The sequence below is a fragment of the Oryzias latipes genome, chromosome 5 (genome assembly GCF_002234675.1).
Source record: "Oryzias latipes chromosome 5, ASM223467v1".
In the NCBI taxonomy this organism is placed as follows: Eukaryota; Metazoa; Chordata; class Actinopteri; order Beloniformes; family Adrianichthyidae; genus Oryzias; species Oryzias latipes.
The window spans coordinates 24,122,455-24,392,864 of NC_019863.2; the positions used below are offsets into that span (position 1 = coordinate 24,122,455).

Consider the following 270,410-nt stretch of genomic DNA (forward strand, 5'->3'; position numbering starts at 1 on the left):
GTGCTGAAATATTAATCCATGCTTTTATAACATCTAGGATAGACTATTGTAATGCTCTTCTTTCTGGTGCTAAGAGAAATACTGTAAACCGGCTGCAGCTTGTTCAAAACTCAGCTGCACGCCTTTTAACCAGGACCAGAAAGAAGGAGCACATTACTCCAATTTTGAAGTCTTTGCACTGGCTCCCAGTCAGCTTTAGGATCGATTTTAAGGTTCTTTTATTAGTTTATAAAAGTTTACATGGAACTGGACCCTCATTTTTATCAGATTTACTTTTAGTCTATGACCCTCCCAGAGCCCTCAGGTCCACAGGTGCAGGTCTGCTAGTGGTCCCAAAGGTCAGAACTAAAACCCACGGCGAGGCCTCTTTTCAACACTGTGGACCTCGCCTGTGGAACAGCCTGCCTGAGGACGTGAGGGCTTCAGCCACTGTGGAGGTTTTTAAGAAAAAACTTAACACACATCTTTTTAGTAAAGCTTTTACATAGTTTTTACTTGTCCACATGTTTTTATTTGATTTTATAAAATTTTAACAGCTAATTTTATTTGTTTTTATTTTAAAGGAGGGATGTGTATGTGTTGGGTTTTTGTGTGTTTTTATTAATTCATTTATTTTATTATTATTTGCATTTATTTTTATTTTTATTATTATTACATTCTTTTTACTTTGTTTATTATTTTAACTAAAATATATTTTTTTTTATCTTATTTGTTTTATATTTTATTTTATTTTTTATTTTTTCCTTTGGTAAGCACTTTGAGATGCTATGAAGCATGAAAAGCGCTATATAAATAAAGTTGAATTTGAATTTGAATTTGGTTGGTTCGCCATTACTATCCTATTAGTCTGGATCTTGAAGTCCCACAGGATCTTTGCTGTCTAATTCTCTACCACCTTCGGAGGTGTTTCCCATTTTGACCTTGGGGTTTCCAGTTCATATTCTGCACACATGTTCCTGTTCACTTGATTGTGGCGCTCCATGTATACTTTACCTGCCAGCATCTTACACCCTGCAGTTATGTGCTGAATTTTTCCAGGTGCCTCTTTGAACAACCTCTGGTGTGGTAGATCTGAGCCTCTATGTTGGGTGCTTCAGTGCTGTCCTGTAGACCAGCCCTTTCTTTCCATTTGTAGGACTTCTCGATATCAATGCTTCATTCACAGTTGCCAGGAGACTTTCAGGCGGTACTTCACTTAACCGTTGTAGCTGGTGTTAGGGTTGCTTAGTGTTAATTCTAGGCATGATCTTGTCTTTCAGGTCAGTTGCTGCCTCGCTCAGCATATCTGTGGTTGTTGGGGCTGTGAACCCAAGCTCAGGGTGGGAGTGTGATATTGCAAGTGTATTGTATCGCTTCAATCTCAAATTTTGATAGGAGTTGACCTTTGTGGATGTTTGAGCATTGGGCTACCAGTTGTTTGGCAGTTAGCCTTGATTGTGGGTTTCAAAGCACCCATTCACTCCACATTCTCTGCATGTAACCCCTCTGGGGGGGATTACTTGAGTAGTAGCATCCTAACAGAACCTTGTGTGTAGGTAGATAGATAGATAGATAGATAGATAGATAGATAGATAGATAGATAGATAGATAGATAGATAGATAGATAGATAGATAGATAGATAGATAGATAGATAGATAGATAGATAGATAGATAGATAGATAGATAGATAGATAGATAGATAGATAGATAGATAGATAGATAGATAGATAGATAGATAGATAGATAGATAGATAGATAGATAGATAGATAGATAGATAGATAGATAGATAGATAGATAGATAGATAGATAGATAGATAGATAGATAGATGTCAGGAGCAGATGGGAAAAAGGTGCTGGAAAAACTTCGTGACTGCGATTTGGAAGATACGATGGCAGGCCACCAGCCCCCTGCTCTGCTCCATTCGGATGCAACCACTTGCAGACAACTAAGTCTATCCGAGCTGGATGGATCTATGAAACAATTAGAAGACCAGTGCCACAGTACTCAGTCCTTTATCTGTAACTGTAGCTAGTTGTTAGCCCAAAGTCAGTTTATGAGCCGGCGGATAGCATATCTCTGCCCCAAATGTACCTTCTGCGGAGGGTGTTGGCGCCAAATAAAATACTACTATCTGTGGTTGGCAACAGTTGGATGAAAAAACTTTTTGCTTTAAAAGACTGACACCTTAAGGATAATTTTTTATTGCGTCTTTGGCATGGAAATGCAAGAAACACTAGCATGTGTAAGGGGTAATGGCCACCGAGGTGTCCGCCAGAAATGAACGGACGACGCAGAAGCAGTCGGCCATTATCCCGCTTCTACCATAGTCACTTGAAAAAAAATAAAATTTAATCAATTATTATTACTTTATTCTGTCTATTTTTTCATTTTAAATAGCTTTTTCACAAAAAGCAGACTATTTAATACGTGGTGCGGGGTGTTGTCATGGTAAGAGCTGAGCCGGCCCGGCACCGACCTCGACCTCGACTGCAGCAGCAAAGGAAAGTGATATACATGCTGATCAATAAATAAATAAAGCATCAGTTCAGAGAGAAAGTTCACCTCTTACCACTTGTTTTTTTTCCACACGATGAGGCAAAAGTTTGTTCCAAAGAAGCCAGTGCAGTGATATAGAACGGTTGGGCTGTGTACCCGGACTTCCATTTTTTTAGGTGTCAATCATCACTTTTTAATCCACACCCAGTAGCCAATCAGAATCGAGTCTTCACCCGGACCACGGTGTAATCAATGAATAATGAATGACAGAAACTAGCATCTTTCTGGATGGGATTAGCAAAATGTTAGCATTCAGATGTTCCCAGCTAGCATATGTCTTTGTTTAGAGTCTCACAGTTTTATCCCATTTTTGTCATCTGCTCCTGATTCACAACAATATGCATAAAACAAATACTCAGAAATGAAATTTTTAGCTTAATGTTCTATTTAAATGTCCTCCATTATGAGAAAAATGCCACAAGAACATGGTAACATCACCAGAAACACCACTTTACGAGTTCATAAAATAATTCACAGCAGATTTATGTGTCTGCAGAATAAATATGTGTTTTTATTTCTTCAGCCACTTTCACAGAATAAAATGTCTTTCCAGGTTCACTCCCACCTTGACCCCATTGGATGCTTTATTCAGACCCGGTCAATGATGGTTCTTTGCATGTTGAAGCCTCAGCTGCAGGAACAGCATCACCCTCATCCTTTCCTTCATTGATTGAACAGAAGCAAGCGTTAAATGGAAAAGCGTTATCAAAGTGGCTCAATGACTTTATCCAGCTGTGATTCATGCCTTTCTGTGCATTACCCTGAATGAATCAGTGCTCTATCAGATTAACTGCTACTTTGCACTGTTCCCCCCTCCGGAGACCTTGAAATGTTTCATTGAAGTCACTCCTTCAGGACCCCGACAGTGTGTTTGGGATTGTTGTCATGCTGAGAGACCCAGCCATGTTTCAGCTTCAACGGCCTTGCTGATGGACGAAGGTTTTCACTCCAAATTTGACGATTCATTCTTTCCTTTACACACGTCAGTCATCCCGGTCCCTTTGCTGAAAAACAGCCCCAAAAGCATGATGTTTCCACCCCCGTGCTTTACAGTAGGTGTAGTGTTCTTTGGATGCAAAGAAAATTATAATAGTCCATCCATCTTCCTCTGCTTATCTGGGACAGAGTCGGGGGCAGCAGTCTAAGCAAAGATGCAGGGACTTTCCTCGCCCACGGCCACTTCCCCCAGCTCCTCTGGGGGGACCTCTCCAGCGTGTCCTCTGTCTTCCCCGGGGGCTCCGCCCAGTGGCCGATAATAATAGTGTGTCCAGTAAAATAAAATGATAAAAACAGTTACTTTTAATAAGAAAATCGCTTCTAACAACCGGTTTCTCCAGATTTCGGCCTACATTGACATTAATTGTAGTTTTCATCCACATATTTTAGTTTATTGATTGAAAATATTATCTTCATGTCAAAGTAAATGTGTGCAGCTGTGTGTCAAAATTTCTCCTTGATAAAAAAATAAAAAGTTCAGAAGGTGGTTTCTGAAGACTGTTTCCCCTTACAAATGGCTGTTTCAAAGAACCCGGTTTTAGGACCATTTCATGAAGATTTAGAGCATTTTGTTCAGAAATAACGGTCATTAAGAGGTGTGTGACCTCACAGACTGTGAGGCAACAGACAGCAGGTTTCTCTGATGGGAATGCTCTGCAGGAGCTTGTTCTGTTGGTGTGCTGTGCCCTCTGGTGGATCAGAGGAGACATGAACGCTCCAGCATGATCAGAAGAAGCCAAAGCTTCTAACTAAACCTATTATCAGCCACAATTCTCTAAAAAAGGTCAATCTGTGTTTGAATATTGTTCATTTAGTCCTGCAGATGCATAACATTCACGGATTACAAACTATTTCTATGTTTTTGTACACCAAATGTGTTTGTAGAGATACGGAAACTGCCATTCTTAGAGAAAAAACACAATAGCGGCTTCAACTTAATGTGTTATTAAAAGTTGTGAACTGTTTCTTGAGTAAAAACTGTATTTTTTTCTAAGTTATTATGGTTATTAGGGTCAGATTCTTTATAAGTTTTTAAGAATTTATTTTGTTAAAATGTAAAATCTAATCAAAAATAACATTTGAGTTCCTGGATTCTTTCAGGAAGAGTTGGAAAAAATAAAACCTCTTGAGTTTATCAACATCTTTTTGACAAACTATATGATGAATCCATTAAAAAAAAGCATAATTTAGGGGGAAAAAGCCTTTGTGTTTATGGTTTCCCCTGCTCCTTCACTGCTGCTGCAAAGCCCATTCTTTAAAATTATTTACATAAAAGGGGAGTCCAAATAGCAGTTTTCCAGAGAAAATCCACTAATGATTTCCACCAGCGAGAAGCTGCAGGCTTGTTTAGAGAAGAACAGGACTGCAGGCCTTTAAAGTTGTTTCATTAAACATGAGGTACAACTTAAGGATTGGGAGAAAACATTGACATTTTTGACATGATAACTAATGTTACCTTTAGTAAAAATAAAAAAAGGACAACATTGAGATACATTAGCCAGACTTTAATCCCGTATCATCTTGTGGTTTGTTTTTAATTAGTAATATTTCATCCAACCCCCCCAGGAAATCATTGTAATTCCAACATTGTTGTTACTATAATAAAATTAAGAAGAAATCCTGATTTTATTCTCATAAAATGTTAACTTTTTTCATAATTGTGTGGCTTACTTCTAATCATTTTAGGACATTATTCTAGTATATTTGTTTACATTTGGTGGCCCTATTCATATAAAACAAATGGAGCATTTGTAATGAAAAATTCGTAATGCTTATAAAAAGAATTCTCAAGAATTTACTACTTTTTGTCCTCATAATATTTTTGTAAATATTATGAGGACAAAAATATTAATTTTCTTATTTGGACTTTTTCTTCACAATTTTACAAATTTTTTCTCATAGTTTTAAATCTTATCTCAAAATTTGGGCATTTTTTCTCTCACAATTTTCTCTGAATTTTACTATTTTCTCTCATCATTTTACTGCCTTTTTTCTTATAACTTTTTCTTATAACTTTTTCTCATAATTTTATGGCTTTATTTCTTATACTTGTTTTGAATGTATTTTTTGTGGGCCCCTAAGGCTCCGTCATATCTGACAAATGAACAACAAATTTTTTTTTATTTTTTTTATTTACCAAGGCTGTGTCCCACCAAGGTGGGGTAGCCTAGACAAGGCACACAATTTTAGCTCCCTCTGTCTCTTCCCCAAACCTTCCTCCTTCAGTGTGTGAGTGCATGTGTGTGTATGTGCGTGTGACTGGTCTGAGGCCTGGTCTAAGCCACACCACACTGCACCAGGGTCAGCTGCACAGACCAGTGTGGGCACCTCCACAGCAGGGCCTCAGCCAAGGCTGGTTTCCCCTTGCCGCTTCATCCCAAGACCAGACCTCTACCACACCCATCCATTCATCCATACACAAGCTCTCTCCACCCATCCCTGTCCTGAGCAGCCTCTCTCCCCTGCACCACAGTCATCCCTCTTGCATTCAACGCTCTTCTTACACCCTCTGTCCATCCCATTCACGGTCTTCCTCTCATTCTCACTCCACTCACATCAGATTCATATACCCTTTTCACCAATCGCTCCCTTCCCATTCTTTCAACATGTCCGAACCAACCCAGTGCCTTTTGCTTTGCTCTATCAGCCAACTCTCGCATCACACCAGTTCTCTCTCGGATAACTTCATTTAAACCTAATTTTCTTTACATATGAAAGGATTCTGTGGGGGGAAAAAACAGGATCAAGTTCAAATGTTTGTTTATTCAAAACAAGCAAATTTAGTGAACATCCAGATTCTGTAGAAATCAGTGGGTATCTGATTGCAGTTCTGTCATGATCTCATTTCTGATTTACAGTCATTATGGATGTGACTGACATGGCTGCTCGCTCTGAACCTCCACAGCAGCCAGAGCCCAGCATATGGAAGAGAGGACTGCAGCACGATGCACCACACTAGGAGTGTCAAGACTCCGCTGCGGTTTCTTAGCAACAGTGCACGACGGGGCGTTGCTTCCCATCACCTTATCACACAGGAAAGCAGAAAAATCAAACTTGTGAGCGCTCGCTCTTTCTCCCTCCTCTTGATTGTTTGCAGTGATTGTAAGCAGTGTTTTGTTGCTCACCAGATGCGCTGTCCTGGATTTGAACCTCAAATGCATCCCAAATCCCACACACGTAACCTTGGAGACGCAACTCTAGAAGTTGAACTTTTCCACCACCAACTTCAGGAGCAGCAGAGGTTTGATGTTTCTGCCTCGTGATGTTGGCAGGAGTAATTTTTCAGTTGAAATGATGCACCTTTTAGGCCAACAGGTGGAAATCCTACCTTCCTTTCATTTCTACACAGTTCATTCTTTTCCCAATCATAATTATTACGATTCCACTGTCCTGGAACAGTTGTTGAGGACAGAAAATCAATGGATTAGTGACATCATTTACTTCAGGCTTCATTGTGCAAATGTCAGACAAACTTCCAGCAGAATTTCAGACCGTCACTTTCTAACAAGCGTCCTCCATCTGTGCCAGAGGAGACTGAGCAGGTCTGTGAGGTGCCATGTGGCGGGAAAGTTCGGGTAAAAGCTGAATTTCTGCCACTGTCAGATCAAACCTCACTCAGATCCTGGCTAAAAGCAGGAGCAGGAAAACATCTTGTTTTTTATTTTGTTGCTGTATTGGTTTTTTGTTTTTTTTACTTTATTTTCCCGTTTTTGGATTTATCTTTGGAGTATGTCCATAATTAACTTTCTTCTAAGTCTAAAAGTAGAAAAATACTTTCAGAGAATCTAATTTTTATTTGGTAAACTACACATAATCTTTAAATTTCAATGGTGTGCAGTTTAAAAATACACTGAACTAGATGTTTGACATGTACCATAATAAATACCTAAACACAAAATGTGTTTATTTGCTCTTTAACCGTTATCTTCTTGAATGTTTTCTCAGTGGAGCTAAATGTTGCCCATTCATTTGTTTGCTGTTTGTGGTTTTTCCAGGTCTATTTTATCATTTAAAATACACTGAATGACGGCATTAACTAACACATCAGTAAACAATTGGCAGAAAGGTCTTAAATTCTGTTAAGTTGAGCAGTTTTCAATAAAAAAAAAAAAATCAAATGTCTTAATTTTCTGTAGAAATCCACAGTGTCCTTGGACTGTGATTCTACTGTAGGATTTTCTGCATTTGTGTTGTAAAAAATACCAAGAAATAAAGGAAAAAAACAAAATTTGTCTGAACTTACAAGATTTTCTTCCACGGTGGACCCACATTCACCTTTCATTAGCAGCGTCGACTCCAGCATCCCTGGGTTTAGGGAACGGATGGATGGATTTCCATCACGTATCTGGAACTCTCTGCTGGATACGGCTCTTTATAAGTAATTCACTGCTTCAATGCATGAAAAAACTTGGAAAGCAGCTGCATTCAAAACTGGAGAAAGTCCCTAGGAGTCTGTTAAGGTGTGTATTCCATCGTCTGTATATGAGAACTGGACGGGGTGAAGCCCGCCCCGCGGCGTTCCAAGCAGGAAGAAGCCACTCGTTAAAGAAGCCAAAACCAAACAGCTGCTCAGTGATTCTGTTGGTCAGAATAACCTATTTTGCTCTTGATAATCCTTTTTGTCACATTTTTTCTGTTGTTTCAGTTACAAACTGACCAATCGATGCCTTAAAAAACTAGGAGGCCTCAACAACAAACATAGGACAGATTCTCCTGAGCCCGCTTTCAAATGGTAGGGGTGCAGACTTCCAACATGTGCACTACAGGAAGGTAAGAGTGGTTGCCATAGGAACCTTGACTCTGACCGACTCACAACAATCACTGCTAACCGACGACCTCTTAAATCTCTAAAATTTGGCAATCGTTTATGACTTTAGGTTCTGATGGCACCGATTTGATCCTGATTGACAGCAAAGACCTAAACCTCCTAGAGTCGTTCCATGCGGAGATCCTGGATCGCTGGACCTCCCAGCTTCAGCCGCGAAGCATCCAAAGGTTTACGACTGACGAAGAGAAGATAGCGGAGAGGGCTCCAGTTTGTTTCTTTAAAACCATGATACATTTTATTTCTTTTTCTTAAAAAACAAACATTACAAAAAAAATTTGAATAAGGAATTAGACCAATGAAACAGCAGGAGAAAAAACATTCAACTTTTTTTCTTTTTTAAAACTGAAAACAAAACAACAACAAAAAAACCATCTCTTCTTGCATTTCTTTTCTTTTAAAAATTCTGCAGTGCCTGGCTCAAGGGCTTGAATGGGTTGCTGGTTGAAGCCAGGCAGTGAGGTCTTGTGTGTTTGTGTTGAGATGTGCGATAAAACCGAAAGCCTGACCAACAACCACAAACCGTTGCCGAGAAGCAGCTGACGAGCAGAAAATAGGAACGCGTTTGTGAAGTCTGAAGTGGCGGCGAGAATCGGCGCGGGTTTTGAACACACATGAAGGCTTTGAGTCAGAAAAGAGACGCTTAAATAGTTAACCGGATGAGGCGGCAAAGAAAGAAAGGAGGAGGAATTAACTCTGAAGTCAATAGTGTTGGTGAGGATCAGGACGGACGCTCGCCGGCGGTTTCGCAGAAGCTGCTGGAAACGAATTGACAAAAAAAAAAAAAAAAAGGGGGGAAACCGTTGAGCCAGGCCGCCGCGAGGAAAAAAACAAACAAACAACAACTCTAAATGCAGAGCAACAAAAGAAAACAAAGAGACGAAGAGAAAGAGATGTGGACGATGGGCTTCCATCCGGTACCATCTTCTAGTCTTCTCCAGAGGGCGCCTCTTCTTCTGAGCCCTCCTCCTCTTCTTCCTCTTCCTCCTCCTCAGCTTCTTTCTTTGTCTTAGGGGCGGGGGAGCTCTCCTTCTTCTCTGCCTCTTCCTCCTCGTCCTCTACGGGGCTCTCGGGCTCCTCGTCTTCCTCCTCCTCTTTGGGTGAGTTCTTCTCCACGGGCTTGGCGCCGCGGCGTCCCTTCCCCTTTCCTTTCATTGGGCTGGGGGTCACTGGGGGGTGAGGAGTAAATAAACGACGTGAATAAATGATCAGCATCATCTCACAGCCCCCAAACCCCTAAAAGTCTTGGATTTTAACACAATTCATACACATGAGCACTTTAAAAAGGAAAAAAAAGGAAAATATGACATTTAAAAATAAAAACATTTGGTGAAGAATTAATGAATCCACTGTGTTCTGATAATGAAAACGTTGGATAATTTATAAAACAATTCTACACACATTTTTTTAATGACAAAGACAATGCATTGTGGTCTAAATCCACCAATCTAGTGAGGATCAATGCACACTGGTTTTTCGAAGAGACTTATGGGAAATTTTCAGCACAATAGATTTTATAAATGTAGTTTTGGACATAGAAAAAAAATGGCGATATATTTATTGTAGTAAGGGAATTTCAAAATAAAGTTTAAAATATGTGTTCTTTATTTTGAAATTCCTTTGGAGTCTCTTGGGTTCCGAAAGTTTTTTCTCACACTTTGAAGTCCGTTGATGTCATTTCAGTTTAAAATGCATCATAAGTAGGGCTGTAAAGACTATTTGAATGTTTCGATTCATATCATAACTACAGATATGATTCAGATATGAAAGTTAATATTGGTTCCTTTTTTAACAATACGACTTAAATCCCTGACTCAAAAGCGATGAGGACGTGTTTAGCCAAAAATTCTTAACATGCTAGCAAAGCATGAGGCTTCAGCAGGGCTGACATCACCGTCTGCAGCCAGACGAGTCCAAGATGTAGCTGGATAGCCAGCATGTAAAAATCATCATGTCGTCCTAAAGAGACCCACTCAAATGAAAACGGTGTTTTTGGTGTTTTTAACATGTCCTTGTGGCGTTTTTCTGATGATGGAGGACATTTATAAAGAAAATTAAGCTCGAAATTGCATTTCTCAGTATTTCTTTATTCCAATCCTTGTAATTCAGGAGCAAAAAAATGCTGTTTGAAAAAGGTCCCATTTGTGACGCAGAAAACACACTGGGTTTAGTGAGAGATTAGTCGTGTTGTATTTTACTAAAGCCTTTAAACAGTGAGCAAGGGTAAAATTTCTCTTTTTTTTTTTTACATCCAAAGCATTTCCACACATTGCAGCGTAATTCTGCCGTGGTACGGTTTTGCTCCATGTCCTCTCTGCTCTCCGCTATCAAGTCTGTTTTCCACTTTTCTGGCGCTTGGTTATGACGTCACAGCATCTTTACGTCATCGTGCATCAATCCAAACATGGCACTTTTCCAATGTTGATTTATTCTTTTTTAAAAACATTTTATAATGACGGAAGGCCGTTACAGACTTGTTTTCAGTTTCAATCTGGTCTGATGGTAGGAATATAAAGCAATACATGGAAGAATTGTTACACCTCTGTGAAATGGCGCTCCTGTGTCCCGTTGTAAAACCTCACCTGTGGCCTTTAGTCGTGGTTTGGGGCTTTTCTTCTCTTTCTTGTCCGGCTGTCCCCGTCGGATCACTTTCTTGCTCCTCTTCTTGGAGCGGCCGTAGTCGCTGTCATCATCGTCCTCAACCATGAAGTCTTCATCGCTTCCCGACTCGTCAGCTGCAGACAGAAACCGTGAGAGCGTGCATGGTGGCCGAACAAGACCCGATGGCGTTGACGATTGACGGTGTACGTACGGTCTAAGAACGGCTCCTCCTGGTCCTCGTGCTCCTCGTCCTCGCTGCCTCCGTCTCCCAGCAGGATCTCTCTCTGTTTGGACGCGGCCTTGGACGCCGCCTGGCGCACTGTACGCTTTCGACTCACTTCCTTGTCGTCGTCGCTGTCATCTGCACAGAGAAACGAGCAGAAACTCTTCATAGAAACTACTAGAAAGAGGTTTTTACACGTTTCCTCATTTTTCCGTTAAAGCTTAAAGACCATGGGTCATGATGACATCATCAAAGGAGGGTTGCGTGTTTGTGTGCGAGCCAGATTGAAGAAAACTACTCAATAACAACTAAAGCTGCAGTCATCAGATTCATTTAGTCAAATTGAAGTTGGTCTCATTGTCCCTTCGGTCAGGAATGAAAAGCTGGAAACGATATCATGTGATCCGGACGACGGATCCGATTGGCTAAAGAGAACATTAATCCCACCTAGTTTCCACAACAAACTGCAACTGAGCAGAAAGCAAATGTTTGTGTCATCTTTCAGCAGGTTATACATGTCCAGGTTTCAGAGGTGAACTGCAGGTATTAGAAAATAACATTAAAGAACCAAAAATAATAGAGCAATCTGTTCCAGATACAAAACCAGTTTAACAATTATGATGCCCAAAATTGCTATTAATCTTTGTGTACGATGTCACATAATTGATCATAAGACTTTTTCTAACATTGATATTCATTAGATTTTTTAAATTTAAATTGTTGACCATATTTAAAACATATTTGTTTTTTAGAACCTTTTTTTCTTCAAAGTAAAATTATCTCCAGTCTCATTTTTTGTCTGCAAAAACCCTTCATAGCTCAACTTTCAAAATGAAATCCTTTATCCACACTTTACTTTGAAAATGTCTTTACTTCCTGTGAAGGTAGAACAATTGGTTTCTTTAGCTGTTTTTTTCAAATGACCACTATTCTTTCATTGTAAAGTGATGATTGCGCCGTCTGAGGTGTAATTCTACTACCCTTTCTTATATTAAGAAATGAATCAATTCGGATGTCACAAAGAAATGAACTACATTTTTCGGGAGCAGATTACGAGTATCCGAGTATTTGGATACTTGTTACAAGTTACGGGCAGCCATGGCGCAGAGGGAGAGCGGTGACCTCTGATCAGAAGATCGCAGGTTTGTTCCAGCCTTGCCTGCCCATGTGTCAAAATGTCCTTGGGCAAGACTCGGAACCCCACACTGCACCTGGTGGTTATAGGTCGTTGCCGGTGTTCAGTAGCGGAGCCGCCATCACCGTGTGAACAGGACTGACCTGCAGGTCGTTTCCTCTTCGGACCCCGCTTGCTGGGCTTCTCCGGCTTGGCTTTCTTTGCCTTTTTGCCTCTCTCTTCTTCATAGTCGCTTCCTCCTTCTTCCTCCTCCTCTCCAAACTCGTTTTCTTCTTCTTCGCTGCCAAAGTCATCTGGATCGTAACAAGACAGTTCAGTGTTGGCCGGTCAAGCACAGCGCCGCTACACACTGACCAGAAACTCACCAGCTGAATCGTTTTTGGATTTGGAAAGCTTGTCGTCGGAGTCCTCACTGGAACAAAACAAAGACAGTCTGAGAAAAAACATTTTGCTCAGTCGAACACAAAAACACAGATGTCTCTGCTCCCGTTCAAACGTGAACAGGAAGCTGCGGGGTTCCACCGAGTGCTAACCTTTCATCCTGCGAGTTCTTTGATCGCTTGTGCTTGGGCTCACGAGGGGCTGGTCGCACTTTCTTCGGCTTGTCATCGCCGTACTCCTCTTCTGCAGAAAAAGAGGAGCTAGAGTTCAGTCGAAAGTCAGAAAAAGGCTCCCACAGACAGAAATGCTACGCTCATTCTTTGAAAGCTGCAGGTGTCACAGACACACCTGTCCTGTCGGACACACGCCAATGAAATCCATTAAAAGATTTACCATATTTTAACTTTTTAATGATCCACGTCTGTGGATGGATTTCTAAAGAGACACGAGTGAAATTTTAGAAAGAATGGGTCCTGAAACTTGGTGCCAAATTGGTACCAGTACAACGTATACAGTACTGCCGGTTTCACATAAAAACATGAATTTTGTTGCCTCGTTTAGGTGGTTCGCTTTTTTATCAGTTAGGCTGTACAATTCTGCCCAATCATTTTACCTTTCCAGCGATTGTGGCTAATATGAGAATTGGTGGAGCTGTGAGGGTTTAGAAAATCGTTGGTCTAAAGATTAATCACTGGTCACAGTTGCAAAAATGTATAAATAAGTGAATTGGATATCTACTGGTCTAGTTTAAAGTTGGGTGGTTTAGTTAGTCCTTGTTTTAAGGAACAGGACGCCACTCACCTGCGTCAGACTCGTTGAACTGTGAGTAGTTTACCACTTTCCTGTTCCTGTGAAGACAGAACATAACGGAAAATCATCAGTTTTGTTGGGCTAACACGCGATACGGACAGTTTAGGGGGGTATGGTTGTGCCAATGGTATCATCTCTAACAGGAAACCCGAGGCGAGCTGTGCATCAGTGTCTGGACAGCATGAGGATATCTGTGTTGAACCTGACATGAGACCACCTTCAGTTTCCAAGTCCAATGTGGTTAAAGTCTCAGGAGATGACAGACAACCATGGATTTGGAAGCAAACGCAGAGGAATGAGCGCAACAACACAGAGATTCTATTAATTTTCACGTCTAAACATAAATCAGTCAAGTAAACTTCTATGATAATCTTATTCATAAGAATCCCAATAAATGAAATAAATGTACATCAATGACAAAACCCAATAATCTTAACATTTTAAGAGACAAATTGAAAATCCTAAATGATGGAAAACTAGACAAACATCTTGTTACAATCAAATTCATTAGAAAACGTCTCCAACCTGTAGATGACTGTATCCTCTCTATGGTTATAGCGGTGATTTTTACAGATCTGTTAACTTTGATTCTTAATATAAACAGTCATTTAGTTCAGGGTTCTTGCTTCAAATGATTTATTGCTGCCATCAGCTATGGCTCTTGGACACATCATCACATTTTTCTCTGCGGTGACCTTTTTTTGGTAGCACACAGCCACCTGTAGTAATGGATGTGTTGTGTCAAAATTAACGAGCAACACAAAAGGTTCAGCCTTCATAGACCCGACTTAACTAGAGAACCCAACAACTATTTTCTCCAGGGCTTTTCAAGCTGGCAACAAAACAACAAAAACCGAGGGCCTGGGTTCTCTTGGGTTAAGCAGTAGCACACAAACAGGTGACTTATCTCCATTCACTATTTCAGTGGTTGCTTAAATTTGACAATCTGTGTGTTAATTTGCAGGACAGGACAAAAAAAAAAAAAAAAAAGATAATCTGCATGTACAGTAGAAAAGATTTTCCATAGGATTGAGGTCCACAGACCGGATAGAACACTCCAGAACCTTGAAATAGTTTTTATGTCGCCACTCCTTGGATGCCCAGGCACTGTGTTCAGGATCACTGTCATTGTCCCACCCAGTTTGTAAAACACCAAACCATGATACTTCCACCCCCATGCTTCATAGTGGCTTTACGGGTTTCATTGGATGGAACTTTGCATTCTTTCTCCTCCAAACGTGGCGAGTGCCAAATAGTACCATTTCGGTCACAGGACCTTCTCTCAATCCTCTGGATTATCCAGATGGTTTCAGGCAGGCTTGGACATGAGCTGGTGTAAGCAGGAGGGCCTTTGGAGCACTGCAGTAATATAATTCATGACAATGTTGTGAGTTGCCATAGTTATCTTTGTAACTGCGGTCCCAGCCCTCTTTCATTGACCAGTTCCCCCATGTAGCTTGTGGCTCAAGATGATATGTACCATGTCAGGTGAGATCTTGCATGGAGCTCCAGGTGGATAAAGATCATCATTGATCTTCCTTTTTTCATTTTCTAATAATTGCTCCAACAGTTGATCTATTCTCACTAAGCTGCTTGCTTATTGTAGATCATTTCATCCCAGTCTTGTACAGGTCTACAGGGGAGCTTCTTTAAGTCCCATGCCAAACAAATCGAAAAATATTTATCCAACATCAAATCCAGATGAAGCACAATATAATAAAGCAGTTTTGCTCATTGTTTCCTCGCTTAGCTCGAATGACAACCATGGTTATTCCTAAAATCCACTAAAGAATATGAAAATTATTCTTCAATTTTCAGAAAACAAAACCTTTTCACTCTAACTTAGCAATAACCAATAACTTAGCAATAACCAATAACTACAGTGTTAGGAATCCCATTCTGCTCTTTTATTAAGGAACGTCAGTGGGATCGCATTGTAAAAACATGCGTGTCCTACAGCGAGGATCTCTGACAGCACTGACACACGTGTCTGCAGCTGTCAGGTGGAGCTGTCACAGCATGCAGAGGCGGTTTGGCATTTTAGAGTGACAGCATCCAGCTAGAATACAGTTACACTATTCTCACACAACGCAAACACTCCAGCATTCCGCCGCCATCAAACAGTAATGGCCACAAATATATAGGTTTAATGACAGGGGTTCATAAAGTGTGTGGAGAACTCCTCAGACAGTGATTCCTTCACAGGATGACGGCGTCTTTACAGCTCTAAACTGAGGCTGGCTGCAGCTGCAAACCTGCTGCGCTCTGACTGTAAAACTAATATTGATCACATCTCCTGTTCGTAAATCATCATTGTTCCAATAAAATCCAGTTTAAAGCTCTAATATTGGCTCATAAAAGACTTACTGCTATGATCAAAACATTTATATCATTTTCCCAGTGGTCTGTGCAACCAGCAGGGCTCTTCTTTCGGTGGAAAGCAGCACCTTGGATTAGACGGACAAAGAAGCCGCTTCTGTCTGCAGATGGAATTGGCTGTTGACCCCAGCCGAAAACTATTTTCCTGTGTCACTTTGACTACTTTCCAAGCTACACAATTTGGACCATTATACAGATATGACTTTTTTATTTAATTTATATTTATTCATCAATATTTTTCTAAAGTTTCAAGGAGGAGACCATTTTGCTGTTAGAGCAAATAGAAAAAACATTTTTAACAGCTCGGACTATTGTTGGCTTTTTGACTCAGAGGAAGAATTTAATCCTAAAACAAGAATGTGTTTCATTTTATATTTTGTGGTTGGCATTACAATTCATAGTTGATATTTATTCCCAACGAACCAATTCATTGACCTCAAATGGAGCCAGGACATCTTTAACCAAAAACTTCAACCAGTGTGACTCAGAGATAAATCAAATTCATGTCACATCAAAATCAAATTCATTAACATTTTAGTTTCATAAGAGTTCAGGCCACTGCTGTTTTTCCACTTAAAAATAACAAACAGAACACGTCTTTGAAAAATTACAAATGGTAATTTACATGATTGATTTATTTCATTTTAAAAGGATTTTCTAATGACATAGGTCGATTATTTTACCAACGTGCCTCTTAGATCATTGATTCAACGTTAGACTCCTAGTGCGGAGTGGTCTTTTAATTATGACCATGCAGTTTTAGCCAAAATCAAAAAAACCTTTTTGCCATTTTCTAGGACAGTTTCTGCAAAGCGGCAGTAGATCATTAAATCATTGTGAGTGGGACTGTAGACACAAAGAATTGCTGAGAGCTCTCCTTAGGCCTGCACAATAAATTGTAAACTTATCGTTATCGCAATATCAAGCTGTGCAATACGCATATCGCCAGCAAAAATAGTGATAAATGCTAACCTTAAATGTGCTAAAACAGTCTTATGGCAGGTTGAAGTATTTAACGAATCAAATAAATCCATTTATGCATTGCACCAACCGGACTGACCAATCAGATTGAGCCTTTTTATGTTAGATGCTCACTTCCTATGTAGATGAGGGTCAGTTGGAGCGCAATTTAATTATGTTCTTAGTTGTTTTGCTATTTGTTGAGGTATCGCAAATTATATAGTCGTCACATTGACCAATAATACTGCAAACCTCAAGTTTTGCTCATTTTGTGAAGCCCTAGCTCTCCATTTATGCTCTCCCATTAGCTTACAGCCCCTCACAACCCCAACCTAACGTTGCTGGTGACCAGACGAACAGTTTTGAGACAGACGCCAGCTCAGACGAGGAAAACAAAGACGTAAATGGATCTGTTGGTCTGCACATGTATGAATCAGAGTGGAGCACAGCAGGAAGCTTGTGATCCACCCACCGTATTTTCTACATCACAAGTAAGCTCTTGATTCACAATTTAAATAAAGAATGACTCCGAATTTCAGTTTTAAGCTTACTTTTCTTTATAGGCGTCCTCCATAATCACAAAATGCCATATGAAAATGTTAAAAACCACCAAAAACACAACTTTCGTCGGAGTGGGTCTTTAATTTAAAAACTGTAAAGTACAGCTAAAGTGCAAGTCCCACCAATGAAGGACGCAAACTTTTGGCTACATTGCAATTGTGACAATCACACATTTTGATGCAGGGGATGTGCACACGCAAAAAATAGCCATAATATTAATGATGGCTTTAAAAAAGCCACAACAATAACAAAAAAAAGAAATCTAGAAAATGTAAAAGGGCCTTTGCATTTTATAGAGAAAAAGCTTAAAAGTTTGCATTCCCCATAAAAGGAATTAATTGTCAAATTAAGTCAAATTAATATTGACAGACTAAAGTTGACTCCAATGGAAATAACCAGAAAAAATATTATGTGCACCTTTTAATTTTATAGCGTGTAATTTGGATGCCACATGGCAGGCGCTACAGCTGTCAATCAATGTCAAGTGTAAAAAATGTTTATACTCAGTTTTATATCTGCCATAATCATGTTGGTGTCAATATGGGTATTAAATTAGATTACACTTATTGTGATAAAGACTTAGCTTATAGAGTTATATTTATTACTATTGACAGTAGGCCTGCACAATAGAAAATAAAATTAAAAAACAAAAACAAATTTATTGTTATCGCAAAATCCAGCTCTGCAATATGCATATCGCAAAAGACGGCAAATATCGCAATAAATCGCAAACCTTAAATGTGCTAAAACAATCTTATGTCAGCTTGAACCATTTAATGAATCAAATAAATCCCTTTATGCATTTGACCAATCGGATGGAGGCCTATTACGTTAGATGTTTGTCACCTATGTCGACGAGTGACATTTGGAGTATAATTTTTAAACTGTTGCAATGTAATGGGAATGGTTATTTGGTTATTTTGCTATTTGCTTATATACCGCAAATTATATCGTTATCGAAATTTTAATCTCTAATATCGCACATCGAGTGTTTTCCTCATATCGTGCAGCCCTAATTGACAGTCAATGAAAATAAAAAGATTAAAATTTGGGTTGGTTGTGTGTTTACTTTGAATTTCAAAATAAAGCCTTCTAGCAATTTCTTTGAACTTCACAATGATCTAATTTTGTCACACACGCAAAAATAGCAACAATAAAACAAACAACCGAATTGTACAAAGAACAAAAATGGTATATATATATATATATATATATATATTTGAAATTTCTATATTTTTGTAGGCATTTCCTTTCTGATACTGACAGTTATTTCTCACTATTGCATTTATTTTGGAATTTTTTATCTCATTTAAACCGGAAATGGCAAAACAAATGGTAACAAACGAAACAGGAAAAATGGGCGGGGCCACATTTTGAAAAGATTGATTTAAAAAAAAGACACGCACACAATTATTTTTGGTTTTAACACTCATAGTTAGATCGAAAATGGTGTAAACTGACGGACTGTGGGCGGGAAAAAGCACACACGAAAGCGTTTAAAATCGCAATAATGGAGCTCTGACACCCAGATGGGAGATCATGGCAGCGAAGAACCAGCTCCAGAGGGGGGAGTAGTCCCTCTTTTAGCTTCCCGCCTTCTTCTGACATCAGCCAGCACAGTTAATTTACAGCCAGCGCCGAAAACGTGTCTGTGTTAAACTCCCCCCTTAAGTTACCAACACACTCCCCGAAACACCAGCAGACTCCATTGTTACAAAAGTGCGATGTGGAGATAATGGCGGCTCGAGCAGCGAGTCTGCGCGGTAACGAGATCAAAACCCAAGGCCAACCACCACCTCTTTTTTTTTCTCCTCGGTGGGGGCTACTGTGGCAGCATTTTAGATCCTCCCCTGGATGAATGGGTAGCCATATTCTCGCCCTAGTTGAAGACGGGGAGGGAAAAAAATGCTGTCTGGTCAGTGACGAACGTGGCTGTTTTGAAATCCCCCCGACTGATTTTTCCGCGTGGCCTACATTATCTGCGACAATGCGCCTCGTGGAGACGTTTCCCAGCGTGACGGGCGCGAGTCAGTGGCTGGGCTGCGCGTTATCTCGAGGCGGACAGTCCACGCCGCTGGGATACATGTTAGCGAGGGACAAGACGGGACACACTGGCTAGCACGTCCAACCCTCCCCCTCACCCGCATCCATTATTTTTTTATGGAATAAACACACAAAAAAACGAGGTTCATAAAACGCAACGCGGAGGGGAGCTTGCACGTTCCCCGCGCAGCCGACTAGCACCGACACGTTGTTAAGGCAGAGCGAAACAAGAACGGATTTAGCAAACTTACCTCACTGGTCTTGACATTTTGCAGGAATACTAATAGAGGTCTGGGATATGAGAAAAGGGGGAGAAGGGAAAAAAAGCAAGGAGGGGGAGGAAAGAAATAGATTCCCGCTCTGCAAAACACTGAGGAGGTCGACGAACTACTCCGCCGTACGAACTAGCGCTCGAAAACCAAGAAACGGCAGCGAGACGTCCTCCAAACACAAATAATCTTTTTCAAAACCCACAGCTACTCAAAATGGTGAATAAAACAAACTGAAACTGCAGCCTGCGTGCAACCAAACCCCGCGGCCTGGAGGGGTGGCTTCCAGCCGACAAGCACCGCCCCATTGAGCCGTGGAACGAACGACAGGGCTCCTCTGTCCCGCCATTGGCTCGTTTGAACATCAAACTGCTATCCTATTGGACGAGACAGCTGCTCGTCAACGTATTTTTAAAACTTGTCTTTCTCCGCCTTTGCCAGCAGGTTTGTTAGACACGGCAGTGTTTGAGAAAACAAAAAGAGGCCCTCAGTCTGGATGCAAACATGAAATCCAGCGTGGGTCCCGCAAGACCAAAAAGCTACGCTGCAATTATAGATCACACTTAGCGTGCAAACGTCATATACAATCAATAATTAATTGATCATCGTCATTAGAGATTATAAAAAATGCATTTTCCTGGTCTCACCTGCCAGGCTTACTGCAGCAGGGGATGCAGGTATTCATGCATCTGCTGCAGCCTTACAACACGGGCATTATTTGACAGTAGACGGGAAATGTCTACTTTATTTGAATTTGCTCCAAATTGAATTAAAAAAAAAACAATTAAAATATTTCTAACATCAAAGTTATATCAGTAATTTTTGCAAATTTAATTTGGAATTATTAGGATTTCATTAGGATTGCAAAATCACACTAATTTAGGATGAAGGATGTTATGGATAACAAAATACATTTATTACAAAATAAAAATTACTTTAGATCGTAGTAGGGGTGTAACGATTCATTTCACCAAAGATTTGATTCATATCATAATCTGTTGTTGACGAGACGATTCATAAACGATATTGGTTCATTTTGATTGATCCAGGACATCTTTAGCCAAAAATTCAACCAGTGTGACTCTGGTACTGAACAGCGCAGGTAAAGTTTTCCAGAATACTGGTATTTCTGGCAAAGTAATCGAGCCTAAATTAAATATGTGTACAAACAAAAACGTAAGCAAGAGTTATTGGCTAATACATTCACATTTTAGTCTCATCATGTTCAGCCCACTGTTGTTTTTCACACAAATATAATACAAACAGGGCATCATTAGAACATTCTACCACAATTACTTTTTTTGTTAATTTGTTGTTAGCTTTGTCAACATAGCATTACAACGAAAAATTTAAGCACATTAAGGGGAACCACATAATTGTCTTTAAAAGTTTAAGCTCAACCAACACGCTATGCACAAACTGATTCGATTTGGAAAAAGCGAAAAAGTACACTCACAGCCTTAGTCACAGCTGCCTTTACGGGTGGATATGAGCTGTTTTCGGGTAAAACGATTGGTATATTTTATGTGGGCGGGCACACACTGATTTCAAGATTGTAAACTGGAGAAACCATGGAAAGAAAAGTTTCATGCACATTTCCTCTACAGGCAGGTCGTAGTGAAGACTTATCCAACATGTAAGGGTAATTAAGGGTGAAGTAGGTCAGATGTAAGGCGTGTCGTACAGATTTTTCATTTTTTTTAACCTCCCAAAATTCTGTAGACTGTGTGAAGAGTCCATTAGTGTTTTTCAATTGATTATGAAGAATGTGTTAAATAAAGGTAGTAAAGCAAGAATGGTTATTCTGACAAATAGAGAAGTCTACGTAATTTTGGCTTCTTGGAACCAGCGGGTACTTCCTGTTTGGAATGCCATGAGTCCAGTTCTCAAATACATTCAATGGTCGTATCTCACTTTGGGGGATTTTCCCGATGGGATTGCATACAGGCATCCTCATGAGCACCTCTTTTTTCCGTCCTCTTTCTCTTATTTTACTTATTCACACTGTTCCCACGATGGTGTTAAAGTCCCTCACAGACTGGAAACTAGATCAGAACTGAAGATAAAATAATCCTAATCTTGAAAAGGAGGATTTAACGTTAGGGGTAAGGTTTAGGTTAGTCTGTTTCATCCCTCTTAGGTAGTAGAAATTTCAGAATCCGCTTTATTGGTCAAGTACAGTGCATATACAAGGAATATAGCTTTAGTGTCTTATGCTCTCATGCAAACCAAGCTAAGTATAGAATTAAAAAAAAAAAAGTGAGAATAGTAAAAACATGAAGAAAAATAAAGATAGTCAAATTAAATAAAAATACAACAGTGGTTCCAGTGTGACTGTCATGATTTGCAAGAACCGAAACAGACCCAGATGCTGGAAACCGTAAGGAAGACAGGAGAGTGTACGATAAGTTAAGGTGATTTATTCTTTTACAAGACTTGGATCCGTTAAAGAGGATGATGGCTGGTGACTGCAGGTGAGTTGCTGAGCGAGAAACGGGAATTCGGCAGAGTCAGAGAGATTGTATTTCCTGGAGAGCGCATTTGGTTTGGTAATGCGACTGACGGGACGGTAGGTAATGGTGAAATCGAAGTGATCAAAAAACAAGCACCAATGAGCATGGCGAGAGTTGAGGTGTTTGGCCGAACGTGGGTAAGCCAGATTTCTATGGTCCGTCCATACGATGAAAGGAAGTTGAGCCCCCTCCAGCCAATGACGGCACTCTTCTAAAGCGAGTTTGATCGCTAAGAGATCCCTATTGCCAAAATCATAATTCTGCTCAGCGGGTGAGAGTTTTTGAGAGATATAAGCACAGGGTTTTAGTTTTCCGGATAGTTCATCTCTTTGCGAAAGAACGGCACCAACACCTGAATCGGAAGCATCGACTTCCACAATGAACTGTCTCTGTATGTCCGGTTGGATGAGTATGGGGGCCGACACAAACAGTTCTTTAAGTTTCTTGAAAGCTGCGTTAGCGTTCCAAATATACGGTTTGGTGATGGAGGTGAGTTGAGTGAGAGGAATGGCAATGGCACCGTAGTTGCGAATGAATCGCTGATCAAAATTAGCAAACCCCAGGAATTGTTGAAGCTTCTTACAAGAGTCGGGTACTTCCCAGTTAGAGACAACTTCAATCTTAGTCGGATCAGGACGAATGCTGCCTGTCTCACCTGGGCAAGATCGTTTGAGTAAATCAGTATGTCGTCAAGGTAGACGAAAACGAAACAATTGAGGAAATCGCGTAGTACATCATTGACAAATCTCTGAAAAACAGCTGGAGCGTTAGTGAGGCCGAAGGGCATGACAAGGTATTCGTAATGACCTAGCGGGGTGTTGAATGCAGTTTTCCATTCGTCACCCTCACGGATACGGACCAAATGATAAGCATTACAGAGATCTAATTTTGAAAAGATGCGTGCTTCCTGGACGGAGTCAAAAACGGAATTGATGAGGGGTAGAGCGTATTTATCTTTGACGGTGATCTGGTTTAATTCTCGGTAATCAATACAGGGTCGTAAAGTTTTATCTTTTTTCTCCACAAAAAAGAACCCAGCACCAACAGGAGAAGAGGAGGGGCGGATGTGACCCAACAAGAGAGCTTCATGAATGTAATCTTCCATGGCCGTTTTTTCGGGGCCAGAAAGGTTTTATAAGTTGCCTTTAGGCAAGGTGACGCCGGTGAGAAGATTGATTGCGCAGTTATAAGGCCTGTGGGATGGCAGAGCGCTAGCCTTGGCATTGCAAAAAAACATTTTCAGATCATGATAACACGTGGGTACTTTAGACAGATCAGCGGTTTCATTCACGTTAGTGATGGTAGCTGATGGGACTTGGAGGGAATAGCGGAATAAAGGCAGTTAGCTAAACAGAAGGTACTCCAGTTGGAGATATGATTACTGGACCAGTTAATCTGAGGGTTATGACGTTTTAACCAGGAAAAACCAGTGGGTTTCTGGGGAGTTTGGGTGACAAGAAATTGTAAATATTCTCTGTGATTACCGGATGTAATAAATAGGATGGGTTTGGTTTGGTGCGTGATTCTTAACAAATGTTGTCCACCTAGCCCGGAAGCTTTAATGTGGAACTAAGAGGTTCGATGGGCAGAGATAGTCTATTAAGATATTAAGATAGTGTAGGTCTATTAAACTTTGCCGGCGCCAGAGTCAATGATGGCTCTAAATTCATGAATCTTGGAGTCGTGACAAATCTTGACTGGGACGAGGAAAAAATGATTCTTATCAGAACGGGCATGATTTTCCCCCCGTAGTTCATTAACTAACAAGGGGCTCTGGAATTTAAACGAAGCTCACACTAATTCACTAAGTGGACTTGATTTCCACAGTAGAAACACAAACCTTCTTCCTGACGTCTTTGGCTTTCATCTGCAGTCAGCTTGGAGTGTCCAACCTGCATAGGTTCCTCCGGGAACCTATGCAGCTTCGAGACCTGACGGGGAAGAGTGGTTAGGCAAGTGAGAGTGGTTCGTAGAGGTGAATGATTGCTCAAGGTTCTGGTGGTCTCGTTTGGCTTGGCGTTCTCGTAGTCGGACATCAGATCGTAAAGCTGCAGTAACCAGGTCTTTAAAGTGATTAGCTTCTGGCCGGGAACACAAGTGATCTTTGATTTTGTCATTGGGGGATTGATAAAAATTTCCTTTGAGCACAGGTTTTGGCCAACCCGCCTCCACAGCTAGTATACAGAAATCGATCACGTGGTCACTAACCGGACGATTGCGTTGCTTGAGGCTAAGCAATCGCCGTATGGCTTCTTCCTGGTTTCGTGGCTGGTCGAAGACCAAGCAGAATTCTTCTATGAAACGTTCAAATGATAGATGAGCGATTGGATGGGCATCCAGAAAAGTTTGAGCCCATTGGAGAGCTTTATTTCATAGTGCATTTATTATGAGAGTAATCATACTGTGGTCTGTTTGATAATACCTAGGTGCCTGCTGGAAGATTAGTAACCCTCCACAGGCTACAACATCTCCGTAGAAAGGTTTTGGCTGGAGGCGAAGTTTTCTGGTGACGTGACTGAGGTGGTAGCCGGGATATTTCCGGGAGGAGGATGAGATTCAGCAGCTGAGGAGTAGGGAACTTGTCCGGTTAATTCCATTAAAGTTTGCGTTATATTATCAAGGCGGCGGAAAAGGTCCTGTTGAGCAGAAGCCATTTGAGTTAGAGCGTCAGCTTGACGGTTAAGAAGGATACCTTGTTGCGAGATGGTGAGACGGAGTCCTTCCAGGTCAGGTGGATCAGGAGTTAGGCCAGTCGGTCTGTCATGACTTGCAAGAACCGAGACAGACCCAGGCGCTGGAACCCGGAAGGAAGACAGGAGAGTGTACGGTAAGTTTAAGTGATTTATTCTTTTACAGGACTTGGAACTGGAATTCTGGCTTGAAGTCGTGGCGTGGTTGGAGATCTAACTGCAGGGCTGTGCAGGAGGTATGCAAGAACATGATCGTGGCTTGAACGAGGAGGTCCGAAGGCTCTAGAGGTGGTTCCCAGGTTTACACTTGTAGAGGGTTTGTTTCCTGGAAGCAAGGCATAGACAGAGATTAACTCGAGGCAAGAGATTAGAGAGCAAACATAAAAGACCAGACTAGGCACCATGAACAAACTGGCGATGAATGCTGGATCAGGATCTCCTTAAGAAGGCTGCAGGTTGATGAGTAGAGTGGAAACAGGTAGGAGTCCTCAGGAGCAGAGTAGAGAGGGGAGGGGGAGGAGCTGACAGAGGCACCATGACAGTGACAGTTCTCTTGTTTCTGTCCCATACTCTGACTGGTCAAGAGTTCATCAGAGTGACTACTCGCGGGAAGAAGCTGACTTTGTGGCGAGTGATTTTGGCGCACATTGTTCTGAAATGCCGCCCTGACTGGAGGAGGCTCAAAAGGTAGCGTCCGGGATGAGAGGGGTCTTTCGTGTTTTCACCAGCCCGCTTCCTGACCTTGGACCAGTACAGGTCCTGGAAGGAGGGAAGGCTGGAACCAACAATCCTCTCAGCAGATCTGATGATTCTGACGATGAATCATCTGATGATGAATTTGATGCTTTATTCATTCATTTGTTTTCCTGCCTTTGTTGTGTGATATTGGGCACTTTGTGTGTCCATACTGAAAGATGCACAAAGGAGTGTGGCAGTTGTGAAAATGTAGCAGCAGAACAGCAGACAACATTTCCTGCGATGACAATTACAACGTCTGTGCTTATTTGTTGACAGCTACGTAAATCCCTGCAAAAACTATGCATTTGGCAGCTGGATGTGGACTAAATAGCTTTGTTTGCCAGCTCATCTATGTTTACGTCTCATCAAATTACATGACATTTATTTGCAATTAGTGTTGATTTAAAGCTGAAAGGCTGTTATTTTACCATAAAAAAGGTGGAATCAGATGAAAATATTCTTTTCTTTAATCACCAAAGCTTTTTTTTTCCCGTTACCTTACGTGACATGCTCTAGTTGGAGGTTTTGCAGTCATGTCTATTTAGTATCCCATCATAGACCAGATTATCTGGTTTCAAATGTTCAAACTTTCTTGCTTTATACTTTTGGTATGTCATGGCGTCGTGGACGCGGCAGACCCAGAAGCTGTAACCCGGAAGTAACTCTCGGACAGGATTAGCTTGAAGGTGGTTTATTTTCTTAGAGGAGAATAAACAGTTTCAAGGTGCGTGGAGTAATCCTCGGGTGAAGGTCTGACGTCACCGGAGATGTGGACGACGAGAACTGGTGGAGTATTTCCCACGAGCGAGGTGATCCGTGGATCCAGCGACGTGGACGTCGAGGACGGCAAAACCAACTTGAGGAAGGCGTGGGCGCCGAGGACGGCGAAACCAACTTGAGGAAGGACGTGAGCGCTGAGGACAGCGAGACCAGGGTGAAGAGAAGCTCTGGATGAAGGAAACAGCGTGACCAATGGTAAGTGGACCGGAGTGAGTATAACAAACTGGCGCTGGATACTGAAGAGAAGAACCCTTATGAAGGCAGGCAGGAGATGAGGAGATGCAGGACAGCTGGTTCCAATCAGCAGAGCAGGAGCAGGTGAGCTGGGAGGGGGAGGTGGCTGACACAGGCACCGTGACATGGTATTTACTTTAAGATCAACACACTATTTTTTATGGGTATTTTCAGTCAGTATTAATCAAAAATTAAGAAATCATAAACACAAGCTTCCTTTAGCATTGTAAAAACAACACATTCAATATCTTTAAATGAAATAAAAACAATAAAACTGTGAAATACATATTTTTGATCCATTCATTTGTAATGGCCTTCCACTGGTGTTTTGGTGTTATATGAGATTAAGACTCTAGATGGCGCCTTTTGCAGAGATCCTTGTTGAATTACCCAGTAGATGAAGTGGTCTTTACTGGGTTGTTTGCAACAAAAATAAAAAACTTCTATCAGCTGAAGCCTGGAGGTCGAGCAATCATCTCCCAACTTAAGGGTTGGTTCAATTTCTGGCTAACCCAGTCACATGCCGTGGTGCCCCTGGGCAAAGCACTGAATCCTCTGCTGCCTCTGGGAAATTTCTGTGAAGTACGAAAGTGTGTGCATTTGTGTGAGTAAGTGGGTTGTTGAGAAGCAGTAAAAACCCCTTTAGTACTGCGTAAAAAACTGGATTGAGTGACTCCTCCTCCCTGGTGTTAATAGGAAAGTACCCGCTGGTTCCCAGAAGCCAAAATCCCACAAACTTCCATTGAGAAATAAACAGCTATTACTCAGTCATTCTATTTGTCAGAATAACCACTTTTGCTCTGCTACCTTTTTTTGACGTGTTCTCGCTAATCCTCTTTTTTTATGATATTTTTATTGAGTGAAGGTTATTTAAGTCATAAACAAACCAATCAGACGTCTCAATAAAACCAGGTGGTGCCTGTTGGCCCAACGTTTGAAACATATGATGGATTCTCCCCAAGCCCGTTTTCAATGGAAGGGGTGAGGACTTCCAACAAGCTCACTCCTGTTTGGCGAGAGAGATTGCTATAGAGATGTTCACTAAAACAGACTAGGTCCAATCACTGCCTACCGACGTTGTCTGACTCCAACATGTCGGAGTCCGTATCGGAAAAAAATGGTGACTGAATCGACTTTTTTATGAGCTTCCATGAGTGACATCACTCTCACTTGATCTTGATCATTCTCATACAGTCAGTGTTTGGCACACTGATGTCAAGTTTAACTGTTTGGCTGGTAGTGTTAGAAGTTAATTGGTATAATTTTATCAGGAGATTTACCAGAAGTCCTGGTCCATATGGCCCAGAAATGTTTGATTAGTGGTTAAGAAATACAGACTGAAGAAACAGCTGTTTGCAAAATGTTTAAGTCGATTGGTGCTCATACAGGAAAAAATTGCAATTTAATAATATCTCATCTCAAATTTGACCTTCTGAATTGATCAAACATGCACCTTTAAGTGGAACAACAGATGCTTTTTTTCAATTTAGAATCAACAGTTTTGGAAAGTGTTCAGAAAATGAATATTGCCCTAAAGGTAGTGGTGGTTGCTGAGACTGGAGGTGAAGGAAATCTCAGGGATCAGTATTTTTGTCCTGGCTTTGAAGAGTGTGACACCAGCTTTCAGGTTCAGTGAGGCATTAACCCTTGTGCTATCTTAGATGACCCCACCCTTACATTGACGTGTTCTCCCTACCATGACAAAGGAGGATAAAGGTGGAAAGATTTTATGTAATCCATGGACACCAGTGAAGATCACAAATCATTGAAGAAAAAAGGTTCAGAGCACTGTCTAGTGGGTCTAGATGACCCAACTCCCAATATTAAAGTGCCTAGGATAGCACAAGGGTTAAGGATGTCAGGGAAGAGGCGCAGACAAGCTGTTTCAGGTTTAAATTTACAGCCAGCAGTTCCTCCAAGCAGAGGTTATCGGAGTTCTGCATGTAATCTCATTCATTTTATTGGTCAATTGCTGTGGCTGTTATTCACAGAGCAGGAGTACAGATGAGCCAGAGGCAAAGTACACAGTCAGGTACAAGTAAACTGATCAACTGGTTGTAATTGATAATTAATTGATTGGTCTCCAGTCCTGACCATTGACACACACACACAGTACATCCTCATGACCACTGTTGGAGATGCTTCAAAAGTTTTTTTTAAATTATAAACACATTTAACAATCATTGAGAGGAACCCTTTTTTTAATGGAGCATCAATAAAATTGCTAATGACACATTTTTAATAAACAAAACGACTAGATCCATGTACGTCTTTGTTCTCTACGTCTGAGCTGGCATCTGGCTCAAAACATTACAGCTGGATAGCGTTGATATTGCTCACCATTCTTGTTGCTCCATTAATGCTAGGTTGGGGGGGGTGTGAGGGTCTGTAAGCTAGCGGGAGAGCATGTAAACTAAAGGATGATGGGAAGGGGAGCAGGCTCACTCTGTGCCAACAGTCCTGTCAACAACTCAGAGGCAAATTTCTAATGAACTCCTGCAGCTCTGCAGAAACTATGTCCCAGAAAAAGCACTGGTTGTTTGATTTTGGGTAAAAACGGCCTAATCATAAATAAAAGCCCACTGGGAATAGATCAAAATATGATAGGAGTGGGTCTTTAATAAATAAACAAATGTGCAATCATGACTTTAATAAGCTTTTTCTAATTGCTACTTTTAGTCTGGTTTTGTGGAGTTTTACAGCATCTTTTTAGTTACTGTAAGGGAAATCACAGTTTCAATTTTAAAGTCGGGTTATGGCAGAAGAAAAAAACGTCACATTTCCTCCTCAACGTCCTCTGTGTCAAATTCTTTACTGTAAGTGTTTTATTTTTGATTTCTGTATTTGAGTGACAGTAAAAATTTGGCAGTTGGATTAAAGTTAGAGCTGACATGACGCAGAATGTCAAGCAAAAAAGTATAAATATTCTGTAATTATTGCAATTAAATATGAAAATTGTCCCCAAACGTTGAGATTTAAGGTGGTGTTTTTAAAACTGTAGAATTGTGTTTTTTCCCCTCCAGTTTTATTGAATTTCAAATCCACCTACACATGAGGTGAGTTCGAGGAGCTTCTGTTAAATTGGATGCAGTGCCAAGAGCTTTTTTTTGTAAAATAAAAATAATAAAACAACAGAGCACAGTTGTGTGTTTTTGTGCTGCTGGATAAAGCAAAGTTGTATTTTTTAGGCAAAGCTTGTTGAATTTTGATCAGTTGTGTGTGAAAATGCACGGCTTTCCTCCACATCAGACAGATTTCTGTCTACGATGATGCTCGAGTAAGGAGCAGGTAGGTTCCCATGGTAACCGGGAGAGTGACTACAGCCTCTCTCCTCTGCCGTGTCAGTCAGTTCTGGATGGTTCCACAGTCTGAGATTTGGAGCCTCAAGCATCAGTCGACTGTCATAAATCTGACAAACGACTCTAGGGTTTTGAAAGATGTCGTTGATATTTCCTGTTTCCAAACTGGTCCTGTTTAAACTCAGAGAGCTGAATGTCGATTCACGGCCCAGAATCATCAAACTAAAATTCCATCTGCGCATCACTGACACCTCAAGGCTCACAGACTGAATTGCAGCAAATTAAACAGGATTTCATAGAGGAGAAGGTCTCTGCTGCGAAACAAAAGCAAACTTTAAAAAAAAAAGTTTTTAACCTGTTGAGATATTACTGATTGTTGTCAGGATGGTTAATGAATCCACACATATGATTTTTCTAAAATTAAACTGTGCAGATACTCAATGTTTATATTGGTAAAACCTAATTGGGACTAAAACCGAAGTGCTTTCACACTGAATTGTTTGGTCTGCTCTAGAAATGTTTACCTCATAGATTCCACTTTGTGATGCTGCATTCACACCGGACGCGTTTCGCACATCAGAGGTGTCACAAGTTTCAATGTTAAGTCAATGTACAGACATGATCTGAGGCCCTGCGCCGGGATTTGGGTGTTGGGCACGTCGCAATTTGAGCGGCAGATGCAGCGAGCCATGTCAACCAATCAGGGACTCAGCTTTAGGCCCGTGACGTTTTCAGTGACTTGTTTAACGGGTTGAAAAACAATTTTCAATATGGCCGCTCGATGGGAGGATTTTTGTTCTGATCTTCCATCCATTTCCCTAACCCACTGGGGCTGCTGGGTTGCTGGAGACTGTCCTGGTTACTGTTTGGTGAAGGCGGGATACACCCTGGAAATGTCGCCAGCTTGTCACAGAGCCCTCGGAGCTGGAGCATTTGAGCCTGCAACGCTAGCCAGCCGCCCGGTAGAGAGCGTAGCGAACGCTGCCGCCCAGGGTCCTACGGTTCTCGCGATGCTGGCCCACAGATGGTTGACAACCCGGCAGATGGAGAGCTGCCACGAGTAGCAGGCGCAATCGCTCCAGCTCCATGGGTCCAGGTCGCCAGGCCAGTTTTATTTTTGTTTTTCTTCGTTTAATGTAGGACAGAAATTCCTCAAACTGGGCCACGGACAGACAGATATAACATTTAAAACGTCACATCCTAGCACAGTTCCTGCGGTAAATGGTGAAATTCAACCAAGACACTGTGACATGCTTTACGGCACCTCTGTAGGGCTCTTCAAAACATAAACCCAAGCAATTCGCTCAAAATCATCAATGTTTTCAATGACGTGGCAGCAAATGCAGTCCAGAAAAATGATGGCTGTTACTCTGCTGCCGGGGCGTCAAGGCGTCAAGGACAGGCGTCGAGCAGTAAATTTGATGCTCATCAAAAGAGAGGTGGCAGATGTGAATTTGATGCGCAAATTGCGTCCGGTGTGAGTGCAGCATTAGTGTCTGTGTAAAAGCTCACCAAACAAATGAACTCTGGTCCACCTGAAAAGTACCAGGTCACTTGCAAATGAACTCTGGTTTGGTCCAGCAGTGTGATTAAAAATTCAAATTTTAGCGGATCAGAAAGTCGAAATGATCTGAGCATTGCGTTTTAGGTAGAAAATATTTTAAAGGAGATCAGAGAAATCAAGAAAATTCCAATCAGAGGACTGGCTGTTTTTCTCTTATTGCATTTTCTTCCCGGAGCTTCTATTAGGCATTACTGCCTCCAAACAAGTCACTCCTGAAACTACGGTTTAGTCTGATTTCAGTGTAAAAGCTAAATCAAATAAATTAAAGTCTAACAGAATTTTCGGATTCAAAAATGAATATGGAAAACTGGTGCAAAAGCACCCAAACCGAAAATCTTATATATAGCCAAAATTATGCTTCAGAAGTAACACATTACATTTAACCAGAAACGTGCTGGGATTGAAAGTGTCCCAGAAACAACATTTTGCACTGAAGTCCACTTTAGTTCAATGTTTTTCAGTGAGCTGCTTTCTTTTACAGAGGGATTTTAAAGATGTAATTTGATAAACAGAATATTTTGAACTTTTTTGTTTGTATCTACCTCACATGAAAATCTTAACTTTCCTGAATTTTGCTGCTTCAGAGTTCAGTTGTTATTAGTTGTAATTCCTTGTTTTTAAATGACTATGTGATGCACTTTTTACCATCCATATATCTACCCATCTAGCTATAATTAACATGATATAAAAACTATTTTTACCATCTTGTTTTCAAAGAGCATCAAGGAAAAAAGTTGTATTTAAATATCTAAAATGAAGAAATTGAATTCAGTGCCCACAGGGGAGAGACTTCAAAGATCCAAACAAGTGAGGGGTTTGCTGGGACATTGAGTGAGTCTGAGTGGACCATGTTCTCCAACTCGAATGTCTCTGTTGCTGTTTAGAGCTGCGGTTGCAAAGTTTCTGGTGCCTGTCACGGGCTGGCCTGGGAACGCCTCGGGGGCCCCCCAGGGGAGCTGGAAGTGGACGGGGAGGGAAGTCTGGGTATCTTTGCTCAGACTGCTGCCCCCACAACCCGGTCCTGGATCAACAGAAGAATTTGACAATAAAAAGTTAGGCAAACTCATAATAAAGTATGTGAAACAACTAAGAATGATTTTTTTTGAATATAAGTTTTCTTTGTCTTGTAGTTACTCTTATTTTTTAAATGAAGACATCTGGATCTTGGAAAAAGACACTACCTTTTGTCAAATTTAAAAAATAAATCTATTTTATCAGAGTTTTTGTTAGTATAAAACAATCTTTTAAGTTCTGTTATTGCTCTGAAAACACCATCAATCTTGTTACTGTACAGAAGAAATCGAATCATAAGGAAAAAAGGGAAAGAAATGTCAATGTAACTGAAAAAAATAAAAAATTCAGTGATTAATTCAATTTTCTGTCGTCATTCAGAGTAGAGCTGAATTAAAATAACAAAACTTTTGGATGCATTTGTATTATTATTTCTAACAACTAATATTAATATTATGTTGTTTTTGTTGTTGACATTTTAATGAAAAAGTAATTGTAAAGTAAATAGTAGATAATAAATAAAGTTAAAAAAAACAAACTCCAACTTTATTCAACCCATTGACAAACGAGTGAAGTACAGTGCGGATCACAAGTCGAACTAAAACTGATTCGACAGATTGTTGATCAACACAGAAAATCAATTGGAGGTCAGTAAACTGCAACCAGAACTAAGACGCACTGGATTTTAAGGCAGATTTTCTATTTTTTTGGACACATTCAAGGACTGTAAGTGTGGCCTATGGTTCAAAACATATGTTAAAGGTCACTTACACGATTTTTTTTACTTAGCTTTATGTATTTCTGGCAGAGATGCACCACAAACTGGAAAATGCACTTTTTTTTTAAAACCACTGGTGCCATTCCCTTGCCTCGTACTACACATGCGGCATTGAGTTGATCCTTTTTATCACAAGGTGTCTTTTAGTTAGATATAACATTTAAAACTATTTTATTATTTGGAAAAAAGGCCATTTTCTCTTTTTGCTTATGTTTTATTTAGGAAAAAACAATTACAGTACATTTATATTTATCAAAATGATAACAATACCATGAAGTCAAATCAGTGTCTTATCTTTTTTAAAGGTTGAAATCAGACTTTGTGGCTCCTGCCGCGTTGTTATCAGTGACAAATTGACCCGAATGGCTCCTAAAGTGTTGAAGGTTGCAGAGAAAGCTCAATTACGTCGTCCCCATGTAGACCTATAGGGGGCAGTGCAGCTTCACAAATAAAAGCTCTGTGTTGTGGAGCCCATTTCCAATTCCAGTCAGCCAGCCGGGTTGGTTGCCTGCTGCCCAAGTGTTTAGCTCAGTACCTCTGCGTGTGCACGCCTGATTAAAATGTCTCTTGACCTGGATGTGACACCCTCCGCTGGTGAACTCATTGTCTGGCTGTCTGCAAACAACCCACTGATGCTCCGAGAAAAGCAACACAGTTAAGAAGTTCCCTAAATGCACCACCTTTTTAAAGGCTTATCGCGCCTTCTGGCACAATGATTGTTCTTACACATCGCCCTCCTCCACTTTGGAGTTGATTCCCTCATTTTCTTGGCTCTGTTCTCAGATGAGTGGCTGCAGGCAACATTGTGGATAAGTGGAGCAAGAAATACTGGGAGCTTGAGAAAGATAGATGGGAGACGAGGCTGCACAGCTTAACTCGATTCTGAACTCTGTGATTTATGTAAAGCGTGTGTGGGAAATATTGCTCGATCCAAACAAACTGGAAGTATGGCAGAGGAATTAAATATCAGCACAATAGCAGTTGTTCTGTTTGCTTCTGGCAAATCAGCTCTCAACTATCATGTCTGAGGGGGACCACTGTAGCAATTAAACAAAACACCACTTTAAATGTTAGAGAAAAAACAGCTGCACTAAAAGGAGTCGTTTGATTTGGTAATTTTGAAAAAGCTGTAAAATGTACTGCACAAAAACCTACAGATCTGTTCCCAGTGATCTTTTAATTATGATAATTACGTTTTTAGCTAAAATCAAAACCTGTCGTTTTCTAGGACACAGTTTCTGCAGAAAGGGGCAGGAGTTCATTAGAAATTTACCTCTGAATTGTGGGCGGGACTTTTGGTGCGGAGTAAGCCTCCCTTCATCTCCCATCATCCCTTTGTTTGCACTCTCTCCTTCTAGCTTACAGCCCTTAAGAACCTCAGCCTAACGTTACTGGTGCAACAATAATGGAAAGCTATCCAGCTATCTGAGCTATCCAGTCGTACAGTTTCAAGTCAGATGTCACCTCGGAGGAGGAAAATGAAGACGTACTTGAATCTAGTTGTCTACAAGCAGATGTTTTACCCTGGATTTACACTGGTCCGTCTGCGGTGCATCTCCAGTGTGTCAGTTAGTTTGAATTGTCTCTGTTGCGTCTCTGGTCCATCCTTACCCCTGGCTCCCGAAAGAGTGGTTTGTCCTGCCACCCGTGTCAAATAGATCGTCTCACACTCCTCGCTCATCCACAACTTAAGCAATCAGGCCCCACGCCGTATCCTTCCTTACAGTCTTTGTAAAAAGCATGTTTTGTGTCATAAATGATGTAACGTTTTTGTACTTCCAAAAGTAAACTTGGTGGTGTTATCCGTAGTGTTAACGTCTGTCAATGCGTGGGCTTGTCCATTAGATTAAAATAACATTTGATAAAGTTTTATTTTGACAGTACAAAATAAGTTTTTAGTTTGAAAAACGGACCGCTTTTTTGTTCTTCTGCTTTTAACTCTGACATTGAACTACCATTGAGTAAAGCTTGTGTTGTGGTGCAGAGAGAGGGATACCAGGAGCAGTTAGTTGTGGCCTGCCCTGCATATTTTTTACGTGACAAATATAATCTTTTTCAAACAGCATGTTTTCGTCTGCTCCTGATTCACAATGATTTTAATAAAGAAATACTCAAAAATGCAATTCAAAGCTTAATTTTCTTTTTTCCTCCATCAACAGAAAAACTCCACAAGAGCAAATTTCATCAGTGGGTCTTTAAGAAATCGGATGCAAGTGGGATCACTTGTATACTGTACTAAGACCGTAGCATTTTGATTAAAAAAAAACCCCCCACAGCTGTTATGAAGGGAAGAAGCACATATCAGCTATGATTGAAAGCTCAGAGCACAAGGTGATTCACAAAGCAACTCTCTCTTGTGAATCAATTGAATCGTTGATGAGCACTTCTGAGTGGTGCATCTTTGGCCTTATCCAACTGTTTATGGTGTATACCTAATGATATAGTTTCCTGCTAGAGGTAATTATTTAAAAAAAAGATACGTTTCAGTGCCTTTATTTTGGTGATTTCTTGCTAACTAGGAAAGAATCTGTCAATTTAACAAAGTAACATGTGTGACATGACTCAAACTGGAGTGGAAATAAATTACAACTCCAACCGGAACAGGTTGTAGATCCTCTTAGATTCTTGGGGTTTCACTTTGGAGGCCTTCTTTCATAGTGTTTCGGGGGTCCTTGGAGCTATTACATGTTCCCTTGAGCCAGGGGCCTCCAATTTAGGCTAATGGATCATTAAGAACACCTGTCCATGGGTCTCCACTTTCTCTAGTGTTTGGTCTGGGGTCTGTGCTCAAAAGTGTTAATTAGTTTTCCATTTTCCATTTGTGTCCATCGCAGTCAGTGCCTGTCAGGATGAGGAGGCTTTCATTCTGTTCTGTGCATGGTCTACAAAGCACCATGGCTCATGGTTTCAGGTTGGCCATAAAAACCAAATGGTCTTTTTATCAGTGATGTACTTCCTGTTAACGATTTTGCTGCAAAGTACCCTGGTTTGAGAACTGGCACAGTTGTTTGTCTTTAAAATGTTTATTGGACAGTGACATTATTGAACTCCCACACCTCTAATCCAGGGAGACTAGTTTAAACCAGGGATGCCCAAATCCAGGTTGGAGGATTTGGGCACCTCTGTTTTTTTTTAGTTATTAGGAGAGTTACTCCAGTGTTTTATGCCAAAACCCCCCCAGCCAACAGCACATTACACTGCTCCATCAGTCATGTGACCAGAGGAGCCGTGATTTGTGCACGTAACCCTTAGCAACAACACAGCACGCCATGAATAGGTAATTTTAGAAAGAACAGTCTTGTACTTTTAAGCTTGCACATTAAAGTTGTTACCAGGCTGATTTTTGATGGTATTTCTTTTTAGGATAACAAATATTAAGCTTGAGGAACAAAATTGACCAAGAAGAAATTACCAGTAGTTGTCAGTAATTAGTACTTAATATTTTATGCAAAAAGTAATCAGTATTGTATGGAATCGATCCTAGTCGAGGTTGTTGCCGACTCAGCCGTTACCATAACAACACGCGACCCCATGTATCAAATGGACAGGTTTTTGTGAAAAAGTGATTATTACTAAAAAATACCAATAAAAAAGTACTAAAAATTGATTAAATACTTATGTATTTTCTAAGTGACCATGGTATAAGCAGGATAATGGCCTTCGAGGTGTCCATTATAAGAAATTAACGGATGACGCGGAAGCCTGCGCGTGGGACGGCTGCTTCCGCGAAGTCCATTAATATCTGATACAGGACATCTTGTCTGCCAATAAACCTTATTTAAAAGTGTGGTATCGCCCATCACTTGTTAAAGATCCAAAGAAGAGCACACTTGGATTTTTACTGCTTTATCAGCTAATAGAGGGAAATCTGAGTTCAGTTTTTTTAAGCGAACAATTGGGCAGTACAACCCCCTCCCTCGCAAAAAAGGGATGCAAAGAAGAACCAAAGAACAGTTTAAAAATATGTCAATGTGGGATCCATTCAAGCAATTAAAAATGTGTTAGTAGCTCCTTAATAATAATTGATCTAATTATCCTACAGCCCTCTCCGATGACCTGTAATCATCTGTTATCAGCTTAGGCATAGGGAGTTCAGGCCGCCTCCTGTTTAATCTTTTCCATAAACTCTCTCTTCCGCTTTGCTTTCTTCTCCCCTCAGTTGGTTGTACGCAGCAACAGGGTGAAGATGCCTCACAAGAACGTCTGAATAAGTCTAGACGGTGTCTGGCTGCTTTCAGCAGACCTTTGCCGTGACGCTTAAGTCATACATCGATCAAAAACAGAAGCAAATAAAAAACGGTCACTACGTCTGAACTCATGCTGTTTTTTTTTCTTTTTCCAGAGAGCAGGAAATATGTGAGATTTGTGAACAAAATGCAAACGGAGAAAGGTCTGAGTGAAGGTTCATTACCAGCCCTCAGTGTGAAGTGGCCTCGCTCTATGTTGTGCATTTAAAGTCAGGAATAGAAAGCCAGAGCCGGGCGAGAACTGCATGTTCTTGACAATTCCCCACTCTCTCCCTGAAACAGAGACGCGCTGACAGGCGAGCAGCTTGAAATGTAAATAGGCCCAAAATTTGTATTCAACTGTCATCCCATTCTCTGTTTTTTATGCCTCTGCATGTGCGTGTGAATTAGAAGAAGGGGGTAACAGTGGGGAATTGGAGTATTTGATCGGGCCCCCTTCGGTATACAGTGAGTCTCTAAAGCAGGAGTTCATCTGTGGGACAGTCAGAAACACTGAGCACATCAGCTGGTGGTGTTTGTCAGTTTTTGGGAATCATCCATAAGTGAGGGGGGAGGATCTGTCTCCCTACATATAGGAGATAATGCGGTGACATGTGAAAGCGGAGCTGTGAAGTTCCATGTCAGCATGTGTGCAAACGCATCCCCGTTCACCGGTATGTGAACCCTCGTCCCTGAAATCCAACTGACACAGTCAAGTGCTCAGCCAAAAATCCAGCCAATTATCCCGAAACGCACCAAGCTTCTGCATGTCTGCATCTCCTATGTGAGCCACTGGGTTAACTTGTCCTCTTTTATAACAGCTGGCAAACATCCAAAAGGCTTATTATCATTTTTGCATTAATTCCAAAAGAAAGGAATTTGTCAAAACTCCTAAAATAAACAAATCTAATTGGAAATGTGTGAATTAAGTCAGGAAGACAAGAACGCGCTAAATGATAAAGTTAGTATTCCTGAATATCTTAAACAAGTGTACTAAATAAAGAGAAAGTATATAAGTTAGCCAACAAATCTTTCAGAGTATTGTTTTAATTTGTGAACAGAAACAGAACAAATCTTACATTTACTTTTATTTTGTAAATCTCATGCAGTCGTGCTTGACTTTTGTGTGATGCAAACTCAAATTTGTGGCTTTTCACGATCGTTCCACGTATGTCCAACAGACTTTTCACTCATGTACCACCAACATATAACTTTCATATCCTGTATACGGCGCACATGTCATGTTATAATCATGTAATTGATGCACAAATCACTAATGAATTGCATATAAACATCGCAATAATACCACACGGTCTATGTAGATTTATGTGTTCTTTACATGGTTTATTTGTACTTCTGTGGTTTTTACGTGGTTCATTCGTGATACATCGGTGAAAATTTGACCTAAACAACTGAACCTTTCTCACTTTTTTCATGTATTCACGTATGACTAATTTTCATCTGTGCAATATGCACAAATGTACATCGTGGCTGTGTGACACGGCTTAAAAGAAGATGTACAAAGAACAATTTCTATCTCTGTCCTTCAATAAATTTAAGCTTTAAAAATCTAACCAAGCATTCACTCATCTAATGAGCCAGACACGTAGGTGTTTGCTGTTTTGAAAAGGTCAAAAAAGGGAAACATATGAAACACAAAACAGATTTTTCCAACACAATTTTCACAAAAACATTCAGTTTTTACCTTTGTATGTTGTTGCCTGTTTACTTTGAACATTTGAACCGAGTTTTTCAGAGTTTTTCAACTAAATTGCAGGCTATTTATCAAGTGGAAATGATCATAATTTTTCAAATAACTGCCAAATCTCTTTGTTCTCTACAAAATCATTATACAGCTGCCTTTTAAAAAATATGACCCAGTAAAAAATGTGTTGTTACTTTTCTGTGCTCTGCTGTATATTAATGAGTTTATAATGCATTGGGAATCCCAGTAGACACCACTTTGCATAACAAGTTCAGCCTATTTGGTCTTTGGATTCTTTCTGTGAATCGCATTTCATTTTTTATTCTTCTTGTTCTCTTATTGGTTAAAAACCAAGCAAATGCAAAGTGACAAAAAAGGGATTAAATTAAAAAGTTAGGATTTAGGGCCAGTTTGTAGAGAAAGCTTGAGACTTCACTGCTTTGTAGGGCCTATATAATGCTAATCTTAAGCCTTTCAGAGTAAACTATATCCATAGATATGATAATATATTACCTATTGCATGTTAAAGAATGACTTTTTATTGAAATATTAGTCATTTTCACAGTTAATTTCAGCTAATTAAACTTGATCTCTGAGGCCCGCTCTTCACTCATTGTAGGTCCCGCCCATTTCTTGCAGCAAAATCAAAATTTTCTTCAAATTCGCCAAAAGTTTAGCAAAACTTAACCTAGAACCGGGGTTACTTATGGAACATGGCTCTTCTAGGGTTAAGCTTTTAAAATCAGTTTAATTCCATAACGTAATCAAAACTAAAAAACAGTGCTCATCAGTAAGTGGACCATGCATTTTACAGCACGGAAGGTCTGCTTGCATTCAAGCTAACTTAGCAACCCTTCAGCAAAACCTGCAAGTCTTTGATAAATAAAGAAAATAAAATCTCGTGGTTGCAGGCTTGCTGAAGTTTTAATTCAAGCTTGCAGGTCCAAAAAATTTACCAGGCAACCATGTGTGGAATTACTTTCTGAGAATGCACAGATGCCAATCTGTCTTAAACCCAAAGGTTTCTGCTGAAAATGCAAATCTTTGCAAACATAGTTTAAGAATAGCAAGTTCCCCCAAAACAGTTCAGAACCACAGTTGTTGGCATGCAGGCTTAGCTAAATCTGGATTTGTTGGGAACTTTGCTGCTGTAGAGTCATGTGCACATTTTTGCATTGGCAGGATAATGTTTGTGGGTGATGCAGGAGCAGAAAATATTGGGAAAATGAATCGCTTGCTCAAACTACGTTTGTTCATTTTGGTTTTCAGTTCTGACACCAAGTTTAAAATATCATAAAGTCCCCACTTCAATCATCTTTTGAACTATTTCAAAGCGTTAGACCTTTTGTTACAATTATGCAATTTTTAGCCAAATAAATAAATAAAAATTGTTGTTTTCTTGGTCATAGTTTCTACAAAGCGCCAGTATTTCTTTAGAAATTCAACTCAGAGTTGTGGACAAGACTGTGGGAACAGAACAACCCCGCCCTCGCTTATCCTTTCTGTTGCTGAGAGCTCTCTGTTTATGCGCTTTCCCGCTAGCTTACAGCCCCAACCTAAAATTACCAGTGCAGCAAAAATGGAGCAACATTGGAGCTATCCAGCTGTTGGGATTTAATGATTAATATCATAGTTTGTGGTTCCTGATCCGAATTGATCAATCCAGGACATCTTTAGTCCAAACTTCAACCAGTGTGACTCAGAGATAAAAAAAAACCTACTGAACATGGGGCGTTTTCCAGATTCCTTGAATTTGTAAAGTTGAATACACAGACTTCAGTCCACTGTTATTTTTCCACATCAGAATTATTAGAACATTCTACCACATTATATGGTCACATGTCTGCACAATTCAAAGTGGAGTCTCCATACATCGGACTGAAATGATGGTCAGATCATTTTTTGCTGCCATCACATGTGTGTTGTCCGCTGTGATGGTATTTGGTTGTTTTGTGCCTCATTCCAAATGCTATTTTCCAATATCAATATAATTGATTTATTTCAATTTTAAACACGTTTCTAATGATATGGGTCGATTTCAATTTTACAACTTGTCTCAGAGCAATCGATCTGGTTGGATCGTAGGAATATCAGTCAATTCATTGATTAAGTTGGTTAATCTTTACATACCTTATTGTAACTCAACAGTTTTGAGCCAGATGCAAGCTCAGATGAAGAAAACGAGGACGTACAAGTGAATGCATCAGAATGATGAAGAGCAGGCAGATTGTCCCCCCAGACTATTTTCTACGTCATGAGATAATAAGATCTTTTTCCAACATTTTTTTTATCTGCTCGTGATTCACAAAAATTTGAATAAAGAAATACTCAGAAATGCAATTTTACGCTTGATTTTCTTTATATATCTTCTCCATCATCTGAAAAATGTCACAAGAAAAACAACAAAATCCCAATTTTCATCAGCGTGGGTCTTAAAAATACAGATGTTATTTGTTGTGAGAAAGATGGCGGACGGGGTTGGAGGTGCAGAATAAGAGCAAACAGAGACTGTTAGTGCAGTATGTGAGCATTAAGAGAGCAGTACGCTCACTTAGCTCAGCTCCAGCGCCTTTTGATGCTGCACACACAGCCTCCTCCTTCCAGAGGAGAAGCTCATCATCAGAATAGCACTCTCATCTTTTCTCCCTCAACTTCACTTGCTTCCCCTCTCTTTCCCCGATCTCCTCACTTGTTGAAGAGCTGTCACATCTGCCTCTCTTCCCTCCCCGCGCTCTCTTTCCTCAGCCTGTCATCTTTCCACTGTGGCTGCAGGGGCGGATCAAAGCCAGCTGAAGGCGGAGGGAGACGGGGTGGGGGGGGGTGCTGGGTGAAGACGGAGTATTTTTGTATTTCGGGGTGAAAGAGAGGACAGGGTGGCTCTATATGTCACAAATCTCTATTGAGATGTGTTGCTTTAAGGAGGGGGGCGATTCAGGAAAAGTAGCAAATTACCGATCAAATTGATCAAGTCAAAGATGCTTTTTAATCTACAAACAACTTTTAAAAAGTAATGTCACCCAGAGGGGAAAAATCTCTTTTAAATGCATAACCAAATGCTTAAAATCTCAACTCTTATTTTGAGAATCCCCATCACGAGTGTATCTTTGTTGCTTTCTACCCCTAGGTGGCAGTGTAACATGAAACAACCAATTTTAAACACATTGAAATGCTGCATAATACAGTGATAAATCCCTCTAATGGCAACTTTATTTTTAAATAAATGAGTGGGTGCAGGATGATGGGAGTTCAATTTTAAATAGATTAAAAAAGATTTACACATGTGTTCTCAAATAAGTAGAAATAGAAATACACAAAAGAGGATTTTTGCTTTTTCCTGTTTCCTAGCCTGTGGATGGGAGGAGGTGAATCAACCCTTGATGTCCTGAATTCACTCTAATTAACATTCCTTTCAGTGCTGCAGGCATCTTTCAGAGATTATGACATAAGGGTTTGTAAGCTCACCCTCCCAGATGCAAAGATCGGGGTCCTTTTTTCTGTGTTAACTAATGAACATTGAGCTAGAATGTGGTTGATCAGGATGCTGCATTTCTTCTTCGCTTTACAATTTCAGCCCACACTTCATTCTGGAGCCTGCTGTCCAGAATTTTGAAGGTGGACCAGGTGAATATAATTGGGTGCCTGAGTGCAGCCTATCCTTAGTCTCCAGGTGTTGGCCAGCTTCGTCTGGGATCGTCAAACGTGAGGTTCTAGTGTGGGCGTGCTGGTAGGAAGCACACTGTCTCTGATGAAGGTTGTTCATATGCTGTGATCACATACACATCCTGCTCATTAGCTGGTTACATTTTATTCAAACTGATTACAAACTAAAGTGTTAGATGTGTCAGAAGCATGCTGATCTAAAGGCTAAACATACATTTAAAGATAAATATTAAGTATTCATGCTAAGCATGTTTGCAAGTCTTAGATTTTAAAATGTTAAATGTTACATATAAATATTCATGTTCAGTCTAACTGAAACTAAAATGCAAAATAATTTTTGTAAAATTCAAAGAAATACCAAATCTAAATGTATTTTTAATAACTGAATCTAAAAACAAATGTAAAAGTTAAAAAATGAAAATCCTGAATATCCTTTTTATGGCTAAATTATGAATATAAATGTTAAAACAAACAATTAAAGTAAATGTTTGGTGTCTTAAACATAAATTAAAATGATACATGTTGAATATATCTTTAAATTTCTATGTAAATATTTATTTTTTTACATTTAAATGTTAAATCAGAATAAGATTAGGCTCCGCCCATCAAAGGAGCCTTAATGGTGTGAGCCTTAAAGTGGCACACATCATCAGAAGGAAGACGCTGCCGGGTCTCGTCAAGCTGAAGAGACTAATATAGAACAGAATTACATAACATTTTGTGCACACAAGCAGTCACCTTCCACTTCTTCTGCCAGTTGGAATACGGACACGCAGAAGTTGCTCCATATATGGAGCCAGCGGAAGAATGGACTGATGTACCCTGGTGAACAACTTAATGAACAAATTTAATTGGTTCCTCACAGTCTGCTGAAACAGGTCAAAGCCACTGAAGCATGACCTGCTCTCTGAAGGTGCCCTGTGGTGTCCAGTGCCAGCACATTATCATGAGGTCCACAGCGGATCAGACTTGTTTCAGCACCTTTTTCCAGCAGTTTACTGATGGTTGGGAAGTTCTACTGAATATCTGCAACTCTCCATCATCTCAGCTGTGGTGAGTGTGTGTCACCTGTAAACAAATCTCTATACCAGTGTTTTGACTTGTGTTTTCTTCTAATCATCCCAAGTCTTAACTTGTCCTTTAAATGTTTACTCTCAATGGTGAAGTTCTTTAATGGGGCAGACATTTAAAGGGCTTCATCTATGAATCAACAAACTCCATTAGGACTAGAAACTGGTATTACAACTGGAATTGTCAATATTTACTGCTCCATGGAATTAGGTACCTATGTAAAGCTTTGGTTAAATGGGCCTCCCTCCAATGCTGCTCACAGCTGTCATAGTCCCTGCTTCCATACACTTTTCTTCTAAATAAACCATAAGGAAACTGCAGGACTTCCTGTTTGAAGCCCTTTAAAGAACGTAAGTAAGTGTAGGCAGGGCATTTAATCAAGTAACAAATGGATTATTTGATTGAGAGAAAAAAAAGTGGCTCCCATTCACTCTATTGCAAAAAGGTTACTAGTTTTTTCTCTTTTATGGTCAGATTAAATATTCAAAACTGTTAGAAAACCAGGTGAGAACCCAGATACAAGGAAGGACCACAAACAAAGATGTGACAAGGTCTCAAATTTTAAAAAGGAATTACATGACTATGGTAAATAGCCACCATTCACCCAAGACCCCAACTATTCACAGCAAATGGATGCCCTTCTTGAGTTTGATTCAGGTGCAAGTTTTCTCCCCAATGTTTAATTTTAAAAGACTTTTCTTCTCCAGTCTCACCTTGTTGTTCATCTTTTGCCACATCCTGTCTGGGGTCACCACAACGAAGCAGTTTTAACTGAGTTGCAAAGATGGTTTTGGCAGAGTTTTTATTACCTGTGTTTTATCCAGGCTGGGGACCGGCACAGGGAGATCCAGATTCAGGTCCCCTTGTGGCTATGTATGTAGGCAGTAGCGTGAAGGGTCTTGCCTAAGGCAACACATTGGATGAAGCTCATTGCGAACCCAGGTTTCCTGAGTGCCAGCCCTACGTCCAACCAACTCAGCCATCCGTTGTATGTTTATGTTTTTACCTACTTTGTACAGTGAGGCGACCCTGAGTGCCCAGAAAGGCGCCATATAAATAAAATGTATTATTATTATTATTATCCAGGAGCATTGCTTGTTCATCAGTACAGGGATTTCACAAAGAACTCTTCCATGTCATTAGTTGGTCACTAGTTGTGGCAATTTATATAAAGCAACTGAGACAATCTGTTTAACAGCAGAAACTATTTCAAACAAATAAAGGAGTCTTCTCCTATTAAAAAGTTCTCCTCACTTAGGTCATGACCTTTTCGTTTGTATCATTCCTTAAAGTGATAAGCACGTACCAATTTTTGCTGCAACAATGTCTGCTCAGCCCATTTTGTTGGCTCATATTTCAGGGTTGCCATAGTGATGAGTCGTGTACTGTGAAGTGATGCAATTTACACCTAGCCTGAGGTGTTTGTCAAATTTATTTAGGTTTTCATGCTTATTGAGTACTTTAAATCGGAAAATAAAAAGTATTCTTCGTGCACTTCAAAGACAACACCACCCTTACAGCTCTGGGTGTTTTAATTGTTGGTTTTGAAACAAGTAAAATGACCAAATGTTTACATTTTTGGGGACTTATAGGAGGTAAGGCAGGTGTGAAGAGGTAACTTGACCTCAGACTCACCTATATGAGTATTATTAGTCCTGCTTGGAGCCACAGGGCGATCCATAGTTTGAGTGTCAGCTGTGACTGTTGAGCATTACCCTGCAGCTCTCTCCGGGGGTTTCTGTGGCAACCTGTCTCACAGCTGGAGTCACCGTATAGAGCTGTCACTCTCTGACAGCAGCACAGAGCTGAAAGTGCTGCACCCGACTGCAAAATGGGAACCAATAACTGAAAGAAATGCTGCATAATCTGCTGCTTTTTCCTAACTTTTTTTGCTCATTATCTAATGGTTAGCCTCCCGTGTTGTAAACTATCCCTCAGTGGGCAATGCATTATTAAAAATGTGATTACTTGATAGCCCTGAACACTGATTGCCACTGAGCCTGCAGTGAGTGGTGTGAGCCTTCTTTAATGTGTGTGGCAGAGCAGCACTACTTTCATGCTGTGTAACTAATTATAAATGACCTCCTCTGTGAGTTTTGCTCCAGCGTGTGTGTGAGAGTGTGCTGCGCTTTCAACAGGAGTGCCAAAGGTAGGTCAAGGTTGAAAAAATAAAGACGGAGGAGGACAGAGATGTGTCTCTGCAGTCACTCTCCATCTGTCTTCATAAAAGGTCCATTAACATCTCGGATGATGATGACAACTATAAGCCATGATGGAAGCTGTCCCTGCTCTAGAGCAGAGCGATGACTGTAAAAACTTGTAGCTGCCTGACATTAATGAAGTCAAATATAATGATGCATTTTACCAACTAACTTCCGACAGCTGGGACAGCAGTTGTTCATATGCATAACTTTATTTTCTGGGCTTTCGTTTTGGCACTTTGACAAAAATAATTTGTGTGTAGTTGAACTAACTTTCTGTAGACTAGTGCTGTGACTGATTGCAGTTGTATCTGACTTGGCAGTGACTAACAACAAACAGCAAACCTTTCAGACTCCTTCATGAATGCTAATTGATTCTAAAAAAGATTTTATTATTTGACTTCAGTCAAGAGAAACTCCACCAGAGTTTCATTTAAGTCAATTCAGCTTGCATACTTGTTTAATTAAGACTTGAACTTGAAATTCAACCTCAAAATTTGAGAATTGACTTGAGAAAAAAACTTAAAAAAAACTTGAAAACTGGTTTCAAACAGAGGTAATCCTGACATGGGTACTTGGATTTGAGTCTTGAGTAACACTCAACTCTCACATGCAGGAACCTCAGACTTGGATTTGGGATAAAACCTCAAAGACCTGAGAACTGACTCCAGGCCCGACCTAAAAGACTTAAGAATTGACTCGATGCACAACATCAAGGACTTGATAAGTGACGTGAGACATGACCTAAAGACCTGAGAATTGACTTGAGATTTGACCTGGGACACTTGAGAATTCCCTTAAGAATTGACATTTTAGACTCCTGACTTTTCAGTTCAAGGTCTTTGAAGGTTCAAAAACAAAAGCTTTTATGTTAAAATGTGGAAACACCAACAGCCAGTTTTGTGCCCTACGAGTAGTTTATTAGTAGTTAAATCACAATTTTTTTTAAATAAACCATTAAATTTTACTATGTTTTAAGACTTAATACTTGACTAAACATTGCAGCTAAAAACTGGTATCTTGACTTGGATTAATCAATGGATTAGATTTATTTATGACTTAAAATTTAACTTAAAATTGAATGCAAAGACTTTGAGCTTAGACTCACAAAAACTGACTTGTAATGTGCCTCTGAGGTAGGCACAGGATGCACGAAATGAAGATGAAGAGGCATCAAATCCTTTGTTCCACACAGTTTTCAACTCCTTAAAGAATCAGGATAACAGTTTCTAGTGCTTCAAGCTTTCCTTTAATCCAAACTCTTCTTAAGAACAGTGTGAAGCTTGTATTTGCATTTTCATCATTTCTTTTACTGTACATTGCGCCCTTATAAGTCAGCTATGCTAGCTGGATTGTCTTTCTGGCTGTCATCTTAGTGTTAATATTAGGTTTAGTTGGACAGAGCGGTTCCAGTGTGGTGGAAGACTTTTGCTCCTTCAGCTGTGCTGCGAGGGTGCAGCTCGTTGACCTGTGACAGTAACCTTTAACCTGTGGAGTTTAAAGGAATCTTCAGGTTAATCAAGTGGAAACCTAAACAAATGACCTTAAAATGTCTGTAAGTGAATTATGTAACGTGAGCAAGAGCCTTAAACGTATCTCTTACTGTCACATGTATCAGCTCAGGGCAGTGTTGACGGGTTTTCATTCTGTAGAGTTTTGCTGATTTAAATGTGTTTAGAAATTTGATTTGTATCAAAACGTGACAATAAACAAGTTGTAAATGGTTCTACGTGTGCAATTATATAATCGTGATGTTTTCACTAAATATCCCCACTTTGGGACTAAAAACAAATGATTTTGTTTCCAGCATAACAATGTGTAACTTTCTTTGAGATTTTCATTTGGATTTTTGTACTGAAATAACACATTTTAATGCAATTTGAAGCCAATTCAGTGTTTAGATTACTAAGTGATTCATTTTTGCATTTCATTTACCATTTTTCATAGTAATTTAGTTTGCTTTCATGGTTCTGTATCTCCAAACAGTCATAAGTCATTAGGCATCCAGGGCTATGGAGCAATGGGCTTTTAAGTAGACTGACCATCAGCAAGTTTCCTGTTTGAGAGCAGGTTTTGTTATCCTCAGGTTGTATCACACAATGATTGCTGCATAAAACCCAGGCCAACCTGGAAGTTACAGTTTTTGAAAAGACCATTGGAGACTAGTTTCATATAAAATCATTTGTCCTTTTACTCCCATGTTAAAAAGTCCAATTTCAAACCCAGAAAAAACTTATGTTCAGTTTGATTAAAAAGAAACTACTGTTACAGTTTCAGTTTCTTTGCCTTTGTGTTTTGGTTCTCTTTTTGTTCTGTCATGTTTTGAGTTTGTTGAAGTTCCTGTGACGACAGTGGCACATATTATTCAGAAGTTTAAGACCCACGGGACAGTAGCCAACCTCCCTGGACGTGGCCGGAAGAGGAAAATTGATGACAAATCGAGGAGACGGATAGTTCGAACTGTATCCAAAGAGCCCAGAAGAACCTCCAAAGACATTAAAGGTAAACTCCTAGATAAAGGTACATCAGTGTCAGATCGCACCATTCGTCGTTGTTTGAGCCAGAGTGGACTTCATGGGAGATGACCAAGGAGGACACCACTGTTGAAAGGAAATCATAAAAAAGCGAGACTGGAATTTTCAAAAATGCATGTTGACAAGCCCCAAAGCTTCTTGGAAAATGTCCTTTGGACAGATGAGACAAAACTGGAGCTTTTTGGTAAGGCACATCAGCTCTATGTTCATAGACTCAAAAATGAAGCATACGATGAAGATCACTGTCCCTACTGTGAAACATGGAGGAGGCTCAGTTCTGTTTTGGGGCTGCTTTGCTGCATCTGCCACAGGGTGTCTTGAAGTTGTCCAAGGTAAAATGAAATCTCAAGATTATCAAGGCATTCTGGATAGAAATGTGCTGCCTAGTGTCAGAAAGCTTGGTCTCAGTTGCAGGTCATGGGTCTTCCAACAGGACAACGATCCAAAACACAATGCAAAAAAAACCCAAGAATGGCTCAGAAAAAAGCGTTGGATTATTCTGAAGTTGCCTTCTATGAGCCCAGATCTGAATCCCATTGAACATCTGTGGAAGGAGCTGAAACATGTCATTTGGAGAAGACACCCGTCAAACCTGAGACAACTGGAGCAGTTTGCTCATGTGGAGTGGGCCAAAGTACCTGTCGACAGGTGCAGAAGGCTCATTGACAAACACAGAAACTGTTTAATTGCAGTGATTGGCTCAAAAGGTTGTGCAACAAAACATTAAGTTATGGGTACCATCATTTTTGTCCAGCCCTATTTCATTAGTTTGGTTTTTTAAATAATCCTGTTAATCAACAACTCAAAAGTAATGGCTTTGTTTGATTATTTAATTTTCAATAAATTTCAATTAATTGTTACTTTTGAACGTTTCATTTCATTCAGTGAGCATTGTGGACTTTCTTTCTTTAACTGAGGGGTACCAACAATTTTGTCCACCTCTATATTTAAGTTTTGGCTTTTCCTTCCTCCTGTGCTGCTCCATAGTTTTTAGTTTGCTGTCCCCTAGTTCTTGTGTCATTGTAAGTTTTCAAGTTTCAAGTTTGCCTGCTTGTTGCAGTGGTATCTTGTTTGGTTTGGTTTTAGATATTGAAGATCCCTTTTTCCTGAAACCTTCTGCCTCCTCCTCCTCTCTGCACCTGGGTGCTTCCCTCATTCCCCCGTTCGTAACCGAAACTTATTTGAATAGGTATCGCAATACTTCTAATTAAAAACAACTTTGTGAGGATGTTTCAAATAATCCATTTAGATTTTATTACACCTCAAGTTTGAGCTAAACTGGATATTTTGGTGAGTGACAAGTAATTGGATCCATTATAACCTATTACATGTTAGTGGTTCCACCCAACAGTCAATTTCCTGTATAACAAAGTGGGTGAGATGAACTCCAGTCATTTTGGTTACAGCACATCCATCCATTCTCCATCCATCCGTCCATCTTCTGACCCCATTTATTACCTTTTGGGTCACAGGGTTGTTGGAGCCTATCCCAGCCGAACAGGCAACCAGTTTGTTGCCGGACCCTATGCCACTTCATTTTGCTTTTTGCCTTTCCTTTTTGTGGTTGATGTCACAGATCATTGGTCCAGTTTATAAAAGTTTATTCCAAAACCTCTGTTAAATTTCAGTGCAAACTACTTTGCAAGTGGCAAAAGCACTTTTAGCATAGCTTCACTTTTTTACAGCTATCTTACTCTTTCAGTTAATGTACCATGTCAATTGTACAATTGCTCCGCTGTTATCACTGTTTGAGGTGTAAATGTTTGTTTTTTTCCTCATTCTTCATTTAAATGCATTTATTCCTTTTAAGAGTTTCATTCTGTTCTGGGTCAGAAAGTGGCTGGAGCTGCTCCATCAGAAGGCAAGTAAACTTTTGACAAACCCTTAATGTGTCACTTCTTTTCACAGACTCTGGACTATCAAATAATATGCATTGAACTTAATTTTTTACCGAAAAAAAAAAAATGTCTCTAACTTTATAACTATGTCTTGGAGGAAGAAGCTAAAAAAATCGTGCACATGTCCTTTTCAAGCAGTCAAAGGTCCACCAATGTCAGTGCTCTCCCTCCTTAGTGACCCTGTCACATGGAATGCCAGCCAAGTGTCTGCACGCTGTCGATGCTCCTGCCCCCCCGACACATATACACACACATAATGTGGACATCTTGAAGAGCAAGGGCAACAGTATGTCAGCACCAATGATAAGGACAGCAGTGTGGACTCCCATCTCTGAGCTCAGTCTCAGAACCAAACATTCATTGACCTCCAGCTTCCTCCTCACAGTTTGTATCTTGTTGAGCACTACTGTCCCTTTTTTCAGTGTTTCAGATTTTTTTAGTGACGTTTAACTTTCTTTCTTATGGTGTATTCAGACTGGAAAAATATGACTCAGGACAGAGTGCGCTTCATTTGATCTTAATTGAATTCCGAACCTTGCGTTTGGTCTGTATTCAGACTGTTGTCAATCAGGACAAAGCCACGTGACTAAAGATGTTTTCATTTGTCATTCATTGTTGTCATTCAATTCAATTCAATTCAATTCAATTTTATTTGTGTGGCCCAAATTCACAACAGTCGTCTCGATGGGCTTTGTAACGGTAATTGAAAAAGTAAAACGAATCATGAATACATAGAATTCAATAAGAAAATACTAAACGGAACTAACCTAACAGACTAAACGAAACTGGCATCCTGGCCCTTAGACCCCTCTTTGCAGTAAGGAAAAACTCCTAAAAAAACGGATTCTGGAAAAAACGAAGAAACCTCAGGGGTGTCCACATGAAGGAGGGAACATCCCCCAGGACGGACAGGCGATTTACCAGAACTCAGAGAAGAATTAACTTATCTAACTCTACAGCTACATATATAAAGTCCAGCAGACGAGCTTCATCCAGACGGAGTTGGGCGGACGGCCGGGCAGAGGCAGAATCCACAGCCAAGTGTAGGAGCAGGAGCAGAGATGAGGTACACGGCCGGGTATAGGAGCAGAGACGAGCCAGAGGCAGGATCCACAGCCAGGTGTGGGAGCAGTTGTAGAGTAGTAAAGACGAGCCAGAGACGAGGTACACGGTCAGGTACAGGAGCACCGATGAGCCAACTGGAATCTGGAAGCACTCCCACTCACCCGGAGGGGAGTGGGAGTGCGGACGGACAGTACATGAATCGCACTGCACCAAACAGAGGGGATTAAATGATGAATAATGATCAATAATAGAGAAGAGGAGGACAGTAAAAGTAAATGAGGAAAGAGGACAGAACCCCAGTGCACCATAGTTACCCCAGCTTCAAAATTACTAGCGTTGGGACGGCGTAAACGGTGTGCCTGCCAGAAATCCACTTCTTGTGGGTCAATAGTCTTCCACTGAAGAGGCCAAATTCTGGAAAATTCCTTCTGCTTATAATGAAACAATATTAACTTACTAAAAGACGTAGTATATCCTTATTTGTAAAAACCAATGCCGATGTAACTGCTTACAATGCGCTCTGCGTCTGATATTGGTTCTTTTTGTTGTTTATTTATCTTTATCTTTCTCAGTTAATTATATAAATTATTTAAAGGAATTTTAAGCATAATCAATATCTACAAGTGCACAAATACACACAAAACTATCTTGATAAAGGGAAAGTTGAATGTTTACACTATATTTTGGTGAAAAAGTTTTGAAAAGCAGATGTTCTAGTGTGGTGTGTGTTTGTATCTGGCAGTCAGTAGCATCTAATGAGCAGATTTTCCCAGGTTGGCTCTGCTTTCTGGAAGTGTTTTAAGATTAAAGCCTCACCTGCATACTCGATCACCATCATAGATGTTATGCAAGATGCAGCATGCCATTAAACTTTTCTTTTTGCATTAATTTCCAACTTCGATGAGTGCCTTTTTAGACTTCCTACATCTTTGCTCTCTAGCTTAATCCTGTGTGTTGAGTTACAATTTATATGATGTCCAAATTAGGTATTTCTCCCCCCAATAAAATCCATCTTTTGTTAACTACATTTTTTATGAAGTTTGCAACCTTTACTTTTTCCACTGATAAACCTCTACATTAAACACACCTCACTCCATAAAACAGTGAAGATGTGCAGTTAGATTTTTAGTTCTCAGGAGAGAACATCTGTTCATCTAACAGGTGGGAAGGGAAACTAAAAAGCCTTCAAACAGATGCTGGTCACACCCCATTTACACAATTTTGGACTTTATCCTCCATCTCAAAGGTTAAGGTTATCACCTGTTAAAGCCAAATGTCTAAATATATTTTTCTTTTGTTCCAGTGGCAATAATCCGGGTAACGTTATGTAAAGAACTCTTTATCCCACTTCTGACACCAATTGTGTATCATTTATGCCGGTCATTTTTTCTTTCATCTTTGAGTCATAAAAGTGTTTTTATCCCACGAGCAGAGACAAACTGTTTTTGCATTACAACCCCCCTCTGATGTAATACTTCCAAGCATTTGTCACCAATCTGAACCAACAGCTGTTCTCACACGTAATAATATTAAGGAGTGCTTAAGGCTGACTGTCTTTAATACCAAAGCCAAAATGTGACAGTTTTCTGATACCTATTCATCACATTTTTATACTGATTTTCTTCTCAAGCAAATTGTTGTACTTAGTATGAAAAAGGCTTTTCTGTCAAAGACTCACTCCAATGATAATCATGTTCTTTAGCATTTTTCTTATAATGGAAGACATGTATAAAAGATTTTAAGATAAAAAAATTTATTCTAATCATGATGGATCAGGAGCATACATAAACCTCAGGTTTATGATGCTGCAACTGCCATGAGCGGTCCAAAATCTTCCTGCTCTGCTCCAATTCTCATGTATCCACTTGCAGACAAATAGATCTGTGTATGTCTTCATTTTTCTAGTCTGAGCTACCATCTGGCTCAAAATTGTTCGCTGGATTGCTCCAATATCGCTCGCCGTTTTTCTTTCCTATGTAATGTTAGCTTGGGGTTGTGAGGAGCTTGTGAGGAGAGAGTATCAACAAAGGCATGTTGGGATATCAACGTAGGCCTGCTTCTGCGCCAACACCCTCCCACAACCCAGAGGCGAATTTCTAATGAATTTCTTCTGCTCTGCAGAAACTATGTCTGAATAAAATAGCACAAGCTAAAAACTGCAAATTCACAGTTAAAAGACCACTGGGGATGATTTTACAGTAGACAAATATATGGCTGGAGTGGGACATTAAGGTAGTTCCCAATTTTATCTATCAATATTCCACTTCTCTGGTTTCATATCCAAACAAAATTGGTTTTGGAATGAAAATGTTCCCCAGCTTCCTCCCACAGTCTAAACACATGCTTCACAGCTTAATTGATGTCTGTAAATTGTCCCTATGTGAAAATGTGGATGTGTGTGTCAGTGTGTGGCACTGCAATGGACTGCCGACCTGTTCAGGGCGTACCCCACCTTTGCTCAACAGTAGCTGGTATAGGCTCCAGCAACCCATGAGTGATTGTGACAATAGATGGATGGATCTTGAACCTCTGAAAAAAAATCTCATTTTGTAATAGTAAATGTTTTTAAAACTTTACATAATTATTACCACTAACACTATAAGCATTCTATTCTAAAAGTATTTTTGAATTTGCAGCAGGAAAGTATAACTAGACAGATAAAAAAGGTGACCCATTATAAGTTTGTTAGAAAGTTATGGTAATTTGACAAAAAACACAGTCTTTTTCAGTATGATCATTGTTAAAACCAGTAAAATAATTAAAGTTTCCAGATTGCAGATGGCCAGTACCTTCTTCTAATTTGGGAAAAGTAATGTAAGAGGGGACGGATTGCTTTGAATTACTGTCTCAAATGTAGCAGAGGAAAGTCCAAATGTGCTGCTTAGTCTTTGAGTCTATGCTTTAAATGAGAACTTATCTGCACATGAAAAACGCTGCCTACAAAAGACCAAATTCCTCCTGTTGGAGCAACTTTTCAGTCAGCTCAAAAGCTGCTTTAAAGATTCATCCTAAATGCTAAGGAATGCATGGAAATCCAGAGATGTTGATCAGAGCGACACACTTTCATGCTGTCTTTTTATCCCCATTCATGTAATTTTTCCGCAGCAGCAACAAGAGGTTTGTACCTGCTGAGGATTCAGTTTTAGATTTTGGCCTGAGTCCAGAAACAAAGGTGAAGGGGGGCAACTAATCACCAAAATTATCAAAAACTTTTCTTTAACTACATTCTTGGAAACCAGGATCAACCTTCAAATCATCAAAGCAGAAAAAAACATTTCCTCTGATTTTTGTGAATGGTGTCATTTTGAGGCAAAATGTCAAAGTTAGCAAACTTTCTTCTGGGGGAATACACCTGCAGACTGGTGTCAATCTATTTTCCAAATCCACTTTGATACTGTTTGGGCCATGGGGTGCTGGAGCCTATCCCAGCAACTGCGAAGGCAGTACACAATGGATTGTTTGTCAGTCCATCACAGGGCAACACACACACAAAAACAACCATACACTCACATCTAAGCGGCATTTTAGAGGCAGGAACTAACCCATGAAGCAGGTTGTTTTTTTTTTTGGACTATAGGAGGAAGCCACAAAACCTGTTTTCTAGGTCAGCTTCTTCAGAGCGACAGGAGTTCATTCGAAACTTGCCTCTGAATTGTGGGTGGAACTGTTTGTGCGGCACAAGCCTGCCCCCGTTTCCCATCAGGAGATATCCTGATACAGTTTGAGCCAGATGGTAGCTCAGACGAGGAAAACAAAGACCTACATGGATCTGTCTGTCTACAGGTGGATGCATCAGAATGGAGCGGAGCAGGGAGTTTGCACCTTCAACGTCACTACAAGCTTTTTCAAAAGCATTTTTTGTCTGCTCCTGATTCACAAGGATTTGAATAAAGACAGAATTAGAAATGCAATTTTAAGCCTGGATATGCTGTCCATTATGAGAAAAATGCCAAAAGAACATGTTAAAAATGCCATTTTCATTGAAGAAACAGCCTCCAATTACAATAGAGTACACAATAATTATTTTAACCAGAACTTTCAGTGAAGTGAAACACGACTCCAAAGATCATGTTTTTGGACATTTCGTACATGGTTCCTTTGATCGCTCTCCCTTACCTTCAAAAGTCAATGCTCCCTCTCACCTGCCCACACATCTCCATCTCCACTTGCACCTCCCCACACACCTGCACTTTCCTCTCTACCTCCGAATGTTAGATCCTTTGAGGCGCACAAAGCAGAGCCCGAGCGTGGCCATAATGCCTCTGTTGTTGCTGGCCTGCAGGCTGCAGGGCCTGGGAATAGATTAAATGCCTCCATTCCCACTCTGTGACACTCATCCAAGCATACCTGCATGCAAGACAATCTTTTTTCTGCCCTTGTTCACTGCTCCGTTTTAGGTCATTCCCACATTTCTGCGAGCTGCATGCCACACCTAAGGGAGTATTGGTTTGTCAAAGGGAAAAGCGGAAATACATTTTTCTTTGTTGATAAGGTTACCTCTTTTTATCCGGAAAACAGCAAAGAATTTTTTTGTGGGAAGGGGAGTAGAATGAGAATGGGGGAAGTGGTGAAATCCCAAGAGACCCAGCAAAGGTCAAAGGGGGGCATGGAGGGAGGGGATAAAAAGGCAGGCAGGTGAGGCAGTTTAGTGATGAAGAGAAGGAGCAGAGGAAGATATGGAGAGGGTAGTTTTTGTCTCCTCATCAGGGTGCTGTCAGGTTTATAAATAACTGTAATCGATGGCTCAGCTGGCTCTCTCCTCTGCACTAATTGCTTAAAGTGCTTAAAAACCAGCTCATGAATTTTGTTTTCCAGGTAGGCATCCGTTATCACACTGCCTCAGAGCGTCGTTTCATCCGCTGCTGACTCTCTCAGAGGCCTCCACCTCGGTTAATTTTTTTTAAACACTAAAAGTGTGATAAAACCATAATAAACAGTAAGATTTTGCAAATTTGCCTCCGAGATATTGACATTCATAAACCTCAGAATAAATATTTATTCATGCTTTTTCATTTACGTTTGGGTTAAATTTTATACACGATAAATGTATGTAATTTAGATGAAATCAAATGCTCTGTATGAAAATATTAAAAACAAGGTTTGCTATACGTCTCCCAAATTAATTATAAATCTCAATAAAAAATGATTAGCAAAAACTAAAAAAAAAAAAAAAAAGGAAAACTTTAGTTCTACTTCAGAGAGAAGAGTTTATTTATGCGCTCTCCTGTCTGTCTGGATTGCTCTTTTTCCAAAAGGCCTTGCTGCTTCAGCCTCATTTTATGGGATGTTTAGTTTGCAAACATGTAGATGAGCTCCTTTGTGTAAAACCAGCTGTGAAGATGTGATCAAGACTGACGTAAATGGCTGCTTTGTGTTGATTAGAAACAGATTTTCACCCCTGCCGCCTGCTTTCAACAATAATTTAAACACCTATTTATTGTGTGGAGCCACCAGACAAGAAAATTTCAGGCACACTTATTAAATTGTAATGATTATGGGATTCAATGCCCTCTGTTTACTGACAAAAAAACAAAAAACAAAAAAACCTTGTTAATTAGAACACAAATAAATCTTTTCAGAGGTTTAACAGGAAGTTTCCAATAGAAGACCAACACCAACTGGCTGCTATGAAACTCCTTCAAGGATCAAATGTGGATTTAGAGGAGCTCAAATCAAAACTGAACTGTGTGGCCAAACAGTCGACGAACTGTGAGGCAAAACAAATTTTACTGACATTAAAAACAATTACGTGTTAGACGATTAAAGCGGTAAAACAGCGCTTTTATTCTGTGACATTAACAGCAACAAAGGAGTCTTGTGGCTGTTTGTTTTGCATAATAAAGGCTGCATGGAGAGAGCCAAACGGTGTGGGCCGCCCAGCCAGAGAAGACTATCAAAACTCATTAGAGCTGAGAATGAGACAAATGAAGAACAAACAAAGCTTCATTTTTAATGCTGAAGAAGAGAGCTGGAAGCAGATATCAGGCTTTTCTGGACATTTCAAGGGTTTCTGCTCATTAAGCACTCAAGGTCTGCATGAAAACCCTCAAAAGCCAATAATAATATAGGGGATGTATAGTAATATCTGCACAATAATTGATAACAAAGAGTCAGTGTTATAGTTGTTTAACTTTATAGTAACATAACCCAACAGTACCCCCTAAGTGAAAGAAGTACTTAGCAAATCTCACCATTCTTGCTCTGCTACCTTTTGTTTTTTAAACATGTTCTTGCTAATCCTATTTTTGTTCTTTTTTTTATTTAGTTTTTTATTCAAGTTATAAACTGGCCAATCAGATGCCTCAACAAAAGTCGGTGGTGCCTGTAGGCTATAGAAGTTTTTCTGTTACATCAGAGTCGGATTTTTTTAACCCTTGAACTTTGGTCACATGACCAATGTCAACTTTTGAAGAAAAGTCGTTTGGTTGTGGTCAAATTTGCACTTTTTCATAAAACCTGCCCGGCCATCGCGGGGCAAGTAAAAATGTGACCGTCGCCTCCCGATTACAAACGTTGCCGCCCTGTTTCTTGTCGATTTTGCTTAAAAACTTGAACTTAGGTTGCCACGTGATGCAATTTTGGGATATGTGACCGTAGCATGAGGAGGAACATCCTGGAATTTTTCCACTGAGCTGCATTTGCTCTGTTGGTGACATAATAGACTATTTCCAGTTCTACTCTGAGTTTTGTACTGATTTGTCCATCCAGACTCTACAGTGGTCCTGAAATGCAAATCACATCAACAAATCACACAAATACATAATAAAGATTACTGTAACAGCAAAACAAATGATAAAAAAAACATTACATTTTAATAATCAAAACAAAAATCCAGAAACCAAAATGTAATTTTCTGGAAAGCAAAACACAATTACAAAAAATTTAAGAAACATTTTGGAAAACAAAAGTAATTTCCAGAAAATGGTGTTTGATCCCCTTTTCAACAGGAAGAGTTCTGGCATGAGAATATATTCTGAAAGAAAACATTTCTTTAAACTTCTGGCCACACCCACTGTCAAATTCTGGTGATCAACTCTTTACCACAGTTTATGCAAAACATTCTTCAGCTTTCCCTCTTTTTCAAAACCTTCATCCAATTAGTGATGACCTATAAAATCGACCTTTTCTAGTTTCTTACATTATTTTAATCTTTTAAACATTTTAATTTATGGAAATTCATTTATATTACGGTTTTTGGGAATTTTTAAATATTATTTGTCTTGCTGTTTCATTTGTTGTTGCAATCTTTAATATGTTTTTGTGTTGAGTGATTTGTTGTTGTGATTTGGATTTCAGGGCCACCGTGGGACTCACTGCAGACATTCGTTTCTGTGGAATTTACCTCAAACATTAATAGTTGTATCATGTTTTTTCAGAATGCTACTTTTCTTATTTTGGTTTTGTATGTTGTTTTCTTTTTTCCAAGTGCTTCATAAAAGAATTGATGATGTCTGCACCTGTAGATGGGTGGAGGGGGTCAGAGGAATGACTGGGGCTGCAGCCCCAGACTCTGTAAATCTTGCTTAACCAGTCACCAGTTCCTCTCTTGGCTGACAAGCCCTTTTCATCTCTGAGAACGGAGAAGTCTCACAGACACTTGATTATTTATCTTCTGCTCGATCTTTGTGGCCCAAAATGAAAAGACGGTAAGATTGAGCAACTTGGGGGGAAAACAAGAAGTTTTAGGGCCAAACAGCTGCAATAAACGTGATGTATGAGATGTCAGCCCGTGATTGGCTCAATACATCACCAGCATGAGCAAACACACACGCTCGCTGTGCAGCGTGGAGCTGCGTCTGCTGCCCGCAGGCTAACAGACACCAGATAAAATAAGAAATTCGGCAAATAAGAAATGAGGCGACGTGTTATTGGACGGCATCAGCGCCACCTGAACATCCGTGCATGTAATCACCCGCTCCCTCTCTGGGCTCGCATATTTATGGTTAAACTGTTTAAAAGATGAAGTGCGGGAGCACAAGGTTTGGAGCAAACAGGCAGTAACAAAGTGGGACGACGGAGATAGCAACTGCACTGATTGATGAGTATGTTGGTGCTCTCTGATGCTTGCTGCTTCAAATGACAGTTATGGAGCTTTAACACTCAGCTGCCGAGCAAAAGAGGGGACTTAATGCTTCTTTTTATGCTCAAAAGAAAACCCAGATGATGGAGATAAATGTTACTATTTAGGGCGATTTCTTAAAACAATCTAAAGGGGAAATTAGTGTGGATACGAGACAAACATTTATTTAAGTTGCTTTTTTTCTCTTAAGGTTACGCTTTCTAAACCTGCCAGACAACCTTTAAATTCCTCACCACTACATTTAATAACAGCTCTTTACGTCCTTTACAACAGCTTTGAGTGTTTTATTATAACTGACGCAGTCTTGACATAATCTGGGATTATATAAATTTGCTTCTTCTCACTTCTTTTAAAGCAATAAATCAAACTCCTTGACTTTAGTTTAAGGATCTAAATCATGCAAAATCAAGTTTTTGAGCTTTTAAGTGTATTATAATGTTCATTCCTCATGAAAAACAACCCCAAAGCGGTAATTTGATCCATTCAGGCATTTCTAAGCATTTCCCAAAATCCAATGTATTTTTTAAAATAAATGCATTTCACTATTTTATAGTGACTTTGATATAAATGTATGAATCTTTGTTCTATTGTATATATTGACTTGAGCATCACATGATTTAACTGTGTCGGTAGGAGATCAGAACTCAGCAACGTGCGTTCAAGTGGCCACTTTCAATCATAATTTTAAGAAAACGCGCATTTCGGGCTTCTGCGTTCAAAACTCGCATGTTCACGCACAGCTACACAATTTTTTCCATGACTCTACATACTAAACACGCAGCCAATGAACTTCTTATTTGGAACGCCATCTGTTAGCCCAGTCCAGTTCTCATATACAGCCGATGGTCACCGGTGTCTCTTCAGCTTCAGTGAGGCCTTCATCACAATGGCTCTCATGAATAGATATGGGCTGTCTGCAGGCAAAAAGCAAGGTGGTAGACCGCTCTGTGGGCCCGTAGCGTGAAAATATTTAAGCACAATGGTAACACTTTATATTAAGATTCCTTAACAAGCTCTGTTAACACATTAACAAGCATTATAAATGAATTTATAGGGTGTTAGTAAGACATTTATTAGTACAATAAGTCTAATAAGGTTTATTAAATTACTTAGTTAACACATTTACAAGCATTATTATTAGGATGTTTTTAAGATGCTAATGATGCATTTACTGATATTATAGGTGCCTAACAAATGTGTCAGTGTTAATAAGCTTAATAAGATTTATTAACAACCTTTGTTAACAAATTAAGAAGTATTATTATTGTTTGGGGTTCTAGTAAGATATTTATTAGCATTGTAGACGCCTGACACAAGCCTAAGTGTTCATAAGCTTAATAAGTTTTATTAATTAACTTAACAAATTAATAGGCTTTATTAATATGTCAGATGCTAGTAATATATTTATTAGCATTATAGATGTCTTGCAAATACCTGAAAGTGTTAATAAGATTTATTAACATCTAAAGTCAGACCATCGTCTTCTAAATCCATATTACTAAACTGCTTATAAGCTTTACAAATGTATTAATTAACTTTGTTAATAGTTTATTAATTGTTTTGCAGCACCTCATCTAAAGTGTGGACGTATTTTACCACAAACAACCACAAAGCATAAAGATTGTAAAAAGAACTTTATGACATTAAAACAGACTAAACATACACAAATCGTTCTGTAAAAGATATATAATAATTTAATTCAGACAATTTTTTTTTTTAAAACATATATACTGGTGTTGGATGACTAGCATCATAGCTAATAGGATAAAGTATTAGCATCTATCCTGAGTGAAACATTCATTGCAAATCCCATCACCAGGAGACAATTCTCTGCATTCAATGCCAACAGCATTCAACCACTGTTGCCTTGCTTCAAAGTCCACAAGAAAGTTGCACAAGCCAGTAATTTTAGAAGACCGAAGACAATAAACCTACAGGAGCCATGCTAAAGCTAACACGCTAACCTGCCCGATGGGCAGGTTAACTAATGTCACCATTGGCTAATGAATCTGTCAATCAAACTCATCAGCAAAACAGGCGTGCTCACTTTCAGCCAATTGAATGGCCTCTTAGACTTTGCTTTCACACAGGTGACGAAAAAAGCCCCGCCCATCTTTGATTCTGTACCGGTCGGTCGTTAGCGTGTTAGCTTTAGTATGGCTCCTGTAGGTTTATTGTCTTCGGTCTTCAAAAATTACTGGCTTGTGCAACTTTCTTGTGGACTTTGAAGCAAGGCAACAGTGGTTGAATGCTGTTGGCATTGAATGCAGAGAATTGTCTCCTGGTGATGGGATTTGCAATGAATGTTTCACTCAGGATAGATGCTAATACTTTATCCTTATTAGCTATGATGCTAGTCATCCAACACCAGTATATATGTTTTTTTAAAAAAAATTATTTGTCTGAATTAAATTATTATATATCTTTTACAGAACGATTTGTGTATGTTTAGTCTGTTTTAATGTCATAAAGTTCTTTTTACAATCTTTATGCTTTGTGGTTGTTTGTGGTAAAATACGTCCACACTTTAGATGAGGTGCTGCAAAACAATTAATAAACTATTAACAAAGTTAATTAATACATTTGTAAAGCTAATAAGCAGTTTAGTAATATGGATTTAGAAGACAATGGTCTGACTTTAGATGTTAATAAATCTTATTAACACTTTCAGGTATTTGCAAGACATCTATAATGCTAATAAATATCTTACTAGCATCTGACACATTAATAAAGCCTATTAATTTGTTAAGTTAGTTAATAAAACTTATTAAGCTTATGAACACTTAGGCTTTTGTCAGGCATCTATAATGCTAATAAATATCTTACTAGAACCCCAAACAATAATAATACTTCTTAATTTGTTAACAAATGTTGTTAATAAATCTTATTAAGCTTATTAACACTGACACATTTGTTAGGCTCCTATAATATCAGTAAATGCATCATTAGCATCTTAAAAACATCCTAATAATGCTTGTAAATGTGTTAACTAAGTAATTTAATAAACCTTATTAGACTTATTGTACTAATAAATGTCTTACTAACACCCTATAAATTCATTTATAATGCTTGTTAATGTGTTAACAAAGCTTGTTAAGGAATCTTAATATAAAGTGTTACCCACAATTTTTTCTAAAGACATACTGAGCTGTCATCTGGCTCTAAACTGTACGACTGGATAGCTCCAGTATTGGCCACCATTGTTGTTGCACAGGTACTGTTAGGTTGGTGGTGTGAGGGGCTGTAAGCTAGCGAGAGAGCGTGTTAACAGAGAGCTATAAGGCTGGGTTTCTCCAACATTTTCTTCCATGTAACCCAGAAGAATTATACTTTTTTTGTTGGTAATGAAATTAAACCAGATTCCTGATTTCCATATTGTAAAGACATTTGTCCCTTGTTGTTTTTGTTTGTATGGGGTTCACTGCCCCTTCTGGGAGTCCTGCGAGACAAGGACGTGATTCATGTCTTGCTGTCAGTTGGCGCCAACCTCTGTTGAGAAAGGTACAGGTGATACTCTTCTCCATAGTGTTACTGTAAATGAGATCAGATCAACAGATTCTCAAAATCAAACGACTCTGAATTGGTTGAGGCCAAAAAAAACCTGATATGCGCATCTCTAGTCAAACCCCAAACAGTTCAAAGGTGGTTACTTTGACACAAAACAGTTTTTTAAATATCTTTTAAATATATGTCCATACCAATAAAACCAACAAGAGCAACATATAAAAGGGCGGGGCTACAAAAGGGATCAAACTTAAATCTAAACATGACTTCTCTGTCATTCCACTTAAGGACAGATGAAATCTTTCCACAGACTCAGATTGATCCTCATACGTTCAAACTGAGAAGGTAGGACTCTGCGTGGACAGTCTTTATCTCTCCGACCCTTCCTCTCTTCAGGATTTTTAGATATCTCTCCACGAGCAGGTTCAGAAGACCCCTGAGAAAAACCTGACCTCTGCGTGAACCCCATCTCACCTCAGATATGACAGCTTACAATTCCCTATCATCTTTCTGCTCTGCTCCCACTCTGACACTCATCTCAGTTTCCCTCTCATCTCAACACGTGCACGCCGCCGAAACTTTGCAGCTTCCTCGCCGTTTTGGGGGTTCGCGCGCCCCGCAGACATACGGGGGAGTTTAGCGCTGAGACGGGGAGAGCAAAGAGGAGGTGGGACGGAGAACAAAGAGCAGTGGGGATGTGAGATGTGACCTTTGATGGTGACGAGTGTGAGTCTGTCTCCGCTTGTGTTTCTCTCTGTAATGTTTGAATAAAAGGCCATGTTTGCTTCAGGATGGCAGATGAAACATTTCAAAGTTTCACCAATTAAAGTGACTTCAAATATTTCCTAGTCGGCAGCGAAGCTGAAACACTACAGAAAGTCATTTTCCGATAGTTTTTATGGTAGATTTAACTTTTTTCTTTAGAAAATTATAAAATCTCTTTCAATGTTACCAAAATTCATGATTTCTTTGGTCTTTGGTTTTTAGTTAATCATGTAACTGATGATCCAGTTACTTTATACAATAAACAGTAATTGCAACTGAAGAAGTTTTAAAGTCCCACTCCGATCTCTTTTGATCTGTTTCAAAAGCGTTTCCAGTGGTATTGTAATTATAAATTTTATTTAAGATTATGCAGTTTTTAGCCAAAAAATAATTAAAAATCAAAAAATCTGTGTGGTTTTTTTGGACATACAGTAGTTTCAGCATAGTCACAGGTGTTTCCTGCATTTGACGAGTCCATAAATGCCTCACTCATTCCTCTTTGAGGACTCATTCCTTCTTGAGTTGAATTATGAAGGACGAGATGACTTCGGTTTCATTCTGGTTGATTCTGACATGAATGGAAAATAAAAGTCGGTAAGTGGAGGTCTCCAGAACATTAATACCTACAGAGTCAAAAAACGTCTTTCAACACCCTCACAAGAGAACACAAGAGAAAACACAACAAAATACTTTGACATTTAACATAAAACCGAACACTTTTGTGAAGTCGCTTGAACAATCAAATAGAAATAATACAACTATCAAATTGGATTGTTGGTGTTTTTGACATGTTTTTGTGGCATTTTTCTCATGATGGAGGACATAAAGAAAATTATGATTAAAATTGCATTTCTGAGTATTCCTTGTTCAAATCACTGTGAATCAGGAGTAGATGAAAAAATGCTGTTTAAAAAAGATGTCAAACAATTTAAATACCACAATGAGTGGTTAGGGAGAAAAAGTAAAACATGAGAAAGTTGGCAAGTTGGCAACAAGTAGGTCAAATATGGTAATATTAGGGAGCAGTACAATAAATTTCTACTGTTGTATTCTAATAAACGTTTAGATTTATTCATGATTGAAATATTTTGAGACTTTAGTTTGTATGTGTTTGATGTGTTGCTTCCAATTTAGTTTGTCATCGATAACAACCCCTAAGAATTTGATTTCTGTAACACTTTCATTGGGACATTAATTACTTCAATTGAGAGCTCGGTATTGGCCTTGTAGTTACCAAAAACATCACTTTGGTTTTATCTAGGTTCAAAGATAACTTGTTGTAATCCATCCATAATTTTATTTTGTTTAACTCTGTGTTTACAACATTGATAAGTTCCCTATGATTGTCTGTAGAATAGAATATGTTTGTGTCATCAGCAAATAATTTGAGTTTCATAAGCTTTGAAACACTGAATATATCATTGATGGATATATTGAATAGCAGCGGGCCCAGAACTGATCCTTTTGGGACACCACAACTTATCTCTATGGTTCTGATGTAAATTCATCAATCTTGACAAATTGATTTCTTCCTGTTAAATAGCTTTTGACCCAAGTTAGCGCTAGTCCTCTTATCCCATACACTTCCAGTTTGTCAAGTAGGATGTCATGATTGAGAGTCTCAAATGCTTTTTTTAAGTCAATGAGAATTCCAGCTGCATATTTCTTTTCATCCAGAGCATTTGTGATTTCCTCCACAGCATCAATGATAGCCATTGAGTTTGATCCGTTTTCTCTAAAACCATATTGGTTTTCACTTATAATGTTATATTTATCTATAAATGTAACTTATTTATCATTGAACATTTTTTCTAAAATTTTTGAGAATTGTGAAAGAAGAGAAACAGGTCTGTAGTTTGTAAATTGGTGTTTGTCTCCGCTCTCATAGATATGAATCACTTTTGCAATTTTCATTTGGTTTGGGAATCTTCCAGTTTGTAATGATGAATTACATACGTATGTACGTTGGAGGCTAAGAGATACTATTAATTACCTTTTTCACGACTGTCATATCTATATCCTCACAATCTTTTGAGTTTTTACACTTGAAATTATTTACAATTGATATCAGCTCATTTTCGTTCACATCAGAGAGAAAGATTGAGTGTGGGATCCTTTCGATGGGTGGATTATTGTCTTTGCTGCCAACCCTGGATCTACGTTCACAAAATAGTTATTGAGGCCGTTTGCTGCTTCATTGATGTTATAGCTTTGACTCTTCTCATCTGTAAAGTAATCTGGGTATGTTCGCTTTTTTGTCCCATTTTTAATGATGTTATTTAATATTTCCCAAACTCGCTTTATGTTGGTTTTATTTTCATTCAGTAGATTATTGAAGTACACTTTTTTACTGTGCCTTGTTATTTCAGTTAGTTTAATTTTATATGACTTGTATCTTTGTTCAGTTTGTCTTGTCCTCTGTTTTAAGTATTTTTTGTAGAGGTTATTTTTCTTTTTACAAGCATTTTGTAGACCGGTGTTTAACCAAGGGCACTTGGCAAATTTGTTTTTGAATTTGTAAATTGGGCAATTCTTTTTGTAAAGTTAGCTAAATATTTCTAAAAAACATTTGCAAGCGATGTCCACATCTTTCTCTCTGTAGGCAGAGGATAGTAGAGTTCATCTCCTCATCTTGTAAGACCAGCATCTTCACTTATCTGTTGTTTAGACTGTAGTGGGTAAATATTTTTCCAAATCTTGCAGGCTCCTGATAAGAACAACCTTGGACTGCTCAGGGGAGCCACAGAGTTTGGCACAAATTTTACAGTCTTTTACCCAGATTCCTTGAATTTTTCCCAGCTTTTTCAAGTAACGTGCTCTTCTGGGAATGTCGGCATTCATGAGATTGTCATTCATGAAAACGTTGGTTCCCTTCAGATTTCTTCCTTGCTTCAATAAAGCGCCATTTGGGTTTCAGATTGACAAACTTTAAGAGGATTGCTGGTTTGTCGGTGTGTCTTCTCCTTGGAAGCAGTCTGCAGATCTCCACATTGTTTGTGTCCAGAGAAATTCCTTTGGACTTTAGGAACTCCCCCACCTGTTTTTCCACAGAGCTCGTCTCCTGCTTGTCAGATTCCTCACCGTTCCCTGCGGTGACTGCCTGTGCGTAGGACTGGGGTTTGATTTTCAATCTGGTGATTATCACATCGTTAGATCTGGAGATCTGCTCTTGGTCATCCATTCGTTTTTCCATTATGTCCGTCCTGTTGAAATACTGCTCCTGCAAAGCCTGGACCTGCTTCCCCTCTTTGATTGGATCCAGAATTTGTCCGTGAACAATCTTTATAGCTTTGATCTCTTCCAGCACAAAATCAAGCATCTTCCTTAGGTCCTCATATTCCTCCGACACTGTTTTTTTTTTTGGGTGGCATGTTTAAGAATTGCTTTTCTCAATATTTACGCTTTTATGCAGTAAATAGAGTTGAAAAGTACTGCTCTATGCCTGCGTGGCGTCTTCTCCGAGAACCCGAAAAAGGACTCCAACATAAAGTAAAAGTCTTAAATGTGGTCTCAGCATTTGAGTTCTTTCTTTGACCGAGTTTGAAGGCTTGCTGTCCCGCGTTAACCAGAGTGGTAAAAATCAAAGCAAGAATAAATCAGAGGAGCTTTTTTATTATTGCCTCGATAAAAATAACAAACATATTATAAAGTTCTGAAGGCTCGAGCAGGCTGGCTTCCCATCCCACAGCGGGTCTCTGTCCAGCCGCCAGCTCGCCTCCCGGGAACCTGCATAATGACCGTGATCGTTCCAGCTCCATTGGCTCTGCGTCCAATATGTGACTTTCCAGGGTGTACCCGCCCTTGACCAACAGTACCTGTCCCTGCTACTGTTGAGCTATTGGTTAAGACAGGTACCAAATTGTGCTGGGCTGCAGCCAGACCTTTGCGCCGCACCCGTCGTTCAAATCCCACTACAAGACCTCAGATCCCGTCTGTTCCATTGACTTAATATTGAAACCGGCCGCCTCTACCCCGTAAATCGCGTTCAGTGTGAACGCAGCTTAACCAGCCAAAAAAAAAAATTATGTGCTAATAGGCCCTTTCTTTCTGGCATTTCATTTTATTTGCTATGCTGCTGTATTCAACAATTTTCACAGTTTCTGAGACTGTCAGTCGGTGTCGTTTGTGCCTCTCACTTGTGTCAGGCTCCTCAGTCAAACAATGACTGATTTCATGAGCAGGATTTCCGAGGCATAAGATAAACATGAAACATGGTTTTCTTAATTGAGGTTGGGATCTTGGTTAAAAACTTCATAAGCATACTTAAAACACCACTGGGAATGTTTTAAATAAAAAAACATATTCATAGGGGGACTTTATAGATATTTAATGAGGAATACACAGAATATTTGTTGTAAGGTTGTTAAAAAATGTCAATCAGTATGAAAACTGAGACTTTGCAAAGATTTTTCCAGAGTTGAAAAGCACTTGTGAAGCACTGTGAAGCAAAACGTGTCATGATCGTGTTTTTAAAGAATTCTCTTTTAACTGTTTGATTCTATAGTGTGTCAATGTCTTTGTTCCTCCTAAGTGACAAACCAAATCAGTGGCATTCTGGGATATGTGCGAGGTTTGGTGCCTCGGCTGTTCAGTAAAGTTACTTCATGCTGCTTGTGATTGAAATTTGCAGACAATTCTTATTAAAACAGAGAGAAAAGGTAAAGTCATGAAGAAAAAGGCTTTAGTTACCTGAACAAGAAGATCCATACAACGGATGAAGACCAAAATCCTACGATTCTCATTCTGCTGCTGCAACATAAAGCCATAAACAACCACGAGGAAAAAAATGTTTTCTACCATCACTGGGTGTAGAGACCAGAGAAGACTCAGGAGTTGCTGGAGAGATTACATCGCTTGGCCGCCCTGGGAGTGCCTAAGGATCCTCTCAGAGGAGGTGGACGATGTGGCCGAGGGAGATTATCATGAATGCATCATGTAAACAAACAAGATGAAGTTGATTTGAGAAGACTATGGTGCCTGACTTCATTGGCTGAAAGTGGGAATCATAGAACTTACCTTAACCCATAAGTGTTCAGGATTGTACGGGCTCATTGAAAAATTGGCAAACCTCTAAGGGGGAAATACAGGAGACCTACAGGAAATATTAAGGTCGTAGATTGTTCGTTGAGCCCGTCGAACCAAAATCTTCATGCGTATTTATTTTATTTCTACGTGTATGCTGTGAGAAATTGGTTGTAGCAAACACTCAATTAACTTGTAAGGATAAAGTGAGGTAGGTGAGACGCAGGTCAATCGTACGGACCTTTCTTTCTTTTGACCCCCCCAAAACCTGTGCACTGCACAAGGAGCTCATAGGGCTGTTCAAGTGATGCGTGTGCGCTCTTTCTGTGCAGCCTGAACGCTAGAAATGAGGAAATTAGACAATCAGAGCGTAGTTTGTGTGGACATCCTACAGGCACTTATATGTCACCTGCACACCCCGTTCACGGGGTCAATGAGGGGCCAGTACTTGCACCTTACTAATGACTACAGAGTGCAGCCTAAGTACACCATACGACAGCATCACCCGTACATCATAAGTGAGTACAACCTATGTTATACTTACAAAGACTTCACGATTCACTTACCAAGCACATGACAATGGTATGTTCTATTTTCATGGTGTCACTTAAGGTGCCCATACAAGCATCAAGGGAAGACACACTTAACTCTTGGTAGTCCAAGGCATTCAGCTAACTTATTTACAATATGTGTTGTTAATTTACCATTTAAATTGTCTTATGGGGGCAATATTTGACAGCCATCTATATGTCCACTAAACCCCAACCGCCCATGGAGTTATGATGCTCTCATTTGACAACCACTTTTGAGTTTCACAACTTTACCAAACAGAATAAGAGGCCTTTCATCTGAGGTCAAACACCTCCACAAAGGCTCCATTAGAACACAGCCCTTATTTTTTCTGTTTGGTGACGGAATTGCTCAAACAAGCGGAACAACCTGCCACCAATTATAGCAAAAAAAAGGCCATCAGAAGCACAGTAGTTAGGATTTGATTTGGAAATTTGTGTTGAAACAAAGCAGTACGCCTTCATTAGGGGAGGTCAAACCCTTCAGGTGTCTGACTCAGTCATAAGAATGTTTGTCCCGTCACTTCGAATTTAAAAAAAAAATTCCCATTTCCCAGCTAACACATGAAATATTATCATTAAGAAGAGTTTCACCTGTGAGAGGACGGCGTCTGGTCCTGATGGTTGACTTTTTGGACCTGTGTGTCATTTAGCTCCCATCAGTAGTCAAACTGCTCTCTGGTATTTTCAGGAAGAATTCAGGCAGCATCCAATTAGCAACCAACAAAACCTGTCACAGTGGATTATCCCCCCACCCACCCCAACGTGCCCATAAAGACCCCCACCATCACATGCTGGTTTGCTCCACCACCCTATTTACATTTTTATTGGCCAATTATCTCCCTCTCTCCTTATTCTGTCTGGGCGCGTGGCGCTCAGGAAAAACAGGGGATCGCAGACGTTCTCTAATTGAAAGACTTTCTGGGGATTATGAGGAGGTCAGGAATAAAGTTGTTGTGAGAAATCATAAACATAAGCCTTTTTACTCACTCTGTTTTTCCACCGGCAGCTGTTTATCATTGCAGAGGGCTTATCTGCCACCGTCAAGACTTCGTGTTATGCGACGTACACACCAGGCATGTGTGGCGCGTTCAAGAACATTACCAAATGGGCATCCTTGAATGTGCTTTTAACATATGGTATTCACCCTGGACTGTTGCCACCTGATACTAGTGCCATATACCTACAGTTGGAAGAGGCTTAGTGCGAAATGTTGCAAATCTCATGAATCTTGCTCTATTCTTTTGCTTTCACAGCTCGATTCCGATATATGACTTGGGTCAACCGGTTACAAACTACAATTATTAAAACATCTTCCATGATAGGATTTCAACTGGTTGATACTTGTGTGAATTAAAAAGAACACCACCAACTCTGAGTCCTCATTGGTCAAACTTCAATTGGCTTCACTTTTGATGCGCACTTATTTGGTGTGCATTTTGTACAGAACAGACTTAAAAACTAGCGTAGAGTCGCATGAATGCAGGAGTTTTGAGTGTGGAGGCCTGAAACGTGCATGTATGGACGTTTACATAGACTTTTTATTGGAAGAAGTTGCTTGAATGTGCGTTTCCGAGCTCGCTGTGAACGTAGCATTAAGCTACGTTCACAGCATTAAGCTACGTTCACAGCGAGCATGTTTTGCGCATTCAAGAACGAAATATACGCAGATTCATGATCTGGCATTCAGCTGGTGGTGTTCACACACAATATAAATTTCTGCTCCATCATCATGTTTACAATAGTTGGCACTTCTGTGTTTTGAAAATGACTCTATCCATACGTCACCACCAAATCCGAGTCCCTGATTTGTCAAAGTTCAGAGTTTGGTGTGCGATAGTGTTTGCGATTTAGCAGCCAAAACTTCTTGCATACGTAGAGCTTAAGAACGGACATAAAAACTTGCATGGCAACCAGTGACCGCGAAAGTTCTAAATGCGGGAGTCTGAAAAAAGAGTTTCTGTGCGTTGGCATAGACATTTCATTGGAAGTGGCTGCTTAAACAAGAGTCAACACAGCTGACATGAATGCAGCTTTAGAGGCACATTTGTGCAGGTGGATTAATTCCATCTTCCTGATGGAGAGGACTTTTTTTTGTTTTTTTAACTTTTGCTGCTAAGACGCAAATTCTGTTGGTCATAACGCAGCTTGATCTTTAATCCAGGAGAATCAGATTCAGTGGATTTTTGTTGGTTTGTTTTCTTCACCAGATGCTGTTTGGAATGGTTAAGTGCAGAAATGTGAGCTGCGTCCCCTGGTTTTAGGGAACAAACGCTAACAGAGCCAAACAGATGCTCAAGAGCATGCTCAATGTTTCTGTTAAAGAGAAAGGAAAGTTCAGAGCTCAAGATGCAGTAAAGATTTGGAAAAAATATGTGCAGCGTTAGCCGTTGCTCCGCCTTCCACAGCACCTGCCGTCTGTCGCGGGGAAAATCCAACGTGCTCAGCACTGCAGCTCCGCTCCGTGGGCTCCGGGTCACGCTCGAGTGAGAAACTCCAAAATGGGAAACTTTCAGTCACCTTTTCTGTCACGGGAAACCACTCTCAAGTTTTCCTCCTGACTTTGGTCGGCAGAAAGTTTATTTTTCCCGTCTTCTTCTCCACTTCCCCGCGTGCTTCCACATCCAGAACCTTTTTTTTTCTTCTTCCTTCTTTTCTCTTTGATCCTCTCCTCAGCCAATCAGATCAGTCCAATGAAAACCAAAGAACACTCCACATTTCTTCAAAATAAAACATAGTCCTGTAAACTGACTACGTTGAGGTTACATAATCCAAAATAATTCAATAAACAACAATAACATTGTTATTCACAATCAACCCATTTCCTTATAGTTAAATCTGTGTCATCACCCAGACTTATTCAACCATATTCCTTTTAGTAACTCTGCAATATCAATATTAATACTAATATTGATCATTTATGGGATTAATTTATTTAATCCTCCTCCTTTTTTCTTCTCGGGGCTACATATATATATATATGTCACATCTAGACCATTCACACCAACCTGTGCACAGCCTGGATTGATTACAAGAAAGGCTTATGACTCAATGCCACACACAGGGATCACTGAATGCTTGGAGCTGTACAACATCAACAGGACTCTAAGAGCCTTCATAGGAAACTCAATGAAGCTGTGGAAAACCACCCTTGAAGCCAATGGGAAGCCACTTGCACAAGTGTCCATCAAATGTGGGATATACCAAGGTGATGCTCTGTCCCCACTGCTGTTCTGTATAGGTCTGAACCCCCTCAGCCAAATAATCACCAAGACTGGCTATGGATACCGACTCAGAAATGGGGCCAACATCAGTCACCTCCTATACATGGATGACATCAAGCTATATGCTAAGATCGAGCGTGACATTGACTCCCTGATCCACACCACCAGGATCTACAGTACTGACATTGGGATGTCATTCGGGCTCGAGAAATGCAGCCGGATGGTGACAAAGAGAGGCAAGATAGTCCACACAGGAGGGGTCTCACTCCCAGAAGGAACAATAGCAGACATCGAGGACAGTTACAAGTACCTTGGAATTCCGCAGGCAAATGGCAACCTGGAGCAGGCAACAAGGAAAGCTGCAACATCTAAATACCTCCAACGAGTAAGGCAAGTCCTGAGAAGCCAGCTCAATGGCAAAAATAAGACCCGGGCAATAAACAGCTACGCACTGCCAGTTATCAGATACCCTGCAGGAATAATAAGATGGCCAAAGGAAGAGATACAGACCACGGATGTTAAAACACGAAAGCTCCTCACCATGCATGGAGGGTTCCATCCCAAATCCAGCACCCTGAGACTGTATGCTAGCCGGAAGGAAGGAGGCCGAGGACTAGTGAGCGTAGAAGCCACTATCCAGGATGAAACATCCAAGATGCATGAATACAAAAAGGCTCAAGGCCCCAACTGACAGTGTGCTCAGGGAATGTCTCATGCAATGGAGAGCAGAGGATACAGTGCTGGAGGACAGATCCTCATGGGAGGACAAACCCTTGCATGGGATGTACCACCGGACCATAACTGAAGTGGCTGATATCAAGAAGTCCTACCAATGGCTAGAAAGGGCTGGCCTACAGGACAGCACCGAAGCGCTCATCCTGGCAGCTCAGGAACAACCAGACATTGTAGTGGTGGATAAAGAACAGAGGAAAGCCGTTGTGGTGGATGTGGCAGTGCCAATTGATGGGAACATCAGGAAGAAGGAACATGAGAAACTGGAGAAATACCAGGGACTCAGAGAAGAACTGGAGAAAGCCTGGAAAGTGAAGGTGAAAGTGGTGCCTGTGGTAATTGGAGCACTCGGGGCAGTAACCTCCAAGCTGGAGGAGTGGCTACAACAGATACCTGGAAAGACCTCAGACCTCTCAGACCAGAAAAGCGCAGTGCTAGGAACATCTAAGATACTGCACAGGACCCTCAAGCTCCCAGACCTCTGGTAGAGGACCCGAGCTTGGAGGAGAAACCACCCGCGGAGGGTGAGAGGGGCTTTATATATATATATATATATATATATATGCATATACATGCAATTATTGCATGAAGAAAATTCAAGACTGGTAAAAGAAAAATGACTTATTGTGAAGATTAAGAAAAATCTTTGGAAACTACAAAATTGTAAATAAATAAAAAAGAAGCATTTAAAGAAGCACATATATGGCTGAAATAATGTGTTTTGTGAAATTGAATAATAAACTATTCACTCAATAATCAAATGTTAAAGCTATTTTCAAAGCGTTTTCAGTGGTCGTTTAGTTCTGATTATGCCGCTTTTGCAAAAAAAACAAAACAAAAACAAAACATATGTCGTTTTACAGGACATAGTTAGTGCAGAGCAGCAGTAGTATATTAGAAATAAGAGTTCTTAGAGTTGTGGGTGGGACTGTTGCTCCGCCCCCTTCCCCTCCCCATTGCGGTGCAGAGTGGAGAAGGAATCTTGTGGCCCACCCAGCATTGTTTCATAAAATAAACTCATTTTCAAACTGCATTTTTTCGTCTGCTCCTGATCCACAAGGATTTGAATAACTAAATATTCAGAAATGTAGTTTTTTTTTAATATACAAGTCTTCCGTGATCTGAAAGATGCCACAAAAAATGTTAAAAAAGCCAAAAACTGCATTTTCAGAGTGGGGCTTTAACAGTTAAAATTCTGTACAGAAAAAAACAGATCACAGTCTTGATCTTTAGGAGGATGTGTTTTAAAAAATCAAAGCATTTCCTGTGCTGACCTATTGACCTCTGACCCTGCACTCAGCTTCTCCTTTCAATATGGGATTAAACTCCACTGTGCCTCTGATATAAACTCCAGTGCATGTTTGAATAAAGCTCTGCTTTTTATGCAAAACACATACACACATACATACATACACACATTTATATATATATTAGGAGCCATGTACATAAACATGGGTGAGTGAAGAAGCCAGTGTTCTGCTCTTTAAATAAGTATTGCTTTTGCATCACGCGTCTCGCTGCTCTCCCTGGTGAATCTATTAGTATCAGTGAGGGGTAAGAGCAAATAGAGAAAGCAGATGAAGAAAACATGTAAGCGAGTGATGAAGGGTGTGTGTTTTGAGGTTGTAGCGATTGCTGGCTGTGGAGATAAGTGGGCAGAGTTTTGTGACCGGCGAACAGCAGCCGCCAGAGGAGCGTGGAGGAGAGGCTCTTGGGGAAAGACACGTGCTGCACTTAAGAGCCAATTACCCACCATGTACACAGCTCCTCGTCCTCCCTCTTTCTCCTGCTATCTCCCCCTCTCTCTGCTATCCAACACGGCACTCATCTTAGTTTAATGGCCCACTGGGACTCGCACACATACATCTGTCCATGCACGCAAATGCCCATGGATACACACAATGATGCAGGCCTGCATGTGTGCCGCTCCAGCGCAGGGTACCACCTCGTGTGTTTGCAATCCTTTAATCTCTCCTTTAACTCTGTTCTTTCCCTGCCTCTTTTCCTTACTTGGAATTTAACACAAACACACACACACACAGACACACACTCATCTTATTTTAATGCGTCTGAAGGGGAGGCACTCAGCAGCACAGCAGGGGAGCATCCCTGCAAGTCACGGAAGCTCAGAGAACATGCACGTTTGCTCACGCTACCACTGCCACGCACGCACACGCCCGTGCAGTATTTGCACTCGAGTAAGGCAAAACACAACCATGACAAAGCAACAGCGGGGGACACCTTCAGACTGGACTTTCAGCTGCTTCCATTTTCCAAAACTTTCCTAAAAACACAATTTGGAAGAATGAAAGGATTAATGATAAATGAACATCAGTTTTGAAGTTTGGACTTCATCAGAACTTCCTTTTAAAATTAATTTCAGCACAGCATGACTTCAATAATCACTACATTGGAATGAGATTCTTACCAGGAGGTGGAATTTCCTGCTGGAGATGTAATTTAAGTAATTGCTTGTCCAAGAGAAGGTAGGGGTTGAGATTCAGAGCAAGGTCAATGTTTACTCTGGAAATTTTAGACTTATGAAGAACAAGAGGGACACCATAGCAAAGCTTCTGCAGAAAAGGGGCTTCCATTAAAATGTCAATTGAAGTAAAAAAAAACAACTAAAAATACGTATTTGAATTTGCATTTTTTTTAAGAAAGAAGTTTTTACTTCAGCCTTTGCCTTATTTGGCTTCCTGTCAGCTTTAAGATTCTTCCATTAGTCCAGGTTGCATCAAACAGGCTTGAGGCCCGGCCTCCTGTCGGTTTTCCAGAAAACCCTGCTTTTTTTGCTGCTTGAATTGGACCTTCATTTTTATCAGAATTACTTTTAGTTTATGACCCTCCCAGAGGCCCCACAGGTCTGCTTATGGTCCCAAGGCCACATTCTAGCACTGTGGGCCTCCCCTGTGGAGCCACCTGCCTAAGGATTTGAGGGTTTCACCAACTGTGGAGGTTTTTAAGAAATAAAACTCAAAACTCATCTTTTTAGCTAAGCTTTTAAACAGAATTTTCATTTCCTTCAAGTTTTCCTCATTTAGATTTTATGGACTATTTTTGTAGAATGTGTATGTATGTTATTGATCTTTATTATGATTACTATTTTTTACCACTATCTTTTATTATTTATTTATATATTTATTTATTTATGAATAGCACTTTGAGGTGGTCTGTAGCAGTAAAAGCACTAAATAAACTAATGAATCTGATGTGAATTCTTAAATTAATTTGCAGGAAACATCTGTTTCTTTGCAGAGATTTGAAATATAGAAGGCTTGATATCTTTCAAAACAGCAAAAAAACACATTCAACACAAATAACTGTGTGAATGTATGAACTATTGAAGTTTTTCACTTCAAAACAGACCGAATTGATAAATGAACAACTGCTGCAATAACTGTGGGTGAAATCTGGGCTAAAAGTCATCTGGAGTTCACAAATGTGTTTGGAAAAGACTGATAAAGCTACTTGGAAGAGTAGCGAAATATTTTAGGAAGAGAAAACCATGAGTCCAGATACCAGGATGCTGAATTGGGATTGCTTACCTACCCCTACGGCTTCTCCCTACCCGTACATTTATAAATGTGTCTTCAAATCCAGATTTTTCCACCAATTGATGATGTCGTCAATAGTCACCATTCATCTCATTACACCTCATTACTAAAAAGCAAACAGGACGACTTAACCCGCTGTGTCAACCTGCCTCTGTCCCTCATAGGCAAGGTAGCCACAGTAAAAATGAAAAATTTGCCTTAATATAATTCTTTCTTCTCGATAATCCCCACAACCTCCACTAAAATGGTTCAAAACATTAGACTCATCCATATGAAGCTTTTTATGAAACAATAAACCTGCAAGAATTAGTCTAAAAAATTTAAAATCTGCAAAAAGCTGCGGAGCCTTAGAATGACCTAACTTCCACAAATACTTTCTTGCAAATAGATTACAATACATCTTAAAATGGTTAAATAAAAAAATCCGGAAACCAACTCATGGTTAGACTTGGAACAGGTGTTATGTGGAAAGCTCAACCTGTCAGATCTACCATTTACCAAACAGTTAAAAAACAGGACTGTGTCCAAAGTATTAATATAAACGCTACTTTAACAGCCTGGTGGGAAATTCTCAAAATATCAAACTCGTCAATTCAACTGTGCAAAACTACACCCATCTTGAACAACCCAGACATCCTTATAAACAAAAAAAATGATTCACTTCCCAGTTTGGCAAGCAGGGGGCGTAACACTACCAGAGCACTTATTTATTGATAGAAGATTCATAACTCCCCAGAACATTAAGACAAACATGGAATAAATAACCTCTTGGAATATCAGCAACTTAATCTATTATTACTAAAAAAAAAGTTTAAATACAGAGACAGCGATTCAAAGCCACCAGAAGTAGTTGCCCCTTTGATTAATTTTTTAATGAATAAAACTCTCTCCAAAATATACAAACTCTTATGCAACCTAGATAATAACATTTCACTTCCAATAACAAAATGGGATGCAAATTTGAGCATCAGCACAGATGAAAGCTTCTGGTCAGAAATCTGTCTAAAAACCTTTAAACTGACAAAAAGTCCAAACTTGCAGCTAATCCAATTCAAAACTCTTCTCAGAATTTCTACACTGGACAGAGGATGTTCAAGATGGGTCTCAGTAACTCAGACATATGCTAGCACTGTGATAGTAATCTACACGACATGCACTGTGGTTCTGCACACCTGTCCAGGTTCTCTGGCAACAGGTATGTACCGATCTATCCGTCTGGCTTAAGGTTTCTATATTGAGTGCCAACGATATAGAAGTAGGATTAGTATCTATCAGTTTCATAACTCTTTGTATTGCTAAAAAAACAATTTTAATTCACTGGAAAAACTAGAAAAATATTAATGTAATTCTATACAGAAATCTACTGTTTGATCATATCAGCTTGGAAAAAATGTCAGCCCAAAGTTCAAATAACTTTGAAAGAATTCAGACTCTCTGGTCTCCCATAGCCAACTCCATGACTTAGGGGGTGGGGGTCCTGGTCGTCGCTGCTCCTTGTCTGTCTGCCGTGGGTTGAGGGTGGGGTTCAGGGCCTTCCGGTGCCCGGTGGGGGGCAGTGGGGACTCCGCTTGTTGGGGGTCGGGTCCGGTGCCTAGGTGGGGCGGGCTGAAGGGATGCACGGTATTACGGGCTTGGGTGTGGGGGGTGTGTGGTTAGGAGGTTGAGTGGTAGTCTGGCTTGACTTGGGGGGGTGGTCTTATGCCTGTGCTGGGGTTGGCGGCTGTTTGACGACTGGGAGACAGTCTACCAGCTGTCCCAGACTGACCCTCTTCCTCATATAATCCCCCTCCCATGGTTGCCGTATGGAATAGGTCCCCCCCTTCTCGGTTTTAATTGCACCTTGGATATGTAGGGCCCTTTGTAGGGGGGGGGGGTGTTTGGACATCACTGCCAGCAAGCAGCAGATGTCCTTTCAGCCCCCTACCTGACAATTTTAACTGCACCATAGACATTTAGGGCGCCTTGGTGGGGAGGGTGATGGGACATCACTGGGAGTAATCAGGAGATGTACTCTCAGTACCCTACCCGCCAACTTTAATTGCATCTCCTTAGTACACACACCCATTACCCCTCAAAATATACACTCCAACAGAAACTCACATACATGCACACACACCCTTACAAACACACACACATGCATTTCACATCTGAGGTGGGACTTCGGGCCATCTGTTCCCTACCCCATCCCTGGAGGGGGGTACCAGGCCCTGGGCGACAGCAGCCGTGTCCCTTGGTGCTGGGTTCCTGGGCTCAGCAGCCCTCTCTCCACGCAGGGAGAGGGATCCCTGAGTTCTGTGGGAAGATCAAGATCCGAGGATCACATCACATATGAGCCTGGGGGTGTCCGTGTCCCTGTGGTGTGGGTTCTGGTCCTTGCCCCTGAGCGCTGGGCCTGGCCAAATTTCCAACAGTGGGCAAGCCTGGTTGGGCCATGTTTACAACAATTCTTGTGGACCCCCTCTTCCCCTGGGTGTTCTCCTCCTGGGCGGGGATGGCTGGCCCCTACCTTGCTCCTTCCTGGACCAACTGTGGGCCGGGTGGGTGGCTGCCAGGAGCATGGGGCGGGTATCCCTTGGGGGGGTCCTGGCTCGTATCTGGGGTTGGGGTGGTATGCCCAGAACTCCTGGGTGGTGGTGAGGTGCTCGTCTGGGGCTGTGGGTGCTCTTCTGGGGCAGGGCCCCGGCGCGGCGGGGGGCTCTCCTGGTTGGGCTGGAGCTTGCACTCTCTGTCCCCCCATACCTCCCTGCTCTCTGGCTTTGGGGGCCCCCATGGCGGTCTTGCTGGCCCTGGCCTGGGTGGCGGATGTGATCGCCCGGGGGGCGGTTGTTCTCTATCTACTACTGTATGGGTGTTCGTGGGGGTTCTAGCTGCCGCTGCTGCCACGGCGGGGGTCTTGGTGTGGGGATAACTGGGGATAACACTCTCCCTCCTTTTTACATTCCATCATCCATTTTAAAAGAACATAAACAATCCCTCGAGAATAGGTATTAGCTTACCTTTGCACAAATACTTTGCATGATAGAATGAAATATTTCACACTAGTTGGTTTCAGGGTTCAATTTCCAGGGGGTGCGAAGAGCTTCATCCAGTGTGGGTCCTTGGACAAGACCCTTCGTGCTACTGCCTAACTATGTAGTCACTATGCCAGTCTCCAGCCTGGATAAAATCCAGGTTTTTGTCATGCCTCTGATGTAGAGGTCTCTGCCAGACCAGCGCTGTGACTCACTGTGGCGACCCCTGGGAGGATATACCAAAAAGTGAACAAGTGAGTAGTGTGGACAAAAAGGGTGCAATGCAAATGTTGTCTGGGAGAAACTCTACTTCCAGAATTTCAAAGACAACAAGGTAATTTACAATCCCAAATGCTTATCTAACTCGTGTTTTTAATGGTCTGTAAACTTTTCAAAATAGACTACATTTTTAGCAACCCATAAAGTCCTTTATGTGTGCATGGCCAGGTGCCTTTGTCAGTCATAATCTGTTTGGTGATTCCAACATGGCAGAGGATCAGGAACAGTCCCTGCACAACACTTTCTTCAAATTCCTGCGCAAAAGGACTGTGTTGCTTCAAAATCAACATAATAGAATACCATGATATTTCAGGTAGTTGGTATTTCTGCATTTGCCTGGTGGTTGATCGGATGGTACACCATTTGGCTCTCTGATACATTAACTGCAAAATTGAGTCGTGTAAATCAGTGGAATCTTAGATGCCCCTCGAAACTTATTTGACAGGATGCTTGAGTTTTATTTTTAACTTTTCTTTTTAGTTATCACAGTTATCACAGCCTTTGCCCTTCTCACCCAAGGAGACTTGATGAAAGAAATATTTTCCAACTTTTAAGCATATTGCTAGAATCTTTGATGGTAGGTCTTGAGAAGTATCTCTTTGGAAGGGATTTATACAAATATAAACCTTGTGCATTCTGTAGCAGCATAACCCCCTGTTGTACAGTAAAATCTTTTCATCACAAATTCAGGCCCAAAGCTCTTATCTGTTCACTCAGCTTCTAGACAGGACCAAAACAAAAAAAAAGAATCAAGGTCGAACAAGGGGAGAAAATATTTCTGACACTAATTGATACAGTTGGTGCTACTGCCCATACCTTCACAAGGCTGGTAATGGGAAGCTGCTGTACCTCCAAACATTTTGAAGAGTGCTAGCTAGTGGCTGACAGTTGGCAGTATCCAGATCATTGCTGATGGGTGGAAAGTGGGAGTGAGGATGTAATGCATTTGTCCTTGACCAAGAAAGTCCTCTTGGAAACACCACAGTAGATCTGGCTGTTGAAACCCCTGCTCGACCGCTCATAGTGTCTGGCAGCGATCTCTTTACCACCAGCTAGCTCTCTGCCACCAACAGCAGATGGTGTTTTTGGTTCTTTTTTATGTCCTCTTCTGGGAATCCTGTTCGGTACAAGCTTTAACAAGGCTTTCACGACTTAGGGTGCCTTCCTGGACAGACACAATACAGACAACCTCGAAAGTGAGCAACAAGCGTTGTTCGTGTTTGGATTGGTTTGTTTTGGATGCAATATTAGCCTCATTCTCTGCAGTCTGACAGCTCCTGCAAGGTTTCCTCGAGTCCCAGCAGGATCTTACATTAATTAGAAACTCACCACAGCTGTATGTTGTGGTCCCCCAAGAGACTACTTCCTGAACCTGCCCCACATTCCCCTTGGAGCTGAACAAATGCCCCACCAACACGCCATCCCAGATCGCTCCTTCCTGTGCCTACAAACAGTTCCTTTTAAACTAATTTCAAAGTCAGTGATGGAGTATAGGACAGACTCCAAGGTTCCGTTATAAACACGTCAGACTTTTGAGTGAAACTCACAACTCATATTTTTGGAAGAACAAGGGAGAAATTAAATTTTAAAGACGGTTTAAGCTAAAAATAAGTGTACTTTCTTTGAGCCTCAGTTAAAAATAAATAGATTCACAAGGAATTTTATGGCAATAAAACACAGTTTTTGTTTCACTAAAATGATTGGGCATGTGAGCCTAAAATGGGGCCAAATTAGTAAGACGCTGTTTAATTTATCACAACGTTGCATTAAAAAGAATGAAAGACAAAATGAGAAACGGTGGCGAATAAACATTTGCCAAGCCTTTAGATCTTTACTGTTCTTAAAATATCAATGCTTACCAAAATTGTTCTACTTTTTGATTTACTCCAAAAAATAGTTACATAATTCATTTATTCCAGTGGATGAAATTTCTTCAGTTTTTTGTAAAAGTGGACTTTAAAAACTCTGAAGGGATTTCCAGCATAAATGGGTGTTTAAAGTCATAAAACTACATGACTCAAATGGACTAAAGTCTGAACTTCTGACTAAGCAACTTTAAAAATACAGTTTTGAGCAAATATTCCAATGTGTTCCTGAAAATAAATTGATAAAAGATTCTCCTTTAACGTTATCATGGTAAAGAACGATAAGTTCAGTGTAGTAAAGTAAGTCCAGTGTAGTAAAGTAAGTCCAGTATAGTAGAATTACACAAAAGATTTATAATTTGGCACATAGCATGGAGGAGATTGATTGACAGTGGTCTAAAACCAATCGGGGTGTACAAAAAGCAAAACTGCACTAAAAAAATCTGCAAAACAGCGAGACAGTGAAAGGTGAACCGAATTATTATAAGGGACGACTGTACTGTTGATACAGTAACAACACCCACACTGGCTCTTGTAATGAATTGTTTTTGTTATTTTAATTATTTAGGTGTGACAAATGTGTAAAAACATAACTTAGCAGAGTAAACTTCCTTTTGCTCCTGACTCCAATCCTTAGTGTTGCTGTTTCTGAGAGTCCAAAGTTTACAATGAAACCACATTACACTGGCTGGGAAAAGAGAGTTTTTGTTTAATTCCTTTAAAACCAGTCGAGTGACCCAGTTCTCAAGCTGCCATTTTTTTTCTCAACCAAAAGAAGTTCATTTCATACCAGCAGGCAGAATAGATGGTTCCTGTCATCCTCTGAAATATGCAAAATCCTGTCGTTTCCTGAAAAAGGTTGCATGGGGGATTTTCAAGCGGAACAGGACGCCGAGTTGTGATGCTGGTGGCGCCATGTGGCTTTGAGCCCCATAACAGCTGTTTTACCAGGAACACCCGGGGAGCATGATGAGACGATTTAAAGGTCACCGTTTTCCTGTAAAAACAGGCAGTTCTCCCAAGTTTCACCATACTGTAGCTGTCAGCAGATAGCTGACCTGGGGGGTTCAGAAACAAATGAACAAAAGCAAGGCATCTGTGCATTTAAAGCTACTTGATTAAGGCATTGAGCAAGTGAAGATTTTGGGGTATTTTATTTCATATTCACGTACAAGAAAACAATTGAATTTTTATGCTTTTTGAGCCTTCTTGGTACTATTTCCAAAACAGTGCAAAACTCTGTAACAACTCTGGATATGATTTATAATTTATTAAATATCATCCTCTTCTGATTAAAAGCTCATTCTGTAAAGAGATTATTTCTGACACCGTTTAGTTAGAAGCAGTTTCCATTTTGTGCTTGAGGGTCACGGTTGACAGAGCCAATCTGTTCAAGGACGAGGTCCACAAAAATACTGAACGCCAGATCAGCAGACTGTCTTAAAAACTGATTAGAGCAGCGTTTCAGCGCAAGAATTTCTCAGACTGACGTCTTCTTGATGCAAACAAAACACGTTTTTACCAAAGATTACAGGTTTTCCTTAAAGGGCCTATGTCATGCTTTTCTTAGGCACTTCAGAGTAAACTCTATCCATATACAGTATATATGATAATATATTACTTTTGGTACACTAAAGAATGATTTTTTATGAAATAAGAGCTCATTTTTTATTAAATGAGAGTTCATTTTCCTACCCTGAAGTAAGCCGACACAATCTCTGAGGCACCGCCATTTCCTCCGTGTTGGTGCCACCCATTTCACGATGTCAATGGCCCAAGAAAATAAACAACATCTGAACTTTTGCAAAAAGGATGTGAATATTGTGCATATAAATGAAGGTGTTTAACCAATCACTGGTACCTCCATGGAGGAAGTGTGTGTTCACCCGTGAGTGGTGGTGGTAGCTCAGACTCTTTCTGGAAGGGGCTGTTCCTGACTTTGTGAGGTCACAATGTGAAGACCCACTTGTTTTCGTGGGTAGGTTTTCACAGCTCTGTTCCCATAAATCCTCGTCTCGGTGTCTAATTAATTTGGCCAGGCACAAAAATAATAATAATTATTCTTATTATTTTTTTTTAACTTGTCCTGTCCAACAGCTGGGCGGCAGATGAGAGCTGAGGGCCTCTTGTGTTGGACATATTTTACTTTAACAAGAAGGGTTATTAATCTTCAGACAAACCAAAGGTATGTCTGAATAAACCCCTTTTGTAATTGAGGCCAAACTTTATTAATTTCAATCCTGTTTGAAAATCTTTGGTGTTGGACCGGACGGAAAAGGAAAGAAGGGAAGAAGAGAGAGGGATTTTAGAGAGAGAGGGGGGGGGGTAAGAGGGTGATAATAGGGGGGGGGGGGGGATAAGACCACAAAGCAGCATAAAGCAACAAGTTTACTGGTTGTTTATCATTACGGTAAGGTTCAAATGTAGTACAATAATTATTAATTTCACTTTAGTGATCGTGTTTACAACAGTTGGTGCTTGGTGTGTTTTGAAAAAAATGCTACCCTCACATCACTACCAAATCTGAGTCCCTGATTGGTCACAGTGCTGCGTTGTTGCAATGCAGCCGCAAACGTTTAACTGGTTGAACTTTAAGCGCGCAAATATTGCCCGATTTTTCAATGTAGTGCCTGAGAGCGAACTTAAAAATGTGTGTAGCGATGCCCGATCATGAGCGTTTGGGATGTGGAAGCCTGAATTCTGGTCTGATTGCATTTGCATAGAATTTTCATTGAAAGAGGTGACTTGAATGCGAGCCATCACAGCTGGTGTGAATGCAGCTTAGTTGTCTACAAGTGAATGCATCAGAATGGAGCGAAGCAGGGAGCTTGTGGCCAGCCAAATGTATCTTCAACTTCATAAATAGTGTATAAATAGTGTGTAATACTGCATTTTTACTGATACACAACAAAATCTCTACTCAGAAATGCAATTTAAGCTAATTTTCTTTATAGATGTCCTCCATCTTGACAAAAATGCCACAATACCATTTTAAAAACAATTTTTTTTATCAGATTGGGTCTTTAAAAACTATCAATGTAATTTCTTAATAATGTCTGCTCTTGGACCCTTACTCAGACACAAAGTTCCTGTTAAACTGCAGTCCTCATAGTCCAAACTCTTTCAAAGGTGTTTCATTTGCTGGACTCAGTGTAGCTCTACACACTTGTTTTCTCCGCTGGCTGTTGATCCAAACTGCAAAGCATTGCACTTCCCCAAATCCACACACTCAGTTTCACAGTGTTTGCTGACACGCTGGAATGGGAACAAACGCCGAATGAAATGTTTCAGGAGAGACTCCAAAAACACACAAACTCACACACTCCATGTCCCAGGGCTCTCATATAAGACACGAGTAGAGATAATACAGCGTTGCACTCAGAATCACCCTCCAATACCGCCCCCCCCCCCCCCATGTTGCTTTTTTTTTCCCCTGCATGAAATTTCAGCTTTGGCGAAGATGGGAAAAAAACAGAGAGAAAAGAGCCTCCCCACATGGAGACTCGCAAATTTTGCATTGAGCCCGTTTGTGTATGTCTTACTCTGTGTCAGGGTCCGGGCGTCCTGGTGCTGCTGCCCGCTGAGCTCATTGTTATGAGGGACAAATGTAAAGCTGCGTCCCTTCTTGCATAACTTCTTCTTTTATCAGTACTCCATAGTGTAATGAGGCCAATAAAAAAAAAAAATCAGAGCCTCCTTAGCATACTTACATAAGCTGAACTAATGAACTGGGTTCAATCTTAAGCCAGCACCGAATCAAAGCGTATTTAGAGGGTAGATATTTATATGTATGTCATCAATAACAGCAATGATGCTGTAACGTGCCTCTCTTTCTTCCCAACCTCTGTAGTCAGGGCTTCACTTTGTGATCAAGAGGCATGGAAATGGTTTCTGGCGTAGTCAACAAATTCGCTCTTTAATCCGCTGAATGGCGGCGTTTGTGTGCTGAGACAGGGAGGCAGGACGGCGTAAGCCTTCCAGGATGACAGTATGAAAGAGGAGGTAAAAGTAAAAAAAAAAAAAAAAGGCAGAGGGTGAGGGACAGGTCGAGGAGCGGATGATGGAGGAGGATCGGCGAGGCTGAGAGGGCTGAGGGGAAGAAGACGGGGTTAAGCTGGAGGATGCTGGGGCAGAGACGCGAGGTGTCAAAGAGAGGAGAGTGGAGGAAAACTGAGCAAAAAAGCAAGAGACAGGAGGGAACAGAGGAGTCAGGAGGGGAGAGCAGAAAGTCAGAGCTCCTCCATGGGGAGGGTTCGTCCTTTTTTCAGAAAAAAATGTCTGGACTCTCACATCATTTCTCTCATGACATCTTTGCCTGGCTTTGTCCATGCATCGATGCCCTGCCCTCATTCCACTGTCTGCTTGCTCCGCTGTCTTTGAGGAGACGTGGTGGGAGCTGGAGGTGTCGGTGTGTGTGTGTGAGAAGTGTCTGCGCTACAGCGAAGCTGGAGTTCCAGATAAGCCTCTCCTGAACAGTGTGAGATCGACAGAGCTGTGGGCCTTCAGTTTAGATTAGGAACACCCACACTGTGCAAACTCACACACACATTTGTGAGCAAGCAAATTTAGGAAAGTTTCGAGTACCTCTGTGTTTTTTCTCTTCATACCTTTATTCAGCGTGTTTTAACTCCTTAACATCCAGGTTTTCTGTTTTGTTTTCAGCTTTAAAAATAAAAATAAAAACCCAGAGGGTAATTTTGAATGACATAAGTGTCTGGTGAAAAGTTACATGAGTGAATTACATTGTAGGCCATGTCCAAATCTAGCCTGCATTCAAATTTACACCGGCCTGCAGCACCTGTTCATAAAGTTAATAATATGTGGCCCCCAGCTCTTTCTAAAAACTGTGCAACCCTTCTGTAAATGAAAAGTTGACAGGGAGGGCCACTGGTTCCAGATCAAGGGAAAATTGGCAAAGTTTTTTAGTGAAATAGGATACAGCTGTGTCTGTCTTATGGGCCAACAGACTGTAGCTGTTTTCAAGGAGTTCAGTATCACTACCAGACTATCTCCAACAAGCCAAAACTCATCATTTGCCATTAATTGCATCTTTAACCTGTTAATGCTACGTTACATTGGGCGTGCGACGCCCAATCAAGTCGTTAAATGCACGTTTAGCATACAGTGGTCCCACTGGTCTGTCGCTACCCGGTACAACCCCATGTATTACAAGGAAGAGGTTTGGTGTGAAATGTCACAGCTATATTCTGATTTTTTAAACCGTTAGTCATACAATTTTGGTTGGGCATAAACTGTTATTATTCATTTCTCCTCCATGATCACTTTTCAAATCACTTCCTTGAATTAAAAGGGACGCTACCAATACGTAGCTACCAAATCAGACTCTCTGATTGGTCAAAGTTTGACCTAGTTTAACTTTCATTGTGTGTTTGATGGATGCAGGTTTTATACATAGAGCCCAGAAGTGGCCATATCTTATGGTGCTCAATAAGACACGTAAACGAGAGTTTTGAACGGGAAAGCCTAAAATGCGCGTTTACAGACGTTTCTGTTCTCGAAGCGAGCTTTTAAAATCTCCATAACTTCACGTCAGTGTTCCTCCTTTTTTTCTTTGAAATTGAGGTACTAAAAATGACCCCAAGAAAAGACATACGAAGTCAAAAATGAGGGTGGGGAGAGGTCGTACACACAAATTGAGCAAATTTGTAATTCTGACCATTAGACATGTTTGACATGTTAGCAATGTCCATCTACTATGATGTAGATTGAATGATGTAATATATCACAGTCCTATCTGTATATTGTTTTTCAGTTATCAAATGTGTGGTTTACTTTCAGCATGTTTATGTTGAGCTTCCTGATTTTCTCCTGCCACCATGATCTCCGTTCGAGTAGTGATCAAAAACAAAAGACGTTTGACTTTCATTAAAAAAGAAAAAGAATACAAAAAAAAGTGTCCCTGGTGTTTGCAGGGGGCAATTAAAGGGGCAGGGGCACTGTTGTGTGGATCAGTGCGCAGTTTTCAGTTTCACACATGAGCTGTAATGAACAACAACTTAGACACGCAGCGTGATGAGGGCGAGGATCACTGCATGCTGGCACGGTGTTACAGCGCAGGATGTTTATGAGTTCTTTGAATGTTCCGAAGCCGCCGTCCGCCGGTACCGCTGCCAAGAGAAAATCAGTGGCCAAGCACCAACTGCAGAGGGGGGGACGCACAACTTTCAGAATAAATTTGCACAAAGAAACTGGCTTTCGCTTAAACTGAAGTACAGGATTAACCAGTCTCGCTTGCGGGTATGTTTGCCCCAAAATTGTTTCTTTTAAAGGGAAAAAACAAACAAACAGCAATCAACCTGGTAGAGAAAAACACCTCCATCTTTAATCAGGAGGGAAAAAACACGTTTAGGAAAAACTTTTTCTCCTCATGCTTTTTGCTGTTTTTTCTCTCCCACCATTCTCCTATATTTGATGTGCTCATACGAGACGACAAAAAGCAAGTGTCTGCGACTGAAAATGTGTGCAAGAAGGAGAGATTCATTACTTGGATAATGAGACCGTCTGGGAAGATACAAGACAGTTCACTTCCCATGTGGTTGTCTCCTGCATTCAGGCAGAGGACGCTGTTCCAGCTCCTAGCCAGAGGACTTTGAACAGAGCTCTGGCCTTGTTAGCATGGCTACCGATGCTGCTGCTGCTGCCACGCAGAGCTCTGTTCAAGTCAAGTGCTTCTCTGCAGGATTTTTTCTAATGCGGAGGAATGTGTTGCTTTTGTCCCACAGTTCTGTTTCTTGACAGCGCTGGCAGGACACTGAAGCAAACATGACAATTGACAAAGAACTTGCTCTTAATTCTTGGCACGGTGGACAAAACTAGCAGAGCTGTGTTAACATTTATGAAAATTTAGACTTCGATGCATCTCCCATTTGGTGGCCCTATTACTCCGTCCTACAAGACATATGGTCCTACCAAGATCTCTCATTTTTGAAAAAGACACAAATTCCACTCAACGAGACATTATTTGGCTTTTGAACAACTTTACTGATACAAGTATTTGTTACAAGAAAGAAAATGAGACCTTTTGCTTGAATCAAAAGTCCTGTTCTCTTAAGACTCAATTGTTGTAGTGAGGAAATTCCGACACTACGGAGCCCGTGTCCTGACATTAAGATATAAAAATATATCTTGTTCCCACAGATTAATATCTTGTTCCCACAGATTATCTCGTTCGCACGAAATACTATTCCGTTCCCACAAGATACTATTGCGTTCCCACAAGATACTATTGCGTTCCCTCAAAATACTATTCCGTTCCCTCAAAATACTATTCCGTTCCCCTCGAAATGATTAACTCGTGCGAATGCAATAATTATGTCGTTCGAACGCAATAATTAATCCGTTCGAACGCAATAATTATTCACGTCATATGCTCTCTGTACGCCGGCAAAAGCCGCTTTCAACTTCTGTGTCTCTGTGACCCATATTCGTTCAAAAAAGGAACATGAAAAACAAAAATGATCACTTTATTACCGCCTCAATGAATATAAGAAAAATATCAAAAGATTTATGATAACTAGGCTGCTTTGTCATACGATAGCTCCTGCTAGGCTACTACTAGCGCCGCCGCAGAGCTCTTTGATGTATGCCGGCATTTGGCTGGTCTGTTGTCAGACAGCTGATATTGTAGTTTAGGGTCGAATAGGAATAATATTCAGGACTTTTCTTTTATTAACTTTAGCAGTCAGTATCTTTACATTCGAAGGCTATTAGGCTACATGCTAACTGACTAGCCGATCATATCCTGTTATTAATTTACGTCATAGATTTACAGCAGATACCTTCACATTTCTGTCTGTGTGTGTCTCATTACAATGCATTGAAGACACGGAGGATATTTAGAGAACAGATTTATTTATTTTAAAAAGCACAAAAGCATCCATCGTATTCACGTTCATTCACATGATGATCTGGTACGCCCTCAGTCATCTTGCTGCAAAAACCGCTTCCTGCCGGTACTTCCATGTCTCTGTGAGCAATCAATAGGGGTAAAAATAAAAGCAAGAATGGTCGATCTGTTATTGTTTCGATGAAAATCTGAAAGATATCATATTAAGCTGGCTGCTTCGCCTAAAGCACTTACCTTTAGCTCATAGCATAACAACAATAGCAGTGCGTCACGTTTCCCAGCATGCTTAGCGGCCATGACAAAGCAGCTTAGTTATCATAAATCTTTTGATATTTTTCTTATATTCATTGAGACGGTAATAAAGTGATCATTTTTGTTTTTCATGTTCCTTTTTTGAACGAATATGGGTCACAGAGACACGGAAGTTACCGCTGAAAGCGGCTTTCGCCGGCGTACAGAGAGCATATCCGCGTGAATGACTTATGACGTGAATATTTATTGCGTTCGAACGGATTAATTATTGCGTTCGAACGCGTTTATAATTTCGAGGGATCGGAATAGTATTTTTTTTTAGGGAACGCAATAGTATCTTGTGGGAACGCAATAGCATCTTGTGGGAACGGAATAGTATTTCGTGCGAACGAGATAATAATCTGTGGGAACAAGATATTAATCTGTGGGAACAAGATATATTTTTATATCTTAATGTCAGGACACGGGCTCCGTACGCACACAACATTTTAATACATATTAATTCTCTTGGATTATCCTGACACGTATATTGTGGTTTTATCGGAGGATTTAGAAATAATTTTGAGTCCCACAAGAGATTTTGGTCCGGCCTATTTTTTTTAAACCTTTTTTGTGACAATTTCTATCACTGTGATGACATTTTTTATTTTCTTTTGGAGTGGTGGGTGGGCTTTCGTTCATTATGTTTTATATATTCATTAAATTACTTTTTCCACCTGCTACTTGGTGCATGCAAATTATGGTAAGTTTTTGAATGTATGGTGGCTGTGAAATTTTCCATTGAAGGCACAATAGGAAAGAGGAATTAAAAAAAAAAAGTGTTCCTTACAGTTCAGTGGCATAACTAAAACAGACCAAAACAAAAGACCAAAATCCTCAAACAGGTTTTTGTGGCAGTCAGGGAAGCAGGTGGGAACCCAGATGCAGGGAAGAACCACAAGCAAAGAAGTAACAGAGCCCCCTGAGTGTATTAACACATAGCATTGGGGGGAAAGGCATGAAACAAAACCAAATATTTTATGTCTTAGGCAGTGAGAAATGAAGAACAAACAAAACAATGAAGACAAAGAGAGAGGTCCTTAAATGCTGTGTGGCTAACCAGCAAAGTGCAGACAGCTGTGACAGCTCATCAGGATCCATAGGTGAGGGGGCGGAGCCACAGTCCGCCTGCCCAGAAACCCAAGAAAAGACGAAATGGGAACAAACAATACATTTGGATTTTGGAAATGGTTCATTTCTAGCAATCATGACAAAAAAACCCAGCAGGAATATACATCTATACACATATATCAAACTATGGACGGGTAAATGTGCAATATAAGGTGTTGCAAAAAGGGGCGGGAACATGCAAGATATTTTTTTTACCCACTCCTTATTGAGCACGTTGTTTGTTTAATACTACAATATAATAAATAAACTCATGATAGTTAGTTGTGATATTGATTGGTAAATAAATACAAATATGCTTAAATCCACATACATTTGTAAATAATTCCATTGTTACTTAATATTATTACTATTAAATATTAAGTTTCTCAAAAGGGGTTTAATGAATTACTTGAAAGGGAGTGGAGGAAGTAAAGCGAGTTTGTAGGAGTTTTGAAAGTAACAGGAAGTTTAAAGTTACATCTTTTCTTATCAAGTTGTCAAAAAATAAAACGGGTAACTGACTACCAAGCAGGACTGCAATTGCTTTGTCAATTTTCTAATATCTGAATTCTACCAAATATCCCATTTTTTTTTCACATGTGAGCAGGCTCACTGTTTTAGAACTGCAGTGCACAGAACCCCAGTTTATATTTTAATTTAATTTCTTTTTAACTAAACTTCATTACTGTAAGGCATTCTCCTTTAGGGATTTTAACATTTAATCCAATTTCCAGGTCCATGCACAATGTTTGAAGTGATAGTTATGTTAAGGTTATGGCTCCTGATGTAATAGGACAATATAGACTGTTTTCTTTAAAATATTTTCTAAAAGTTTTGAAGAACATTGAAATGTTTTGGTCATATGTAGAACAAGTCGTTGAGTTTTATGAACTTTGAAATGTCTTTTCTTTTTCTTTGTGTTTCTTTGTAAAACTTAACGATGTAGGGTTCAAACCGTGACTACATCGTTCTTTGTTTTTGTCTTTTTCCTCCTTGTCTGTATTCCTCCCTGCTACATGTTGCGCCGGGCTGCATGGTGCATCCAAATAGGTGGAATAAACCTTAAAGAATGGATTTTTCTGTGGAGTTGAGCTGTCAATTTAGCACCCATCGCTGATGTGATTTTTGCCTCAGCTGGGCTTGGCGCTTGCTTCCTGAAGGGAGAATCAGAAACGTTAATCAATATGGTTTCCCTCTCCATGACTTTTTCACCTAAAAAAACAAGAAAACAAAAGAGCAGCTTGCCATCCCCAGATTGACGGAAGACTTCAAACCAACTTTATGGCATGAAGGCAGAAGTTTTAGGAGCATCATGGTATGCAAAGTGTGTCCTCCTGTGACCTCCTCGGTAGTTACGTAGCTGACAGTGTCTTGTATTATGACCTGTATATTGCTTTCGCAATTCTTCTTTCTCACTGCACCTTTGCTACCAAACACTTTCTCAGAAACTCACCAACATTTGCATGCATCAAGTACTTGGTGAAAATGAACTTTGGGCAAAGTCAAAAACCACCCCAACAAATGATGACATTACCGCGTTAGAGACCGTAAAAAGAGGAATGGGACCAAAATGCCTTGTGGGGCTCAAGATATCAATATATTGAAACTAAAGCAGGCTGCACGGTGGCGTTTCAAGTCCCGGTTGGGGGACCTGAACCAGAACATCACTGGGGGACCTTTCTGTGTGGAGTTTTCATGTTCTCCCTGTGTATGCGTGGGTTTTCTACGGGGTCTCCAGCTTCTTCCCAACGTCCAAAAACATGCTTCATAGGTTAATTTGGTTACTCTAAATTGTCCATAGGTGTGAATGTGAGTGTGCATGAGTGTGTAACAGACTGGCGACTTGTAGAGGTTGTCCCCTGCCTTCGCCCAGAAGTGGCCGGGATAGGCTCCAGCAGCCCTGTGACCCCGAAAGGGATAAACGGCTTAGAAGATGAATGAATTAACAAAACTAAAGTACACGTGTTGGGGACATTTAAAGGAAGTTTTAAAATTATTATGGGATGGCCACAGGACTTGGCCATTTCCTGGCAATTCGAAAAATTAGTTGATTTTTATGATTTTGCCCAATAAGGGAAAAGAAAACTTTTGTTCGAGTGATCCTCACGAAATTTCACTCACATGCTGCCAGATTAAGTGTTCTACTACAACTAAGGTTTTGTTGACCTCTGACCTTGGGAAGAGGCTGCTATCTTGAATTTTCCAAAGCAAAACACCTTTACAAATTTAAACTTGTCCTAGGGATTTTGATCTATCGCTTCGTAACTTCTTGAGCATTATTGGGAAGTTGTACTGCAAGCTTGCAAAAGTAGCATTCCCCTGTTGCTCGCATCTTTTTACTGGAATATTAGGTAAAATTGATACATGAATCCCTAGCTGAACAAAATGATGTGACACATGATAAGAACATGTCAGCAATGTGGGTGTGGTTAACAAAAATTGCTGTTTCTAAGGAAATACAAAAGTGTACTTTTTTCAATTACAAAAATTACATAGACCTGTCCCTCACCCCCGCATGGCCAAACAATAAAAGGGTTGGAGATAAAACCAACAGAAAAGCTGCGATTTTGAAATTTCTTTTTTTTAAATTAATGTGTCACATTAATTATTGTGTAGTTCTGACCAGGGCGGTGGGGGCAGAAGGGGAGAGTGAGGGGCGTGTATCAGCCGCTCAGCCAATGAAGACAGGGCACAAGGGTGCAGCGAGCGTGGGGTAGGGTAGTACCTGTGGGATAAAACGCTGTTTGCAGCTTTAATATTAACTTTGCAACCCTGGGCCAAAGAACATCAGACTTCAAGCAGGCAAGCTTTGCAAAAGTAAGAGAAAAGGTCTTCCTATAGGTCAAAGTTTAGTGGAGGTATTAACTTGTAGAATGAGACAAAAATTAACATGCACCATTTATCCTCCGTTCAGAGCTGCCTCCACTGTGCCTGTGCCGCACACAGGAAGCACACTGGGACACTTCCCCTGTCATTAATCACTGTGACAGGCCTTTTGTTGTCACTAAGCAGTTACAGCGTTACATTACTCCACTGTTTGTTGGGATTGCAAACACTTCACACTAGAGAGCGTGTACATGGGGGACTGTGACCTCACTCGACCCCAACAAGATAATTGCTGTCTCTTTGCAAACAGCTCCTTTTATGCCTTAATGTCATTGGAAGCTGATGGAGCAAATACTAAGGTTGCTTTACTGGATTTGAAAGACAAAAAAGTCAAATGTTTACCAAAAAAGGTTATATTTTTTGTCATAAAATGAAAAACAGCTAGTTGCAGTTTGAGTGTATTTGTATTATAACTGTTAGATGATGGAAGAGTGCTTTTTGTCATCTGATATTTTGGTTGTTTTTCACTTAATTTCCTTCGCAGATACAATCATAATTCTGAACAACAAAAACATTTCTGCATATCTTTCAAAAAAACTGCCGAGGTGACGAGGATGTTTCCAGCCAAGTGGCTTAGAAAGTGAGAAATGGTGAATGAGTTGGTGGGGCGCACATCTGCGGCTAAATTGTGAGATGAAACTAAAATGAGAGCCTGACATTCTGCAAAGTGCATTTTTGTGAGAACTTCAAAAGGTGTTACGACAATATTTGCCTTTCTGCATCCCCTTACATGTCAAACAGAAGGACTGATTGTTTCAATAACCAGAGACAAAAAGGAATGTTGTCATTCATATTCCTGTGAGTGCTGCATGATGTGCATGGAGATCCACTGAGTTTTGGCGTAATTTTCATTTCAACACAGCATTTGGATAATAATAACAAGTTTCATAAATTAATAATAATTTAGTGTGATTTAAATGTAAAAAATGTATCATTGCACATTATCTTCCAATTTTTGTGTCCTAATTTACAGTGTATTTAGACTGGTCACATTTGGTTCACTTAAAGTACCAAAGTTCTTTTAGCCGCTAATCCAGAACAAATTCTCAGTCTGAATACACCTAAGCAGATTCTGGTCCAGGACAAGGAACCACTCTCCAACCCATCTTTCAAGGTTGTCTTGGTTAATTTCTGACCAGATTGAGTTCCAGTTCACTTTGAGTTTCCTCAGTCTGAATACGCTCCATGCACGGAGCCGACCAAAACGGCCACTGTAGCCGGGGATTATGGGATGTGGAGGAGCAACGTTGAGAGACAACAACTCATTGAAATGTGATCAGATGAATGCAGGCTTTTAACGTGACACACATTGCTTCTCACTGTTTTCCAAACAATCTACATGTCATAAACACTCATCAGCACAGCATCTTTATCGCCTCCTCATGAACCGCTTTGCAGAATACCTCAACCAAACTACCACCAAAGAAAAAGGTGTTGTACCTGTTTTACAAAATTGGTCTGTGAACTATCCCGACAAGGATTGCATGATGAAAATAAAACTCACACAAGTCTAGTTTGACTTTGTATTCCAAAGTCATTCTTTTTTATATGAAGGAAGGATGCTAACAATTTTCTGTACATTGGATTTGCCTCTGCCAGTGGATATTCAGAATTATGAGTGTCCAAATTGACTTTACTAAGTGTGTTGGAGACTAATGTACAACTCCTGTTTGAAACTGCTTCCCTACCAGCTTACTTTGTGAACTACCATGCTATTATAGACCATACAACCTTTAGGATAGCTGCCCGAAAGAATGACTTTACAATTAGTCACTTAGGGGCTCATTATTTTGTAAGAAGTGGAGTGCTTCAGGGAAATAAAATCTCATTCAGACCCCAAAGTAATAACAGAAAATAATTTCTTTTTAGGGTTGATACCTAGTACAAATACCCCTTGAGCATTACGGCGTCATATTTGCTTACACTGGTCTGATCTCCTCTTCAAAATGTCCGCAGTTTTTTAAATTGCGAGGTTTTCAGCTGCGATGTTGCAGTTTGTTAGCAGTTTGGATCTAAAAGCTCTAGCAACTATTCTTTAGGGCTTTCAGCTCAAATTCAGGTTGGTTTTGACAAACATTATTTAAACCACCTTATGATGGCCCTCTGTAGCCACATCGTACACCTCACTGCTTTGCACAGGGCTCTGCCGCTGCACCACGGCCACCAGTGTGGTCGACCGCTGATCGGAAGATTTCAGGTGCGCCTTGCCCGCCCACATGTCTAAATGTCCTTGGGCAAGACACTGAACCCCACCTTGCCTCTGGTGGAAGGTTGGCGGCAGTGTTCGGCAGCGGAGCCGCCACCTGCGTGTGTCAATGGGTGAATGGGACTGTGACTGTAAAGCGCTTTGGGCCTTTGAGGAAGGTAGAAAGCGCTTTACAAGTACCGTATTTTCCGGACTATAAGTCGCTCCGGAGTATAAGTCGCACCAGCCCAAAAATGCATCATGAAGTAGAAAAAAACCACAGATAAGTCGCACTGGACTATATGTCGCATTTTGACGGGAAATTTATTTGACAAAATCTGAGACCAAGAACCCATAAGTTCCACAACCTCATATGACACAATCATAGCAGACTGTTTATCTCATAATTTCACACTAATTCTTTCTCATACTTATTTATTTATTCCTTTCATGAAGCATCATTGGCCAACTAATACTCTGTTTTCATCCTGAATTTGTATTGTTGTCATTTTTATTGCATTTCTGAATCTATGAAATCATTGGAAAATAGAATATAATGTTGTTAGCCTTCAGTATCTTATTGTAAAAAAAAGTTTGCTGATTCTCTGAGTCACTTAACATACTCTTAACACTTAACATACTTCATACATCAAATTCACCCAGGAACATCATCTCTGTTCCTCACAAATGAACATAACAGGAGGGTTAACAATTTATTTATTTCAATTTAGTTCTAATATAAGCCGCTGCGGAGTATAAGTCGCACCCCTTGCCAAACTATGAAAAAAAGGGCGACTTACAGTCCGGAAAATACGGTATACGCTGTTTGCCATTTAAAGCCTTAGCCAGAAATGCTCTGATGGGTTGAGATGGACTATCTGAACGTGAGAAATAGGCAAACCTGTACGGGGCCAAAGTAAAACAGCAAGGTTGGTGATCCTGTAGAGTAAAAATGTTCATGGACATTTTTTACTATGGGTGTGCTGTAAGTGACTGGTCATAGAGAACACTAGAATAACTCCTGAGGGTGAAGTAGGTGAGACACAGGCAATCTGCGGATTGTGCAAAAGGCCAGTGAGTGCTGTGACACTATCTCCCACATAACCCATGTATGTGGCATTCGTGCATTTGGTTAGGAGGCAGTACGTGCACATCTCTTTCGACAGCATCACCCGTACGTCATAAACGCGTGCAACTTGCAAATACTTCACAATACACCCACGATAATTGTACGTTCCATTTTCATAACGTTCCTTTAGGTGGCCCTACAAGCCTCAAGGGAAATGCAGCTACTTCTTTCAACGACCGTCCATGGAGCTGGACAACCCAAAAACCTGGAGCACCTGTACAACTCACTCCCTATTCACGTACATGTGACTAGAGCTGAAGTGTGTTTTTGCTGAGCCAACACTTCACCCTCTATTAGCTTTTTACTCAGAACCGAAATCAGCTTTAATGTTCAACATTGTGGGTTTTGTGTGGATATACCTTATAAAACGATGTTGCACGTGATTGACAATGATCTATAATTCCTCCTAAGGACTAATCATTCTTACATGAACCAATGTTTAATCATTATATTTTTATTATTAAAGACCCACTCCAAATAAAACAGGTGTTTTTAATAGGTTTTTGTGGCATTTTTCTCGTATATGAAGAAAAATTTGCATTGCATTTCTGAGTATTTCTTTACTCAAATTGTTGTGAATCAGGCACAGTTGCAAAAACGCTGTTTGAAAAAGCTTGTAGGTGTGACACAGAAGCAGCTACAGCAAGCCACAAGCTCCCTGCTCTGCTTTATTGTGGTGCATCCACTTGTACACGACTAAATCCATGTATGTCTTCTTTTTCCACGACCAAGCTGGTTTCTGGCTCAAAACTGCACAGCCGGTTAGCGCCATTATTGCTCACCATTTTTGTTGAACCAATAATGTAAAGTTGTGGGTGTGAGGGGCTGTAAGCTAGCGAGAGAGTGTGTAAACAGATGGATAATGCCACACTAACTGTACCACCCACAACTGACAAGTGATAGCAGGTTTAGCTGATTTCCACCTGTAATCTCCACGAAAGTAAGAACAAGAAGGTAAGAACAAGTGCGTAAAAGTTAATTAATACCAAGTTTTTGGTATGAAGATTGGATTGGGAAAATTTCAGCTTCATGTTTCTTAGAACAACTTTTACCAACAATCCGTTCCACCAACCAGACCATAATCCCTGCAGTTTCCAGCAGGTGGTCCTTCTACTTCATTACAGCACAAATGTTTCCACAAGCATTGGGTTTTCTTTGTGCTTCAGAATTAAAATGTAATTCCCTTTCTAGTATTGCAGATACACACTCAGAAGGAACAAAGTAGACAACTTCAGCTTGGAGGAAACATGATAGAAAGCATTGGGGATCTAGAGGTTAAAAGCAGAGGAATCATCGTTGGTTTTCCCCAAACAAATAGCTCTTGTTACTATTTGAAAAGGAGAACATCTTTGTCTCTTGGTAAAACTAACTTTCATTGGGAAATGTCATCTCAGTCTGGAACACAGACGAGAACACATGCTGTCTGAAAATATCTCTTTGTGATTAAAGAGTAGGGTGTGTTACCAAGGGACCTGGTGTCATTGTAGGGACCCATAACAATGAGGGGACTCTTTAGAAATCCACTTATATGACTGCAGCCACCTCCTCCTGTCATCTTTAAACACATCTGCTGCTCATCATTTCCACTTCTAAAGGGGGTCTACGATCTGCTGAAAAGCGTATCGTGAAAAACAAACAACTTCTCTTAGCATAATTAGGGAAACCTGTGCGTCTTTGCACCCTTGAGGTTTATTTCACAAGCCTGAAGCAATGATGTCAATTCATTTTAGTCATTTATGATTCTCCCTGGTCCCATTTTTGTTGCACAAAGATCAATATGGGACACATTTTGCAGCTAATAAACTGTGACGGCCCTGGAAACAGCACACTTCTGTGCCTGGATTAAGGGGGACAGAAATAAATCTTCAAATATTGAGAAACTTGCTGGGGAGATGGCAGGGTCATCCCAGTCCTGATCTGTATCACAGCCCCATCTATGACAGTTTCTCAGAGAAGAAGTTTATCATCAGAAAAAATGGGGACGCAGAGTGAAGAAGATAAAAAAAAGCGGTTACCAAACAGCCTATGAGCTGTTTGGAATCAGTTCTATTAAATGCATGTATATTTGTATGTATAGGAAGGCCTGAAAACATCTTTGTACCGGGGAAAGAAAAGGATGGTATGAGTTATTGGAAACCAAGGGAGGTTTTGTGAGATCCTTCAGGATGGGAGGTAGGGTCAAACAGAGTTCAGCATTGTTCGGCTTGACCCAGAACTATTGTGAGGATAAAACGCACACTCAGGGTAACAACCGAATCCAAAATGGAGCATCTTGGGGGTGTAATGCTGGTGCTATAAAGGACTTCATAAAGACGTGTACACACAAACAGATGATCAGCTTATCTCGTCTGAATGCGGACCATTCATTTGTCTGCCAAAAGTGCAGACAAAGCAGGGAGACGAAAAACACCACACTGTAGATCCATTTATGCGTGACAGAACGCCTGGTTTATACATTAGTGTGTGTGGAACCAGCCAATATGAACCTGCATGGCAAAGTTTTAACAGAGTGACCTCAAAACCACTTTGGTTAGAAGTCTTTAGCTCTCAGAATTGTTCTATATGACACACATGAAGTTAAAGGTACATCAAATGAGAGGTGGTGTTGTGGTGCAGTGGTTAGCACTCTTGCCTCAAGCGAGAAGGCCATAGTTCCAATCTCAGGTTGGTCCATTCTATGCAGAGTTTGCACGTTTTCTCCTCGCACTCGGGTTTTTCCCACAATCCAAACACATGCATCATTGGTTAGTTGATGACTCTAATGCTGCATCCGCACCGAACGCATTTCTCGTGGCAGGGGAATCAAGCTTCAATGTTAAGTCCTGTGGTGCGATGTGAGCATTGGGTGCGTTGCGTCAGTCCGGCCGCAGTGCATTTTGCAATTTTGGTGTCAGATGCATCGCATCACGCATTTGGGCATGTGAGGTTTTCAGTGACTCAATCAGTGGGTACAGTACAAATCCAATATGGCCGATCGATGCATTGCTTCTCGTCCTGAACTTCCATCAATTTTCTTAACGCGCTGAAGTGTGAAAATGTTAATTTTTGTCTCAGAAAAGTGTGTAGTGAAGAGTTTTAAAGCCAAAAAACATCAATACTAATTGTAAAAATAGGGCTATGTTTTGTCTATTGTCTATTACTTTTAGAAATGCTCCCATGATAAATGAGGGAGCACTGTATAACTACTCTAAATTCAATTCTGTACCTTACAGACTAAACAGTGTCTTCAACTTAGGTTGAATCTGCCTTAGACAACAGTGAAAAGCAAGGATTTATGCAATTTACTTTTACAATTTGGGAATCACATATAAACATCCACAAACTAGCTCACCACTAAGAATGTTTATATATAAATTCTGGGAGAAAGTTTTTGTTAGTTTTGCCTTTTGCATTCCCAGAAGGACATTTTGCTGCTCGCTTTTGTTCAGCTCTGCCGCAGCTGCCAGGACTGCTCAATGCATTTTCCTGTAAATAAGCTTTCATGCTGTATGAACACATCAACTCCTCAAATGTATTCCTTTCCAGCTCTATGCACAAAAAACCCAACACATTTTGCGATCAGGTCTATTTTTGCATTATATTTAGAGAGGTACTAAAGTAGCATGTTAGTCACAGAGTGGTTTACGGAGAACAAGACACAAAAAAAATGGATCGGAGCGGAACTAATGAAAGCTACTTCTTTGTAGACAAACAAGAGATTGCACATCACTGTTTGATTTAGTTTTGTGTGACCTTGTCATATGGTGTTAGTAAGGTGAGCTGCCACAGGTATCAATGCTTTCATCAGGCAACATGGAGGGTTAGACGCTAAGGCTTTATCTCAGAAAAAAAGGAATGGAGGTTTAAGAGAACAGTAAGATTGACGATGAATTTCAGGCTCAAATGCAATAATTTAGTGGCGTTCTTACGCTTAGTCTAAGAGAAAAAGTTTATATTGACGTATAAAGTGAGTCATAAACAGGCTCAGTCGTGAACTGAATGTGTTGTTTGGGTCTTAAGAAGTGTGCCAGTGTATGTCATTTAAATACAGACTCCAATGAGGTTTGTGGTGTTTTTAACATGTTCTTGTAGCATAATTCTCATGATAGAGAACATATATAAAATTATTTAAGATTAAAACTGTATTTCTGAGTGTTTCGCTATACAAATCAGAATAAATCAGGAGCGGACAAAAAAAAGTATTATAGAAAAACTCTTTTTGTGTGACGCAACAAGTGAAATGGGCAAGCATCATGGCAAAGTATCTGAACGCACAATTAATCAACCTGAAACTGTAAACCTATGGTATGTTTAACTTGTCTTCATTTAAAACAGTCCAACAACTTCACAGGTTCTATCACAGTGATTTATGAAGTGTGCATTTGTTGTCATTTTAAAGGAATATTGTGTTTATGCATCCTTTAATTCAACCCTGACAAACTGGGTGGTTGCAGTAGCTTTGCAATCAAGCAAATCTAGCGGAGAAAGAACAGAGCTCAGTGTCTGATGCAAAAGGTCATGGACTTTAGCTCATTACTGGTACTTCATTGCTTGTGCCTCAATGTCATTTATACAGTCAACGGTAAATGTTTGGGGCCTTAATGAGGGAGGTTATGCTCGCGAAGGTTATAGTTTAATCTTAGAGATGTTTCAATGTCAAAAAAGGAGCAAAGTGAGAACTATCTGATCAGGCAGGCGGCTGATGAGATGTGCAGAGTCTGCAGGTATCTGTGTGATAGGTTAGGCACCACTGCACCCTGACAAGTTTTGTTTAAATCTTGCACAATTTGTTGTTTTTTTTTATGTTAAAAAAGCATTTTACACTAGAGCATGTCCTTGGCTTGTTCTGTAACCACAGAAACATGGCCACTTCTGGAACATGAAAACGTACACTGTACACCAGGATGTTTTCAAATTTACATTTAACATAAGCTTTTCAGCATGTAAAGTATGTGGCCTACGTGTTCAGCAAAGCATTTACAACACCTGTTGGGGACTGCACAGGGATGGAGGTGGGCCACACCTCTACGATCCATGTTTTAGCAAACAAATTCAATCAGACCCAGCTTGGAAGGCTGGGAACAAGCCAATCAAAAAAAACAAAACGCTATCAGGGCTGCCAAAAATGCTATGAGGGCTGGCTCAGACAGAAAAAGATCAGCAGTAAAAGCGAGGGAGAAAGCCATTAGCTTTCCTTGAGCTAACTAAAATAAGATTGGATAGCTGCAAAACAGCTTCACATACTGTACCTTTCTTAGATTCTGCCATGGGTGTGTGTATGTAAAGGTACCTACATACCAGCTGCTTCCACTTGTGTTCAAGCAGCTACTTTCATTGAAAGGTTTATGTAAACATGCGTCGACCCGAATTTCAGGCTTCTGTATCCACGCGTCAATATGCAAGTTTTTAAGTTAGGTAGCAGGCTCTACCTACGAAACAGGTGTTAACTGTTGTAAACATGACCATGAAGGAAAAATTAATATTTGCACTTTTTCTGCCCGGCTTGAATAATATGACACCAAGTCTTACATATATCGGAATAGAAGAACGAAAGAAGAAGCCCCTACCTGCAGCTCCCTGCTTGTCCGCTGTGTGAGCATCACCGTCTGCTTCCTGTTAATGAAACCATGTTTAACGTGTTCTTGAACGTACCACATGGGTGACGGCTAACCTGTTCAGGGCGTTTCCCGCCTTCGTCCCAAGTAGTTGGGTTGACAGCTGCCCTGTGAACCCGAATTCAGTGGATTCTGACAAAGGATGGATGGATAGATTCTACCAATATATAAAAACAAAACTATTAAAGGGGTATTAGAAAAAACAGTCATTTGTAAACGGCTCTATGTTTCGCTGACTGTATTGTAGCTTTCCTTAAATAATACCCATATCAAGGAGGCAGGATGATTATATTCAGCTCAAAATAAAAATAGTTTTTTTTAGGATACAACCAGCTTGGTTTGGGACAGATGGTTCCTGACCACATAACACACATAAACAGGAAGTACAGACAGAAATGCACACACTGTCTGCAGAGTCTCAGTAGACATTCCTGTCAGTCTGTCAACTCTATCTAGACCAGGCAGGCCTTCTTTTTCTAAGATAAAATACAGGGCAACTCATCACTTTTTGCCATTTTTTGGTTGCCAGTCTTGTGCTGAAATGTCATGTTCACATAAAAATAACAACTAAAACCTTAAGTTTTTTTTTTTTTTTGTATTTTGCAGGGTTAAGACGGAATCTCAATGGGTTCCAACTGCTGGCAGCAAATTTAGCAACTTTTAAAAGATGGCATCTTCAAAGTGTTTCTTGGACTAGACAAAGTCTTTTTTAATTGAAACTTATTAAAAAGGTTTAGAACACGTGTTTAGTTCCCACTGGACAAGCAGGAAGGGTCTTTTTTTTCCTGCTGTTTACTAGCGCATACTGGCCAACAACATTTGGAAAAGACTTGGTGTGAAATGTCAAAGCTGTACAAATCTTGTGAATCTTTTCATTCACAGCTCAGTTCCAATATATGAAAGACTTGGTGTCATATAATTCTGCCGGGATACAAACCACAGTTTTTAATTCCTCCTCCTTCATCATTTGTCAACAATTAGCACTCCCAGGAATGAAAAACGACGCAAGCCATTTGTAACCACCAAATCAGAGTCCCCGATTGGTCAAATTTTGACCTGGTTTAACTTGTAACACACGTTTAACGGCTTCGCATTTATAGAGCCCAAAAACCGTAGTAGAAACTAGACTTTGCATTGGAAGTGGTCAATTGAACGCTCCTTGCTGATGGACGTATGTAGACATAGAAATGTGGACGTGGCTTCAAGTCAAATTGACAGCTGGATCCACCTCTGAATAAACACAACTTGTAATCCTTTATTGGGACCTTAAGTTTAGTTTTATTTATTTATGTTGAGGAACCCCATTCTTTCGATATTAACAGAGCGGATTCAGTAATCAAGGGTTAGAACAAAGTAACCAGATGTGGCAGAAATATGTCAGGCTTCTCGATGTGGTAAAATTTTAATAGATTTTGGCTTTTCAACATGTAATGGAGCATATTGCACACACTCATACATTATACACATTTGTCCAGCCTGGATATCTGCTCTGTTTTTTAATAGAAAGAAAAGAATCAGGTTGATGAATTTCAGCTAAACTTCTTCTTCTTCCACTTTCGGCTTCTCCCATCAGGGGTCGCCACAGCGAACAAGTCGCATGGTAAATTCAGCTGATGAATTTCAGCTAAACAAGATATCAAAAATTCCCGTTTAGAATACAAAATATGAAATATTTATAAAATACACAAGTCACATTTAAACAAAAAATGTTTGTAAAGATATACAAAAGCAAAGAAAAGTGGTTTTATTTCTCGCTGTTAATACCTGCAGTAGAGATGATCATCTTGGAGAAGCTGAACATGTCTGAACTTTGGAGTCGAATCAGAGATGTGAAGCTTCACTGGTGATGAGTCTGATCAAACAAGTTATCTGGATGAGAAAAGCATAGTGGTCGATTCGACTGACTGACTGTGTGATTGCAAGCGTATACCCGCAGTGATGTGAACTCCATCAGGCTCTGAAGAAAGAGACTCCATTTCAAACTTGTCATCCACCTCTTGTAAGAGAGGAGAAGGATTTACAAACCACATCCACTGGGAGATTTATGGTTAAATTACTTCAGTTTGCGATTAGGACAGTCATATTAGGAAACTATAACAACTTGGATCAAGTAAGACATGTATGACAAAAGGGAATTCCAACTTTTACTTACCACTTGTTTTTGTCCAGATGATGAAGCTAAAGTTTGTTTCTAAAGAGCCAAAGCAGTGATATAGAACATTTGGGCTACGTGACCCGAAGTTTCTTTTGTTTTTGTTCATTATCAATGTCTATTGTCACTTTTTAATCCACACCCAGCATCCAATCAGAATTGAGTGTTAACCCAGACCAGAGTATAAATTAATTGAACCTGTGTTAACCAGCTTCTGAATTTGTTACCTAATATGCGGTGTGCTGATGGGACATTTTTGTGGACTAAATAAGACTTTGTTTTGATAGTAACAGTTACAGCAGCCGTCTAAATAAGTTTTTGTCAGACATTTTAGGATGTTTGTTGACATGTTTGTACGGTGGCCCAGAAGGGTCACAACACAACACATTAACTTTACACACAACGCATTAACTTTACACACAACACATTAACTTTACACACAACACATTAACTCACAACACAACACATTAACACACAACACAACACATTAACTCACAACACAACACATTAACTCACAACACAACACATTAACTCACAACACAACACATTAACTCACAACACAACACAATAACTCACAACACAACACAATAACTCACAACACATTAACTCACAACACAACACATTAACTCACAACGGAAGTAAAGCTGCAATGGAAGTGCTTTTATTCTGAAATTTCCACTGGGCTGAGTGGCTAACTGCCTAACAGAAAGTAACGTCACAGTGAGCTGTGGAGGGAGCATGATTTTCTACAAGAGAAGCTAGTAGCAGCGTTGCCAGATTGGGCGGTTTTGGGTGTAAATTTGCGGTCAAAAATGCATAATTTGGGCGGTTTTAAGGTCGGTTCAGCGGGTTTTTTCCCACTCATGAATATATAATAGCGGCCTACGTTAGGCCGTGTGGCTTTTGGAGTTCTACTGAAGCTCCGCAGAGCTTAATGGACCGGGCTCTCATCTAACCTGTTGTTGGGGGAGTGCAACGCCCCGCCTCTTAGAAATTGTGTTCATTAAAGCCTGACAGTGCGATCTCTCCACATTTGTCGTGTCAAGTGTTGGGGACCACGTGTGTGTGTGAGAGGAAGAGGAAGAGGGAGCAGAAGAAAGGAGAGGAGCGGGTGCAGGGACCAGTGTTGCCAGATTGGGCGGTTTTCCGCCCAATTGGGCGGTTTTGGTTCTAAATTTGCGGGTAAAAATGGCTTTGGGCGGGTATGCATAATTTGGGCGGTTTTAGGGTCTGTTCGGCGGGTTTTTCCCCTCATGAATACGTGAGGCTGGGTGGCTGTTGAAGTCTTATGTTCTGAAGCTCCGTGAACGCACCAGGCAGAGACGCTTAATGGGTTCTGTCACCTAACCTGTTGTTGGGGGTTTGCCGCCCCGCCCCTCCTCTTAGAAGTTGCGTTGTTTAAAACTGACACCGCGGTCGCGTGTGGGCGGAGCTACGAGCTAACGTTATGGTATGATCGCTGCATGTCTGTGTTTATCAGTGCATGGTAGACACGGAGAATGTGGAGAGATCAGGTTTAATATTTTGGAGAGTTCTACTTGGTAATCATGTTTCCATGTTTGAGTTCATGAGATCGTCCCAGAAAGTCTCTGCTTCAACTCCCGCAGGGAAAGCTGCGTATGAATCTGACGCCCGTGTTTCCATCTCTCTGACAGTTTGAAGCCAACGCCCCTCCTCCGCCTCTCTACCTGCTTTTCCGCTCCACCTGTTCACATCCTCTTTAGCTCAGAGTTGTTTTCCCCCGCGCTCCTCCAGTGTGTCCAACACAGAGAGCACAAAATACGGTCATCATAGCAGCAGGTTGACACGGTAGTAGTCGTGGCGCTTTGGCGCAAGCGCAGCACAAGGATGGAAGAGGTTATACATAGGTTATGGCGGGATAAGAAAATTAATGGAAGAAGGCCGGTCCGCTGAAGAAGTATTCAATACTGTACTCCTTTTATTAATAGTCTGAACTATCTTTGATTTTGAGAAATGTTTTATTTTGAAAAATCACCGCATTGGGTACTTAATCAGCCCAGTAGGGGAAAAAATCTTCAAAAGCTATATATTGTTGTTTCTCCCAATCATAGATAGATACATAGATTTGATTGTGCTTTTAGACTGGACAGGTAGCTGTGAAAAAGCCAGTCGAGTAATATCCCCTTTCTACATCTGTGATTTGTGAATGTGACATGATCCCCCCCCCCCCCCCCCCCCCCCCCCCCCCCGTTGGGCGGGTTTTTGCGGTGTCTGGCGGTTTTCAGATGACTTTTGGGCTGGAAAACTGTGACTCTATCTGGCAACACTGGCAGGGACTGGGAGGGTGTGTGGGTGGGTGGGGGGTGTTGGGGACCGAGTGAGTGTGAGAGGAGCGGGCTAAAGAAGGGAGAGGAGCGGAGCACGTGCAGCGACAGAGGGGGGGGTGAGTGAGAGTCCATGTAAACACGCAAATATACACGTATTGAGCACCCACATTCAAATATCTTGCACTCACATATTGTTGCACAAGTTTTTAAGTCTGTTTTAAGGCTCTACGTACAAAATACGCTGCAATTGAGCTTGTGTCAAAAGTCAAACTAGTTGAACTTTGGACTCTGATTTGGCTGTGACATATGGTTGATGTCTTTTTCAAAACAACAGAGCCAATGTTTTGTGGCATTTTGTGCCTAGCTGGAATTTTATGACACCAAGTCTGCCATATATCAGACATGACAGAAAAAGCCTGGAGCAAGATTCACGAAATTTGCACCAATTCCATATTTTGCACCAAACCTCTTCCTACTCTGAGTACATGCACTAGTAGAAGGCAGTGACAGACCTGTGTAAACACCATATGCTAAAAGCGCGTTCAAAAACCCACATTTCCTGTATTCTTGAACGTTCTACACATGTCTAGTGTGTACGTAGCTTGAGACAGGCTTAGTATATGTTGAATCTTTAGAGCAGGGGTCACTAACAAGCGGACGCAGATGCCGGGTCATACGGACCCAGACCCGGACCCAGATCCGAACTTGACCCAAAACTAATACGATGGGCCCCTCTATTCTAAACAGTGCAGCTCTTTCTGTCGTTACAGCCAACACATTCTCACTCCCAATTTGTCATGTATGGACGTATTTTTGAGGTTTTGGGTGTCCTCAACTCGCCGATATTTGAACATGCTGCCAGTTTCTATTAAACCAGAGGGCCACGACCCCCAGGCAGCAAACCAGTATCGGTTTGCCGTCCGAGGGCCACTTGGTACCGGGCCGCAGACAGGGAAAAAATGCAAATGCTAACCTTGATTCGTTTCGATTTTTTATTTTCCGATTAAGAAGGAAGTTTGCTGCTTTATATTTAGCCAACAAACTCCCAAAACAGTGGCCGCCGTCTGACCCCCACTCTCTGCTCTCAAACGCAAAGTTTTATTCTCACCTGTTGACCCCGGACCCTACATAATGCCATGTTACACTTTTGGTCAAAAAGTGTGTTGGGGGGTCAGGGGACTCCCACTTTGTTGCCATGGTGACCACGTTGTTGTTGTTTTCAGAGTCACTGCGAGAGCTGGTGGCTGTGGGGAGCCATTTTAATGAGCTTCTGCCCACTGTTTCTTTATCGTTCTGAGTTACTTTGATGGAATGGGCAGTTAATAAATGACCACATATCAAGGCACATTTGCATTCACCCCCTGAGCTTTGGGAATTGGTCTTCTTTCAAACTTTACTTTTGCAAAGCCAAAAATGAGATTTTGCTGTAGCGCCCGGGCTGAGATGGGACAGTGATGCGTACGCACGAACAGAAGCAGTGGCAGGATGTGCAAGAGGCGCCTGAAACAGCTGCTGCTTTCATTTTCGTCTTAGGAGCACATCTATTTTCTGGTTCAGTGCAGATAAGGTTCGAACAACGCTGAAGGTGTCCCACATCTCTGGACGAATCTTTGACTAAAACTCTTCAGCTAAGATCTTTTTTTACGGAGCTTGTGTGTCATGACATGCTGACAAAAATCAGTGATTTGTTTTGGTCTTTTTCTTTTTCGGCATGTCGATGCCGTTTAAAGGTTCAGAGAGCATTCTCTCTGCTTTTCCTGGAGGATGAAGATGACAGCGACGTTGTCCTCGCAGCTGTGCAGCTTATTAGACAGGCAGACTGACAGTGCAGCCTAGTGGTAAAGGAACGGAGCCTCACACATGAACACACACTGCAGATGAGGACAAAACAGCAACAGAGCATAACCACGTCTGAATGGATAGAACACGCAACCCTCTGTTTTTGTATGTTTTTGTGCTTCACTTGGCGCAGCCTTCAGCACCCCGCGTACACACAGGGCTCATCTGTACGAGCTGTGGGGGAAGCATTATAATGTCGCACAGAAAGCTCTGTGTGTGCAAGCGCTGAGGGGGGGGGGGGGGGGGTGTCAGGGTGGGACTTTGGCAGCCTCCGTTTGGCCTTGATACTCATCTTAACTAACTTGTACCTCCTTCCCGTGGCAAGCCAGCTGCATGTGTGTCCGCCCTCAAAATTCAGGGACAATTCCCGCTTAAGTTAGAGGGCGAGCTGGGACACAGGGTGGTGGCGCCGTGTCCCGAAGCTCAGTTTGGAATCTCTGGATGGCAGCAGAACTCTGAACGGACGTCCACTCCCTGTTTGTATTCGACAGCGATCCCTGTTTGAGAGAGCAGCTCACACTCAGGCTCCCATACCCATGTAGCTCACTGGAATTTCATCCCATTCAAGGAATTCAAACGACGACAACACAAATGCAGGATGCTCAATCCAAAAACGATATATTTTTTAAAACGTAATTTTTTTTTATTGCAAGACTGGCAAATCACCGTAAAACATTTTTGACTCTAAAGTTACAAAAATGAAAAACATTGGATGTTTACAAACATGAAAGTACAAAGTTATGACAAACATATGTTAATAATATTAAACATGGGAATTGAATATTTGTATAATTTTATTTCAAATGTATTAACAGACATGACAGAAACAGCTTAAATTAAAAAAAAAATTACAAGCCTTTACATTTTTATCATTGTAATTATGAATACTATAGAAAATAGTTTTACAACCCATATTTAATGAAATGACAAATCCCAAGTCAAAAATGATGTTTGTAACTATCACATATCAACCCAGATATCATAAAAAACGCATCAGTGTATATATTTTATTTAAATATAAATATATATATTTGTTTTACATTAAGTCCGGTTGAAGGACTAGACCAGATAAACAGTAGTTAAAGAATAACTAAGCACAATTAATATTAAAATCTAAAAAATAAAAAACAAAATCTGAAATTTTTTGACTAATGTCATAAATAAAAAACTATTCTTTGATATGTTTTTATTAGAGAACAGCTAAACTGGGGCTTTGAGTTATGGATCCTGGATGTCAATTTACTGATTTTTTTTTTTATTTCTCCATATACTAATATGTGTACACCTTTTGTGCAGATGTGTTAAACGGATCAATGCATCATCAAAACATTTCCAAAAGACAAACTCATAGCATGAGAAGGAGACAATGAGTGCAACCCCCAAGATCGATAATAATCGTTGTTCTTCAGCCTTGCAGCCATCAGGCAGTTCTCACTTCATCCCATCTGTCAGATATTTGCCACTGGGTAGGTGAGAGTGTGTTTGGGGTGGGCAGAAGACAAATGAGGGTAAATGACTCAGAGAGGGGTTTGTTTGGGGGATGATGTGTGCCAGCCTGTGACCCAGAGAGATAAACAGAGATTTGGCCCAGGCAGGTAGGACAGGAGCTCTCACAGCTGATTGGCTGCTGTGACTCTGACAGACGTGCCGGTCCCTCCCCCTCCTGGCAGCCTGCCGAAACTGCACATATGAATGTGTGTGTGTGCGAGGGAGCCGGCAGACTGAAGCGAGCCGCGGAGGCAGGCTCCAACTCCAACCCAATGAGCGCACAGCCCTCACACACAGACGCACACACCTCAACCCTGGGACACAAGAAGAGGAGGAAGAGGAAGGAGAATCGGAGGGAGAGACCCTGAGTGAGGCAGCGCGGGAGAGTGAGGGAGTCAGAGAGGGGGAGACTGGCAGGGTGTGAGGGAGAACACCATGGCTTCAGATCCGGGGCTGACTGCTATGCTTCTGTGGACTATATCCCTCCAGACTGTGGGCTCGGCGGGAACCAACGGCAACGAAGGTAAGGCTGCAAGGGGGTGAACTTCATCAGCTCACTCACACGCGAATGTGTCTTCAGGGGTCCGTGCATGAAGCCAAAGTTTGCTGAAAAGTCCTCTTTGGGTTTCATGACTGAGACTGGGTCGGCTCCAGCCTCTGCATTGAGGGGGATCTGCACCCCAAAGTTATCGGGGGGGACGTCGATCCCTGAGGCCAAATCTGGATTTGTCACCTTCATCTTTTCATCAAGTGATGCAGAACTGTTGTCACCCCTTCTCCAACTGATCCAAACACCCCCCCCCCACCCCCACTCAAGATCTCTTTGTGTGCCCCCTGTGTTCATGTGGGGTCGGGTCTCAGTGACAGCAGAGCAGCCGCCTCTCCTCCAACCCTGACAGGAGCTTTTAAACCAGAAGAGGATGTGGGAGGGACAGGGAGCATCGCCAGTGCAGGGGTGAGGCCGCCTCTGCTCCAAATCTGAGCGGCCTAAGGAGAGTCTGGGCCGCCTGAGGTCACACAGAGCAGGAAGTGAGAGACGCGCTGCCAGAAAAACTGCAATCTGGATGTCAGATTTTATTTCCCTGTCCCGCAGCGTAAAGGAGGAGGTCTCACCATCGACTTCATCCTTCTGTTTTTCAGGCTTTTGCCCCCTAGATTCATGTCTGCGATGTCTTTTATTACTACAGTTTGGTTCCCTGTTGATTAATAAACACCATAACTCGCAATATCAAAACCTTATTTCAGAAAAAGAGATGAGAGAAATCCATTTTTAGTAATGAACAAGTTTCATTCATATTGTCTGTCGAGGTTTAATCTTCATAAATCCGAACACAAAAACAAAAAATTGTTCTAACATTTAAAAAAGCCACATGTAACAAAAGCCGCAAACAGTATTGCTGTTGCCTGAAAAAGAAGAAACTTTTGAAAAACATGAATTAAAAAATATAAAGGAAATGTGTCCAAATTAGCTCTGGATGTAAGTGCAATGTATTAAATATTAGGTTTATTTTAGCTTAGAACCAAGAAGGTGCTCAACTGCAACAGGTATTGTAAATGTTCTTGTATTTTTGCACAATTTATTTGAAATTTTCCCAAATTAGTTTGCCTAGGAGGTTACATTTTCTCACCTAACTTAAAGCTTCAATGCAACACATCAATTGTTCAAAAATGTTTAAACATTTTTCTTAGCTTCCTGTTCCTAATTTTTTACATAGTAAAAAAAACTATTTACATAGTAAAAAATTAGAAGTTGGAATTTCCTTTTGTTGTCAATCTTTGTTGCCCTCAAGCGTCCGTTAAACGCCTTTAGTGGCACCGATGCGCTACGACTGTTTATGTGTGGACACACAGTGCAAGTGTGTGTGAATAATAAGGGAGGGGGGTCACAGCCTGAAGAACACAAAGGAAAAGACGAGTAATGTCTGAATATTTTATGACGACTCTGCCTGAAATATGAAATCTCACACTGATTGCTGATTCACTTTGCTTTTTAATGTCGAGGAACAAAAGAAAGCAGGTAGCGTCAGAACCAGAGCAGCATGAAGGTCAGCTGTCTTTTATTTAGTTCTTTTTGCAGTTCCATCTTTTTCTTATTATACAGCACAAAAAAATTATATGAAATTGCTTAAAATATGTCTGTTTTTAAATAAGTCACAGTTTTTAGAAAGTTGTAAATAAGATAGAAAGTTTGTTTAAAAGCCAAAAAATAAAAAATAAAATAGGAAAAATAGCAAATTTTTTAAAACTTTTGAGAAATTTTATATTATCATTTTGGTGAGCCGCCATAAACAGTCCAGGCAAAGGAAGGGAGAGAAGGAAGAGAAGAAAAAAAAAGGAATGAATTTCAAGACATTTACAACGAAAAAATGAGGAAGAACAAAAAGATCTCCAAAATAAAAGTTTTTAAATTTTCCGCAAAGATGTTACAAAAGAATTTTACTTAATCATTTTTATATTTTTAATGCAATCTCCTAAAAAGTACACATTTTTACAAAAATAAAGGTTTTTCTCTTTTTTAGTTGCTAAATGTAGCAGAAGCTGTAATGTCATCCGTCACTCAGACAAAGCAACAACCATTAGCATCACAATTAAAACATACTGAATTTATTTTGCACTATTACAACATTTGATCAAATCTTCATATTTTGTTTAAGTGTTGTATGTTTGTATCAACTGTGTTGCTACTAATTGTAATCCTTAAATGAAAATGTAACAAAAGGTTATTTTTTGGGTCTGAGTTTTCAGCTATTCTAAACATCAGTAGGGATTTTGGTTTATTTATATAATATAGTGCTGCAGAAATGCCACTTATAAGGAATTCTTAGAGAGAACAGTCTGCCGAGGAACTGAAGTGCAGGGTTTGTCGGTTTGAAAACGTTCATCTGCCTGAACGTTTGTCTGCTCCGTCCCTGATTCAGCTCCTGCTCGTAGTTCCTTCAGGTTGTTGTCTACAGCGAGGAACATGAAAAGACTCGTGTGGGGAGCAGGCCTCTCTGCTAATGAGCAAACTGTAGGTGGATGATTATTGCAGCATACCTTTGCTGCAGGAGGACCAACAAGGGAAAAACGGAGCCAACGGCAGGCACATAGTCGAGATTTGGTTCCTTTTTTCTGCATTTTTTTTATCCTCTGAACCTTTGATTTAGAAGAAGAAGCAGCTGCACCGCTGGGAGTTGCACTTTGTTTTTTTGTCACTTTGTAATAAAAGGCAAAGACAAATAGTTTCTGCCCGTGACAAAAGAGGTTTTGATTTAGATCAAAACAGGTTGGCTGTGAGGCGGTGGCGAGTATTGATCCCTCCACAGTCAATCGAAAACCTGCCGTGTGTTAAACAATGTCATAGGAGAAACTATTAATATTTTTGAACAGGAGCATTTGCAGATAACAGACGGAGAACAGGGACTGAGCAATACGGGAAGCTGAAGATGCTCGAGTCTTGTTGCTCAAGGGCACGTCTGCAGGCTTCCCAAAAGGCAGAGAAGCTTTCCTTCACACTTTTTTTTTTACACTATAGCGCATGATATAGATGTTTCTGTTCATGCTATGGCTAAACTAAGCAGCCCATCAAAAACAGAGTAAGTGACAGACTCTTCAAAGGTTAAAACCCCACTGTCCAAAAAGTTGCACGCTAGCTTGATTTTCGATGTGAAACTGTGTGTGTTTGGGTAAGACTGCGTCTGTCTGTGTGACCATTGATCCAATGTTTACCCGCCATGATCTGTTTTAAACTCATAGCTTATCTTTTTGCATTACAAACAGGTAAAAAGTGCTAAAAAAATAAAAATAAATAAAAAATCTAATTGGTGAATTGAAGGTCTAGTCAGTCCGAGCTCATGCTTTGTAGGTATGGAATTGATGGAAATCTGCTTTGTTCATAAGCACTTTAAAAACAGCACTTTTGCTTATATGGATTTTGATTAAAACGAGAAACAAGGAATATTCAGATAACTGCCATAAAACATGTAGTTGTCCCTTCTTTATTGTTGGAGTTGTGTTTTGGAAATAATTTCTCCCTTGTTTAAACTCAAAAGTTCAAACCTTTAAAGAAAAATAAATCCAGTGTTACAGAATAAACCCGAAGATTATTTTTGCAAACATTCTTTATAGGACACACGACATGGAGGCAATGGAATGACAATAGTCCACTGTTAATCAGCACGCAGAACATAATGTGATGTTGTTGGAAAAAAATTAAAAAAAGGATGAAAAATTGCACAAAAAAATATCTTCAAACAGTTAGTGTGTTAATACGATAGCGTTTTAGGGCCACCAAAAAAAAAAAAAGTAAAATTACGAGATTTTATCTTGTAAATTTAGGAGATAAAAAGTCGTAAATTTACGTGTTTATATCTCATAAATTTACGATTTATAATCTTGTAAATTTACGAGAAAAAAGTCACAGATTAACAAGGAGAAAACGTTTTCCGTTTATCGGAGCCTAGCTTGAAGATGAAATATGTGGAGCCTTGTGTGAAGCTTTATTTCCGGATTATAGTTTTAAAACACAAAGAGATTCTGAACCTTTTTGCGACTCAAAATCAGATTATTCTCAGTGGAGCCAGCTTGGTAAAGCGGAGTTTCATATATAAAATAAGGAGCTCAGAGACACGTTTGGGTGTAGAGGATCGCTGCAGCCTTTATTCTCCTTTTCATTCACATAACGAAGTTCATTTGTCACCTTACGTCCTGAACCTAACATCAATGCAGAAGTAAACAGTGTTACATACGCCCACTCCTGCAGATGAAGCGTCCCGTTTCAACATAAAACAACAAAGAAAAATGAAAATATTCTGTTAAAATTAGCTTAAGAACGTTGAAAGTGCCAAAAAGTGCTGCTCCTCGGATGGAAGCGTCACACAAACGTAGAGATCTGGTCTTTGGTAGAGGAAAGAACGAATTCAAGTGGACAACTGCCTGCAGGGATACCCGGCCGATGACGGCTTCATCGGGCTGCAGAGATCCTGCAAACCAACCATCAATAAATAAAACGTTAATAAATTGTAAATCAAACAAATTAACTTCCAACATCTGAAACGTTATCAATAAACATTCAGCTCACCTGTTCAACAAAGTTTAGTCGGTCTGCTCTGCTGCTGCGCGGCGTTCACCTGCTGCTGTGCATGCTCACTTCCACTTTAATGGTAAATTTACGAGTTTTTTCCCAATAAATTTACGACTTAAAATCTCGTAATTTTACTTTTTTTTTTTTGGTGGCCCTAAAACTCCGTCGTATGTTAAAGTGAGAGACCACTGTGGGTAAAAAAAAGGGGGAATCTGTACGAAGTCGCAGGTGGCCTGCACCAATTATAAAGAGGTCTTAGACCGTTTAGTAAGCCATACAGCAAAAACAGACATTTTTCTATGGGCATGCTGAGGTACAGGTTATAGTAAACAGTCGCACAGCATGTGAGGATAAGTAAGAGTGAAGTAGGCGAGGTGCAGTCACATCGTACTTATTTTTTTTTAACCGCCTAAATCCTGTGGACTGTGTAAGGAGCCTGTTAGCGCTGGTTGCGATAAGTGCGCGTTCTTTCCACGCAGCCTGACTGTTAGAAAGGAGGAAATTAGACAGAGTGTGTGGGTGTCCTATGCGCAACAACGCATCACCTGCACACCCCGTGCTTGTAGCATTTGCACGCGGTCAGTTACTTATGATTAGAGTGTGACGCACGACGGCATCACCCGAATGTCATAAGTGGGTTATCCACAAATACTTGATGATACACTTACCACACCCACGACAATGGGACGTTCCCTTTTCATGACGTCCTTTAAGGTGACCACATGAGGCTCAACAGCAAGATGCCCCTGCACTCCCCCTAAGATACAACCGCTCCTTCTCCATGACCCACCATGGTCACCACAAAAACCCGCAGCACCCGTACAGGTCAATCCCTCCTATCCGTGCATGTGATGAAAGCTTAAAGTTAAGTAAAAGACAAATGTGTTTTTAAAACAGTTTATAAATTACACATTTAGCCAGTCTGGCTGAAAAAAGATGGCAACAAATTATCTCTGAATTTACTATTTGTTTTGGATAGAAGGACGTTGAAGTTTTAGTTGTGTATTCAGATCGAAAAAAACAAATAAAGACACGCAACGGTTATTGCAAATACCTCTGCAGCATCGTCGTTTTTCCATGACTGTTTGATTTAAAATAACATACAGGGTGAGCTTTTCCCATTTTCTTTGTCAACTGATTTTCTTGACACAGGTTGGAGACCTTGGCTGGCCTGCTCAACCCCTCCCATCCCTCTTCCCTTCCCCAGGCACCTGTCTTTATCAAGCATAGGTCTTGTTATCCATCCGTTGACATAAATACAGGAGCTTCCAGATCGATATGTCTTCCTGAGCTGGAAAGGGCCAGGCCTTCTAAAGCAAGGGCCTCTCCTGAGCCCTTTTCACCCATTATTGGGAGCAGATGCTGGCTGGTCAGAGATCAAAACCCCGCTGTAGGCTCTGCTGAGCTCTATGACCGCACCACTACCGCTAACTTACGATTTTGCTCACTGATGAAAGGTTGGCTGCAGGTTTCTAGAAACAGCTGCAGGTGATACTCGAAACAACTCTGTAATGATCTAGCGTTTGGTTAGCAAGAAAAGAAAAGAAAAAAAAGGCTGCACGGTTCAAACTGAGAAAAATGGAAGTAAAGAAAGCAACATTGTGGGAGAAAGTGAGATCAAGGAAAGCAAAGATGGGGGATGGGGGTTCTTCCATCCATCGCAGGCATTTTTATTGCAGACAGCGTCTGGCTGATAATTAGCTGCTCTCAATTCCTTTCAATTTATTAAAGGATTTAAATGTTCATTAAGTGTAATAGAAGCCTAGTGAAGGTCTAATATGCTCCGAAAAAGCCGGCAAACCTGCCAACCAGTTCCAATTGCAGCAGTAACAAAGAGCCATCCAGCTAATAAGGTCAAACTGCGAGTTTGCGCTTCATCTCAGTCAAAGAGCGAAAACACTCAGAGCTCAGTCTGTTCATTCAAGTCCTTCAGCTGTGCATCAAAATTTACTTTTATTTTCCAGTTAGTCACTGTGGCTTGTTGAAGACGAAAGATCAAGGCGTTCAGACAAATTTCCAAAGATAATCAGCTATATTTTTAAAGAAATACAAATCGTATACACTGTTACAGTTGCAGTTAATATGTAAGTACTAATTGAAAATATCCTAGTTTTTGTAAACAGTGAGGCTAAATTATGCATTTCTATTGTTTAGCTGGAAGCAACTGACTAATTAATTAACCTGGAATAAAAAGTTTGCAGATCATTCTACTGTTTGTTTCTTTCTAAATCTTTTCCCTTCTTTATTTTACAACTTTATTCATATTTAAAAAAAAAACATTTTGTAACAACACAAACAGAACTAAAGAAGGCTGTGAACAACAAACACTGTAATTTCTGCAGTAACAATGAATTAATCCTACTCACTGCATCCTTTCTGAATGCACTGTGGTCCTACAGAGGAACGACAATAAAGTTCAATTTGAGCTCAAGTTAATTTTACTCATGTTACTTAAGTCAAATATTAAAATACGTTTTATAAAATAAAACCAGAATAATAAAAATTCACAGAAGAAAAAATTCACAGTGGAGGCAAACACCTTTTCCTTGTACAAGCCATCCCATTATGTAAAGTTAGACATATTTGGACCTCTTAAATGTTACTACAGGTCCGCTGTATTTATTGAGGTCGTCCCACCTTGCCTATTTGTTTTCCACCGCAGAAATATTACAGCTATATTTAAAATTATAATGTAAGAAATTAGCACCATTCTCTTAAAACGCTTAGGTCCTGGTTTAAATCTAGACTGGGATTTTCCTGTGTGGAGTTTGCATGTTCTCCTCGTGCATGCATCGGTTTTCTCTGGTAACTCCTGTGTCTTGCCACGGTCCAAAAACATTCTTCACCAGGAAGGAGTGTATTTGATTTTGTGGCGACCTGTCCTGGGCGCACCCTGCCTTCACCCAACAGTGGTTGGGATAGGCTCCAGCAACTCCTGGACTGTGTAAGGGATTCAGCGGTCTAAGAAAATGCATGGATGGAGTAAAAAGTTGCCTTTAAAAATGGGAGCATGCTTTGTTTACTAGCTTGAAGGGATGATGTGTAAAGAACCATTGAAGCATGTGTGTGCTATTTTCTATGCATGTTTAAATACTGGAATTATTGCTTTGGATTTTGAAATTCTTCCAGATTGGTGGCAATGATTATTCCAGTCTTAAAGATTAGGTTTTTATTTGATCATCATTTTGGTTAGCTGTAATGATAGGCTTGGACTTGGGGAAAGCTTTCAAATGTTGCTTTGACTTATTAAATCAGTGCTGCCAGTGGGAGTCTTTGTTGTGAAGCCACCATAAATGTTATTATAAAATACAACCAGAAAAAACAAACAAACTAAAAAAAATAAAATATATCTATGTATTTTCTTCACTACCTTAATATATGCATTTGTGTGAATTCATATGTGGATATATGAAATGTGTTTTGTTAAATTTCAAACAGTTTATTTTATGTTTTTTTTAAGAACAATTAAACTATTAAGTAAGCTCTTTATTTAAATTTTTTTTCCGAGTAATTGATCAAATTTGAATTTAAACAAATAAAATGATTAAAGTTGTGTTTAAGGTTGATTTATGGTCAAATTTGTATTAGATTTCAATTTTAATTTTTGTTTGTGTCTTCTGAAATCAACCCGTTTTAGAAAAATAGTAAATAAAAATGACACTGTTGTTTGAATAAACTTAAAACAAAGCTAGACTTATTTAAAGTAATTTCCCTTTTTGCTTAGACTTTTCAAAACAAAATGCACTTTTCTTATTTAAGCATGCCAACATTTGATTTCAAGGTTTTGATTTAACTTTTCTTTAAAAAAAATAAAAGGAAAGGATGACCTGAAAATTCAGGTATCATGGCATATTACATTTCAACACAATGCATTAGAATTAAGTCACAAAAATATGAATTTCATGTAGGGAAGCAAAAATAACATTGCAGGTTTCTGTAAACATTCTGGGACTTCTGAAACAAATAGAGGACATGCTTTGAAACGGGTTTGTCCTTCATCTTGACACATACATGATACTAAGGATGATTTATAATTAATAAAACATATTAAAATATTATAATTAAACCAATTTTCATTAAAAAAAAAGATTACAAACAGCAAGCAGTCTACTTGAAAGGAGTAAATATGGAATGAAAAATAGGCTGTTTCAGGTTCCATTTTGAGCATCAGACTTAACCTACATACTGTATACTTTTTCCATAGTTTATTGCAGGTACTAAGACTATGCTTACATTTAAACTATAGCTCATGTAGGTGCATAATCTATCTGCATAAAAAGTATTCTTAAAATTACACATTTGTAATGAATTTATTTTATTTTAGTGGGTCAGGTAAATGTAAAGCTTTCGGACAAAGTTTCACACAAAAACCTTCATACCCTTGATGCCTGAATTTATTTCCAGTTATGAAAAACAAACAAAAAAATAGTAAATAAAAAATCACACGTTTTTGCTTTCAAGTAGATACTAATTTAAGCTCATTTTGGAGCCAACGTGGTTTGATGCATGTTTGCATCAAAGTCATGGATCATGGCTGCATACCAGTGGCAGTGCAGAAACTGCACGTTGCTGAGCAGTCTGCTCAAAGTAAGTCCTGAAGAATAACATAAAGATTCGGATAGACAAACTTTGATAAAGCAAACTTATCTAAAAATAATAAAATGTTAATACTTGGGTTACAATATATACAGTATAGACCAAAGGTTTGGACACATCTTCTCATTCAAATGAATGGGAAGATGTGTCCAAACTTTTGGTCTGTACTGTACATGAAACATTGCTGCATTTGTAGGGTCAATGTTGAGAGGTAAAAATTGACTGTTTACGGCTCCGTGGAAATCTACAGTTAACATAGTTTGCAGGTGGACTGTTCCCAAGTAATCTAAATACTGAGGTATGGTGTAATGAGGCCCAAACTATATCGCGATGCGGGCTGATGGATGTCTCCGGGGGCTTGTTTCATTAGGAAATAATACATTTTACAGCCAGTAATCTGTCCATACATCACAGCTATGATGCAATTAATATCTGCTGGGGGAGGGTGTGGAGGTGTGAGGAGATGACTCATTTATCAGATTATGGAAATCCGGACATGCCTGCACACAGATGCAAACATCAGCACACACCGAGGCGCTACTAAATTGGGTAATTTACAATAGAAATGGTCTAAAGAACCAGAAGTGTGCGTTAAACTTAAACAAAGTTACAAATCAAAGGGTGTTTAAAAAAAAAAAAAAGTTTTTAAAAGTCGGTTTCAATATATTGCATCAGTCTCTGCCTCACAATTTACCCCCTGAAGTAACCTTTATATTAAAGAAAGGATATGGAAAAAAAAGACAAAACGGTTAAAAATACTCTCTCCTTGTTTAGAGGACAGAACCATTTGTGAGGTAAATGAAGCCTAAAAAGAACCGGTGTCCGTCCTGACCTTCTGACTTCAGCGCCGTTCTGTACTTTTACCGCCATAATGTCAACATTTCACATGAAATTCTTCATTACCTTATGACACATCCAGAATGTAAGGGAAATAGTTTATTTCAAGCACTAAAACAGAAAAATAAAAATAAAAAAGACAAAAAAAAATTATCTATACTATTAATCATGACTTGATTGAAAAATTATAGAAGGCTATTATATTCAATTTATAAAAAGGAGCAGGTGTTCTTTGTTCTAATTTTGTCGTGTATTAAAAAAAGAGATGATTTTTGTGCCAATTTATAGCTTTTCAACTTTTTACTTCAAGTTTTCTTACAGTTTTCATGAGCATATGAGGTTAGTGCCCAGCTTGTTCGTAGTTTTTGTACTTTACTTTTGTAGTTTGTAAAAAATGAACACAAAAAAATTTGAATGAAAAACATCCTTTTTTTTAAATTAAATTCTACAGGGCCCCTAAAGGGACAACAAAGAAAAAAAATCAAGGTAAAAAAAACTAAACAAAGTAATAAAATACGAAGCCCCTGAAAGGTCATAGAAGGAAAAAAAAAACAAAAAAAACAATACTGGTTTCTAGTGCACACAAGAAAGCATCTGGTGTTCATCAGACAGTGAGAAAGGAAAAAAAAAATCTGAGATAACATAACGCTAACACCGGGCATTGTTTCACGTTAAGAACTCTGAAAAGGTCTCCTGTGCTCAAATGACCACTTCCTTTCTTGTGGGCACCAGTTAGTTTCCCGTCTGCACCAGGGCTAATTTTTTTTTTACTTCTATGTCCTTTCAAGGCCGTACTAATCTAATTATGATTGTCAATCCAATTAATTTCAAATAATTTCAAAAAGCAAACACACGCATCATAGAAATATAATGAGTCATCATAATAGACCAATAAAACAATCAGAAAGATACTTTGGCGTAATCGCTACACTGACAGAGCAAAAGGTGAAACTGTAGGCAGCTCCAGCATGAAACCTGCAGAGGAGCCAGACGCACGGCGGGCGACCATCCTCGGTCTTCAGCAGGACAAAGACATAAATGCAGATGCAGAATGTCAGCCGATGCAGCTACTGAATGTGTTGGTAACATTCTCTGACAAACAGGAGAACAAAGCCTAATATCAGCATTCATCACTTTATGGAGTATATTCACACAAAACACATCAAAACATCAGGAGAAAGCTCAGCTTTGTGGAGATTATAACACAATTTCAGCATCACTAGAGTAATCTTTACAAAGAATTAAATCATTCCAAAAGAATATATTTACAGCAAAATAATCTAAATGCTTTGTGTCACAGAATGGAAGGACCCATCTGTGTTGAAACCTCACTAAACAGGACACAAAAACAGGTTAAAAGGCAAACTGACTTTAAGGCTAATATTCCACTAACTTTAGGGGTTAAGAGTTTTAATTTTCACTAATCTTTTTATTTACATATAATGTGGACATCAAGTTACAGTTATTTTAAGTCTGTAAACCCTCTAACTACACACTTTACACACTTTTCTCAGACAGACTTTAACATTTTCACACTTTTTTTTGTTTAAACTCTTAAAGTCCAGAAAAATAAATACAGTATTAAAAAATAAAACATCTACTCAGGATCGAAGATTAATGTAGATTAATCTAACTGAATCAGCAGGCTTTCAGGACACAGTTGTAAGAAAAGAATGCAAAATTGCACTGAAACAAAAAAGAACTATGCAGAGATCTCAACACAAAATGTATTTAATGTGGTGAATTCAAAGTTAATTAAGTTTCACTTTTTGACACATGCCTGGGTGTGAAATTTGTTCTCGGCATTTGTCTCTTGCAGCCATGAATCCTTTGGTTTAAAGTCCCTCTCCAATCATCTTTTGATCTTTTTAAAAAGTGTTCCCAATGATCTTTTAATTATGATTATGCTGTTTTGCTGTGTCGTTTTCTAGGACATAGTTTCTGCAGAGGAGTTAATTTAAAATTGGTCTTTGAGTTGTAGGCGGCAATGCTGGCGTGCAGTAAGCCCACCCCCACATCCCGTCCCCCATCTGCTTACACGCTCTGCAGCAAGCTTACAGCCCCTCACAACTCCGACCCAACATTACCGGTGTAACAAATAATGTCAAGCAATATTGGAGCTATCCAGCCGTACAGCTTAGGCGAGGAAAACAAAGACGTACATGGATCTAGTCTTCTGCAAAGTGGATGCATCAGAATGGAGCAGAGCAGGGAGCATGTAGCCACTGACGGTAGCATCATTGTTAAAAGCTGTTCACAATCGTTTTGTTTTTGTCTGCTCCTGATTCACAACAATATCAATAAATAAATAGTCAAAAATGCTATTTCAATCTTGATTTTCTTCGTACATGTCCTCCATCATCAGAAAAATTAAACAAGAACATGTTAAAAGCACCAAAAACCACAATTTTCAATGAAGTCTGTCTTTGGATCTTCATTGTGGCTGAGTGTAAAGCATAGGCACTGGGTCCTGTTTTACAGTCATTGGTTTGTATCATATTTGACATTTTTACTTTGAATTGGTACAATAAACATTTCTGAAAATGTTTCAAATCTAAAATTCATAATTGTAATTATCCAATTAGACGGTGAAAAATGTATGTAAAGTCCCAATGAGCCTCCTTATGTTGCCAACCAAACCTAAAGCCTCTTCCGAATGAGCCTCAAGTCAAATCTCCCATCTGAGCTTTAGGTGGAGTCAAGTATAAAGTTTAGAAAAAGACTCCGACACACGAGACATTAACTGACTGGAAGTATCACCATTCATCATTAAGCACAAACCAGGGATGATGAGAGCTTTTCCTGTTAAACATCAGCTCTCTGAAATGATGAGAAGCACTGAAGAGTGTGAAACAGAGACATACAGAAAGGAGCTGACAGCGCCGGGGCCCACGGGTGGGAGAGGCTCCGGCTGAGAAAATAAATAAAGAATAGATGTAATTTTATTTATTAAAGCCGGGGATGAGAGAGGAGCTGCTTTGGAAACATCTGAGAGTTCTCTGGTTTGGGGCTGCGCGCCTGCATTAGAAAGCATCGCTGTTTTCTCTGCGTTCTCTCCCTCCCGGTTCAAGCCAGCTAACCTCTGCGTGAACTTTCTCTGCAATAAATCAATAAGTTGGGCTGCAGCGTGTCGGCTTTTCCTCATCTCTCCAGCAGCTGCTGCTGCTGCTGCCGCCGCTGCTGCATCAACCCAGATCTCTCATCGGCTGCAGATGTCAGGTTGTCATCCTCTTGTTTTCAACTCTCCTCTTCTCTTCTCTTGTTTCCTCACCTCTTCTCCTTACCTGCACTATAAATAGCTCCGCCCCACTCCCCTCGGTGCCTATACCCCTCTGGTTGTTTTCCCATGGGGAAACCAGGCAGGCCTGGGCAGCGGTATCGTCTGCTGTTCACTCCCGTCTCCCGAGGGGAAAGGATGAGCTCCGCTGGCCCTGAGCATCCTCCACCCTTCATCATGCAGCAAGCATGCCTTGCAGGCAAATACAAAACAGGGTTCCATGCGGCAGCTTGGAGCACCTGCTAATATAAGATATAAGGATTGTGCTGGCCACTGAAAACCAAATCATTTCCACTCCAGAGGAGAAGTTTGCTGTTTCTAACATAATTTTTAAAGAGCTGCAGACTCGGAAACTCTCACGATATTTTCTGCAGTGTTTTTTATTTTGAAAAAGCGCTGTCTCTAGTGATTTTTATGCTGATATTACCCACAAAGTTGTTCAGTACATCTCTCCGAGCTTAATTTCCATAACCAGTTTGGACGTGCTCACAGTGTTGTAATGTGCTTGTAACTTATAGAAAAGCTGCAATATCTCAGTTTCTGTGAATTAAACTCCACTTTAGTTATGCGTGCAGCGACATGCAGCCACCTGAGGGGGTTTAACTTGCAGAAACTCATCTTTTAAGTCATTATCTTGTTATAATAAACATAAAAAAGCTTGGTAAACATCTGCATTTCACATTTTCTAATATGATTATCCTGCAATATAAAGCTTCGATGTTATTATTCTCCGTTGTGCTTGTTGTCACCTATAGCATTGATGCAACAAACCAGCAATGAATGCGCCAGGTCAGTTTCATCACAAAGAATCAGGCATTTGGTTAAGTCCCATTACTGTGAAGAGGATAGCGTTGGCAGTAAATGAAGGCTCCTGTTCCTTTTCTCCAGGAGCCCCAGGGGATCCTGCTGTAGTGCAGAGTTGCTCATTCTCAAGAGGCTTCCTTAAATTATATTTTCATGGATATTAAATGTTGAAAACTTGTACTGAACTTTGAAATAATCCAGCAGCAAATGGACAATGAAAGAGTAACAGGGAATTGGAAATGTGAGAGAAGGTGGGCATTTTGAGCACAAAACTCACAGGGAAGATTTTACATAAAAAGTAATCATGAATTTTCACTTTTTGCTTCCGTTTTACACTTTATGGTAATTCCTAACAGTGCTGTTTGATTGCCTCCTCTTTTTCCCGGCTCAAGCAGCCGAGAAATGTTAGTTTTTGAGGAACAACTTAAACGTTTCAGGATAAATCCAGATGGGATTTTTATTTTTTAATTGTTTAAGAATTTTCATCTTCAATTTGTCAGACATTATCTTGAATTTTTGCATTTAGGTAAAACTTTTAAAGGGCAATTTAGAGTCATCCTGTTTTTCTGTCTGACCAGAACAGAATGTAATCATGTATCATTGTTAGCAAGAATAACTACTGCTAGGTACCCTCATGTCATGTTACTGGTCAGTTCAGTGGGTAACCAACAGGTGGCCTGTTACAAAAACAAGGCAGTCCCTGTCTACTCCAATGCTAGATTCCAACTTCAACAGAAATATTTAAAGTATTTTCTCCTGCCGCGTCAGCTCTCCCATTTTCCTTATTCGGCCCATAGCTGAACCCCATTTGTCCAAACTACCTAACAACCACCTGAGCGACAGAACTGAGAGCCAATCAGATCTCTGCTTGATGCGTTTAATGACCTCCAGAACTCATAACGCGGCCCGACAGCCAAGTTAAACTCAGTCCGCAACAATATGTTTAAAACTAAATATACAAATGAATGTGTGCATTTGATGTAATTTCAACATTTTTAAAGTACAATAAGTCTGTGGGTTCTTTTTAATAACATTGTTATGCTGTTGCTAATAAATGATGAGTATTTCTCGTAGTAGTTTTGCTGATTGTCTAGTCTGGTTGATACGTGGTGAGTTTCTGCTTCATGCAGGTGTTGAGACTTTAAACGTGATCTTAGGTTGGTCTGAATGTTCTGTAGATGTGACAAAGACTGCTCACATAAAGACGGGGAGCCAAACACACACTCACACGCTGCAGTGAGTGACGGGCAGCGGGTTTTACGTTATTACAATCCCTGCGCGGTTCACCTTACTGGCCGTGCCCCCCCCCCCCCCCCCCCCCCCGCTTTCTTCCTCTAACATCCCGTCCCCGCAACTGCGCGCTCTTTCTCAGAGACGGGAGCACGCAGTTTTAGGCACGACAATTCACAGGTTTCCAGCTGGTACAAACTCTGTGAAATAATAAATAATAGTAACTGATAGTGCTGGTGTAGATTTTGTTCTCCAAGCACCGCTAATACTGCGCGCCTCTGGCATCGCATCGCGCCAGACAAAGACTGGTCTAATGAAAAAAAAAAAAAAAAGTATAATTAAAGATTTGTCTGCGAGCCACATGTGACCATCAAAAGAGCCATATATGGCTCGCGAGCCATAGGTTCTCGACCGCCTGGGGTTCCAGAGCCTGCATCAGGCTCTGGAACCCCCATGACCCTGAAAGGGTTAAGCAGGTTAAGATAAAGGATGGATGGATGCTTTACAATGCAGTTCTAAATATAGAGAATGAAAACTGCGTTTTATTTTAATTTGTATGGGAGCATTAGTTAGAAAAAAATCTTTGTGTCTTTGTTCCCAGTCAACCAGAAGAAAATCGAAAGAGGACGACGACCCATTGAAAAAGGGCTCAATTTCTATAATATATTATAACCTTTTTAACATTGAATGTACCGCTACATTGGATCAACTGAAAGAAGCCTGGAGTTTGGACTTGAAAACAACAATTACGGAAGAACAGTGGATAAAAGCTCAGCAACGAATTCCCTCCTCATCAGTGTGCAGCAGACATGGTTTAATCCAGTTCAAAATCCTTCACAGACTTCACTTGTCAAGGAAAAAACTATCAAGAATGTTCTCAAGAGTGGACCCTTCATGTGAACGTTGTGGACACGCTTCTGCCTCACTGTCCCACACATTTTGGGACTGCAACAAAATCATTCCTTATTGGACAAAAATATTTGAAATGTTGTCTCTAATATTTAAGGTTAAGTATGCATTGGACCCTATAACAGGATTATTTGGAGTGCCAACTACTGGAATTTGCTTAAACAGTAAACAAAAAATGTCTTGAATTATGTTACCCTATTGGCTAGACGTCTAATCCTACTTAATTGGAAAAGCAAATTTCCCCCAACATATCTTCATTTGGTAAGAAACATAATGCAATACTTAAATTTAGAAACGATTAAATTTTCATTGAAACAGCAAGAAAACCTTTTTTATGAAACATGGCAACCATTTATTGATTATTTCAACAGTATATAGACAAGTCAACCTCTATTTAAACACAATAGTAAAATAGCAGGGTTTTTTCTTTTTTTTCTTTTCTCTTTATCTTCTTTTTTTTTTGTTGCCCTTTTTTGTTGTTGTTGTTTTGATATTATACTGTCTGTATTGTTTGCTAAAAAAAAGAAGTAAAAAAAAAAAAATCGTTAAAGATTTAAAAGAAAGATAAATTTTGCTTTTGCTTGGGAGGTTTTGTAAAAAAACTTTTTTTGGGGGGGACTGGACTATTATTAGGGTCTGCATTACAAGGCACAGCTTTAGCCGACACCTTTATGTAACGTTTTATTTAATCCTGAACGATGGTGTGCAACTGTAAATGTGCTTTACAGTGTTTGTGATCAGGTGGCTGGCGTACGCAAACTGTTTAACTTTATTTATATATTTAGAAGACACTGTACTTCACTGCTACCTTTTATTTAAAAAAATTTTTTTTGGGTTTTAGTGCATTGGTCCTTAACCTGTTCAGGCCATCAACCATTTTAATGTCCGATAATATTTTCCCAGACCGGCTCGTGTGAGGCTGAAGTGGCGTCTGATGGATTTAAAATGGATATTTTCTAAGTATAACACTAAATCCACCAGATCCACTGAATATTATGCAGAGCAAGGTTTGGTGTGTGGGAACAACTGTCGCAATGAATCCATCTTTGGAGTAAGGACTCCTTGTTTTTGTGTGTTCAATGCTGCTTTCTTTACGTTGATATCAAAGGCTCTTTTTCTGTTTTCTCGCTGACTTTTCTGCAAAAAGAAACCTTCCAAATATGTTTGTTCTTTGTTAATTTTGGTAGCTTTAGGGGTTTCCACATAGCGGTCAGTGCAGCCGCTTTGAGAAAGAAGCGGATGTGTTTTTGTCACATGATCGAGTGACTTGACATGCGTCAAGAATGAGTCAGATGTGGTGGAGTGAATCCATTAGTTTTTCAAAATAAACTACCTTCTGAATCAAATAATAAGTAAAGTAAAAAATGTAAGTTGTAATTTTTTACTCTGCTGTCCCTTTACCAACTGTCCAATGGACGCAGGGCTTTGGCACAACTCTTGTAGAGTATTTAAGATGAATTCAAGCTTCAAGAGAGTTTTACCATTTAAATTGAGTATGAAAGCCAGTAAAAAACTAATACCTGCTGATTTGGCATTCCTTAATTTCCCTTTATGTCACGAAATGATAATTGAGTTTCTGTAAGTTAAACAACAAGCTCGCTAATGTTTAGTCATCATAGTTATAGACTGCTGTTCCAGACGAGTTTCCAGACAAACGTTTGCCTTTTCAAAGATGTTCTGGGAAATAACAGTACATTCGTATGTTAGCCATGTGCTCAGCGTCGGTGTTTAAAGGTTTCATAGCAGCTTTATTCACATTAATTATGTATTTTCATATTTGATGTTTGGTTCTTCAAGTAAAAAAAGGTTTAAATTTAGAAATGACAGCGTTCTGTGTGTTACATTGGGAGTATTTTCTAAAGGTTAGAAATGTACATAATTGATTTTTAAGTTAATGAAGAGATCTATGAATCTCAGGGAAGGGATTTTTTGTGTAATGACTGCTGTCGAAAGCATCTGAAATTTTACCGCAAGTAAAAAAGGTTTAAATTTACCCAATGTAGAGACAAACTGTTAAATACACAGAAAGGTTAAGATGACCCATTTAAATTCTTAAAGACCCGTTCTGATGAATATGGTGTTTTAAACAGGTTCTTGTGGCCTTTTTCTCATGATAGAGGTCATAAATAAAGAAAATTGATCTTAAATTTGCACTTCTGAGTACTTCTTTATTCAAATAGTTGTGAATCAGGAACCGACAAAGAAAATGCATTATGAAAAAGACGTAAAAAAGACAATGGGTGGGCCACAAGCTCCCCGCTCCATTCTCATGCATCCACTTTTAGACAACTAGATCCATAAATTCCTTTTCTTCATCTAGGCTGGTATCTGGCTTAACAACGGTACGGCTGGATAGCTTCAATATTACTCGTAAATCTTTGCTGCACTGGTGTAGGTTGGGGGTGTAGGCTAGTAGAAGAGAGTGTAAACAGGGAGCTCTCACTAAAGAGAAGAGGGACGGAGTTAATCCACACCAATGTTCTTACCAACAACTCAGAAGCAAATTTCTAATGAACTGCTGTGGCACTGCAGAAACTTTGTCCTAGCAAACAACATATTTTTGGAAAACACCAAAAACAAAACAACAATTAAACAATTAAAGATCACTTATGGCATATTTACATTTAATCTGATATATATATATATATATATATATATATATATATATATATATATATATATATATATATATATATATATATATATATATATATATATATATATATATATATATATATATAGAAAGCCGTTGTGGTGGATGTGGCAGTGCCAAGCGATGGAAACATCAGGAAGAAGGAACATGAGAGACTGGAGAAATACCAGGGACTCAGAGAAGAACTGGAGAAAGCCTGGAAAGTGAAGGTGACAGTGGTGCCTGTGGTAATTGGAGCACTCGGGGCAGTAACCCCCAAGCTGGAGGAGTGGCTACAACAGATACCTGGAAAGACCTCAGACCTCTCAGTCCAGAAAAGCGCAGTGCTAGGAACAGCTAAGATACTGCGCAGGACCCTCAAGCTCCCAGGCCTCTGGCAGAGGACCCGAGCTTGGAGGAAAAACCACCCGCGGAGGGTGAGAGGGGCGTTTTTATAAATTCTTTTTTTTAATAAAAGGTTATGTATAATTTCTGTATTGTAACACATTACCCAATTTTCAGTAAAATCTTTTTAGTTTTAGTCCATTTATGCTTGATTGATGTTCAGCTTTTTATTACATAGATATAATAGGTGTCTTTCAGGGTTTTCCACAGTCTAACTCTGCACTGCTAGAACAGTTTGTTGTTTCTCCTCCACTTCTGAAAACTATCAAATCCCTCACTGTAAATGTCACATTTTTTATCCAACACTTATCTAGAAAAAGTTGCCATTCACAAGCAATTTTTATTTTCTTCCCCCATTGTGAGATTTTAGCAAAAAAGTTCTCTATAAAGATTTTTTGAAGCGTATCAAGTTGCTGATAAATCCTCTAGTAAAATATATTTTTTACTTTTGATAATGTTGAAAAAAAAAGTGCAACAATAAAAGAGGTTGGCCAGCCTTTGGACTTGCTCACAAGTTTGTGCTTCCTGCCGTTGTCTCGTTTTTTTTTTTTTATTATTTATTTTTTTCCCCTTTAAACTTTGAAATCTTCCTCCTTGTGCTCACAGAACGTTCAGAGACAGAAGATGAAAGGTTTGGGTAAAAAAATAAAGGATTTCTAAAGGAAATGTCTGCATCAGAGTGTCATAATAAGTCATTCAGAAGTCTTCTCCATTCACCCGACTCTAAAGCTTCCTTCGGCACCAAGGACAAAATGCTTACACCACTATTGAAATGTGCAGAGAAAGGAGTCGTCTCTGGGGAGGAAAACTTCAGGGAGACTTTGTAGAGGGATAAGATGAAGAGGAGGAGGAGAATGGAGGAAGGTTACCGTAGGTGTAGAGGTAACGAGATGAAGCTCTAATGATCCCTGTGGGAATAATGGCTTCCTAGAACCTACACCAAAAAATGAGGGAGGAGAGGTGGAAAATAAGGAAAGCTAATATGTACAAAAACATGGATGTATTTTCCCCCACAAATTGCTTGGAGTAAAAAATGTTCTTTATGATTTCATGTTTATTATACAATTACCGGTATGAAGCCCATTGAGATGACTAGTGTTGTAATATTTTGCCATATAAATAAAAATGAATTTAATTGAAAAACCTGACCACTTGGGGAGGAATATCATCTGAATGTGCTATTTGAGTGTGCCTATGAAGAACCCAAAAATTGAAACTAGTTACAGAGTAAAAAAGCAAAAAATTAAAAAAGGAAGTAGTCTCTCAACATTTACTGGTATTTCTTTACTGTAATTTATCGAGTTCAAGGTGTTTAATTCCTTCATGCTTCCATCTGCTGACCCAGTTAGTGGAGATTTTTACCGCCCAGACGTTATAGTAAAAAAACAACATCCAATGTTCGGTTTATTAATTGCTTGATAAACAGGATTTCCATGTAGAAATTCCCACAAAGCTTCAAATTCAGTAAAACAAATTTAGTCAAATTTGTTTGACTTTTTCTGAATATTTTCAGTTTTTCATATTCATTTTAAGTTAGGATCAACAGCCTTTTATTAATCTGTCATCAGGAATTGCAAGAATATGCTTTGCTTTCTGCAGATTTGGACCCAAAATGCAGGATTTACTGAAAACTTGAAGACACTCAGAATGACAAAACCATGCCCACCGAGTACAACCAAGCAAAAGAAATGGTAAACAACAGCAGATGACCATAAAACTGAACTGACAACCAGAACTTTAAATACCGTAAACTGAAGTTGATCGACTTCACTGAAGGCAGCTGAGAATAATTATCAAATGAAAGCAGGTGATACTGTGACTGAGGGAAAAAGCAGTATAGCTCACATGCATCAAACTCAAGGCCCGGGGGCCAAATCTGGCCCTCCATGTCATCTATGTGGCCCGCGAGAGCATAAAAGTTTTTAATTTCTTAAAAGGGAATTAAACTTGAAATATCAGATTGGGCAACTATACATTAGGACTTACACTGTCCATATAACCTGACCTGACAGAATCAAATGTAAAAGGATTTATGCTAGAGCAACAAGCAAACTTATGTTTTCTAGGCAACTGGAACTGTCACTTTAAAAAGTGATAATAAATAAATGATGAGTTGTTTAACATTAAGGAGTAGTTTCATTTATTTTTCAGTTATATCTGGCCCTTTGAGGACAACCACTATGCTGATGTGGCCCTCAGTGAAAATGAGTTTGACAACCCTGGTATAGAGGAACCAAAGAAACATAAGAGAGCAAACAACCCAAATTAGGGACACAATCCTCGCACCATGAACTGACAAACAAAAAAACAAGCAAACAAACAAACATAAAAGTACACTTCCATTCCAGGTCATTAAAAGAAAGAGAGAGAAAGGAGCGCTGATGCATCTCATTTGTTTTGGTCACTAAACTGATTTTTCTTTTTTTTTTGAAAGGGACTATATATCTTGCTTTTCTTAAGTCTGTCAGAGTAAATTATTAAATTCCCTTTGGCACATTAAATAAAGATTTTACAAATTTTCTCTGAGGCTTTCACTCCTTGTGGGTGTCGCCCATTTCATGACGTCAACCTAGAGTCGGCCTCGGCAGCGTGTCTGCATTTCGCCCACGAAAACATTCGATTTTTTGCAAAGATGGATGTGCATATTGTGAATATAAAAAGGTAAGCGTTTTTACAAGCGATCACCGCTGGAAAGAGTGAGAGTGTGTCAGCCTGGGGGCGCTGCTGGCAGTGCAGACTCTTCCTGAAAGGGGCTGTTCGTCACATTCATTCGTCACAATCTGAAAACCCACTCACTGTTGTGGGCTGGGAGGGGCTGGTGCTCAAAGGGCAGGTTTTTTGAGGAAATGCGGGAATGGATCAAAATACTGCTTTGACGTTGTTTTTCGTAAGGAATTAACAATTATAATACACTTTAAAGCTCAAAGTTTTTTTTGCATGACATAGGCTCTTTAATTAATGGCATAAGGTGATCCCTCGCTAAGTTGGAACTCTGTCTGCCATTCAGGAGTAAAAATAACCCAAAACAATTTCATCCAGTTTAGATTTTGGTTCTTTGGAACTGTTATAAAAGGTTGATATTGTTAAAAAAAAAAAAAAAAACATTCAAAAACAGGCTTTGTTTCTTACTGGAAAGAAAGTGCATGTTTTGAAAAACTCAAACTCAATAATCCACCATGGTGAAACTAGGAAAAACATAAATAAAATCTATGAAATTGCTAAAAAATCCTGTGAGCAATCACTAAGACAAAGAAGCTTACCTTGAGTCAGAACATGCTGCTCTGTCTGAGAATAAAACTATAAGAAGTCCTTCTCCAATTTAATAGTTATCATGGTTTAATTCTACAATGCGCTGTGAAGCATTTTTAACTATAATTCTTCCAATATTTCTCGTGCAGAAACATAAATATATGTTTTTAGTTATGACAGTAAACAATTTGAACTAAAGATGTAACAATTATTTTAACAACGATTCGATTTATGTCCATAAATGAAGTTATGTGTAAAAAAAAATAAAGTGAAATGGCACAGGGAATAAGTATTGAACACGCTTACTGAAATTTATTTAATACTTAGTGCAAAAACCTTTGTTGGTGATTACAGCCTCAAGGCGCCTCCTGTATGGAGAAACCAGTCCAATACATTGCTCAGGTGTGATTTTGGCCCATTCATCCACACAAACTGCCTTCAAATCTTCAAGGTTCCAGGGGTCTCTTCTGTGAACCCGGATCTTCAGTTCTTTCCAAAGATTTTCAATTGGATTCAAGTCTGGTGATTGACTGGGCCATTCTAGCAGCTTTATTTTCTTTTTCTTCAACCAGATGAGTGTTACCTTGGCTGTGTGCTTGGGATCGTTGTCTTGCTGAAAGATCCACCCCCTTTAATCTTCAGAAGCCTGGCAGATGACAGCAGATTCTGATCAAGAATGTCTCCATACTTTTCTCCAGTCATTATTCCTTCAATGATATGAAGTCTACCAGTACCACATGCTGAAAAACAGCCCCACGCCATGATGCTCCCACCTCCAAACTTGACTGTTGGTATGGTGTTTTGGGGGTGATGTGCGGTGCCATTTTTTCTCCAAACATGATGTGTCTTATGACATCCGAAGAGTTCAATTTTGGTCTCATCTGACCAGAGTATCTTCTCCGAGAATGTCATGGGTTTATCCAAATGTTGTGTCGCAAACTCCAAACGAGCTTCAACATGCTAACATGTCTAACACCTTGCTGGTGAGAAACCTTTTTAAAAGGCATCAATCAGGACTATACCAGCTGATATTACTTTGCACTAATAGGGGGCAGGTTAACCTTCTGAATACTGACAAACTCCAGCTGCTTTCTTGGCTTGCCAGACCTTTTTACCCCTCCTTTTCTTCATGTGTTCAATACTTATTCCTTGTGCCATTTCACTTTATTACACATAACTTCATTTATGGACATAAATGTTTGGATTTGTTTTCTATGTGTGCATTACTTGGGTTGATGCCGACATCTGGTGAAAATTTTGTGTCAATAGCTCGATTAGAAATGTGTTTTTTGAGAGAAATGTTGACGTGTTCAATACTTATTTTCCCCGCTGTATGTGTACAAACAAACACGTAAACAAGAATTAATGGCAAATCATTCACATTTTAGATTCCTAAAGTTTAGCCCACTGTTGTTTTTCACACAAAAATAATACAAACATTCGACGACACTGTATGGTCACGTGTCTTTGCTAAATTCAAAGTGTTTCCCCACATTGGACTGAAATAATGGATTGATCAGTTTTTGCTGCCATCACATGCGTTTACGTTAAAGTAAAATAAACCTACCATGTCTCAAATCCAATATTTATTATAATCAATTTATTTCATTTTGAAATGATTTTATAATGGTTTAGTTCAACTTGATAAACAACTTGCCTTAGACAGATTAATCTAAGGGGTATAAATCGATTCGTCAATTAAGTTGATTAATTGTTACACCTCTACTTTGACCATTCTTCATAGGTTTTGACATTATTTGGACTAAATCCTGGAATTTTGTATTTGTATTTTTCCTCTATAATACATATAAACCCATGATTTCTCAGTCATTCATAACTTTTCCCTTTTTGCAGAGGTGTTCTGTACTCATCCGATTTTTTTTTTGCCATCATACATAGTTGTCGTTCTGTGTGCAAAAACAATCTATGCTGTCTGAGCGTTTGGACACTTTGAGTTGAAAAATAGGCTTCACTTTCTAGTTGAAATATACGATTGTGTCTTTTGGGGTGGAAATGAGGTCTCGAGCATCTGCTCCTCTGCCATTTCCTCCCTCTTGCTGTGTGGCGAGGATGTGTGTGTGTGTTTTTTTTGTTTTTTTTGAAGGCGATATGGTTGTTGTCAGCTGCATGAAGTCACTGTAAATGCTCAGGGCAAAACTCCACTTCCTTGAACACAACCCATAATTCTTCTACATTGAGTTCATACACTGCCTTTTAAAAGCAGGACCACCGCTTTAAAAGGACTGTGTGTCTTTGAATGTGACGTATCTTCTCAAAAGATTTGATACAAGCCTGCAAGATTTCCAGACACAAATGCACAGAGGCCAACAATGAGTTCTCTGGGTAAAGGGAAGGAACAGTGATGGCAGATGAAAGCTGACCAGGGAAATATCTGGCATGTCTCAGAGCGAGCGCTGTAGTAGGTGGACGGCTTTTTTCATTTAGCGCTTTGCGTCATGCGGAGGAGTTTGGAGAAGAAGGGGCAAAGGAGAGATGGCTGGTGCTGGTGGGGATGTGGGAAGGGACAGTGTTTTCATTATAAACAAGAGGCAGAGAAAGGGAACAAACTCAATTTTAAGCCTGGGGTCCTTGAGGAGATGTACATCATTGACTTCACCAAGAATCAAAGGTTTGACCTTTTAACAGTGAAAAGTTTTCCCTTTACCTCACAGAGGACAAAACTCAGAAAAACAAAAATACTCAAAAAGTTTAAAAACAGACTCTAAATAATGTAAAAAGACATTTGCCCTGTATTTATCATCTTTTAATTCATTCATTCATCTTCTAATCCGATTTTTTTCCTTTCGGGGTGACGGGCTGCTGGAGCCTATCCCAGCCACCTGCCTTCGCCCGCTGGTGCTTTTAAAGATATATTCTTTGTAGAAATCAATATTAGAGAAAATATGTTTATTTTTAGTTAAAAATAGAGTAAAGGACTGTAAGCAATTCGGTTGATTAGTAATTTAAAAAAAAAGATTTTTTTCCACATTACTTTGATTTAATTTCTATTTTCAACGCTTTTGGAAAAATGAACGCATTTGTGGAGCTTCTGCCACATAGGTGGGTGTTAAAATTTGGGTTTCACATCCCGGCTTTAGAAAAAATAATAAACAACAGATGTATGCCTTATTAATGTGTATTCATTGGTTTTTACTCACTCTGCAAATGTCATGGTTCTTAAAATATTTTGAGTAAAGACATATTTTGGGGAAAAATGGAATGTCTTAAGAACCATGACATTAAATTAGAAGGTGGGGTAACTGAGGTGGCTTGCAGTTTTACAGGGGTGGCATTGCAAGCTTCTCTGCTCCCTACCTATAAAGGAGGCGTCACTGAACAGGAGTGCAGCTCTCAGTGACCAGCAGGATCTATTTGTGACCTTGGGCAGGCGAGTGAGAGGCCGAAACACCATTGATGGTGTTTTGGGAGGAGGACAGACGGCTGATGGTTTGGGGAGGGATGGAAGGAAGAGTGAGAAAACGGTGGCCCAGCCATCTGTCTGCGTGTTCTGACCCACTGCCCTTCTCATTGGCCCATTGACTGTATTAGCAGAAGCCACCCAGCAGCTAATTGCAGTGCTCAACTGTGTCTTTGCAGAGAAATTAGACAGTTTTATGGGAAACTGCTCCTCTCTTTTTTTTTTTTTACTGTAAATCATGATTCAGAGCTGCAGCAGAGAAAGGTACTCCATCTTTATGTTGAATTATGACACTCAACATGATACACTTTGAGTTATGGGTGTACTTGACCCTCCCTATAAGCCATGATCTGCCACTTCAGACACAGACATAAGTGATCCTCGCCAAACAGCAGCAAGATGTGGTGGAATGAATCAGATTGCAGTACATCGCTTTGGTTTGCTGCTGCAGGGCTCCATAAATGCTGTGTTCACTTTATTGTCCTTTTATTTGAAGGACCCTCTCAGTTCCCCACTTTGAACATGTTCTTATGGTATCTTCTGATGGTAGAGGACATATATAGAGAAAATTGATCTCATAATTGCATTTCTGAGTATGTCTTTTTTCTGCTGAGCGCCATCAATCCGCCCACAACTTAGAGGCAAATTTCCAATAAACTATTGCCACCCTGCAGAAACTATGTCTTGGAAAGTGACACAGGCTTCTTGATTTTGGCTAAAATCATATTTAAAAGACCCCTGGAAATGATTTAAAATGTTTTTTTTTTAATTTATTACCAATGTTTTCTATTTGAGCTAAGTGGAGTTTACTGCATTTTAATAACCCCATACATGTGAACTTCAAATTAGCGCCTCTTTTTCGGCATTATGTGGGTTGAAAACCTGAAAGGTTTTAGGGAACATAGTGTCAAAATTAGACGATGTTTAGTGAAAAAATGTTTAGGACACCAAATTCACAAAAATGGTAATTGGATTAGAAATAGTACAAAAGCACTTAATTAGGACAGTTGTACAGGCTAGTTCTTTGACCTTTGTTGCATTGTTACAAGATGAAATAACTGCTGAATGAAGGTTTTGTGCATGTCCTCATCCACAGAGAATGATAAAATTAAAATTAGGAAAGTTTTCAGGCTCCTTCAACAGCAGCTAAATCTGACCTGATGGAGCTGCAGGAATGTGCTCAGAAACTGTCCCAAATTCGTTTTATAGCACATTTATCAAAAAAGTCAAACTTATGTCATGAAATTTTATTTAGAAAGAACAGAGACCCCTAAAGAGAGCTGTCATTGAGAGAGCATAGACAAAAGGCTGTGTGGACACAAACAGAATAAAAGAATACATTTAAACATACTTTTCTCTGGAAACTTATTTTCTGAAAAGATGTGAATGACTTTTGCTTTGGCTCTAATATAATCTTTGCTGTCAACTCCAAAATAATCCCACAGAAAGCATTTTAATGTCTTTTTTAATGCCAATGACAAGGAGATGCTCCAGGCTTGAACTTGGTTTCTGCAGAATCATCTTACTGGGTTACATTCATTGCAGAGACCAGTGAGGTCAAGTTTCATTGCTAAATTCACAAAACCACAAGTTCACAGTTTAATTCAGGTTCCCATTCAACACATGCAAATTTGGTTACATTTTTGCTCAAAAACCAAATAAAAAAACTTTTTTCACCAGGGATTTAAACAACAAGAAATAGAACACTCACTTGTAAAATTATACATTTTTACATTAAAAACTAACAAAAAAAGCAGTTTCCTGCAAGAAATTGCTTTAAAATTAAATGTATTGATTTGATGGACTAATATTGCACTTTCTAGGCGAAGATTAATTGAACTAAAATGATTCTTTTTAAACACAGCAGCAGTGTCCAGGTCTCCACATGTCCACTAACTCATGAAGACATCAGCGGTCCCCCCCACCCCAGCATATTATCTCTTTTAAAAAGTTTGTTGCTGAGTCAGCACCCCGTGGTTGTTAGTGTGTAGAAACACAAGGTTTCTCACAAAAATCCCCAACTACCCACTGACACTGGATTTATGATTTAACCCTTGCGCTATCCTAGGCACTTTAATGTTGGGAGTTGGGTCATCTAGACCCACTAGACAGTGCGCTGAACCTTTTTTCTTCAATGATTTGTGAACCTCACTGGTGTCCATGGATTACAAGAAATCTTTCCACCTTTATCCACCTTTGTCATGGTAGGGAGAACACGTCAATGTAAGGGTGGGGTCACCTAAGCTAGCACAAGGGTTACATGGCATTTAGGTTGTTGGAGAGAACTCACTGTAAACGTTTTTACTAAGCACATCTAATGCTGTTTTTGTTTTGTTTGCAATACTTTAAGTTCTGTTCATGGTGGAAAAAATCACAAGAGTGGTGCTGAAACTTGAATATACGGATAGATTAACTTTAAAAAAACGAACTCCAGCTTTTTTTAAAATTATTGATATTTATACCCATCCATCCATTTTCTGTACCGCTTTGTCCCTTTCGGGGTCACGGGGCTGCCGGAGCCTATCCCGGCTACTTGGGCGTAGGCAGGGGATGCCCTGGACAGGTCGCCAGTCTGTCGCAGGGTAGAACGTCCACAATCACACACCCATGCACTCTCACACTCACACCTATGGACCATTTAGAGTTGCCAATTCACCTATGAAGCATGTTTTTGGACAGTGGGAGGAAGCCGGAGATCCTGGAGAAAACCCACACATGCACAGGGAGAACATGCAAACTCCACACACAAAAGTCCCCAATTGATGTATTTTTCATGTCCCCCAGCCGGGACTTGAACCAGGGGCCTTCTTGCTGTGAGGCAAGAGCGCTAACCACTGCGCCACCGTGCAGCTGATATTTATACTTTATTTTTTGTATTTAAGCGTTGCGTTTAGTCTTTCCTTGTGGTGTGAACAATCTGGTTATGTTCTATATTTTTTCCAAACCTCCACTTTCTTCATCAGTTGACTGCATAGGGGAACTTGGCGGTGTCCGCCAAACAATGCCAACTGAATTGAGCTTTGGTTCAGCCTCTTTTCGGACTCTTGGTTCTTCCTCCGAGACGTCTTTGTTGGTCCTTGGAGTTCTGAGTGAAAAACCCACAATCACGCGTGTGTCTGGATGTTTATGCCTCATGATCAGACACAAGACATCACATAGACAAAAAGGCAATGGCTATGTCAGAATTACCTCCCTACTCCCTATCAGGGATGGGTAAATTCAGGCCTTGAGGGCTGTAGTCCTACTTGTTTTCCAACATACGCTGCCCTCTTAGTTGATGTATTTTTTTGTAAGGACCCCTCCTCACTGCTGTTTGGTTATTGGAAACATTTCCGATCATTGACACAACTGAGTCTGTAGTATGTCACGGATGTGTACTGCAAATGCAGGCATACACATAAACAGCCTCATTATCAGTCCCATCAGCCTCCTGAATTTGTCTCAGCGTCGACAACACATCCAAAAAGGTCATCCTTCTTTAAATTTAAACTTCTGATATGGACTGTCCTGAAAAACACAAGTTTGCTGCCGTAATAACATCATTGTAAAAATGACTCAGAGGAAATAAAAAGAACAAACCTGCTGACATTTTCTTTCTTTAGTGTCATTTTGTACATTTTTGTACATGTAACGGAGTGCTTAAGGGAAAGCTCATCGGTATGAGTAGCTTAGCAGGCTGAGGGCAAAGAGGCCAGGCCTCGCAGATGCCTTCACGCTTCAAGGCAAAGTGATTGCACAACGTAGCTTTAACATTCAGACGAGACAGAGAGGAGCAAGTGTCAGGCTGACGGATGAAAGATGAGAGACGGAGAGCCGAGAAGTGTTTTGTTAGACTCATTCTAATGTGGAAAACATCACTCCCCAGCCTGACAAGCAGCCGTGGGTCAGAGATCATGTTAACTGGAAATACTGGGGACTGTAACACAAACACACACACACACACACACATCTGTTGAAAAAGATGTTTTACCCCCTGGCCAGCTGGCCAGGGGGTAAAACTTGCAGTATTTTTGTAAATTTTTGTACTTTTGTCAATCAAGTTAAAACAAATAATATAAATGTTATTATTGACTGATGTTGATGTGTTAATATTTAAAGGTAGTTGTGTTTTACCTTTTTGGCATGAACGTCCCACTCCAATCATCTTTTGGTCCATTTTCAAAGTGTTTCCAGTGGTCTTTTCATTATTTTTAGCCAAAATCAAACATTTTCCAGGACATAGTTTCTGCAGAGCGGCAGGAGTTCACTGGAGATTTGCTTATGAATTGTCGGCCCCACTGTTGGCCCCCTTTCCCATCATCCATCTGTTCACACATACCCCTTGCAAGCTGAAAAAGCCCCCTACGACCCCAGCCTTACATTACTGGTGAAACATAAATGGTGAGCAATATTGGAGCTTTTTCATCTGCTCCTGATTCACAATGACTTGAATAAATAAATACTTAAAAGCGGAATTTTAAGCTTAAATTTCTTATACGTCCTCCATCATGACAAAAATGCCACAAGAACATGTTAACAGTCATCAAAAACATGATTTTGCGGGTCTTGGATTACCAGTTTCCAACTCTTTTGAGCAAAAAGAAGCAGTGGTGGTTTGAGTAAATATCCACTCTGGGACATCCAGGCTGGAGCGGGTGTGAGGACTGTCCCACCTGTCAATCAGGTGTGGGCGTGACTTCATGGGTGGCGGTTTAGAAAGCAGATGAAGGGCAAGATGAGAGGTTCTAGAGTGAGAAAAGTAGCTTTTAATATCTTGTTCTTTCTCTGCAGTGAATCTTCTCGACACGACGACTAACACCGGAGACTGGGGCTGGCTCGCCTACCCGTCACACGGGGTAAGAGCCAAATATTTGCTATTTCTCTCACGGATGTTTACAGTTCAAAACCCTCTGAAAAAATGCTTGATAAAAAAAATTCATTTGGCATCAGTGTCTTGTCAGCTGCAGCATCTTCTTGGCAATTCCCTCTGTGATGTAATTTAAAGTACAGATCATGGGGTGGGAACCTCCAGTTCATGTTGGAGGTGACACAGTGGGCTAATTGCATATCGCCCCCAGAATGCCACACCCACTACTAACATCAGCTCAGACAACTTTTGCAGATCCTCCGCAAAACGGGGGCAGCGAGGCGTTCATCAGTGAGTGCGAACAGGAGGGTTGGAAGAGAGAAAGATGAAAGAGTGAGTGAGGTGACAGCGAGGGCACTCTGTCGCTGGATTAGCATATTGTAATGCCACATCATGACGCCCCGGGTGATGGATTAGGACTCCAGCGGCGACATGCCACCGTGTCCCTGACTCCCCCGGCTGTCAGAGAAGTGCGAGAAACACTTAGCTCACCTCCGGCCCACACAGCACAGAGCCGTGATTGAACGCCGGCCAACAGGAACAGATGGATTGTCTTTCAAGTAATAAGAAAGAGCCGGAAGAATTGGATTAGAGTTTTTAGGGGAAAGGACGCCTTCTGTTTGAATCAAGAGCTTGTCAAAGGAGTCTGTTCTACAACATTCATAAACTACAACTTAAAAAGAAAACATTGTTGGTTTAATATTTAGCACATTAAGTGTAAGTAGTCAGTACTGGAAAGTACCATTTTTGGATATAATATTAATTTCCTTGCATAATTGTTCTCAAAGATTTGAAAACTATTTTATCCAGATTCAAATGCAGACTGAGTGGACGGCTGTCTGGGTTGGCTGAACCAGCCAATGTTCTGATCCATTCAGTTTGGGTGTTCAGGCCGTTGTTTTGCTGCAGAACCTCAGAGTTCTTAAGCCGGATTTGATTTATTGATGGAGAACCTTGTCTTTCAGTTGCTTCAGCAACAAAGCAGCCCCTCACCATCATACTACCACTACCGTGTATGGTTGTTGGTTGGATGTTTTATTTTTCTGGACCGCTGTTACTTATTCCTGATAAAATAAGACATACACTTTTCCAAACCTTTTCTCCTCAGTCCATGGATTGTTTGACCAAAAGTATTGGGGAAAATCTTGATTATTTTTTTCAAATTAGATGAGTTCTGTGTGCTCATTGCTCTGCAGAGTCTCTTTCCTTATCTATCTTATCCAATCCTTGTCTAAATTGTTCTATTTTGATGGATTTTTTGATTAATTTTGAATGCATTTCTGTTCTCCTGCTATAGAGAGTGATATGCTGTACACATTTTCATCACATTCTTTCAGGAACAAACATGAGTTCATGTGTCCACACGTCTTTTATGTGCACAAACTTCTAGCACCTGACCCTCTGCTGTTCCATCCAAAATCCCCACCTCATACATTCATTCATCTTGTCAGAAAGAAACTCCTTGTTATTGCCACTCTGATACAGCTGAGCAGCTGAACCTCGTCCTTAAACTGCATGCCAGAGGATAAGGTCACGGAGCTGTCAGAGCTGAACCCATTATGGACTTCATAGAGCTTTATAAAAAAATGGGGTGATTAGACCTTTTAAAAAATATCACAAGGTTGATTTTTTTTTTTTTTTTTTTTTTTAACTTGTCCTGTCCAACAGCTAGGCAAACAGATGAGAGCTGAGGGCCTCTTGTGTTGGACATATTTTATTTTAACAAGAGGGGTTATTCATCTTCAGACAAACCAAAGGTATGTCTGAATAAACCCCTTTTGTAATTGAGGCCAAACTTTATTAATTTCAATCATGTTTGAAAATCTTTGGTGTTGGACCGGACGGAAAAGGAAAGAGGGGAAGAAGAGAGAGGGACGTTAGAGAGAGGGGGGGGTAGGAGGGTGATAATAGGAGGGGAAGGGGGGGTAAGACCATGAAGCAGCATAGAGCAGACAGGTTTACTGGTTGTTTATCGTTACGGTACGGTTCAAATGTAGTACAAAAAGGGCGGGGCCTGTTCACACACACTCAAATATAATCAACACACCTGCTAGCCGCAAAAATGTCCACATGTCAATATGCACACAAAACAGATAGTGTTCACGAACGCATACCTATGCCTTTAAACCAACTAGTGTGAAATCTTTCATTCATTCAATCATGCAAACTATTAGTGCAAAGGTGAGCTAACACCTGTGCTCAGGTGAGTGTATATGTTCTTCTAAAATGGATGGTGGAATGTGAAAAGAAGGAGGAGGAGCGCCCAGCCACCCCCACACCCATACCCCCGCCGCAGCAGCAGCGGCAGCCGGAATTCCCCCAACGCCACACGGGAACAGGCAGGGAACAACCGCCCCCCGGGCGACCAAGACCGCCACCCAGGCCAGGGCCAGCAGGACCGCCGCGAGGCCCCCAGAGCCAGAGAGCAGGGAGGCGCAGAGGGAAAGAGAGCGCCGCCCCAGCCCAGCCAGGAAAGCAGCCCCCCGCCGCGCCGGAAGAGCCCAACGCAGGGCCCCACCGGAGAGGGACGCCCACAGCCCCAGACGAGCACCCCACCACCACCCAGGAGTTCCGGGCATCCCCCCGCCCCGACCCCAGGTACGAGCCAGGACCCCCCAAGGGAGACCCGCTCCGCACTCCAGGCAGCCACCCACCCGGCCCACGGTTGGTCCAGGTAGGAGCAAGGCAGGGGCCCGCCGCCCCCGCCCAGGAGGGGGGAACCCCGGGGAAAAAAGGGCGGCCCACAAGGGATGTTATAAATATGGCCCGACCAGGCTCGGCCATGTTGGAAGTTTGGCGGGGCCCAGCGCCCAGGGGCAAGGACCAGGACCCACCCCCCAGGGACACGAACACCCCCGGCTCAGGTGTAATATGAACCCCCCCACCGTGCGGAGAGAGCACCGCCGGGCCCAGGGAGCCGGCACCCAAGGGACACGGCCGCCATCGCCAAGGGGCCCGCACCCCCCACCAGGGAAGGGGTAGGGGACAGATGGACCCAGGTCCCACCTTCCTTGTAAAATGTGTGTGCGTGTATGGGTGTTTGAGAGGGTGTTTGTGTGCATGTGTGTGTGTTTATGTTTGAATGTATATATTGAAGGGGGAGGGGTGTGTGTACTAAGGGGGGTGCAGTTAAAATTGGCGAGTAGGGCACTAAGGGGACATCTCCTGATTACTCACAGTGATGTCCCCTCACCCTCCACACCAAGGGGCCCTAAATGTCTAAGGTGCGGTTAAAATTGGCGGGTAGGGTGCCAGGAGGACATCTGCTGCTTGCTTGCAGTGATGTCCAAGCACCCCCCCTACCAAGGACCCTACATGTCTAAGGTGCAAATAAAACCGAAAGAGGGGGGGCCCACTCCATACGGCAACCATAGGAGGGGGGCCACTCCCAAGTAGCCCCCCCCCAAGGCGCATCGCAGGCTAGACCCCCCACCCCCTCACCCTAATATGAGGTTATATAAGGAAGGGGGTAAGTTGGGGACAGCTATTAGACTGTCCCCCGGTGGTCAAACAGCCGTCCCCCAGCCCACCCCCAGCAAAGGGGCCAGGGCCACCCAGCCCAGGGGCCCACCCCCGGAGGCGCCGACACCCTAGGCCCGGCACCACCCACCCCACACAGAGAGAGAGGAGCCAGAAAGCGTCGCCCCCCCCCCGGAGCAAGCCCAGGCCCCCACCCCCAGACGCCGGCCCTAGAAGAGCTCTGGTCAGGCCTTGACGGGACCGAGGAGGCCAACCGGCCGAGGCAACCACTGATTGCCTCAGCGGAGACCCCGACCCGCTAGCCCCCCTGCCCCGTACTAATAATGGGCCCCCCCTCCCCCCCAGAACGCCCCCCCACAGGACAGGGCCGACAAGCCCCCCACCCCACCACACCCCAGACCCCGCAGCCGAAGCGGGTGACACCCAGAGCGACCGGGGGCCCCGAGAGGGTTGTCCCGTCCCGTCCCAGAGCCAGGGAAGGGCCGATCCCAGCCCCAGGTGCAGATGGGCAGCCCATCCGGCGCCGCTGGGCCCCCCCCACCCGAGCAGGGCCCCCCGCCAACCCCCCCCAGCACAGGCAAAGGGACCACCCCCCCAAGCCAAGCCAGACCACCACCCCACCCCCCACCACGCACCCCCACACCCAAGCCCAGAGGACCACGCAGCGCCCCAGCCCGCCCCACCCAGGCACCGGACCCGACCCCCCGACCAACGGAGCCCCCCACCGCACCCGCCAGGCACCGGAAGCCCCGACCCCCACCCCAAACCACGGCAGAAGGGCAAGGAGCAGCGACGACCAAGCCCTCCACCCCCTAAGTCATGGAGTCAACCACAGGAGACCAGAGAGACTGAATTCTTTCAAAGTTACTTGAGCTTTGGGCTGACATTTTTTCCAAGCTGATATGATCAAACAGCAGATTTCTGTGTTGACTTATGTTTATATTTTTCTTGTTTTTCCAATTTGTTAAAATAGTTTTTTTGGCAATACAAAGAGTTATGAAAATGATAGATGCTAATCCTTCTTCTATATCGATGGCACTCATGTCACCAAGCACACAAAGTGACGGTGAGGCAGTGATTGAAACCTTAAGCCAGACTGATAAATCGGCACATACCTGCTGCCAGAGAGCCTGGACAGGAGTGCAGAACCACAGTGCGTGCATGTAGCTGTCGGGTAGATTATTATCACAGTGCTCGCAAATGTCTGAGTTACTGAGACCCATCTTGAACATCCTCTGTCCAGTGTAGTAAATTCTGTGAAGAGTTTTGAGATGGATTAGCTGCAGATTTGGACTTTTTGTCAGTTTAAAGGTGTTTAGACAGAGTTCTGACCAGAAGCTTTCATCTGTGCTGATGCTCAAATCTGCATCCCATTTTTTTGTTGGAAGGGCAATATTGTTATCTAAATTACATAAAAGTTTGTATATTTTGGAGAGAGTTCTATTCATTGAAAAATTAATCAGAGTGGTAACTACATCTGGTAGCTTTAAATCGTCGTCTTTAATTTTATACTTTTTAGTAATTATTGATTTAAGTTGCTGATATTCCAAGAAGTTATTTATTCCATGTTTGTCTTGAAGTTCCTGGGGGGTTATGAATCTTCTATCAATAATTAAGTGCTCTAGTTGTTTTATGCCCCCTGCTTGCCAAGCTGGGAAGTGAATCATTTTTTTGTTAATAAGGATGTCCGGGTTGTTCCAGATGGGTGTCATTTTGCACGGTTGAATTGATGATTTTGATATTTTGAGAAATTCCCACCAGGCTGTTAAGGTGGCATTTATATTAATGCTTTTGAAACAATCCTGTTTTTTAACTGTTTGGCTAATAAATGGTAGCTGTGACAGGTTGATCTTTCCACATAACACCTGTTCCAAGTCTAACCATGAGTTGGTTTCTGGATTATTTTTTAACCATTTTAAGATATATTGTAATCTATTTGCAAGAAAGTATTTGTGGAAATTAGGTAGTTCTAATCCTCCACAGCTTTTTGCAGATTTTAAAGTTTTTAGACTAATTCTTGCAGGTTTGTTGTTCCATAGAAAGCTTGATATGGATGAGTCTAATGTTTTGAACCATTTTAAAGGTTGATTTTTGATAGACAACCAAATAGGATCAGAATTTATTTATTTTTTATTTATAGGAGCAACATTTGCTACTGTGTTTTTTGTTTTATTTATAATTATTATATTTTATTATTAAAGTCAATGACAATAAAGCAGACAGTAGGTCTACTTCTAGGCCAACATGCACAGTAAAAGGAGTACCGGTAATCCCAAAGATCCACGTCCAGTAATGGATGGGAACGGACCAATGAACCTATCCTGCTTCTAATGATTCACTTTGAGATTATCTGCCATCGGAAGCCATTATTCCTGACCCCCCACTTGTTTTGAGGGGAAGGTGATGTCTAATGCTATATGTTCACAGCGGGCATGTATGGCGCGTTTAAGAACATGCTGAACGGAGGTTTTTGTTCGTGCCTATGATGGTCTCACAGGTCTGTCGCTACCCGATACTAAGGCGCATGTCCACCACATATAGTTGGAAGAGGCTTGTTGAGAAATGATGAAGCGGTGAAAAACTCGTCCACTTGTGTTGAAGAAAATCTCAACATGAAAACATAAACTTTTGGAAAACTTGTTTTGAAAACACAAACTTGGTCTGTAATTTGAGGTAGATTTAGACCAGGGATAGGAAACTCCAGGCCTCAAGGGCTGGTGTGTCTGCGTGATTTCCATGATATCCAAACCCTACTCCTGAGTGATTACCTGGTTCAGGTGTGTCCAGCTAATTAGAAGATGCCAGAGCAGGGTACATTGGAAAACATGCAGGAATGGGGCCCTCAAGGCCTGGAGTTTTCCATCCCTGGTTTAGACATAAAAGACTGGACAGAGTTCATTACCCACTATAAACTGGTGCTGAAAAAAAAGACATCAAAAGTGAAACATACAGAGGGAAAGATGTGAGGAGGAGGAATTTTGCAGCACAGAAGGAAGAAGATAGAGGTGGACAAAATTATCTGCATTTTCTATTTTCAAAATGAAATTTGTTTATCTTTTGCTTCAGTTCTTCCTCTGTTCTAAATTGAAATGTGTCACTTTAACTTTTCCTTTCTGTCAATGATGAAAACTTTTATTTCACATCTTATGTATTACGATGTATTCACCAGATTTATGGACCGATAAAACAAAACAACAAAAAACTACTTCCTGCCAAGGATTTAGGAATTTCTCATAGAAAGTATTGCCGGCCTCTCACCACTTTCTCGGTTGGCTGTTTGTTTGATCGTTGCAAACAGCTTCTTTTTAGGCTAGAGTAGCTCTCATAACGACGTTTTGCACAAATTTGTCTTGGGTTTTGAAAAGTGAATCCATTTCCCTCTAAATTTGAATAAATGTTGAATTCACAGAGGGCACCTGAAAAATACACAACTCGTGTCAGAGGCTTAAAGTGTCATCCAGGAGTCTATAGAAAATGCCATTCATCCTTTTAAACGCTTCATCTTGGTCAAGGTCGCAAAGAAGTGAGGTCTATTTCCAGCTGTCAGTGTACAAGATGGTGCACTCTGTGAATGAATGGATCAGTTCATCAAAGGGTGGAACAAATACACACACAACCATGCATACTCATGCTCTCCCTAATAGACAATTTAGAAACCCCAGTCAATTTGAAATGTGTCTATTTGAACTGGGGGGAGGGAGTCCAGGGAGAAAGCCCTCATGTACACACCAGAATAACATTCAAATTGTATAACCTGCCAAGTGAAAGTTTCTTTTAATTTTTTACTACAAAACACTGCTTATTATCCAGATGCTTAAATAATTTAACTGAAATTCCCGATAAACTTCTATCCATGATCCTCTTTTTTCTGGCAGTAGAATAAACTTAAAGTTGTTCTATCTAAATAAAAAACATGTGTGTAGTCATAACCATTAGTCAAGGTGAAGCCCACACAGATTACAGCTTGGTCAGAAACCAACTACCTGCAGCATAAACATAAAAATGACTTCTCATTTTTCAGGTCAGGTGTCTCCTTCAGGGTGCAACGCACCCCTGCAGAGAAAAAAGGAAAACTTTACCACAAATTGTGTTTTAAATGATTAGATAAACACTGAAAGTCACTTTAAAAAAAATTGTATTTAGTGTTTTGTTTCTATTAGCGTCTGTGTACGATTTGTTGTAACCATTATTTTCCAAACTATTGTTGTGTGTTTTTTTTTTTTTGCCAATCTGCCTTGTGGCTTTGAGTCTTGTGGATTATGTGGCTACTTCGTTTGGCTTCTTGTTGGCTGCTATAATCAACTTTAGGGTTTAGTTTTTATTCTGTCACTGGATTCGCTGAACATGTGAACTGAGGGCAACTTTGTTGTTGGCTGCAGATACAGATGTTTATGTTGCTGTTGTTCTGGTGACAGCAAAATTAACAGACCATCAAAGCTGTAGGCCTTAGTAACACTGTTTGTGCATGCATGTGTGTGGGCTTGTGTGTGTATCTGTGTCTGGGGTCCTATGATCGACTTAAGACCTGACAGAGTGCGTTTGCCCAGTTCTACCTTGGATACCTACATAAAGTATTGTAATCTGCTCAGGATAAAACTTGAATCAATTTACAGTTGAAAAAACTCTTTGTCACATGCACCATTTGGGGAGATTGATGTATGGTGCTGTGGGTTTTTGAGTTGTGCGGACCATAGAGGGTTGTAAGAGGAGTGGTTGCGTCTCAAGAGGAGCTCAGGTGTGTTTCACAGTTCCCTCATCATGAAAATGGAACCTATGATTGTCGTGCATGTGGTAAATTTATTGTAAGGTACTTTTAAGAATGAGTTTCAGTCTATTGCTCATCGAGCAGTTTACAACAAGGCCACCTGCGTACTCCGTACAGGTTAGACCATTTTTTGCCTGCAAACAGCTCGCATCAGCCTATGAGGGCAGCTATGACTGAAGCTACGTTCACACTGGGCGTTATGACGCGCGCTGAAGAATGGGCTAAAAGTGCATTCTTGAATGCGCGTTAAGCATATGGTGTTCACACTGGACTGTTGCTACCTAATACTTGGACGTCTCCCCCATCTACAGTTAAAAGAGGCTTGGTGAAAAATATCGAAGTGGTGCAAGTCTCTTGAGTCTTTTATGAATCAATAGGGACACCATCCGTATGTCACTGTCAAGTCTAAGTTCTTTGATTGGACAAAGTTTGACCTGGTTCAACTTTCAATGGACAGCTTTCTCTGAACATAGAGCCTGAAAACTGACTTAAAAACATGTGTGAACTCAAGACTTTCGACCACGGAAGCCCAAAACCCGCATAGACGCCTGTCTACATAGATTTTTCCCTGAAAGAGGCCTATTGAACGCATGTTAGTGAGACCAGTGTGAACGTAGCTGTAGGCCTAAAGCCTTTTGGCCTTTGAATTAATTTATTATCAAATTCACGTTTTATTACTACGACAGAGTTTTAGGGTCAGTTTACAAAACAAATTTTTTAACAGGGCCAGTTTACAAAAACAAATTGTTTTTAAATACAAAAGTTTTTTTGTAATTACAATTTTTAATTTACAATTTACAAGAAAGAAAGTCATAACTGTTAAATAACGAGATTTTAAGCAGTAAATTTACGAGATAAAAACTCCAGAAAACCAGAAAAAAGTCATAGATTAACAAGGAAAAACACCAACGTTTTCCGTTTATCTTTTTTTTTTTTTTTTTTTTTTTTTCTTTTAACTTGTCCTGTCCAACAGCTAGGCAGACAGATGAGAGCTGAGGGCCTCTTGGGTTGGACATGTTTTACTTTAACAAGATGGGTTATTAATCTTCAGACAAACCAATGGTATGTCTGAATAAACCCCTTTTGTAATTGAGGCCAAACTTTATTAATTTCAAACATGTCTGAAAATCTTTGGTGTTGGACCGGACGGAAAAGGAAAGAGGGGAAGAAGAGAGAGGGACGTTAGAGAGAGGGGGGGTAGGGGGTGATAATAGGAGGGGAAGGGGGATAAGACCATGAAGCAGCATAAAGCAACAAGTTTACTGGTTGTTAATCATTATGGTAAGGTTCAAATGTAAAAAAAAACAAAAAAAAAAAGGGCGGAGCCTGTCCACACACACACTCAAATGTTATAAACACACCTGTTAGTTGCAAAAATGTCCACCTGTCGACATGTACACAAAACAGATAGTGTTCACACGCATACTTATGCCTTAAAACCAACTAGTGTGAAATATTTCAGTCATTCAGTCTGTTGAGCTAACACCTGTGCTCAGGTGAGTGTTTATGTTCTTCTAAAATGGATGGTGGAACGTGAAAAGAAGGAGGGAGAGTGCCCAGCCATCCCCACCCCAAGACCCCCACCGCACCAGCAGCGGCAACCGGATTCCCCCCAACGCCACACGGGAACCGGCAGGGAACAACCGCCGCCCGGGCGACCAAGCCCGCCACCCAGAGCCAGAGAGCAGGGAGGCACGGAGGGAAAGAGGGCGCCGCCCCAGCCCAACCAGGAGAGCAGCCCCCCCGCCGCGCCGGGAGAACCCAACGCAGGGCCCCACCGGAGAAGGACGCCCACAGCCCCAGACGAGCACCCCACCACCACCCAGGAGTTCCGGGCATCCCCCCGCCCCAACCCCAGGTACGGGCCAGGACCCCCCAAGGGAGACCCACTCCGCACTCCAGGCAGCCACCCGCCCGGCCCACGGTTGGTCCAGGGAGGAGCGAGGCAGGGGCCCGCCGCCCCAGCCCAGAAGGGGGGAACCCCGGGGAAAAAAGAGGGCCCACAAGGGGTGTTGTAAATATGGCCCGACCAGGCTCGGCCACAGTTGGAAATTTGGCGGGGCCCAGCACTCAGGAGCAAGGACCAGAACCCACCCCCCAGGGACACGAACACCCCCGGCTCAGATGTAATGTGAACCCCCCCACCGCGCGGAGAGAGCACCGCCGGGCCCAGGAAGCCAGCACCCCGGGGACACAGCCGCCGTTGCAAAGGGGCCCGTACCCCCCACCAGGGAAGAGGCAGGGGACAGATGGTCCTAGGTCCCACCTTCCTTGCAAAATGTGTGTGCGTGTATGTGTGTTTGAGAGAGTGTGTGTGTGCATGTGTGTGTGTTTATGTTGGGATGTATATATTGAGGGGGGAGGGGTGTGTGTACTAAGGGGGGTGCGGTTAAAATTGGAGGGTAGGGCACTAAGGGGACGTCTCCTGATTACTCACAGTGACGTCCCCTCACCCTCCCCACCAAGGGGCCCTAAATGTCTAAGGTGCGGTTAAAATTGGCGGGTAGGGTGCTAGGAGGACATCCGCTGCTTGCTGGCAGTGATGTCCAAGCACCCCCCCTACCAAGGGCCCTACATGTCTAAGGTGCAAATAAAACCGAAAGAGGGGGGGGCCACTCCATACGGCAACCACAGGAGGGGGGTCACTGCCTAGTAAACCCCCGTTTTCCGTTTATCTGAGCCTAGCTTGAAGATAAAATGTGGAGCCTTTTGTGAAGCTTTATATCCGGATAGGTTTAAAAAACAAAGAGATTCATCATGTTTATTTTACCTTTAGAGTGATTGTAAAAAAATGAAAGAGATTGCAGCAAGACTCAGCAAATTAAAAGAAATATAGCTGGCGTATTCAATGGTGATTTTGTCTACGTTATATGGGAATACAGAAAAGTAGAAACTGGCAAGTGAACATATTCCGAGATGTGTCAGACGAAGATAAAAACACTAAGAGCTCATAGTTCTTTGATAAACGGATGTTTTGACAGACCAGCTTGCTTCTTTGCACTTGCACACACTTGTTAACCCACACTTTCAGCACACATTTAAGGTCATATTCACACACAATCCTGACAGTTCTGAATGTGCAGTGCCAGCAGCAGCAGGTTTTCCAGCTGCCCTCTGCTCCGGGGTGCAGCGACTCTTTATCGGCTGTAGGTTGAGGAAAATTCTGCTGCAAAGGATAGAAAAGATTTGGGCCGGCTTTCTCTAAATGCTGTTATTGTGCTTGCAGGTGCCCGTGTGGGCGTTCTCTCACTTTGAGTGTTTAGGAGGGGTTTTTGGAATAATGTTGAGAAATACTTTAAAGTTGAAAAATATGGCTGTTCCTCCTTCTACATTGCAACATTGTTAAGGTGTGGTACTATATATATAGGAAAGCTTAAGGGAGTAAACGAGATACTTGCAGATTGTGGATTTTCATTTTCCAAGAGTTTTTAAAAATATAATCTTGTTAAAAAATGTTCCATCATAAATTTTAACAGTTTATATGTACAACTCACCAAGCATAAAGGAGATTCACTCAGAGTGATATATCTCTCACAAGACATTTTCTGTGCTTTTGTTTAATTTCTTTTAATTGTTTTAATAGTAAGACATACAGACTGATTGAGAAAGTTCTCAAGCTACAGACACATGTGATGCCCATTCAGGAAAGCGGTAATTGCAGGTTCTTGAATGCATGTTTAGTCTGGACACACTGGACAAGCAGAACATAGGCTTCTTCTTCTTCTTTATTTATCTTTTTACCGTTTACTAGGGCATGTCCACCACCTACAGTTGGAAGAGGCTTGGTGTAAAATGTTGAAGCGGTGTAAATCTTGCTCAAGGCTTTTTCTCTCACAGCTCCATTCCGATATATGAAAGACACAGTGTCATAATTTCAGTCGGACACAAACCACAATTATTAATTTCTCCACCAGGATCAGTTGGCACTTCCACGAATTAAAAGGGATGCTATACATCTGTCATTACCAAATCAGAGTCCCTGATTGGTCAAAGTTCGACCTGGTTTAACTTGCAATGCTCTTTCAGTGGCAGTACATTTTATACGCATGAACATGAAGGTTTTAGGGTGTATTTTGACTGAAATACTATTTGTCCTAGACCCAGTCTGCTTAATTAGGCACAAATTATGGAAGTACTGTGCTTTTGGTTGATTTAAACTTAAAGTTTTAAACATCTGTATCACTGTCAGGCTCAGTGGAGGAATGCTGCAGGTCAGTTACTGGCTAAGAATACAGCTAAGAAGGTACAAAGAAAAGGGTTCATGACATGCAGCTTGCCAGGAAAACAGGGAGAAGCTATTTGTATCACGTTAAAAGGTGTTTTGTTGAGCCTGCATTCCTCTGACCACATTTCAATGAGTTGCTGTGTCTCATCGTTGTGGTGTTATGGTATTGTTTTAAGAGAATTTTGTTAAGGAACTAAAACTAGTTTTTAGGATGACATCACAGCAGCGCCTGTTATGCGTAACGAGACACAGAAAAGCATGTTAGAAGCATTTTCAGCTGTGTTAAAATAAACATTCTAACAATTAAACAGTTGGACCCTTTTTTTCTGTTTGATATCAGGATAATCGTTGCTTTATATTTGCCAGCTGCTCATTTGTTGCTTCATTTCTACTCTGTGTATATCGGCTATGGTGGCTGTTTTGGTCCAGCTGTTCCGTTCCGGGAACGGATTCTATTTGGACTGAGGAATTTCAGAGAGAACCGAAGCTCAGTCCGATTGGAAACAAACTGAGACCACCTCCAAAGACGGATCACGGACCAGGGTCCGCTTGGGTGTATTCAGACTGAAAATGTTTTCCTGATTATCAGGGGGAAACGAACACTGGTAGAATTTAAGCGGGCTAAATGTGTCAAGTCTAAAAACACCCTTAAACGCAGAAGCTCAAAACACACATGTAAGCGCGTTTGCATAGACTTTTCGTTGGAAGTATTCACTTGAACGCTCATTGCCGAGGGCGGTGTGAACATAGCTTCAGGCTTTGGTAGGGTCTTTATCTGTGTTCCGTTGCACCTTCTCTCTTTACATGTTTTGTGTACTCTGTTGGTGTGATTTGGACTTCAGGGCCAATGTAAAAATCTGTACACAGACAGCTCACCCCCAAACTGAGTTCAGCACACCAAAAGCAAAAATTGCCTAGTGTGATTGTTTGTTTAGGAGAAGAAAAAGAGAAGAACCAAGTATAAAATTCTCAAAGGAGAGTTTATCATTCATAAAACGATGAATAAAAATGATACAAACATATTGAAAAAGGTCAAACATTGTTGTCCATTTACAGCCAAATCCAGCCTTTCTATTGGATCGATGTCTGTTTGTGTTCATGGAGGTTATGTCTTTATTAGCTCGCTGGCTTCTCCTATGACGCCAGGTTCATTTAAATGACACCATGACAGATCACGTCTTTGGCTCAAGCACCCTCTTTCCATTCAATTTATTCATTCAGTGGTAAGAATTGCGGTGTGCTCTCCCTGGAGCATCTTTTTTTTACTCCTCACACAAACCCTCAGAATCGTGCACACTCACTCTAACACGCTTTCTCAGAACTTGTCAAATAGAGCAGGAAGACTTCATTATCCTCCACTCCGATCTATGTTGGCCATGACAGGTTCATCCACCGGACACTCCACGATCGATACAGTTGACAGTAAAGCATATGTGTGTGTGTGTGAGTGTGATTAATGTGGGCTGAGCAAACCATGATGTGGATAAGAAAGTGATGAGCTGAGGTGTCAAAAGCCCACAGTCTCTTTCTATTACAATTTATCCAACTCCTGTTGCTTCACCTACCTCTCCTTTACACAAAGACCTTCCCACTCGCAAGATTTTATTTCAGTTCCTGTCAGCTCAACCTTCCACAATAAGAGCATTTTAGGGCATGAAAGGGTCTTAAATTGTTTCGATGGTTAGTTAATGAACGTAAAATAAGATGTGGATAGTTTTGAAGGAACAAAAAATAACGAAGAGTTGAACCTTCACTGGCCAGCTGCATTAAGCAGTTGAACAAATCTAGTGAAAACATACCAGCGTTTGGATTTAAAATTTCACCTGGAGTTCTGTTGGATACTGAATGTTTGTATGAATACCTTTTGTTTGTAGCCATTTAAAAATATATATATATTTTTTCAAATTTATTAAATAAAAAGACAAGTTTTAGACCAGACAAACAGAAAGAGTTGTGAGATAGATGTGGAGAGTTAAGAAAACATGAGGAGCAGAAAAAAAAAGGATGAAGTGGGGACGGAGAAGAGGGTAAAATACAAGGAGAAAGACTAAAAAAAATGCCTCCATCATAATAGACAACTAAAGTTGTTTGAGGCTTACAAATGTGTTAAAAACTGTTTACAGGAGGGCTGCTTTTTTTGTGCTCAGCCACACATCTACGCGCTCAAATACCCCAAAAAACATAAACAAGCACACGAATAACCATGTTCTGCACAAACACACATGCATTCCACACAGACAACTATAGTAATATGCATAAAAAAAGCAGCATCCCAAGACATAAAGGCTTACATATTTCAAACATTGGCATGCTTGTGTTGAGATGAACAGGCAAGTGTGTTCGGGAGAGTGTGTGTTTGTCAGAAAGTATCATGACGTAACTGAGGGTAGGAGGTCGAAGCCCAGACACAGATCCAACAGCAGGCACAGTGGCAGTACAGGGTCCCCCAAACCCCCCATAAAGAAGGAGCCTGAGAGCTTACACTCTTTCAGATGACCCGGTTCCAGTCAAACAGAGACATTACTGAAGATACAACTGGAAAACAAGAGGGAGCATGAACAGCATGAGCCCCAGCATCGACAAAGACTGAGCTTCTGGAAGCTTGTGGTCCACTAAAATCCAAACTAGCGCCAGGTGAGATGCCAGCCATTGCTCAAGAGTCCTTAGTTTCCACCCTATAGCCTCCAGGGGTATAAGACCACCCCAAAGCCAATCTAGACTGACCACCACCAGGCCCTATGGGAATTCCAGTTGAGGCAGAGGCAAAGGCATTGACTGTTTATAAAAACGATCCCTCCCCCTCTCCAAGACTCCAAGAAGGCAAAATTCCATTGACTTCTAATGAGAAGTAAACGGTTATTACTCAGTCATTCTATTTGTCAGAATACCATTCTTGCTCTGATACTTTTTCTTAACAAATTCTTGCTAATCTTATTTATTTTCCATAATGTTTTTTCTTTATTGCAAGTTATTCAAGTTATAAACTGACCTACCAGATTCCTTGTTAAATGTGTGTGGTACCCGCTGGCCCCCACTTTAAACACTTTGTTTGACTGACAGATTCTCCTGAGCTCGCTTTCATTTGAAGGGGTGTGGGCTTTGAGCAAGCTCACTTCTGATTGGTGACTGTGGTTACCATAGAAACTGTGAGTTGGACCACTCAGACCAATCACTGGCAACTTCTGTATTGCAGAAAAATGGTGACTGAAATGGCTTCATTATGCTGGAGCTGAAGTAAGGCATTTTCTATGGGTGATATCACATGTGATCTGTCCAGTTCTCTCTTAAACACTTAATGGGAAAGGGCCAGCCCCCACCCCCTTGCTATTGTCGTCCTCACAACAGGAAGAAAGAAGGGCAAAATTGCAGGTTCCAGTTGCCAAGGTGATGGTAGAAATGCAGGGTGGCCCAGCACACAAACTAGACCAAATACCCAAAACTGCCCAACAAAGGGCACAACCACCACTCCAGATTAGATGCAATATAATTCCTAATTCATGAATCACAAGGATCACGTTCCTTATGTAGAGAGTGGCCACTGGACTCAAAGAGTCAATGTACTTGTAACACAACTACCAACCCATTACCTGTCGTTAGCCCCTCTAACAGGGGTGGGGTGAAAGATACATGACCTCTGTTGGAGGGCCTACCGACAGGTGGGGTAGGATACAGAAAATTATGGACGTTCTTTCTTATGGGGCGTGGGTATAGTGTTGTGGAATTCAAAGTGTTTGTATTAAAATGTGTAATTACAATTTGGTGGGTACGGGTTTGCATGGACAACTTCCGTTGCCCAATCACTCTCCTGTTAAAGCACCACGTATCTACTTTGTTATAATGATCTTTAAGATTTTTTAGTATGCTGTAGATCAGTGAGTTGAGCACTGATTGAGTGACTGAGTTGAGTTCTGTTTTTCATGGGTGCTGAACACTGGCGTCAACCCATAACCACCAAGAGCGATGCAGGGTTAAGTGTCTTGCCCAAGGACATTTCGACAAATGGGGGGAACATGCGATATTCCGAAGCACACTAATGCAATTGAGTTAAACAAGGACTGTAATTATCAAGTTCTAGATTTTGTTTTGTGAGGAAGTTAAATATCCAGTTGGAGACATGAGCAGAGCTGGAAAAAAGAATGAGAAAATAAACCATAACTGCAGTTTGAAGGTCAAGGTATTTAACTAGCTTTAACTTTACAGTTAGTAAGCTTGTCAGGAATCAAAAATGATGTTGAGGATTAAAGAAGATGGTTTTGTGGAGTAAAGAATCAATGTTTTGCTAAACAAATGTTTTTGCAATCTAAGCCAGACATGACGTCATTTAACCATCACCTTTTGACTATATTGAAAGGCAAAAATAAAACAGACAAACATTTTGCAGACAAGAATAAATAAATTCTGTTTTCAATCTATGAGAAAAAAATACTGAATGGATTATTTTATGTGATGAAAACCTTTTTTTGTGTTTTTTTAAGTATACATATTTTTATTTATTGAATGTTATTAATTCGAAGAAAAAAAAGGTTTACAGGTCTTACAATGAAACTGACTAAAGCATCTACATAAAGCGTACATTTCACCAGAATGTGCCCTAAACTAGCTGACACGATGCTAAACAAAGTCGCGGTTCTAAATGAGAAAGTCAACGTTTCTGCTACTATCAGCAGCTCCATACTCTAGATCTGATTACACCTTCAGCTAGTCTTTGAACTACTCCATTGCCCTCTCGATGACCGTCCGCCATTCTGTAATTGGCTGTACAAGCTCCCACGAGACAGCGGCGTGGCGCAACCCAGAACAGCTGGTGCTGGCTTATGGTGGTGTTAGCACTCCTCTGCAGATGGTCTTTGAAAATATGCATCTTAATAAACACACAAGGTGAAGGAAAACATGTTCTGTAAAGGGGCTGGATCTTTGGTGGACCATAATGTCTTCATGTTGGGTAGCTGCAGAAAAGTTCTCCCAAATCATCTATTCTAAGTTTGCAGCGGCTGGTCGAGTCTGCACAGTCACAGCAGGGTTGACTGTTTTCCAACAAATAAAACAACAGTTAGTTGGCTTTTGTGCTGCATTTGGGATGGATTGCAGCATTAACTCTGCAGGTTATGATTCAGGAACAGCCCAAAACTTGTTGTCGCAGGAGTTTTGTGTTTTGATGAAAAGAGAATAAAACTCATGATGGCGTCTTGTTTGTGTCTCCACATCTTTTCAGTACAAATGGACCAGCAAGAAAAGCTGTCAAACAATTACAGCTGTCACACACAGTGAACTGAAAGTGGTAAATCTCAGAGAAAAGGATTCTGACTGCTTTCAGGAGACTGAGTGTCTGACATGTGGGACAAATAAGGTTTTCACAAGTGGTGTTACGCTAAGATGACTTGTGGATTCCTTATTTAAGAGGCGTTAGACCTTGGATTCAACGGTTACCTGAGGCAAAAAACAGAATAATTTTTGAGAGCCTTTTTTTTTTTTAAATTAAATGCAGATATTTGAGGAAAGATTCTTCTTTGAAAAAGTAAAATTAATCTTTTTTCTTTAAATGTGTCATTTTAAGCCACACCTCTAACAGCAGGCAAAAATTTTTAAAGGCTTACATGACATTACACCTAGTTTGCATTTATAAAGAAAAGCAAATCATTAAAAGAAAAAAAAAACAACAACAAATATTTATAATGAGCATTAAAAAGTTAATGAAAATATATAAAACTTTACAAAAAATCCTCATCCAAAAAGAAATAACACAATTTTGTATGTCTTTAATGCAATAAAGTAACATTTTGCACATTCACTAGAGGTGGGGGGAAGAATACATGTATTTATTCTCACCCCCATCTCTCTAAAACCTTCTCAGCAATACATTAATGACATTTGTTTTAATATATCCTTAAATAGGGGATAGTTTACAAGTCCATTTCCAATTATTCATATTTATATATTTTTTTGTTAAGGTTATCTACGTTTGGACTGTACCTTAAATCTATCTCTTCGCTGTTGCGCTGTTTGTGGAAGCACAGAAGGGTTTTCGGTTTTCTACAGTATCAGGAAAAATTAAGGTGAAATTCATCCTGACTGCCTTGTTGGGTGGAGCAGCTATGTAAAGCTGTTGAATCATCATGTGTCGGTGCAGGGTGTTATTTCTACAGGTGACGTTGTTTTGAAGTTGAATTATGAAATCTGGAGGGAAAATCTTCTATTTGAAACATTTCACGACTCATCCAAGTGGCTTCATCAGTCTGAAGGTTGTGGATGTTAACCTTTATAAAAGATGAAAAATGTCTCAAGAATGAAAACAATTTAACTTGTGTTTCTATTTATGAGATCAATTTACCTTAAATGCTCAAAGCAAGATATTTGTTTGCTATCTAGTAAACTTTAACTGTTGTACTTTTCCTGTAAACAGGAAATGGGCTGAATGTTGAATCACTTTGTCAACATTTATTGTGGGTTTGAATCTATTGTGTCACACAAAGGGTTGTGTTTGCAGCTGAAAACACAAAGCTTTTCAGGTGTCAAGGTAACTTGACTGAATATATTATTACGTTTTAAATATCAATATATTCTATAAGTAATTGCTTGAAAAGTGTGATTTGTGTTTTAATACCTTTAAATCTTTTATCATGTTACCAAAAAGAATAGCTGATGGCCTCCCTTTTGAACATTTAGGCCTCTTTCCAATGATGTTTTCCCACCTCTTAACCCTGTATAACCATTTGTATCATACTTGATACACGCATTTCTTATTTCCTGACCCTGTTTCGCCTTTGACTCCATTTGCCTGCCGCCTGCTCCGACTCTAGTCTGGATCCTGACTATTCTCGTTGTTTCTCTGATGCTCCCATGCTCGTTATTGACCCATGCCTGCCTGACCCTGATTTAGCTTTGTGCACTTTAAGCTGAGCTAATAAACCTGCTGCAATTGGAACGAGCCTTCTGCCTGTTTTGTGACACTTTGCTATGGGAGGTAATGCATCTAAAAGGTGTGAAAAAAAATGCTGATAAAAAGAACAGGGAAAAGGATTCTGGTTGAACATTAATGCATGTGACCCACTGATGCATTGGTTTGTTGATCCATGTGAAAACCAGGTCAGTAAACATACTTTTTAAATAAAGCATATACACATGTTAATTATGCCCAATAATAGCCCATTAATGCATGAAGAGTGAGTAAAAGGGAAGCAAAGAGATGCTCATTGCATCATGGGAGGTCTGTTAACAGCACCGGCTTATAGCCTAATAATCAGCATTGGAGTTCTGAAGCTGACCGCTCTAATGACTCTTTCAGCACTCAGCTCTGCTGGTGAAAGAGCTTTCAGACACGCTGACCCGCTCTCCGCTGCGCAACGCCGGACATTTTATAAGAAATCCTTCATGATCCTTTCAGCCTCACTCCAAAACTTTTCCCCACAATCTTTAAAAGAGCAGAAATATTAGTTTTGCACAACTTTGTGTCTTTTTCGCACATTTCGAACATGCACACACCATCCCGTACAAAATTGCATCGCTGAATAGAAAGCAATTACACCATCTCCAGCACTGATCCTAGACCAGTGCAATTAACACTCCTATTCCAGAAAGGTTATCGCTGTCAAAGAGCCAGCACACTGACAGGAACACACAAACAGACACAGACACACGTGCCGAAGCAAAGTTATTAGGCCTGCTGTGGGTGTGTAGCTGATAGGACCAGAGCCAGAAAGGTGTTGGGAAGAGTTAATGTGCAGACCTGTGACTTTACATAAAACCCAGTTTTAAGCCTGGAAATGCCACCTGTGAGCTGCGCCTCTCTTTCTGTCACAAACACGCCGCCATCTAACCCCACCTATTCTTGCTCCGTCCTCATCATCCACATCCTATTCTCTGTCTGTCGCTACGGCATCACATTCATTAATCTGTAATGAGATCTTTAAAAGATGACACCCTTCATCAACTTTGGCTTCCCTTTTGATGCTTTTTTGCTGAAACATCGTCTGCAGCTTTTTTCACGCTTCAGTGCAAAGAAAGAGGAGAGAACAAGTGTTGGCAGAGCACACATCTGAATTTTGAGCATAATTTCAAAAACTCGTGAGTGGCTGTATAATGCATGGATTAGAGATCTAAATACATACATTTGATTCCATGACTCCCACATAAACATTGGAAAAGGGACATTATGTGATGAATCCTCAGGAGCTCACTCACTTTGTGAACAAAGACCATATTCATTTGCATCTTCGTATCATCTGGACAGTTCTGCAAAGATGTCTTGTGTTTTGTGCGATCATTGACAGCCAACGTCTGAGTGATCGGCTCTGACCAAATGTACAGTGCAGCGTATTTTTAGTCGTTTATAAATAATTTTTTGTTCTGTAAGCATGTGTGTGTCAATCAGTCCTCAGTTTATTGCCCCGAGTCTGTTTGCAGTTTAGATAAAGTTGTACATCAGCCACTGAAACCAAAATTAAACTCATTCTTATCAAACTCATTCGTGAATTCCTACAGGTACATGATTTGAACCTGCTTTATTCCCGTTCTGGTTCCCAGGATTGCCGGAGTCTACCCAGCTATGTCAGGACGGAGGCAGGGTACACCCTGGGCAGTTCACCTGGCCAGCACAGGGCTAATGAAAATCAGTTTCTTTACATTTAGACACTTTAAAAAAACATTGTTCAAAAGAATCACTTCAGACAAACTTTGTTATATTTTTTGTGTTTTTCAAGATAGCTGGTGACTTTAAATTCTTCTAGCCCTTCAAGAGACTGGCGACCTGTTCAGGGTCACCCTGCCGTCGCCCAACAGTAGGTTGTTTGGCTCCAGCAACCCTGTAACGTGTTCAGCTGATTTTGAAAATGGATGGATGGACTAGACAGAGCGAGTACGGGGACTGTGTGGGGGGCTCCAAGAGTAAGTGGTTGGACCAGTACTAGGGTGGAAGAACTACCTGTAGTTGGAATGAAGTTTTTCTTGTAATAAACGTTCTGTTGGACTTAGTGGTGTTATTACTTTTCCAGAAAGGGAGAAAGGGGCAGAAGGGATCTGTAGCAAATAATCCTCAGGTAGATCAAAGAATTTAATCTAAAAGGCAATCCAGGCCTGATAGTAAAATTCATTTTATAAACGTGATTGCAAACAATAAAAACTTGATTAAGAACTTGATGTTTAGCCTTAATGAAGGCTAGACTGTGCAGAAGAACTACACAATCAACTTTACCTACTGACACGGACAGATCAGGACAAAGGTAAATAGCAGGAGCGAAGTCAGTGGAGCCTGGAGGACCAAAAAAACCTAGTAGCTAGCAGCCTGGTCCTGTGTAATCCTATAAAACCCTTCGTATCATATTTGATGCAAACAGACTCCAGTTTTTATCAAGAGCCCATCTCATTAACATGATCAAAACCTTCCTTAAATTAATCATATATAACATGGTCTATGTTTTCTGCCCTGTAGTTCTTCATCATTCCACTAGGGTAGTAGAAGGACTTTTCCTGCTCATTAAAATGGCTGCCTCCATGAAATCTGAAAAACAATTGATGGAAAAAGTTTAGCTAATTTTCAAAATTTTATTGTGAGAATACTTCTTCTAATGTTATTCATTTTTAAGAATGACTGCTTTCTTTATTGAAAGAATGCACAATTTGTTGATAATTAATTTTTTTTATATCATGGTCCGCGTAAATACTCGATTCTGATTGGCCGCTGGGTGTGATTAAAAAGTGATATTCCACAGGGATAATTCACACCTAAAATAGAAGTTCTGGTCCTGTAGCTTAAGTGTTCTATATCACTGCGCTGGCTTCTTTAAAACAAACTTTTGCTTCATCATCTGGACAAAAAATAAGTAGCAAGAGTTGAACTTTCTCTCTAAACTGATCCTTTATTTCACCTGTTGTCGATGACCAGCATAAATACCACTTTCCTTTGCTGCTGCAGTCGAGGTCGGTACCGGCTCAGCGGAAGAAGATAAAATTTAATATACTTGTGGATAACTATAACACATAAATGGACTGAAATGGCTTGCACCTATGAAATGATTTTATTTAGAAAGAAGATTGTGCTGTGATGTATCTTCTTTTTGTTTTATCCTCCAAAGTAAGTCAGTCAAAAAATTTAATTTGACCTTTAATTGTACTCTCTTAGAAAAAGTAAGTGTACTACAAGTATTCTTGGTAAGTTAGGCAATATACTTACGTTTACTTTTTATTTCCTATCTGTATATTGTGAACTTCAAATTTTCCAATTTAGTGCAAATAAGTGATAAGTTAGTATACTTCCTACACTATACATACACGGTCTGAGGTATACTTGCTCTTGTATACAAGTACACTTCATAAAAAAAACTCTCAAGTCTACCACTTTTTGGTAAAGGGCTGCTGTCATTTTGGACAGAATACAAGTCAATACATTCAGTGTTGGCAGAGCACAACAACTAAAAGTCTGTGGTTGATACTGACCAAAAAAGCTGGAATAAGTCTATTTTTGAAACAAAGTCCATGAGTTTTAGTTTTGTTGACAGTTGCTTCACCCCCATCAGGCTGAAAATTGATCAAATTAAGAACTTTCTGAGTTAAGGTATGAGAACCTGCCAGTGACTGTCATTCTTAAACAAGATTAGACAAAGTAAGTAATACAGTGACAGATTAGATTAACGCTTTGCTGGTTGATTTGTTTGTATACGCTAAAATCCTCCAGAAGGTTTGTTCGAAGTATAAGTGGCAAAAGACTTGGAGGCTGAACAGGAGTTAGAAGATTGCCATCCTCCCTGCAAGATTCCGAGTGTTTACGCTGCAGCTGCAGCTCCCTCCAGCTTCCTCAGAAATCATGAATAGAGCCTTGAACACATCAACTCCCTCCCTGCTGTTCCTCTCACCAGCAGCACATAATCAGCTCAATTCAACCAGTTCTTCTCTACAGTTCTCCTAATCACTCCTTCTGTCACTTTTTCATCAGTCTGGCATCTGCTCTCACACTGATATAGATTTCATGCTGCAGTGTGGGGTTTGTATGAAGACAGGACCAAGACGTGAGTCTCTTAAAGACAAAAAACTGAAAGCAACCTTCACTTGCTGCTGTTTGGGCATCTAAGAGAAAAAACTTTTTATTTTCTGTTAACAAACTGAGGGAAATATTGAAGTGAGAAGGAGAGCATGGAGAATTAGATAACGATTGGCACGGAGGATGACCCCTTCATTGTACCGACTGGAAATACCAGTAGCTGGAACGGAAAGGAGGCCTTTACCAGCTGAACTATCATTGACGTTTCTCCGCTTAAATGTTATATCAGTGTTAGTTCAAAGAATCTGTCTGGTTTTTCTGCAGAATCCACTGAACTCCTGACTCCGTTTGATCTGTGCTTTAAAAAAATACACTCAAAAAGTACACACCCCAGCTGTAAAACTTCAAATTTGTAATTCTGATAGTATTGAGAGTATTGAAAGGTATTCATGCATGTTTATGCTTGAATTATTGTATTGCATTCGAATAATCTTATATATCAAATTGCTCCTGTGTGGAAAAGTCATTCGTCATCAGTAAACTGTGAACTAATCACTAACAGACTTAAAACTGAATAAAAATAACTTTGCTTTCTAAGAGAAGAGGATATGTTTAAAACAACATCCTGCATAAAAAAGTGCAGCTTTAAACCCCCAAAGAACTCCAGTGAGAATCTTAATTCCCAACTATACAATGTTCAGAAATGCCCAACTGACTAAAATGACTCAGAACTCCGAGAGGACTTATGAAGGAAGTCATCAAAGGAGCAGAACAACATGAAAAGAAGCGTGGGCTTCTTTGATTTAGTAAAGGTCAGAGGTCATGAAAAAAATGAAAAATCAACAAGAGAGTTCAAGGAAAAAGACACTGTTGAGGAAAAAGAGTACAAAGTCTCGCTCCAGATTTGACAAGTAAAGGATTAAGCCTGACAAGTTACCAGTGAGCATTCACTGTCCATTAAAAAAAAACTTCTTAAAACTGATTTTAATCAAGAGGCTTCTGACCCAGCATTAGATTCTGCTCTGCTGGTGCTTTTTTTTTTTTTTTTTGTATCAATGTTTTTTGTTTTACTAATGTATTCATATTTTACCATCCTACTTTGAAATTGTTGTTTTTATTTCTTGTAGATTTTACTGTGGAGTGTCTTGTTTAGGCCAGTCCAATAATGTAGAGCATTCAGGCTATATGACCAGAACTTCTTTTTATAACATCACTTTTTAACTGGACACCCTGCACACAATCAGAATCAAATATTCACTAAGAAAAAGAAAATTCTAGATTTCATGTGTTCTAATGAGACAAAAGGGAACTTGCTGGACGGTTTGTATGTTAATACTGGAGTCAAACAATTACAGAACATCAAAGCAACAATCAGTATGATGGTGGTGGTGTGATGATGTAGTGCAGCTCCAGGACTAAGACAATTTGTTTTAGTCATTTGAAAAGCTCTCTGATTTTTTTAGTATAACATTAATCCAAACACAGGAGCATGAAGGTTATCTCTGAATAGATCATTAGTATCATTATATAGATCATATAAAGATAATTATTGTCTAGTCAAAAAATAAGTCTAGACCAAATTCTATACAAAGACATTCAACAGTCACTCATGCCTTTATTGTGGTCAAAATAAAGGAATTCTAGACAGTCTTTGCAGTCATTGCAAAACGTTTGTTTGAAGAAGATACTAAATACATCAAGAACCGGAAGAAAGGTGGCAGATTTGAAGTTCTTGTCTAAATACATGAAATACTTATGAAAAACAGCATTTTTTAATTCTTCTAGTCATTTCAAATTGTGTTTTAAGTTGTTAAAATGAAAAATAAATAAAAAATGAAACGTAAAAATTCCATTTATTTGAAATAAATCTTCAGGTGGTCAAGGCCAATACCTTTTTGCATCACTGCATGTGCGTTCTGACAATGTGTTTTTCAGAGTGTGTCCGTGTTCATGCGTGAAATAAACAGCTTTCCTTTTTGCCAGGCTGATTTCCACAGATGACAGAAATCCAATGAGTTGACAGACAGAAACATAAACACACTTTATGGGAGATTAATTCTGCCCCCTCTCTTGTATTGTTTAATCTCTTGTTTACCGTTTTTTTCCTCCTAGCCTGACTTGAGTATTGTCTGCGTCTCCTCGCATGTTGAAGCATTCTCAATTTCTGGAAAAATGAGAAGATGTAAAAGTGAAAAAAGGGATTAAAGGAGAGGTTGAAAGAGCAAAGATGGCAAGGCAGAATAATGAGGAAGATAGGTGTGTTATACACCCCACTAATTAGCCAGGGTCTTAACAAGTTCAAGGACGGTTTCAATTTAGTTGATAAAGATGAGAGGATGAGGGAGGAAAGGGGGAGATGGGGTAGTCCTTTTCCTACATCTTAATTATCCCCCTGGCTTTTGGCTGCTTGTGCCAAGGATGGGGTGGGGGGGTGTTGTAAGATGTTTGAGCGCCTCAACCGGGACAGATGGGGGTCGGAGGTTCGAGTTGAGGAGGGAAACTGGAGAGTTTCCATGGAGAACCCTGAGCGTCTTATCAGAGTTCAGCTGGGATCACTCAAAGCTTGCAGGGTCGAAGCTTTCCCTCTCAATTACCCCACAAACTGTACATGGGGCCCCAGCCCTGGAGGATCATGGGTAACAGAGTAGTTGAATACTACACACATGCATTTTAAGTGAGGTATTTCCATTCTACATGCTGACATTTAATGTGTAAAAGTTTCTACAGCTTAGCATGTAAAATGGCATATAATTATGAAAAAAATAATAAATATGAGATATAATTTTAATGTAATACTAATTTATTCATCTCGATTTTCTAAACCCGCTTAATTCCCTTCAGGGTCAATACTGGAGGCTATCCCAGCTACTGTTGGGCTAAGGCAGAGTACACCCCGAAATGGTCATCAGACTATTTACACAAACATATGCTAACATTAGTTTATATTTAACAATTTTATGACTCAGGTGCTCCTTTTTCAGTAGAATAAATGTTGTAAAGTTTTGATGCAGCTTTCATACAGTCTGTATGAAAGTCTTCAGTGTAAAACTCTTCGCTCCTCCATTGTTCTTGTAAACACTCTTATTTGCAGAATTACAGGGCATGAAGCAAAACTGAGCATTTCATGTGCTGGCCGTCCTGCTTTGTGTACAGGTTCCAGTACAGTGTGACATAAATCAGCACATCTTCCTTGTAACCTTTTTTTTTTTTCTCTTCGCCTGAAGCTTTGGGTAAACAAAGCAAATCTAATCTCATACATGAGGGGAATCTCATCAAAGAAAGACGTGCCCCCCCACAAAAATTACATTAGGTGAACTTCAGCAATGCTGAGGAGCAGAGCGTGAACGCACATGCCAAGTGTTGTGTCAGACATGGAGGCCTGTTCTGCATTTTTATGTTTAACTTAGGCTTTACAGACCCACTCCAAAGAAAAATGTTGGTGTTTTTATCATGTTGGAGGACATATATAGGGGAAAAGTAAGCTTAAAATTGCATTTCGGCGTATTTCTTTATTTAAAATGTAAAATGTAGTAAAAAATACAATTTAAAAAAAGAGCTTATTTGTGACATAAAAACTGTGCTGGTCAGGCCACAAACTCCTTGCTTCACTTCATTCTGATGCTTCCACTTGTAGACGACTAGAACCATAAACTCCTTTTCCGTTGTCCGAGCTGGCATCTGGCTCAAAACTGTATGGCTGGATAGCTCCAGTATTGCTCTCCATTTTTGTTGCACCAGTAATGTTAGATTGGTGGTGTGAGGGGCTGTCAGCTAGTGGTGGAGAGTGTGTAAACAAAGAGCTCTCAGCAACAGGGAGGAGAAGGGAGGGCGGGGTTCCTCTGCGCCAACAGTCCCACCCACAACTCAGAGGCGAATTTTAATGAACTACTGCCGCTCTGCAGAAACTATGTCCTGGAAAATGACAACGTTTTTTTAAAAATATTTTAGCTAAAAATAGCATAATTGTAATTGAAAGACCACTGTGAACGCTTTAGAAATAGATCAAAAGATGATCAGAATGAGATTTTAAAACAAGTTTTTAGGGAGTGATTGCACTTTGGGGATGTATTTATAGAGTTCAAAAGTCTATGTTCAGGCATTGGGGGGTGTTGGAGTTCTCACAACCCAACTGACTATAAGTATTTTTACAGCTTTTATGGCTAAACTCAGTTTAATGCTGGCAGAGTGTAGCTCTGAAGCTTCATTAGAACATCACACCGATGAATAACATGAGTGCCGGCTTTCTGAAAAGGAATCTTTTCATTTTATTTCAGGTCAGATTCAATGATGGAATGAACACAACAATGAAATGCATTCAAAAACTTTGAATAATAAATGTTTGCCCCGCTTCGGTTTCTCTCTCAGTGGGACGCCATTAACGAGATGGACGAGTACTTCACCCCGATCCACACGTACCAGGTGAGTGGTGTTCTCAGCGTGAGCTGATGGCGTGGTCACTTTTTCAGCCCGACTGTAAATCCTTTCATGCTGCATCAATCACAGCTCTTTACATGAGACACATTCAGTGAGTAGTTCTTTGCTCAACTTAACGACAAATTCACTACCTTTTATTAGTGTTTTGTTTTAACTTATATTATTTTCCTGCTTTTGTTTATGCTATATGTGAAAAACATTGTTTTGAGGGGTTTTAAAATGACAAGTAAAGTCATAGATATAGAAGATAACTACATATTAGGTCAAAAACAAAAGAAAAAATGACGTTACTAAATGTTATAACTGTTAATTGAGATAAGTAAATTGGCTTAGGGGAGGCATTCAGGACGGCATCATCAAACATAAATAATACAGAAAAAAAGCTAAACCCTATGCTAAAAGTAAGCAAATGCTGAATTTGCTGAAAGATGTGAGGACCAGGTGATGTAAAAATTCAGACAAACAAGCTTGGTAGCAGAAAATGAAACCTTTAATAAGTAAACCTGAACATGAAAACTCCCATAGACTAATGGCTCGACAAAAGAGTGACAAAACAAATGACCTGATGCTGAAGAAAACCAGACACTTTAAATACCCTGAGGGTATTTATTGGAAGTGAAGACAGCTGTGGATGATCATCAACCTACACTTGGCGTGACTGAGAGTGGACATTTTTGAAAGACCAGATGTCCCGTCAGAAACCCAACATACTTTAAACAGACTCGACAATTCTTGATTGGCTGGAACATTTTTGTTTGATACCAGCTCATGTTGGACTTGCAGAAAATGAAGCTAGCTTCTGAAAAGCAGCACATTGTCGCTAATATAGAGACTAAAGCAGCAAGGAAATGTATAATCAAAGGAAAAATAAAACCATTATGGCACAAAGGTGGGAGTAGGAAATGAAGGGAAGGTGATTCGGTGAACCGTATTTTCAAGACTATTAGTCGCAGCAGCAAAAAAATAAATAGAAAAGAAGAAAAAAAATCATATTTAAGTTGCATTTTTGGGAGAAATTAAACAAAATACGGAAAACAGAACATTTTCAAAGAACACTTTAGATAAACAGGAATATACATGACGTTTTAAGTAATAAAGTTACTTTTCTTTACTATTACTGTCTTTAAATAGTTTTTTTTAGTTTAGATTCATTCAGCCTTCTTATGTATTTCTATTGACTAGAAATTTTTTTTTTTTTTTATCAAACCTTTAAAATGGTAAATGGCGTATACTTCTTTAGTGCTTTTCTTCCTTCTTCAAAGGCCCAAAGTGCTTTACAGTCACAGTCCCAATCACCCATGCACACACACATTCACACACTGGTGGCAGTTCCGCTGCCGAACGTTGGCGCCAACTTTCCACCAGAGGCAAGGTGGGGTTCAGTGTCTTGCCCAAGGACACTTCGACACATGGGTGTGCAAGGTGGGAATCAAACCTTCAATCTTACGAACACGGGTTGACCGCCCTACCAAAAATGCTGAAGGACAGAGAACTAAATGTTTATATGTTAATTAGAAACGCCTGCCAAATAATCTTAGTTCTTGCAAAAAACAACTTGAGCTACATGCACAGGTGCGGCATGTGGAGCCGCCTGCCTTCAAAATCAAGTGGAGTTCCAGAAGAGTATGAATGCTATAATTACCCCACATTTATGATGAGCAGTTGTTGATCCGTGACTTTGAGTGCAAGTTTGTTTGTGTTTTTACTGCTGATCAGTTCGTAACACACACTTCCTAATCAGGTCTGCAACGTGATGAGCCCCAGCCAAAACAACTGGCTGGTGACGGGCTGGATTCCCCGAGAGGGAGCCAGAAGGATCTACATCGAGGTTAAGTTCACCCTGAGAGACTGCAACAGCATGCCCGGAGTGCTGGGAACCTGCAAGGTGAGAAAAAGCGCAGGAGTGGGACTCTTTCTGATTTAAGAAGACGACTTGTGTTTTCGAACTGTCTTTTAATAATTGACTGGATGTGAGAAGCTTCAAACTTATGCTCAAAAACTCGGGTCGGTGAGTTACTGCTGCAAGCCAGTCATTTGTGTCTGGCAGTCCGATCCGATGACAGCAGGCACACACTTCAACTCTCAACCACCACTAATTATCACACTCTAATACTTCAGAAAATCTAAAAAGGCAGCAGCTCCAAGCTCAATGTGTGAGCTCATTACAACAACCCAAATATAGACGGAACACTGACCTGTGAAGGATGCAAAACTAGAATAAGTTCTGACAAATGTCTACTGTGGTGAAGAGATGAAAAAGACATAAATGTATTGTGCATAGGTTAGATGAAGAGGTATAAAGGGATACTTTTACCTGATTTTAGAAATCCAGCAAACAATCACAATATTATATCTGCATGTTGGATTTTTTAAACCAATTCTGGGTTCAAACTTCACATCCTCTTACTCTCTTAAGAAGAAGTTGAAAGAAAACACTTGATTTGCAGCTAAATGAAGGTAGATGAGTAATGCCTTAGGTGTGCTGCTATGTGGAAGATGATGAATGTCGGGTATTTTATTACAGATGTTTTGGAGGGGAAGTTATTTGTTTGAGCGGAGTGAACCTGAACTTTTCAGTTAGTGGAAAACTAGTTCCAACAAACGTTCATCTTCTGGCTAAAGTCATTCCTGTCTTTCGTGTGCTTGACACTTTAAAATAAAAATAAAAATGCGTGTTTTAGGTGAAAAATAGAATTTGAAAGACAATTTGAGGAAAACAATTGAGATAACGTCCTACACGCAGCCAGCTGAGCCATGCAACCACCATAAGTTAGCTAAAAGGACAGATAAAAAAGCATCTTTATAAAGTGAAGTTTTAAATAAAATCCCCCACAACCAATGTTCAACTTCACCCTTTCAAGGTTTCAAAAACTATTGGTACAAAACTTAGAGACAGTTAGTTTAAGGCCAACATTCATTTTAGCCAAGAAGTCTAACCAATGACAGTAATGCTGTTGAATCTATATATTATGAAATTAAGTAAATGGTCAGGTGTGTCTTGCTTGAACTTTGTCTGCCCTCGTTTGTTCTGCAGGAAACCTTCAACTTGTACTATTATGAGTCTGACAGAGCCGTGGGCTCAGCCATCCGGGAGAACCAGTTCAATAAAATTGACACCATAGCTGCTGATGAGAGCTTCACCGGCGTTGACCTCGGAGTCCGAAGACTTAAACTCAACACAGAGGTATGAACGCTAAGCCTTTTAACGTCAAAGACGAGAAACACCTGGGATGTGTCAGTCCAGCATCTGCTTGGCAAAAGTTGCTCCAACTCCTGAATCATTCCGAAAAAATCTTCGGCTCTGCTGTCGGGTTCAGACAGAAGATACAAACAGAGTTTGGTTCACTGTCCTGGGAAATATTTCAATATTGATAGGAGCTGAAAATTTGATAGTGGATCCTGGAAAAAAACCTGTAATTGATGTCTTCTGTTGCTACATAGAGAAAAATAGAAAAGATGCTGCATTCTTTATTGTTCACTGTCCTTGGAGTTGAGTTGAATTGGTTTGCAGCTGAATTGGAGTTATGATCTGTCTGGTAGTTGTTCTATAATCTGTTTCTCTCATGTTGTGCAGCTAAAGTGCCTAAAAAAAGCTGACAAAGCTACAAAAACTTTTAAAGTTGACATATTAGCTAATCCTTTTCATGTTGTCAGCAAATCCCACAAAGGCAACAAGAAGAAAAACAAAAACTTAGGATCTTGGTCTGCATCTTCATCTTCATAGCTCTGAAGTATTCCTCTGTGTCTTTGAGCTCTAGTTTTGCATAAGCTCTTTAAAAACACATCAGTCTGGAAAAATGGACTGCTCTGCGTCTACAGTCCTTCATCCACCTAGAAGATGGACACTGCTTATGGACAGTTTTTCTTCAATCTCATGAACTCAAAGACATGACTATTCTCTAAAGGGAATCCCAAAAAACAGACCTACAAAAAGTTTTAGAGAGAGAGTTAGAGAGAGAGAGTTAGAGAGAGAGAGAGTTAGAGAGAGATCGGTCGATAGATAACAATACAACAAAAGATGCAGTGTTAAGAGTACACAAGATTAAAATTCATGAAAACGCGACAGGGTGATCCAAACTTGGGCCCCCTTGTGGCTACATAGTTAGGCAGTAGCGTTAAGGGTCTTGCCCAAAGACCCACACTGGATGAAGCTCATTACGCTCCGTGGGAAACAAACCCTGGTTTTCCATGCACCTGTCCTACATGCAGCCAGCTTAGCCATCCAACCACTATAAATTATCTAAAAGGACAGATAAAAAGGCAATTCCACATGTATGATTGAAAGCATATGGAACTAAACGCAGTATGGATAAGATAAGAATTTTTCCTGAATTGTTTAACCCTTTAACTCTGAAAATGTCACTTTCGACACCTAAGTAACGCTCTTGAAACAATTATGCTATCACCATAAATCAGATGATTCTGAAGTGGAGGGAAGTAGATTTTTTATGTCGGCTTTACACTGTTTTGCAACATTTTGATAACGTAAGCTTATCAACATTAATAATGTTAGCACTTTAAGCTGCTTTTCTCCACATCCAAATCCGCTGGAATGATATTAATCCATGATATTAAAGAGTTACGGTAGTCAAAAGAATGTCAAAAGGGTTAAAAAATGGTAATCTTGAATATGAGGGTGTGCAGTGAAGCACTGATTCTTAATAAGACTCACCAGCACCTGTTCACCTTAGCTTTTGTAAAAATGCTGATTAATTAATTTATTGATTACTTTGTTCATACACTCAAACTACCAAAATGACTTCTAGTAACTGATTTGCTAAACAGCTCACTTTTGAGTTGTTGGTAGACTAATCTGAAGTCGCAATGTTTTATTCAATAGTTGATTCATTAATAAAGTAATTGGTATTTATTACTTGATATTATAGGTTAACAACATTAGTAATCTGATTTTTCAGTGGTCGATAGACATGGCTTAGCAGGACATTTTTTATCACACATCATTTATCTAGATTCCCTTTTAAAATCCTGTTGTGCTTGAATTTTGATTGAGTCCAAAACTTTGCAGTAAAATGTAAAGAATTTTTGTATCAGAAGTTTGAACACAGACAATGAAGATCAAACAGCGATGTGGATCCGATTAACTCTTTATATTTTTGGACAGAAGTACATAGTTCCTGTCATAAAATTTGCATGGAAAAGTGGTGGTAAAATGAGCTGATGTGTTAATGACTTCTCACTTTCAACTAAAAACCCTAAATGTGTTTGGTTTCGATGCTTTTACCTGTATATTACATTTTAGAGGAGCATTGCGTTACCTGGCAGCTGTGTTCTGATGAAGCCGCTGTGAACTCTCACACAAATTTGGCTTCCACATCCCATCTGGAACTACATTCTGGATGCATTATCCTCCTTTCTAAAATTGCAGCTGCAGAAGTGTCAGTGCAGTCACAAATTTTCTGCAGAGGAGATCCAGCTCCATTAGGTCAGGATGACTGTCAAATCTTTATTCTGGAATGACTCCTGTCTGTACAAATTTAACCAAATCCCTTTACTCTGTATAACATTGCAAGATATGATGCATGGCGGCTGCTTTTTCCCCATAAATTCCTGATGACGTTTAAAAGTAAACTTCACCAAAAATTCTCCTTATAATTTATGAATGACACCACCTGCAAGTTGTGCAATAAGTGACAGCTGTTTATGTGTTTATTCCCGTAAAGCATGACAGTAAAACTTCTTCATAAAAACCTGGAAAGACCTGAAACTCTGTAATTAGAAGTCTAATTAGCTGACAGCGCTGGTGTATGGGGGGCTCTGATGAGTCAGTTTGATTATGAAATATCTTTTCGATGTGTCAAATCAGCTTGTAAACAAAGCGGCTAATTGACGAGCAATAACATGTCGGCTTCTTGACACCTCTCTTTTAACGGACTAACAAATAAATGTGTACTTAGTTTACATTGCATTAAGAAGTTGTAGATGTGAGAGGATGTGGTTTGGTTTTACTGTATGTGTGCACATCATTTCAATCAGAGATTGTGGGTAATTGGTGCTGGATAATCCAGTCACACCAACAGATTACGGTTCATTTCAGTGAGGCAAAAAGGATTTTTGAAGCGGATGAACTCCAACAATGTCTTCTTCTTACCTTTTAGGAGCATAAACTCAAGACTTCTCACACTTTACACGAACCTAAAGTCTCACTTCAATCATCTTTTGATCCGTGGTAAAAGTGTCCCCTGTGGTCTTTTAATAATGATTGCCGATTTTAGTCATAAGAAAAAAACTGTTGTTTTCTAGGACATAGTTTTGCCAGAGTAGCAGTAATTTATCAGAGCTTTTCCTTTGAGTTGAGGGCGGGACCGTTGCCACAAAGTAAGGCTGCCCCATTTCCCATCATCCCTTTGTTTACACTCTAGCTTACAGTCCTTCACACCCCCCAACCTAATAATACCGGTACAACAAAAATGGTGACAAATATGGGAGCCATCTTGCTGCAAAGTTTGGAGTCAATTGCCAGCCCAGATGAGGAAAACGCACACGTTTTTTTTGGATGGATGCATCAGAATGGAGCAGAGCAGGGTGCTTGTAAATCATATGCGCCACATCTACAAGCTTTCTCCAACGGCCTTTGGAATCACAACCATTTGAATAAATAAAACTCAGAAATGCAATTTTAAGCATAGTTTCTTTATATGTGTCCTCTATCATGAGAAAAATGCCACTAGAAAACGTTAACGCCAAAAAGCCCTTTATCTACGTATACCAACTGTTTTTCGTTATTAGGCAAAAGTAGCAATAGTATAAGGAAATGCTTAGTGCATTTTTTAAGTTGTTTAAAGTTATCTACTGGAGCTCCTAAATCTGCAGAAAAATATTAAATTTTGTCTTATTGTTCCAGTTTCTTCTTTTGTTTCATTTTAAACATTTTAATTGCTAGAAATCAAAGAAAGAAAAGAATGTTAAGGTAGGTGCTACGAGTTGTCACTGACTGAATGATGACTGTTGCTTTTTGTTATTATTGTTGTGATCTTTTATATGTTTTTATGTTGAGTGATTTGCACTTCAGGGCCACCATAGTTATGACCAGAATGAGCTTTTATCTCAGCAAATCAAAATCAATATTACTATTATCAATAAGAATCTGACATAAGAGCAATATTGACATTGTACTGTCATGCAGGATTTATTAGCTGACATGTAAATCCTTTTCCATCAAAAATTGGTACCTCTGTTAAGAGAAAGCTATTAAGTTGTCACTGATGTTGGTTTTTATCTTTTATCTTTCATTTGTCTTCAAACTGCATCCATAAGATAAAGACTTAAAGCAGCTTTTGGCAAAAATAAAAGTAAATTCAAATATTTTATTGCACTTTATCTTGTCAGTAGAGGATAGTATCACCTGGTAAATGACTTCTTTAGAGTAAAACCCATTATGAGTCTTACTACTTAGCTATCTAGCTAAAAATATGCTTATAAACTATTTTATAGGATACACTTTTTCTTCCTTGATCTGTAACGTCCACATTTAACTAAAGGGTACAGGTGTGAAGTATTCCAGCTGGGATTAAACAGAAAAACAGGGGGAAATAAATGCTTGTGGAGCTGGAGGGACAGCTAGCTGGGCAGGCGAGCAAATTAATCATTGGATTGCTCATTATTGCAGAAGCCCTGCGTGTAGCGGTAGTCACTCTGTCACCCTCTGAGCTGGCTGTTTAATCAGAAGATAACTTTTAACAAAGGAAAGCTTTTATACTAGCTGGAAATACATTTCGGCACCTGTAGAAAGTCTGTAAAAAGTCAACCTAAGGTTGGGTGAAATATTATGGTTATATCTTAGTCTTAGCTTTTGCAAGCTTTGGCACGTCATCTCCAATTTCCCAACACCTTTATCTTCAATGCATGAAAAATAACTGACAAAACACAATTTCACAATTTCTGTAAAGTTGTAAAATGGATTTAGAGATACAATCAATCTGCCAAACTTAACGCTTTTTATCTCATTATAGTTGTTAAAAGGTGAGTTAAAGTTCAATGAAATTGTCCGTATCTTCTGGAAACATTGACTAACTTAGCAAGATTGGACACTTGACAGGTCTTAGAGGAACACAAAAACATGACCCAAGCACGAAGTACCATATTTTAAACACTATAAAGGAACACTTTGTTTTGATCAAAAAATGACAGTGTGCCCTATAATCTGGCAGGCATGTCCATAGTCAGGCAATCAAATTTTATACTGACCCGCAGGCTCCTGTCATAAAATCAAAAAATATGTGGCCCCAGCAGTTTCTAAAATCTGTTTGTCTGAGTTCTTGATTGTGATAGGCTTAACAGTTAGTAGCCCTTCTGTGACACTTTCTAGCTCATCTCTAAAATGTTAACTGTAAAAAAAAAGGAGAGGTAACAGCTCGTAACATTGTTCAGTTTTTTTAGGAGTGGACAGTTACAATGAGCGAAGAGCCTCAAGGGCCAAACGAAGGATCAGATTTATTTATTTAGATTTTTAATCAAACCCACAGTGGTTTGTAATTCCTAATAATTATTTTTTTCTTCGTTTTTCCACGATTTACATTTAGAAATTTAAAGTGAGCAATTGGATTGTTATCCCTGAATAACGTTTAATTAATTTTATTAAACCTACTGTATACAACATTCATGTTAATTAACGTTGGCTAACATGTAGCGTGTTACAAGTTATACAATTTCTGTGAACACAGTTAATGAGGTCTGACTGACTTCTGACTCTTGTTGAGTTTAATTTCCTTTATAGTCGGATGAACATTTTCTAATTATTTTGTTTTTTTATAAATTTGTTTCAAACATGTTACATAAAACAAACTTATAGTTTGTGTTATAACTTATAACAATAATAAAGTAATACAAATGTTAATCTTCATTAATATACACAAATATTTATTAATCTATGTCTACCAAAGTTTGTCATTACAATCTTTGGTTGATATCATAAATGTCCTCAAAATTATCTGTATAATATAGCATAGTATCTGTACAAATATTATTGTTCCCAGGTTTGTAATTGTTTTTAAATATTTTTGTAGTTTTTTTTTCCCCAAAACTTTTTGTTCCACACACAGACACACAAAATTCGTTCGTACCATTGATCATTTAAAATTTGCTGTTAAAATATTTGAAAATTTAATATTTATTAACGGTTCACCTTATAATCCGGTGTGCAGACAGTCAGTCTGTTAATAATATATTACTAAAAAAGTCTATTCGGAGTTTTTATGTGAAGAAGAGCGACGTCCTAGCAGGCCCTGCATTAGATGCATTAGATGCAGCAGATACATAAAGGTCATTCTTGTCCGAGAGCCTGCAGATATAAAGATGTTTTCTTTAATTGCAATAGTCATGAAGAAGGTTCTATTCCGGCACAGGTGCGAGGCGTGGGCCCCCTGACGCGGCGAGGCTTCTACCTGGCCTTCCAGGACATCGGGGCCTGCATCGCTCTCACCTCCGTGCGGGTGTACTACAAACGCTGCGTGGGGGTGAGCCGTAACCTAGCTGTCTTCACCGACGTGGTGACAGGGGCCGACTCGTCCTCCCTGGTGGAGGTCAGGGGTCAGTGTGTGGACCACGCGGAGGAGAGAGACACACCAAAGATGTACTGCAGCGCTGAGGGGGAGTGGCTGGTGCCAATTGGGAGGTGCGTGTGCTCGGCTGGATTTGAGGAGCACAGAGACTCCTGCGTTGGTGAGTTAAAGTAATAGAGACTCTTCTTTGCAGTCAGTTAATTTAAATCACATTTCTAAAAGATTTTAAATCATCCTTTGATGTTTTTTTTTTATGAGAAAAAGATGCAAAAGAGGGTTTTTTTTCTTTGAGGATTTAAAAGAACATGATTTCAGAAATGTCTTCCAAGAAAGCTACATTTGTTTATCTTTCAAACTGCCAGAGTTGACAAAAAACAACTAAATTCATTGTTGGTCCAGAGTTTTAGAAAAATACAACCACAGTTAAATGTAATGTACTTTTCTGACTGAACCCAAAAAAATGTGAGGGCTATGTTTTGTACTGCAATCAATTATCTTTTTTTTTTTTTTTCTTAAAAAAAATAATAGCTAAATGATTTTTTTTTATTAAAAAGAAAAAAACAAGTTGCAATTTTTTTTACGTTTATTGTGACAATAATATGGGAACATCAAGAAGAAAACATAATTTTCCCGCTCCTTTTACCTCATTATTCGGTACACTTTCTCTTAAAACAAAAAGCAACAAAAAAAATAAAAACAACAAAAACAACAGATAGTGTACCAACAACATGTGGATTTCAACATTTTTTATTGTTCATATTTTTTTAATATTATTTCAGTTGTTGTAGCTGTATAAAAGACGTCAGCCTTCCTTCATTCATTCAGTGAAGGATTCTTTTGTCTTTTCTTTTTCACAAAGTTCCCAGAAGGTCCCACACATGCTGAACTTTGACAAGTTCGTTCCACTGTGTCAGTGTTTTTGATCGTCAGATATTCTGGTGCAGACCGCCTGTCGGGATTCTGGTGTTCACGTGTTCTGTACAAAGCTCTGGCTTGCACTGTAGTTTTTTAGCCTCCATGAATGAAAGATGTCAGGGTCCTGCTGAGCGCGAAACAAGCCCAAATGAGGATGGATACGAGGTGTTTCTTTAAAAAACATGGCAACCTTTGGGCCCCTTATTATTATTATTATTTTTTTTTTTAATCCAAGCAATTATAACAAGTGCTAGATGCAAATTCATAAAAACAAAAAATCAAACTGTTGACCCTATAATTCTGCATTAGCTTACAGTTGGTCAAAAATGTATTTGCCATTTTTGCCTATTTGAAGTTTGAAACTAAGCTCTTTTCTACGGTGGCCCTGAAGTGCAAATCACACCAACGGATAACTCAACACAAAAACATTTGAAACATCACAGTTATGAATCAAAAAGCAAAACCAAAAAAAACAAATTCTGGAAGCAAACACCAAATTCTGTAAAAATGTAAACAAAATAAAAATGAAACATTTTGACGGGCCGCACGTTGTCCTTTATTTCAACCAAAAGTTATTTGGCAGGAATAGATGCTGGATTTTTCATTTTTTTCTGTTTTACAACATTTAATTTTGATTTGTGGAAATTTTGTTTTCCGAAAGTTAGTTTCCTGGAAGTTAGTTTTAATTTCTAAAAATGTAATGCTATTTTTTGTATTAATTTTTTTGCCTTTTTAGTTGTAGCTGCAATCTTTAATATGTTTTTGCATTAAGTGATTTGTTGATCAGGTTTGCACTTCAGGGCTACCATACTTTTCTGTTAAACTGCAACATTAATTCGTTTTTTGTAACACAAAAGTGAAATAAAAAATTTCAAAACTTGGGAAAAAATGTTGCTTGAAATCTTATTGACATAGTTTGCATAAATATTGCATGGACTTCAGCTAAAATTGAGGGTAAATGTCATCATAAAATTTTTAACCCAACATGCCATTGCACAGCTTGAGAAGGTTTTTTCTCTAAACAGGACAATTTGAAAATTGTTGGCATGATTATTCTTCATATTTTATGAAAGGTTAGTCTTCAAAATTTTGTGCGTTTGAAATTGAAACAACTTCAAGTTTCGATCCTGCAGCTCATGGAAAAAAACATAATTCCGCTTTGGCAGCCAATTGAGATAAAACCCATTTGATGTTCATCCGTTGACTCAGATCCTGCGATTTAATGAATCGGTGGAAAAAATCTGACAGTTTACTAGATTTATCAACTAAATACATGTTTTTTTATGCTTTCATTTGTAACTCAGTAAATTTGTACGGATAAGTTTCAAATTTGCCTTTAGGGAGGTCTCCTAGTGATTCCTTTATTTTACAGGTTTTAGGTAAATACTTTATGTCGCCTCTTGCCGTGGAGATTCCTGAAGCTCGCCTATAAAAAGCATTAAACTTTCGGAAGCAGAGTGTAGTTCATAAAACGGGAAGACATGCTGTGCTCCAGTGACTGCACACAGCTAACCCATATGTGCTGCTGCAACCCCCCACTTCATCTATTTTCTACGTGCATGCGTGTGTGTGTGTGCACACGTGTGTGTGTCAGGCTCGAGTGGGTCGGCTGAGCTGAGTAAATGTGACCGGAGTAAGTGTGTGTGCCTCATATCAGTGTGTCCTCAATTGCTCTCACTGTAAGGGGCACTTAAGTCCGCTCTACACTGGAACTCTGAAGCACGCCTACACACACCCACACACACACCCACCTGTGCACGTGCATGCACACCCACAAGGACTCAGTGTTTTGATGTAAACTAAAGTGGACCAGTGGTTCAGTCAACCACTCCAGCACCGTCTCTCCTCTCTTTTTCCCTTCGTCTTTCATTGCCCCTTTCCCTATGACACTTCACTGTATGTCACGCAACCCTGTGCTCACAACCCACTAACACACACAACACACATACACACCATGCCGTGCTCTCAGCCAAAACCCAGCACCTTTGTCAGGGGAGCATCACTTAGGTACGCTCACATACACACATGCTGCATTCACACACTCATATCTGACCTCCCCTCCATGTTTCCAAACACACACACAGTTACTATCTTCCTTTTAACCATCTCGTGCCCCCCCTCCCCCCACTCTCTTGGTCTTGTCTGGTCCCGTGTGTGCGTGACTGTGGCTGACTTTGGCAAAGGCAAATTAGCACAGCCGACCCAGTTAGCTGCCAAGACATCCAGATTACTCTGCCCTGGATGAAAAAAATGTTACACTTATATTATACATACCACATATTTTTATGGATCCTTATTAATCTGTTGTATGCATCCACTTTAAAAGGTCTTATTCAGAAGATAAAGTCCAACTCTGATCAATTTTTGATCTTTTATAAATGCATTCCCAGTGGTCTTTTATTTATGATTATGCTGTTTTTAGTCAAGAAACCGGAATATGTGCCTTTACAGTGTGTTTTAACTAGTGTGCGGTAAGATATGGTCAGCTGTGCTGCAGGAAGTTATCCATTTTCACTGATCTGAAAACATTTACCATCGCCAAGATATCAGCTCTGTGTTCATCTGAACAGGCCCTGATAAAACGCAAATATAAACGATGGTAAAGTACATTTTTTCCCGGCAATTGTTCTTGGAGGCTTAATCATACATCATCAGTCTGAATCAATCAGAAGTGGTTAATGTTCTCACTATCTTGTTCCAACTTGGCCAAAAAAGTCTCTCAGTTCCAACAAAAATAAAAGCTAAAGTTCATGTTTAGCGGTGTGGCTTCCCGCGGAAACCCTTGAAAGACCTTGAAAAAGTGAACAAAATGATGACGCTCAGAGAGGTGAGTCTGTCTGGCATCTGCACCCGTTTTTGCACTACATCTCCCATGATGAATTGGCTTAAAGTGACAGAGTCTCTGCGCTACAGTGACGCTCCTGGTAACTGTCATGAAGCACAACAAATGCACAGTCTGTTCTAACAGTTTACAGGTAAATAGTTGAAAATTATCATTGAAAACTAACACAGCAACTTTTATTACAACATTTAGGAAAAAAAGCTGCAACTTCCAGCTTTTACTGCCTCAATTATTACAAAAACTGTATGCGAGATCGTTTAGGGACTGTATACATCAATACAGATTGTATAGAGTTTCTCCTTTATTACATTTTTGGATGCTTGTGTGCCACAGTTCACTAGAAATTTGCCTCAGAGTTGTGGGTGAGACTGTTGGCGGAGTAAGTCAGCCCTTACTTCCCAACACTTTCATATGAAAAGTGCTATATAAATAAAGTTGGACTGATTGATTTATCTATAAGTTAACATGATCTCCCACTGGCTTACGGCCCCTTACCAGCACTGAAGCTGTGAAACACTTTACCCTTAACCAGTCAGTGTCTCACTGTCCATTAAAAAAACTTCTAAAAATCAATTTTTTATTGACAGGCTTTTGACACAGCATTGAGACTCTGCTTTATGGTGTGTTTTTTTTTTTTACCGTTTTTGCTTTCATCTTGTGATTTTCTGCTTTGATGGTATTCATTTACACTTTTTTAACCTTCAAGTGCTTTAACCATTTAGTTTTTTGTTTATAACTGTTTTGAGCTTTTTAAGGCACTTTAACGGTGCAACAAAAATGGCAAGCATTATTGGAGTGATCCACATGCCAGCTTGGACGAGGAAAACAAAGACGTACATTGATCTAGTTCTGTACAAGTGGATACATCAGATTGGAGTGAAACAAAAAACATGAATGATCTAGATCTAGGTCACACCTACAAGTTTTTTCCCACTGCATTGAATTTAAAAAAATGTTCAGAAATGCAGTTTTAAGCTAAATCTTTATTATAAATGTCCTCAATCACGGAAAAAAGTAACAAAAACATGTTTTCATTGGGTTAGGTGTTAAAGGTTTTTTTTTTTTAAGCCTTAGAGTCATGAACAAAATTCAATCTGGAGGTCATTTTTATCCTTCGCTTCTGCTCTCTTCATTGGGCTGTTTTGCATTTTTGTGCTGTGGCTAATTGCCTGCAGCTAATTATGGAAGCCTTAAACGTGGGGCTCTGGTACATGTGTGCGCGCCACTTCCAAAGCCTTTAAAAACACTGAGAGGAGGAGCGGGAGTGCTCTGAGATTTATGGACGTGTGCAGGTGGGAGCAAAGTGACGTTGCGTGTCTCCTTCGGCTCGTTTGGCTGACAAACCGCTTTCAGCGTTTAATTATCCATCGCTCTGTGATTAATCGCCTTTAATTACCGTAACCTGTGGAAACCCGAACTGGGTTTAGGCCAGGCGATCAAAACCAAAGGAAATCAAAAAAGGAGAAAAACGGCTCGACTGAAATTGAAACAGAGGGATCAAATTCTTTCCATCTGCAGCCTTTCACTCATCACTCATCATCGACTGAGAAATGAATGGAGACTCAAGGCTGCCGTCTTTCTGTTCACCTGCTTGGGAAAAAGAAAATCTCACAGCAGACCTCAGAAAAGCTGTTGACCAGACCTTGAACCTTTTCACTTCAGCTATAATTTTTCCCAACATGATCAAAACTTAGAGCTTCAAACAGACTTTTTGAGGCCTTTCAAAGGTTAGAGCAGACCTGAATCCGTGTGTTGCTTCAAAGGCTGTTTACATTTTGCAGATGCGGCTACCCCTACAGCGGAAGTTTTCAGATAAATCATCAGGTTACTCTGATGCCCACACGTTTAGTTCCCACAGACAAAAAAAACCTGGTTGAGATGAATAGGAAAATACTTTGGATTTGTGTCCAGATTAGCTGAGATTGGAGGAATCTTTGATTTTCTTCCTTTTTTTATGAAAAATCTGTACTAACGTTCTTTTGTCTTTGATATGTAATGAGTAAAAGTAGGAAAAGCATTTTGTGAATCAAATATTGCTGTGTCACAAAGCCAAGTTAAATGGTATTCCACAGGGTTCTCAACTTGGACAGATTGCTTTCTGTCTGTACACGATTTTCAGGCCATGAAGCAAACTGTGGAAACAGTGGGGATCAAAAGTTGGGGCACCTGAGGTAAAAAGTTCTATTATATTGAATAAAGAAGCCAAAAAAAAGTCTTCAAAACGCAGTCAGTGTGTAACAAAGTCCAGAAGTCTCAAAGGACTGGAAGAGTTTTGTAAGGAAGAAAGGGTGAAGATACCTCAAACAATGTATTGAATAACTCTTGGCTGGCAACAAAAAGCCTTTACAAGCTGTGATCCTTGCTAAAGGAGGCAATACATGGAATTAACTCTGCAGGGTGCCCACACCATTATCCTGTTTTCTGTTATTTTGAAAGAATATATGAAAAGAAAATTTGCATTTGTTTGAAAATATTACAAGAATGTCTCATCTGTAGTCTGATGCCTTTTGGAGAGTTTTCAATCTTTCCTTTGCTACTTTATGCACATTAAAAGGCCTATATCATGCTATTTTTAAGCCTTTCAGAGTAAACTATATCCATATATATGATAATATAGCTTTTGCACACTGAGGAATGATTTTTTTAGTGAAATGTTAATTATTTTCATGTGCTAATTTTCGTACCCGAAAGTAAGACGACTCTCTGAGTCCCCTTGTGGGTGCCGCCCATTTCATGACGTCATCCTAGAGCCGGCCTCGGCAGCCTGAATGCATTTCACCCACAAAAACAAACAACATCCAAAGTTTTGCAAAGATGGATGTGCATATTGTACACATAAAACTAAAGGCTTTTTCCAATCAAAAAGTGAGTGTTAGCCTGGGGGCGAACTCTTCCTGGAAGGGGCTGTACTTCACTTTGTGATGTCACAATGTGAGAACCCACTCATATTCGTGGATTGGGTGGGGCTGGTGCTTAGAGCGCAGGGTATTAGAGAAATGTGCAGAGATAGGTAAATGAAGCAAATTACCGCTTTGGGCTTGTTGTAACATCTTAGATCAGTTAAAAGCTCAAAAAAGTTGATTTTGCACGATATAGACCATGATATAGACCCTTTAATATAACTATTTCCTGGGGTGCTTAAGCTTTTGATCCCCAGTGTATCTGTGCTTCACAACAGCCAAAAACCAAGAAATCTCTTTACTAGATTTACATTTTGCTTGTAATAAATTGCTTTGTATGGAGTGATATTTCTGCCACCACGTTACACGCAAAACTTTCTAAGTTGCAGGTGAAAATATTAAATATTTGCTTTTCAATAATTTATTTTAATGCTTTGATATATTTTTTTTGCTAAAAAATTTTTTTTTTGCTTTCAACAACTTTTTTTTTTGCTTTCAAAAACGTTTTTTGCGTTTGCAAAACACATTTTTCCGTGCATTGTGTCAAATCTCGCTTTTGTCCTATCTTTGATTTTGCTGACTACTTTGAGCGTGACTTAGCGTGATATGACTGCCACTGGCATCGCCAAAAAGAAATTTGCATGCGTTGTGTATCATCTCACTTTTTTCCTATCTTTGCTAAGTTAAGTTTTGGTTTGACGTGACCAAGCTGCCATCAAACAGCTGCTGATTGTTCCAGATTCTAACCAATCAAATCGCCATAAGAATCTAACATGGTGTCTGCTGCCGAGGCTCAGAGGCTGAATCAGCTCTTTTTACCATCATTTTTGGATGAAGACTTTTTCATTTTTTAAATAATTCATACTTTTTTTTTTTTTTTTAGCATTCGTTCATTTTTATGAAGTCAGATTTGTGAATTTATGGCTGAGGATCTCCTGAAACTGTAAAGTTTATCTGCTGACATTTCATCAACAGGTCTGTTTGATCTGTGAATCCTGCAGAGCAAAATATTAGTGAAAAGTGCGATTTTCTTTAAGGTCTGTTTGTTAAAACAAAACAATGAAATTTAAAGCACATGTAAGGCCTGGAGGGTTGAAAGTTGGGGTAAACAACAAAAAATTGAATGAGGGTATTGAAGGGCTAGAGGAATGATCTGGGGAGAGCGCACGCACACCACCAAAGAGGACCCAAATTCTTGGCCACAATGACAATTTATTCCGATGGAAAAAACATATGAAAGGCCACAAAGTTTCAGTTAAAAGACACTTAAAACAAGCATAAAATGCGTCCAAAAATTCTAGGGACGGATTAAAACAGTAAAACACGATAAAAATCCCAGGAACAGTTAAAAAGGATAAAAGAGAGCTAAAAGTCCAAAGAACAGTTAAAACTGGTTTAAAAATGCAGCTCAAAGGGGGGAATCACTGATCCCAAACCAGGAGACGTCTCTCTTCCCCCGACGTTGTTCCGAGGATCCCTCCAGTCATACACACAAAGACCTGGGGGGCGGGCTCCGTTCCGCCTCTGTGATTTGTGACTGGCACTCCTCCGCGTCACCTCCAGCTGGCTCTCCTGGACACGCTGGAATCTGCGGAAACAGGCAAGCGGCAGCACGAAAAGCAATTCCTAATGCAGGCTGCCACTAGCCCTCCCACCTATTTCCACCAGTCTGCTGAAGCCCGTTCGGCTACTTACACACAGGCAGGGTCCCTGCCCTGCCCTTGCGTGTCGATCGCTCTGCAGACTGATGGTCCCAGCGCCCAGCGCTCTCAGAGTGTGTGTCCCGATCACAGCGAGTCTTCCCGACGTCTGGCGGTCCCGACGTTCCACTCGCGGCCCGCGTGCATGCGCCTGCTGTCGGCGTGCGCCCTCCTTTGGCTTTCCTCGTCGGGACTTTTATAAGTCCCTCTTGATGAGGAGCAGGTGTGGTGGATCGGCGCGCTATGTTACAAGGGGGGGTGTCCATAGAAAGCATGCAACAAACAGGTAGTACCACAAACATGCAAACATGCAAAAGAAAAACACCCTACAACATGCAATCCTCCCACATCATCACACACATATTATTTTATGCTGCACACGTGTTTGGGATCAGATGAACAGCAGTAATAAGCGAAAGAATGATGGCTCACCACAGGAGACTCAATGCATTTATCAGAAGAAGCATTTTTAACTTTTATGTAAATTTTCACCCGTGTCTCATGTTTTAGAACTTGTGAGCATTTGTCCAAAGTTTAAAAATATTAGTCATCAAAAATGCTATTTTCTCTTAATATTTCAACAATTATTTATTAAAATAAAACAATAGTTCAGATACAAATCTTAAAAAGTTTAACTTCTTCCGGCTGGATGGAGTCGGAGCTCGGACGTTTTTTTTTTTTTTGTTTGTTTTTTTTTGCTGCAGACGTTTTTAACACATTGGTCTCTACACAGACATGAATAAATACTAAACTTTTTTAGCTGCTTTGCTGCTCCATCTGGGTTTTACTCTGAGACAAACGGGCCAGAGTGGTTGCAAACGGCAGAACCCCGTACGAACAGAACATACACAAAGTCCAAAGTCATTGTCTGCCTCGGAGTACCGTCAATATGAGACAGAGACACTTGATTGGTTAGAATCTGGACCAATCAGCAGCTGTTTGATGGCAGCTTGTCACATCAAACCGAAACTTAACTTAGCAAAGATAGGAAAAAGGTGAGATGACACACAACGCATGCAAATTTCTTTTTGGCGATGCCAGTGGCAGTTATATCACGCTAAGTCACGCTCAAAGTAGTCAGCAAAATCAAAGATAGGACAAAAGCGAGATTTGACACAACGCACGGAAAAACATGTGTTTTGCAAACGCAAAAAAACGTTTTTGAAAGCAAAAAAAAAAATTTTTAGCAAAAAACTTAGAAAGTTTTATGTTCAACTTAGAAAGTTTTGTGTGCAACATGGTGGCAGAAATATCACTCCATAGCTTTGCAGTATAACATCGGTTTGTTTGCTTTTATTTGGTGTCACATTTGAACAAACAAGCTTTGAGAGAAAACAATGGGAGTTGTTCCCATAAAAAAAACTTTTTCTATAAACAATTGTAATTGGAAATTAAAGACCCAATCTGATGTAGAAAAGGTTTTTTTGAGGTGTTTTTATGCTCATGATGGAGGACATATATAAAGAAAACTGAGCTTAAAATTACATCTTTGAGTATTTCTTTGTTCAAATTGTTGTGAATCAGGAGCAGATGAAAATATGTCACGGGAACAAGTTAAAAATACCAAAAACATGATTTTCATTGGAGTGGGTCTCTAATAAACATCTATTTAAATCTAATTTTCCCATCTACATTGTTGTTGGAAGTTGGTTCTTCAAAACTCCATGAAATTTCTCCAAATTCAAATGCTGCTTTAATTTTTACTTTCACAACTTTATTGTTTAAAGAATCAAAATTGCTGTTCTGCTTTTTTTAGGGCAAACAGTATTGGTGTTGTCTAACCTCACGTCCTCCATCTAAACCATTGTATGTCTATTTAATTTGCTCACATCAAACTTGGAAGATAAAAGATAAGGAGAAAAGTGAGCAGAAAATGTTAGGATGGTTTCATTAAAGAGCTACCCTTAACCACAATTTGATTTACTGTGTTCTCTGGAGTGTTTACAACATGAGTTGGCCTCATCCTTCCAACCACCCTCTCATCTTGATGTGGTCTTTTCTCTTTTTTATTTTTTCGTCTCCTTTTTTATAATGAACAGCCCTTTTTAGAAAAGCATCACAGTTAAAGCTGTGGCGTTTCAGCTGATAGGACTGTACACTTACTGCGGTCCACTGTTTTAATGAGGAACTGTGACAAAGAACAAACCACTTTTATCATTCAGAAAAAAGAATCGAGGAAAGTTATAAATCACTCCTGCAGACGTTGCATACACACAATCACTGCAGCCAACAGGTTTTGGGAAATGTTTTACGATAAGATCAGCCGGTGCTTGAACACTGCCATCTGTCCTGTTCCAAAGGATTTCACAACCAATGCATTATTAACTTACAATGCAATGAAATGAACTCAAATGAAAGTGGGTCACGAGGAAAGTAATCATCTTTTATGAACCATTCAGCTTCAGAATGAGGCATGGGTTTAAAAAAAAAAAAAATTCCTTAACCTGAAGCCAGAAAGGATAAAATAAAAATGTAAAAGAGCTTTTATAAAATATATTCAAACGTGTTTTTAAAAATAAAATATAGGTAAAAAAACAGCCTCATAACCCTTCAGATGGATTTTGAGACTTGTTAAAGTTTTGTGAAAGTCTTTTCTCCAAGGAAAAAAACATCCACCTGCTGAAAAAGTTTATTGGTAAAATACCAGCAGACCCTCTGAGTCTGAGGCTTTGTGTGAGGGCAGCCTGCAGGCGAGGACGGAGGCTGGCGTGATCAGGAAGTGCTTCAAAAAACTGAGCTCCCTGGATCTATTCCAGTTCAAGATGAGCTCAACAGATCTTTCCAGGCTCAATGTCCCACAAAAAAAAAACAAATATTTTAGAGAAAAACCTGAATTTTTATGTGAAGTCAAGCCTCAAAAACAGGATATTTTGGAAATTAAAACAACAGTGAAGGCAGCCATCACAAGGAGGACTTGTTTCCCACATTGACCTTTGACACTTTGGTGTCAAATGGTGAGCTTTTTCCTGTCAGGAACTGGTGGTTTACTACCCAACATGCAAGAAACCAGACTTCAGACTGTCAGAAACAAACAGCAACAAAAAATCCTCAACACAATAAAACCAAGGGAGCAACCTAGCTGAGCTGAAAACCAGACACTTAAATAGACTGAAGGTAATTTACAAAATGAAAACAGCTGTGGATGATCAGCCTTAACCCGGTGAGATTGACAAGGAAAACAGAACATGACAAAAAACTGAAGAACATCTCAAAAGTGCAGAATGTCTAGTTTATGAAATGAATTTATGGACTAGCATTGTGATGAGCAGGCTTGTCAAAAGAGCTTGGGCTTGGCACAGCTGCTCAAAATTATATATATATATATATATATATATATATATATATATGATTTTTTTCTTCTTTATTTACTTTTGGCTTCTCCAACTTATGGTCTGGAGCCACACGGTATGTGGTTCTGTGTTCTACAGTATGTTGTTCTTTTATTACAGATTACATTCAAAACTAAAACTTAACTTGATTCACAAATCTTATTCGTTACTAAAGGAAATTTTTGCTGTGAGAAATTTAAGTAAAATGTTTGTAGGGTCAACTTTCTCTTCCCTTTTTGCCATTTTCATATATTTAGGTTCTTTTGAACAGAAAGTACTTAATCTGCCATTACAGCAGCTGCCAGATTTACTGGTTCTATCTATCATCAAGCTTTTTTTGTAGATCACAGACAAGCAAGTGGATCACAAACTCTCCTTGGCCACATTTCTGTTTTGAGCAAGTCATTTAAAAGTAAATTAGTTAAAGAAATGTACAAAGTCTTCAAGTTTTAAGCCAGAACTTGTTTTCAATAAAGATTTAAATTGAGAGTCCAATCAAACAATCAATCCAATCTTAGAAAATCATTTTTAAGTTGACAATTCTTCAAAATTTTCAAGCGTTGTTATGGATTTTAAAATACAGCTTCATAATTTTAAGTAATTTCAACTAAAGAGTGAAATGATCCAGATCAAAACAAAACATATATATCTGATGAATTACTTACATGAAATGTATGTTTTTTTGAGCATTATGTATTAACAAACAAAAGCAGATCATTTATCTTCAATCATGATCCATTTGTTGGATTTTGAAGTCCCACTTCTGCTCGGCCAATTTGAGATTTCATGACAACATCAATTGAATCTGCTGATGTGCTGTAAAATCTGTGTGTTATCAAATGGCGAGTCTGTTAGTGTGTTTGAAAGTGTGCCTTCCTAGCTCCTCTTGTCATTCTTCACCTTCCCCTCCTGGGCAGACAACAATTATTGGCTTCTGCAGGCGCTGAGGGATTGAGAGATTGCTCAGAGCCTCTCTGACTCGTGTCAGCGAACTCTCCTGCATGTGAGGGAGAGAGGAGGAGGCTGTGAGGGGGAAAATACTCCAGTGAAGGAGAACTGGTAAAATAAGAGATGAATAAAAATTATTTTTAGGTGGACTATAAGTCAAGTCACTTTTTAAAATAAAGGTGGATTTAAAGAAAAAACTGCTTAAGCACTTAAATGTGAATGCTGTTTTGCTCCCAAGTCTAAATATGGACTCTCCAAATAAATATGGCATCCGAATGACGTGTAACAATAAATATTGTTGAGGCAGGATTCCCAATCCTAGAACATGACAAATCTGTATAAAACAATTGTATATAAAAATATATGATGGGCTTTTATGAAAATAAAATCCTTCATTTCCCCCTTTTGATATTTCTTAAGAAGAATTTAAAAGTGAGTCACATCTGAGTTAAAACCTTTACATCCACCTGACCAAATGTTGAACTTTAGGAGTGTGACAATCTCACCCCCACAGAAGTGTCAGAGTGTTTGTAGTTTCTCGCTCAGACACTTCAAAGTAAAATCTGACTTTCAGGCACACCTGCTGAGATTTCTTCAGAAACAAAACCTTTTTTATTCATATTTCACCACATCTCTTGCATTCCTCAAATAAACCAATTGTTTGTGAGACAGTATGCTGGAAACTCATTGATCATTTTGAATTATTCTGGTTGCAACTAGCTCTTAAAGTGATACATCCTAAGTCAATGTGTAATTAAAAGCCTAAAATGTATCAAGTAAAACTGAGAAAAATTATTTATTCCCCTTTTTTTCTTGAATTTTTTAAATTCCAATATTTACTTTGGGGGAATTTTAGAGCTAAAATTTGTGCATTGCTATGGCTGTGTTTATTTGATCAGCAGATGGGTGGACCTTTGACTGTATGTGAGAACTGGACTGAGTGACCCCTCCCCCTAGAAAGTAACTGCTGGCTCCAAGAAGCCAAAATCCATTCTACTGAGAAATGAACAGCTATTACTCATTATTTGCTTGACTACATTTTTTAAACATGCTCTTGCTAATTTTGTTTTTTTGTTTTACAATATTTATTTATGTGCTAGTTATTTAAGTTATAAACTGGCTAATCAGATGCCTCAATAATAAAAGTGGTCGTAAGTTAAACGTTGAAAACAATTGATTTGTCAAATGATTGGAGTGTAAACACTTCTGATCGTCAAGAGTGGTTGCTGTAAAATTGATGACTTAGACCGAATCGAGTCCATCACTGCTCACTGAAGGTTTCTGACTACAACATGGCAGCAACTGGATTGACATTCAGTTACCGCCATCATTTTCTAACAGTGACTTCACTCCAACTCAGTCCAGCTCTCACATACAGTCAAAGGGGTGAGCTCAACAGGTGTTCTAACTTTATTTTGTCCTTTCGGCCATTTTCAGGATGTTGTTGAGTCTTTCTGTTGTTCAGTATCCCTTGGGTGACAGAGATGATCCATCCAGTGTAAAAACCACCAAATGGTTCTTTAACATGACTGTGATTGGAACTCCTCACTCCCCCAAGGCAAGGGCCAAATGCAGAGAATCCATCCATCTTCAGTCAGGGTTCACCCTGTACAGATCGGCAGTCTGTCGAAGGGCTACACAACCACACTTGTATGCACATACTGGGGGCAATATACAGTAGGAACACCAATTAACCCATAGCCAATTTTGGAGAGTGGGGAAAAAGCAAAGTGCTCATAGAAAATCCATTAATTGTACCGGGAGAATATGCAAACTCCACACAGAATGGTCCCAGTTGGGATTCAAACCAGGAATGTACCAATGCGCCACCACGCAGCCTAGAAAAGGAACATTTAAATATAAAAAAGAAATCTTATGAAATATTACGGTAATTTATCATTATTGGCTTTTTATGTGTTAAGGAGAAGGTCCAGTTCTTTTCTGGATTTACGAGATTGATTGAAGTTTTATTGGAGAAAAGGTTGGAAAGAAAAGTTAAATTAACAATGAAACGCACACGGGAAGGAAAACGGTGACAGCCTGTCTTATGAAGTAAAATTTATCCCTTTTTGTCTGCGCTTGACAACAAGAAGGGTTGAACATTCTTTTGTAATTTATATGAGTGCATTCGACACAGTAAAGTCAGAGACTTTGCTCTGGCTTTTAAGCACCTGCTTCTTTGGTGTCGCTTCTCTTTTCCACTTCAAGTGTACTTGATTCATGAAGAGGTGGACGCACACACCTAGACTGAAACACAAAGTTGGATGGCTGAAAGCCCACATACTGACCTGTGCATAACAGTTTCTGACAGGGTGAGGACCCCCCGCTGCTCCAAGGTCCTTGAAGTTTTTGTTGCTGTCACTCAACATTCGATTATCGATTCCAAAACTTTTTCTGCTTTATTACACAACAAAAGAAGTAATTGAAACTTAACTGAGCGTAATAATGACCAAATTACTTTTTGATTTATTTTCATCAAGCTTTTATAGTCCAATTTAGTTGTATTTATAACTATGTTTACATCTTTAAACCTTTCAATCTTTTAAAACCTTTTCAGTTTCAGTGAAGTTTAAGTTTGTTTTTCTTCTAACAGCCAGGAAACTGTATGCAGTCCAAAATAACACTGAGAAATGTAATGTTAATGTTGTTTGTTTGGTTTAGTTTTCCATTTTATATCATTTATTGAATTTGTTCAAATTAGCCCATTTTTGTAATTTTACTAAGCTCATGTCATTCCATTTTCTTTTAGCATTTTTTTTTAACAGTTGACTGGTGTTTGGTAATTAAAGATAAAAACTATAAACTGTATTTTTTTAACGGCCACTTACACCCATTAGTGGAAATAATAAATGTCAAAGATGAGAGGACAATGCAGCACATCACTGAGCCAGTGGCGGTGGGCAAGAGGACTTTGGAAGGGTGGCAAACCAGAACAAGAGTGGAAGGACATTAGCAATAGAAGGATCAAAAGTAAATAGTTCAAACTACTTTATTATTCTTACTTTTATCAAAACAGCATTTTTGCCTCCCCTTACTCCCCAGAAGTCTCAACTCCAGAAAAAAATAGGAAAACTAAAAATGTAAACATTTCTTTTACTAAATTTATATGAATTATGGGTAAACATGTTTATTTTCCTACACTTTTTGTTTAGTTTTTTTAATTGATTGACCAACACTAAGGCAGGAGGATTTCTATTTTATTTACCACCCATGGTCGCCTGCAAGTGGCTGTCAGCTATAGTTGTGTTACACTAAATTTACGTCAACAGGATTTCTAGTAAAACTGATCACTCTTTGGTCAATCTTCCCAGCATTTATCAGAATTTATCATCTATCGTCAGTCAGTGGGAGACAAGATTGTGTTCCCTCTGCTGCTGCTGTGTGCCCTGGTCCATTTAATCCCAAGAAACTGTAAAGTTAATATTGCTGAGTCTAAATCTCACTGGATTGTCCATCTTATGCATCATTACATAATCGAATTCTTTTTGATTTGTTTCTTCAATTTTAAGTTTTACAACTAAAGTTAAAAAAGTAATGAACCTTTTCTTTATTTTTTACTTTAAACTCTTTTTTGGATAAAAAAGGTCTGAGAATGAAGAGAATCCTAAATGTAGTAAATAATGGTAAAGCATCCATGCAGACAACTGTACACATTCGCTCTGCATTCTCAGTTTGAAGTGAAATGCAGGCGATTAATCTGGTTGTCAGGCAGCGAGTGCTGCAGAGCTGCTGTGTCTCTCAGTTGCATCCCACTCTGATTTCCTTCAGGCTGTAAATTTCCTAATGAAGATACAGCTAAGTGATTTGGGGAACAGATGATTTGGTGAGAACTTCATTATTCTGCAGCTCGTGACCACTTGAGTAGAACACGACATTCATAACTGCTGTCAGAATCAACTTACCACAGAGAAAGTATAGGGATCTTAAATTGAAACCGTCTCCGGAGTGGGAGAGACGGGGGAATACAGAGTGATCAAATTAGTTCCATCCTCCTGGCACTTTGTAAACAACTGCTGATCAACAACACTGTTATTGTTTGGAGGCAAATAACTCAGAGGCTGGAGGAACGCGCCCACGTGCACGGCCTCGGGGCGGGAAAGTTGCCTGATGTGAACGCACACAAACAAACAAAAACAACTGTTCTAAATGACACAGAACACCTTCAATACCATTCCAGCAGGAATATTCTGCACTCAACAAACACATTTTTTAAACCTTTCTAAATATGCTTTGTTTTTCAAAATTCTAAATTAGTTCAGCTTTAGTGATTGGGATGATGCTACAATAGACAAAAAAAAAAAAACGTAAAAATGTCGGTTGAGGGACGGAAAGGAAAAAACGCGTTAGTGTGACATACATTTCTCACAGACACATAAAACATCAATTTAAGGGTTTTTCCAGAAGCATAACAAACACAAGAACACATAATTTATTATGTTTTTAAAGATATTTTTTATTGAGTAGAAGAAAATTTTTTATCATTAACTGAAACTTTACCTTTAAAACCTTCTTTTGCTCAATGTTTAAAATTCATCTTAAAATCCCTTAAACATTGCCAAATGGTGTTTTCCTTTATTGTCCTCATCCTGCTAACTAGCTACACCTTCAACATGCCTGGAACCGATGATAGCCTTATCCACCCCACCGTGTGAGCAAAGTAGGTCACTGACAGGGGAGGAAACCCGCACAGCATTCCGGAGACACAACAAGGACAAGTTTTCTCACCTCCGGTCTTCAGGATCCCCATCATGCGTGTTTTTCCTCTTTTCCGGCCCCCCCCCTCCGCCTGATTGTGATTATCAGGACTTTGCAGGCCTTGCTGATGGGCAGAATCAGGTGAAGTTTGAGCATCGTAGCATGCAGGTTATGCCAGAGAAGAAACCATTTGCAGCTGATATAGTGCCCAGAGAAGTGTAAAAGATGCATGGGGTGTTAGAAAATCATTTAAAGCAGTCATCAGGTTTTAGGGGAAGTATACTTGAGCCCTTTGACTTGATACTCCTGTATGGCTGTAACTTAAACCATAACCTAAACCTTAACCTGAACTCTCTTGGTGCCTTCTAAGAGTTTTTACCTTGCCATGTGCAGGCTTTTTCAGCTCTTCTTATTATGTCCCGTGACAAGACCAAGCAGGCCGCTCATTGTGTTATTTTCATTGGAAGCTGTCACTTTAGTTGTAGCATTAGACACTCGTGTGCTCTCCTGTCAGATGGGGACGCTCCTGTCTACAACCCTCCACGGCCCCGGAGAACCCAAAAACCGGAAGCAGCCGTACGGGTCAACCCCTCATACGGGTGAATATGACTAAAGCATAAAAGGGTCCTATCCATACAATATTTTTCAGCTTTTTTCCTTGGTTTGTGTTTCATATAAAAGGTGATCAGGCAGTTTCGTACTAATTTGCTTTTCAGTGTAGCCCAGCAACAACAGAATCTGTAAAGCTGCAACTGTGAAATGGAAAAGGACATTCATGCAGATTTTCTGTATTTGTCAGTTTACATAAAAAGTGCCTGCATATATTTTACATTTAATTTAAAAGCATATCAAGACAGACTCGACATTCTCAACTGATTGAGTAGGACAAGGTAACCAACCCAAACGTTTCTGCAGGAGCGTGAAAAACATGTTCCCACATGTCAGACTGAAAGTTTGCCAATAAACTACGAAAAATCCTGAGTTGGCAGAGCTTGACAACCTGCTAATAGAAAAATCTCAATCAGTCCAAATTAGGATATTCAGCACTGAAAGACTTTCCTAATAGGCCCACTATGTTTGTGCTGCGGACACACAAAGCACCTAATAACTGCCAAAGAGCCAAAACCAAGCACCTCACAAAAGCCCGAAACAACAGCCAGCACAGCTGCAGCAGCTGCATGCTGCGTACTGGGAAACAATGTACTGACAACACGTGTGCTAATGGACAAACGTGTGGGTTTCCAGCTGTGTGGCTCTCATTAAGCGTCTTCGCATGTGTTTGTTAGGGTTTGTGTCGGCAGTGAGGGATTTGTGATTTCTGCGCCACCACTAATTAGTCATTTTGTGCACGTCTGCTTGGTTCTCCATGGACGAAATCGGATCTTGTTTGGTCAGTATCTGGCAGCAAGGAAGGCGGAGGGAAACGGGGAAAGAGATGAAGGAAAACGACATTAGAACAGCGCAGACACGCTAAAAGGGACATGCAAAAGGTCAAAAGCACAGGTGAAAAGGTTAATAAAGCCAGAAAAAAGATAAAAAGAAGAAAATAAAATAGAACAGCTGAAAGAAAAAAAATCAGAAAAATGAAATTGTAAAGAGGATGAGGAGAAATAAGTTGCGTATGGTGGCCCTGAAGTGAAAACCACATCAACAAATCACTCGAAGCAAAAATGTAAAGTTAAAAAAAAGCAAAATAAATAATGAAAAAAAAAACCAATACACTTAATAAATCAAAGCATAAATCTAGAAACCAAAGCATAAAATAACTATTTAGAAAACAAAATTGATTTTCAGAAATAAAAAAAAACAAAAAAACCCCAAAAGGGGCAAGTATTGGGGGACATCACTGATTGGAGGATGATGTTTGAGTTTGAAAGAAGACGACAAGCAGAAGGATCATGGACCTTAACTGGGGTACAGAGTTGATTGACAGAACACCAAACTTTAGCGATGGCTATGGCCCAGAAGCTCAAAGAAATGTCTTCTGTTGGTAGATATTCCCATGAAATATGACTTTTGTCTGAAAAGCTGAGCAAAAATCATCCTCCAATCAATGATGTCTCACACCTTTTTTGGTTTCTTATTTGTGAAATAAGAAACCATCCCTGATGGGAAAAGCCGAAGGAGTAACAACATTCGTATTGACCTTCCACTCATGCATTTGCTACCCTTCCAAACTCTTTGGGCCCCCCACATACAAAGTCTAGCTCCACCACTGCTTCAGGGCCACAGATGAATGATGGGTAGAGGGTTCCCTTGAACACATCAGCGAGAAAAAGAAGAATAGAGAGTACAAAAATGACAAAGTTAAAAAGAATGAACACAAGTATAATACAACATCAGGAAATGAGGGGATTGGAGAATAGATGAGACTGTGCAGCAAAAAAGACAAAAGAAAAAGGACAAAGAGGATGAAAAAGCTGCATGAAAAAGACTAAAAACTACAAGAAAAACAAATGCAAAAGACAACATGAAAATAAGAAGAGAAAGGAAAGATTAAGGAAACTGTGAAACAGAAAAATGTGCTCTGTTAAATATTTTAGCCCTTTTAAGCTGTTGTGGAGGTGTGTGCGTGTGTGTTTGTGTGTGTTTAGGAAAGTGTGATAACAGAATGAATCGTATCTCAGCCAGGCATGGCGCTGTTGTGTCACTCAAACTTTCCTCCAATCTTTATTGTGATTGGCCAAAGCCCTATCTGCACACCAGGTGCAGTGGGCCACACACACACACACACCCACTGAAACATCTATGAAAAAAAACACAAATCATCTCATGTGCTGCCCATATAAATGCTTAAATAAGAAAAAAGACGCACACAGACACACAAATCAGGCGAGGCGCTGGGTAAATTATTGATTGAGTGTGTGCTGCCCTCGGCCCCCAGCAACCACCCGTGTCCCCGTCCAGTGTCTAAGAGCCATTAGAGCTGACAGTAAAGAGACAGACAGCATGATAGGAGATCACTGAGGAGCCGGCAGCGTCTGTCTGAAGGGACTGCGGGACTTCTTCAAATGATTTTCTGCCCGGGCTTCTTGTTGAGTTAAACTGATGTGCACGCAGGGCGCTGTCATTTACTTCTGCCTCTTTGCGGCCTCCGTTGGAGACCCACAAGTTTGCACGGATGCGGACTGTTGAATATGTGAGTGTGTCCGGAATACTCATGGTGCTGGTAATTCTAAAGAAGGGGCCAGTTAAGACATCATTTCCTTCATTATTCTGTGTCGGCCAAACTGCAGCGACAATGAAGTTTGTAGACAGACTTGAACTTTCTGTTCCTAAGAAATACAGTGATTTTACCAATAAGTACTTTTACCAGTACTAGTGCCTTTTACAAGTCCATTTTCCTTCCCATCAATGAAATTAGGTCAGCCTTTTTTTTTCTTTTTCACTAAAAGAGAAAGGTTTAGTATAACTTTTTTATTTATTTACAAAAAATAGTTTAAAAAGTCATGTGCTATGTATTATTTATAGATGTCTACATTTATCAAAAAGAAAAATGTTACTATTAAAAAACATTCAATGAAATGTTACATTAACAACTATTGATATAAATGCTACATGAAAACTTCATTTTAAATCTGGCTAATAATTTTTGCAATGATAGATTGGCACTTTTTTTAATTAGTAAAGCTTTTTATTCATTTCCCTCTTTAATATTTTTTTTTCTTGTTTCCTTAAGACAATTATTCAATTTTCAATTCAATTTGATTTATATAGCCCAAAATCACAACAACAGTTGTCTAAAAGACATACAAATGATCGGTAGAAATGTCTTCAAGTCTCAGGACTCCAGTTTTGCATATTTTTAGATACTTTGGTGATTTTGAGCTATTAAAGTTCAGAAAATGAGATCGGAAGAATTAAGAAACCGGAGTTTGTTGTATTAATTCTCATTTTAAAAGTTTGTTTGCATATTGGTGCTAAAACATAAACATAAGTTTAAAGTTTGTCAACTTCAGAATAAAGTTCACTCTTCTGACTATTTAAATTAGTATAACACCAAACCACCATTTCAAGCCATTATAAGTAAAGAGATGAGGAGCAACTGATTGATAATACTCCTGATCAAGTATTTAAATCAACTATTGACTGTTTTATTGTTCATTTACAGAAGTTTATGGAGCATCTTTTAAATTATAACTCCGTATTTGGTGACGCGTGCCGATTCAAATGTGAAATCACTTAAGTTGGGCGCTGATGGCCGTGACAGCCTAATATTTAAGCTCATCGAATGACTTGTTTACCGTGGTTTTCCATTCTGCTTACTGCTGTCATGATAAAACTGTTTCACCAATTTTTCTGATTCAAATATATCTTTTTCTGACTCAGGAAGACCAATAGATGTTAGCAAAGTACTTTTTGATCGGCTAAAGGATTGTAACAAAAAGAGAAAAACCGCCTTGAAATTGTTTCATTTGTAAAGTCGCATTGGAAAACTTGAAAGGTGAGGCACAGAATCTACCTCAGCGTGTTCCCTGCATCTGATGACATTGGCTTGATGATCTGCGGTTAATGACAGGAAATCCTGTTATCCCTTGGGGACACATTATTGACTGTCCCCCTGTGCAGACTCACACAGACATCAATCATTATAATTTTTTTCTGTCCTTCGGTGATGGATATATTTTGACTGAACCTCCTTGCTAGACTGGCTGTGACCATATTAGCACAGTGTGACTCCATTCGGCTCCCCCCTTGCACACTTTGTCCTTTTCAAATATATAAATAATCAAAGGCACTTGATTAATTTCCCCTATGAGGCCTCGCAGCGATTGGTAATGTCGGGAAAAGAGGAAAGTTTAGACTCCTTCCCCTCCCGCTGCCTCTCCTTTTGCGTTTGCATTTCTGACGCACATGCTTCACACCGTCTGATCTCCTCAATCTGCTGCTAATACGCCTTTTACAGCAGCCGTCTGTTTTGAAACCCGACTTTTTTTTTCTTCCAGCTCCCCACTCCCCTTGACCCCCTTCTCCCTGCCTTCATCAGACACAGTTTAATGGTGACAGCCATTCAATCGGATAATTAACATCCGTTTAACGCTCATTAACCGGGATGTATTTGTCTCGTTTGATTTGTAATTACCAGGCATTTTCCGCAGGAAAACACTGTGGTAATGCTTCCTTTGTGATGGCTTCATTGATGCAACTGATTCAAACTCAGTGGGGGAGTGACCAGGGAGGCCAGAGAGGCTGGGGTGTGATGGGGCTGGAGATGTCGATGCCCATACTCAGCAGTTCTCTCAGTTGTCTCAAACATCTGTTGATATTTGGATGAACTTATATGGTAAAGAAAAGTGTAAATATACCCACTAACATTTCTGTTTATAGAAGTATCTACCAAATAGAACTATTTCTGTGTGTATAGCTTTTGAAATTTACCCGATTTTCTGCGCATATAAATAAGGCGCACCAAACTATAGAGCACATTAAGTGTCACAAAAGAGTCAGAGATAAGTCTGTCAGTCAGTCAAACTTTACCTGCATTCACAGTAACTCTAGAACTTGTTTGTAACACGCTACACGTTGCCACATTAGAAGAGTAAGCCATGTTTGCGTATTTGCTATACCCATTACTCCCAATCTTGCTTGCAACACGTAAAAGCAGACTACCGGTAACACAAACATTATTGTGACTTCGCTAATTCCTACCTTATTTGTAACACACAAAAAACACAGTCCGACACCCTTACCAGTTAGCGATGCTAGTGTGTTTACAATACAGAACTTTGTTTTCAACTTGTCAAAAAAACAGACTGACATTTTGACAGAGCACCATACACCTCTCAAAACCGCTTCATTATTGTAAAGACAACCAGAATAAATCCATATATAAAATGCTCCAGGTTTTTTTAAATCAATAATTGCACCTTATAGTGTGGAAAATATGGTAATCGTTGTTTACAGGTCCGATCAACTGGGATGTTTTTGTTTCCGGTTTGTGACCGAGTCAGTAAAACAGCAAACCCAAAAACAACAAAAAAAGAGTTTGATGAACACTCAAACAGAATTTATTTATGTTGGGTTAAAAGTAGACGAATTGATTAATTGACAAGACTTTGCAAGTTTCAGGGCATCCATCTGATGCCTTCTGGCAGTCAGTCAGTTACTTTACATTGTCTGCATTGTGTCTTGTTGAGCACTTTGTTCAGCTCACTTCGCTCATCCAAAAAGTAAACTATCAGGCCCCATACCCTCCCCTTCCTCACAAAGTCCTTGCAAAATGCATGTTTGTGTCATAAATTGTGTCATGATCTTGTCCTTCCGCAATAAAACTTTTTTGTCCATGGCATGAAAATCTCCATCATTCAGGGGGGTTGGAGGCGTGAATGGGATTAGGAGTTCTGTGTGGGTCAGGGGTGGGGATGGGGGATTTATTTTGATTTTTATATTGCTGTGCTTGCTTAATGTTTTTGTTCTGGTGTCAAGCAGTTTATTTATATAGCACTTTTCATATAAAACATGACACAAAGATTGATGATGATGAAAAGGAACACTGGTTTTATCTGCATTAGCATGTCACCTTTAATGTAAAATCGAATTTTAAGTTTTATTTTGAAAGTACAATGGAAGTTTTCATTTTAAACCCTAGACCTGTGTTTTGTTGGACACAGAACTCTTGCGTAAAGCTTGTGTTGCGTTGTGCGGGGACAGATGTGAGACGCAGACGTGACGAAGGCGATGTGAGCAATCCTATTGATTAGTGAATGTTCTTTTTTTTGTCTATGAGACAGAGATGCACTGCAGACAGACTAGTGTAAATCAGCCTTAAGAACGAGTTCTAGAATAATTTTACTAAGGGAAACTATGGTAAAGATGTAAAAATCAACAAACTGTCAAGGCTTTACCCCATCTATGCTCAACAGTAGCCGGATGGGCTCTAGCAATCCACCAAAAAGGATTAAGCGAGTTTAGAATTTGGATAGATTCATCCATATTTGCTGATAAAACATGGATGGATGGTTGTAAAGATCACCTTACACATTTTTCAGTCCAAAGCATGAAAAAGTGTATAGTTGCTGTGGACCTAAATCCTTTTTAAAGGTTTTTATAATGTATCAACTTCACCTTCTTTCCAGCATTAGACCCTGTTTTGAGCCTTAGCTGTCATTGCAATGACAGTGGTTCCCTCTTTTGGTTTTGTTAACTTTTGATTTAGATTTTAATAAACATTTTATTTCCCTTGGAGGTCGTGTCCTTAACCAAGATAATTCAGACTTCTTACAGAGGCAGATGACCCAGGCAACTTCTTATAGGAAGACAGACTAAAAATGTTTTCATACTTTAATGTCCCCAAAATAATTATGACTTTCTGTGTTGTCATTTGACTCGAAAACAAATCAGCTGAACCAATCTATCTATGCTTGTTAAGGGGTTCTTAACAAGCTCAATACATTTCATCCCCAAGGTTATACAACTCTGTATATGGAGACCTAATGCAGGGTAAATTAAGCTCGTCTCAGACTGAAGGGTGATGCTTTCGATTAAACATTGGGTTGCAGCAGAGCACCTGTCCAGCTGTTGGTGTCTGAACTATGCGTGCAGTGGGAAAGGACAGTGTGGATGGCGAGTGTCCCATTTCCACAGCTGATCTTATAGACACACTCATCCATCACGCAGACAGTCGCTGTGGCTTGTTTGTGGCTTCAGATTCTCCCTGGGGAACCAGGCGAGGAGCCTGCAGAGGTTTTTCTGGAAGATTTTGGTGTGCATTCGCTTCCTTTACAAGGTCGATGCTGCATCAGAGCTGGGACACCTCACAGCGTTTTATTTTTGAAGATCGTGCACAACTTATAAATCTACCACTGTTGATGGCATGAATTTAGAAAAAGACAAAAATCACTTTTAAGCACTTGTCCTAGTTTCATAGAACAAAAATAAAGGGTTAAAAAATCTGACATCCCCTCTGCACCACATACAGTGAGAACGTTCCTCTGAAGGTTACTCAGTTAGTCCATAAAACATGATGTTGAGTTTGAATGTAGGGGTGCTTTTGTCTAACTAGGCCAGGGTGTGATTATGTACATGGAATGGAGATTCAAGGATTCTTCGAACAACATTTATTCTTGTACTGACAGCAAGCCCGCGGAAGAGCATGAGGACAAAGCAATGTCACCTGTTTCAAACTTGTGACAGTATTAGAAAATGCCTAAAGATGCTTGAATGTTTGAGTGAAGACACACAACTGCAACCAAGCAGGGTTCCTCTTGCCTCTCAGAGGTACATCGCTTTCCTCCTGAAACCTCCTGTGGTTTCACACAATGCTGCTTTGACTGTGCTCTAATCTACATCTGGTCTAACTTGTTCATCTCATGTACCAAGCACTTCTCATTTCCCTTTATCACTGATGTAATAGAAGATAAAGACCTTTATCTCCTCCTGTGCCTCCTGGTTCTCTCTAAATCATAGGCCAAACACCAGGAAGTGACACGATTTTTAGAAGGACTCATTTGTCTGTTAAAGCCTCTCTGCTCTGCACCGCTGCTTAGAGAGCAAAATGTAGGCCTATCCGGAGGATCATAAAAGACTAAATAGAAATAAAAAGTTGTTGTAAAGATGCCAAGTCAACAACAATGATAGTTTAAAAGATGAAGAAAATTTCAGACTGGTTTCTAGAACATGACGATGATTTCACTGGACTCAAATGGCTTTCCAACCCAATCGAGCACCTTTGGGATGTGGTGGAACGGGAGATTGGCATCATGGATGTGCAGCCGACAAATCTGCTGCAATATCGTGATGCTCTCATGTCAATATGGACCAAACTCTTTGAGGAATGTTTCCATTACCTTGTTAAATATATGACACCACAAATTAAGCGAGTTATGAAGGCAAAAGGGGGTCCAACTTGGCACTACCAAGGTGTACTTAATAAAGTGGCCGGTGCATGGATAATGCAACATTGAAGCAGAGCAGAAAGAGGGAACCTTCAGAATGGAAGCTTTCAAAAGCTTAGCCAGGTTACATCTTAAACTTCTCCCTGAATCTCCTCACGTGTGGGATGATGATGTGCTTTCTGCAGCTCCCTGTTATCCACATGTATTTATTTATCCACTTATACAGGGAATAAATCAAGGTCAGCACCCGATCCTGCACACAGCTATTAAGATTCATTGTGATGCAAATTTGCCGGTACGATTGCACTCCCATGACAGGTACTGACACGGCGGATAGCACACATACGATCGCACACGAGCATGTTCACACTCTTGGTAAAGTGCGCACTCGCAAACAGTGGAACCTATAGAAGTGGTGTGTTCATGGACTGCATCTCCTTCCTCTATCTTCAGATCTCCAATTCCTAAATTCTCTCTCTGTTCTTCTTTATCCTTTTGGGCTTTTTCTTTTTCATTGCTGTCAATGTGAATGGAACTTTTTCTTGGTCTCTGCTTGATTTCATCAGCTTTCTGCTGCTAAACCCTGTCCTGCATATAGTCCTCTTGCACGGTAACAGTGAAGGTGCCGGTCACAGTGTTTGTCCAGCTCAGGTGCCCTGGGATGACCCATGATCCTCTGTTTCACTCTGCATCTACTGCTACTGCTCTCCAGGTCCTGGGGCCTCATTTATAAACGTTACATACGCACAAAAGAAGGCGTACGCCACTCTCTACGCAATAATTGATATTTATAAAAAGCAAACTTGAAGGGAAAATGTGCGGTCCTTCACGCAAGCTCTGACCCAGGCGTACGCACAAAAACGGGTGAAATGAGAAATGGCGACACCGTCGGCAGATGGAAGAAACACGTGAAAGTGAAAATGACAATACTGCCTCTCAGAAATAACATGAAGACTTCACAAAGCAAATCTTACAATTAACAGCCTACACGAACACCCGTTTGATCGATCAGCAGTGAAACAAACAAAAAAATCAAACGAAAATTATAACAGAAATTCAAAAGAACACATATTTGCAAAAAGAAAAGTGAAATATGTTCTTCAATATTGGCATGTTGTGCAATTCATCCTCATAAATAATATAGTTAACAGAACGAAATAATGTTCAAAACTGATATTCTCGTCAATGTGTCCGTCTGGCGGAGCAGATATAGGTGCAATCGGACAGACAGACAGACGTATTAATTGTCCACTGGGGAAAGTTGTTTTCATAGTAAAACATTTCTTCATAAGCTACGGAATTATGGTATTCATGCATATGCCTTTAGTTTGTTTTATTTTTGATAAAACAATGTATGGCGTATGTCTCAACCATTCAGAAAGCAACAAGAAATTACATTTGCGCTGATCAATTTCCCATTTCCACGTCGATTATTACCGACATCTGTAGCTTGTCAGATGTAATTAAATGGAGGGAAATAAAATGCCCCATCACAATGCGTAATGACGCACAATGGCTGATCTTGCGCTCTTAGAAGATGTGGCAAATGGAAGAATTCGGAGTGAACGCATCTTAAGACAGCAAGAAGACTTGCTGGCAAACGAGGACGAGTGGCTTATGAGCCGGTTCCGACTTCCTCGAGCCGTCCTGTTGGACCTCTGCGGGCTTTTGCGCCCGGCGTTACAGAGGAGCACTCGAAGGAACCACGCCGTGCCAGTCCCACTTCAAGTCCTAACAACACTAGGATTCCTGGCGACTGGCACCGTTTGCCACTCACGTGCCTTTTTGGCATTAGTAATGCCCATACTGTGCCCTCCAAACAACATTTTTCTCCTCTTTTCCACCTCGCCAACGATAACTTCTACTTCACATAAAGTGAAGTTATGTTTTTTTGATTTCCTCTCTGTGTTTGCCATGATTTTGCAATCAATGAATATTGACTTGTGGGCGTTTCACTGACTATTTATGGGCAACTATGGGCGTGTCATAAAGCCGCAAAAGCTGCGCTACATTTAGAATTGGTTGTGATTTATTAAAGGAAAAATCCGTAGGTTGAGCGTGCGCACGGTTTTATAAATCCGAATGACGACTGAATGACGACTGACGCAAATCCTACGCAAAGTTTTATGAATGAGGCCCCTGGTCTTTATCAAATCCGAGTCTTGTGGCAAAAAGATAGTCAAAGTTTCTTTTACTTCAAGAAGAATTCCAAAGTTGGTGAATAAACAATCCGCAATGAGCAGTTCGAAAATTTAAGGTTGTAAAACACCTTACTACATACTTTACACTTTTCTAAGACAGACATGAACATTTTAAAAACATTTTCTCTTGTTTAAACTCTCAAAGTTCAAACCTTCATAGCAAATTTAGTCCACCACTATAGAATGAAAACAAAGATCTGATTGCGAAAGAAGCTTTGCTTTAATTTAACAAACCGAATGCATTTTTACACTGGAAAAAATCTCCAAAACAGTGACAAGGCAAAAGGTAAACCATGATATAGTGATGGTCCACTGTACTGTATGCTGGAAGGAAAACTTTAAAGGCTTTAAGTATCTCTGAAGCATGTTAAGAAGCAGTTTCCAGTTCTTTAAAAAATATAATTAAATAATGACTAAGAGCAAAGAATTTGTGGTTTTATACAGTTAACAAAACATCCAATAAATACATGCTTTTGATCAACAGGAATGTGGATTTTTCATTAACATACTGTTTTTTTTACATTGCTAAATGTTATCCTTTCATTCAATATAAATAAATAAAAAGGTGAGCGTAACTGGTTCATAGCAGACCACCTTCTCTCTTTGGTTTTGCATATTCACCCAGGGTTCATTTTGCTGTGCTGGTATCCATGACCACCTCACCGCTTCTGCTTGTATGCGTTCCTGCATTAACATAACCTTCGCAGGTCTGTGGGACTTTATGTGTAGATTTCCCAGCAAAACTATCAGAGACTTCAAAGAGCTCGCCGCTTCTCTTCTTGATGATCGAGCGGCTGTGATGTTTATCTTGACCTGTTTTTCAACTTAGGTGCTTTACAATGAAAAAAAAAATCCTGCAGGGATGGAAGGATTAAGATGGATCACAGCAAAGAAGAAACAACAGTTTGTGATAAATATTGAAAAATAAAATGTTTTTAGTGCCTGCAGGGTGAAAGAAAGGGACACTAAGTTTATCTGTTTTTGTACATAAAGAGCATGATTTATTTATATCTATATATCTATATATATAGATATAGATATTTATCTTAAGATCAGCTTTATTTGACAGTGGTAAAGTTGGAAAGTTAAAGTAAAATCTGACACCTGAATCAGATAAAGTTAGTCACAGCGTTGTTTAGAGCTTAAATTCCAAAAATGAATTTAGTTTCATTTTAATGTGCCAATTGTATGAAATGTTTTGGTTTTCTAACATTTATAGATTTGTAAATCTTCGTTCTTTAGTTCAAGTTTTCCACTGAAACAATTCATTAGAGGTTTGCCTCAAAGACTTATACCAATGAAAATTGTGTTTTTGGTGTTTTAAACATGTTCTTGTGGCATTTTTCTGAGTATTTCTTCATTCAAATTCTTGTGAATCAGAAGCAGAGGAGAAAAATGCCCTCCTGAAAAAAGAGCGTACTTGTGAGGTAGAAAATAAGATGGCATGTGGGCTCAAGGTCCACTCCATTCAAATGCTTCCACTTGTAGATAACTAGAACCATGTACGTTTCCAATTTTGTCGGCTGAGCTGGTACCTGGCTCAACACTGTACGGCTGGATACATCATACGTTTCTCGCCATTTTTGTTTTGCATTTTTTGATGTTAAGTTGGGGTTGTGAGGGGCTGTAATATAGCAGGACAGAGTGCAAACAGGTGGATGACAGGAAGTAGGAGCGGGCTTACTCTGTGCCAACGGTCCATCCTACAACTAAGAGGCAACATTTTTTAATGAACTGCTGCCGCTCTGCAGAAAAGATCTCCAAAAAAGAGACGCCACAGGTTATTTGATTTTGGCTAAAAAGGGCGTAATCACCTCCAGGGACACTAAAGCGAGGTCTTGCAGCTTAAAAGAACAAACTGAGAACCATTTTATTCTGAAACTCTGTTTTCTTTCTGTTTCTTAAATGGTTGCCGCCTGAAAAATACAAATATATCCACTATCACCACTGCTTGTTAAAAAAAAACAGGTTTTTTTAGGTGATGTACTGAATGGAGAACAACTATTCATTGTTTCATTTGTATGACACAAGCATTAAGACTTCATAAGACAAAAAACTGAAGTCAGTTAGGCTGCTACAATGCTGGTCTCTAAACCATGACTATTACTATACTATTTTTCATTTATTCTGTTTAGATTTTGACGTCTTCTAATGTGTTTGTAGTAATGCACGTCTGTTGCCTTGGCCAGATCTTTTCAAAAGATTTCTTTCAATTAAATATTTTACTGAATTTTTTTGGGTAAATAAAGGCATTATCTTTATAATATTAACAACAACAAATCCAACCTTGTCGTATTTATTCAGTCGCTTCAAGCTCTCATTGTTAATTTACCAACTAAGAGTTCAGTTTTTCTGCATTTACCTTATGTCGTGTTTTTGTGGGGTCGGATGAAAAGATTTTTCCCGACATTAAGTGGTAATTTATTTATACCTTGTGTGGGTGTGTTTACTAAATGATAGAAATAAAGTAGAAAAAGTACCTTACAAACTAATCAAGGATGTAAGTCTTCTTATATATATTTTGACTGTAACTTCTTCCTAAACACGCAGCGAATTATTCAAACAGAAACAATATTTCAAAGGGTTTAATTAGCATCTTTTTAAGGTGGATAATAAAAAGGCAAACACATCCAGATCCATCCTGAGCCTTTCATCTGAGCTTTTCATCACTTTCAGCTTTTAGCATTCAGCGGTGGCTCACACTAATCTTCTGATGCTCCTTTGTGACAGTCGTCACGCAGGTCTGCTAATTAACGCACGTTGTGGTTCCATCAGCTCTGACACAAGTCAAATGAGAAACCCACAACCCCAGGCAGAGAGACTCTCTGTACGCTCTCTACTCTCCACCTCCACTCGTTTTTATGTCACTCCTAATGGAAAACCAAATGTGTAACTGAAAGGACAGGCAGAAATTAGCGCTTCATGGTACATTAAATGGGGAATTATAAATAATGGCGATAGAACTATGTACACGACAAACGAACACAAGATTTGTTATAGACAGCTGTGTAAACCTCGTACTTATCAGCCCACATAAAATGAAGGATTTTCTTACACTTCATGAAGCATGTTTAAGTAGAAAAAAAATTGACTGTAATTTTTTTTACAGAGAAATGTTTTTTTTTAACATAATTTTCAAGGTATTTTTTTTTTCAAAATGTGTTGAACTTTTAAAACAAATTCTTTGTGAAACAGTCTTCATTTAATGTTTTTTGTGTGAAACATGGCAGTCAAGTTGAGGTGCAATTTTTTTTACATTATTTAATCAGTCTTTTACAGCATGTTAATGTCAGTCAAGCACTCACATTAACAATATCATTTCCATCTTGAATTTAAAGTGTTAACGGAACTTTACACTTTACACTTTCACTGCAAATATTTAAAACTGTATTTTTGTATCTTTATGAGAACTTAACATTTTTTTAAGTTTTATGCTCAAAACAGTGAACGTTGTGCTTGAAATGGCGGCTTATGCTTTAAGTTTTTCTATTTCAGTCTAAAGCTGTCAATATATGTATTAATATTTTATTTGATTTGATTTAGTTGTTTCTGTTTGCCTAACCTTTCTTTCTCTGTGTAAAGCCCTTTTAACCCACTCTGGCAATGGAACGTACCAAACAAATAGAAAACTGGAGACCTAAAACGTCGATTATCACAGATTGTCAGTTTTCGTTTTAGAAGACTTTCAAATTTTCTGCATAAATGTTGTAGATTATTGTTAATTTAATCTGGATTGCTGATTTATTAGATGCTTTCTCTGTGGAGTCTTCTGTGAACTTCTGAGTGTTTACTCTTCAGGTACAGGTTAAAAGAGGCACAGGAATATTAGCCATTTTTATCTGACAATCTCAGTAATCCAAGCTGCAACTTTTTATTATCTTTCCATTTAAAACTTTAGCAGGAGAAATTAACTCATCAAGGCAGCAGGGAAAGTCCTATATTTGTAAGCAAACACACATCATTGTGGGAAAGCATCAATTAGCCTTTGAGCAAGAGCAAACATCAGCTTGGTGTTGTCTGCTGCCGCTTTGCGAGCATTACCCCTGCCCCATTTACCATAGCAGAAGCCCATTAACCGCGTGGAAAGAGAATATATTTATCTGAGCTCCCTCCATTATTAATCACTGCAGAGTTAAAAGTGAATATGTATCAGAGGAGCTGAAAAAGGTTGAAACGGGGTCTGGATTCTGATGGTCTCACTGGGAGTATCAACAGTGCAACCCAAATTTGAGCAGAAAGAAGTCTGACTTTCATCTCCTCTGCTCTGCAGTTTCCGCGCTCACAAGGGCTGTAATTATACATAGATTGGGCGGGGGATGAGGGGTGTCCTGAAATGAATCCGTTCAGATGTTTGCTTCAAGAGTGTCATTCATGTGTTTGGAGCTGCAGCCTCTTTACATATCATCCTAATCTGAGCTCTGTGTTGACTGTGCCCCCTCCCTGCAGCCTGTGAGGTGGGTTATTACAAACCGGTGGCAGGGGATGGCCCGTGTGGCAAATGTCCACAGCACAGCCACTCAGAGACCAGAGCTGCCATCTCCTGTCCATGTGACTCCAACTACTATCGAGCGGCAGACGACCCCCCAGCAGCCCCATGCTCCCGTAAGCACAAACACCCCCAGATACACAAACAAACAACACAAACAGACTCTTATTGGAGTTGGTTTTGAAAAAATAATTATGCGCTTTGTGGTGCAAGCACCAAATTTGGAAAGGATGTATGTTAGGTTTCCCTCTTTCTGAAACATTTGTTAGAAAATACAAGATTTTACAATAAATATATCTATAATATACACATAGTAGTATTATTTAAAGTTTCTTTGTGCATGAACAGTCTATTTAAACTGGACATTTAATATTTTTGTAACAATTGAATGTATTGGGACCTGTCCAGAGTGTGCCCTGCCTTCACCCAACAATAGCCAGGGTAACTTGGTGACCCTGAAAGGGATACAGTGGGTTAAGAAGATGGATGGATGGATGGATGGATGGGATCCTAAAGTACATCCATGCCAAATTTGGTGCTTGGACCACAAAATGCGCAATTTGTCTGAAATCTCAACCTCAATTATCAACCTGAAATCTCCGCCATTTGAATAGCATCCGCCTTTAGAGGAATCTGATGATGGCTGTTTGCTGCTCTTTCTGCAGGCCCTCCATCTGCTCCTGTGAACGTCATCTCCTCCGTCAACGGGACCTCTGTGAATTTAGAGTGGGATCGTCCTCTGGACACCGGGGGTCGCAGCGACCTGCAGTACAGCGTGTTGTGTCTGAAGTGCTCCAGGGAAGGACCCTGCGAGGACTGCTCCGCTTCTCCAGGAGGCGGAGGAGGGAAAGCAGGTGGCGGGGCAAGCATTGGAACTGCTGGAGGAGGAATGGTGGAGCGTTTGGGGACAGCAAGCGTGAAGTTTGTTCCTCGGCGGAACGGCCTTACAGAACCTTGGGTGACGGTGCTCAACCTGGTGGCTCACACCAACTACTCCTTCCGCATCGTGGCCACAAATGCAGTGACTCACCTGAGCAGTGAGCGCCCTCCGTACGCATCGGTAAACATCACAACAAACCAGGCAGGTAGGATTCACAGATGTGACTAACTCAAAACCTTAAAGGGAGTCATTTTAACCCATTAAAATGGGGCAAAGAAGTATTTGTCAGTCTCAGATTCTGCAAGTTACTCCTCTTCAAAATATGTGCGAGGTCTGTAATGTCTATTAAATGTACACTTTAACTGTGAGAGAAAATGTATCACAAGACTCCAGAAAATTGGGGGGTATAATTTTTAAGGACTTTATTTGTATAATGGAGCACAAAATAAATATTCGGTCAGTAAAAAAGTTAACCTTAAAACTTTGTAATGTAGCCCTGGTTGTCCATTAAAGGGTCAAGTGTTTTTTGCTGGTCTTCACCTCGTTTACACACACTGTAGCTGTTATTTTGGTCCATTCTTCCGTTTAGCTCTTCTCAAGAGCTGTTTTGTTTTTTGCCAAGCAACACAGGTTCTTTATTGGAGGTTCAGAGACTGGCTAGAACACACAAGAACCTTGAAAGGCTTTTTACATAGCCACTCTTTCACTGCACATGGGATTATTGCCATGTTTCATCCTCAATGCTCTCACTGACTGAAAGAGGTTTCTGCCCAAAATCCTGGCGAGCATCCTGGTAGAAAGCATTATGATGTTTCCACCCACATGCCTCTCTCATCTTTTTTAGTGGAAAGACTTACAGAACTCGTGACTGCCAAATACGTTTTAGCTCACTGCTTAACTTGCACTTAAAGAGATGGAGCAAATGCAATGGTTAAAATGAATGATAAAAAACATCTTCAGATTTTTGAAATTCTGTTCAGTTTTAGTAATATGTTGTTACAGGAAAATATGCGTTTCTCCTCCGCGGCACAGCAAGACGCAGAACACCCTCGCTTGAAATTAACACTTGAAAAAACTATTTCGGACGACCCTACCCCTCTAAATGCCCCTACGATTGGAGGGGTAAGGAGAAGCCGTACGGGTACGGTAGGAATTCCGATTCGGCTTAGACTTGATTACTGGCATATTCCCTAAAACTATTTCAGTAAATACTGCCTGATTAGGAAGAACACGTTTAAGATTTCTAGAATAAACACACGTGCTGGTGTCTAAAATAAATTCAAGAACAGGTTGGAAACAAAGGCCTTTGATATGCATTCGTTCTAAAGGGTTAAAAAGAGAAAGAACAAAGAAGTACAAATTTCTGTCTTTTGACTTCTGGAGAACCACAGAAAGAGCCATTATACACAAATAGAGAAAACAAACACACAAGCCTTTCAGGAGTGACTGACCAACCAGACTGAATCCAAGAACACAACAAATATGTACCCAGAAGAAAATAAAAGAAATAGAACAACATAGCAAAATTAAAATCACAGTTTCTGATTCAAAAGGCGGAAAACGAGTTTTGGACTAAAATGGAACCATGGGAGACTTCAGGGAGAAAGACACTGCTTTGCAAAAAATGCCCAAGATTCATCTCATATTTTACAAAAAAACATAGATTATCCCTAAAACTTTTGAAAAAATTAATCTGTGGACCAAAAAAGACAAAACAGAAACTTTCTGCAAGGTGTGTGTCGCATTAAATCAGGAAAAAAAAAAAAAAACTGATTCTTAGAGAATGATAGATTAACAAATGAACATGGTGGTAGAAATGTGATAATATGGTATAATGACATGATATGATATGAATATACTCCTGTGTTTACATAGACTTAGACTTAGAAAAAAAAAACATTATAAAGGGCAGAGTCACCAGAAATATTTTTTGTGGAACAAATGTTATTATCAAATTTAAAGCTGCTTTGCCAACTAATAAAGCCCCTCTGTTGTCTTGTTTAGCACCTTCTGAGGTGTTAGCGATCCGCCAGGAGAATGCCAGTCAGAACAGTGTGACCCTGCTGTGGCACGAACCGGACCAGCCCAACGGAGTAATCCTGGAGTACGACATCAAATACCACGAGAAGGTAACTGACAACATACAATCATGACGAAGACTGAAGCCTCTTTGGCACAAGGCTCAACTGCAATCAAAGAATAAAACTGCTGCACTAAATCACATGGCTTGGATAACATGTTAGTCGTTTATGAGAGACTTTTTTTCCCCTTCAAATTGTCCCAGAGCAGAGAAAACACTGTATTATAGATGTCCAGATCCGTCGTGTGATCCGAAACCAGACCCAATTGTGAAGTTCTATTCTAGATCGGAATTGGTATTTATTTTATGATCATTTTGAATTTTATCAGTGCTAAATATTTCCATCTAATTATTACAGATAAATACTCTATTAGAAGTCTGTTTATCATGAATGGATTGTGACATTTTATTGCCGTAAAGTACGCGCGAATACAGCGCTAGTTTGAGCAGGAGCTGCACAAAAACACTTAAAAGATATTAATGAATTTGGACTTCCAATACTCTTAATAAACATTTTATACCGACAGCAAGTGTCTCTTGCGTTTTGTCTTAACCGAAAAACGACCAACAAAGGATTTCTAAAGCAAAAAAGGTTGGGTTTTTGTTTCCTTTTAATGAAAATGGTTCTTTCCTCCTGCCGATAGAGAAATGGCAGTGAGACAGCTGCCTAAGGACCCTGTATGAAGTGCCAACTGCTGGAAAAAAATTTCTCTTCCTTTTTAAATCCACTTTAAAAGCAACCAAAACAAATAAATGGTTACATTGAAATGAGCTAGTCACAAATATCTACCATATATTTTATAAAACAGCTATTTTAAAAAAAAGTCAGAATTTTTTTTTAATTTTAAAGGAGATATGAATCCTTTATGATCAATTCCGAAGATACCAACACTACAGTCATCAAAGTTTCTCACATAACTAATTATTGCCTATTTTTACTAGTTAATAGTTAATTAGTTTTTCTAGTTTATGGTTGCACTACTTTTACTCGATTGTTCGAGCTACTTCACACAAGTGCTCTAAGTGTTTAATAATAAAAGAAGCTCAATTAAACAATAATTGGAGAAAACTTGAATCTGTTTATTTTGCATTTGTTCATTTTTTTTAAAGGCATCATCGGATCGGGACAAGGTATCGGCAGATACCCAAATGTAATGAGCCGCAATCGGATTAGGGGCAAAAAAACTTGATCAGGACACCCCTATCATAACCTATTGCCAACAGAAATAAGCACATGGTGTCACATGCACCTCAACGCTAGCAGAAAAAACTACAGACTGCCATCTAGTGTTTGGGGTCTTAATCCAGAGTCATGTGACGTACAGTGTAAGGGCAAACACCAGAAGAGAGGCTAATCTGAGATGAGTTCCTGGTGGCAGCTTTTCTAATCTTGAGGAAATGGGAGTTGAGAGGAAGAGTAGCCTGGTCCCAGCTGAGTGAAAGTGACGGTGAATGGCGGTGCGCATAAGCCTCACCATGAACTAATTGCCGTAAATGAGCGTGTTTCAGAGAGTAGATATGTGTGAGCTGGGGATGATAGAAATCATCTAATTGCGGAGGTAGCCGCCTCGGAGGCGGGAGTCTCATAGTCAAACAAGTAGGATGGTGTGAGGAGTGTTTTAGGATTAGCTAGTCTCCTGCTCTGGTGTCTTAATCTGGCCTTGCTCAGGAGTCGAGACGCCTGCAGGGATTTCAAGTGGACAAGTCAGCAATGTGCTTTTCCAGGTTTCTGCAGCAGATCTAAATAAGAGCGAGCCGCAGGGAAGGCGGCCGCCGCTGAGCAGCGCCGGCTGAAGAAAATGAAGATAAAAATCCTTAATTTACTCTTTCCTCTGTAAAAGCCCCTTTGTGAGCGATGACCCCACTTTTTACAGATGATTTTAAATAACCTCAGAAGGATAAGAACAAAATAAGAACTGTTAAGTTCATAATATAGTTGTCTATAAAAGTGCTTCTTTAAAAAAGACAAAACATACAATGGCTTCTCAAAAGAAAGCTAAGAAAATCTAATATGTAGCTAAAAGAAAAGCCTTTGGCTAATTAAAGCAGAAGAAATCTGAATAATTACTTCTCAGGTGGAGTATCTGACCGGCACTTGCATAAATAATCTTACACTAAAAACTCCATAGTTAAAAATAACCCTAAATTGGGTGGTTTTATTCCAACTCCGAGTTTAAAAAGGGACCAACATTTTCTCAGTGATTTTAACTACAAAACAAAATCTCAGGAAAAAAAACAAACCAAAAACAGAAATTGGGTCAAACTGACACCACTATTACCCAAAAAATTAGTATTGCTGCAAAAAGTAACCCTAAAATACATCTTATCATGAATAAGAAGAAGCCAAGTGTTTTAGGAGCTTAGCTTTTATTTTAATCAGAAAACATTTGTGATCAGAACATTGACTGTACAGTATACGAGACCTGGACCGAGTGACTGAGTGACTCTTTTGTTCCAAACTGGAAGTACCCGCTGGTTCCAAGAAGCAGAAATTCCATAGACTTCTAAAAAGAAATAAACAGCTATTACACAGTCACTATATTTTTCATAAGTTAATAATCAATAAAAGTTTGTGGTCTCAGGTCGAACGTTTGATTGACAGATTTTCCTAAGCTTGCTTTCAAGTGGTAGGGGTGTGGACTTCCAACAATGCTCAGACCTGATTGGTGAGAGTGTTTGCCGTGTAAATGTTGACTCAGACGTACAGGGCTTAATCACTGTTTACTGACGTCATCGGGTTTCAACGTGATGACGGCCATATCACAAAAAAATGGCAACTGAATTTACTTTTTGTTTTTTTAGAGCTGGAAATAAGCCATTTTCCAGGGGTGACGTCACGCTCAATCAGTCCAAGTTCTCGTATACAGTCAATGAATCAGAGGCAGATGAATTTTCACTTCAAAAATCCCTTAAAAGGATGAGGTAAATTACCGACTGGCTCTTAGAAAACTAATGTTCCTCTAGTACCCAAACACAGCTGCTTGTCATGTTTGTCATTTAGTAGTCAAAATGTTAAAGTTTCCCTCAGATATTATGTTTGGTGGAAGTATAGGGCAAAGAGAAATCTGGATGGTGTCATGAGGAAAGGGCTAAGTGGTTCTGAAACAGAAGCAGAGCAGCAGGTTCTGCTGTAGAAATTGATTGATATCCATTTGAATTTTAGTTTGGAGCTCTTGATCATTTCGTTTTTATTCTTTACTGGTTGGAAGTAACAAATATTGAGCTTTTGATTGTTTTAGAAACACTGTTTATTGATGAAGTAATACAGAACAAATCTGAATGGTTTATATTGGTTTTGTAGAAATCGTTTAGGTCAAACCAAGAGGCTGTTTTTCTTCCAGGTGTTAATTGTCAGCCTTTTCACACTTTTCACAGACCTGCCTATAGATTTATATGGGGACAAAAACGATGTGTTTGCGTTCCTCACAGGATAATGAAGAGCAGACTTATTCCACTCTAAAGTCTAAAAACACCAGCGCTCGGGTGTCCGGACTGAAGCCAGGAACCAAGTACATTTTCCAAATCCGAGCCAGAACTTCTGCAGGGTGTGGACGCTTCAGCCAGAATGTGGAGATTCAGACAGGCAAAGCAGGTGAGTTTGTGTGCTGACGCCACTGTAAAGAACAAAGAAACCAAAGCGTGCAGAGGGGGGAATGTGTCTTCATGAAAATGCTATAAAACAAGAAACATTTTTATTGGAACGTTCTTCTCCCCGACACGGGATTTGGCAGATAATGTGGAGAGCAGACTGCAGCTCTGCAAATCTCCACCCCCTGCCTGGTTGTACTCCCAGCACTAATTCACTGACAAATAGTCTCCCTTCATTAAGCTGCTTGCTGGACCTCAATTCTGCTCCTCTAAACACCGACTCGTTTTCAAACTGAAGACAAGAGGGCTTCACGCGTCCCTTGAGCCAGGATCCTGAGCAATCAATACGGCCGGGATTTGATGAAGAGCAGCTTTTTTTTTTGCTGCTCAGCCTTTTCTCGCTCAACTGCATGCTGGGTAGAGTGGAACACGAGGGCATTCTGGACAGAAGCCGAAGACTGTATCTGTTGTTGGAGATTCAAAGTGGCAGTTTGAACCGAAGCACATCTCCAATTCAGATTTCATAACTTTCTAACCAGACATGAAGGCTGCATCACTCTGGGCTATGACTGTTGATGAGAAATTATGAACAACATTTGTGAGGAAGATATTAATATTTGTCACCATGCCAGAGAACATCACCGTTCTGGTGCGGGGCACATTGAGTTTTGCCCAATACATTTTCTTCTAAAGCCGCGTTCACACCAAACACAATTTGCGCAGTTTCAATGTTAAGTCAATATACAGACGTACTCAGAGGTTCTGCTGCGTGATTTGAGCGTCGATCTGACAGCAATACCTTTTGGGTGTCACAGCATGTCAACAGTTGAAAAAAATCTGAGCTTTGGCAAAGAAGACGCGCTGCGTCAATCAATTGAGGACTCGGCTTTGGCCTGTGACAAGTTGACACAATCAGGGGGGGAAGTCCAAAACCACAATGAAGGAAAATCTGATCGTTCTACTGCTAAACTTCATAGTATTTATCCTCTTTTCAATGGATACAGTTACTGAAAGCTCCTCCAATTTGAAACAATATTATTGTTTTTTTTCCTTCTCGGACTAATGCGGGACATCATGCTTTGGGTCTGTTTTTCAGAGGATATCTGTATGGAGGAATGGGCCAAAATACCAGCAATGTGTTGTGAAAATCTCGTGAGCACTTAGAAAACGTTTGACTGCTGTCATTGCCAATGAAGTGTATATAACCAAGTATTGAGTTAAAATTTTGTTATTGACCAAAAAAAAATAGATTTTCAACCATAATTTCGAAATAAATTCTTCAAAAATCAGACAGTGAGATTTCTGGATTTTTTGGTTTTAATTTTGTCTTTCGTAGTTGAGGTTTACCTATGATGAAAATTACAGGCCTCTCATCTTTTTAAGAGGGAGAAATTGTACAACCGGTGGCTGACTAAATACTTTTTCCCCCAGTGTAACTTTCAATCTTCTTTATTCTTTGGTGGACATGGCAAACGTGCTGTAATTATAGGGAAACTCATGCAAATCATGTCTAAGTTTTTTCTATTTTATTTCACTTTTTTGTAATTTCTTTGACAAAGTAAAACATGTCAATGTGGAAAGGATCATCAATGGTTGCAAAGATCATTTATGGGAATGTATGTAAGCACATGTGACTTTTGCATGGTTACATATATGGACGTTTAACTTTGAGGCTTAAAATAGTGATAAAGTTTAAAGACCCACCCTGATAAAAAACATGTTTTTGGGGTTTTGGAGGACATATATTAAGTCAATTTTTGTGACATGGAAAGTATTATTTGAGAGCCTGCTGTGGGATCTCAGCAATGGGGAAGTGAGGGGAGGGGGGGTTGTTCCACGCCAACAGTCCAGCGTACAAATCAGAGATGAACTTCTAATTAACTACTGCCCCTCTGCAAAAAGTATCTCCTTAAAATGACTTTGTTTTTTTCTCTTTCTTGGGGGGGGAGGCAAAAACAGAACACCGGTAATCAGAATGATAAGACCACTGGGAAGTCTTTAAAAAACAGATCTAAAGATGGTCAGAGTGGGTCTTTAACAACATCAATACTTCTCCTGCTGAAAAATAATATCTAATAAATAAAAAGGCTTTCTAAAAATGCAACTAATGTTTGTAATTGTTGAAACGGTCATTTGCTGAGCTGTCAGACTGTTGTGTGTTTCTGCAGCTCCTCTACGTTACAACACCATGACCATCATTTGGATCTGCATGGCGCTGGTGTCTGGCCTGGTCGCCTTCCTGGCCGCCATCATCTGCAGGAAACGGCAAGGCTACACTTTACCACACTACCCGTCGCTGCTGTGTGTGGAACACTTTCTTATGCTTCTCTGTTGTGACTTTTTTGTGCAATGTCTATGTGGTCCAATCCTCTGTGTGCACGATAACGCTGTTTGCAAAATTGAGTTTTAGAACAATCTGCCTTGTGCTCCGTTTCTATTAAAGATAGACTCTCCTTTGTGTTTCTCTTCATCCTGTTTATTTCCACTTTGTAATAAATTTAATTGAATCATGTCCACAACCTCACAAGCTGAACATTTCCACCTCCTTCACACCTCCTCTACTTTGATGTTTCACAAAGCAAATCAATAATTTCCCTGCCCCTCATTAATTCATACCTTAATGCATGTTAAGATTTTCACATCTTTTCTAATAAGGAGAGAACAATTTTTTTTTTCATTGAAGCTGGAGCCGTTTTTAGTTCAGTCTAAGATCTGAGATACTTCTGAAGATCATTATGAACATTATGAAATGAGAAGTCAGTTTTCGTCTACTTACAGAAAAAAAAAGTATTGAATTTATGTGTGACAAGCAAGCACGACTCAACAATTAAAGAATAAAAATAGGAGAAAACACTTTTCATCTTTTGTAATTTCCCTCCTGTTTACTTGCTTCAAAACATCTGACATGAAACCGATAATACACAGTCTGCGCTTAATCAGAAAGCATAAATGATAAACTGAGTTTCCAATAACTTCAGCTCACTGGAAATAATGTTCTTCTCGAATCAAGTGAACAAAACACAAGTGGAAAAAGATGAGTGGAAGAAAACATGGAAAAATTAAAAACAAAGGACCTGGCTCTAATTAAAAGCTTTCAACTGAATCAATCCGAAACACAGGGTTCCTCTTTTTCTTTTTGTTTATATAAAGAAATGTTGGTTATTTAAATTTAATTTAACGCATTCTGCTGTGATATCCTAAAATTTTATACAAAAACTGTAAAAGTTTCGGTGGTAAATTCTCTTAATGATGTGAGTTGAAAGCACTCCCTTTAGCCTCCGAGCCTCATTGGTTTTGTTCATCAAACCTAAAATGAAGTAATCTTCAAGGCTAACATACATGTAATTGCATAATTTAGTTAATGACGCCATGATTATGAGGGAGTCTTAACATTTTATCTGGAAAGTTAATTTCATTTTGGTGACAAAGATGTTTAGAGGCCAGAACTCATTACCGGGATCCGAAATGGTTACTTTGGCTTTTTACAAACAGTCTGGTCTCCTGCGATTTAATTTTACCAATTAACTAAATTAATTCAAAGCCTCACTTATATTTTCTTTAACCATATCATTAGTTTGTGCAGGTTCAAATTTGAGTTGACAAAAAAAAGAAGTGTGAGCTTTAGATGGAACTGCAACATGAACAAATCTGTCATCAGCTTGTCAAACATGACACAAAGTAGTTGAATAAAGGTTTTATTTAAGTCACTTTTAAGTATGTTTTACACCTTTTTGACTTAAATAGGAAAATTAACTTAATTAAAATGAAAACTTTATTCCACAAATTGGAACAAAAGCAAGAAATTGACAGTTTTATATCTTTTATTTAATTTAAAAAACCACTGGGAATGCTTTTAAATTCATGATCCTTATGATTTTATGTTTACTTTACATTCACCGGTGCAAAGCCGTTTGAGATGACTACTGTGATATTGGGCTATGTAAATAAAATAAAATTGAATTGAATTTCAACCCTATGTTACCGTTCGTTTAACATTTAATACACCAATTTCTGAGAGCCTTATCTCATAAGCAAGATCTAAACTTCCTTAAAAACCCATTGTATACAACTTGGTCCATATTTTCTGCCCTGTAGTGCATAATCATTCCACTAGGGGCAGTGGAAGGCTTTTCCTGCTCATTACAAAATTACAGCGGAAAAGGTTTTGCTAATTTTCATTTTAACACTATATGAGAATAACTCGTCTACTGTTACTGTTTTCTTGTAATGACTATTTGCAGTATTGAAAAAAACTGCAAAATTGATAATTAATTGTTTATAATAAAATATGTATAATACGTTATTAACATGAACCTCAGGTTTGAGATGGCGGGTAAATAAGTTACTCTTATTCTGCACTCAGGTCAATATTTTTGCATCTTAAACTGACACAGTTGTGAACAAAAACCTATCAACGAATCCTAATTGATACTATTTATGTCTTGTAAAAAATGTTACTGCAACTTTTCTTTGGGGATTCCTTAAAAGTGTTCAAAAACATCTTTATTTAAAAAAAAATATGCTCAAAATAGCTCAAAAGATGATGGGAGTGGGTCTTTTAATCTTGAAGTGAATCGATCAATACAGTTGTTGGGAATGATCTGTGATCAGAGTTTGACAGAACAATGGTTCTTGCTCTGTTCTGTATTCATCCCGCTGTATGTTTATGTGTCTGTGTGTGTCTACGTGTGTGTGTGTGATGTGTTTGTATAGACACTGTGGTTACAGCAAAGCCTTCCAAGACTCCGATGAGGAGAAGATGCATTACCAGAACGGTCATGGTACGTTTAGCTCATTTCTAAATTATTACCAATAATGGATTAGATCACATTTCTTGGAGGGATTGCATTTTTATCACCGTGTAACAAAGTTCATCCTTAGAGCAAACAATTTTCATCAGCCTCTGATTACAGGAGAAAGCTCCTCTTCTTTCCTGTGTGCTGCTTATTCTTCCCTTCTCTCATCAGGTTTTCCCTGCACACACAGCACTGACGGGGGCTCAGATGTGATGTTGCTCTCATCCTCCAATATGTGACCAAATGCTAATGTTGTTTATCTTAGTGTCATTCCCCGATGCGAGGTTCTATATCGACCCGCACACATACGAGGACCCCTGCCAGGCGCTCCACGAGTTCGCCCGAGAAATTGAAGCTTCCAGGATCAAAATCGAGAAAATTATTGGCTCAGGTAAAAACCATGGATGCACACACAGACACACGCTGACAGAGGAGAATCATTTCAGAGCTAAGTTAAAATCATTGCCTGGTGTAAAGGCTGCGGTGTGCAGCAGGGAGAGGGAGCCGAATCAGAGCCACGCGTGGGGCTGTCAGTCAAAGCGCCTCAGCCGGCCAGGGAATACTAACACTGTCAGCTCCACATGCCATATGCTGCACGTGACTGCTGCAGAAAGACAAACACTACATATAGAAGACACAATTACTTGCAGATGTCTGTTTAGCCCTGGACTGAGAAGAAGATACAGCAGGAATTCAGACACTGCAGTGCATTTGAAGATGTTCAAACTGCTGCATCAGGCTGTTTCTCTGCCCCATGTTCAGGGGAGTTTGGGGAGGTGTGTTATGGAAGGATGAGGCTCCCGGGAAAAAGGGACATCCCAGTGGCGCTGAAGACTCTGAAGGCAGGATACACAGAGAAGCAGAAGAGGGACTTCCTGGCTGAGGCATCCATAATGGCCCAGTTTGACCACCCGAATGTCATCCACCTGGAGGGAGTCGTAACTCACAGTAGGCCCCAAGATACTTAACACACCAGTGTGGATAGAGATATTAATGTTATGTGTCCGGATGAAACCAGACTGATCGGATCAAATGTTTTCCTGCTCAAATTTTTGACGAGTAAAGACTAATATGAGGGCTAAAAACAAAATGTATACCTTTGATTCAACACTTTTCTGAATACCAACTGTTTTTGGGCTTCACTTTATTGTGCCTTATTTTGATCAGATTTAAAACATATGGCTGAATCATTAAATCAAATGCACCTGGACCACCCAAAGGATGATGGAAGGAGGAGTTTTTACAGCCACACAGACATATAGACTGATATTCTTCATTTACAAACAACAATGATATTTTTAGCTATTAATTAACCAAAAAAAAAAATAATTTTAAAGGGAAAAAAAGAAGTAAAACATATTGTGTACACAAACCACAAAATACTTCCGGTAATCTCATTTAGTTAGTGGATTAAAAATGCAAATGTTCTAAACCCTAAAAGAGCCATTTGGTCCAGTGTCTTCTTTGATACAGCAGGGGGGGGGGGGGGGTACGAGGCTTCAAAACCAAAGGTTGCACTAAAGCCAAATATAACATAGGTCTGTAGAGTTAACCAGTCTGCAAATGTTTCAGGGCTATAAAAATGAGCAATATTCCAACTTACTTTCAAATTTGGCTCTCTGTGAAGACAAAAGTTGTCTTATTTGTTTTTTTTTTGGCTTTTTTACCTGTCCTGTCCAACAGGAAAAAAAAAAAGTTGTCTTATTTGTTCTTATCTTATTATTCATAGTCTTTAACTTATTCATGTCCTGATGTCAAAATATGTGAAATAAATTCTTGGTTTTAGGCAAAACCAAAGCCCAGAACATGTGCTTTGTGACTTTATGAATATTAAGTAGAAAATAACAACAACAAAAATGTTAAAACGTTATTTCTAAGGGGTTGCATTCCTCCGAGCTGCAGCAATTAGTAACAGAATCAAAATTATCCACTTTAAATGTGAATACTTTCACTTTGTTTTATTTATTTATTATTTTATTATTATTTTTTCTTTTTTTATTATTTTTTTTTTTACATTTTTTGTTTTAAGTATATATACATATTCTTTTTCGTTAAAGGGGAGGGAGATAGAAGAAAAGTAAATAAAGATAATGCTTTCACTTTAACTGATTGATAGAAGTAGCAATCTCCTCCATGATGTGAAAGGCTGACAAAATCATGAAGAAAGCAATCATCCAAGTGTGGATCTTCAATCCACATGTGCTCTTTAACATAAGCATTTGTAAAATAATCTTTTGTTGTTTATCCAGGCAAACCAGCGATGATCATCACAGAGTACATGGAGAACGGCTCTCTGGACTCCTTTCTAAGGGTTGGTATTGATGCTTGTGACTGCTTGACTTTACTGAAGGTTTTTATTGCACTTTTGAATTTTATGTATCCTTAAGCAAAGTCTGGAACAGTAGCTGCGGCTACATGGACAACAATAATCAGAATAAATGCCTGATCAGAATAAAAAGGCGTCATGTAAACAAGCCGTTCGGAATACTCTGACCCAATCAGACTCATTTGGATCAAAATTTACCTCCGATCAAAATAGGTGGGTAATGCCGACTGTTGATCCGATCGTGGTGCATGTGAAACAATTTATTCTGATTGTTGGTCTTCAATATGTTTCCAATCGTGCTCAGACAAAATAAAGGCTGATGTTATTCCAAATATCTACGTGCAGCCAAGATCCATATTGCAGTATTGACCGCTTGGATTTAAAGTGTCAAAGCTAAATGTTGTTGGTAGCATTTATTAGCCTAATCCTAACCCTTTTTCCGGGTCCATTCGCCTAAGAATAAAGCACTAGTCGCATATATTTAGAAAATCGTGATCAAACAGGCACTTAATAATAATAATAACAATAATAAAAGCATATTTAGAAGATCATCTTGCTCTAGCTTTGTTTGGTTACAATGGAACTCGCTATTTCTTCTTCTACGGCCGTTTTCAGTAATTTAGATAGTTCTCCACGTCAAAATGATTTATTCCGATCGAAAGGGTGGCATATGTAAACATTTTTTATAATCGGATGAAGATTTTCTGGGCCTGTGTGCACAGTTCAATTCTCTGAAGCCAAAAGCTCCAACCTTTTGGCTTTAGATTCAATTAAAATGAATTTAGATGGTGCAGGTAACCTATAAAACACTGAGGGTTTGCTGTCAGAGCAAAAGAGTCATCATTCATTAACATGACCACATATTTAAACACAGTTACAGATTGGTTTAAAAGACAGTCTTTGTCTCTACGTCTGGATTTCACATTCAAAATCACTTTTCTGGGGAGGGGGCTTTTTTATGCTTTTCAATTCTTTATTTAATATTCGGGCTTGAGAAAAAAGATAAGCATGAAAGTTTTGTAGACAAAAGCTGGAAATTTTTTTTAAAAAAGGCAGAAAAATCACAAACAGGAAATAAAAGCGTAAAGTCTTATTGTCAAACATAACCAAAAAGGGGTTTGATAAAGTACTTTTCTTTCCTTTTTTTGTATTTTTTCAGAATACTGAAATCCTTTCTCATTGAAGCTGACAAAAACATGGAAAAGGAATAACTGTAAAAAAAAATAATTTATTTCAAGTTACATTTCTGAAAAAAGTGGAAGTTTTCATCTTGATTGAATGTTTCTTTGGTCTGTGATCTGGAGATCTGCACCAGTATGTTGAGCCAAGAAGCTTAAGATGATTCGTGTGTCTTTGCAGGAGAGTGACATGACTTGATGTGTGCTAGAGGATTGTAACAAGGTTGATTTAACAATGTGTTATACGCAATGTTAAACATCTGCAGTGTTTGCTCAAATGAGAATACTGCAGATGATTAATTAAAAGCAAATCCCTATCATGTTTTTATTCTCTTATCTTTAGTCTCTTCACTATCTTGATTAAAATCTTCTCTCCATAATTTCTCAGCTTCTTTGGGATCATTGCAGTCGTTTTAGAGATCTGCCCTTAAGTCGCTGCCTCCTTCCTTCCTCCTGACCTTATCTTCGTTCTGCTCTTGCAGAGACACGACGGCCAGTTCACCATCATCCAGCTGGTTGGGTTGCTGCGTGGCATTGCGGCAGGCATGACCTACCTGTCTGACCTGGGCTACATCCACCGCGACCTGGCCGCCCGCAACATCCTGGTCAACAGCAACCTGGTGTGTAAGGTGTCTGACTTTGGCCTGTCCAGAGTCCTGGAGGATGACCCCGATGCTGCATACACCACCAGTGTGAGTTTTCACATCGAGGCAAGGAATAACGCACTCACACACACAAACACACACGCAGTGCTATGATAATAATAAATAAATAAAATGGTCTACAGGCTCTAACTGCCCTTGCCAAGCCAGCCTCACCGACCGAACAGCGGCTTCATGCGCCTTATAAACCCTGGTCACCCAGACAACTTGATGAAACACACTTTTTTTATTTGAAATGGCGGCTAAATATTTGATGTTTAGATCACCTGGGGGTGCTGAATTAGTCTTTTTATTTTATATTTTCCAAGCTGAACTAGTCTATCTTCTAGTAAACTTTTGGATTTTCTTAGCAATGGAAGTTATCTGTCCTTGACATGTTTGTTTTGTTCTCAAAATGGATTTCAATTTTTTATTTTTTATTTTAGCCTCTGAAGAGATTTTGGATACATTAATTTTTTAACAGTTTTGCCTACTGTGATGTAATTTATTTTTTTAAATATTTTTTTTTGTCAAAAATTCATTTTAACCAAGTACTGGGTGAGTTTTTTAGTATGTGTCGGGGTGAAATTGTTGTTTAAATGCACTTTAAGACTAAAGAATTACAAAAACAATTATAGTTCTTGAAGTCCAGGACTGTTGTAGGCCTTAAAAAACCCTAACCCTAACAAAAAGAAAAAAAAAATCATGAATGCACACAGAAGAGGCAATTTTGGTCCAACTTTGCCTGACTTTAAACAAAAAAAGAATAGTTACGTTGAAATAAAAATTCAACTCTTGATACAAATTAATTGCAATCAGATCTTTGTGACAAATTATCAGTTATGTCTGTGGGATAGGATAAACATGTCAAGGACCAGCAGTCAGAACTCTCTCTTTGTCAGAGTACTCAAAGTGCTTTTGAGATCATGAGATCATAAACTGAACACACCAAGGTTCCATCACTTATATACATTTTTTTCTTTGTCGTAAAGCTGCCAAGCACCCCCACACCATTATAATACCACCACCATGCTTTGACTTACTGTAATGTTTTTCTGAGATGACTGATCTCCAGTCCTACTTGTTTTGGGTGAAATAATTTTTATCTTTTTGAATTTTAACAAGAATGAATTGTACATGAAATGGAATTTCAAAGTGGGACTTGACAGTGGACACAACGTTGAAATATTTGATGCAACTTAAAGGCTTTGTTCTGCAGTAAACAAAGAGTCTGGAGCCAAGGTGAAGCTAAACTCCTTATAAAGCTAATCAGAGTCCTCAAAAGTTGTATTTTCTTGACCATCAGACTGTAACTGCCTGTTTTTTTTCTTGCGGATGAATGCTACCAAATTAAGGAGAACAAATTAAAAAAAAAAAAAATTTTTATTCTGCTAAAATTATTTTTTTATAATACTTTTATGCAAAAGGTGCAGCAAATCCCAAACAAGGAGCCAAACTTGGAAAGGAAATGAAGAAGCCATGAGAGTGAAGTGCTGAGTGTGTGGATGCGTCCGTTTATGCATTTATAATCACTGCACTGTCGCTCCTGAAATTAATGTCTTGCAGGTGTCTTCTTCACACAAACTTGGCCTCGTTACTTCCTGTCTGCTATAAAGGAGCTCTGCAAAAACACAAAAGCAGATTGTGGTTGTTCTTTAAGTTGTTATCTTCTTCAAACTGCATATTTTTAATCTTAATTTAGTTCTGTAAAGATCTTCTGAGCTGGATGTCCTTTGAAATTAAAAATGCACAGATTTATAATGAAGCAATAAAAGGAGAGTTCACATGTGGGGGAAAAAAGCTATGAGGAAACTGCAGGGTGTATCATAAAGTTCTGTGATTTTAATTAAGGAGGAAATTAATGTCACTTCAAATCTGTTAAATTGAACTGTCACTCCGTTTCAAGTAAAAAGTTGCCGTTGGAAAAGTTTCTGTTCAAGATGCTTTTAGGTGACAGACATAAAAAATTAAAACATTTCTGAAATTGAATTCTGAAAACTCACAAATTATAATAATTCACAATTTGCTGCTGAAAAAAGGCTACTCAACACTTTGTAAAAATTAATGTGGAAATAGGTTTTTAAAAGACACAGATTTAAAATATTAATACATAAAAGTTCTTCTCTGGTAGTCAAAACTGTTTTTTTTGTATTTTAGAGTTCATGTCACCTGTGTTATGTATTCATTTAGAAATACAAAAATATTCATAACCTGGATTTCATGATTTTTTTTATTTCACAATTTATGTCCAACCAGAATTACACAACCTCAAGTCTTGCATATATCAGAATAGAGCTGTAAAAGAAAAACCCTGGAGGAAGGTTTGAGATTTGAACCGCAACGACATTTCGCACCAAGCCTCTTTTAACTATAGGTGGCGGACAAGTGCTAGTATCGGTAGTGATACTTGACTACCATTGTGAACTTAAGCTACACTCTCGCAGAAAACATCCAGCAACATCATCATCAGTCACCTAAAACACTGAGGATGTTCCTCATCCCATAAATAATTATAGAAGCAGCATTATTTAGGTAAATAACAGCCTAATGGTAAGAAAACTGCTACGATGAAAAATAAAAGTTTGCTCCCTAAGGTTTGGTTAAAATGAGATTTTGACAAAAAATCTAACGGGAGACAAATACACTCATCCAAAAACATATTCAGATTTATTTTAACTTTTATAAAAGTCACACAAAATACCCAGTTTAGTGTAAGCCCTCTAGCATGGATCAGTTAAATGATAAACCTGCAGAAGCTGAAATATATTGGGTTTTAACTTGAAAGGTGTGACGCTTTAAAGTCACAGAAAATCAGATGGAAATCGGTGTTGGGCGCTTTTGTCTGTTCAGCTAAAAGCACAGCAATCAGTTTACAGAGGTGATTATGAGCAGCATCACTCAGAGGCACTCTGAAGGGGAAAAAGATCATAGATTGTGATATTACAGACATTATAGTGTCATTACAGCGTACCTCAAATTAATACCTGATAATGGCTGGAGATTAAAAAGCTCTCATTACTGTCTGGAAATGGTAGAAAGGTGAGTAGAGCTGCTTATTGTGTTGGGGTAAAGGTGGCAGCAAAGTCACTGAACAAAGTGTTGAAGCTGTGAGAGAAGGTTTGCATTTTCGGATTGTTGTGTTTTTTGCTTTTTTTGCATGTAGGACATCAGGTGTCCTTCAAATGTGTAATGTAAGCCAGTGGGAAGGTGCTGTTTGCTCAGGAAGTGATGTCTCCATTCCTCAGCCTAATTAAGTGTCAGACTTACATCAAGAATAATGCAAGTAGTTCACTTACTTGCTAACATTTGCAAGTCTATTCCGGTCCTGAACATGCATCTGTGGCCTTTTATTTAGCGTTATTCAGCTTTCTCCTTCAATGAAAGCTTTTCATTTACTGCTAAATTTAGGGCAGATTTTTTTTTCAACACTTTACAGTTTATCACAAGACAAGGAACAGAACAGTTTCTGGGAAGAAAATATTATAAGGAAATGATTGCTTTTACTTTAAAGTTTAGAAAATTAAAAATCAAATAAACAAGACACCGTCTTTGTTAGGAACTGGTTGTCTAGCAGGGGTAAGTAATTAAAATTAAAATAAACCTAAACCATGACAAGGCAATGAATACAGGGAGGACCAAAAAGGATGACAAAACTGACACCCTGACAAACCTGAACTGAAAACCAGACTCTTAAATACACTGAGAATGATTGACTGAACTGAAGGCAGCTGTGGATGATTATCAAATGAATGCAGGTGAGACAGTACAGACGAAATCAGAAAACAGAACCTGGAACCAAAACTAAAGTGCACGATCGTCAAGTGTTCATGTCATTTAAGAGTTTGATAGAGGGTTTGGTGACAAACTGAAACCATTTTTTGTGTGTCAAAAGAAATCCTTAATGATCTTTTTTAATTTGGACAAAAGTCACTTCAGTAGGTAAAAGATAATTCTGCCCTTTATGATCGTGAAGAAAATTGAGACCACTCTTCAAGATAACAAAAATCAAATTTTCACTTGAGCTTTGAGACTGGAGAACTCTTATGTTACGCTCACATAATTATGTGAGGCACGTTCAAGTAAGCACTAAAACCTTCTTGAACGCATCCTAAGCATATAGTGTTCACACTGGACTGTCGCTTCCTGAAACTACCGCTTGTCCACCACCTTCAGTTGGAAGAGGCTTGGTGCGAAATGTCGGAGCAGCGCAAATTTCACAAATCTTTCTCCCAGGCTTTTTCTTTCACAGCTCTTCTCCAATATGAAAGACTTGGTGTGGAATGATTCCAGCCAGGCACAAACCGCAATTACTAATTTCTCCTCCATGATTAATTTTCAAAGGGTTGGCTCTTCCGTGAATTGAAGAGGACGCCATCCATAGCTCACCACCAAATTCAAGTTGCTAATTGGTCAAAGTTCTACCTGGTTTAACATTCAAAACATGTTAAATAGTGGCGTGTTTTGTACATAGAGTTCAAAAACGGTCATAGAAACCTGTGTATGGACTTGTGAACGCAAGAGTTTGGCTGACTTTTTATTGGAAGTGATGGTCAAATGTAGGTTGTCAAGGGTGGTGTGAACGTAGCTTCAGACTTGAGACTTGAGTCTTTTTGACTTACTTGCAACTTAAAAAACAATGGATGTTTCCTGTTTGTATCTTTTTATAAGTTGGTGTAACCCTTGTGCTATCCTAGGCACTTTAACATTGGGAGTTGGGTCATCTAGACCCACTAGACAGTGCGCTGAACCTTTTTTCTTCAATAATTTGTGATCTTCACTGGTGTCCATGGATTACATGAAATCTTTCCACCTTTATCCACCTTTGTCATGGTAGGGAGAACACGTCAATGTAAGGGTGGGGTCATCTAAGATAGCACAAGGGTCAAACACAAGTGTAAACTACTGTCCTTCACTGGTAATTTCAGCACAAACCACTAGGTGCTGTGTCCATAAGTGCTGACCTTTACAGAAGAACATTAACCTAAGAGCCCTGTTGCAGGGTGATTTTCACCAGAGGAAAACTATTTACATGGATCTCATTATTTTCAGAAGTCTGTGCCCTCACCGGAGAAGTCTCACATGTCCCAGGAAAAGACCAAGTTTCCAGTACCTGCAGTATCCTGCACTACAGGGATTAGGAAAAGTCTGGAGGGGTTTAGCATCTTTTCTGGTTTTAGTTTAATATAATTCGTAAAACTTTATATTCTGAATAGAAGAATTACTTTTAAAAAAGTAAGTGTTTCAACATTTGCCAAAAAACAAGAGACATGCACCAATAAAAAAACGTGACAGAAAAAATGTACACAAAATTCATACAAAATTTTTTAGAGACTCTTTGGAACAGTTTAGAATCATTTTGTTCTTACATTTACACCAGCACAATCAGTGTAGTCAACACAAAAGTCTCAATGGCATAATATTTCTTGTTCAAGTTTTGTTATTAGGAATTTGTTTTATGATTACTCTGCCAGCCTGCGTCAGTACTGATGTCCAAGTCATTTTATTTATTTATTTATTTTTTCTATTTTAATTTCTGTCTGTTTTTGTTTTTAATTTTCATGATTTTATTTTATAAATGAAGTTTGATTGATTGGTGACACCCTGCAGCTTGAACACACATGCAACCCTCAACAGCATCATCCATGTGGATGCAGTTTTTTTTAATGGGGATTAATTTGTTTTCATGCAGCCTGGAACATTACAGCGTGTAAAATCTTCAATGACTCTACACAAGAACAAAACACCGATAATGTTGTAATTTCATACAAATTAACCACCTTATATTTATTAGTGGTCGCTTCAGTTATTTATGGTAAATGCATGACTGTGTGTATTTGCTGGCTTGGCAGTGCAAGAGCATTGTTCTAATGTAACAGTAAAATGGGAATAGAGATCACATTGATTTACTGGCGCAACGTGAACGTTGGCACACGCTGCACCGAAGGCTTCCAGGACTGTCTTAAAATACAATCTGCACACAGCACCACTCTTCATAATCTGTCTTTGATCAGCCTTTGTCTCCGTCGTGATCATCTCCTTGTAAGATGGAAAAATTACACTTTAATGCCTCTTCTCAATAGTTTTGGACAGCTTCTGCGGATCCAACAGCGCTTGAATTTGAATCTATTTAAAATATTTACCAGAATCTTGTACATTCTGCTTGAACTTTTCTGTGTTACCGACAGGGTGGGAAAATCCCAATCCGCTGGACGGCCCCCGAGGCCATTGCATATAGAAAGTTCTCCTCGTCGAGCGACGTGTGGAGCTACGGCGTGGTCATGTGGGAGGTGATGTCCTACGGAGAGCGACCATACTGGAACCTCACCAACAGAGATGTGGGCCTTCTTTGCTCAGTCAAAATATTATTGACAGGATTTATTGCCATGCCTGACGCTGTGAACTCACGCCTGGTCTTCTCACTGTTGGCAGGTGATCAAGTCTGTGGAAGAGGGCTACAGGCTGCCTGCTCCAATGGGCTGCCCTGCTGCTTTACACACACTCATGCTGGACTGCTGGCAGAAGGATCGCAACGAGAGGCCGCGCTTTTGCCAGATAGTCACTATTCTTGACAAGCTAATCCGCAACCCGGAGAACCTGAAGTCTGTGGACAAGCTCTGCAGGTGGGCAAGGAACCCAGCAGATCCATGTTTGCAGCAACCCAACGTGGGTCCATTGTGTCACACACCGTGGTGTCTTTTGATTTAATTTGGCCAGACAGCTTGCCAGCTTTTAATCAAATATTGGTTTATGCGATTAGTGGATTAAGCTTCAAATCAAAGAAACAACGCCGCCTGCAAGGGTCTGAGCAGATGATCTCCTGGACAATATAGGACAGACAGCAGGGCTGCTTAGTAACTGTCCTGTGGTGGGTGGTGGAGTAAATCCAATCTCATCCCACCGATGTCAAACATTGGAGCGATGGGATAAAGTCAAAAGTTTCCCGTCAAAGTTGAGGCGAGCGATGCAGTTCATTTTCCATTACGCTCATCTCTGATAGATGCGGCATGCATAAGTAAAAGCTGTGCCAAGGTACCGACATTGATCCACTGTGAGTGGGGGAACAGGTTTGAGAGGCTACCTGGGCTAAAGCTGGACTTTTATAAATTGCTCAGTTCAGATCCAAGGTTGTGTGGAGTCAGTGGAGCATAGCGCCATCTCAGTGTGCAGGCGGGCGGTTGGGGAAATGGTAGGCAGAAGAAAGGCAGAGCAGGGTGCGGAGAGCTAAAGATTTCTTCTTATATTAATCTACGCGCAGCATCTACCCTACAACCACTGCCTTCCCTGGCGCTCTATCATTTTAACTGCTATTGATTTTCTGTCTTGGTTACTGACACATCTCAAAGCTCCCTTTTTTCCTCCTGGTCGCTTCACCTCCTACTCACTTTGTGACTCCTCTAATTTTCGGACGCCGTCCAACTAATCTTTTTGCCATCCTCTTCATCTCCTTCTCCGCCCTCCTGCTGCCATCTTTCTTTCTCCCTTTGCTGTAGTTTAAACAGTCCTCCGCTGACGGAGAGAGCTATCCCTGACTTCAGTAGCTGTAACTCAGTAGACGAGTGGCTGGACACCATAAAGATGGGTCGCTACAAGGAACACTTTGCAGCGGGGGGCTACTACACTCTGGGACATGTCATAAGCATGAAGCAAGGGTAAGTGGTGACTGAAACAGAGCTTTATAACAGCTCAGCGATGGAAAGGTGTTAGCAGGGGGTGACTGTCTCTTCACTCAAGTAAAGACTATTAAATCACTGCATAAAAAAGACAATTATTTGGGGTAAGAATTAAAAACATCTAGTTACTCAATTTCACACATGTTTTTTTATTTATTTTTTATTTGGGTTAGTAAAGAAACCTACTCTTGTGTGTTGGAGTTAAGCTTCAGGCCAGTTCCTTTGGGTCACTTTGCTTGTAGGCAAGAAAATGGTAGTTGGAACTTTCCACCAACTACAAGACCCAAAGCAGTGTACAGTCAGTCTCATTCATCCAGTCACTAAGTAATTTGCAGTGTCTCCCATAAAATTAATAATGTCCGGCCCAGTGAATTCCAGAGCGAAACTCTCATAGGATGCAACCTGTGCAACAAATCAAGTGGGAAAATGTCCTCACTTCTAAATATTCCAGTCAACTCTCAGCTCTATCATAACAAAAAGAAAGAGTTTGGGAACTACAGCAACTCATCCATAAAGTGGTAGGCCAGGTAAACTGACGGAGAGGGTTCAGCGGATTCTGCGGATTTCTACAGAACTCCAAACTTCATGTGACCTTCTGATTAGCCCAAGTACAGCACACTGAGAGCTTCATGGAATGGGTTCCCATGGCCGAGCTGCTACATCCAAGCCACACATCACCAAGTGCAAAGCAAAGCATCAGATCCAGTGGTGTAAAGCACGCCGCCACTGGACTCTAGAGCAGTGGAGACGTCTTCGCTGGAGTGATGAATCACGTTTTTCCATCTGGCAATCGGATGGACGAGTCTGGGTTTGGAGGTTGCCAGGAGAACAGTATATATCGAGCTGCATTGTGCCGAGAGGGACATTTGGTTAAGGAGGAATTATGGTGTGAGGTTGTTTTTCAGGACTTGGCCCGTTAGCTCCAGTGAGAGGAACTCTGAATGCTTCAGGATACCAGACCCTTTTGGACAATTCCATGCTCCCAACCTTGTGGGAACAGTTGGGGAGTGGCCCCCTTCCTCTTCCAACATGCTGTGCCCCAGTGCACAAAGCAAGATCCATGAAGACATGGATGACACAGTCTGGTGTGGATGAACTTGACTGGCCTGCGCAGAGTCCTGACGTGAACCCGATACAACGCCTTTGGGATGAATTAGAGTGGAGACTGAGGGTCAGGCCTGCACCAACATTAGTGTGTGACCTCACCGATGCAATTTTAAAATTATGGTCAAAAATTCCTATAAACACAATCCTCAACCTTTTGGAGAGCCTTTGAAGGAAGAGTTGACGCTGTAGCGGCAAAAGGTGGACCAACATTAAACTAAAATCTATGGGTTAAGAGTGGGATGGCAATTCAGTTCATATGACACCCACAATCGATCGATATTTTCCCACTTTATTTTCTGAAAATGCTTAAAAAAAGAATCATTGATGTTTTAAGGTTAAAAAAAAGCTGCAGGAGTAATCTCAGTAAAGGCAAGAGGAGGTTTCTGTTATTAACAAGTCATCAATATTTTCTTTTGTTTTTTTATTTTGTATGCTCTACAGGGATATTCAGAGGCTCGGGGTGACGCTGATGGGCCATCAGAAGAAAATTATGACCAGTGTCCAGCTAATGAGGGCACAAGTCCTCAACAAGAGCGTCCCATCAGTGCACGTATAACTCCAAAGTTGAGGTTTCTTTCTGCTAAGATCTGAACCTCCAGGTCTTTTTGTGCGGTTCAGAAGGACACCATGTGGGAAAAGTTCACCAGAAAAGCAAGAAAAGAAGATGCAGTGGAACTTTACAGATTTTTATTTGAGATAAAGAAACAAAAGGTGGAAGGTTTTGTTACCAAGGGGAACATGTGACCAAGACTTCTTTGGGACAGACTCCTTTTTTTTCTTCCTAACATTTATATTTTATGTCTTGTTTATGAATGGAAAGACTGCCTTAATTACCACAAATAATTTGCATTTCATCGTCTACAAAGAAAAGATTATTTATCATGATTTTATCAGAGTCCTAAAATTTACTCAACCAGGAAGCAAAAGGGGTGCAGCGCATGAAATTATGGAATAGGCAAAGCTGCTGTTTCCTGTCATGATGACACATCCTAACTTTGTTGCAGCAACACTGTAAAAGAGTGAACGTCAGGCCAGAGAAATAAAAGAAACGGAAGACAGGGTTTACTTAAACTTCCGGATTGTCCTAAGCATGAAAGAAAGGATCCAACTTAGGCTACCAATGCCAACCATAGGCACATTTTCCTATCCACTCTTGAAGAATGAGACCAAAAGAGCCTTTAAGCTCTCAGCCCAGTTTCAAGCTGCACAGCGCAGAACTGCTGTACTTTGAATATGAGTGCAAATCATTTAAAGTGCACCTTATTATACAGTCTACAGGTTGCAGAGGCTCTGTGCAGTTGTGTCAAAAGCTTTCAGACGTGACAAGCGCCACACCAGTGGTGTTTTAAAAAAGTAAGTGTTTCAACATTTGCCAAAAAAACAACAAGAGACATGCACCAATAAAAAAACGAGACAGAAAAAATTCACACAAAATACAACTACACCTACATTTCATTTTGTAAAAGACAAAGAAACCAATGGGCTTTATTAAAATTTAGCAGTATTCTTTTACTTAAGTAGTAGGGGTGCAACGATTTATTTTAACAACGATTTGATTCGATATTTGTGGTTACAGATTCCATTCACTTTCGATTTTAGTCATTTTAACCTCAAATCGAACCAGGACATCTTACCAAAAACTTCAACCAGTGCGACTAAGAGATAAATATAGTTAAGTATAGTAAACCTACCATTTCTCAATACTAATGGTATTTCCTCATTTTAATTCAAATATCAATTTATCTCGTTTTGAAACAATTTCATCGTCTTGGTCAATTTGATTCAATTCTGCCTCAGACAGATCGATCTGGTTTGATCTATTTGATGAAATCAATTCATTCGTTAAACAATGAATTGTTACACCCCTATTAAGTAATAAATGGGATTTTAATCTAAGGAAAGCTTGTAAATTGATTTTTCTTTTCAAATTTTAGAGTTTTAAAAAAAATTATTTGGGTTACTGATGTAGAATTTCAAAAATAACCAACAGAAATTTATAAATCAAAAATATTCAGTTTTTGGTTCCTAAACATAGGCTAACTTTATTACATTAGAGATGCATTTCATAATCTGAAATGCATTAAATCTAAATCATTGTTTGTAAATAATGAAAAAGCTTTTATATAATATAAATTAATAACTTAAAAATCAGCCAAATGTGATGCAAAAGTCTGATATTAAATCCTTTTTTGGGCGATGATAATTTCAGGTGCAACAACCAGCAACACGTAATGAGGGAGACTCAAAACAAAAAAAGGTTTTCGTCATCATTTTCTGCAAAACGGGCCATGGAAATGATATTTGCCATTAACCCCAGTATCAGAAAAAGCTACAGACAAAAAAAAACGAGGTTTTCACTGTTAAATTGTATATTCTTATCATAATAGTTTGAAACAAAATTGCTAAATTAAGATCTTGACACATATCTGAATTTTTTTATTTTTACCTGGTTATGAATCATTTAGAAGCATCTGAAAAAGCTGAATAATCTTAATTTGAAAAAAACAAAAACAAATAAGACATTGATATATTAGCAAGATTATTCTAACTGGTTTTCTTTTTAGAGTAATTATTTTACCTAATCATTTTACTAAAAGACAAAAACAAAATACTGAATAAAAAGAAATCAATCACATCAGCACATCAAGAAGTGGTACAAAGGGTATTATCTTATTTTATGTTAGAGTAAAAATGCTTTTCTTTGTGCCTCCAGTACAACAAGTCAAGCATAACCTTTATGTATAATTTTTTATGTTACATGTTACAGAAATATGGTTTGATTAACAAACTCAGTCATTTTTGAGATGAGCACATGTACTATTCAATTTGGGCTCGAAAAAAGCTCCACAGACTGTAAACTAAAGTGTAACTTCCAAGTGTGATTACAAAGTCTGCCTCTGCCTTGATAAAAATACAGAACAAAGAAGAATGTCTGGAATCGAATGATTTAAAAACAAACAAAAACAAATACAAATAAGCCCAAAATTATGCCTTCCTCCCCTTTGTGCCATCAAGAGAATGTTTTCTCCTGTGCACCTCAGTAGGTTTTCCTCTAGTTGGTTGATGTCAGATTTTATTAGAGAACTCTATGATGTTTATTGTATTATAGTGACATTTCACTGCTAGTTTGATATTTTTTTCTTCTGAATGCTTTTGAAGACACTGGACTTGAACTGAAATCTCATATTTTATAAAGTTAGGATCTGTTTTTGCTAGATGAATTGATTTATAATGCATAAAAGAAGTTCAGTCACTTGAAGGATGAAAAAAAGAGATTTATTCACTTTTTTATTATTTATTCATGCCTATTTGTTCTTTTTTTAATCTAAGACAATTTATTATCATTGATGGATCATTCTTGTTGCTAATGATAAATCATAAATGTGCAAACTGTTCATAAAAACACAATAAAGGAACGTTTGTGTGTGTGTGACTGCAACAATTAATGTGGAGTGATTTCTAACAGAGACTGAATCCTTATGTGTAATGATGTTAGTATATTTTTTCCTTAGAAAATGTTATATGTTTATTCAAAATTGAAATTACAACTTTTTTTGATTGCATGGACATTTAAAGACTTGCTGGAAGTGACAAATTTAGACATTACCTGTACTGTAACCTTTTCACATTAAATCAAGTATTACTGAGGGGATTTGCCCCTTTGTTGAAATTATGAGGGGGAAAGAAAAATCACTCAAAGTAAAAGTAGATTCATCACAGAAGGTTTTATTTGTTCCTAGTTACTGAAAGAGGAATTCAGAAGCATCTCAGCAAATGGTTGATACACTTTTTGAAATCCAGCCAAATTTTGGTCAAATTTGATATATTGTTAATCCCGGCAGATGATCAGTGCATACATATGATTAATAAATTATTTTCAGTAAAAGTAGAAAATGTAACAAAAGAAGGATGTGATAGATTAAATTATACAAAATTAGGATTGTAACGATATCCAAAACACTAAGACTGTAGGGTTTTGGAATGTGGCCTAGTGTGTGTAAATTAATCTAGTGCAAATTTAAGTAACTAAAATTTAAGAAAAAGAAAAACTTGAAACAAAAAAGAATATATTTTCTACATTTACATATATGTAAATAATTTGGTTCCATTGGCTCTTATCTTAAATGATTTACTGCCATCCAAACGCCATTTTGTAAGTGCTTTTTATCAGAATAGATCATGTTTTAAACAAGATGTGGAATATGCCATTTTTGATGATATAAATGTCAAAATATGTTTTGTTCCAAACTAATATGTCATTGTGCAACTCTCATGCAGTCTGCTACAAACAGTGGTCATTTTCCTGTCAAGATAGAACAGAAAATAATGTACCACATTGTATTTAATCATATATAATTCAGAATGTTCTCAGTTCCAACAAAACAGAATATTTTTTGATGCTGTAAACATTTTTTTAAGTTATTTATTTCATAATAGCTATTTATTCTTGATATGACTTCTAGGCAATGGGAGTCTTTTTTTTAGTAGGCAAACATTTTTTTAGCGCTTTCATTTTATTTTTTGTTATGGCTTTTTTTTTTATGTTTTAATTTTTAACACTTTATTATATTTTTTTGTTGCTGTAAATGTTTTCATGCAGAAGGTTACAAACATCAGAGCTGTTATTTTAACACCCGGCTTTGACTCATCCGAGTCTGTCCATCTTCAGGCTGTGCTCCAGACATTTGAGCCTGTGACTGTCTTTTCTAGAAGGTCATTGTCGTCCACATGAAACCTTCAGCCTCATTTCTGAGTGCCGCCCCCCCCTCACTATTTTGAACAAATTTTCACCAGTATTGGACAGTCGATACTTACCATTATTAAGACCAATGTCTATGGTTGTGGTACCTGCAAGTTTTAAAAATGCTGTTGTTAAACCCCTGTTTAAAAGAAAACTCTGACTTAGCCAACTTTAGGCCCATCTCTAGGGTACCCTTTCTCTCAGAAATTTTAGAGAAGGTGACTTACATACAGTTGAACTCCTTCCTCGATCAGAACCACGTCCTGTAGAGGTTCCAGTCTGGTTTTACAACCATGCCTAACACAGAATCTGCGCTGCTGAGGGTTTTTAACAATATCTTCCGGGAAACTGACGATGGGAACCATGTTGTCCTTCTTTTGCTGGACTTGTCAGCAGCATTTGACTCTTTGGACCACAATCTATAACTTGACTGGCTTTCATCTTATTAGGCTGACAGGACTGTGTGTATGAGCATGTCCGGATCCTTTTCTTTAACTGCTCCACTGTTGTTTGAGGTTCCACAGGCCTCTATTTTAAGACCACTTTCTCTTTAAACCTCCTTCCTTTGGGCTCCATCCTGAGAAAATATGGAGTTTCCTTTCACTGCCAGGCTGACCATAGTCAGATCTATTTACCAATAAAAAAAGGGGTTGCTCCATTACATCACTATACTGTCTTCTTTACGAGACATCAGAGACTGGATGGCCCTAAGCTTTTTAAGTTCTAATGACCAAAAAAAGAAAGTGATGGTATTTGGTCCAAGCAGCTCCTGCGACCCCTCCTCAGTGGAGTTGGATCCCTTGGCTCCACATTTAAAACAATCTGTGTCAAACCTGGGTTTTAAAATGGACAGTTATTTTAAACTTGACTGTCAAATTCAGCTCATTGGTAAAATCCAGCTTCTTTCATTAGAGGCAGTTGGTGAAGGTGAAAACATTTTTACCAAAACGTAATTTTGAGACAGTAATCCGTGCTTTCATTACATCTCGGCTGGATTACTGTTACTCTCTCTTTTTGGGAGTCAGCCAGTCTTTCCTCTCACGTCTCCAACTGGTCCAGAACACTGCTTGGACACAGCTGCTCGGGTCCTGGTGGGAGCACGTAAGAGGGACCACACCACCCCCATCCTGGCTACCCTTCACTAGCTGCCTGTAAATTTTTGGGTTCATTTTAAGATTATTTTATTTGTTTGTAAATCTGTAAACAATCGTGCGGCGCCTTACCTCTGAGCTCCTCTGTCCTTACACCCCAACTGGGTTCTCCTGGAGGTACTGAGGTTAAAGATGAAGCTCCAAGCAGAACGAATGTTTTCAGTCTGTGCTCCGAAGCTTTGAATGCGTTACCACTGAGCATTCGGCAGGCATCTTCACTATCCATTTTCAAAAAACTTCTTTAAATCCATTTTTATTGCCAGGCCTTTGACACAGCATGAGACTCTGCTCTGCTGGTGTATTTTACTGTTTTATTGTTTTGCTTTGCTATTATTTGGTGTTTTTAAATTTTTATGTCACTTATTTATACTTTTTATCTTTAACAGTTTTGACCTTTTTGCTGTTGTTTTTATTTGTATTTTTCTAGCTTTTAATGTAGATTGCTTGGTTTGACCGAGGTCATTTTAAGGCACCAAAAAGATTATTAAAACTTAAAACTTATTTGATGGTTAGCCAGTCTACTCCTGCAAATGAGAATTTCAGTGTTTACTTGACCATTTTTAAAAGTTATTTTTTGGTTAATATGCGCTTTTAAAAATATTTTTCTTGTGTCTTTCTGTGACTTTAATCGCGAGAAATTGCAATGTAAATGTCTATGAACATATTACTATAATGTAAAAAAGTTTTATTTCTTTTATTTGGTCTAGTGAATCTCTGAAGTGCACACATTTGTTCTGTATTCTTATCAATTGATGTGAATATTCTAAAAGACAAGAATGGAGCTCAGACTGAGACTTTGATGAAGTCCAAACACATGTAGCACTCTCGAAGCGTTCAGACCTCGGGCGTCCTCTCAGCTTGCAGCTGCATTGTTGCGTCAGGCCTTAATAGCTTTCTTGTTAGCTTTTACAGCTTTTCTTCCTGTAAGAGATGGAAGCTGAATCAAATCTGACAGCCATGACAGACGTCCAACACTGGAGAACAATTTGCTGGAAGAATGCTGTGCCATTAAAGCCTCCCATGGTCCAGAGATCATTTGTAATGAAATGTTTTCTGCAGGACTCTAGAAACCCAGCACTGATGCATCTCTGACAAAGTGAGCCATCATTTTTTCAGTTGCAGACTCATCTCTGTGTACAACCAGGTTTTTGACCTTTAAGATCACAACAATAATTCTTCAACATCGAGGCCTAAAATAGATTTCTTTACAACTTTTAAGAGTTTTTAGATTTTTTTTTGGCTGCAGAAAAAAGCCCTAATCTTGATTGAAACATAATTTCAGGCTGAATAAGGCATGATGAATCTTTCTATGAGTAATTGTCCTTTTCTTCACCTTAGGAGGGCTGTTAGGATATAATCCTCTCCTTAGTGAAACACGACCTAACACAACATCATTAATCTCATTACTAAGGCTGCGTTGCTTTGTTGCCATGAAGTCCCACGCCCAATTATCAGCCGCCGCCCTGTCCCCATGACAACAGAGAGTCCTTCCCACTTTCACCAAGACTTTACTGTGAGCCGGTATCTGCGATCGGGCTCCCTGTGAGCCTTGGCTGCTCATCTCGCCCCTGCCTCCCAGATATTCTGAAAACACAAATCCGATGATGACGGCGTTTCTTATCACCGTGCAGCAGGTCCACAGCATGCGGGAGCGGAGAGACAATGCTGACGGGTTCAAGCATTTGTTGTCAAGTTGTTTAAAGAAGTACAATACAAATCATTAACATGCGGAAAAATCTGCTTAGATATCTGCAGCACTGTAATGAAGTCTTTGGGAACAACCTTGAAGCAATGTATTACCTATAGTTTTTCTGGTTTCATCAGCTCATTGTCAGTAACTTTTAAATTACCGTAGCTTTTTTATTCTTGAAAAGCAAGATTTTCTCTGAATGTAATGAAAAATTGTACTGAACTATGAAACGATAAAAAGGTCAAAAAGTTAACACCAAAGAAAAAAACTCACGGAACTTTGATCAAATCTTTAAATCCTGAAAAACTTAGAAAACAATACTCAGTCTATTTGAAAAGCCAAATGTATTCAACAATTTAGCAGGTAATATACCTATAGAAGAATTTATTGGAAAATATTTTCTTATTAAACAAATTCCTTAACATTACAGAAAATGTCACAAAAAACTGTGGCTCTAAACCATTGACAACATATGAGAACCAGACTGACCAAGTGTGATGTCACCCATAGAAAATGAATTGCTTCCGGATTCAATGAAATGAAGACAGTTCAGTCGCCATTTTTTGAGGTACGGACATTTTTGGAACCAGAAATCGACAGTAAGCAGTGATCTGAGTCGGTCTGAGTCAATATTTCTATAGCAACCACTCTTGCCAATCAGGAGTCAGCTTGTTGGAAGGCCACACCCTACTATTTTAAACCATCAATATGAGACCACATACTTTTTTTGAGGCGTCTTATTTGCCAGTTTTAAACGTGAACAGCTTGTCCTAAAAAATATGAATGTAAATTAAATGTGAATGTAAATTTAAAAAAATTGGGTTAGCAATAACATCTTTAAAAAATAGCAGAGCAAGAAATGTTGCATCATTAAAAGGTTTTTCTTTTAATTAACTAGGGTTAACTTGTGTTAATGTTCCATAAATCAGCTAACATAATCTAAAAAAATCATAGATGTAGCTACCAATGAACAAAACTGAACTTGTTTTTCATTTCTGCCTAAGATGTGAAACAAGATGCAAAAATTGCTTAAACTAAAAACACTGATCCTATTAAAATACATTTCTCTTAATGAAGCCCAAACAAGCTAGCAGAAATATGAAAATTAAGAGGGTCCTTTACGCAAGTTAACACAATCAAATTGGGTCTCTCATGGCAGCGAACAGTGTAACACACTTACACAAATTGTACACAATACTTCTCGACTAACAGTAACAAAAAAGATCAACTTGGAAGGAGAATGTTATTATAACATGAGGGATGAAGTCCTTTGTGGCAGCAAACTTTGTAATGTCATGCATTTATTCAGTAAACAGTCCATGCATTATTCATGATGTTCACACAAACCAACAAAATAAATCTATCAGCCCCAGATAAAACACAGATATGTGCTTTCAGGAGTCGACGCAGCTGAATCATCAGAGTCATGGTCAATCACAGCGTCAATTTCATCACAAAGAAAGTGGAAACCAGCTGCAGGCTCCAAGTACTGGCACAAGTGTTTGGGGCCAGTACGTGATTAATAATTACAGTGTAAACGTTTGCCACATGGTAACAGATATAAAGCTGCACAGGACCAATTATGCATGTGTTTGCTTGTGCAGAACTGTTTTTTTTCCCCCAAATCTGGGAGACGGCGTTCTTCTCTTAATAAACTTATTAAAATGTGTTTGTCTCACTTGAGTAACCAGACAACGTTTGGCAGATTAAGCCTTCCCATGACAGCATGGTTGTCGTGAAGGATGTCAGCTGAGCTGCAAAAGTAGATGAACACGGGTAAGAATTAGAGAGTCATTGAAACTTCTCATTCATTGAAACTTTAATTCATTGAATTAAAGTTTCAATGAATTCATTGAATTCATTGAAACTTCTCATTCATGAGCCTCAGACTGGAGAAGGTACCAGTCCTCTGGAGGACTTCCTGCCTGGTTCCGGTTCCAAAGGTACCTTGTCCTACGGAACCGAACCACTTCAGACCTGTCGCCTTGACTTCCCACCTGATGAAGGCTATGGAGAGGATCATCCTCAGCCATCTCCGCACTCAGGTGAGCTCAGCACTGGACCCGCTGCAGTTTGCATATCGACCAGGCATCGGGGTGGATGACGCCATCATCTACCTGCAGCATCGGGCCCTGTCTCACCTGGAGGCCCCTGGGAGCACTGTGAGAGTCATGTTTTTTGATTTCTCCAGTGCTTTCAACACAATTCAGCCATCACTGCTGAGGAGGAAGCTGGAGGTTGCAGGTGTGGACCAACATCTGGTTGCTTGGACCATCAACTACCTCACAGACAGGCCACAGTTTGTGAGGCTGCGTGACTGTGTGTCTGATGTGGTGGTCTGCAGCACGGGGGCACCTCAAGGGACTGTGCTCTCCCCATTCCTGTTTACCCTGTACACATCAGACTTCACCTACAACTCCCACCACTGTCATCTGCAGAAGTTCTCAGATGACAGTGCCATTGTGGGCTGTGTATCAGGGGGGGATGAGCAGGAGTACAGGGGGGTCATCACTGACTTTGTTAGCTGGTGTGAAGTTAACCACCTGCTGCTTAACACCAGCAAGACAAAGGAGCTGATACTGGACTTCAAGAGGTCCTCACCATCACAGTCACCGGTGAACATCCAGGGTTCAGACATTGAGGTTGTGGACACATTTAAATATCTGGGTGTTCACCTGAACAACAGACTTGACTGGTCCAACAACACGGATGCTCTGTACAGGAGGGGTCAGAGTCGCCTTCACCTGCTGAGGAGACTGAGGTCCTTTGGCGTGTGCAGACAGCTGCTGAGGACCTTTTACGACACTGTGGTGGCCTCAGTGGTCCTTTATGGAGTTGTGTGCTGGGCGGGGGGCAGTGCAGGCAGAGACTTGAAGAGGCTTAACAAACTGGTTAGGAGGGCTGGCTCTGTCCTGGGCTGCACACTTGAGTCCATCGAGGAGGTGGCGGACAGGAGGATGTTAGCTAAGCTGACATCCATCATGGATAACCCCTCCCACCCCCTACACCAAACTGTAGAGGCGCTGACCAGCTCCTTCAGCACAAGACTGTTGCACCCTCAGTGTAAGAAGGAGCGCTACCGCAGGTCATTCCTCCCCACAGCCATCAGACTGTACAACACCATGTCAAAGTGACACTCCACGGTCCCAGGGGTGTTTTTCTGTTTAGTCATTGATTCATTTACTTTTGTTGTAGTTGTTGTTTTTCAATTTTAAATTGTTTTTTTGTTCCTGAACAGTTGTTTGTTTTTGTTCTTGGTGTGAACTTCATTAGTTATTTCTGTATTTTGAAAAAATTTGTAATGTTTTTTTACAGTTTACATGTTTTGCAGACCGCATGTTTTTTACACTTTTGCAGCTGTATTTATTTAATATTTATTTCTTTATTTAATAAGAATCTCATTTTTGATAATTTTTCATAATAATTTTTGTAATATTTTTATTTATCTAAAATAAATGTAATTTGTGATGTCCTTTATTGATGTTATATTATATAGATTATTTCTGAATGTCGTGTTGCTGCCACAGATAAATGATCTATCTATCTATCTATCTATCTATCTATCTATCTATCTATCTATCTATCTATCTATCTATCTATCTATCTATCTATCTATCTATCTATCTATCTATCTATCTATCTATCTATCTATCTATCTATCTATCTATCTATCTATCTATCTATCTATCATAACCGTCTGCCGGTCTGAAAAATCAATAAGGTTCTACTCCAATCATCTTTTGATCTATCGTAAAAGCATTCCCAGTGGTCTTTAATTATGATTCTGTCGTTTTCGAGGACACAGTTTCTGCAGAGCGGCAGGAGCTCGTTAGAAATTAACTTCTGAGTTAGGGGCAGGACTGTTGGCGTGGAGTAAGGCTGATTTCCACTGATCCGCAGGAGTTCTGTTTCTAGTCCGTTGATGTATTGGTAAAAAGCAGGAGAAACAGGCCCAGGTTAAAAAATAAAAACTACCTTGGGGGGGCCGCCGGAGACGTGATGGAAATAACGAAAACAAACGGATGGTCATTAGACAGACTCCCCATGCAACGCAATGGAAATTCACCAAAGACGTATCAGTGTAAATTTGGGGTAAGCCTTCCCTCACTTCAAGTCATTCCTTTGTTAATACTTCTCCCAATAAATTCAGTCAAAAACTGAAAGAAAAATTTCTGTAAAGTCTGTCGTTTATCATCTTTCTAATTATTTTTCTTCAAAGAGCCTTAAATTGAGCTTTGGTGCACCCCAGTCAATACGTGATCAATAAATTATAAAAGCTGAATCTTTAACAAAGACTATAAACTCATGATACTCCCACAGGCGTCAGCCTCGTTTGTAATTGACTGGAAAACGAAGCTTGTCAATCCAGGGGGTGGGGTTGCATTTCTACTGATCAAACACGAGGAATGTGTGAAGATCAAACCATGTAAACTAAGTGATTAATGTAGTCTGCACAGAATTAAAGAATGACCAATTTAAAGTTTCACACCAGAAGAAATGCTGCACTGATATCACTTTAAAAAAGCTCAGAATTCATAGCCTTTAAAGCTCATCTGTTCTCTTACAGTGTGTAAGATAAAGTGGTTAAAAGAATTCTTCGCTTGACCCGATCCATCAAACGAAGAAGCCGTTTCTGTTTCCCCCCTGATACATATTTTCTACATCTTTCAAAGAAGCAACCAGCCGAGAGAGTTCCTGTCTGATAAGCCAACGCTCGCCTTTCCACCGTGTTGATCCACTCATCCGTCCACACGCACATCTGGTCAGGTTGCAGAGTGAGGGATCAAGCCCGTGTCGCCCTCATGTCTCTTCAGTCACAGCCTTCATCTGCTCTATGGGGTTTCCTGAGGCATCCTCAGTAAGGATGAAGTGTCACTTTTATCTGTCCTGGTTTTCCAGGATCTTTATCCAGTAAACCTGAAGGAAAAACCTCTGAAAAGGAGATTATCAGGATAGATTTGGACACAGAGAAACATTCTACGATGAAACACATATTGATTCAAGTTGATGTTTGGTTTATCAGCATAAACAACAAGCACATAAGTAATGGAAAAAAGTTTAAGTAATAGCTTTTTTAAAACATTTGTTGTGTGTTACGACTCGTGACCGAAGGAACCCAAACGAAGGAAGAACTCAAACTCGAACTCAAGTAGACTGTCACAGATTTACTCGAAATCTCAAAGAAGTCAAACATCCAGTTGTACAAACAAACAGGACTCTGCGACACTGAAAACAATAAGGACAGAAACTTAAATAACAAACCACATAATCAGGAAACTGAAAACAGCTGAGAGAAACAGGTGAACACACAGAAGGGGGAGGAGGAGGGTGCAGCTGCCAGCTGATCCATGACATTGTGAGAATGAGGGCATAGGATCCTATTGAAACTTCATGGAACAGAAAAATACTGTTTATAACAACTTGCTTGTTACTATTAATTAGTGCTGTCATATATGTCAAATATGAATGAAACATTATTACATAGTAAATCTTAAGTAATAATCATTAAATCAGATTTGAAATTTGTTTTCATTTTTGTTTAGTAAATTTGTTTTTCATTGCTTGAAATAAATGGGACTTTCCTGGTTAAATAAAGGTTAAATAAAAAATAAAATAAAATCTTCTGGTTGTAATAAAAACTATTAGTATTATTACATCAAATGGACTTTTTCAGTGAAGACCAACATAAATTTGAATTTTTTTATTTGATGAGTTTTTCAATTTTTTTGTAAAGAACACACAAACTCTTTATTTGGTCAGATTGATCTGAAAACATGCACACATGCTTTTACATAAACCTTTCCTTTAAAGTCATCACTTAAACGTGCATTTTCAAGCCCAGTGTGAACGTAGCAGAACACTTTATAAATGCAAGATGTGCAAAAAACAAATTCCAGCTGACACATACCTTTCACTTTCATGGATGTGGTCAAATCTTCAGTTGTAAAAAACAAAGTTACTGATTCTTCATATAGAAAAGGGGCGGAGCTACAGGGGGAACAGTAGAGCATATCAAAAAGCTCTGTCCCACACTGACCCCTCCTATTTTGAAGTCAATATTAGCATCATATTGGCAAAGGTTAAGAAATCAATAACATAAGCTTCTTTAAGCATTGCAAAAATAACAAAAGCAATATTTTCAAATGAAATAAAAACAATAATAATAATAAAATTGTAAGAAATACACATTTTTGATCCTTTCATCTTTTATGGCCTTCCACTCTGGTGTTTTGCCCCCCCTTCAGAGTCTCACTTTAAACTTTCTTTGACAGCTTCTGGAAAATCATTGAAATCAATAGTCATGCAAATTCAAGTGCAAAAACTACTCACTGAACTCAACTTTCCAACTGTTTGTACATCGCTTTTGTGCACTGCATAAAATGTTGATCACATTCAGAAGCATAAAATGCATACAGCACCTCCAAAGATCCCTCTCTGCAGTTGTAAACATGAAAATATTACACTCCTGCTCCATTGTCTGTGTCTTTTGGATGGAGTCAAATAAACTGTCATTCTAGAGCTCTGTGGGCATCATACTGTATTGAATTGTTTTGAATTCTTATGCGCTCAATACGATTCAGCCTTCAACCCTATATAAAAACCTTTTTTTTCAAAATACCAGTGAGTTTCTTTACATCTGTCTATTATTGACAATAGTTTGTGAGGCTAAAGATTTTTCTCTAATGAGATGTTGAGCAGAACAAGACCGTTGAGCTCCACAGTTTCCCTGCACCATAAAAACTTCTGACTTTTAGCACAACTTTAGGTTTAACTTCTGAGAATCCCTAAGAAGACTGCATTGGTTGAGTGTGACTGTTGGAGAAGAGGCTGAGTAGAGAAGTGAGGGACCTCTGAGTTTACTTCCTGTGACCACATTTAACTTAAAGGGCTTATATCATGCTGTATTATAATGTTCATTTCTCACAAAAAACAACCACAAAGTGGCATTTTGATCCATTCACGCATCTCTGAACATTACTTTGAAAACCCGCGCTCTGAGCACGAACCCGTCCCAACCCACGAAAATGAGTGGGTTCTCACGTTCAGGGTAATGAAAGTGAGGTACAGCCCCTTCTAGGAAGAGTCAGTGCCACCAGCACACACACTTATTTCCTCTGCGGAGCCTTTCTTTTATATGCACAGTATGCAGACCGATCTTTGCAAACTTTCGGGTGTTGTTTGTTTTTGTATGCAAAACGCAGACACGCCACCGAGGCCTGCTCTATGATGACGTCATGAAATTGGCAGCACCCACAAGGAGCAAAAGGCGTTGCCTCAGAGATCGAGTCTTCTTACTTCCAGGTAGGAAAGGGAGCTGCAAAAATAACTCATATTTCATTAAAAAAATGTATCTTTTTATCTTATAAAAGCCTAAACTAAAGACACTGCGGTACTTTCTTTACCAATTGGAGCAAATGTGTCTGTGTAATCTGCAGTCATACCCTTTGCTTCACATGTCCACGACTCAAATGTGCCTAGATTCATACCATACCCATCTATCTATCTCACTTTTCAGCCGACTCCAACATCATCACCTCAAAATCCTGACAGATTTGATAATTGAACATCAGTGACATTTTCCAAATAAAAGGTATTATCCTCTGGCCTCAATTCATGAGCTCCCTGACATCAAAGAGCTTCGATAAGGAAGCAGAAATAAACATGATTCTTTGTGAATGATTTTTATGATAATGAGCAGAACACTGCGACCGCTTGCTGTGTAGAATCAAGTTACACTTCAAATGGACAAAGAAAAAAGCGTCTCCAACGACTATGATCACGATACTTTGATAGCTCTAATGTGTTTTGTTTGTCATGGTGGCATGCAGACAGAAGATCAGCGATCCCTCTTGTCACACATGACTGTACCTCAGCGAGCCCCATTCATCTTCAGAGTTTGAACATCTGAAGTCTCACGACCCAGTTCAGGGCTCTCAGATGCAGCAGCATCCACCTCTCTACATCAAAGACATTTGTCGTATCAGCACAAACGCAGCCAATCGGTTGTTTGTGTGCACATTTAAAGGGGGTTCGATTGTGCACTTTCAGGCAAAACCTGGGAAGTCTGTTTTTAACCTTTTCCCTGCAGCAGACGACTGTTTCTGCATAATAACAACATTGTTATGAACACGTATGGTAATGCTGTGTGAAGAGCTGCCCGCTGTATGCACCCGTCTGTGTGTGCAAGTGTACAAGCACGGCTGTGTGTGTGTGTGTGTTTTTTTCCAAGGGTGCCCGCTGTCTGCACTCAGATTCTGTGTTCAGAGGGAATTGCTGGCTTTGATGTTCTCAGATGCAGGCAACTGCTGATACCCCGAATAGCTCACTAGGCGCTGATGCAAGCTACACAGTGCAAGTCTCCAAAAGGCAGTTCATTTCAATACAAAGTGGAGCAAGAAAGAGATGAGACATTCAAGTGCAGCCCGAGGAAGTCGCACAAAGACGGAATCACACACTTTATTTAGGAAGATAAGGCTCGGGGAATTAACATGGCGATAATGATGACGATAAAGTGGCTTTGCTGCGACACAGCTGGGGGGCAGTGCTGAATCAGAGAGAGGTTGGGTGGGTTGGTTCGAGGTGAGTAGATAGAAGGCGAGTCAGAAAAAGAGAGAAGTTCAGAGGAGATAAGAATAAGTGGGGGGAAAACAGAGGATGAGGAGCGCGTTACAAGGACAGGTTGATGTCAAGAACATGAGTCACATTTTTGTGATGTTATCTTTGTTCAGTGTACAAATACTGTGTATGTTTATGTGATTTATATGTTTGTTAACACTTTTTTTTCACACTTTTCATTCCACATAGTACCTTAATGACTACATTTCTGTTGCAACACTTTAAGTTTCCTTTAGGGGTTAATAAAAGCATTTCTAAACTGAGCAGAAAGAAAATACTCACAAAACAACACATTAAATAATCATTAATAGAAGAGAAAACACACATTTATGACTAAAGTATTTGCAATTAGAATCAAATGAGCTGAAAAAACTATTGCATTAAGAAATGTTAATTAATAAATGAATCCACAAGTGCTTAAAGACCCACTCCAATGAAAATGGGGTTTTTAACATGTTCTTGTAGCATTTTTCTCATGAAGGCCATATGTTAAGAAAATGTAAATTAAGATTGCAATCCTGAGTATTTCTTTTTTCAAATCGTTGTGAATCAGGAGTAGACGAAAAAAAGCTGTTTGAAAAAGCTTGTAGTTGTTACGTACAAACTACAATCAACAGGCCATAAACTCCCCATTCTGCCCCATTCCGATGCATCCAGTGGATAGCTCTAATATTGCTAATTTTGCTCGCATTTTTTGCTGCACTGCAAATGTTTGCTTGAGGTTGTGAGTGGCTTAAAGCTTGTGAGAGAGAGTGTAAACAAAGGCATTATGGGAAATGAATGCAGGCTTACTCTCTGCCAACAGTCCTATCCTGTCCATCAGTCAGACATTTTTAAGTGCATTTACAGTAATTTACAGTAATTGTGCATGAACAGTTGTATGCACAAAAACGTGCATACAACTATCAGGAATTCCTGTGCATAGTACACACTTTGGTTGTTATAATGGAAAAAATGTAACTAAGAGAGCTCATTTTGCATTAAGTTTGCCATTTTAGTTAAATGTTAGTTCAAATTAAGACGCAAATATTTTTCTGTTTACAAGTAAGATGAAGTCATGACAAGACTGAAGTGCATGGAGAGGAGCCACCTGTTCCATCAACACTGAAGCTTGTTTATGAACCAAAATAGAAGTGGAGCCAGATCAGTTCACCAAAGAACCACTGGGTGGTTTGTTCCTCCAGGATGTTTTTCTGTCATTCACGCCAATAAAACCGTGCAAACTAACAGCTGAAATAAACTCACTTTACCTTGGTTTCACACTGTTTTTAACACTTGTGCTATCTTAGATTACCCCCCCTCCCCTTACATTGAAGTGTTATTCCTACCATGACAAAGGTGGATAAAGGTGGAAAGATTTCATGTAATCCATGGAAACCAGTGAAAATCACAAATCATTGAAGAAAAAAGGTTCAGCGCACCGTCTAGTGGGTCTAGAGCAGTGTTTTTCAACCAGTGTGCCGCGGCACACTAGTGTGCCGTGGGAGATGGCCAAGTGTGCCGTGGGAAATTGCCCTCATTAACTGATCTAAAAACCTTTCCCATCTCCAGGATTTTAGCTCTCTGTTCATCCAAACAGGCCCTGATAAAACACTGAGGAGTTAGGAATATAAAAGATCGTAAAATACCTTTTCTTTGCGTTTATTTTATTTTATTAAAGACATTTTGATAAGAATGACGTACCACGATTCAGCTGCACCTTCGGCTGTATTTTGGAAAAGTCCCGTGTTGGGGGGGTTAATCACATGTCATCGGTCTGACCAATCAGAAGTGCTTAAAGTCTTCACTTCCTTGTCCCGATTTAGCTCGTAAAGTCGCTCAGTTCTAACAGAAATACCAGCTAAAGCTCGTCTTTAGCGGTGTAGCTTTCCACAGAATCCGGTATCAGACCGTGGAACAAGTGAACAAAACAATGAAGCTCCGAAAACCGATCTTCGGCCGTTTTATGCACTACATTTCCCATGATGCATTGGGTTGTGAGAGTGACAGCGCAAAAGGAGATCTGTTGTTAAACGTCTTGAAACTAACGAACACACAAACTGTTTTTAAATCTTCTAACTTAACTTTTATTGCATCTTTTAGAAAAAAACAGCTGCAGTTTCCAACTTTTTCTGCAACAATTATCTCAAAAATGCATGTGAGATTGTGCAGGGGCTGTAGATCAATACAGACTATGAGTTTCTCCTTTTTTTTTAATTTTTGGATGCTGGTGTGCCGCGGGATTTTTTTTAAGGTTAAAGTGTGCCGTGGCTCAGAAAAGGTTGAAAAACACTGGTCTAGATGACCCAACTCCCAATGGTAAAGTGCCTAGGATAGCACAAAGGTTAATCAGATTACATGTTACAGGTTACATGTGTAAGGACAGAGACTTTTTACCCGGTTAATATATTTGACATCAAAACTGTGAACAAAGAGCTTAGCTCAAGAAATAAACACAAACCAACTGAGAACAGAAGCAGGCAGACAAAACCATGAATACAAAACAGCAGAACAAGAGAAATTAATGAAAATGTCAAAGAAATACTAAACACTATTCTAACACATCGACAAAAGAAAAAAAAAAGAAACCAAAAAGGAGCACAGTACAGGGATTTCATACATCTAGAGGGTTGTCTTCAAAAGGTCAGTGACTTCATTATTTGTGGAAAACATGGTAGTATTTTTCTTTGCATGAGTTCAGTCTCTTTTTTACATTTTTACAGAGAGATTTTTAGTATTTTTTTCTCAGAAAAACTCAGGGTAGTTCATTTCTCAAACACTACAATCAGCATTTTTAAGTAGCAGGCGCTGGCAGATGCATCTCACCCTTGGGTCCAACATCAAGCTAAGTTTGGAAACCAACCACAAAAAATGGTTTACTCAAATCTGATGAGTTTAGCTTCAACTCCAACACCAGAGCTTTAGCTCCAGTGTCGACATTCTTTTGACTACCGTAACTCTTCAACCATTCATGCAATCAACCCATATCAGCTTATTCTTTCAAGGAGACAAGTGGCTTTGCACCATTATGCAACACTTTACGTTAGTACTACTGTCACTCTTCAACCATTTACGCAATCAACCCAAATCAACTGATTCTGTTGGGAAAATAGCGGCATTGCGCCATTGTGCAATAACGTGTCGCTTACTGGTGCAAAACCAATGGGAAAAGCTGCTTTTTTCCACAGCGTCAGATTCAGCTGATTTACGGTAATCTGAGACAGATGACATCACAGATTGTTCCCAAATTTTTTAAATCAAGAATAAGGGCCTTCAAGAGAGCCTTCTTATTGGCTTTGTTCTCTCTTCTTTGTTTTACTCCAAGAAGATAATGAGGAGGTGAAACAGCCTCTGGAAAACAAAGGAATAAACTTTGAACTCACAACTCAGTTGGGTTTTGTTTGTCAGAGAAGCTTTTCCGCATTAAAAACAGACCCGCACGTTAAATCTCATGGACTAATCCAACTTGACAGCACGCTTAGTGTGAAGGGAAGTTCTTAGGCAAAAAAAAAACTGTATGAAAATAAAAGTTCAAATGGACAAAAGGAAGTTTTCAGCCATTTGGTTGGAAAAAAAGATGTTGGGAATTTCTATACTTGTTCTTAATCTAAATGCTGTACTTTTTATGTTTTATTTTTGTACACAGGGAGAAGAAGCAAATATCCAAATAAAACTACAGCTGGGTTAGATTTTAACAAATCAGTCATACTTTTGCAATGCAAATGCAGATTGAGGCTTTTTGTTGGGGTTTCTAAAGGAGGAAATGTCAAATCATAGTACCTACCTTCTCTGTGTGAAGATGAAGAGCTTCACTACTCAACTTTCAAACGACATTGATAAAGTACTTTCACAGCCACAGAAAATGCGTGACGAGCTTCATGCCTGTGCAGTCTTCTGCACAAAAAATCTGTTCTTATTTTCCAAAGAATATATTTTCTTTTTTACACAATTAAGTTAGGTAGAGACATTAAAAAATACAGAAAAACAACAGAAAGGGAACTGCTTTTTTTTTTTAAAGGAAAAATCAAAAGTTCATGTTTGAGAAAAAAGCTCCTAAGAAAATCAGGAACACTAGCACGTGCACAAACAGCCAGTCTGCCCCCAAATTCAACTTCCCATAGCTTAATGAGAAACCCGATTTCTGGCAGCCGAAAGGCATGTCACACTAACTAAACTGACTCTTTCCAGTTAGGGTGCAAACAGGAAGATCCAGGAGAGGGTGGAGGAAGAGTTCAGAGAAGTAGTGAAATGCAAAATCCAGGATCTCTGTGAGAAGGCTGTGAGCTACAAGATGAGTTCATGCAGAGTTCAAGGTCGCCACGGAAACGAGTGGGATGCTTCATGTTTAGAGCAGAAGACGGGGGAAAAAAGACAAGCTGATTTGACATGGAGTTTAGCGAATTAAAATGCCTGCCTGCTTTCTGTCTTCTCAAAGCTGCTGTGGGTGGAGATGAGAAAAGCTGATTTTCAACACAGCAGTTTTATTCCCACAATATTCAAATGTGGTGTTTGTTTTTTTTACAATTTTCGGAAGTGAAAGAATTGTCATAAAAGAAAAAACAGAAACATTTTCTTAACATGAAATTTCCGCATTTTAATTATTGGACATGATAAGGGAGCCTTTGTTTTCATATTCCGCTTTTTAGCCATTTTTTAAAATCAATGAAACTAATAACAGAATTTTCTATAAAAAAAAGTTTTCATTGTAATATTTGTGACAGCTATGTGCAATTTGATGAATAAACAGATTACTTTACCCAAAGAAAAATTTAATTATGACATTTATATTTTAAATGAGAGAAAAAAAATTTGCGTTTCCATTATAAAAGGACCCATTAAGCCGGACCGAACCATTTTTGAGCCGTCGATGGTTGTATGTCAATAGAAAAATGGAACGGACTGTCAGGGCAGAGCTGCTGTTGAAACCTGTTGATTGGCTGAAGGTCATTATGACAAAAGACAGGAGCTTTATTCCTCTTCGCCGCCCGCAATCTTCTCTCGAAACAACATTAAATGCGATCTGGCGAATGGCCATCCCTGTAAGGAAATGCCAAAAGGTGAACAACAAACTTTTAGTCTTCTTGAAATTATGATTACACGTCTTACTCAAGCATTGCACAATAAATGCAAACAAATGCAAGAAAAAGAACTTGGTTGGATGAAAAAGGCTCATAAAAAGGGCAGGAAAGTGACAGTAGCTCAGACGGTGAACAGATGCACTTTATCAAAAATATGCCAGGGCTTCATAAAGCTGCTGAAACAGAAAACTAAATTGTTATTAAATTAAATGACTTCATGTCAGTTAGAAGAAAAAAAAATACACTAAAGGAGGGAGGATGCCGGCATCAGCAGTTTATGTCAGGTGAGCAGTCTTGCATGCTTGTGCAGGTGTTTGCGTGTATGTCAGTGTGTGTGTTTTGCGTTGCCTTGTGCGGACTGACCCAGTTAATGCATAGATCTGGCTGAAGCTTCGTGTTTGCAAAACATGAAAGAACCCCCGCAGCTTTTGAGAAATGAAGGGGAGACTGAAGTGCTCGATGGTCGTACAGTACATCTTTAAACACTTTTTTAAAAACATAAATGTGTGCATTTTTCAGGCATCATAGCTGAATAAGGTCAAGTTAGAAGGCTGGAACTAACTCTTTAACCTTCTCGGTGTCTTGTTCCTAATTAAATCAATTTTCTTTAAAGGGTGCTCACCGACAGACCCTGCAGTTTGCCCTCGTACATTATGACATTTGTGCATTCTTTTAAATTACAGAACATAAATGTTACTTAGGGTTTAAAACAGCACAGCAAATCATAAGGTCTCACAGGTCTGTGTCGGGCCAGTTGTTGTTGTTGACTAACATTTGATAGATCATAATGTTAGTCCAAATGCCTGCTTGGCTTCCAATAACGTTTTTGGCCTTTATTTCTTGACTTTAGTACAATTGGTTTCGGAATGTATTAAGTGTTTTAACTTTGATTGCCCATTTACCAATGTATTTTTCAATTTATTCTCAAATTCCATTAAATTATTTATTTTTTATTTTTGGCAAATTATTAAAATTGCATTGATTTCTTTGCAATTTGTAGTTTGCAACTACAAATAGTTGATGTCACATTCTTGCCTTAAAGTTTGTATACAAAATACAACTAAATTAGACCCAACATTTTGCTTAAATATTCATGTATCACTTGGATAAAAGTACTTTTTGTAAGTGACGGTCAGTGTAGTTTTTTGACTTATCCTAAATCCAGCGTTGTTTGTAAAGTATAAACCTGATTCATGTTATTTGTCAAATGCTTTATAATAAAACACAAAAAAAATGTTTTTTCTTCATTTCAAAAAACACAAAGCAAGAATAAAGATTTAAAAAAGAATACAGTACATAAATCACAATTGGAGAATTGATAAAGTTAAGAGACAAATATAGGTTGTCAACGCTTTAAATATTAATCTAAAACATATAATTTGTCATAGTAGGAACTATTCTTAAAAAGTGTTATGAAAAATCATTTGCTAAAGAACATCCTTAAAAAGATAAAATTGGCTTTAACATTTTAAAATCTTGTATAAATACAGACAACACAAAAAAAAAAAAACGTTTTTTTTTTTTTTAGTTTGTATTGATAAACATCCCTGAAGTTATTTTAAGGGGCTGAAAAGCTAAAATAAAAAATAAGGGGAGATTTCTTTAGCTGTGATCTGCATTTTTGAATAATATGCATAATACTATAATCTGAATATTTGATTATTCATGATAAAACAGTAAATCAGAATGTAACCCTGGTGCTGTCCTAGGCACTTTAACATTGGGAGTTGGGTCATCTAGACAGTGCTCTGAACCTTTTTTCTTCAATGATTTGTGATCTTCACTGGGGTCCATGGATTACATGGAATCTTTCCACCTTTATCCACCTTTGTCATGGTAGGAAGAACACGTCAATGTAAGGGTGGGGTCATCTGAGATAGCACAAGGGTTAACAGAGTGAGACAAAATAGAAGAGCTGAAAGAAAGTGGAAGTAATTTCCTGGCATGTTGACTCTTCTGCATTTTCAGGATTAGATGAAGACTTCAAAGGGTTATAAAGAAAGTCATCAGTTGGTCTTTTTTTATCGTGTTTCTTCCCCTCTGATCTCTTGTGGGTCAAAAAGACTCACTTTAAAGTGTTTCTCCTTTAAAGGCAAAGACCTTGTCCACCCTTTTTTCATGCTCTAGAGTTCATTTGGTATTCAAATCAACAGTAAAAAATAAAATAAAAATGCCGTATGCATATAATTCATACATTAAACACAAGAGCAGCACCAATCTTTAGGCTTTGTGTGTGTGTGTGTTTGCTTTATACCGCCTGAAGCTAAAAAGACAAAATTATTCCTCTCCAGATGTGTTGCATATGGATGAATGAACATGTGCCAGGGAGATCAGGCGCTACCGATATGCAAATGTAGAAACTAATCGTTCCCAAAATAAAAATGACCAGCATCAGCAGGATTCTTCTAACAACGCCAGCCAACACTTGAGTTCAACCAAAACGGACCTGTATGAACATCTGCTTTTCTAGACTAAAACAATGTACACGTGATTGGCTGTGGAGAAAAGATTGTAGGTAACTGAGGTGTTACATTGACTCCAACAAGCCAACAGCATGTTCAGTATATCCTGGCCGTGGGCGCTCCATGGAGGTAAATGTTGACTCTCAATAAGATTGTTTTAATCATGAGGTTACAGCAAGTTTTAAAACAGAAGAAAAAAATTAGGTCAATTTCTACATACACACGCGCGCGCACACACACACACATACATCCATATATACATACATACATACATATACACGCAGCGATATACTTTTTTATGCATACTTCTTTATTTTGCTGACAGCTTTGTTTATTATTTACAGGCTTTCTGCAAAATGCTACACAATTCAAAATCATACCAACTGATATTTTGGCATCCAGTTGATGTCATTGCACTAGAGTAATACAATTGGATGAAAGGCTTTAATGCTTCATGACTGTCAGGAACTGTCAGTGTAGGACGCAAAATGCAGGAGACTTGACTTATTGGCGGAAATATAAACATTTAATGATAAAATTTGAAAAAACCTTCAACCTGACAAAACGAAGGGAGCAACAAAAGAGCCACAAAGCAGATGTCCTGACCACGAAGGACTAAAACCAGATGTTAATATACAGGATCATAAACACAGATCAAAACAGCTGTGGATGATCATCATCCTTAACCTGGAGTGAATGAAGCTTTGTTCAGACAGAGCATGTGACACGTCTTCTTGAATGTGTGTTTAGCCCATGGTGTTCACACTGGACAAGCAGGGAGGGGCTTCTTCTTCTTAGTCTTTTTCCACTGTTTACTAGCACATGTCCACCACCAACGGCTTGTTGCAACATGTCAAAGCGGTCCAAATCTCGTCAATCTCACTCCAGGCTTTTTATTTCATAGCTTTACTCCAATATATAAAAGACTTGGTGCCACAAACCGAAATTAGTAAACAATTCTTCCTCCATAATCTATTTTCAAATGGTTTGCACTCCCATAAAGGAATAAGGAAACCATCCCTATGTCAATGCCAAATGTGAGTCCGTAATTGTTCAAAGTTGGACCTGGTTTAACATTCAATGGACGCACGTTTTGTAAATAGAGCCACAAAATTTGTCGTAGAAACTTGAACACCCAAAACGCACACATACATAGACTTTAGAAAAATCGTGCATTTGCATCGATTTTTCATTGAAAGTGGTTGCTTGAACACCCGTTCGTGAGGACAGTGTGAACAAAACTTGACAGCTTGAAAACAGAACATGACAAGAACTAATGAAATGTTAGTAAAAGCCCAAACCAAAGTGCACAATCATCCAAGTTTGTGCAAAACTTCTTAATGTAATACTTGCACACTCAAAGAGTAGACATATCACATAATCTGACTCATGTCATTGCAGAACTTGAGGAAAACATTATTACTACTATGTTACTTGGATCCTCATTCTGTCTGTGTAATGACTCCTAGGAAATTTTTTGCTCTCTTTTGTTTTGTTTTGCAGCTTCCAGTTCTGTTCTGTGCTTTTTCATGTGTTTAAATAAAGTTGTTGTTTTTTTCACGGCTATCAATTGGCTTTCTACACACATCTCAGTGTTTGCTAACATCCCTGTAGTGCGTGCACATGATGTTCATTTTCTCTCTGCCCTGCTGCTCTCAGAGTCACATAACAACACAAGAACAAAGCAATGTCACTAAATGCTGTGAAGGTTGGAAGGATAGCATAACCTGAACATATGCTGTGAAACTGTAAATTGACTGATCAGAAGATTGAGGCTTCAAAAGGATGCTTTAAAAGTTTAAGGGTAGTTTTGTTATCATATTGGCCATCTGGTTCAAAATCTGATCTGAGGAAATCCTTCCATAAGATCCAGTCCAAAGAGGGTCACGATTCTCTCTCTCTGTGGAGAGGTTATCCATCTAGACAACACCTCCACACGGATAAGGTTCAAACGTGATACGTGTTGAAGTAGGGCCTTTTTTCTCACGGTCTGCAGCACAGGACTTGAGTTGTTGTGAGGAAGAGGATGGCTGTGTGTGACGGCTGATGCTGGGCTTGTCCCGAGAGAGACGTCTCGAGTCAAGCTGGATCTCTGAGCTCAGGTCTAACAAGAATCCAGAACAGTAAATTTGTGCTCATATATATATTTTCTTATGGTGATGCAACTCTGCAGCTCCACGTTGTTTTTAATTTTATTTTTGAGTCAACAAACGCAGCTTTATTGTGAAAAAAAAAAGCATTTCGGGTAGAGACTTTTATTTTGAATTATGAGACAGATAGGCTCCATAGCTCCATTCTTCAAAATAAAAGGTGTTTATTTTAAACTGCATACGTTTGAATAGTCAGAGATCTCCATATGCTGCTAACACATTTCTGGGTTTGTCTGTTAGTGTTATTGTGATGAGAACAGTATCTTCTTCACGTTTCTACGAAAAAAAACTGCCACTGAATCAGGAAGGTTATTATTAAGAGGTTAGGTATCTCTGATAAAACTGAAGTCAATTTGGTTAAATCAACACAAAATCTGTATTATCCTAGTGTGTTTTTTACCATAACCCCCCCATCAGCCCAGGGGCTTGTGGCATCTTCAGACAGATGATCAGCCTTTAGCTCTTCCACCTGCTGCTGCAGATATTCTGCAGCAGCAGGTGTTTCTGCTTTCAGAGAACAAGATGCAAGTTGCCTCTTCTCTTACAAGCACATATGTAACAAAATAGATATTTCATTGTGTTTGCTTTTAATATCTAAAGTTACGTTTTAGTTATAGTTTGTCACCATAAGAAGCTCCTAAATGTTTGTGAACATCTAATGATTCAACCCTAATGTAATGCATCACTCAGAATTGAATAACTCTCCATACAAACCAAAATAAGATAATTAATGAAGGGTTGTTATGGACAAACATTTTAAAAGTGGGAAATATCAAGTGAAGAGCAGACAAACTGGTGTATTTTGCCTTCATACAATTGTCCAGACATAATGTAGAGATGTTTTTTTTTCTCCTTTTTTTTCTCATTCGCCAAGTCTCATCATGCAGACTTTAAAAGTGACGTAAAATCCCTCCCGAAATCTCTAGTTTACCTACAGGAGTAACTGGTATGGGTGAAACATTGTACTTTACTTTGAAAATCACGTGAGTTCCCTCTCACAATCTTTTTTTCTTTCTCTTCACCAGATAAACTTTCCTGTTTATTTCTGTTCATGTTCATTGATGTTTAGCTGAGGCAGTAATGCCAAATAGAGCCCCCGTCTGACTTCTGAGTCCTGTGTGTGGACGGTATGAGTCCAGTGAGAGCAGAGAGCAATCATATTAATGTATGTCTGGAAGGTGAGTAGTTTTAGGTTTTACAGCCTTAAAACGTCTAATCCTACTTTCCAGCTACTTTAACTAGATACAGTTTACTCTAAAGCAGGAGTGGACAAAGGAGTCCCATCCTTGCCTCAACATTTCTATACCGCATGTAGCTGTCTGGATACGCCTGATCAGATGGGAGGAAGTGTAAAAACGATGAAGAAACTGTGGCCAGACCTGAAACTGTCCACCCTCCAAACTGGATTAAATTTTAATTTGAAGAAAATCTGAAGGGAAAAACAGAAATTGGCAATGAAGCACATCCAGTTGTTTAAATATTCGCATTTGCTTTAATATCTAAAAACAGACAGCAGATGGTTTACCTTTTCACAGCAGAATCTCAAGTGAAACAGTTGCTCTCCAGAGAGCAAAACTAAAGTGAGTGGCATGCAGGTCCAAATCCTTTTCAGCGCTTCCAGCAAGAATTTGACCTTCTGGTAAATATGAGTCATATTTACTTTTTTTTTTTGCTTCTCATTATTAGAGTGTAGGACACAGCAGGATGGATAAGTTACCAAATCAACTAAAAAAACACTCCACCTGTAGTCACCTTTTATCATGAAGTAGAGCAAATAAAGTTAAACCATGACACTTTACAAATCAGAGTAGCAGACTTTTCATTATCTGTAGCAGTGCTATAATTAAATACCCGGTGGCAGCTATATACCACCATGACCTGGGGTCTTGATGCCTTAAGTGGTGGAGCAGAGGTGTGACAAAGGCTCATAGCAGTTGTTGGCAGGTCAGAGGAGTTATTGGCTCTGTGCTAATTGGGGCGTCACTACAGTGATGCGAATAAGCCAGTTCTAATTGGTGGTCAGGGACACATTCAAGGACACCGCAAACAGAGGCGCCAGACTCGCTCTTGAGCAGCTGCAAACAAACACAGTCACCTCGCTGGATCCTTGGACAAACAGTGGCATGTGCGCCTCTCAGTGGAGGCCCGAGCACAGTGACTGGTCGTTTTCAGTCTCTCTAAAGGCGTTCCGCGTTTACTGGCACTTTATCAGCACAGACTTTATACGCTTGTCTGCGTATGAGGCGTTCGCATCTCTCCAATCCAGCATGCCACAGATGAGTCGCTGACAGTAAAAGGGAAGGCTGCAGACGTGCGAAGGGCAAACTCATCAAGCTGGGAAATCCAACAGGATGGAAAAAACACAACGGCCTCCTTCTCTTCTGCAGACTGCTAAGAGCAGGATTAGACCGCCTCACCACAGAAGGAGGAGCAGACTGTCTAGCTCAGGGGTCGGGAACCTTTTTGGCCAAGAGAGCCATAAACGCCACATATTTTGAAATGTAATTTCGAAAGAGCCATACAATAATGTAGTGTCCCTTTCCCACACTGAGGCACGGAGACTTAACCTCTTTTAAGGTTCTTTATTCGGGTTACTGCAGACCGCGACAAACGCCGAACAATTAATTCAGCAACTCCTGAATCTCTCCCGCCGAGACGAGACGAGAGCGCGTCTCCCAACTTTATATTCCCCTGCTCCCGCTGCAGCCCTCCCATTTCCCTTATTCGGCCCATAGCTGAACCCCATTGGTCCAAACTACCTAACAACAGGCTGAGCGACAGAACTGAGGGCCAATCAGATCTCTGCATGATCGATGCGTTCCATGAACTCCAGAACTTTTAACGCGGCCCAACAGCCATCCAACTCAGTCCGCGACAATATGTTTAAAACTAAAATACAAGTGAATGTGTGCATTTGATGTAATTTCAACCTTTTTAAAGTACAATAAGTCTGTGGATTCTTTTTAATAACATTGTTATGCTGTTTCTAATAAATGATGAGTATTTCTCGTGGTAGTTTTGCTGATGGTCTAGTCTGGTTTACGTGGTGAGTTTCTGCTTCATGCAGGCGTTGAGACTTTAAACGTGATCTTAGGTTGGTATGAATGTTTTGTAGATGTGACAAAGACTGCTCACATAAAGACGGGGAGCCAAACACACACTCACACGCTGCAGTGAGTGACAGGCAGTGGGTTTTACGTTTTTACAATCCCTGCGCGATTCACCTGCTGCCTGTCCCCACAACCCCTCAGCCCCACCCTCTGCTTTCTCCCTCACACATCCCGTCCCCGCTACTGCGCGCTCTTTCTCAGAGACGGGAGCGCGCAGTTTTAGGCACGGCAATTCACAGGTTTCCGGGTGGTACAAACTCTGTGAATTAATAGACAATTTTAAACTTATACTAGCGCTGGCGCAGATTTGTCTCTCTAAGCACCGCTACTACTGCGCGCCTCTGCCATCGCATCGCGCACGAGAAGGACTGGTCTAATGAAGAAAAAAAATTTGAATTAAAGATTTGTCTGCGAGCCACATGTGACCATCAAAAGAGCCATATATGGCTCGCGAGCCATAGGTTCCCGACCCCTGGTCTAGCTGATAACACAATGTTCATCAGTAATGGTGCTTCTCTGTTAATTATGCGAGGAAGGGATGACTGATGAGAGATCTTCTCTGAAAATCACTAAGACTTTATCAAAATATCAATTTTCGATCAATTATTGTAATAATACCATAAATAATACCAAGCAACTACAATATGTTGAGTTAATTGAACTCTTTCATACCAAAGATCTTCTATGCCACACCTAAAAAACACATCCTACTTGACCTACTTTAACTTCTTGACCTTTAACGCGATCAACATGAATCAGTTGATTCTTAGGTAGAGAAAAGCGGCTTTTCATACTTGCTTTGTACCGATATACAACATTTTATATGCAACACATTACTAACGTAAAAAGCAGTTTTATGCGACAGAGATAGCTAATTTCTGTCGATTGCATAAGCACTTCACAACTATAAAGTGTTGCATATCAGCACAAGACTGCTTTTCTCCACTTGAGAATTCACTGGAATTACGTGAGCTGTTGGATGACCTCCATTGTTGTTGATAGCTTTGCTTTGGCTGTAGTCGCACTACTATGACACAAAGCAACGGAATCGGTCCACTCCCCGCATGCACCATGAGCTCCAACTTTGAGTGGAAACGCTCACCTGAATTGCCCGGACTATTCTCAAACCGGATGGGGCCGCTCAGTGGAAACAAGGCTTAAGTGTACTACAAGTATACTTAGTCTATATTTAAAAGTGAGGCACTGTACTTAAAGTTTACCTTTAATATAGTATTTATTGCAACTTATAATGTTCCAATGTAGTTTGAAGAAGTATTTAGTTAGTATTCTTCCAACACCACACGGGCATGGTCTATAATAGACTTGCCAAACTTATGTTTATACTTAAGTATACTTAATAAAATAAACTTATTTGTACTCATTTATGCTGAGGGTGGAGCAGGAGCTCCTGTGAAAAAGGGGTTAACACTTCAGATGCTAGCCTGCAAAAAACAAAATTACCTAAAAAGCTGCGTGTACCTACTGCCCAAGAATTTTCATTTGTTCTGCCTGAATGCACTTCTGCTCACTGAAGATGTGCTGATTCTGGGAAGTAATTATTTCTGTTATTTGTCTTGCATTCACAAAATCAAGGGCACAGGACTTTAAAATGCCACATAGATTAAGCGCTTATTTACACCTTTCTTATATTTTATGAGACTAAATATTAACAGGAAAACAGGAAAAAAACACGATCTAAACAGAGTTCTGTAGACATTACACTAAACTGCATAAGGGTTGAAATAATGCATTTTACCTTTTTTTAATCTTCTAAAACCACATTATTTTGCTACATTTGAGTTTTTCATCATTTTCATTTCATGTGAAAATAATTACGGTAATAAAACAAAAAATAAAAAATAGAATGTCGTTTTTAATGCTTGTAGGGGAGTTTATTGCACACTAGCACTCTGTTTGGTCCTCAGACATTTATTTTTTTTTTTTTTCATTTTGTAGATGGAAATTATTTGACATGTGTTCGAGTCATGGACCCAAACGAGAGAACTTTGGTCTGTCAAATCTCTGCAATCTCAGTTTGGTAGGTAGTGAATCCTGGTGTGATCACTACAGTGGGAAAGCCTATCCAATTGGTAAAGAATGAAAGTGAAACAAAGACAGTAAATGATGCAATCACTGTGTTTGAAAAATGGCTTGTTTGCAAATATTGTGAGTTGAGAAAGATTTAACCTTGGTTTTATTATTTACAATCTAAGTTTTTAGAGTAATGCTGCCCTCACAAGACCACCTGTTAAACTGGACATTTCCAGGCAGTTTATTCTATGTTTAAATAAATAAAAAGACAAATTATCCTTAATTGTTCATCATAGTGCTGCCAACTAAAATGATATTTTTGGACTGAGATAACTTGAAAACATTGGTAATGCCACTCTTTTCAAGAGTTCTGTCTCAAACTAGTGGTGTAGGACCCATTATGCAAGAGGCCAGGCTAGGGGTCAGAAACTTTAAACATTTAATAAATAAACTTTGACATGACTAAACAAAAAAAGTGGCAAAGCAAATGACCAAACATGAAAACCCTGAAAACCAGACACTTAAATACACTGAGTACAATTAACTGAAATCAAGACAGCTGTGGATGATTGGCAACTTAAACCTGGTGTGACCAAGAGGGAGGACAACTTAAAGCAGAACATCAAAATCAAAAAACATAACTGACAAAACCAGATTCGAGAGTATAATCCTCACTACTGCTTTGGACACATTATAGGGTTTTCCAAATGATTTGCTGTGGAGACCACTAAAGGGAAAAAGACAAAGAAGACAGTTTAGAGTCAGGAAACAGAACCTCAACCAAATTTAATTCTGGACTTTCACAAGATCAGGGATGTTAGGCTCCATCCATCCTGCTGGGTTTTCAGACACATAGCCCAACCTGCCACTGATTACCTGGATAACGTGTGTTTTTATTTTTTTTTATTTTTTATTTAAAAAGATAGTAGGTTATTTGAAAAAAACATGCAAGACACTGGCCTACCAGGTTTGCAGTTTGACACCTGTGCACAGGACAATGAGAAAATGTGTGTTTTTCACTATTTTGCTGTACGGCTCCTTAAGTCTATATTTGTAAAATACCTGAGAACATTCGCCATCAGTATTTCCTGGTTAAGATCTAAATTCATAGTTTTATCTATTGTAAAAGTCAGCTCAATTCTAAAAGCTGCAAGCAGTCCTAAACCACCACACTCTTACCACCATGGTGACTGTGTCTTTTTTTTCGTGCCTGTATACATTGTGTGTGAGGTCATAGGGTATATATATGAACGGGGGGGGGGGGGGGGGGGCAAAGGGGTGGTTGGTTATAAATATTTCTCTTTTTTCTTGTATTTTGTGAGAATTTGAGACCAAAGATCCTGTGAGACTTCCAGATCCAGACTGACAGGATGAATCATCAGGAAGAAGAAAAAACTGAAGAAATACCAGGGACTCAGAGAAAACCTGGAGAAAGCATGGAAAGTGAAGGTGACAGTGGTGCCTGTGGTAATTAGAGCCCGTTTTTTGTAAATTTATATTATCAAGGATAATGCAAGCCTAAATTGAATAGAAATTTAACAACCATGTTTGGTCAGAACTTTTGCTCTCTACTGCATAACTGTTTTAATTATCTTAATGATTAATCTAAATGTAGAAAATAAAAAAGACTTAATAAAATAAAAACCAGGGCTAAACACATTTTGGCTGAATTTTATTTACTCACAATTAGAAAATTTATTACTTTTAAAAAGCATTTAAAATGCATAACACAAAAACATAGGGTAAGTGAAAGGTATGCACTTTGTCTCATTAAGTCACGTGAAAATATTATTAAATCCAGAGAAGTAACTTAGTTTTTCACCCTAGTATTTAGTATTATAGTCACCTGGCAGAGAGACTTTTTCAGTGCTTCACGTCTGAGTGAGACAATTTCATGACTTACTCTTCCAACTTGACAAAAATGAATGTGTTCTCAGCAACTGGTCATCTTTCTCCAGTCTCTGCCTTCCTCTTTGACTCCACGCTTCAGTGGACTAACACTGTCTGGAGCTCCTCCTGAGTCTTTGTATGTGTGTGCATGTGTGTGTGTGGGACCAGGAAAGATAGGGAGTGTGTGCAGAAAGACAGAAAGAAAGACAGCCGGCCCCCGGGAAGCAGGATGGTGTGATAACACTCAGAAATGATAGTTTAGCCCTGGAGAGCACTTGACACGCAATATCTCCCTCCTCAGGTCAACACGCGTGCAGAAACACACAAACACACACTGCTGTCACAGTGAAGGGTAAACAAGCAGCACACAGGGTTTCCAGAAGGGGGTGGAGTAGTCGACTCGCTTCATGTGGATGGGTGTCTGCCGGCGCCAGCACGTGGGTGGGAGGGGCAACTGTGTGTATGCCTGTGTGAAACATAAGTAAAGTGGACTAAATTGAGCATATTGCCACTCAAATACAGACAGCCTGAGACCAGGGAGGGAAAACAGTACTGTGGACGAGCAGCTTCAAAGTCTCAGCTCCCCTTCTGTCTGACTTTTCCCAATTCCCCTCC

At 39.6% G+C, this 270,410-nt stretch overlaps 2 protein-coding genes and 1 long non-coding RNA gene across 8 annotated transcripts; 2 read left to right on the top strand and 1 right to left on the bottom strand.

Annotated features, from left to right (window-relative positions):
* The first annotated feature begins 6,096 nt into the window (after positions 1-6,096).
* On the top strand, positions 6,097-9,150 carry LOC110015155. Its single transcript, XR_002290278.2, has 2 exons — positions 6,097-6,590; positions 6,663-9,150. It is a non-coding gene; the product is annotated as an uncharacterized LOC110015155 (long non-coding RNA).
* On the bottom strand, positions 8,575-20,022 carry nucks1 (nuclear casein kinase and cyclin dependent kinase substrate 1). 2 transcript variants are annotated; one of them, XM_004069048.3, is made up of 8 exons: positions 19,704-20,022; positions 13,501-13,547; positions 12,852-12,942; positions 12,684-12,730; positions 12,462-12,611; positions 11,172-11,321; positions 10,942-11,094; positions 8,575-9,528 (listed from the first exon to the last, which is right to left on the bottom strand). In XM_004069048.3, exons 1-8 carry the CDS (start codon positions 19,718-19,720, stop codon positions 9,287-9,289), a joined length of 897 nt encoding a protein of 298 aa, XP_004069096.1. In that variant the 5' UTR covers positions 19,721-20,022; the 3' UTR covers positions 8,575-9,286. The 2 variants fall into 2 exon arrangements, with proteins under 2 accessions (XP_004069096.1, XP_011473620.1); XM_011475318.3 differs by having other exon boundaries at positions 12,684-12,751; positions 19,704-20,012.
* A 91,335-nt stretch (positions 20,023-111,357) lies between these two features.
* epha8 (EPH receptor A8) lies at positions 111,358-240,567 on the top strand. Of its 5 annotated transcripts, none has more exons than XM_023955115.1 (20): positions 111,358-111,648; positions 142,315-142,379; positions 170,195-170,248; positions 172,005-172,148; positions 173,298-173,447; positions 179,626-179,941; positions 212,592-212,747; positions 213,297-213,716; positions 215,516-215,640; positions 219,021-219,183; positions 221,348-221,480; positions 223,893-223,960; positions 224,241-224,366; positions 224,738-224,923; positions 226,225-226,286; positions 227,962-228,189; positions 234,306-234,455; positions 234,550-234,740; positions 235,611-235,769; positions 237,339-240,567. In XM_023955115.1, the coding sequence occupies exons 1-20, from the start codon at positions 111,561-111,563 to the stop codon at positions 237,451-237,453; spliced, it is 3,099 nt and encodes a 1,032-aa protein (XP_023810883.1). In that variant the 5' UTR covers positions 111,358-111,560; the 3' UTR covers positions 237,454-240,567. The 5 variants fall into 5 exon arrangements, with proteins under 5 accessions (XP_023810883.1, XP_023810884.1, XP_023810885.1 ...); XM_023955116.1 differs by having other exon boundaries at positions 227,962-228,171; XM_023955117.1 differs by having other exon boundaries at positions 221,348-221,444.
* Positions 240,568-270,410: the final 29,843 nt, after the last annotated feature.

Bases quoted from the DNA above. Each gene is read 5' to 3' on its own strand.
- nucks1 (XM_011475318.3), bottom strand. The intron at 12,752-12,851 runs GTTAGCACTCGG...GTTTTTTCTCAG, and splicing joins AAGAACTCGCAGGATGAAAG to ACTGTCTTTGTTTTGTTCCA. The intron at 9,529-10,941 runs GTGAGGTTTTAC...CTCACCCCCCAG, and splicing joins ACCACGACTAAAGGCCACAG to TGACCCCCAGCCCAATGAAA.
- epha8 (XM_023955115.1), top strand. From the start codon at position 111,561: ATGGCTTCAGATCCGGGGCTGACTGCTATGCTTCTGTGGACTATATCC. The intron at 215,641-219,020 runs GTAACTGACAAC...CGTTCCTCACAG, and splicing joins ACATCAAATACCACGAGAAG to GATAATGAAGAGCAGACTTA. The intron at 219,184-221,347 runs GTGAGTTTGTGT...GTGTTTCTGCAG, and splicing joins GATTCAGACAGGCAAAGCAG to CTCCTCTACGTTACAACACC.